The 243,793-nt window shown below is 42.9% G+C and overlaps 1 protein-coding gene across 2 annotated transcripts; it reads left to right on the forward strand.

Annotated features, from left to right (window-relative positions):
- The first annotated feature begins 92,113 nt into the window (after positions 1 to 92,113).
- On the forward strand, positions 92,114 to 240,454 carry PDE2A (phosphodiesterase 2A). 2 transcript variants are annotated; one of them, XM_053456609.1, is made up of 30 exons: positions 92,114 to 92,289; positions 162,869 to 162,958; positions 169,311 to 169,399; positions 194,991 to 195,100; positions 197,369 to 197,424; positions 202,530 to 202,589; positions 204,926 to 205,163; positions 206,430 to 206,482; positions 212,178 to 212,252; positions 215,198 to 215,239; positions 217,105 to 217,173; positions 218,414 to 218,541; positions 220,232 to 220,343; positions 224,100 to 224,139; positions 230,111 to 230,174; positions 230,676 to 230,754; positions 231,131 to 231,308; positions 232,351 to 232,463; positions 232,938 to 233,015; positions 233,825 to 233,947; positions 234,911 to 234,981; positions 235,117 to 235,239; positions 235,755 to 235,842; positions 236,243 to 236,290; positions 236,559 to 236,633; positions 237,063 to 237,162; positions 238,582 to 238,694; positions 238,863 to 238,901; positions 239,144 to 239,250; positions 239,777 to 240,454. In XM_053456609.1, the coding sequence occupies exons 1-30, from the start codon at positions 92,176 to 92,178 to the stop codon at positions 239,985 to 239,987; spliced, it is 2,886 nt and encodes a 961-aa protein (XP_053312584.1). In that variant the 5' UTR covers positions 92,114 to 92,175; the 3' UTR covers positions 239,988 to 240,454. The 2 variants fall into 2 exon arrangements, with proteins under 2 accessions (XP_053312584.1, XP_053312585.1); XM_053456610.1 differs by lacking the exon at positions 92,114 to 92,289 and adding an exon at positions 117,174 to 117,222.
- The last annotated feature ends 3,339 nt before the right edge of the window (positions 240,455 to 243,793 follow it).

The raw sequence follows: 243,793 nt of genomic DNA on the forward strand, positions 1-243,793 counted from the left end.
ATGTATTTGCAAAAGAACCAGCAGTAATTGCCGTAGGGGAAGGACCTTTGAATCAAAGTTGTCTTGACTCTCGTGAAGCGGAGATACTAGGAGATATTGAGCGTCGAGACGCAGGTAGCTGATCGGTGGAGCGAAGTTACCAGGAAACGATGCTAATCTGCTTCAATAGCATAAAAAAAAAGACATTGTGAACCCCCCAGCCTCGCGGAGCTGCTGTGGGCTGACGCTTTGCTTTTCCCCCCCTTTATCTGGATGATATCGGTGATTACGAGGACGCCTGGCCCTTTAATGATAAAACCTTAAAGCATTAGAAGGACACCGAGACACGACCACAAACCCCCTTTCTACTTCTTTTCTCGCGGCAGTCGCATGAATAATTGACGTATTCACAATCTGCAGATAAATCACCCAGACGCGGGCCGGACTGATAAGCGCTTTTCATGGTTAAACTCGGTCATTGGAGGAAAAGTAGTTACGTTCTAGAGCAGAACCAGATACGGAACGCAAGGATCGGAACGCGCGTCTCTCTCATGCACGTGGCAGGAAAGTAGATTCACAACTGACAGATTCCTCTATATGTTCAAAGTTTATCTGTACTCAAGTACGCTTTGGGGTTTATTCACTAAAGGGAGAGAATTTGTGGTTTTAACCCTCACTTGGCTATTCAACGTGACGGGCAAACACTGGCCAGTTTCTCCAACAAGAAGGGCTGAGCTGGCCCCGTGTCATGTAAAGTTCAATGGGTTTAACATGAAACTGATTTAACAATACATGATACAGGGCCAGCCAAGCTCTTCCTGCAGCAGAAGCTTATTGGGGTTGGACCTTCTTAATGTATAGCCAATGAGCTGAGATCACAACACTCCTTTTAGTGAATAAACCCCTTTAGAAGAAGCCAATTCTTTCGGGGAGGGAGAAATCCCCAACGTGTGATTGTTTTGCCATTAAAAGGGTTTATTCACTAACCTGTAAGTTTGCAGAAGAACGTTTCAACTCCCCAATATCACAATGCATTATAAATGTCAAACCCCGGTGGGCTTCTCCTGCCCTGTATAATGCATAGTTAATGAGAGGAGGTTTCTTAGAAGTCATCTGATCCATTTAACTATATATTACACAAATTTAACCCTGTGATTCCAAATGTTCCGCTCACCTAGAAACATAGAATCTTCCAGCAGATCGGCCCCTTTCGGCCCCATCTAGTTTTGCTCCTTTAAAGACTTGGACCTTAATCAGTTGTTGGTCTTGTCCTAGATTCAGGATCCATATGTCTATCCCATACATGTTTAAATCCCCTCACTTTATTACCCCCTACCACTTCTGCTGGGAGGCTGATCCATTTACCTACCACCCTCACCCTATTACCTGCCACCCCATGGATTACTAACATTTTGAAAGTAAAACTTAGTGATATATTAGAAAAATTGCAATGTGAAAAATGTTATTTTACAAACACCTACAAAATGCTCAACTAATGAAGCCTGTAATAAGCGAAGAATGCCAGGGATGTATCCAGTAGGCTAACTCCGCCTCGTGTTCTACAAAAATATCACCCCATATAGTTTCACACCAAACCCTGATTGGCTGTTAATGCTTTCGGAAGCTGAACTAAGCACAGGCTGCTATATTTATTTGTAACAACAAGCATTTTCTTCCAGCGCTCAAGCAGTTAAATGCCCCCCCCCTTCCTTACTGTTATATATATATATATATGTATATATTAGCTTCTGTTTCCATCTTTATACCATGCAGGCTTTATTTTAATTCACTCTCACTATTGCGGCATTGGATATATATTTTACAAGCCTCTAGCTGGCTGAGCATAATGGGAGTTGGAGTTCACAGCAGCTGTGTTTGTCCGATCAGACTAGTTCAGATACTGATAACAACGCAGCGCGATCAGGAAACTGTACATTATAATCGTTCCAAGTGTTTACGTCAAGTAACCTGTGCGTCGTGTCTTTATTCCCATACTTCATTTAACCCTTTCCGGAAAAAAATCTCCAATCACGTACAATTTTGCATTTTTTTCTCCAGAATTCTTAAGGGAATGCTTAATTATCATGTGACTCAAAATCAGGCACTAATAGGCTGTAGCCGCAGAACCTGCAAAAGCGTCTTTTAAGAATATAATGTAATATAACTGTTTACAGTTGTTACATTTTTTTTCTTGCTGGGGGAAGTCATTGGGGTTCATTAACATTAAACTCGCCATAATCCATTCATCCCAGTGGCCATAAACTTTTCGATAAGCTAGACTGGGGGAACCTGTATGCCAAAGGGTTAAAAACATTTATTAAATAAATTAAGTACAATAAATTGTATTAGCTGAAAGGAATTATAGAGCTTCTCGCAGAGTTGGATGGATTTAAGTGGAATCATAAATTCCAGAGATCCATTGTTCGTCGTACTGTTAGGAAGCTTTATTTTAGTGATAGGGTAGTGGATAAATGGAACAACCTCCCATCAGACATGGTAGAGGCTGATACAGGGGCATATGGCACGAACAATGGGCAGAATGGGTCTGATCTGTAATTAAATTCTATGTTTCTACGTCGTGACACATCACTATACATATTTCCTAGAAAGTCACAAGTGCCAAATGATTTAAAGGAACAGTCGTGTAATTTTTTTGGACGACTCCCATTAAAAAATGGCCAAAGCCTATGGGTGCAGACCTAGTAATACCTACGGGGGGGCACGAACACGGCAAAGAATGTTACCCACATGCCAGTATGAGCCGGAGTGTTGGAGCCGGTGGATAGATGGCACCATTTACAGGGGCGTAAATAGAAACCCCAGGCCCCGCCCCCAGCTTCACCAAGCAACATGTCCCACCCTTGCTCTAAACAGCTAAATCCGTTATTATTTCTCCCAGGAACGCTTTATTGTCACGTGACTGAAAAGCATAATCCCTGTTTGTGTGTCGCTTCTCTTCCGAGGACAGAAATACACACGTGTGCTAAGACCCTTTAATTGCGTGTTGTGTTCAGTTGCCCCCAGATAATTTTTCCCTGGAGCTGTAATTCAACGCCGGGGTCATTTGATGACGCAGGGGAGGAATAAGGGGCCGCTGGGCAGTTTTTAGAGAAGTAAATAAACGACAGAGCACATCTGGTATTATGTAGATGATGAGATGTACATGTTAGAGGGTAACATCAGGTGGGCAATGATTGTCATTCCCGTTCGCAGCACATCATGCATGCGCCCAGCATCCTGTGACAACGCGGAGGGGACTGTGGGCGCACGCGATCATGCAGCCCACCTCAGGGCCATATCTGTAGCCCACGGCTTTTTGTTTTTACGTATACACATACTTGAGACTCCGCTGGCGCAGGGTATATGTAAAGCGCCGTACACACTACTGCTGCTTTGTGAATGACGGATTTACTTTATTATAAAGAGGTGAAATCAGACTCATTCAGCCCGTTGCTACTGCTGTAAGGACTCAGGTCTTAATTATTCGTCAGTCTTGTCTTGGGTTCAGGAGCCGTATACATGTTTAAATTCCCTCATTGTCTTAGCCTTGACCACTTCTGCTGGGAGGCTGTTCCATTTACCAACTACCGTACGTCCTTATGTTATATCTAAGCCTCTGACCCTCTAGTTTTAGATTATGACCCATTGTTCTAACGTTTCTCCGGATAATTTTTATCCTGCAGACCACTCACCATTTTCGTCATCCTCCTCTGAGCTTTCAACTAATATGGTTTGGTGGAATAGTTGAATTTGATGGATTATGCCATTTTTCAACCCAATGAACTGTACCAACTGTGTATTAAATGTCTCTCCAATATGTCCATATCCTTCTGGAGATGGGGGTCTCCAGAACTGTCCCCAACACTCTCGGTGAGGTCCCTCTTCCTGCTATCAATGCCTCTCGCTATACAACCCAGCGCCCTGCCTGCTTTTTTTCTGGAAAACCCTCGTTTTAGTAACTAATTAAGAATAAGTTTTCTTTTCTTCGTGTTCTCTAACAGCCAACATCCTAAAGTCCAGGTTTCTTCTGTAACCGGGATCCTTCCGAACCTCCGTACCGATTTGTCTATTGTTACGGCGTCTAGAATCTTGGCACCTTTTTGGGTAAATGTCATACATATTTACTATTTCTAGAAAGTATTTTGTGATAAGGCAGCCAACTTTCTCTAGTTGGATCTCCAGTTCTGGAATGTAATCATGAAGATATAGCAGAAATCCATGGATCTTGGAGGAATATCTTATCCCCCCCCCCGCCCCCGGCGCTGATCGCATGCTAAGTGTCTTGTAAAAGCCGTGCTGTGCTTCTGATGACAATCCATTTGTGGAATCAGATTTCTAGATTGGCTTCATGCAATATCTTTCACATCATCCATATTTATGAGTTACCGGTAAGTAGATCATTACTGGATAATTACAGGGGGATTTACTAAGCCGACATTAAAGTAAAACAGCAGATTTCAGAATTCAGACAACTTGTTGTTATTCTGGATAATTGCTGCAGAGAAACACTTTTTGTAATTACCAACACCTCAATCATTTTACTGCCATGTACCAAGCTCAACCTTCATGTTAAAAGAGAAAAAGAGCAAAACCCTTAGCGCTGTATACAGTAATATAACCCCAGCACTGTATACACTAATATAACCCCCAGCGCTGTATACGGTAGTATAACCCCCAGCGCTGTATACAGTAATATAACCCCCAGCGCTGTATACAGTAATATAACCCCCAGCGCTGTATACAGTAATATAACCCCAGCACTGTATACAGTAATATAACCCCCAGCGCTGTATACAGTAATATAACTCCCAGCGCTGTATACAGTAATATAACCCCAGCACTGTATACAGTAATATAACCCCCCAGCGCTGTATACCGTTATATAACCCCCCAGCGCTGTATACAGTAATATAACCCCCAGCGCTGTATACAGTAATATAACCCCCAGCGCTGTATACAGTAATATAACACCCAGTGCTGTATACAGTAATATAACCCCAGCACTGTATACAGTAATATAACCCCCAGCGCTGTATATGGTAGTATAACCCCCCAGCGCTGTATACAGTAATATAATCCCCAGCGCTGTATACAGTAATATACCCCCCAGCGCTGTATACAGTAATATAACCCCCCAGCGCTGTATACAGTAATATAATCCCCAGCGCTGTATACAGTAATATACCCCCCAGCGCTGTATACAGTAATATAACCCCCCAGTGCTGTATACAGTAATAACCCCCAGCGCTATATACAGTAATATAACCCCAGCACTGTATACAGTAATATAACCCCCCAGCGCTGTATACCGTTATATAACCCCCCAGCGCTGTATACAGTAATATAACCCCAGCACTGTATACAGTAATATAACCCCCAGCGATGTATACAGTAATATAACCCCCAGCGCTGTATAAAGTAATATAACCCCCCAGCGCTATATACAGTAATATAACCCCCCAGTGCTGTATACAGTAATATAACCCCCAGCGCTATATACAGTAATATAACCCCCCAGCGATGTATACAGTAATATACCCCCCCAGCGCTGTATACAGTAATATACCCCCCAACGATGTATACAGTAATATACCCCCAGCGATGTATACAGTAATACAGGGCTCGACAAATCCCAGGCGCCAGGTCGCCATGGCGACTGATAATTTTCTCCTGGCGCCTAGGTGTTTGTGAGCCAAACCTATAATTGAGTTTTGGATCCAGATCCCCCGCGGCATTGCAGGGGACTTGGATCCTCCTTTCCGGCAGCAGCGGGCGTCTCTGCGATGCAGACAACCCCGCTGCTGCCAGCGGCTCCGCCCACCCTCCTCACTGAACGGGGCTGTCACCGCCCACGAAGGTCACTGAGTCACGCTGGCCAGCTGACTCAATTCTATTTCAGATCAACGGGGACGGCTTCTTAAAACGCCTCCCCTGACGATTCAAAATAGAAGTGAGTCAGCCGGCGCCGCTCAATTACTTGTGCGGGCGGCACCAGCGCTGCTCAATGACTTTTGTGGGCGGTGCCAGCCCCGTTTAGTGAGGAGGATGGGTGGAGCCGCCGGCAGCAGCAGCGGGAATGAATCCAACAGAGTGCACATCGGGGTCAGGTAAGTGGAAGTAACTGGGGGCATGCTTGGCAGTGGGAGGCTGGGACAAAGATGCCTATGGGAGACTGGGGGCAAAGGCAAACTCTGTCCCCAGTTTCCCATAGGCATCTTTGTCACTAAACATGGGACTATGGGAAGCTATTTAGTGACAAAGATGCCTATGGAAACTGGGGACAGAGTTAATCAATTGGGATTAATTAATGGTATTATTAATTAATTAAATTAATTAATTAATTAAAAATATGCACTGGTGCTTTTTAGTGTGGGCAAAGTGTGAGTGCTGGGGCAAAGTGAGGGCTAGGGTAAAGTGTGAGACCATGAGTGCTGGGGCAAAGCGTGAGTGCTGGGGCAAAGTGTGAGTGTAGGGCAAAAAAAAGTCTTGGCTCCTAACTTTTTTAGCTGGCTCCTAGATTTAAAAAAAATTGTCAAGCCCTGCAGTAATATACCCCCAGCGATGTATACAGTAATATAATTCTGACCTTAAGAGCTTACAATCTATTACGACGATTATTTTTTTAATTGTCTTACACGCCAGATAATACATAGAGGTAGATATCTTTTGTTTTTCCCCAAAGCATACTTTGTTATTATTAGCATATAGCATTCACTAAAGGAATCAGTGTTATATATATAATTCATGCAGCATATGGCTTAAGCTCTGTGTTTTGAGGAATTAGCATAAAGAGCTGGCAGCACTACCAGGTTTTTTTTCGTGCTTTTGACCAAATTTTCATTCTGATTCCAGAATTTTACTTGGAAAGTCAGTTGTTTGTTTTTTTACCTGTGCAGAGAAGGCCGTCAGTATAACAATAGAGATGTTTAGTACATGGATTTATAATATCCGGATACTTTATTACCATATCACCCCAAATTAATGCACAAAAAACAATAATATAGCAGGGTGAGGATTATCTCCCAGTAAATTCACAGGGAGGAATTTTAGGGGCAATAAGAGAGAGATCTGTTTTGGGGGTTGTTTGGTTTTTAGCCTGGAGCCCCCAATAAGTAGAGCCTATCCATGGCTGCGACTTTATTGGTTGCCCGACTGTTGCGATAGACGTCCTATAGAGGGCGCTGGTATATGTATGAAAAGCATGGTCGACCCGTACTAGTAGAGAAGCTGCAGATCTCTGTGGTGCCAAGAAGAAGAGGTCCCCCATAACCAGTCTGGGTTTTACCATCTGTAAGATCCTTAAATAATTAATAATATACGGATCCAATACTTTAGGGTCCGCTATAAATGAGTTTACATTTAATGAAACGCTCATAAACATCGAATGCCTGTGAAGACGCAAAGACCTCTCAGCTTACCCGTTATGATTATTCTGCCCCCTGCTGGCGATCAGTCTGTGTCACGTTACGTGATCGGTATGGAACCCGGCGGGTTCTAGAGCGGGTTCTATAGGACGCAGGAGGGTGACTTATTATTAGAAGGGGCAGTTGAGCCGTTGGGGGTATTGCTCATTTATATGTTCGATCCTCGATACGCTTTGGGTTTTGCGTCCTTTTTAAGTTTTTAATGGCTTTTCGGAGACAGATTGTTTCATTTTTTTAAGAAATAATTCTGGGATTTTCTTTCTGACGTTCGACGTTCGCTCCACGTTAAGTACTTTCCCCGGGAATTTGGAAAATGAGGCCAAAGGGTCTGCAGAACCCAATACAGTATTTGAAATGGGGTCTGAAGCCTAAGCTACAAAGAAGGATTAAGTAGATTCCTAAATCCGCCCCGATAGACACCTCTCCGTTCCAAACTTTGTATGTTTCAGCTTCTCCTTTTTACTTTCTTACGCCGCCTACCTCTAAACCATCAAAAACTCCGAAATCCTTTCCCTCTGATGCTGTTATCTGTAAAGTACCATTAAGTCTGTCACTAAGTACCCATTTTATATCAATATAGCTTATAAAAATCCAATTATATTCATGTTTTTTGGGGGGTTTTTTTTATTCACAATGTTTCTTGCAAGAAATAGATTCGGCAAAATGACAGAAAATGCTAAAATTTGGAGAAATGTTAGATTCCTAAAGTCACAAAGATATTAAATACCATCAGCAGCGAGGCTGCTGTCCAAGGTTCTGAATTCATAAAGGTAATAGGGATTTATTCACTAAAGAGAGCGTTTGCAGAAGAGTTTTATTTCAGCTCCTTGACTTCACTATACATTATGAAGGTCCAACCCCAATGAGCTTGCCTGGCCTTGTATAATGTATAGTTAAATCAGTTAATGTGTCATTAATTATGTATAGTCTCATCTCCCATTGAACTATACATTACACGGGGCCAGCTCTGCCCTTCCATTGTATGCCCTTTATAATAAAATGAGAGAGTTGAAACCATAACTCTTCTGTAAACTCTCCTGGCAACTCTCTCTTTAAAACAGATGAACCCCAAAGTCTTCTAGTCTTAGACTTGAACACAACCTAGAATATTCTTAAAAAAACAAAGATTGCAAGATAACCAAATAAATTACACATTAAATCAAGTTCAACCTCGCTGCTCATCCAGAAGAAAACAAAAAACCCTTACATTGAAGAGGTTTCCAAATGGGCCTCAAAAAGGGTCAAAAATCTTAATTGACTCCAAAATTGCCTCTGATTTCTCACTGAATCAACAAACTAATCCTTTCCCTATAACCCGTTATATCCTGTATATTCCTCATATTATATATTATATACTCTCCGGCCGTATAACTAATCCCGTCCTTATAACCCGTTATATCCTGTATATTCCTCATATTATATATTATATACTCTCCGGCCGTATAACTAATCCCGTCCTTATAACCCGTTATATCCCTGTATATTCCTCATATTATATATTATATACTCTCCCCCGTATAACTAATCCTTTCCCTATAACCCGTTATATCCTGTATATTCCTCATATTATATATTATATACTCTCCGGCCGTATAACTAATCCCGTCCTTATAACCCGTTATATCCTGTATATTCCTCATATTATATATTATACACTCTCCGGCCGTATAACTAATCCCGTCCTTATAACCCGTTATATCCCTGTATATTCCTCATATTATATATTATATACTCTCCGGCCGTATAACTAATCCCGTCCTTATAACCCGTTATATCCTGTATATTCCTCATATTATATATTATATACTCTCCGGCCGTATAACTAATCCCGTCCTTATAACCCGTTATATCCCTGTATATTCCTCATATTATATATTATATACTCTCCGGCCTGTATAACTAATCCCGTCCTTATAACCCGTTATATCCCTGTATATTCCTCATATTATATATTATATACTCTCCGGCCGTATAACTAATCCCGTCCTTATAACCCGTTATATCCTGTATATTCCTCATATTATATATTATATACTCTCCAGCCGTATAACTAATCCCGTCCATATAACCCGTTATATCCTGTATATTCCTCATATTATATATTATATACTCTCCGGCCGTATAACTAATCCCGTCCTTATAACCCGTTATATCCTGTATATTCCCCATATTATATATTATATACTCTCCCCCGTATAACTAATCCCGTCCTTATAACCCGTTATATCCCTGTATATTCCTCATATTATATATTATATACTCTCCGGCCGTATAACTAATCCCGTCCTTATAACCCGTTATATCCCTGTATATTCCTCATATTATATATTATATACTCTCCGGCCTGTATAACTAATCCCGTCCTTATAACCCGTTATATCCCTGTATATTCCTCATATTATATATTATATACTCTCCGGCCGTATAACTAATCCCGTCCTTATAACCCGTTATATCCTGTATATTCCTCATATTATATATTATATACTCTCCCCCCCGTATAACTAATCCCGTCCTTATAACCCGTTATATCCCTGTATATTCCTCATATTATATATTATATACTCTCCGGCCGTATAACTAATCCCGTCCTTATAACCCGTTATATCCCTGTATATTCCTCATATTATATATTATATACTCTCCGGCCGTATAACTAATCCCGTCCTTATAACCCGTTATATCCTGTATATTCCTCATATTATATATTATATACTCTCCCCTGTATAACTATTCCCGTCCTTATAACCCGTTATATCCTGTATATTCCTCATATTATATATTATATACTCTCTGGCTGTATAACTAATCCCGTCCTTATTACCCGTTATATCCCTGTATATTCCTCATATTATATATTATATACTCTCCCCCGTATAACTAATCCCGTCCTTATAACCCGTTATATCCCTGTATATTCCCCATATTATATATTATATACTCTCCGGCAGTATAACTAATCCCGTCCTTATAACCCGTTATATCCTGTATATTCCTCATATTATATATTATATACTCTCCGGCAGTATAACTAATCCCGTCCTTATAACCCGTTATATCCCTGTATATTCCTCATATTATATATTTTATACTCTCCTGCCGTATAACTAATCCCGTCCTTATAACCGTTATATCCTGTATATTCCTCATATTATATATTATATACTCTCCCCCCGTATAACTAATCCCGTCCTTATAACCCGTTATATCCTGTATATTCCTCATATTATATATTATATACTCTCCGGCAGTATAACTAATCCCGTCCTTATAACCCGTTATATCCTGTATATTCCTCATATTATATATTATATACTCTCCGGCCGTATAACTAATCCCGTCCTTATAACCCGTTATATCCTGTATATTCCTCATATTATATATTATATACTCTCCCCCGTATAACTAATCCCGTCCTTATAACCCGTTATATCCCTGTATATTCCTCATATTACCGTATTTGCTCGATTATAAGACAAGGTTTTTTTCAGAGCAAATGCTCTGAAAAATACCCCTCGTCTTCTAATCGGGGTCGTCTTCTAATCAGACCTCAAATAGAGGTCTGATTAGGAGACTAAGATCCAGATCCCCCGCACCGCTGCAGGGGACCTGGATCCTCCTGTCTCACCCGACCCCCCCCATCATCCACACACTTACCGGTGCTTTCTGCTGTGTTGCCGGGGCAGCGGGTTGACGTCTACGCGATCCGCGTAGACAACGTCCGCTGCAGCTGGAAGGAGGTGTGGCTAGCAGCGGGGGTTGTCTGCGTCCGTCGCATAGACCTTCCCCGACTGTCAGAGATCAGGGAACTCTGATCTCTGACAGCCGGGGAAAGTATACGCGACGGACGCATACAAACCCCCGCTGCTAGCCACACCTCCTTCCGGCTGCAGCAGAAGGGGACGTCAACCCGCTGCCCCGGCTGGAAGCACCGGTAAGAGAGGGGAGAGGGGGGGGGAGGGGGGTGAGAGAGGGGGGGAGAGGGGGGTGAGAGAGGGGGGGAGAGAGAGAGAGAGAGAGAGAGTGTGTATGTGTGTGTGTGTGTGTTAGTTAGTTAAATGGGGGTATAGGGTGTGTGTGTGTTAAATGGGGGGCATAGGGCATTTCTGGAGTGGCGTTAAGGGGGCATTTAATAGAGCACTCTGCCTCCTGAAATGCCTTATACCTCCCTATATGCCACTCTGCCCCATAATATGCATTTTAACCCCCTAAATGCCAGAATGGGATATAGGGGTATAAGGCATTTCTGGAGGCAGAGTGGCACATAGGGGGTCAAAAGGCATACCATGGGGCACAGTGGCATATAGAGGGTTAAAAGGCATATCATGGGCCACAGTGCCATATTGGAGTGGCAAGCCTGGGGGCAGATGTGCGTAACTGGGGGACAGGTTGGAAAATACAAGAAATAAAAACAAAAAAAATCTTTTTCTCAATCATAGCTTTTATTAAAAAAAAAATAGTTTACATGAATTAACATTTACTGGTAAAACTTTTTTCCTTTGGGGTCGTCTTATATTCAGGCTTTTTCTTTTTTTCCTAAGTTAATATTCAGATTTTGGGGGGTCGTCTTATAATCAGGGTCGTCTTATAATCGAGCAAATACGGTATATATAATATACTCTCCGGCCGTATAACTAATCCCGTCCTTATAACCCGTTATATCCTGTATATTCCTCATATTATATATTATAGACTCTCCGGCCGTATAACTAATCCCGTCCTTATAACCCGCTATATCCCTGTATATTCCTCATATTATATATTATACACTCTCCGGTCGTATAACTAATCCCGTCCTTATAACCCGTTATATCCCTGTATATTCCTCATATTATATATTATATACTCTCCCCCGTATAACTAATCCCGTCCTTATAACCCGTTATATCCTGTATATTCCTCATATTATATATTATATACTCTCCCCCGTATAACTAATCCCGTCCTTATAACCCGTTATATCCCTGTATATTCCTCATATTATATATTATATACTCTCCGGCCGTATAACTAATCCCGTCCTTATAACCCGCTATATCCCTGTATATTCCTCATATTATATATCATATACTCTCCAGCCAGTATTGAATTTAATAGCACATGCTCTGTAGGTAGTAAATTCCACATCTTTACTGCTCTTACTGTGAATAATTATTTTCCGCTGCTTTAAGTGAACATTCCTTTCTGTAAGTCTGAACGGATGCCGTCTTGTTCTTTGCACAGTCCTATTACTGAACGGGTGATCAGAGATCATCCGGTGTGGTCCCTGTATCTAATTATATTATGACATCATATCCCCTCTAACACGCCTTATTTCTAATGTAAACAAATTAAACTTTCTTATAACTAAGGTGATCCATAACGTCCTTTTTAAGAACAGGAGGCCACATATCATCTTGTGTTCCTCAAGCAACAAGGCATCCAGCATGAACACGGATGATATGGAGGATACTGAATTTCCCTCAATGTCCGACGGAAGATTCCGAAGACGGATCATTTTAAGTATATTCACCAATGTATCGAGAAAATATCGGAGTATGAAATTACCCGACCAGGTCACCCAGAAGACAAATAACTCTATGGAAGCATTTAGTATTTTTATAAACTGTTCCTTTAAGTTCTCGGTGTAAAAAACATGTTTTTTGGACCTTGTAAAGACTGTTTTAACAGGCAGTGATTAGTTGAAAACTAAACAGAAGATGATACATTCGGTAAATGAGTGATAAGGAGATTAATGCTCATAGACAGACAGATGCACGCTTTGGTAGACCAATTAATTGGAGATGATTTGACATTTTGATGCCGACACAAGGTAATAAACATCCAACATGAAGCTTCGCAGATGCCGGGCCATCCATATGCATTAAAATGTGTATTTTCTCCTAATAATCTGCTCTGTAACCCTTCAGCGCACCTCGGTTCCAGGAGACATTCACAGAAGAGATAGAGCGATATGAGCTTTAGTGCCAATATGTTCAAGGTTCGAGCTCGCTGGTCAATAAATGATTTGGGAATTTTATAGGAAGACATAAAGTGGAAGCTGAACTCAGGAATTAAAATTTGTAATTAAACGTTATTCATGAGGATTTATTTATTTTTTCAGAAATGTTAAACCAAGACCAGAAAATGCAAAGTAGGGAAATGAACAACTTGAAAGTTCATCACTTATGCGGAAGGATCTAAAATATACTAAAAAAAATCCAATAATATTAACGAAAGACTTTACTGAGAGGGTGGTAGATAAGTGGAGAAGCTTCCCAGTAGAAGTGGTAGAGGCTTATACAGAGATAATGAATGTCTTGAGTAGGGCTGAAACAACTAATCGATAAAATCGATAATAATCGATAATGAAATTCGTTGTCAACGAATTTCATCATCGATTAATCGGATCGATTTTTATCGATTATAAAAAGAGGTTTTTTTCAGAGCAAATGCTCTGAAAAACTCCTCTCCTTATATAATCCGACCTCAAACAGAGATCGGATTATAACACTAGAATCCAGATCCCCGCAACGCTGCAGGAGACCTGGATTCCCCTCACTGTCGGCCGGTCTCTCACTTCCGTCTCTCTCCCCCTCCCATCTGCCTCCTCCCCCCTCCCATACACTGCTCTGCCTCTCTACCCGGCACCGTTACTGACAGGCACTTTCCCTGCAGCTTCATAGAAGCCTCAGTGTAAGTGAAGGGCAGTAACGGAGTCTGTCTGTGCGATGCAGACCCCCACCGGCTAACAGAGAATCATCCTCTCTGATAGCCGGTGAGGGTCTGCATCGCACAGACAGACTCCGTTACTGCACTTCACTTACACTGTGGCTTCTATGAAGCTGCAATGAAAGTGCCTTCAGTAACGGAGCCGGGTAGAGAGGCAGAGCGGTGTATGGGAGGGGGGAGGAGTCAGAGGGGTGTATGGGAGCCACCCTCCAATACACCACTCTGGCTCCTCCCCCTCTCATACGCCACTCTGCCTCTCTACCCGGCTCCCTGGTGTCTTGTCAGAAACGGAGGTTCACAGGAGGCACAGTGGAGTATGGGAGGGGGGGAGGAGGCAAAGTGATGTATGGGAGGGGGAGGAGCCAACGCGATGTATGGGAGGAGCCAGAGTGGAGTATGGGAGGGGAGGAGCCAGAGTGGTGTATGGGAGGAGGCAGAGTGGAGTATGGGAGGGGGAGGAGCCAAAGTGATGTATGGGAGGGGGAGGAGGCAAAGTGATGTATGGGAGGGGAGGAGCCAAAGTGATGTATGGGTGGGGGAGGAGGCAGAGTGGTGTATGGGAGGGGGAGGAGGCAGAGTGGAGTATGAGAGGGGGGAGGAGCCAGAGTGGTGTTTGGGAGGGGGAGGAGCCAGAGTGGTGTATGGGAGGGGAGGAGCCAGAGTGGTGTATGGGAGGGGGAGGAGCCAGAGTGGTGTATGGGTGAGTTATAGTGGTGTATGGGGGGTATTATGAATTTTTAGGGCATATAGGGGGTATAAGGCATATGGATATTAGGCATATCAGGGGGGGCATAAACATATCTGGGGGTAAAAGGTATATCAGGGGGCTCAGTGGCATATAGGGGGTATAAGACATCGATATTAGGTATATCAGGGGGGCACAAAACAAATCTGGGGGTAAAAGGTATATCAGGGGGCTCAGTTGCATATCACTGGCATATAAGGAGTATAAGGCATATCAGGGGGCACAGTGGCATATCAGGGGGCACAGTGGAATCTGGCATATAAGAGGTATAAGGCATATATAGGGGCAGAGTGGCAAGCTGGGGGTCAGATGTGCATAACTGCGGGCAGTTTGGTAAATAAAAAAATTTAAACAAGGCTTTTTTTCTCAGTTTTTATTAAATATGAAAAATAGTTAACATATGAATATTTACTAATAACTTTGTATTAAAACCTAGTTTGAGAAGCACTGTGTTTGGGTTCTTGTAGCTTTTATTATTATGTCAGTAAAATAAGAAGGTGAATAGAGAGAGGCCATTGCAATAAAGAGATCGAAGTGTAAATTGTACGTTTTTTATTGCAATTTTTCTTCAATTTAAAATAATGTATTTTTTTATCCGATTAATCGATTAATCGACAAAATAATCGGCCAACTAATCGATTATTAAAATAATCGTTAGTTGCAGCCCTAGTCTTGAGTCATATGGTTAGGTCATTTAAGTTTGTCTTAGTCTGTCGGTTCTAGTTTTGTCAGCCCCTTTGAATGTATGGACTTGGTGCTATATAAATAAAAGAGACATAATAATAATAATAATAATAATAATGTATTTATTATTATTATTTATTACTATTATTATTGTTATTATTATACTTTAGTGCCATGCTTTAGGGCAGGGGTTCTCAAACTGCGGCCCTCCAGCTGCTGCAGGACTACATCTCCCATACTCCTCAGCCAGCCCCTTAGCTGAAGGAGCATTATGGGAGATGTAGTCCTGCAGCAGCTGGAGGGCCGCAGTTTGAGAACCCCTGCTTTAGGGTATGTTTACTGATTGTTAACGTGACTTGACGCTTGTTTTCCTTTAATAAAAAAAAAGATCATGCCACAAAAATGGAAAATTACCCGGGCTGACTCGCTCAAGGCGGTGATACATCTTCCAGGAGATTTTTTAATTAGAAAATGAACTGATAGAATGGACAAGTTTAATGAGATCCATGTCAGCTACTAATGAAAAGTATTAGGAAAGTTACACTTCATTATTTAGGAGCTTGTAACAGACAAAGCTGTGTTGTCCTTTTATCGAGTGTTTTCATCAATTTGGTAAATAAAAAAAAAAATATGATTGATGCATAGTGACTTAACGTCCACTCGTCTGGTAAAGTCGCATAAGATTAAAGTTGACACTTCATACGACAGTAGGGTGCAATGCCCAATAGAGTGTGTTATATGACATCATCCATGACATACATTTAAGTCACATGCCCTTGAGTATCCTGAGATAAAGATATTGATATATTAGTAAATATGACATCTAAATACTAGCTAATATGCCCATTATTAAAATGACACAGATATATCTTCTCTCTTCTTCCCTTCCCTCTCCCCCTCTGCACTATACAACATCTCCCCACCCCCGACACAACACTATATGATAACCCCTCACCACAAGCCTGCAAACAACACTATCCTACGGCCTTGCCGTCACACAATACTATCCAGCAGCCCTTCACCACACTAACCACACACCACAGTGTTTGGAACAGCAGAGACTCCCACTGATTTCACAGCTTATTGGGCCAGTCAAGAGAAGCCATCTGATCCCCCCCAACCAGCCCATGATCCCCACCGCCCCCAAAAATCAGAACTCTCCCACGAGGACACTTGGGAGGTATGGAATCCTCCTAACAATGGAAATGTTTAGAGAGGGACACTTTTGGTTTAGGGAGCGTGGTTGCAGGAATGGCTAAACGTGGGGATTTTCGTGTGATTTTGTGGCTTTTTTTAATGAAAATATTTGGGGGGGTTTGTAACGGAGTACGGCATTCATAGAGCTGACTTCTAGGGGTGTAGAAAAGTGTGATACCCTCATCCTCAGCAAACATTAAGAACTCCTTAAAAAAAGAAGGACATCAGAGGCAGTGGCCCTCTTAAAGATGTTTTTGAGTATAATGAGGGGTACATTCCTAATCTACCTGCCTTTTTAAAGACATATTATAGGCTGTGGCCCATTACGCCAGGTGCCTGCGGTAAAAATGCCATTTCTATAAGAGTGTTATTAGCACATAAATTCTTGGAGTTAAGGCTAACTAATGAGCTGAAAATGCCAGGGGCTAAACTATCTTGATTCCTTCCGTATACCATAAAAATAGCACCAAGTGTGCCCGTCTAATGGGTTTCCCTACACAGACTCCAACTGCTGAGCAATGCATTCGGGGAAGGACAGATATATTTACCCACAAGCCAGCATACCATCATAAAGGGTGACTCTCCAGCATGTCATACAAAACAAGCCAATTATTTAATTCTTTCTGTTTTAAAGTTAAAACAGAACAAAAATGGCACAGAACATTTTAAGAAGCTTTTTACAGGTTCTATGGCAACAACTTATCAGTGACTGCTTTTGTGTCACGTGACTATTAACAGTTCCCTGGTATGTCACAAGGCATGTCACTTTTTTGTTAATATTGGCTACATGGATGCCTCAAGATGAAGACTTTGTGGCTCTTCAAGCACCGCCAAGTGAGGGGGAAGGATGACCCCACCATTCTTGCGGGCTTTTTGTCCAGCGTTGGGCAAAGAAGAAGGCTCCTGTATCAGCCCTGGACACGCTGTCGTTCTTCTTGATGTTCACACCATCTCGCTCTTCAATAAACAAATGCTGCATTTAGTTACAGAGGTCTTACATTCCACAGAAAGTAGATGGAACGGCAGCTTTAATTTTTAAAATACTGTAAACGCTATTTTTAGCTTAACCTTGATGTGTTTGCCTTTCAGTATCCTCAATGCAAACCCTTATTAAAACCATATCATTAATTAATCAACAACAAAAAAACCCCACTATAATATAATGGCTTTGCGTGTTTTCTGCAAATCCTCAGCTGGAGGCCAAGTTCACTTCGTCACACATGACTTTTCTTATCCAATTTCCAGAAACAAAGACTAATTGCATTTTATTACCCCGCATTGATTTCAAGTCATCGTCACACTGTACATATAGATTTAAATGGCCTTGTGAATGAGCCTCTTCTGTCGTCCTGGTCCAACCAACGTTGTCTTGCCAACTAAATGTATGGATTATAATGCACGCCAGCGTAGTTCAATACAACCTGCAACATTAATGAGCGTATTAATAATTTATTGAAAAACCTCTTCGCACAAAAAAAAAAATTAGCTCCTTCGACAGACAAAACCTTAATTACCAGGATACATTAGATTCCGAGACAGAAGACAATGCCTGCGCGTCTTCATCGAACCTTGGAGTTCCTTTGTAGTGTAGAACGTTCAAAGGCTCTTGACGTGACCTTAGGAAGCGCATGAGACAAAACGGTTACAATATATAAACAATGTTTACTACTTAATCCTCGAGGAGTGACCGCAGAGACGAGACATCCCTTCTTCATCCATCCTCAATTTTCTAATCGACTTTGTCCAGAGGTGAAAAGCCTTAGGAGCCCTCGCCTCCTTCATGTTATCTTCAGACGGCTCCCTCCCGGTTGAGTATGAAAGCTTTTTTATCTGTGCAGTAGTTAACGGGGCCCCCCCACCACGGTCCGCTAAAAGAAACAGTTTTCAAACTCTTCCTCAAAAGCCCAAAGACGTTGAAAGACTACATTGCTAGATTTTGCTCTTTGAAGGGGACCTCGTCGATAAAGCAATGTCAGCTCATATGAGGACTCATCTTACATGAAATAAAGCCCTTCCTAGTCAGACATCAAGTAGCACGGAACTGAAAATCTTTTTTTTTGTTTTTAATAAGTTATCATTCATGAGCAGTGAACCAAAAATGTTACGATCTTTCCACAAGATACAGTATCTGCCATCATTAGGTTTTTGGAGGATTGTAGATCTTCTGGGTGGGTTCCACCTCAATGACACCTCAGTCTGTTAGCTTATGTTCCCATGAAGCCAAGTCTCAGTTTCATGAGAGTAAACATATTTCTAAAACTTTCTATTTTAGCATAAAAGTGGATATTGTAAAGTTACATGGGTTTTTAAGACCTTGGAGGTAACCTCCATGGAACTTGGCCCACCAAAAGGTATCATAAACTCAAGACTCTTAGGAGACACGACCACCACCTGAGGACTTTCCTCATTAGTTATTCTTGCTAGAAAGCTGGAACTGCCTCCATCAATGTGGCCGCTGACACAGCAGAAGCTCATCCGGACTGCTCTTTCTTTATTGAACTTAGTAAATTGGAATATTTCACCTAAATCAAATGAATATTGAGCTGGTTGGGTAAATCAGTCCTAAGGTTGATATTGACAAACATTTTGATATGGGCAAATATTTCCCGGTTATCAACCACTTACCACAAGGGTTTTAAGGGTTTTTGGATGTGTTTGATGTAAATATACATTTACCAGCAGACTTCTCTGGCTTCTAATCGTGTCTTTTGTGTATTTAGTAAATCAGTTCTTTGAAAGATGAGCTTGGTATTTTTGGTAATGTACTTATTACAGCAAGCAACCACACGGCAAGAGAAATGAATTAGTTCTATTAATGGGCTGAAGAAGCCTTTATTACGTGTATCGTCCAGACTTATCTTCATTAAAAGTAATCAAAGCTTCCTGGGATTTGCTGATTTGATTTTTGTAATTTCCAACATCTCAGTGTGAAGAAAAGCAGCTAAAATACCATCTTCTAGATTGAGCCGATCAGCACCTGCGGAATCTGCAGAATGGCAATCAATCACACCCATAGAATTATACAGCTTAATACGTTAAAGAGGAAATATTATCTGTACTCTCTGCTATGTCACTCAAATAAACCTTACCAGATCGGTCATGATATTATTCCCTCTGAACGTTTAAACACATCGAAACTTTAAAAACCTCACAGAAACTTTTAACTCTTTGAGTGCAAAGCATGTGGACATGTTTTTTTTTTTCTCTCTGGGAAGTTGGGTTAGGGTAGGGGCATGCAAAGAAGGGGTTAAGTTCCATAACTATGCCAATGAACAAAAATGTAATTATTAAAAACACATGTCCACATGTATGCCAACCTCTGGTGCACCTGGAGGGCTCCAACTCCCAACACCCTAATCATCAACCTGACAGAAGCTCAATCCCATTGTTTTTTTTAAATGTATGTATTTGTGTATGTATATATATATATATTTACATATACCAGTATTTCTGTGTGTGTGTATGTATGTATATACAATATATATATAGTATATATATATATATATATATATATATATATATATCTCAGTGAGTGCAAGTCAGGGAGCTGGGGCACACAGCGTTAATTAAAAGGGGATTAATGAGTTTCAGAAATGTTTAACATACAACGTACTGCCAATGTCAATAGTTTGCAATATCACGCTAATTGGAAATGTCCCTAATTTCATTAAAACTACAAAAAAATGGAAGTTTGTCTCTAAATGGGTTAAAGGTATCAAAAACTTCATGGAGCCCCACTAACAAATGTTAAAGTTCTACCTCTTTCAAAAAAAATAAATGAAAAACCTACATGTGCACGGGGGTCTCACGAGACCCTCTGGAAATCTCATGTGAGCCAGCGCTGGTCATCTTATGCTATTCTGGGTGGAGTTTGGGCAGGAAATGGGTATAGAGGAGCAGGAAATAGCTCTGATTGGCTAAAGCCAAGTTCATTCATTAATGCTCTGATTTAAGCAGGGCCGCTATTATTGTAAATGCTAACCGCTGGAATTATAATGATATAAAAGGGTGTAAAATGAATGAACTTAACCAGTCAGCAGGATGACAGTCATTAGAACTGAGTTATCATTTGTCTTTATTTTAAAGAAAAAAATGGTAATTCATGACCCAGACAGCTGGTTTACAGAAAACACATTTTCAAGTAATGTGAATAATTAACCAATCATTTCTATTTTTATTATTATTTATTGGTATTTATTATTTATCGATTTATATAATGCTGTCCTTTCTACAATGTAATGTGAATAATTAACCAATCAGTTACATATTTTTTTATTAGTAGTATTTATTATTTATTGATTTAAATTGTGCTGTCACTTTCTACAATGTAATGTGAATAATTAACCAATCATTTATATATATATATATATATATATCATTTATTGGTATTTTTTATTTATTGATTTATATAATTCTGTCATTTTAGACAATGTATTTTGAATAATTACTAATCATTTATATATTTTTATTATAATTATTTATTGGTATTTATTATTTATTGAGTTATATAACAGCACTTTACAATGGGTGAACGGGACATAAAAAGTAGAGCACCATATAACAATTTGGACTTACAGAGACGAAAGGTCTCAAGCAGGTTTATGATCGAGAAGGAACAAAAGGCGAGGAAAGTGAAAAATAAATGAAAACGTTATTTGTAGTGAAGGACAGAGAAAGAATAAATTCTATAACAAAAACTTCTTTGTGGTTTTTAAAAAGAATTACTTTTTTTTACAGTCATCTTGATTTAATTTTTTTAATCATTATATGCTATTATTTGAATAGAGCAAATGATGGATGACTTTCAAGCATTAGTTAAAAAAAATAAAAACATTTTTAAATGATTTTGTTCTGAGATTATGAGATCGTTTAACTCATTATTAATGCCTTTTTTCCCAATGTCCCTGGAAAACCTAGTTATATCTACCTTGGTTTCCAAACAGCGTGCGTAGAGTAACAAAGCTATAAGCATATGTTAAAACGGATCTCTCCACATCATGACTTTTAGTAAATATTCTTTTAGAACTAACAGCGTGGTTTTTTTCTTCTTCAGTAAGTATAATTGTTTAAAAGGGACTAGTTTACTTTAAGCAAGAGGATAGATGAGGAAATGATGACATATTAACCTTCCCTATCTCTTATGGGTTTCTCACCTCCTAACATTTACAAAAGCTGCCTAAACATATCAATAACAATCAACAGCTTAACAGAGGAGCGATAGCTTAATGGGGAGGAATAATCATGCAGAGCCTGAGAACTGGACGTTAAGATGGCTGGTCTAGGACTTCTAAAACATATATTGCCCTTTTTAATCTATAGACACTATTACATTGGTTTATTTAGTGTATAGAACTATGTAGTACAACTAGATCCTCAGAGGACCTCGTCTTTCCTTACATGTAGGATTCACAGCTTAACCCTCCTCAAGCTATGTGGCAGGTGGTGGGAACAGGGGTGCAGAGATGGTGCAGAGATGGTCCTGAAGGCAACATTGCTTAAGAAATGGCTTTGTTTTTGTTCAATTTTTATATTTCAACTGTTTTTGTGTCTGGTTACTACATTTTGTAAGTTGCAGGCGTGGGCATGTGAGTTATCACTCTGCTTGCATGCCCTCGCCTGCAACTCACAAAATGTGAACTTTATTGTATTTATTAATTATTAATTTATTGATATTTTGATGCCAGGGCATGCAACGTCAGCCATGTTTGGTTGGTCAAGTTAACCCTTCACTAACCTAACCTCTCAACTTTGAAGGGGTTAAATCTGACGTGTTTATGTGTGTTTTTTTGTCAAATCAGATAGACCCCTGCACACTATTGTGGCTAATTATTTATATATATATATTTAACTTTTTCCCAAATATGTTTGTTTTTTGCTGTAATGAAATGTAATAAAAAGCCTCAAAATCCAGCAGCAGGAAGGCATTTTTTAAAATGACATCCTAAAAGCAATTAAAAGCAGTTTCTCAATTCTTTGCTAATGCAAAAAAAAAAAAAAAAAAAGTTAGTCGTTTTTGCAGAATAACTAAATTATGCATTAGGAATGTATTTTAGAAAAGAAATGTGATTTTAGGAGATCTAATAATAAAGGAACACTTTTTAGATAATTTAATGTGATTCCAGAAATGTAACCGTTTGATGACATCTATCCACCGCGTGATGCATGTGCATATATATATTTATATATATATACCGGTATATATATATCTATATATATATATATATAATTGCAGGAAAAAGTATGTGAACCCTTTGGAATTACCTCGATTTCTGCATATATTGGTCATTAAATTTGATTTAATCTTCTGCTAAATCGACAAACATAGTCTACATCCACTAATAACACACAAACAATGATACGTTTTCATGTCTTTATTAAACACAATGTGTAAACATTCACAGTGCGGGGTGGAATAAGTATGTGGACTCATGACTTCTCCAAAAGCTAATTGGAGTCAGGAGTCAGCGAACCCGGAGTCCAATCAATGGGGCGAAATTGGAGATGTTGGTCAGAACTTGGTCAGAGTTTGCTATTCACAAGAAGCGTTGCCTAATGTGAACCATGCCTCGAACAAATGAGCTCCACGGAGACCTAAGATTAAGGTTTGTTTGCACAAAAGTTACCAAAGCCTTGATGTTCTTTGGTCCACAGTAAGGCAAATTGCCTATAACTGGAGACAGGTCATCATGATTGCTGCTCTCCCTGGGAGTGAGAAGATGACTGCAAGAGCAGAATCCTCGATGAGGTTAAGAAGAATCCTAGAGTGTCCGTTAAATAATTATATGGAACACGCTATGTTGATGAGTCCACCATCCATAAAACATACAATGGTGTTCGTGGCCGGACGCCACGGAAGAAGCCGCTGCTGTCTCTACTGAAGATGAACAATCGGCTTGCTGAACTCTCAAAGCAAAACAAAGGTTTCAGCTCACGCAAAGGGTTAAAGAGACGGCGATGAAGAGGAAGCTTGCTGCTTGAAGAGAACGCGCAGGAGAGGTATAGACTGGATCCTGTAAATCACACCAAGTAATTGTCATCTTCATTTTGGCTCGGATACGGTAACGATGCCCGTGTCGCGGGGAAGAGATTACCCAGTAGCTTATAGGCTTTAAAGTTCTGAACCAGAATCATGGAGATCATAAAAACATTCCTCCCCAGATAGCTGGTATTCTCTTTAGATGAAGCGAACCATTTCCTAGTGAAAAATCAAATACACAAATATATATATATTTTTTTAACTATTTCATAACAAACGATGAGCAAAAGAACGTGGTGCTAGACAAAGGTAAAAGGGAAATTCCATATATTTTTATTACTAGTATCAGATTAAAAAAATTGTTTAAAAAATAATGAGCTGTTTTCTTGTAGCTTTTGCCCCATAATATAATGTTTTCAGGCAGCAGCATATCAGCCATTTGTTCTCGTTCTGTTATCTGAGCCCCGATCTACTAGACAACCCCCCCTCCCCCCCGGCTCCTTATCATACAGCCTGTAGGGAACAATAGAATGGCTCAGTCTTATTCAACCAGCCAGACCCTCTAACTAATGAAAGTCTATGGGGGAACAGACTTCATTAACATTGTCATAAAGCATCAGCTTACGGCGGTGTTTGAGCCGGGAAAATCACCCAAAAAAATCACATGACTGACAACAATGGCGGCTCTAGGTCTACAGATAAAGGGAATTTTTGGGACAAAGTCAGATAAAACCAGATTTTTTATTTACTGTATACAGCGCTTTATTTTTTCCATGGGACTTCCATTTTAAATAGTGATTATTAGAAATAATTTTTAGCAAAAAATTTTTTTTTATATATATAAAACTATATAAATTGTGGTGGATTAAAACAAAAAAAGATACATTTTAGTTATAATTTGAAGTGGAATTTCACCATTCCCATGTACTCTAGCAGGGCCCTTTAGCCCAACTGGGGCACTAAGCATCTGCCTATATGATAGCGCCGCCTCTGGGTCTAAGTGGCTATGTCTTAGTAGATGTCATATGTGTCATACATGAGATCTGCACTTGTGTCTCATTTTTCCATGGTGGCGTCTCCTTAAATCAGATCTGTCACTTTCCCGGATAAGAGCGTATAGTGCTATAGATCATAAACCCATGGAATGGAGTCTGAAATATATATATATGTATTACAAACATTCCGTATATTCCGCTGGGAGCAGCGATCTTTACTTCCCGTTCTCAGGATCTCCCGTTAAGTTATCTCTCCTCTATTGCTAGGTTGCTGATTGTTGCTGATTGGTCCCAGCAGCCTTTGCAGTGGCGGGAGAGAACTTCCGGGCAGGAATTTGTTACATTTCCAATAGATCTCCATAAAGATCAAGTTCATGTGGCTTTAACCCCTTCACTACACAGCCTGTACATGTACGGGCTCACAATGCATTGTCATCAATAGGTTTAAGGACAATCCGTTGTCCTTAAGGGGTTAATAACAGGTAAAACCTGTGGGAGACGGTTGCCGTTTGTCTAAAAGCGATCTTTCCGTGCGTTTTATTTTCTGCGTATGGCCGCATCCGCCTTGGTAACGCGGGGAGTTACTATGCAGCAGTGTGCCTGTTTATTATAGCGAGATATTTTTATCTAGTTGTTTACAATTCCATTAACATTTGTTTTAATGTTAACAGCTGCCGCCGCGCCGCGTTTTATATTTTTTTCCCCCCATTTTCAGGTAAATGCGATGCGGGATATAAAATATTGATTTAGTTGAAGTGGTCTGCCAGGGAGAAGAGAAAATAAAAAAAAAGGCAAACATCACACATGGTGGCAGCTGTTACATGAAATGCCGTTCTGGCTATCAACGCCGAATGGCAGAATCAAGGTGTGACTAATTTAACCCTTTCAGGGCCAGTAGGGCGAGCGCCACGCGGCAGCGGGTAATTCCTTGCCTGACCGCGTCCATTTAAAATGTATTTCCATTCTGATTCTGTGCAATATCATGGCGGGGTGCTTCATAATGCGTTACTAACGTGTCTGGGACCGTAGGGGTTAAACAGTCGGGCTTTCTATTTATTCCCCCCCACTGAGTTCACATAAAAATCATTTGGACTTATATATTCTTGGAATGAAAAGGGTACTTAACGATTTAATGGCCTTAATGACATCTAATTAAGGAAGACACTTATGGTCCTTGTAGATCAGTTAGTGCTTCTGATTTCTCTAATTAATTAGGAAGAAGCAACAGTAATCCAATTTATATTTAAAAAAAAAAAAGAAATAATAAGATTTATATTCCATGATTCACAAATATTTTCTTTTTTTTTTTTTTTACAAATTATTCTACAAAATGTGATTAAATAAAGATAAAATTCCTCCAAAATCAGAAACCTACCTTATATGAGTAATAGCGCCTACGGAATAATTTATGTTGTATTCTTACAGTTTTAATAGTATTTTTTTTTCCAATAAAGTAAAAAAAAAAAAAAAAAATCTTTGCTTTTGACAGTTTTGCACTTATTTATGTGATGACAAATGTTACAGCTAGTCAAGGTGTCTTATCCCAGTCTGCTATGGAAACCTACTAAGGTCTCGTCTTGATAATAGTCATTTCTGGCTTTCTTTTAAAAGAAGGCATGTGAAACATTTTAAACATATAAAAGGATAAAAGTTTATTTCAGAAGAGGAGAAGTCTTAGAAAAAGTGACGATAATCTAAATTTAGAGGGACGGAGGCTTAGATAGAATGTAAAGATTTTTTACTTTACTGAGAGGCTGGTAGAGGAGTGGATCAGCCTCCCAGTAGAAGTGGTAGAGGCTAATACAGTGAAGGAATTTAAACACGCGTGGGATAGGGATACGGCTCCTGAATCTAAGACACGAACAACCACGGATTAAGGTTTGGGTCTCTACAGCAGGAGAAACGGGCGACTAGACGGGGGCCGAATGGGTCTTATGCCATCAGTTTCTTTGTTTCTGTTAGGAGCTATGTATTTTGAGACTTCTGTGACCTGTAATGCTTTCTCTAATTGCCCGCTGTCAGCATCAGGGGACATCGGCATTAAGTTTGGGGGGGAAAAAATAGATTTTTAGTGAATGGCCACGTGAAGGGTTTGGGAAACAAGAGCACAATGGAGTTTATGCCAATCTGTGACAGAGCCGCTGGGAGGTGGCAGAGAATTCAATGGCGTCTTTGTGTCGCGAACACTTAGAGAGCGAGAGTCGGATTGTTCGGCTATAATGGGACCTGGTACAATTACCCACCGCAAATCGCTGAGGATGTGTCTGCCTCTTCTTATAATACAAAAGCCCATGTATGTCAGCGCGCCGCTGCCTGCCCACAGGTGACCCACAAGATAGGAGCTTCCGATAAAATGTGTTACCCGTTCTATTCTTAATTTGGATACAATCTAATACACAGTATCCAGATCGTTTCTGCTCAATGGGGTGTATTCGCTAAGCTAGGAGTTTGAATGCTTCCTTTCATCATTGTGAAGGACCAACTCCAGTGAGCTTCCCCTATAGGAATGGCTGAGCTGGCCCTGTATAATGTATAGTTAATGCAGGAAGAGTTATTTGCTGATCGTGGTTGGCACTCATAGGGTTAATAAGTAGATATTAAACGGCAGATACGAACCCTTCAACCCATTGGCCCGTCGCTGGTCTCCTCTTAGTTTCAGGAGCCACAGGCCTATCCCACGCATGTTTAAATTCCTTACCTCTACCGCTTCTGCTGGGATGCTGTTCTATTTCTCTGCCTTCTATTCTTTATTGCAGTCGGTGACGGCATCGCATGGGTTTGTTTGCTTTATAGAAGGATTTGGGAAAAGTAACGGATCTGCTTTAACTCAAGAGTTTATTTGATCCAGTAGGTTTTTCTCCTAAGCTGGGGTCCTTGAGTACCATGGCTATTAACCCTTTCAATCCCGCGTCTGCGGAGATTGCATGGAAACGGCATCTTCCTCAATAGCACGTGATATTGTTTTTTGGATGGTTCTGAGTAGAAAGTGTTTATGTCAGAAGATAAAGTGTTGGATGAGATCACGCTTTGTTTTTCTCACCTAAATAAGACAAATTCACTATCGTTACCCCCTCTGTGATGGATGGATAGGGGTTGCTAGGAGACGGCCATTTAATACACCGTTCCGTGCTTTTGTTCCGATCTCCGGCTAAAAATAAAAATCTGGCGTTTCTGTCTCCCTCCGCGGGTTGGAGGCGCTTATTGATTGGCATCCAGATAATGCAGAAAGCGGAATCGGGAGCGTTTTCTCCGCGGGCGAAGGTGTGGAGATCTCACGCGGGGCATTTACTCGCTCCAAGTACTCGGGAATACAAGAGCTTTGTCTGGAAGAGGCGTCGCGGATCGAAATGGGAATGAAAGGGGAGAAAAAAAACTAAACAGATATAACAGACAGATAGAATTAATCTGTGTATTGAGACTTATTTATTAGAATTTTATTTCAATTGGATGAAATCGAGGGACGATGTTACTGCATGAAAACTGTTCTAAAACAGCTAAAGTCTTTGCCCCGTAATATAATGTTTTCAGGCAGCAGCGTATCAGCCGTTTGTATGATTCTCGCTCTGTTATCTGATCCCCAATCTACTAAACAACCCCCCGACTCCTTATCATACTGCCTGTGGGGAACAATAGAATGGCTCAGTCTTAATCACCCAGTTGGACACTCTGGCTAATGAAACTCTATGGAGGAACGGACTTAAGTAGCATTGCCATAAAGCATCAGCTCAGTGTGGGGTTTATATTATTATTATTTATTGTTTTATATAGCGCCATCAAATTCCATAGTGCTATATATTACTGTATACAGCGCTGGGGGTTATATTACTGTATACAGCGCTGGGGGGTTATATTACTGTATACAGCGCTGGGGGTTATATTACTGTATACAGCGCTGGGGGTTATATTACTGTATACAGCACTGGAGGGTTATATTACTGTATACAGCGCTGGGGGTTATATTACTATATACAGCACTGGGGGGTTATATTACTGCATACAGCGCTGGGGGGTTATATTACTGTATACCAGGGCTCGACAAATCCCAGACGCCAGGTCGCCATGGCGACAGAGAATTTTGTCCTGGCGCCTAGGTTTTGTCAGCCTCTTACATCCAGAAAAAATTGTGGATGTAAGAGGCTGAGCTACCACACGGGGGCGCTGCTGCTGCTGTCTGCCCAGGAGTCTGAACAGACAGCACAGCCACTCAGAGCCCGCCCCCGAGCCTGAGGTCACTCCCACGGAGTGATCCTGTAGGCTGAAAACACGGTTGCTGGAAAACCAGCAATCGTGTTTTCAGCTGCCACAGGCAGCTTCAGGGAAGGGGGTTGTGTGTTGATTGGGTCCCCACACAAGTTTGGGGACCTGACCCAACACCCCCCTGCTGCCTGATTGCTCCATGAGAGCGACAGTGCAGCGTTAACCCCTTCAAGACCCCTTAACGATCGCGGCATTTAGGGGTTAATTCCCGTTTTGTACGGGGCTCTGCTGCTGGTGGTCTGCCTGGAAGCCCAGGCAGACCAGCAACAGCAAAAACGAGCCCCCCCACAAGCCCTTTGATGATTCCTGTAGGCATGGAAGCCTACAGCAGTCATCAGAGACTCCCCTGCCTGCAGTGGCTGGTCTATAGACCAGCAATTGAGTCCCGGCTGCCAGAGGCAGCTTCAGGGACAGGGGGAGAGGGTTCTTTGGTCTCCCCATGAGTGTGGGGACCTGACACAACACCCCCCTGCTGCCTGATCGCTCCATGAGAGCAACAGTGCAGCGTTAACCCCTTCAATGCCACAATTGTGTATGACACATTCGTGGCATTGCAGGGGTTAACATTTGTCCCCACAAGCTTGTGGGGACTAAATATCAGTCAATGCTGTGCTCCAATGGAACATCAGCATCGAAAGAGTTAAAAAAAAAAAATTAATAAAAAAAAACCAGCACTGACCTGAAAGTCCAGGGTGCTTCCAGGTCAAACGCTGTGAGTTTAGTAAGTGGGCTGATGATGATCAGATCATTCCTGACCAAGTGTTAGTTTAAAAAATCCTGGCTCCTAACTTTTTTACCTGGCGCCGAGATTCACAACAAATTTGTCAAGCCCTGCTGTATACAGCTCTGGGGGGTTATATTACCGTATACAGCGCTGGGGGTTATATTACTGTATACAGCGCTGGGGGGTTATATTACCGTATACAGCGCTGGGGGTTATATTACTGTATACAGCGCTGGGGGTTATATTACTGTATACAGCGCTGGGGGTTATATTACCGTATACAGCGCTGGGGGGTTATATTACTGTATACAGCGCTGGGGGTTATATTACTGTATACAGCGCTGGGGGTTATATTACTGTATACAGCGCTGGGGGTTATATTACTGTATACAGCGCTGGGGGGTTATATTACTGTATACAGTGCTGGGAGGTTATTACTGTATACAGCTCTGGGGGTTATTACTGTATACAGCGCTTGGGGTTATTTTCAAGGTTAAAGTTATTTTTTACATAGGACTTTGAATGTAACCGTGTAATACAGACACACCAGGGCTAATCCTGTTCTCGCACGGCATGCCACAAGTCACTCTGAGAGTAGCCACCAGCAGGAGCACAGGCCGTTTCCAAGCAACTTGTACTTCAATCTGCCCTCGTGTCCCTTACACCGTGCTATTCCTCGTTTAATATGCAACATATGGCGAGCCGGCGGCTTACCGATCAGAGACGGAACTACTACATATTCTGCCATTTATGGATCAGTACACCGTTTAATGCATTATTTTTATATACTGATTTATAAAGCGCCGTCATATTCCGCCACGCTGTACAATAGAGCAATAAGTAGATCAAAAGAATACTTCTCTTTGCGACAGTGATAATGTTATTAGGTACTTTATTTTTTAATCCATTAGCAGATGTGGTTATAGTAAATAGGGTTTCCACCATGTTATCCATTATCACAATCCTGTAGAGATGACAAATTCACAAAACCTACAAAAAAAACCTAAATTAATAAATGCGAACGTTCCATTCATAGCTTAAGTTCCCATTAAGCAAAAATTCACAAAAATAACTATAATTTTACCCTTAATTCGGGAATTTAAATATCCAAATAGTTTATGGTCCCCATATGTTTCTCAATACATACCGGTATATATATATTTCAGAATTTTTTTTCTCATTTTTTACTCATTTTATCCAGAAAAAAACCTGGCAGTGGTGGTAAGGGTTTATATATTCAAATCAAATAAATCACTGAATCAAATCTGATATATATATCTTAAAAAATGTCAAATACGTTAAAAAATATATATTTATACCATGTCTGTGGTATACGGAATACAGGGATCAGCCTATGTCGGCTGAAAAAGTCAAGAATCTGTGTTTTGGCTCCTTTGAACTAAACGTCTCTTTGGTACTTTGTATAATCAAACACGCCAGCCCATTTTCTTGTAAAAAATAAAATAAGGATTTTATTGTATATACCGTATTTGCTTAATTATAAGACAGCCCCCCAAAATGTTAATTAAAAATTAATATAGGAAAAAACGTTTTACTAGTTAGTATTACGGTAATTCATATGTAAACAATTTTTTCATATTTAGTAAAACCTATGATTGAGAAAAATGGATTTCTTGTTTTTATTTCCTTTTGGGAGCCAACGTGCCCCCCAGCTATGCACATCTGCCACCAAGCTTGCCACTCTGCCCCCCAGATATGCCTTATACCCCCCTATATGCCACTCTGCTTCACTGATATGCCTTATACCCCCACCTATATGCCACTGCCCCCCGATATGCTGCTTTGCCCCCCTCAGACTTACCAATGCATCTCCAGACTGTGCCATGTGCGTAGACAACCTCTGCTGCCGGCACTTCCGACGGGGCTTCTATGTCTGAGCACCAGAAGGTCATGTCACACCGGCGTTCTGTCATAGAAGCCCTGGCAGAAGTGCCGGCAGCAGAGGAGGTTGTCTACACCGGCTGCCAGAGAGGAGGATCCAGGTGACCTGTAGCGCTGCAGGGGATCTGAATCTTAGTCTTATAGTCAGACCCCTATTTGCTCTGAAAAAAACCTCATCTTATATTTGAACAAATATGGTATGCAAGTTCATCTCCCACTGAAGTATATGGGAGGTTAGCTGAAATGAAAAACAGGTGCTGATTTACCAACAAGTGCTCTGGAGTCCATGTGAGATGGACTAAAATGTGCATTTAAAAATAGGTAGTTGTTAGTCCTATTTATTTATTAATTATTGGATTTTATATTATGCCCTCTCTATTATCTCGGCTAGTACGTTCAAAAAAGTTTTTAGTCTTTTCCAAACCCACGAGTCAATCTGACAAGTTGGATTTGGAATAAGGATTACAATTCTGTTGGATTTTTTAGGGTTTTAAGGATTTCGTATGGTGCCATTGCACAGACACCACAACCTATTAAGAGGATGGTTAATGCGGCTGGGTAGGTAGAGCGGGGATAAAGTATTCATTGAAAAAATATTATAAAGGGCTGGTTTTTAGTAAAACCATATTTTTGCCCATGGCCTCAATTAGCCGAAGTAGATTAATGTATCAACGCAGACCATACGCCAAACCAACTCCGATACAATGTGACATAGAACACCCACAGAATTCCATCACAGCTTCGGTTCCGCTCGCGTTTGATGCTCTCTATCTCCTAACGCAGCCTGGTTGCCGGTTTTATTTAAATTCACTTTACTCAATGAGTCTCGTTTCCTCCCTGAAGGCAGACAGATTTATCGCTTGTTTATACTGATAGACGGAAAGATTACAGAGCGACTTTGTGATTACTGGAGAAACGCGTGAGAAAATGCAACTCCAAATGCCTTTACATTGAGAGGGATGGAAACGAAAGCAGAGGGGGCATTTTATCATGGACCAATTCCCCATTTAAATGCCTGAAATATTTGTTGATAGAAACAGGAACAGATTTTAAGGAACAGGGGTAAAAATGTTCTAAATGTGAAAAGAGGTGGTACATTTTAATTATGAAGAAACGCTAGAACTTGAAATCGCCTCACCCCTCACCAGGACTATCTCTCCTAGCCCTGATGTGGTCCAAAAAAACTGAGCAGCGACCATAGAAACCATAAAAAATGGTAACCGGTTAAAGATGGAGGCTTCGTGTGGCTTCTCCAAGGTGAGAAGGCGGTGAAGCCTCTTATTTATACTCTTGAAACGATGTATCTGCGCTGGACTCATCACCCGTGTAGAGTGTTGGTGGAGTACTGAGCACAGTATGCGTTGTATGAGTGGCTGTAATACAGCTTGGTGGATATCTGTCATCATTACCAAAGGTTGTACAGAGGGCAGATGATCAGCCCTGAAACTTTCATTTATTAACCTCTGGTTTCTCAACTCTAGGTGTTGGCCACAGGGTCCTCTTTCATGCCTGTGGTATCTTTGGGTTGGATATGTGCATCTTCCCTCCATGTTCTTGGTTCCCGTCTGTTGGTTTCATGGACACAACGTGTTGTGTTCTGCTCTTGAGGACCTCTTCACTTAATCCTGAATCTACCCCTATTGTGAGCCTTATTAGTGATCTCTCTTATCCCGTGTCTCTGGAATTTGACCTTGGCGTGTTCTCTAAGTCTTTGACTTAGGTTTTTTGGTTGCTTGGAGAGAAGCTGCTATGTCCTGGTGGTCACAGCAACCGGTGCCTCAACTAAAGAGAGATATGACTGCAATAGTCAGAAACCCTTCTCTTTTAGACTCTCCCTCGTCATCTCTGACCCCACTGACCTAGCATAAATAAGTTACTCCCTAGAAACCTTCTTCCGGGGCCTATGGGGCCATAGTTTGTAATAGAGGAAGCTTTGTTATTATTTTTATTTTAATTCAATTGAAGGGCCTTCCAAAAACCATGAGATACATAAAGGATCTATTTTATTGAAAAGACAAGACATCATATAAAATAACCATCAGACAAAAAAAGCTCAAGAAAAAGTAAAAACTAATATCGCGTGTAATTATCTCTATGGATCAAAATATATCAAAACAATAAGAAAGCCAATTGCCCAAAATATACAAAATCCTATCAGCGTGTTTGCCGAGAGGGATTTGGTGAGCTCACTAGGTCTTATTTAATAAAGCATTTCCCTATTCGTTTCACACACCAGGGCTTACGAAGTTACAAAGCAGAACTAATTTTTTTTCATACCAATATTCCCACGTATCCGATTTATTTCTTGGAGAGGATCCTGGGAGACGACATAGAAGTTTCTCCATCCTCGGCTGAAACAATAATTGATTTTTAAACAAACTCCATAAAAGTTCCAGCTCCCAGCTACAAGTATCTTAAAATCAACCAAGCAACGTGTTATCGAATGAGAATCTTTAGATCCTAACGAGGGGTCGATTCATATGCAACAAAGCGACTTCCGGGATCATCATTAGTTTGATTTGAGCGAAATAATTTATGAAATAAAAAATTCTTCAATATAATTTTTTCGCAATTAGTATTAAAAACACTTTTACTTACAATTTTTGCACCAAGTACCGACAAAAAGACTGAGCCCGATGTCCCCCAAAGTTTCCTTATAACACTTCTCTGAAGGAACCGTAGTTTGCTCTTGAATCCTGTAGGGAGGGGGAAAAGCTCTTTGGTGTCTCTGCGTGTTGATACATTTTTTATTTCTATTTTATGTTTATTTTTAGCCGAGACAGCATGTCCTTGTGAAACAGGAACGTATTATTTGGGACACCTTGATATCTTCCCTTCCTCTCCTGTTCTCTCTCTCTCCCTTTTTTCTTTCTCTTTTCTCTCTCTCTCTCTGTATCTCTTTCTGTCTCGGAATCTGCTCAGGTTCTGCTGTACTTTCTATCAAACAACAAAAAAAAAAGTCAGAAAATATAGAAATATAATGAATCGGCTCAGGTTTTTCAGGATCCTGACAGTTTTGTGAGCCAGTCTTAATAATATCGGGAACAATTTAATTGCCACACTTCTTCTTCGAAGATCTGACAGTATTTTATTTGATTTACATCGCGAGGAAGGCGAATCTGGAATAAATACTTGTGCTGTTTTGAGATCGGTGCACATTGAATGCTCTGCATAGCTTTTAGTTGCTGGGGGTCTTATACTGGAATTATAGTGATGGCTCCTACACATTTGTTTTGGGTGCTCAATCACTGCACCCCCACAAAAACCCTGCACTCCCACCCTAACCTACGTTTGCGAGTCCATGGTGGACCTTAGGGAGGCTTCTTCCATACCTACCAACATTCTAACGTCTTCACCCATATGGTTTCACACACTAAAGGTCTAGCAGTCCCAATAAAAAGGACACTTACATGGAAAGGTTGGTAGTTATGGCCTCTTCTGTCATCTTCTAGGTTCCACCCGAGAGGTATTATCGCTCCCTTCTAAAAGCTGCACCCAAGAGATGGATTTTGTTAGATTGTTCCCTGGTCCAAGTGGCTTCTATCCAGGAATATGATCAGTATTTGCCATTATCGGCTGATACATTCAGACACTTTGTGGGACATCACAGGATTTTGGGACTAATGTCCTTCTATAGGCGCATTCTCACATATGGAACAGGTTACCCAAAATTCAAGAAGAATAAGGAATTAAGCTGCATTCATCCTATATTTACCTTCTTTCTGGGTGTTAAAGCTGGGCACTTGTACCGGCAGACATAAGTCCAAACCATGGGTCAGGTTTACCCCAGACTTAGCGTCTCTGTTGCCACCTTCGTTGGCCGTGTATTTGATTCAAGAGGGCAACATTTGCAATGTTCTAAATGCGGAGAAATCGCCATGGAAACAATGGATGCTCCCGCTGGCTGTTCCATTTTCGGGGCTTTTCACCGGAATTCCTCCTCATAAATACATGCCGTTTAATTTTAAGAACTAGGAACACTTTCCGTTTTTATGCAGCTGAATTTGTCATATAAATGATATTATAAACAAGCGGTGATTAAAATCGTTCCTGAAAAAGAAAAAAAAGGAACAAAAGCATGAAACGCCACCTCCTAAACGGTATTCTATGGAATTAATTTCCGTGCAGAGTAACGAGGAGATGTATGCCTGTTTGATCTAATCATTACTTCAAAACATTCCAACGTATGTCTCTTTTTTATTACTAATATTATATAAATATATGCTCCGATCAGCATTCTCTTCAATAGCGGCCATAAGAGAAAAATACTACAATATTTTAATTTGCATGGATAAGTTTTTATGCCAAATTTATTTCATCTTCTCCTTATCTCTAGATAGCTACAATTGTAAAATCGTGAACAAAATTCTATTTTTATTTTCCTGCAGTCCCAAGAAGTATTTTTGACAAAAAAACCCCAAAAAAGGTTAAAATATATTCTGTGATTTGTGAGCTCCTGTCTTTTCATACTTTTCCATGTTTCTGAATTTTATGTAAAATGACACATTTTTGCCTAAAATTGTTAAACCTGCCAGCACACTTTTTTTTGTTATTTTTTTTTTACTTCTACATCAAACAAATTCTGGAATTTTTGGTCCTTTGTGATAGAAGATGAGCCGTGATTTTTAGCTGGAAAGGGGCTTGGAAATTGCTGTTTCTGGATATTGCGCCCAGGAGGACCTGTCTGACATTTCAGTTTGATGTCGGAGCGTCGCTGCTCAAGGGCTGCCTTTCTTGCCTGCTTTTTGTATAAAAATAGGAATATTCTCTGGAACATTGCAGCAAGGAGGACTGGAAACTGCTCCCTTTAGGTGTAGTGTAGAAAATGTGTTCGTGTAGTAATAGTTTGCGAAATTAAAGATAATTAGGGTGTCACAGGGTGTTTTCATGGCCTCCCCCTGGGTGATCAACAGGATAAGGACCAAGGTGGAAAAAGGTCACCCATTGCTAGGTTTTCCCTAAAAAGAACCAGATTATCCTTAAAACAATCCAACTTGTTGACCCTGGCTTGATCCTTCTGGAATTCCTAAATGTCATGGCCTAGCTTTATAGACAGATCTAGTAATGTCCATGAGCTTCACTGCGGCCAAGCCACGTTTACTAACCCCTAATAATTTTTTTAGTAGAATAAACAATGTTTTTTTTTACATTTAAGTATTTTTATATACCCATCTGTCAATTGAGCCCAGAACACACACACGCACGCTTACTGGTCAGATGGCCTGGGTCTAGTTCCCGGTTAATTTAGTTTATTAATCCATACCTACCTAGCCATAGAAAGGGACGGGAGACCTTATATCCACCTCTTGGTCCATCTCTTTGTCCATGTTGGTCGAGAACTAGAATGGCAGTGGACTCACGGGTTTAAGTTGTTTCCTAGACCTCTAAAATCACATGTTGTAGGTAATGTGTTAGGACACACAGGAATGATTACCGTTAATACTGAAACCAGAGGAGGAGAACAAGAGGCCATAATCTAGACGAAGAGAGTCGGAGATGAATTGTAATGAAGTTTTACTTTACTGAGAGGATGGTAGATATGTGTTTGATGCCATAAAAAGTGACATTTTTTTCCAGTGGAACAGCACGTTTAAGTGTTTAATGTTCCTTTTATAATATTTATTTTATTAACTGGCGATATCGCCGTGTAATGCATTTTCTGAGGCAAAATTTTAATGAGATTTTCATTTTCCCATTTAAAAAAAAAAAAAATCATGTATATAAATTATTAAATCTCCACAAATTATTATTTTTGGATTTTTTGAGTATTAACTACTTTTCTTCCCGACGGGGCTTGCAACGCAACAAAATGTCTTTTTATGCTATGCATCTTTTCGTTGCATTACAAGCCCCGTCGGGAAGAAAAGTAGTTTAATTCTCAAAAAATCCAAAAATAATAATTTGTGGGGATTTAATAATTTATATACATCACAACCATAACAAAACCATTTTCTGAACATCCGAGAATTTATAAATTGGCATCCTTAAAAAAAAGATGTAATTATGTAAAAGATGTTAAAAAAAATTAAGTTTTCTATGCCCAAGGAAAAACTTTAAATAAGTGATGTTTTTTATGAATACATTATGTCCGACTTAATTTATATATTTACACATATTCCTAAATGACTGACATGTCGTAATTACATCCCAAGGTGAAAATTTTTGAATTAAGTTAATACAACTAGCAAAGTTTTAAATAAATGGAAAAAATAACATTATTTGGATGTTTGTATATAAAAAAGATCAATATATGGTAATTATAGGATTAATAGGGGATCAGCATTGTAATCGCGGGAAGCCTCTTTCAGACCCTTTAAATCACTTTAAGCAATTCTAGAATATTCTAGAATGAACAATAGGTAAAAAAAATATATATATATATTTTTTTAAAAAAATATGTGTACCTAAATACACCAACAATGTTGAAATTTGAATATTTTTTTAATATTTATTTATTATTTGAAATATTTATTATTTGGAAAAAACATTTTTTAAATTATTTATTTGAATAAGTTTTGGGTTTACCAATTGGTTGGTATCTTTAATGGTGTACGCATTTTCTGGAACATTCCTGTTAAAAACCGTTATATACATATTTTTTATGGGCCCTAAATATACAAAAAAAATCTGATATTTTAGTAATTTGAGATCCTGGATGATTTTACTATTTTACAGATATTTTTAAATATTTTTTTATATATATGTATATTGTGAATATGTGCGAACGTGTAAATTTCTTCTGCGGCTGGGTGCATAGGGAATAATCCCCTGTGGGAAGAAATGAAATTACTTGTGAACGTTCCACACTATGCCTCGCATTCTGTTCACGCAGAGACCATGTCTCAAAAACATGTCTTTTTTTTTTCTTCTTTTCATTCAAACGGAAGCTTATTGCTACTGCTGAAGTTCTAACCTTTGGCTGATAATGTTTATTGCCCCTATAAAACAATATAACAGTATAATCGTGTAATTTCTAAAGATAAAACAAATATCCTGTCTATTGGCACTCACTAAATACATTTATTTATTCATCAGTCATCTTGTGGACATCCGTGTAAAAGCTTGACAGGAGCAAATCCATAAACTGAGATCTCGCTTAACAATTATTCTCCGTTTCTTGCCTCTTCTGTCCACACAAAGCCAAAAAATTGGCGGTTCATGCCTTAAAATTGGGTTTTAATTTATATCTGGGCAGCCTTGATACGGTATAATGAAATAAATCCAATAGTCCTTAGCGGGTGATTGGAGTCGGACGGCTAACAGGCATGAAACTCCCAGTATGTCACCAGTTACTCCTCATAATGATCTGGAAGTAGTTGCTGGTGTTCTGGTCTGAGAGACGCGTGCTCGGCATTTATTAATGACACCATGCACAGTGTTTTAATAAATGAGATTAGTTTTTGGAAGCGTTAACGGCGATTCACCAGCTTTAGCACCGTCAACATTTATTTTTATCCGAAAAAACAGTCTGTTCTGCCCTATTGTGTTTAATGAAGTGCGCGCTGCTTCATCTCGTTTGAGTTCTTGCTGTTATCTCAGCCCCGATCTACTAAACAAAACACCCCGACTCCTTATCATACTGTGGGGAACAATGGAATGGCTCAGTCTTAATCACTCAGTTGGGCACTCTGACTATTGAAAGAAGGACAGACTTCATTAGCATTGCCATAAAGCATCAAGGTTGTCCAAGGTTACAATCTAGTCGGCGGCTGAGGGGAGAGTGAAACAGTTGAAGGAAATTTCAGTTCACTTATTAACCCCTTCCATACCGGTGACGTACCTGGTACTTCCTGGTTGGGTGTCACCCACAGACCGGGACGTACCAGATGCGTCATTGATGATACGCAATCCAGCGGCGCTATGGACGATGGGATCGCGAGGGACGGCTGCTACTGACCGCTGGATGTCCCCAGCGATCCGTAGCAGCCACTCCCCCTCAATTCCGTGCACGTGATCGCTTTGCAGCGAATCACAAGCACGGAATTAAAATATTTAAATAAAACCGCAGTCTTCAAGGGAAGACTCAGTACGAGAACGCCGGTCCAGAAGGGGTTAATCCGACCCATAGATGCAGTCTAGAACCAAAACCCAAATCAGGAATTTTTTTTTTTGTTTTTGAGCCTTTTTAACCCTACAAGCCTGTGTTTTAAGATCCCTCCTCTACAGGGTTTTGTCACAATATATATAAAAGTAAGAGAAATTTTATATATAAATCACTCCAAGTGCATAAAAGCAATTAGCCAAATAAAAGAAAGCGCAGTCTGAGGTTTCCATCCCGGAGCTCGGGGATCAGGAGATCGGTTGATTATTGTAACCAAATTAACTCAAGAGCCGGCCATTCGGATCCATCAGTCACTACTTAACCTCTCTCTCTGCAAAAGCCATCACAAAAAAATCTACATAATAAGTTTAATGGCTCTTTACTTAAATATAGAAGATAAAAAGGATCAAAGGTCGATGAAGTTGCTTAAACTAATTTATTTCTGCACTAATTTCCATGCAAAGAAACATGCATGTGCTATGACTTACATCAAAAAGAAAAGGTTTGTTATATTTTTTTCTAAAGTATAAAAAATATGGGTTTTTTTCACATAACAATATTATTTAGTATTATTCCGGGAATCCAGATTTCAAAAAAATAATATTTTGAATATTACAATTGTAAAATATTTTGGGAGATATATTCCATCATAAAACAAATAGAATATGATGAATTTAGAAGCTTGTGTCGCTGAAGAACATTGTAAAGCCACATAGAGATACCAGGTCCCCAATCTGGCCAGGAATGGATCATGTCTGCCTTCTCCTGACTCACCCTCCCTTGATCTAGGGAGAAAATGCATCCTCGCCTGGCATGTATATCAAGTTGCTTGATAACCTGCGCATGAGAGTAGCCATGAAAGGCTGAGTTGTGTTGATTTTATGTAATGGGTTTTTAATGGAAACAATATAGCGCGGCTTAAAATCTAACACCACGTCGGCTTCTACTTCCAGGATCCATGCCAACTGTTTCTGGATAGAAATACGTAAATTCCCAGAAACAGCACAAATTCCCTTGAGACGTTCAATTTCTCTCTTTTCTTTTTTTTGTTCTGTAAATAAATGTATTTGTTCTGGGTTGATTACTATATATCAGTGGGGGGGGTACGGCTGGAGAAGGCACGAGCCACGGCTGCCCTCCTCAGTCTATTGCCGCTCATTGATTTCAAGTCTAAGGTTTATATCGTTTCGGTCTCAATGATATACCAGCGTGTCATTTCATCTACAAATTCATAACAACAACGATGATTTGTTGGGGTATCTTTGCGAGTCATCCTATCAAGATGTCGGTCATAGCCTTGTCTTCATTTCATGGTAGCCTTAAAGGTCCACTGTAATCTTATTTTAATGTTAAATGCAGATCTCCATATGCATGGGCTACAATCAGAGCCGGCCTTAGGTGTTCTGGCGCCCTGTGCGGACTACTCCTCTGGCACCCCCCATCCCAAATCTTTCTCACTATCTATCCCCTCTCCCCCTTTATCACTATCTACCACCTCTGCCCCTTCTCACTGCCTTCCCCCCTCTTCCCCTTCTCACTATCTACCACCTCTGCCCCTTCTCACTGCCTTTCCCACCTCTGCCCCTTCTCACTATCTACCACCTCTGCCCCTTCTCACTGCCTTTCCCACCTCTGCCCCTTCTCACTATCTACTACCTCTGCCCCTTTTCACTGCCTTCCCCTCCCCCCCTCTCCCTACTTCTCATTATCCTTACTTACCTTGTTGAGTTCTGCGGTGGGACCGGGAGGTGTCAGTCTTCCCGTTCTGCCGTGGTGCACGAAACGCCGACACCACGATGGAGTCACGGAGATTTAGAGGCGCCGAGCAGTTGCTCAAAACTTCACGAGCGACCGCTCGACGCCTGCCCGGGACTTAAATTAAAACATTGTTGTTGTTTTTTGTTTTAACTTAACTTAACTTCCTCCATGTTAAATAAAGTTAAAAAAAAAACTTTATTTAATATGGAGGATGTTAAATAAAGTAAAAAAACAAAAAAAACAAAACAATGTTTTAATTTAAGTCGCAGGCAGGCGCCCCTGTTGCCATGGCGCCCTGTGCGGCCGAGCAGGTCGCACACCCCTAAGGCCGGCCCTGGCTCCAGTGCATTTTACTGCATGCAAATTGGTGCAGGCATTCTTAAGTTATCGGAGTTAGAAATTGAGACATTTATCTCATATAACTCCTCCCATTGGTGTCTCTGCTTAAAACAGGAAGCATTCTTGTGTACACTTCCTGTCCATGATCTGTAGCAATCCTGTTTTACTCAACAGAAACTCAACTCCCATTGAAGTCAATGTAATCAGCAGCAGCCAATCCCGTGTCTGCGATCTGTACACTAATGTATTGCTAGCATTTTCCCCTTATGTGTTGTTCTACCACTGACTTATTATATTCAACATTAGTCTAACAGAGAAGGAAAACATATTGGTCCAAAAATCTTATGCGACCCTTTCTCTACTGGATAACCGCACGAAGTCCTGATCTTGCTGCATCTCTCTCTCTCTCTCTCTCTCTCTCTATATATATATATATATATATATAGATATATATATAATAGAGCGTTATTTTTTCTCTCCTATGAGGAAGCAGCTTAACAAGGAATTTTTCTAAGCTCTGTCATAAAGCAATTAGCAAAGCGTGGTTTATCTTGATTACTTATAATGGGTTTAGCTAAGCTTTTACATAAAGTAAGTTATTTAATATAACAAATGCCAGCCTTCAATGTGCCATACATACTGTGACTGCCTGTGGATGCTTTCTTGGGTTCCAAATGCCCTAATGGATTTTAGAACAATTTAGGAAAATTGTAAAATTCAGCTTGAAATGATCTATTTATGATGGCCAACAAAATGTATAGATCAAAACTGTCTTGTTCGCATGGATCCATTTTCCGAAGCAGCATCCATAGAACCAGCCTTCAATTCAGGATTATGTTTTTTCCCCTGACTTCCCATTATTAGTAAAATAATATAAAATCACACACAATAACAAACTGGTACAAACAGTAAAAGAGGACGGCTTGCATGGGAATGAGTTGGTTGAGTCTGGATGATCTGTAGAGGTTGTTGGTTGTTCAGATGGCTCGATTAGGATGATGGTTAGGAGGAAAGGTTGGACGCTTCATGAAAATGGTGGATTTTCGGGGAGCAGACAGAAATTGAGAGTGGTTAGTGGTGGGGAGGGTATGAGGAAAGGAGAAAACGGCATGTTGGCTAAGGTAGGGTGATGGCAGAAGCGAGGGAGAGATGTGGACTGTGGAGGAGATTCCAGGGGAAAGGGAGTTGAAATATGTTTAAGGAGTAGGGGAAAAGAAATGAAGAGTAAGAAAACGTGTAGGGGTTCATAGTAAGGATTAGGGCGATGGGGACAAGAGATTAGGTGGCTCATTACACGGGGTGATGGTCCTGCAGTTAGATTTTTCAAGTGAAGCCTAGGAAGTTATACAGCTGCCTTACAAGTGGTCACATAAGGTCAAGGCATATAGGACGCAGACCTCATTACTACATATAGGATGCAGACGTCATTACTACATATAGGATGCAGACGTCATTACTACATATAGGACGCAGACCTCATTACGACATATAGGATGCAGACGTCATTACTACATATAGGACGCAGACGTCATTACTACATATAGGACGCAGACCTCATTACGACATATAGGACGCAGGCGTCATTACTACATATAGGACGCAGACGTCATTACTACATATAGGATGCAGACGTCATTACTACATATAGGATGCAGACGTCATTACTACATATAGGACGCAGACGTCATTACTACATATAGGACGCAGACGTCATTACTACATATAGGACGCAGACGTCATTACTACATATAGGACGCAGACGTCATTACTACATATAGAATGCAGGCGTCATTACTACATATAGGATGCAGACGTCATTACGACATATAGGATGCAGACGTCATTACTACATATAGGATGCAGACGTCATTACTACATATAGGACGCAGACGTCATTACTACATATAGGACGCAGACGTCATTACTACATATAGGATGCAGACGTCATTACTACATATAGGATGCAGACGTCATTACTACATATAGGATGCAGACGTCATTACTACATATAGGACGCAGACGTCATTACTACATATAGGATGCAGACGTCATTACTACATATAGGATGCAGACGTCATTACTACATATAGGACGCAGACGTCATTACTACATATAGGACGCAGACGTCATTACTACATATAGGACGCAGACGTCATTACTACATATAGGACGCAGACGTCATCACTACATATAGGACGCAGACGTCTTTACTACATATAGGATGCAGACGTCATTACTACATATAGGATGCAGACGTCATTACTACATATAGGATGCAGACGTCATTACTACATATAGGACGCAGACGTCATTACTACATATAGGACGCAGACCTCATTACTACATATAGGACGCAGACGTCATTACTACATATAGGTTGCAGACGTCATTACTACATATAGGATGCAGACGTTATTACTACATATAGGATGCAGACGTCATTACTACATATAGGATGCAGACGTCATTACTACATATAGGATGCAGACGTCATTACTACATATAGGATGCAGACGTCATTACTACATATAGGATGCAGACGTCATTACTACATATAGGATGCAGACGTCATTACTACATATAGGATGCAGACGTCATTACTACATATAGGACGCAGACGTCATTACTACATATAGGATGCAGACGTCATTACGACATATAGGATGCAGACGTCATTACTACATATAGGATGCAGACGTCATTACTACATATAGGATGCAGACGTCATTACTACATATAGGATGCAGACGTCATTACTACATATAGGATGCAGACGTCATTACTACATATAGGATGCAGATGGCACTCCTATTTATGTGAGCTGCTTCAAACTACCCCTAATTTGTTGATTTAATCAGCTTATATTAACACCATAATTAATGTATATTGATGATGGAGAACAGAAGTTATCTTATAACATTCCAATTAAACAGGTAATGGAATTATTTTTAATTATTTACAGCATGCCAGTCCATTCTGCAGAGCCAGGCCAATTAGATTTTAAAAAGATTTCGGAAAAATAAATGAACCTTTAAAACGGAACTTTGTTACTGGTAACGGATTAAAAATAGGTTTTCAAAAATGTTCTGCTGTATTCTTTTTTTTAAACAGTTCTAGGCTATTAGAACGAGTTCTCGCTCTGTTATCTGAGCCCCAATCTACTAGACAGACACCCCGACTCCTTATCATACTGCCTGTGGGAAAAAAATAGGATGGCTTGCTCTTAATCACCACTAAGGCACGCTGACCAATTAAAGTCTATGGAGGAACGGACTTCATTAGCATCGCCATAGAGCATCTGCTCAGTGTGGTGTTTGAGCTGGGAAAGTCAACCAAAATATCACATGACTGACAGCAACGGCGGCTCCAGATCTGCAGATAAAGAGAGGTTATTGGGACAAAATGAGATAAAACCAGGTTATCTTCAATGCCGACCAAGATTACTGTATACAGCGCTGGGGGTTATATTACTGTATACAGTGCTGGGGGGGTTATATTACTGTATACAGCGATGGGGGGTTATATTACTGTATACAGCGATGGGGGGTTATATTACTGTATACAGCGCTGGGGGTTATATTACTGTATACAGCACTGGGGGTTATATTACTGTATACAGCACTGGGGGGTTATATTACTGTATAAAGCGCTGGGGGGTTATATTACTGTATACAGCGCTGGGGGTTATATTACTGTATACAGAGCTGGGGGGTTATATTACTGTATACAGCGCTGGGGGGTTATATTACTGTATACAGCGCTGGGGGTTATATTACTGTATACAGCACTGGGGGTTATATTACTGTATACAGCGCTGGGGGGTTATATTACTGTATACAGCACTGGGGGGTTATATTACTGTATACAGCGCTGGGGGTTATATTACTGCATACAGCGCTTGGGGGGTTATATTACTGTATACAGCACTGGGGGGTTATATTACTGTATACAGTGCTGGAGGGTATATTACTGTATACAGCGCTGGGGGTTATATTACTGTATACAGCGCTGGGGGTTATATTACTGTATACAGTGCTGGGGGTTATATTACTGTATACAGCACTGGGGGGTTATATTACTGTATACAGCGCTGGGGGTTATATTACTGTATACAGCGCTGGGGGTTATATTACTGTATACAGCGCTGGGGGTTATATTACTGTATACAGTGCTGGGGGTTATATTACTGTATACAGCACTGGGGGGTTATATTACTGTATACAGCGCTGGGGGTTATATTACTGTATACAGCACTGGGGGGTTATATTACTGTATACAGCACTGGGGGGTTATATTACTGTATACAGCGCTGGGGGTTATATTACTGTATACAGCGCTGGGGGTTATATTACTGTATACAGCGCTGGGGGTTATATTACTGTATACAGCGCTGGGGGGTTATATTACTGTATACAGCGCTGGGGGGTTATATTACTGTATACAGCGCTGGGGGGTTATATTACTGTATACAGTGCTGGGGGGTTATATTACTGTATACAGTGCTGGGGGTTATATAACTGTATACAGTGCTGGGGGTTAAATTACTGTATACAGCGCTGGGGGTTATATCACTGTATACAGCGCTTGGGGGATATTACTGTATACAGCGCTGGGGGGTTATATTACTGTATACAGCGCTGGGGGTTATATTACTGTATACAGCGCTGGGGGTTATATTACTGTATACAGCGCTGGGGGGTTATTACTGTATACAGCGCTGATATCAACGTTATCCTTGTTGTCTGGGATATTAAGCATAATTCATTTTAGCCAGCCTTGTATTTTAGTGTAACGAACAACATTTTGAGAGAGAGAACGTGAAATTGACACAATGTTGCATTTTGTAGCATTGGGGAGTCTGCATGTTGCGTCCGGTGGTTCGGATGATCGGAGTTTTTGTTTGTGATATTAGGTGGGAGTCTGGCAGGAGCTGATAACGTGTGAACGAGCTCAGGGGAGTACAAACAGCGGCCGCCCAGAGTTTATTGATTGTTTGGCGAGCGTTTGGGAGGCGGAGTGCGTGATTAAACATGTGAGCAATTAGAATAATTCTATGCACTTTTGATAAATAATAAACTTAGCTGATGTAGAGCCATCAAGGTGTTCCTAACCGCTTCTGAGTTCTGCAATCTGGCAGTAAATTATAAATAAAGTAGAATTTTTGTTGGAGGTACAGAGATCACTGCATCGTTCCATTGGACCTGCACATGGAGCCCCTGAGACGGAGCTTATTGTGCCATCTGGGATGTGACTATGGTCAGAATACGTGTCGTCCGAATAGAAGGAAACAAATTGAGGGCAAATCCCACAACATTTCAAGTGTGTGAACTGGGAGATATTGCTGGATTTGCGGGCGAGATGATTCTAGCTTCAGAGTATCGCGAAGAGGCAGCCTGCGGGCTGCAATGGAAACAGCGTGGGCCTCTATCGATTTTATAGTTCCTTGGGCTGGTCAGACGAGACGATCTCCCCAACTTCTCTACCTGCAAAAGTGGGTCAGTGGGGCAGCTCAGTGGGACAGTCCTGCAGAGAATTTAATTATGGGGTATTACAAAAAAAGAGGGTAGTAAAAAATGGACATATAGGTTTGGAAGAAAAATAGGGCACTTAGTAGTTTTCCAGTAGTCCTGGTCATGATATTCAGCCAACTAAATGGATTATCAGGATTCTACCCTGCCAACCTGGGCTATGTGATATCTATACCTAACGTCATGCCACTAGTGGCCACCCTTCCCTCTCAGGAGCCTCCATTACTAATTATTTTGAACTGCTGAGCCACGGTACCTGCCCTTATATACCTGCTCTGCCCCCCCATCTGGGCCTTTGCATTGCAGTTTAAGCAGCCTAGTGCTGCAATACATGTTTGAAATAAAACTACCTTGTGTCTGCTGCCTGCAAACTGTCCAGCTAGACCAACTAGAGGAAGAGAGCAGACCAAACCACTCTTACAGCAGAGGGGTGTACAAAATTAAAGTATTTTTTTCTGCCTACCAGGTGATTTTTTTCTGATTTAAATTGCAAGTACCCCCCCCCGATGCCCATGCCATCATGGCTTTGGCTAGCCTCTGACTATTGCCCTTTTGGCCAGTGTGGCAGAACCAGTCACTGGGCACAAGCCAAGCTATAACACGGAAGCTTAAGTCCCATTGTATATCAGTGCTGTCACTCATAATTTTTTTTAGACAAGAATAAGGTTTGAAAAGGTTTAAATTGCTGTTCTATAAAGACCGTAAGGTCGAAACGTTGCCCTTGTTGCTGAATTAAACAAACCTCACTTAACTACTGAAGTGCTGAGCGCCTTTATTTGTGATATTTTGGGGTGCTGGTGGAGCCCAGTTCGAGCACCAGAAATATTGGAGTGCTGTTCTACTATTTCTAGATTGGTAGCTATTGGGACTGTCACAGCCGGTGTGAGACTCTTGGCAGCTAGGATGACATAATCTCCCCAATATATCTGCAGACATCAAAAATCTGTGGAAATATTACTGACAGGAAAGAGTTAAAATCTAAAGAGGAATATGTAATAAAAGGTACGATTTTATTAATAATTCCCAATTCTGTTGTAATATTAGTTTCCTAATATAAAAAGTATATTACTGCTCTCTGGAAATAAAATAAAGGCGGTTTCTTCCTGGGAGCCGCAATGAATTCAGCCTAACAATGCCTCCAATTTAGTCAGAAGCGTCTTCACCTGATAAATTGTTTTTCCTGTAATAAGAACGTCGAACGCGGCAGACTTTCGATTATACCAGAGATCTCCAGGCGCTGAAATACTCAGTCTGTCAGGGTGATCATGGCCCGTTCTGCGCGAAAAGGTCACATAATGGAACAAAACAACACGTTTAGCAAAGAATAAACAAAATGGAATCTCTTCCGATGTTCCAAACACAGTTGTTTTCTCTCCATCTCTTCCATTGTCATAATGCCTCTTCTTTCCAGTCCTCATTTTCTCAACTCTTCCTCCTTTTCAAATACATTTCTTGTGTAACTAATCTTCACCAGGGTAGGCCTAGTGTCTGGAAGCAGTATTTCTTCAGCGCCCCCCTCCCACCATAAATAACACTCAGACTAACATGAACACTTGCTCTAACACCATACACTAACATACAGTCTCACTCTAACATCATACATTAACACACACTCGCTCTAATACCAAACACATACACACCCTACTACCATGCACTTACACATACACACCCTACTACTATGCACTTACACACCCTACTACCATACACTTACACATACACACCCTACTACCATGCACTTACACATACACACCCTACTACCATGCACTTACACATACACACCCTACTACCATACACTTACACATACACACCCTACTACCATACACTTACACATACACTAACTCTAGGTTCACCCCTGACACCATATGTCACGCTCAACACCATACGCTCATACACAAGCTAACATCATACTCTCACACACATGTTAACCCTATTACGTCTTGATTGGGACACCTAAAATGCTGCGGGGTATTCTACTCCCCAGCTGCATCTGTGAGGTAGGCGACACGAAGGACCGGGTGTCTCAACTACAGAAACTTTAATATCGGCACGTTCTTAGAGCAGGGCAGAAGTCAATTCGTTGCCAAACCCTATCAAAGTCATCTGATGTATTTTAACCTGTTAATGACAAAGCCCATACATGTACGGGCTCAAAATGCATTGTTTTCAATGGGTTTTGGGACCGCCCATTGTCCTTAAGGGGTTAAAAAGTTTGTGTGACTTTATTAAATATGCATAGAAATTATTTTATTATAAGAAGGGTATGAAAAGCTCTAAACACCAGAGATAGTTAATGGAAACCAAATATACATTTTTACCCTACAGTGAGTGTCTGGGGTTGGTGTTTGAGATTTTGGGGTTTTTAATTCTGGTTTATAATTACAAATAATAACTCTAATCCAAGCATTTACTGACTTTGCAGTGTTCTTTCGCCATGTGTTTGAGACCATCTGGCTTTGAAGTTGCTATTTGCAAAAGTAAAGAAGAAAACAAATTCCATTTTTTCTGTTTTTAAAAATTGTACAAATTGCGAAAATCCTTGAATTTTACATAAAGGATAAACCTTGGTAGACGAGAAGAGATAACACATCAGGACGAGGCGTGGAGTTCAATTATGGGGTCGGAGTGCAGAAGCCCCAGACGTTCTGTTTAATCCAGCGTATTAATGACTTTATTTATATATTCCTTTTATAAAACCAGTAATAGCAAAAAGCCCCCCACATCTACCCTAAAGGGTGGGCCGGCGAAGGGTTCGGTGCCGTGCAATCCTAAGTAAAGATTCCATCTGAATTCAGGATTTAGGGCCAGCCAATTTACCAGCCGCAGGAATCTTTTATTTATATAGTGCCAACAATTTACGTAAACCGGAGAAGGATGTGATTTATCTTCTGTGTATTTGTTGGATGCCTGCTGTATAAAATAAAACACAGTAAAACCTTATCTGGATGTCAAGGCGTATAATTTGGAGGTGACGACTCTACCTGTCACAATACACACACTTATAGTAACACACACGCTCGTGCGAATGCCTTACAGTAACAGACACACACGCATGCCACCGTCATACACTCACTCACTCTAACACCGTGCAAACTCTACTTACTCACACTCCCTCTAACACTACACTTACTGTATACATTTATACATACATACACCCGTGCACGCACACACTCTCCCATCATCCATACAGCTCTAACACCCTCTTACCTCACATGGAGCTCTGTCTTCGCTCCTGTGCTGCTGCCGCCCTCCTACACAGAACTGTGTCTAATTCACCTTTGCTGGATGTTTAACACATTGAGCAACTAAAAGGTTAAAGAATGAATGGGATGTAATATTATTCGTTATTATTTATTGATTTATATATCTCCGTCATATTCTGCAGCGCTGTACAATGCATTCCTCCTTAATGGTTGGAATCTATTGGTCCGTCTATCTATATGCGCTGCGTTTGTCTGTTTCCCTATATAATAAAGCATTTAGGAATGGGAGGGGGGCTCCAAGAGGACCTAAAATGTGTCCTTCTTTACTATTCTAAGCTGCAGGCTTATTTATTTGACTTTGAAATGGTTAATTTCACCAGGGTCACTATAATGCCAGCGCGTTTCGCCTTCAGGAAAAGAAAGCTAACGCTGCAATTAAAATGGGAGAAATTAATCTATTGCTCAGCTGTGTAATCAAAGAGGATCAAAGATGGCAGATAAGTCACATCGGCCCCATTCTCCCCATCGAGACTACCCGTCTCTCCTGTTGTAAAGACTCAAACCCTAATCGGCTGTTGGTCTCGTCTTAGATGCCTATCCCAGATGTTTAAATTCCCTTGTATTAGCCCATACCACTTCTGCGGGGAGGCTGCTCCACTTATCCACTGCCCTTTCATTCTTTAAACACTTACTTTGTCTGCCAGTCATTTAAATTAAATGGGGTATAATGCACAACAGGTAACGGTCTCCGCCTGGTGTGTGCAGCTTATCTTTACAGAGCAGAAGACATGTCGATGACCCCTCCGGCCTGGCAGTAGAGGCGGACGAGCGGCATAAATGTTGTCTTGCAGATCTACAACTGTTCTCTCCGGGGAACATGCGGCTTCATTTATTTCTGCTGATTAAATTGCTCTCCAATTTTCGGCTGGCGGAGAAGCGTATTATGTACACTAAACACCGCGCGCCTCCCCGGCTCCCTGCGTCTCACACCCCGGCGGCTCGGGGATTGCTGTTAAATTAGCCCAAACAATGTGATGTTTGCATAACCTCGCACCTAGTCTCAATGTACATGTGTTTAATCAGCCAATCAGCGCACACAATCCCCAAGCTCCCAAACGGAACGCTGCGCATCATTTCTCGCTGAAATGTAACATTTTTGTAACGCTTTTATTTTATTACTTATTTTTTTAATTTCTGAATTATTACAGAAAAGGGGTTTCTTTCTTATGCGCAGCACAAAGGCGGGTTTACTTTTTTGCCCCTTATTTTGGCACGGAAAAGTCAAATTAAGCCATGCGTCCTTCATTTGTTGTACTCTAGCCAGAAAACATACCCCTGCATTATTTTTCCTCCCCGTTATGTTATCTCTCCCCTATTAAGTTGCAGAGTTATGACAGTGACAGTTACCCTCTTAATTTCCCGCCCCGTGATCTGCACGATTATCCGTCTCCTTTAAGTTGTTCTCCCCCTTTGGTGGAAGACGATTGGCTGGAGAGCTGGGGTAGGAGTTTAATGAGTTTTGAAGGGTTGTCTCCATCAGCCATTAAACACCCCAAATGTGTATAGTCCCTTCATTTTAAACAAATATGCTTTAAAGTAAAAAAAAATAAAAATCCAAATAAAAACTTGCAATTCTGGCATCTTTTTAAATCTAGCAAGTTAATAATTTTTTTTTTAAATGTAATGCCTTTTTTTCATTTATGTATATATATATATATGTGTGTGTGTGTGTGTGTATATATATATATATAGAGAGAGAGAGAGAGAGAGAGATAAAATGTAAGGTTTTAAATATATATGTAAAAGAAGTATTTGTCTCAAAGCAGGTTCAGTTTGTATCAAGGGGATCTGGACACATTAGCTTAATAGAACCTAATTACCCAATTATGTTGCTCTTAATCGGCTTTCTAGAGGTTTTACTTGATCTGATTTAACAAGCAATGATTTTTTTATTAAAAATGTGCATTGCGAGACGATACAAAGTTACACGCACTTGATTAAATGATTAGCCAGTGTTACTTGCCTGGGTGTCTTGGGAGTTAAATCATTGCCATAGTTTAGAAATAAGGAAATTTACTGAATCCGTCCCATTGAGTTGCTTTGATAGTTTTTTTTTATTTTATTTTTTATTTTAATGATGTCAGATGCTGTTTTGATGCCGGTTCTTCTTTAAGAGCACTGTCACGCAGTGGTAGGTGTAGTGTACCCCTTGTGTGAGTTTCCAGTGGGTTGTTAGGAATACAGAACGTGGCACTCGGTGGGAGAATCGTCTCTCCAATCAGGCAGTAATCCTTTCACGGCGTGACAACGGCTGCCTCATCATTTTCCGCGTCAATTGTAGTTTTTAGGACTTTGACTACAGTAATCGTCCGCGCACTCGGGGGATGATCGTTCCCCGGTAAATTGTGCTGCAATTCCTGACAATGAGCAGAAAATAACACGACTAAGACGGACCATTCTACCAAACTCTACAATTTCCATAGAAATGGGATTTTCAGCCAGAGGAGAGAATTGACTAGAAATACTTTGGGCTTCTTACGCTGATATTAAGTGCTCAAAAATGAACTCAATAAAACTATCCGTTGCTGGCTTTAAAGGAGGGCGGGAGAAATCTTTGCTGGGCTCTCGTCTTTTGTAGATCTGGTTCCATTTAAGTCAGGTTTTATAATCCGGGTGTCGCTGAAGACCACCCGTTTCCCCCCTAATTTTCTTTAACAGACTCTGGGGTATGTTGGCATAAGTCAAAGGGTCATGTGCCGCCCTCCAAACCTTTTTAATGGCCAAAGGGTGCCGCTCTACCAAAACGTTTCATGTAACTTTGTCAGCTGTTGGTTTGTGGGTAAAGTTTTATTATTATTATTATTTTATAAAGTCACTTCCCGCTGTTTCTATACACATTATCGGGGCTTTTATGGCTGTAGAACCCTGCGATCCCCTCATACCCAGAAAACATTCCGAGCGCCTAGAAAAGAGGGGGCATCGGGGGGGGATGAGGCATTATGGAATTTGGGGCCCAAAGTAGGACTGATTTTCCTAAAATGGGATGCTTGGGAGGTATGAGTATGGTGATGATGGAAGTGGCACTGAGGGGGCACTGAGATTAATGTTGGTAATTTATGTTGGTAAAGAGATATTATCACATATTATTCCTGCTAACGACCCGTCCCATCTACCCCAAACTCTTCCCAAAACCACCTTCCCATTGCTTCGGATCGTGCTGCTATTAGGGTGCCATCTAGTGGTGAAAATGTGTAATTGCCCTTGCAAATGAGTTTTGCTTTCCATCCCCATATGGAGTTCTTCTCAGATTAATGTCCTTTCGAAGCTCGCACGTCAGAACCGGACTCCAATAATTAAAGTGAAGCTCCTTCATGTAAAAAAACAGTAGACCAAGGGTGTTTTGTTTCCTTCATTATCCCCAAGACATTCTGTAATCCAAGCAGTTGATTATTAATGCAAAAGGAGCTTCAAAACTTACGAAAGGATCTATGTACACAGCTGAATTCTATGTATCAAAATATATTTTATAATATTATATTATTATTATTATTATATTATTGCTTGAAGACCCAACAGTTTTAACCCTTAAGAGCCAAGCTCTTAATCACCACCCGGGGATATTTAAAATCCTTCTTTCGTTTACGTCTACGAGACTAAATTTTGTCGTCTCCCATCAAACAGAGCGGAGTTGATCAATAGATCCATCGATACAGCTTCATCTGCCTGATGTACTGAAATTCCTTGCTCTCGGATAATTACTATTTTTTTTAAATAAAAAATTAGAAACGGACCATTAAACGCAACCCACCGAGTACGGAAATATCATTGATTTTCAATCGTGTCCTTCAAATTAAGTTTAGATTTTTGGTTTTTTTTACCAAAACAATATTTTTGTTGAGATCATAGATTTTCTAAGCGTTTCATGAATTCTAGAAATTGAAATTCTTTTAATTTTCATTCACCTTTTGTCAGAACAAAACAAGTTGTTTTTTTTCTGCTTTGTAGAATGTTGCACTATGTGTCTGGCTTACGAAGTAACTGTTAATTTTACCAATTAAAGGATTAAGTACCTCTGTAGCTTTTACTCCATCTTTTTGGATGGGGAAACATCTGCATTTTTTAAGGCATTGGTCTTCTGCAATAAATCAAATACTCAGATGTGGATCGGGTACAGCTTGAGTACGAGTTGCAATACACAGTAGTAAAGAGAAGCAGTGGAGGACCCTCTTCTGTTTAATGTCTTGGGGACACCTGCTCCCCCCCCAAATTTCCTGGTTTGTTTGTTTTTAAGGTCACCCAGGAGCAAAGTGAGTTCTGTTCATTTACACCCTTTGATTTAAGGCTATCAAGCCAAAGAGTGCTCAATGCTCACAGTAAGGGCTGTAAAGCTCCGGAATACACTTCCTGAGCTCCCAACAGATTTTCTGACCGCAGGTACCGTGGAGGCTTTTAGGAATAAACCAGGTTTAATTTTGAAGGAAAGGCTACTTATAGACATTTTAACTGAAAAGTTGCAACATAGTAACGGTATCTCTGTGAGGCATATTTGGGACATATGCTATAGACCAGTGCGAATGAAATAATAATATAGTCTTCCATGCAGTATATCCAAGCCCAGACTGCGTATAGCCCCAAACACTCGTCAGGTAGCCGCTGACCTTAAGGTGCCAGGGCTGGCCCTGTAAATATCAGAGGGTCGGAAAGCTTTCCTTTATCTCTTAGCCCGAGATAATTTGGTTTCTCACATTAGCACCCATCGAGGATATCTCGCTAAAATGAAAAACACGAGCCGATATTTTTAGCAGACCCCTCACCTTAATCTTGTCCCAAATTCCAGAAATATTTTGGTTAAGTGTGTTCCTCTGTGTATAACGCTCTGTCGGGGAGACCAGATGGGCCGAACGGGTCTTATCTGCCCCTAAATTCAGATTCTATATATATGTAGCGGTGGCCATGTCCACGGTGAAGTTCAGTGTCATTCCACGAAGCTTCGGCTGATGAACCCAATGTTATAGAAATATATTATGTTTAGTAGGAGTGTTTTACGTAAGAAAAATATGAATTTAGTCTCTTTTAGTATGTTAAGCAAATAACCCTTCGGCTGATGTCATTCTGCTCTTTTCTCTTAACCTCTAATCACGTGAAAAACAAACAGTTTCATTTCAAGGACCGCGACATTCCGTCGGAGAATGTTTTACGCCGCTGTCTGCTTTACCAATACCAGCCGGTGTCTGCCTTTAAATATGAAGATCTTCACTTGTTGTACTTGACTTTCATTATCATGGTTTTATGGTCTCACGGCGATCAGCCGAAGTAGGAATTTCTAGCCAAGGAAATGCATCATTTCAGCAGCCGCTTACCATGTTGGGTCCGTCATCATCATCATCATCATCATCAAAATCCGTGGCTCGATAAATAGCCCTGTTATGAATCAGTGGGACTTTAGCAACGTTTTTTTTTTGTTTTTTTTTAGAATGTATGTATTACATGAGTTATATTTGACTGTACAATAGGCAACATTTACACCCTAACTGGATCCATTTTGTACTCCATTTACATGCTTGCTGTGTAGCACCTTCTGGTTCATGTGCCCATGTCATTCATGCCTCTGCCCACCATAAGCGATTGGCAAGGTCATGTCACAATCCACCCGGATCATGTGTCACGTGCCCTGACTTCATGGATCATGCTAAGCAGTTGAAGCTGGTAGTCAAGATTTGTCAGGTTGCCAGCAAAGCGCTTTAGCCGCACTCCAGGTACCTTCCTTCCAGCAACGGGACAAAAATTGTCTTTTTTCATTAAAATGTATATTTTCAATTCCAATTAACCTTTCTCTTTCCGTGATGCCTTTTATTTTGATATTTCGGTGTAGTAATATTTTGGATTGCTGCCTATCGTTATAATTAGCGAAAGTAACCAAGCGGCATGTAGTATCTTCTTTGCTCCTCCACCACTTGACGGCCTTGAGTAAAAAGTAGTAGAAAGCATAATACAGACATCTGGCTCGGGGTGATGATAATGGCGCCTCCGGACACAATGACACAAACACCAAGCAGTTTCAAGAAGCCGTTTCAAGAAGTAGCGCTGTGTTCTAGGCTACCATTTCCAGTTCTAGGCTACATTCAAGCTAGGCAGGACAATGCTTAGAAATCAGGACTGTCCCAATTAAAACAGGGCTCTTGGGAAGTATGCTGTAAGTAGCATTGATTGCTCCTGGATGCCAGCTGACATAATAGATCTGAAGCTCGGAGTATTGTTATTATTATTATTCATTGATTTAACGGTATATAGCGCCATCATATTCCGCAGCTCAGTACGATGGATAAAGAGGACATAACGAAGAATGCATCACATAACAATTTAACAGAAAAAAGCGATAATGGAGTTTAGATTAAACGGTAAGGCGGTGTTCTAAGGCTTGCCTGTTGACGACTGCAAATGAAATCAACATTTTAGTGAAAAGCGTCAGAGATACACAGAAGAACAATTGTCGCGTTCGACATCAAAACTGAATTTTGTTTTGCAGTTTGTTTTTTTGTTTTTTGTTAGCCGGTCACACAGCGTCAACCGAAATCATGGTCACCGACCTTAAATTCCCCATAAACTTTTCACATTCGTCTGGACTCCTCTTAATGGGATCTGAAGACGCTGGTGAGTTTAAAGCAGATCTCCCACCAAATTTTTTATTACTAGTATCAGATTAAAAATATTTTTTCTTTTTTTAAACAGTTGCAGTTTTCACATAATATGTTTTCAGGCAGCTGCATATTAACCATTTGCATGATTCTCGCTCTGTTTTCTGAGACTAATCTACTAGACAAACACCCCGACTCCTTAACATATTGCTTGTGGGAAACAATAGAATGGCTCAGTCTTAATCCCCCATTCGGACTCTCTGAATTATGAAAGTCTATGGAGTTAGGGACTTCATTAGCATCGCCATAAAGCATCAGCTCAGTGTGGTGTTTGAGCCGGGAAAGTCACCAAAAATATCACATGACTGACAGCAACGGCGGCTCCAGGTCTGCAGATAAAGGGAGATTATTGGGACAAAATGAGATAAAATCAGGGTTTTTTTTTGTCAGCCGACCAATATTACTGTATACAGCATTGGGGGTTATATTACTGTATACAGCGCCGGGGGTGGGGGTATATTACTGTATACAGCGCTGGGGGGTTATATTACTGTATACAGCGCTGGGGGTTATATCACTGTATACAGCGCTGGGGGTTATATTACTGTATACAGTGCTGGGGGGTTATATTACTGTATACAGCGCTGGGGGTTATATTACTGTATACAGCGCTGGGGTTATATTACTGTATACAGCATTGGGGGTTATATTACTGTATACAGCGCCGGGGGTGGGGGTATATTACTGTATACAGCATTGGGGGTTATACTGGGGGTTTTTCCATTGGACTTCACCTTTAGTAATGTGACATCATCAGACCAACAGAACATCATAGGGATGATGCTTTGTTCATAATATCGTCCAATGTGGACATCACTGGGACTGTGTTGTTGACCGCAGAGAATATTTTCCAGCGTTATTCTACTGTCACAAAGAATCAAATACGATGGGTTGTTTTTGTCAAATACGATGTTTTTTTAGGAATATTTCCTGATGTTCTTTTTCTGACCACTGTCAGGAACGGGAAGAGAAAGAGTTAACTGTCATTACAGTTAAATGCGATAAGGTCAGGCCGATGACAACCAATCAGGGGCGCACAATGCGATATTGAGTGGAAACGCGCTGGTTTCTATAGAAACACAATGCTATTGAAACGAGTCGGCGGCGGCGGCGGTACCTGTGGCACGGAGATTGCTGAGAGCACAAAGCTAATTATAACCCCACGGAGCGGAATGGGGGGAGACGACAGCCCCTCGGATCAGACGGCCTTTTTATTTCAAACAAATTTGCGAGATCACTTCGTCTGATCTCCTCTTACGGAATTCCAAGCTCCATGAATATGGAAATTGGATTTTTAAGGTTTGTTTATCGGCGTCTCCTGCATCGGTTAAAAAATAAAAGTTTTAAACCCGAACCCAAAGTTTATTAGATTTCAGAAATGTAACTTTTCCATCAGCCCTTCGATTACCGGGGATGAACCATCCTGAGAGACGTCGGTGAGATGAAAAATTAGTTTTTACTCAGCATTTTAGTAAAAAAAAAACAATTTTAAATAGATTTTTTTTTTTGCTACATCTGTCTCCAACCGTTAATTCCTTCTTTTTCATTTAGTGAACCCACACACATGATACTTTTTTTGGGGGGGGGGGGGCGTAGATTTTAAAAAAAAAAATGATATTCATATATGGAAGACTATACTGTTAATGAAAAAATTCAAAAAAAAATGGGATAAAAATAAAACACATTTATTCACGGTTTTACAGGTATTAAAATTATCCACAGCTAATAAATACTAAAAAATGTATTTAACTTTCCCTGTTAAAAAAATAATTTTAATTTATAATTTATTTTGGGACGCCCCACTCCCACCACTTCCTCTCTAAAAATGGCGTGTGTCCCGCTGATAGCTCAGGACCGCCCACCGACATCATTGAGACCTTCCAAACGCATCCAGCAAGAGGGGGCTTTGGGTCCCGGGAGCCAGAGAGCTTCCCAGGTATGGACACCGGGGCCCTGGAGCAATCTCTCCGCCATGAATGTATAAGGAATAGTAAATCAGGCATATGGTATGTTTTATGTTTAATCAGGGTGAAAACGTGTCCCCCCCCCGTGTCCCTGGACGGTCAGCGTGAGACCCCCGTCACCCCGCACTGTATCACTGATCCGGTGACGGCGAGGAGTCGGTTAACGTCTCATTATCCGGTAGCAGGAGCGGCGGAATAAGCTGTAACCGAGCAGCTGGGACATTAGGAGCGCTGGCAGCCGTACAGAAATATTAGTCTGATGCTAAATGAAACTTCAGCTTTAATAACGTCATTTGCAGATGTGATATTAAAGCAAACTCCGTGCTTAGTCCCCGACCACCTGTCTCAAATCGTACGTCGGCGGAGAAGAGGCGTTACATACACACACGGAGAGCGCTACATACACACACGGAGAGCGCTACATACACACACGGAGAGCGCTACATACACACACGGAGAGCGCTACATACACACACGGAGAGCGCTACATACACACACGGGGACTGGCGCAAAGGTCTCCCGGCTGCCATTTGATTGGCCCAAATCGAACATTAGGTTCATTATAAGGGGCAAATCTGGTGCAATAGCCAAGTCAGACGGCTGTTAGTGATCTGCATACTTCCCAAGTGCCCCTGTTTAGGAGTGACAGTCCTTCTTTTCTTGGAGCTCGGAATGTTTGCCGGGTATGAGGGTATCGCAGGGTTCTAAAAGCCCCTAAAAGTCCTAAAAGCCCCTATAATGTGTATAGAAACATATATATACCGTATTGGCTCGAATATAGGCCACACTTTTTCCCCCCACTTTAAGTCTTTAAAGTGGGGGTACGGCCTATATTCGGGGTCTAGCGCCCGACGCCCGGGACATGCAGTCCCGGGCGCCGGGCAGGCAGCGGGGTTAGGATACAGATCCCCCGCAGCGGTGCAGGGGACCTGCATCCTTCTCCCCGATACACTCAGACAGCCTCCCCTGCCAGCACTTCCCACGGGGGGAGTACCGGCACGGGAGGTTGTCTAAGTGCATCGTGCGGACCGTCCCCCACCCCCCCCGACTTACCAGAGCAGACTCCCGGGTGTCTTGCTGGGCCGGCGGGGGACATCTACGCAATACGCGTATACAACTTCCGGTGCCGGCACATCCAGTGCCGGCACCGGAAGTTGTATTGCGTAGATGTCCCCCGCCGGCCCAGCAAGACACCCGGGAGTCTGCTCTGGTAAGTCGGGGGGGCAGAGGAGGACAGTGGCAGCATATCTCGGGGGGGGGGGGACAGAGTGGCAGCATGTTTTTTTTGGTGCTTTTTTAAAGAAAAAAACTTTTTCTTTAAAAAAGCACCAAACGTTTAGGGTGCGGCCTATATACGGGGGCGGCCTATATCCGAGCCAATACGGTATATATATATTAGAAACATATATATATATATATATGTATATCAGTGCATTGAGCTACAATAGATACAATGTTATCATTATTTTTAGGGCTCTTCGCTCTTTCTGTCTATGCATAAATCTGTCATTGTCTGTATAACATTCTACAGCGCTACAGAACCTGTTGGTGCTATATAAATCAAATATCTGTTTGAGGACGCGCAAGTTATCGACACAGCCGGATCATAAGACCAAGAACACAAAATCCCCAAGCATTTGGATATCTCTACGGCCTCACCCATCTGTCACGGAATAAATTCTGCAGGAATACGCTATCTGATAGATCGGAAAGAATAGAAAATGTTAATCCGCTTCTTCTAGAACCTTCGGGTATTTAATACACAAAAAAAATTCTCCTACGCAAGACCTTCACTTAGTCAACTTCAAAACAAGCGCCGTTCATTGTCACTCCGTGGCATTTCCATGAGGTGCTAGAGAGCGATGTGCGCGTCGTGTTTGTAAATGACCTTGGGCTAAAATGGAACTAAAATAACATTTAGAGGAGTTCTTGAAAAAAATATGAATTTTATTATATTATTTTTTTTCAGTAAAAAAAAAAAAAAAAAAAGACAGCGATGCTTAAGAGAGTTGGCACGTGTAGAAGAAATGAACCGGAGCCAACAAGATTGAGAAATATGTGTAAAGAAGGACTCGGTGGTCTGAGAACTTCTCAGGGTAGGCTACTGGCAGCTCTCCATCTTTCGGGGACAGGGGCATTTTGTAGGGGCAGTGCGCACCCCAGACAGCCTTTTGGTGAGGGGGTACTAGGTGGGGAGCAGTGTAAAGCGGGCAGGGACCCGTGGAATGAGTGGGCACGGTCACCCGCAAAGCTTCAACCAGAGACTCCGGGTCAAACCCAGAGAGCTCCCGGTTATGTTTACCTACAGAGATCTTTCCATTAGTTGCTATCGAGTTACAGGGGTGTATTTACAATAGGCCAATTGCCCCAGGTGGCAAGGGGCCCCCACTTTCTGCTTGTTTGCATGGAGACACAGAAAGACTCTATTAGGGGCAGAGTCAGCTTCCCGCTTCCTATCATGTGACCGGATCGGCCCGTAAGAAGATCCGTTTTTAGTCACATGTCGCAGTCAGTAGGCGGAAGCTTCATGGCTCTGTGTGACGACCCCCCCACCCCTGCAGCTACAGGAGGAGAGATACTCTGCAGGCAGGGGCTGGGATCTGTGTTTATGGCAGTCGGTGTGCAGGTGCGCTGCGGAATATGATGTCGCTATATAAAATAATAAATATTAATATGTATTTTAATATTAGATTATATAATTATTATTATAATTAATTATATAATTATTATTAATTATTATAATTAATATTATAATGTATGTTTATATTATTAAATGTATGTTTATATTATTTTTGAGGAGGCTCTTTGGAGCAGTGCTGCCCCAGGGCTACACCTGACTGTCCCTGTTGAGATAATACCACTTTTCACAATTTGCACCAAAAGTATTATTTATTTATTTTTTTTACATTTTTTTAAAGCCACTTGCTGAGAGGTAATAGGAGTCGGGGTATCAGAAGTTGGGCCCTCTTCACATTGACTACAGCCCTGATTTCCCATTAGAACAGGTGTATGTACAGCACCATGTTTTTAGGGTTGCCGCAGGAGATGAGGGGAGGGGTTTAAACCATAGCTCCGCCCATTCATTGGCACCTGCTTCACAATGTGCCCCGCCCATTTAAGGAAAAAATCTTATGCAGTTTTTTATTATTACGGGGAGGAAAGTTATCTTTGTCCCTAAGAAAATTTTTAATTGTGTATATTTTTTAGCTTTCAAATTATCTTTAACAAAAAAAAAAGAAAAAAAATTAAAAAATTTCCCTTCCAGGGCACTTTTTTTTTTATCATCTTGTAATCAAAATTTTAACAAGTTTAAAAATGAACTGTAAGATTTAATGGGAAATTTCATGCAGAATTCATACCGATTTTTATTGGGAAATAATTTTTCGGTTCCAAGACAACTAAACTAATCCCAGAGCAGGCCTCGCAAATCTCTTTCTAGAACAAAGACATAAAAATCCATCAAAACGATGGCAGAGCTCGTCCGGTTTCACAAAGCAGGGGGATTGGTAACAAAGGATCGGGGGGGAAATAATATGATTTCTAAGAGACGGTCCTGCCAGAAACAAGCAAACAAAAAATATGATTTGTGCTCAACAGAGACGCCCAGAAGTAACTCTGTCTGACAGCTGATCCTAGACCGACTTTTACTTTGTATAAAAAAGGATACTAAAATAACTTTCCTCCCACGATGCCCTCTTTCCTCCCACGATGCCCTCTTTCCTCCCATGATGCCCTCTTTCCTCCCATGATGCCCTCTTTCCTCCTTTGATGCCATCTTTCCTCCTATGATCCACCCCTCTTTCCTAGAGCTCGGAATGTTTGCTGGGTATGAGGGTATCGCAGGGTTCTACGGCCCCTAAAAGTCACAATGATTTGTACCCAAGCGCGTTAGGTGACACCGGATAGAGGATTCTCATCTTCTCAATAGACACCTTGCGTGTGTTCTCTTTTCGGAAGGCGCTACTTAACCCCGTACATTTCCACGTTGGTGTTTCGGAGGAGGGATGGAGACGTCTCCCGCGCACCTGGCGCTTTGTAACAGAATGTAAAAGGAAAATGCGATGGAGGGGGCCGCGCCTGCAATTAACGGTTAGAGAAAAGCATGTAATGAAATGTGACAGTGGAGACGGTGCCGACGCTAAATGCTTCCTTCACGGCGGAAATGATCAATGAAAGCACAAGGCGAACAATCGCCGCCGACAGGCGTTTCTGACGGGACTAAGTAGGTGATTTATTTGGGGCTCCCGAAATCTCCTCTCAGCCTGGATTACAGAGGCGCGACTTGGAAATAATGTCACATTGTCCTTCTCAGAAGATGGAAACCAAAACGTATGGTTTCGGATCACATGAGAAGAGATTTGCTAAAGAGAATCTTGTTTTAACTCAGAAGAAAGTTTTACTTTAGTGAGATGGTATTTGATAAGTGGAACAGCCTCCCAGCAGAGGTGGTAGAGGGTAATATAGTGAGGGGATTTAAACATGCATGGGATAGACATACGGCTCCTGAATCTAAAACGAGACCAACGACTAGACGGGCAGAACGAGTCTGGTCTGGTGTCAGGTTCTATGTTCTATGTAATTGTTTCGGGAATAAATGTATCAAATGTATTAAAGAGTCATAGCCCCTTTTCAGCTGTTTACAAAGTTAGCCATTTCTTGGGACACCCATGGGTGTATGACCTCACGCGATGATGCGCCAAGTCACGTGAGGTCATACCGCGCATACATCATATGGCTGTCGCTGTAATGTCACACAGTAATCCGTTCCATCTCTTTGTCTGCATGTGCGGTGTCTGGTTAAAAAGTTGTACATGCAGAGCTTTTGACCGTTCCGATAGTTAAGACACTCAGGACTCTGCCAGCATATTCAAGACGGTTCGCAGCTATGGCGTAAGTAAGGAGTGCTCACAGGGATGCAGACTCCTTGTGATGTGAGCTCAATGAGTAAAACCATCCGTTGTCTGCGTGTGTGAGTGGACGGCGCTTTGCGCATGCGCTTCTAGTGCCTTCCATTGAGCGGCTCAGCTGCTGGCGTGCGCAGAACTTTCACGGTTTGCCCCCAAGGGTCAGGGTTTTTAGCCCAAACTCAGGGTAAACGGGTCGTTTCTCAGGGTCACCTCTTTACTTAAGGAGTCTAATGGAATTCCATCAGGCCGTGAGCGAGAGAAGCGCTTTACTATGATTATAACGAGCCTAGGGGCACCAGACGTTCCTCCTCATTACTAATTTATTTCGCCCCATTCAGAGGACAAAGACAGCACTTCTGTCAGCGTTTTCTGCCTCTCTCTCTCTCTAACTGAGCGGCAGAGAAAGTGCTACGAGTCTGAAAAACGACAGCTCGCGAAAAGTGACTCGTACCTTCACACGGCATTAAATGGAATATAGAATGTGCCGGCAGATCGGCCCCATTCGGCCCCTGTCTAGTCGCCCGTTTCTGTTGCAGTAAAGACTCAAACCTTAATCATTCGTTGGTCTCGTCTTAGACTCAGGAGCCGTATGTCTATCCCACGCACGTTTAATACCCTCGCTACATTAGCCTCTACCACCTCTGCTGGGAGGCTGTTCACTTAAGTGTAAAAATGCCTTCGGAATGACATTCATTTTTAACCCTTAAGAAAACGATTCAGCAAAGGAAAAAGTAGGGTCTGCACGATCGTTATCAGATTGTGTGGGCCAGTGCGGCCTCCATTTTCAGGTTCCGCGGATGTCGGTGGGTGGTCTGCTAGTGGTAGTCGGTGGTCTGTGGTTGAAGGGGAAGTGGGCGGGGACTGGGAAGTTTCCAGGCGGAGCCTGTAGAGCTCCCCGGTATGTTAATTAGCATTAAAAACATAACGTGGAGCCTCTCGTATCCAGCCGTCGGCCGCCACCAGCCTTAAAGCCATGGCTACCTCGTCATCCCCAGTCCGGGCCTGGACGAGGGGCAATTGCATCTCCCTTTAAAATATTTGGGATGTTTGTTTTATCAGATTTCATACATTTTTTTTATATGAGTGATATAATCTTTACAGCCTTCAGACAGCTTCTGCAATGAGCATACGTGTCGCCATAGAAACAAATGGAAGGGCCCTATCAGCACGAATAATAACCAATAATGATAATCTTTATAACTAAATAAACGAAACAGGTCATATGCATCTAAATTCTAAAAATATGAACATGAGTAATCTGCTTTAGCAGCTGAGCAGCGGGCTGCGCATGGCTTACCTGTCCCAAACCTTAAAGGGACAGTCCCTCTATAGAAGAACGCGTATTAAAATGCTCTGTGATTAACCCGGACACCCTGTGAGTACTTTCATATACGATCTTCCAAATGAAAACGATAAAGAAAACATTTACCTGTCCTAGAAGCTGCCACCCTGCTGCTCCAGCTGCCCTCCTGCTCCACAGCCTGACATTTCATGCCACTGATCGGGCTGCTCGAATCACAGGCTCATCATCTATGTAAATGTATCCAGTTTGCGTAGTAGAGGGGTCACTCTGTTGCCCCCCTTCACCCGCGTGTCTAGCGGACCGCGGCCAATCAGTTAAGCCTCAGGGGTCGGAAGTCGTAGAATTTTCTCAAGAGAAATTATAAAAAAAAGAAAATGAGACCCTTGAGGCCTTTCTGTTGGGTTCCCAGCGGACCCGACTCCAGACTCTAAAATCAGCCACAAAAGACAATGATCTTATGACATCAAGCTGGATACGGGAAACCATAATGAATTGATATATTAATATATAATAATAAATTATAGATTTCACCGGAGTCCTGCACCTGTTATTAAACACGTTTTTACCCATATTGGTCAACCAGAGGGTCAGAGGCTTAGATGGAATGTAAGGAAGTTTTGCTTTACTGAGAGAGTGTTAGATAAGTGGAACAGCCTCCCATTAGAAGTGGTAGAGGGTAATACAGTTAGGGGATTTAACCCCTTAATGACAAAGCCTGTACATGTACGGGCTCAAAAATGCATTGTTTTCAATGGGTTTAGGGACCGTCCATTGTCCTTAAGGGGTTAAACATGCATGGGATAGGCGTACGGCTCCTGCATCTAAGACGAGACCAGGGACTGGACGGGCCAAGCGAGTCTTATCTGCTGTTTTAGAATATTAATTGGTTTTATGACCCAATTAATTGCTACAAAGTTTAGGAATATTTAAATAAAAACAATAAATTTAAATCTAAATAATATTATTTAATTCAATTTTAATATTAGATTTTTATTAGATTTTTGGGAATCTGCAGCAGTTACGTTTGTTTAACGAGCGCTAGCCTCTGACCCAAACTAAAGAAATCCTCGGTCCGAATCCCCAAGTAAACACGGAATCCAGACGTAATTATTGTGTTTGGCGAGCGCGCTGCCTGCCAGGACGCAGATAATGTTCTTTCCGCCCGTAAACAGCAGATACAGACAGACAAGGTGGGAAATCGGCCAGGTGGAAGCTATTACCAATTTGCTGCTTTATTCTTTTCTACACGCCGATCCTGAAAATAAAAACGTGTATTTTCCTGACACTATTAGAAAACCCCGTCCTGCCGAGTACACATTATTACCCCTAATCTCAGGAGTGCTATTACGAGGCGCAGAAAGGTGAGATAAATGGAGGGGGGAAAAAAGGTGTTGGTTTAATTCGGTAATTTTTATTATTCAATGCAACAAAAGAGGTTTTTGAAGCAAATTTTTAAATATTTTTTTTTTAAATATGTTTATTTTAGATTTCTTTTAATTAAATTATTTAAATTGATGATGTCAAAGGATTGTAAAAATGTTATTTAATGTTGAACGTATATTAAAGTACTTTGTTACTACTTTAATATTCATTAATTAACCTGAAGGGGTTAAAAATACATTTTTTGAATGTTTCAATTTAAAAAAAATGGACCAATGAACTTCTGAACTCCCATCACCCTCAGCTAGCTGAGCAAATGTGGTTTTTTTTTTCTAGCTATACTTTGTTTCCATGGACTAATTGTTGAGTTTAACTCCTTCTTAAGTGTACCTACCCTGCAATATATTATGTACTACACCTACACCTAGTCACATGTACATAACACTATATATATATATAATGATAAATGTGCTATAGGGCTTCTAAGGAAAATATTTAGTTTTAATTGCTTTTAACTCTTTGTTTGACAAATATGGGGAAATAATGGGGGGAAAGTATGAGTTTTGTACATGTTTTTCCCCATTATACAAAGTTTGGACACACACACAGTCTCACTCCTTTCCCTTGTGCTGATAACCCTAGGCTCACTCCTGACGCTCTCAACAACATATACTGACACAGACACTCACGCTAACACCATACGCTAACACTCACACGCATGCTTACACCAGATAACCCGCACATTGTAACACCATATGCTGACTAACACACACATGTAAAAAAACCAGATACTCCCACATGCTAACGCCATACACTCACAAACACACTAACACACACACTAACACCATACACTAACACGCACTAACACCATACACTAACACACACACACTAACACACACTAACACCATACACTAACACACACTAGCACCATACACTAACACCATACACTAACACACACTAGCACCATACACTAACACGCACTAGCACCATACACTAACACACACTAACACCATACACTAACACACACTAACACCATACACTAACACACACTAGCACCATACACTAACACGCACTAGCACCATACACTAACACACACTAACACCATACACTAACACACACTAACACCATACACTAACACCATACACTAACACACACAAACACCATACACTAACACACACTAACACCATACACTAACACACACATTCTCGGTTCATGCCGCATCACTGCCGTCACCCTATCACCTTGGTTAGCAGGAGTGCCTGGGTCTTAACGTGCCCCACCTTGAGGGAAAAAGCATCCAGCCTCCTAGCGCTCAAAGGGTTAAACTAAAACATTTGCAAACCGGTTTGGTTAACGAACAAAAAGCGCAAGCAAAAATCCACTTGCGGCAAAAACTTTGCAGGCATCAACTCCCCGTTACAGACAGGAAAATCATCCGGTGCTTTCAATATCTGACAGAATCCCACTTATTTGTCCTTAAAAGGAATTTGAAATGATCTTTTTTTTTCTTTTGCTGCCAGAACTGAGAATTCTCACCTTTCACTGCATCGCTTTATTTTTTCTTTTCTTTTTTTGATGACAAATGGAAGGCATTTTCTTCCAGTTTTGAAGAAATAAAATGCATTTTTCTACCCTCCTGTGTCCTGGCGTGACTTAAAGGGATGGTATTTAACCTCTATATATAAAAGTACAAATCACATCCAATTACGCCACTAATTCGCAGAGAAACCGAGAAATACTTAACTCGGAGGAGAGAAGAGAGAGGGAGGACGGGAGAGAAACATTAAAATATATAAAGGGATTTAATAAAGTACAGGGTGGAATTTATTTCAGAGGAGGGGAAAAGTTACAACAAGAGACCGGAATCTAGCGTGAAGTAGTTTTTTACTGAGAGAATGATAGATAAATGGAGCAGCCTCCCAGCAGAAGTGGTAGAGGCTAATACACATACCTGGGAACTTTCAAAATCAGCTGACCCTGAGATTCTGGAAAGATTAACCCTTTAATAGACCATTGTGAAGATTCTATGTGGTGAATTGAAATGATTTATACTTAAAATGCCCTAACACAAGGTCCTCATGGAAACATTGAAATGCATTGACTGCATTCAAGCAGGCATGTCAACCATAACAGTACTGGAACCAAAAGCACCAATTGGGAGTCTTAGATATAATCCTGGCCAGGGCCGGCCCGACAATGGAGCCGAGTGGGGCAACTGCCGTTTTTTTTATTATTATTATTATTTTTAAAGCGAAAGAGAGAGAGAGGTGCGCCGAGTGGTTTTCGCTTACCAAGTTGCCCGCTCGGCGCCCCTCTCTCTCCTCTGCGAGCCCTCTAGCTCGGTCTCGCTGCCGGCTTGTAATGCTGAGCGCCGAAAGATGATGTCATTTCCGGTGCTCAGCATTACAAGCCGGCACCGAGATCGAGCAGGGAGACTCGCCGCAGGACTGCTGAAAGTAAGTACAAGGGGGGGGAGTAAGGGTAAAGAGTAAGGAGATTGGGGCAAAAACCCTGAGAGTTCCTGACTATACTAATACAGCGCTGCGAAATCTGATGGCGCTATATAGAAAACAATACATAATAATAATAATACAGTGCAGGAATGTAAACATGCCTTCTCTTTTGGGCAGGACGGGGTTAATTCTATCTTTTGGGTTGATTCCCAGAATAGAAATTCTTCTTTTTTTTGGTTAAAATTCTTAAAATGGCAAAAATGCCGAAATAAAATTGAAAATATTTGGACACACCATGTTCCCAGGAATCAATAAAAAAAAATGTAATATTTTACATCCGCCATTCATCTGCAGCGATTAGAAACCCTGATAAAATGTTTTAAATAGTTTTAGTTTCCTTGGTAACCCGAGCAGCGAAGTCTCGATGCTTTCCACGTTCCCCCCCATTCTAAAGTTGTTTTTAGTTTTTCTGGTTAAAATTTCAAATACTGTAGCGACGTGTCTAAAATTGCCCAATTTTGTCTGATTCTAGGTAGGACTGCCACTATCTCTGTACTTTTATTATAATTTATATTATAATTATTTTTTTTTGTCAGCTAAAAGACCCGCGTCCATCACGGTACTTACCCGGTACTTTAACCCCTTAATGACAAAGCCTGTACAAGACCGGCTCAAAATGCATTGTTTTCAATGGGGACCGCCCATTGTCCTTAAGGGGTTAATCTGCGTTATTTGCTGCTTCTTGCTGCCACCGTTTAAGAAGCGGGGTGAACCTGTTTGCAGACTAGCTTGCCCCTTTAAAGGTGCTGTCCCACCAAGAATGAATCAGTTAATTCTAATAATAATACAATTAATTGATAATTAATTAATAATATATAAAATGTAATTTTTTTGGTTATTTCCTCATGATTTGGGCGTGATGTCATTTAGCTGCGAAGTGTTTCATTCAGAGTAGATGATAAAGTGACTTTAAATGAAGCATTGCACTGATTAACAAGCAGGAGTTGCAGGCGGTTTTGATGAACGAGTCTTAATCCCAACTAAAAGCTGTGAACGTGACGGCTCCGCTTTACGGTCCTTCCTCGCTTCCCATCCACATGACGGCATTGAGTAGATTTGCGTTAATCTGGTTAATGTCTGTTTCCGGTCCGCGCCCCCGGGGGGGGGATTCGCTGATCTGCTGGTGTTATCGATCATCCCATCGGTCTCATGCGACGGCTCGGAGTGTTTGGGCGATGCCCCTCGCTCTCTTCCACTAGGTGTCCCCATAACACATTACTATATCGCTCTGATACGCCCCAGCCATTTATTGATACAAACGCAATTCTGTTAAAATATAAAAATCCACTTTTTAAAAATAAAAACAAAAAAAAAACAACCTACATTAGAGACATCTCCGGGGTCCTTTTTCTGTATGTACAGATTGATTTGCAGAATAGCATATAGTGGTTTTAAGGATTGTTGTACCATTTGGGTGTCCAAGTCAAACACATTAATATCCAATAATATACAGTCAGCGATATATTATTCATATCTATTATTATATCTTACTATATTATTATTATTACTATATCCTCCCAAAACCTGTTTGTTCTATCAGGCCCTTTTATTCTGTGGAGGTCTACGTTAGAAGAGGAGGCCATAATCTGAAACTAGAGGGTCAGAGGTTTAGATGGAATGTAAGGAAGATTTGTAGATAAGTGGAAGCGCCTCCCGGCAGAAGTGGTAGAGGGTAATACAGTGAGGGTATTAAACATGTGCGGGATAGACACACGGCTCCTAAATCTTCCGTATCAGGTTGAAAAGTGTATGAGTTTTCTGTTTTTTTCCTCTAATGTATCATTTCATTAAAAAAAAACAGCATATTTCCAAATAGTAACAATTGGGAAGATATCTCATTCTCTCAGGTATGTTGTAAATTTGTTATCTCTAATGTGTTTAGCCAGAAGAATTCCAGAACCTCAAAGGATCTGACCTATCTGAAGCTTTTTATGAGCCACGGGTCCTAGAATAAAAGTACGGTACTTTCAATAGAATTTACATCCTGCCTGGATCCTTTCCTTGCTTTCACTACAATGTAGACGGTTCTGGTGAATATATTGCTCTACTGGATAATGCCCTTTTGACTGATCCCCAGTCTGGCATTAAAATCAAAACTCACAAATAGTACATTATAGTACATATTATTATTTATTATTATTTATTATTATTATTTATTATTATTATTGTACATATTGGGTACTGGATCACTTACTAAGATTCGATACAAATATTTTTTTTTTAGTGCCCTTCAAGAATAATCCATATTAATCATACAAAAAAAACTAGCGCTAAATCTTTAAGAGCGGATTACAGGCTACTGGATTTGCCTGGCCCTGTAACTTCATTACAAGATCAATTATTAAAGGATCCACGGATTAGTAGATTATATACCAAAGGAAACGGGCATTTTCTGGATCACAGTTTTAAGAAGATACAGTTTACTTGATCACTTACTAAAGACTCCAAAGGTTACCGGATCAAATACTAAATGAAGTACAGATTAGTGGATCAATTACAAAAAGGATCAATTACTGGATCGCTTAGAGGAGCTGCCAGTTACTGGATCATTTACTAAAAGCAGCACATACTACTGGATTACTTACTATAATAAATACAGATCACTGGATCACTTATAGTACATACTGGGTACTGGATCCCTCACTAAAAGCAGCACATATTACTGGATTACTTACTATAGGAAATACAGATTACTGGATCACTTATTATAGTACATACTGGGTACTGGATCCCTCACTAAAAGCAGCACAGTAGACAAAAATACTTTCTGTGTTTGTGCCAGTGTGTGATAACGTCATGGTACGCATCCGAATCCTGCCGAGAAATATCGTCTTATTTTTACCCAGAGGGGACGATATAAGAACTGCACCCAACATGGCAATGCCAGGTCACGTATGCTGCGCATGCTAGATTACCGGTATACCGGCCGGTCTCCTCCTCATACCCGCTACACCCTGTAATCTGCCGTCCGCAAACGCACTGACCGGGGAGGTAGTTATAAAAGTGTTAATAAAGCCCCGTCACCCCAGAACGACCAATAAAAAATGATAAAAAGGTTTGGACTACGTAGCTGCTCCACACTTTACCCTCAGCTTCCCGGAGTAATTTAAGTTACTTTTCTTTTTGCCCCGGTAAGTAGACCACAGCTGTCACTTAATAAGACTTTGTTGTTCTTCTACCAATGGCTGGGGCTGCCCCATCTCTCTTACACTAAAGCCTGAACAGCTAACAGCTTAGCTCTGCATGGATCTAAGTCCCGCCCACTCGGAGCTGACAGGAAGAGGAAGTGGTTGCAGGCAGGCAGGGGCTTTTCTGGGGTTAGAGTGGAATCTCATCTCTAATAATATATGTTTGGATAGAGATGCCACCTTCCTGTCACGACCAGGGTACAGGTTCTGGATCCGCGCTGCAGAATCAGCGCCCTCTGGAGGAGAGAGGACGTACTGCCACCAGGCACAGGAGACAGGTAGTATATCACCAAGAATAATGATAAGGTGGAACTCAGGAACAAAAAATAAATAATAAATAACGGTATCCGAGGGGTCAGGCAAAAGAGTAGTCGGGGTCACAAGCAAAGGTCAGGGCAGGCAGCGATACAACGGAGGTCAGGAATAAGCAGGAGTCAAAACCAGAAAGCTGAATCAGGAATAACGCTAGTGGAAGGCAAAAAGGCACTAACACAGGCAATGGTGTAGTGCCAAATGAGGGTTTAAATATCCCTCCAACCATATGGATCCTCCTACCCTCCTAATTAGGGGGAGGAGAAAAAAGAATAAATGTCGCTTTAAGAGCGACATGAATATTCATGAGATGAGCCGTTCGCGCATGCGCGAACGGCTCTCACGACGTGGAGGCGCGCGCCCCGGAATTATCCCGCGAACTCGCCGGGGACGCGCGTCTCGCAGGCGAACGGACCCGGCGGCTGCTCACCGCGACGGCACGAGCAGGGAGCCGGCTGCGCAGGCTGCGTCTCGGCGTCCCTGCCGGCAGCCCGACGGAGGAGGAGGTAACAGTACCCCCCCCTCTACGAGAGCCATCCTGGCGATCAGGAGCAGGTTTCTGTGGAAATCTGGAATGAAAAGCACGAATCTTGGCAGGAGCATGAACATCAGAGGCTGGGATCCAAGAACTCTCCTCAGGACCGTATCCCTTCCACCTAATAAAATACTGTAATTGCCCCCGTTTCTTTCTGGAATCTAAGATAGTCTGAACTTCATATTCTTCTTCATCTTGTATCATTACTGGTGCAGGAACACGGACCGAGGAAGAGAATTGATTAGTCACCACAGGTTTAAGTAACGAGACATGAAATGCGTTATTGATGCGCATAGTTTTAGGTAAAACCAGGGAATAAGTAACTTCGTTAATTCTTGCTTTAACCTTGTAAGGCCCAATGTATTTGGGTCCCAAAGTTCTGGCGGCTTGCTGAAGATGCAGATATTTAGTTGAGAGCCACACAGAGTCACCGGGATTAAGTATAGGTCCTCTGGACCGATATTTGTCAGCTGTCTTCTTTTGCAGTTCTTTAGTATGTTTTAAATGTTCGGCCAGTCTTGCCCAATGGTCTCGCAGAACTTGAAATTGGGCTTCTGCCGCAGGAACCCCTGTGGAACTGGCCTCCTGAGGCCATAACTGGGGTTCGTATCCATGAACTGCTTTGAAAGGAGACATCTTTAAAGATTCATGAAATGAACTATTGTAAGACCATTCAGCAAGATGTAATAGTGTAGACCAATCTGACTGGTCTTCTGAGACATACATCCTAAGATACTGTTTCAGTACCTGGTTAGCTCTCTCAGCCTGTCCATTGGATTGCGGGTGATGAGAAGATGAAAAATGCAGTTCTATTCCCATGAGCTTGCACATGGCCCTCCAAAACCTGGAAATGAATTGTGATCCTCTATCAGAAATTATTCTTTGAGGTACACCGTGTAAACGAACGATTTCTTTCATGAAGGTCTCGGCTAAGGTACTGGCAGACGGCAGTTTGGAGAGAGGGATAAAATGAGCTTGCTTGCTGAACAGATCAACTACAACCAGAATTGTCGTGTGGCCTTTGGAGGGAGGTAGGTCTGTAACAAAATCCATGGCTATGTGTTGCCATGGTTGTTCCGGAACGGGTAGTGGACATAACAATCCTGCCGGTCTGATGCGAGGTATTTTATTATGACCACATACGTTACACGCTTGTACAAAGTCTACAATGTCCCGAGTCATGGAAGGCCACCAAAAATGTCTCTGGAGCAGAAATTTCACATTCCGAACTCCCCGATGGCCCGCTACTGGAGAAGCATGACCCCAGGATAGGACGGCTTTACGAAACCGCGGCTGAACAAATAATCTCCCAGGAGGTGGCATCAGTCCCTTAGGACGAGGTGTCTGTGATTTGGAGATGTGCCACATGAGGGTGTTGTGAATGGTGGCAATGATTTTGGTCGGAGGTATGATGGGTTCAACAGGGGTGTCAAAATTAGGTGTTTCGTGTTTCCTGGATAAAGCATCTGCTTTGCGATTCTTTGAACCCGGGCGAAATGAAATCGAAAAATTGAAGCGGGTAAAAAACAGCGCCCATCGAGCCTGACGGGGATTAAGTCTTTTGGCTTTTTCAATATAGACCAAATTCTTGTGATCGGTCAGGATTGTAACGGGAATGGTAGTTCCTTCAAGAAGATGACGCCATTCTTCTAAGGCTAATTTGATAGCTAACAGTTCCCGATTTCCGTTGTCATAATTTCGTTCAGCTGGGGTAAAGGTCTTAGAGAAATATGAACATGGATGGAGACGATTAGATTCCTGATTACGCTGGGACAGGATGGCCCCGGCTCCACTTTCCGATGCGTCAACTTCCAGGACAAAAGGTAAGTCTGGATTAGGACGTTGTAGAATAGGAGCTGTCGTGAAGGCCAACTTTAGTTTCGCAAAAGCCTCCTTTGCCACAGGGGTCCAGGATTTGGGATTCGCCCCTTTTCGGGTGAGAGCAATGATGGGGGCAATGGTTTGAGAGAAGTTCCGGATGAAGCGACGATAATAATTAGCAAATCCCACAAATCGTTGCACGCCCTTGACGTCAGAAGGTTCTTCCCAGTCTTTAATAGCTGCTAGCTTGTCTGGATCCATCTCTAACTGTCCAGGAGACAGGATATAACCCAAGAACTTGACTTTGTCGCATTCGAACTCGCATTTCTCGGCCTTGGCGTATAGTGAATGTTCTCTTAAACGCTGCAGTACTTGAGAAACATGTCGCCGATGCTCAGTCAGATTTTGGGAATAAATCAAGATGTCATCTAGGTACACCATAACATGAGATAGCAACATGTCTCGAAAGATGTCATTCACAAAATTCTGAAAAACTGCCGGGGCGTTACACAGTCCGAAAGGCATAACTAGATATTCATAATGCCCGTATCGAGTATTGAAGGCGGTCATCCATTCATCACCCTCCTGAATACGAATCAGATTATATGCCCCACGGAGGTCAAGTTTGGTGAAGATGGTGGCGTCCTTTAACTGGTCATATAATTCGGTTATGAGAGGAAGAGGGTATTTATTCTTTACTGTTATCTTATTTAACCCCCGGTAATCGATGCAGGGGCGTAAAGAGCCGTCCTTCTTGGCAACGAAAAAGAACCCTGCACCGGCTGGAGACGCTGAGGGTCTGATGAATCCTTTTTCCAAACTCTCTTCAATGTATTGAGCCAAAGCTTGATTTTCGGGTTGAGATAATGGGTACGTGTGCCCCTTAGGTGGACTGGTACCGGGTAACAGCTTTATGGTGCAGTCATACGCACGGTGAGGAGGTAAGGTGTTCGCCTTTTGTTTAGAAAAGACATCCAGAAAGTCCCAGTACTGAGATGGTATTAGATGACGGGGGTCTTCAGCTGGAGTGTCCAGTATCCAATTTAACTTAGTGGGAGGGTTACAGCATTTCTTTAAACACTCCTTACTCCAGGCCAAGATCTGTCCTTCTCTCCAATCGATGCTGGGGTTGTGAGATTGGAGCCATGACATTCCCAGGATAATGGGTATATGAGGACTGGACAGGACATCGAATTGTATCTCCTCGAAATGTAGTACGCCGACTACTGCACCGATAACATCCGTCTGAGAGGACACCATTCCTGTTCCTAGGGGAGTCCCGTCTAATGCAGAAATAGCTGTTTTCGGAGTCTTTGGCTTTAGGGGTATGTTATTATCCATAGCCCAGGTCTTGTCTATAAAATTTTCTGCTGCTCCTGAATCAATGAAAGCTTGGGTGGCCACTTGGTGGCCTTGCCACTGCAGCTTGATGGGAACAAACAGTCTTTGGGGTTGAAGAGGTGTGGCTACAGTAGCACTTAGTGAAGCACCTCCGACCTTCACTAAGTTCTGGCGTTTCCCGACTTCTTGGGGCATGCAAAAATCAAATGTCCCTTCTGCCCACAGTATAAGCATAGGCCCAAGGATCTACGACGCTGTTTCTCATCGGCTGAAAGATGGAGTACCGGGCCTATTTCCATAGGTTCCGCGGCCGCAGGAACTGGTTCAGGAGAAGGGTGAACAATAGGACGAACTGGAGGCCGAAATTGACGTGGCCTTCTGTCTCGCTCTCTCTCTCGTTCAAATCTTCTCTCTAGACCTCTGGCTTCTAATCGTAGGCATAAAGTAATTAAGTTCTCCAGATCACGAGGTAAATCTCGATAGGTGAGAGCGTCTTTCAAGGACTCATTCAGCCCCCTACGGAAGGCAGCAGTTAACGCGCTGACATTCCAGTCAGTTTCATAAGCGAGTGTGCGGAATTCTACAGCATACTGCGCCACTGTTCTTCTTCCTTGCTGTATCTCCATTAAGTTGGATTCGGCTGATTCACGTCTCCCAGGAGCATCAAATACAGCCCTGAACGAAGAAATAAAGACGTCGGCGTCGTCCAAAATGGAAGAGTCCTGTTCCAGTAACGGCGAGGCCCACGCTAACGCTTCTCCTTTTAATAAATTGATAATAAAAGTCACTCTGTTGTTGTGGGAAGCGAAGGTGTGAGGATGTGCACGAAAGTGTAGGGTGCATTGATTCAGAAACCCTCTACACTCATGTGGGTTTCCAGAGAATTTTTCAGGCAAGGGCATCTTTGGTGCTTTAACAGAAGGACTCATTCCAGGCGCAGGAGGTGGGACATCCGACGATGCACTTTGGGAGACTGAAGGTGCAAGATTCGTGGCCAATGATCGGAGCATGTCAGTCACGTCGTCCAACTTTCTGTCCAAGGATTGGAGCTGCGACGCATGAGCGGCTAAGACTTGATCTTGTCTCTCTTGATGGTTGGACATCCTTGCCAATTCTGCGGGATCCATATTAGTGGCCTGTGTTAACTGTCACGACCAGGGTACAGGTTCTGGATCCGCGCTGCAGAATCAGCGCCCTCTGGAGGAGAGAGGACGTACTGCCACCAGGCACAGGAGACAGGTAGTATATCACCAAGAATAATGATAAGGTGGAACTCAGGAACAAAAAATAAATAATAAATAACAACGGTATCCGAGGGGTCAGGCAAAAGAGTAGTCGGGGTCACAAGCAAAGGTCAGGGCAGGCAGCGATACAACGGAGGTCAGGAATAAGCAGGAGTCAAAACCAGAAAGCTGAATCAGGAATAACGCTAGTGGAAGGCAAAAAGGCACTAACACAGGCAATGGTGTAGTGCCAAATGAGGGTTTAAATATCCCTCCAACCATATGGATCCTCCTACCCTCCTAATTAGGGGGAGGAGAAAAAAGAATAAATGTCGCTTTAAGAGCGACATGAATATTCATGAGATGAGCCGTTCGCGCATGCGCGAACGGCTCTCACGACGTGGAGGCGCGCGCCCCGGAATTATCCCGCGAACTCGCCGGGGACGCGCGTCTCGCAGGCGAACGGACCCGGCGGCTGCTCACCGCGACGGCACGAGCAGGGAGCCGGCTGCGCAGGCTACGTCTCGGCGTCCCTGCCGGCAGCCCGACGGAGGAGGAGGTAACACTTCCTGACCCCAGCAAATGGAAACGTAACTGCCCGTATCATCCTGTTATCCATAATATCACAAATACCTCAAATACCCGACCGCCTGCCCCGTACACGGCATTACCCCAGCCTCCCTGCCTCGATATCACCAGGCCAACTAAACCAGCTTCAGAACATGTACCACCTCTCCACCCAGTGTCCCATCCATGTCCTGAGCCACCCCCCCATCGCTCCTCCATACAAATGACGTCCTCATCCTTTGTGTCTCCTTCAATATCACCTCCGGGCCGTCACCCCCCCCCATGACTTTGACCTAAAGAGGAAATAAAATACAAACATAGAGATTGAGGGTAAAAATTGGCTATTTTGGACATGGGACGATACACAATTTTTTTTATTAAGGAGAAATAAAATTATGAATGCTATGTGCCCCTTACCTCAATAAGAGCCCTGCAAGATGGATATTATTCAAAGTAAGGTTTTGCTGAGCCGTGGACACTTTGTTCAGTTCAACCTCTTCAGAACGCTGGCAATTTGGGAGGGGATTTATACAGAGAGCGTTTCGTGCGAAACAAAATTACATTCTAATTGTGTTGTTTTGTATTATTGAGCAATGCAATATTTTTCTAGATTTTTCTCTGGTGTGTTCCCGACCGGTGGGCCACGTGGGGACGTAGCTTGACTTGGAGGTGACAGCAGAAAGGCTTCTGGGGGTCGAACAGATCGGGAAAAATACAAAAGTATATGATTAACGAGAGTATTCCCAAAATGTAAGCTTCTGTGCCAATAATATGCCGCTAATCTCCAGGGCCAATGAGGAATATATGTAGCCTGACTCTTAAAATCTTGGGGATATTTAGATTTAGATCAAGAGATGAGAAATGGATAGAGCCGTGATAGCCCTAAAAAGGAGTCTTTAGTGGAAGCTGATACCTTTTTATTGGGCCAAGAATGATTAAGATGTAAAGGTGGCATGTTTTGGGGACCTCTGGAAAAAAAACATCTGAAGAAGAGACCTCTGAGGTCCCCAAATCGTATTAAACCTTACATCTTTTTCTATATTGCTTTAATGAAAGGTATATATGTATACTTTCATGTAGCGGTCCAGGAATCATCATATTTAGATTGTTTTTAATATCCTTTGGAATTGTGTCTATAAATTTGCATGTTACTAAGTATCAGATTAAAATTGAAAGTATTTAAGTTTCCATATCGCATGATTTGACATCTTATATATTAGACAATGTGCCTCTTATACATAAATAGTTGATCTATACATTTTGTTAGAGAATGATCTGTAAATAGATGAACGCACGTGCTTGATTCTGTAAGCAGTCTGATATTATATATGATATTATATATAGTATATTAGTTGCATTACGGATGACATCTCGCCCTTGTGTGGCTAGAATCGCGAGGGTCGCCTATCTGCGTGTACGTTTTCCGTTTGTTTTTCATAATGTATTGTTTCTGACCGTTCTCTGCCTTTGCGCTTGCTTTGTCTGTTATCTGGAGTATGTTATTTAAAGTGTCTGGAATGAAGCGGGTGCTTCTAATAAGCAAATGCCCATTCCAGCCGGGGCTTTACACACAAACACATTCCAGATAATGGAAGAACTCGGAATAGTTCCTCACAAGTTTAGGACACTGGATCCTTAGTCTGGGGTGACCTCTGCGTTAGCACTAAGCCATTGTGCATAGGATTCCATTTAGAAGACAGTCCATTCCTTTGTTCCCCGTACCGCTGCTGACACATTGTCTGTTGTCACCACGGTTCATATCTGTCCTCGGCGCACATAGCTGGTTCTGTTCATTATTTAGAAGTCGGAAAAGGTCCCTGCTTTTCAGTTCACCAAGAGAAGCGTGTCTTCTTACGTGGTTGTCTCTTAGAATCTACTTGTGATATGGAGATGGACAGGTCCATACTGTGCAGACCTTACTGTATGGTCCCATAAGCCATGGACGATAGGTTGAGTTATATCTTTACCTAAAGGATTTTTTTGTTGAGTGAGAGAATACCTTCTAGAAACGCATCTACTGAGTCCACCTTCTCTATGGCTTTCATACACCATGCAGAATCTTGTGTGGCACTGGTATTTCCGATGGAGGAATGAAGGTAGACCTGACCTTCACCACCTCTATCCTCAGTATTAGCTTTATGGTTTTCCTCATGGTTATGACAAGGAACCTTATCCCAAACTTACATACCTTCGTACCTGGTACGTAGGATGGAGGAATGCAGGTAGAAGTGGCCTTCATCCCATTTTTGTATAATCTTGGTCACCACCTTTTGGGTCTTCATCGTGGTTAGACAGGGAACTTTATCCCAAACCTTCATACATTCCTGTCTGATTCGCAAGGTAAGAAACTGAGCAACGAACATAAGAACCATACAGCCCATTTTTCATCATTAAGTAGACATCTCAATATTTCATCATCCTTGATCCATGGCTGGTTTTCCTTCATAGGAGATTCCATATGATCAGCTGATTATCTGAATTCTTCAAGCTGTACATGCGCCGTGGTCCTCTGCTGTAACGGGATTTACTCCATACCTCCCGCAGCTCGCTCTCCCGCTTTCACACCAATCTCAACATTTTACAACCGTTGAAACGCCGTCTGCTTGTTTGTTAATAAGAGCAGCCAATCGGTTTCCAAGCAACCGGCAAAATAGTTTTTCTACTTCTAAAGCAATTTTTAGGGGAAATAGAATCCCAGATTTCTGATTCTTCCGTCGAGATCCTGGCAACCAAATATGTTCTACTTTTTTATTCCTCCTACTAAAAATGGGCCCTTTTGTATGCTGCAACGCACCATTGCAGCTTATTATATCCCAATGAACACAGAAAAACAGACGCGCAATTTGATCTATACATTTGTTAGGCATTTGGGAATCACAAAAGGAAGGATCGGATGTTTACTTCTTCAAAGTGCATTCATGTGATGTTGACATGGTGCATGGAGATGGAGCCCAGTCCCACGAGGACGCGTAAACTGGTTTCAATTGAAATAGATGCTTTTATGGAACCTTCCGTATGTGAATAGAAGGCTCTCGGCTTCTTTGATGTCCGGCCAATGGCAGTGCAAGGATTAACGCGTTGATTGCGATGGCTTCAAATAGCTACATCCGCATTTTCTTAGTATAGAAAAGAACCTTAAAACATAAAAAAACCTTAAAAAATACTAGCTAAAAGCCTGTAACAAGTATAGGGAACATCTCACATCTGAGATAAAATCGTGAATGAATGAATGAATGACTGAAAACAATAGGGTGATCATAAAATAATAAAAAACCCCCAAAGGTACTAAAAAATAATATAAAAAAAAATGCCAAAGTACAATCTCCACTGCGCCTGATGGCTGCGGATTGTAAAACGGTTGCTGGCTGCGCAGGAGTGTATATATATATATATACTCCTGTGCGCCAGTGGCCCCTAGTGTTTAGTGAATGCATTGCATCCTCCCTTGACTTAAATGTGCCCCATCCAAAACTATGGATCCCATTAAAGCTCAGGGTGATAGGGGTGAGGGGAGATGTAGTTGGGAGTATACCGTCTTATTTAATTCCCCCCGTGGCCTACTGCACACGCGTTGGAGAAGAGGGGGGTAAATTATCAGCCCCCCATTTCATTTTTTTAGATAAACTTAGTGGGGGCAAACAGTAGATTCTGCGTGTTTCAGGTGAGGACAAACGACAGCTATGGAAGGTAATCTGAAATGTGATAGCTTCCCTGTAAAAGCATATCGTATCAGATTTTGATGGCAGGTAAGATCCAATTTTTTTTTTTACCCGCACGCTGTGAAATTTTAGACAATAAATATTCCTCTCGGGGATCAGAGTTCTAATCAATTATCTTCAGCTCTGTATTAGCTGATTAGAGCAATGACATTTGTCTGCCTCTGGAGATGGATGGATGGATATGTTAATAGCTTAACAAGGAAGAATTTATAAAATCAAAGTAAGTAACAGGGAATTGGCTTACACGTGAAAATGAAACACGTGTCCCATGTTATTATGTTTGTTAGCTGTTTATAGTATTATCACTGTTGCATATGTTTTGTGTTTTTTGGATATGATTGTATTATTATTATTATTATTATTATTATTGTATGTGTTATAATACATATAATAGCTGAGGGGTCACTTTAAACGTACATACTTATATGAACAATGTAACATACTTACTGCAGCTTCTACCTAAGCTAAGTCTGTATTTATCCCCTTTGTTAAATAATGCTCATTAAGGTACATAGAAAGTATTTTAATATGCATTCTTTATTTAGTGGGGCCCGCTATTCGATTACTGCATTTGGTTTTGTGTAATAAATGTTTCCCAAATTATATTTTTTAGAACATTTTATAAAATAGCGGCACCCTTTTGTGGCTTTGCATGCGCATTAGAACGCTGGGCTCGGTGTTAGATTGTACGTTTTCATAGAAGACCATGCTACCCCCCCCCCATATCGCTGTGTGCAGCGGAGAGTTTTTAATAATATCTCATTTCCAAGTCTCGGCCGTTTGGAGTTAAACTGACAGCCAGCAGAAAGATAATTGATGTCTGTGAATTTTGTGTTCCAGTTTCCGGCAGCTAATCAGATAGAGGGTGGGTTTTGCTCTGACCTGGAGCCTGTCGGTAATAAGCCAGAGAGACTTAATTAGAATGAGTCATCTCCCGGATTGCACTGGGACCCTGTGACATGTTAAATATCCTGTGTATCACCTCTTGTGTATGCTCACTTACTGTAACGATCCTATAGGAACGCATAGAATTCCATAGGGTACCATTCCTCCTCTGGCGCCTTTTGGAAAGAACTAATGCTCCCCATCCGTGTGACGATCCTGGAGGTCAAAATCAATACTTGACATCAATTCTCTAATTAACAGTGGAAGGAAAACAGAACATAGTAATATTTTTCCTGTGGAGGCTTCCCCCGCGATACAGGAGATATGTATGAGTTTCTTAAACGAATTGAAAACATTGTGGGGGCTTATGTATAAGAGCTATGTAGTACATAGTCATAGGGGCTTTATGAAGAACGTCACTACTATCACAGCGCCACTACTATCACAGCGCCGCTACTATCAGAGAGCGTCGCTACTATCAGAGCGTCGCTACTATCGCACCATCGCTACTATCAGAGCGTTGCTACTATCACAGCATCACTATTATCACAGCATCACTATTAGCACAGCATCGCTACTATCACAGCGCCACTACTATCAGAGCTTCGCTACTATCAGAGCGTCGCTACTATCAGAGCGTCGCTACTATCAGAGCATCGCTACTATCAGAGTGTCGCTACTATCACAGCATCACTATTATCACAGCATCACTATTATCACAGCATCGCTACTATCACAGCACCACTACTATCAGAGCTTCGCTACTATCACAGCATTACTTTTATCACAGCATCGCTACTATCACACCATCCCTACTATCACAGCGTTATTGGCATGGAGAATTTCTTGCAAGGGTTAAAAATTACAAGCTAAATGCCCCTCTATGGTGATGTATTGGAAACTATTTGGCATGGAACTTACTATATAAAACAAAGCATGGATTGGTCGTATTATATAGATTTAAAGTACGATCTCACTAAAGAAGAACTCTGTGAGTATTTTATTATACATTCTTAAAAACCAAAAACAGATATAAAATGCTTAACTTAGGACCCCAATGCTCCATTATTTGGTGCCACTTCAGGCAGCCAATCAGTGGCAGGAAGGCATTCTCATTGAAATCAATAGGAGGGCTTTCCTGCATGTTCACTGGGGAGTCTTATTCACCCCCCTCCAAGCCAAACCAGTGCCGGGTCTGTTAAAGACACATCTCGTATGTATTGTATTAAAGTCCGTATAATGGCCGGAGCGACCCTTTCTCTAATATGATTATTCTTACTAATTATTCGATAAACAGATAGCAAGCTTCTGAGCCCAGAGTCATATCATTTACTGATTTAAATCTGTCCTCTGCTAAATGTTCATCTTCGTAACGGTGCATTAAAAGCCCTTTCTCTTTTAATAAATCAATCATCGGTGTATAATAATAATAAAAAGCCAGCATTTTGTTAGTGAATTGCGCTGTTGGGTTCTGGATGGCAAATGATACGAAGGGGGGGATTCTTACCGCTAATGAATATCCCGTCTACTCAATCACTCGCGTCAGAAAGACGAGGAAATGGATCTCTACGGGGAGCCAAGGTGGCTGCATGAGAAGGGGAAGAGAATAGGACACGGACAGAGTGTTTGCAGGGATGAAGGTGACGGTAGGAGAGCAAACACGAGTTATAATTAGAAGGATGGAGACAGAATGAGTTGGAAGAATGGGATTAAACAGATATTATGAATAATGCGCTATCACTATGATGTTTTGTTGTTCTGATGATGTCACATTATTGAAGGGCAAGTCCCATGGAGAAAAAAAAAGTTATTTTCCTTGGGTATAAACCCCAGTGGTGTATTCAGTAATGTAGGTCGGCGTTGAGGAATAATTAATGTAATCTCATTTACGTTCCTTTATCTGCAGACCTGGAGCCGCCGTTGCTGTCAGTCATGTGATATTTTGGGTGACTTTCCCGGCTCAAACACCACACTGAGCTGATGCTTTATGGCGATGATAATGAAGTCCGTTCCTCCATAGACTTTCATTAGCCAGAGTGGCTGGGTAATTAAGACTAAGCCATTCTATTGTTCCCCACAGGCAGTATGATAAGGAGTCGGGGTGTTTAGTAGATTGGGCTCAGATAACAGAGCGAGAATCATACAAACGGCTGATATCCATTATGTTGTTGTTGTTATTACATTCCTCTTCTTTCCACTTTTCAAAAGCTAGGCACCCAATCCCTACTTCTACGTCTATACGGCACAGCTCAGACCAGTCGTTACCCTCTCCTGGTCACCATTTCCACCCCTAGACCACGACCACAAATGGTTTTCTACACTGATTTAGTTATAGGAGGCGAATGTTCCCCTTTAAACTGCCGTCCGTATTAATCTTCGTGGGTTGACGATTCAAAGTCTTTGCGGTTCTGCTATCACAGTATATAGATTGTGCTTCTATATAATCACTCATCGGTAGCCATTGTATAGGTGACAGATTCACTTTAAGTACATTTCTAAGCCGGAAACGCGCGTCTGGAGTCAACGGAACAAACAGAAGACACAGATACATTATAATTCTGGCAGAACGTAATGCTGATGGAATAATTGTTAGAAAGCTAGTCAATACTAAGCGTTTCAGTAAAATATTTGTTTTGCTTTATAAATAGATCCTGACGGCAAATGCAAACAACCCCGATCTAGTTCTCAAGAACCGAAGTGTTAAACTCGTATTGATTATTGATATCGATTTAAAATGCCTTAAAACCAACTATAATCGTGCCAAAGACCAGACGCTTCATTGTATCAGCCTGGACCAAGAGAACATTCATAACCCTTATACTCAGTAATGAAGCAGGTTTGGGTTCCCATTGAAATAAATTGGGAGCACTTTCTGCCCATAAAGGGGGGGGGTACTTTTTCCAGAGCCAAGTCAGATCTGGAGGTCTGAAGTGTCTACAAGTGTTCCAGAGAAGGGTTATGAGAAGGACGCATCACGTACTTCAACGTAAACCCTGAGATTAAATATGTAGGCAGTTTTCATCTTGGCTCCGTTGTCCGCCTCTGGTATATCGTGTCGGGAAGCAGGATTCACGGAGAGGTCAGACAAAGCACCTGTGCGGTTGTAACTCACACAAGCGACATTACAACAATAGCAATAAACCCAACAGAGGTGACAACAAGCTCCTCTCCTTCTGTTCTTCTAATGATAAAATACATTGCGGTATAAAGTTGACATTGTGTCTGATCCCGCGTTGATCTTTGGACTGGCAAGACTACACAGGAACACTGGCGAGAACATGTCCCTAGAGGACCAACGACGTACCCGGGATGTCATCAGTAAAAGGGTCCCATGTTGTGATTGCAGAGTAAGCGTGCGTGTGAACCCTGCTGATGATGATTACTTGCATGGATACAGTTAAATGGCAGAGGGCGCTTTATTGATTGATTTCCTGGGTTCCAAGACCGAGGTTTAAACAAAAAAATACTTTTTTATTTATGACTCTAAATGGTTTTTATTATTTTTAATGTTATTTGTAAATGTATATGGTGTATTTGAGGTCAGAGGCTTGGAACATAAATGGGGAGACGCAGCGTAGGAATTCCACCCGACTGCTAATACTACACGGGAACGCTGGCAAGAACATGCTATTATCCTTCATCAGGCTCTTCTTAAGGTCCATAGACCACATTTAACATATCTTTAGCATTTCAATCCTGTGCCATTGACAGGGTTAAATAAATTGATGCGATCTATTGACAGTCTTATAGCGTAAGATTCTGCTAATTAAAATTCATGCTGTGGATGGAATAACGAAACGGCAAAGATTCTACTGGAATTTATGTAATCATTTCTTAAAGCCATCCGCACTTCTCTGATCAGGTCAGAACATTAGTAGCATGGCCCGCGATTATGTAAATATGTGCTATTCGATGCATGGATCATGTATGTTAACCCCTTCGTGACGAATGGCGTACTAGGTACGTCATCAAAAGATGTCCCTAGAAAAAAAAATTTGAATTGTTATTTGTAACGTGTATGGTGTAATTAGTGTGGTGAGGGTTAGTTAGTGGGGAATTAGCTAGGGTCAGGTTCAAATAATAAAATAAAATAAAAAATGTAGAAAACTACTAAAAAAAAAAAAAGATAATTGTGAAGGAATGTAGGTGTCAACTTCGTCCCATGCCGCGTCCTCCTTCCGAAGAGGGGTCCGACGTGGCAGAACTGCTCACTCCCCGGGGTTGGCGGTGCCGCGATCTTCTTCCCGGCACCGTGGTCTTCAGGACGGCCGGAACACAAATGCAGGGCCGTCCCAACAGAGAGGGAGAACGCGTTCCGTCTCTCGCACGCCCTCTAGTGGCGAGCGCGCATACAAACCCTCTTCTTAAAGGCACAGTCGGCGGCATTCTCAGGTGTATGGAATTAGGTTCATCCTGACATCAGAGGGAGAACCCCTCCCTCCTTACCATAAATCCGTGTCCTTTGGTTTACTCAGTGCTCAGATATACTCTGCTCTCTGCCTATATACACGGCAGTGCTTCCTTATCATTGTTTCCTTGGATATTGACCCTTCGCTTGCCTTATCGTGTATGAACCTTTGCTGCCTGAACCGACCTCTGCTTATCCTGACTCCGTCTACGTCTCATCCCTATCGGCACCTCGCGTTTGCTTCACCCACGTCTCCAGTCTTGCATACTGGGCTCCGACTAACTAAACCTGACAGTAGGATGGTTTTAAAATTAGAGCAAGTTAATGAATATATTTTTGCTTTTTATTCACATTTATACTAGCTGTAGATTATTTATAATACCGGTAAAAAAAGAATAAATTTAGTTTTATTTAAAAAAAAAAAATGTAAACCTTACCTGTCCTGAAAGAATAAATAACTTGTTTAGATTCATTAAATTAGAAGGGGAAATTAAGGGTTAAAGAAAAAAACCACGAAAAAACGCTCTAAACCTTAAAAAAATCCCTGGTCCTTAAGGGGTTAATAAAAAAAAATTAAAACATGTTTTGTTTCGTGATATGAAGACTCCATCTGCAATAAATGTGATCGAGACTTCCTCACCCGGCAATGTTGCCATTTTTATCCGAGAGTCACATATTCTTTTTGAACCTCAGAAGTCTCTTCTTCTAATCGAAGGATTTTGGAACCTCAGAGGTGTCTCCTTCAAATCTTAAGACTCCATCTAGATTTCTGTTGTCCAAAATTAAAACATTTTAATGGTATTACCCATAAAACGCATGTTTGACCACTTTTTATCCTCTACAACCTTACTTATAGGTATCGCCTTGGCTCACAGAGCCCAACCATTAACGGTCAAAGGAGATAGCTATGAATCTAGGTCATCAAATGAAAAGTTTTGTGTCCTGGGGGGCTGGCAGAGGACACGGAGACAGTATGGAGATCGAATGCCCAAACCTTCCCCGAAAATAGGTCTGTAGTAATGTAGAATGTTGCCTTATTGATGTATTTGTCGGGAACGCTTATCTGTCATGTGACACAAGCAGACACCAATAGGCGATTGCCATAGAACATAAAAACAATCTTCTTCAAAGTTTCAGTTTTGATTTGATGGAACGTTCCGAAGAAAAGAAGACGGTTAACAGATCTGCTTAATGTATAATTAATTAGAATGAATTGCTAAGTCGTTAACGTTCCGGATAAATGTAACATTATTAAACGAGAGTCCGGGCGCAAGTGATTTAAGGTCAGGGGTTTGGAATATTAATGGGGAGAAGCGGCGTAGGAATTCTATAACGTTTGGGATTTGAAGAATGTCTCCCCCCGGGGGGGGAATGGAGGAAAGACGTTCGTTAAAGTGGCCGGATCAGCCGGGCCAGCGGGTTCTGCTGTGGATTCGCTGGTGGCTTTCACTGAGTGGGATCTCAATGAGCTGATCTGTGTTTGCCTCTGCCGGGTAAGGTCAGAATGTATGGCGAACGTGTGAATGAAGTCACAGGACATTCCATGCAGGGCTGCTGGATCGCTGTTATTCGGGATACGGTCGCCAGCATGCGCTCCTTTTAACTTTAAAGGGGCAGCAGCCTTAATTATCCCGTAGGAGATACTTTTTTTTAAAGCGCTGGTGCCAGAGGGTCGAAAAAATGCATCGTTTACCTGCCTGGCGCACAGAGGGTTAAAACATCCGATATTTCACCATATTACAGATTTTAAGGATTTTGCTGTAATTTCTTTGGTTGTTCTCCATTTAGAAGCCCAACCACGTGGAGAGATCCCCCCTTAGCGGACACCCACCCTTCGCTACAAAGCCCCAGTGTATGGAAGCGACATTATTTGACCTGATTGTCTTTAGACAGAATGCGCAGGATTAACACAAACACTTCACTGGCAACAGCGCCACCTCAGGCTGCGAAGTGCACTGCATGCAGGTTGTGCCAAGCTATGCTGTGATTGGCTGCTCTTGATTTTAACATTAAAGGGCAGCTGTCAGATCCCAGACCCCTGCGCCCCATCCTTATTTCTTCTTTTTTCTTCTTCGCTAAAACAACTCCCGAGGTATTTGATGTTGTGCTTTTTGTGAGAACTCCCACCTAATAGTTTGGGGTGACGGCAGAATTCCCATCGCGTTCCCCAGGGGATTGTGGGAAATTTGCATCAAATGCTCTGGCTATGCCTGCGATGTATGTCAACGCTGGAAAATCTAATTCTGAACAAGGGCGAGTAAGGATGATAATAAGGCGAGTGATTGATGGTTTCCAGCGCTGGATCCGGTTTCGGTTTCATCTCAGACGTGACAGTTCCCCTTTAAGGCGACTGCTCATTTATACGACATATAATGGCACCGTGGTGATCTATGTAAGGTCGCTCTCAGGATGTATAACAAGGAATAGAGTCTTTCTCTTTAAGCAGCTGATGTCTCTTGCTGTAACTCTCCGGCTGCTTTGCTACATTGTGTCTTCTCCATTAATTTATGAGAACCCCAACCAGGTCCGTTCCTCTGAGGTCATTGTCCACAACGCGTTGGGTTCCTTCCTTGAGTTTGGTTGAGAATCCTGTGTATCCGTCTTCTTTGATTGGGGATACCCAAGTAAATCATATTTAGTGTCACATTAACCCTTCATTTTCTTAAACTTGGTTAAAGGGGAGATTAGGAGACCCCATAACTGGTCCAGGCAACATGGATCTCTACATCCATTGATGATCTAAAGAATCCATGATTCTTCTCCTGCCTTTAGCCGTCTAATGGATGTCTGAGAATCCTCATTGGTACATGTCGGTCACTTCAGGCCTGGAGTAGCCATCCGGCACACCAGGCAAATGCCCACCGGGCCCCTGGCCGACATCGCTCCATACACACACACGTGATTGGCCGGTTCCGGCCTTAAAGTGCCACGGCTGCCTCATCGGCCCATGTCCGGCCCTGGTTGACTCATATGGGCCAGGTGTGACTTCCTCCTTGTATTTAGCAATTCAAAAGAAACAGCAATTTCTGTGAAAGCAAATGGGAGAAACATTCCATTGGTTGCTATGGCGATTGCTCCACTTTTACCACTCTGCGCCAGGATTGCTTTTTATATATAATCCCGATGGTTCTGCGATGGAATAATTATAATTTTATTTAAATGTACATTCTTTTTGACTGGGATATATAAACACACTTCACATGGCTGCTGACGGGGGATCATTCGTGAGATTTATTGTTTTAGATCTCGGCTGACGTACCGGATCATTACATCGCAGGGAGTGTCGGCACAAGAGAAATACACGGGTTCGTCCAAGAAATATGATTTTATGAGTCGAACAGGGTTTGGCGTTGGTCCAGCCGTCAGGATTACTAATTTGTTGAATCCTGTTATGGCTGAGTCACGGGTCCTGAAAACTTATCAGCAACTTCATCAGGAGCTCCTTCGGCTGCCTTTACTGGGCGGCATAGGGTTAAAAATGAGAAGAAAACCCAAACCGAATGAAAATTTGTGATTATTTTTTGATCATATTTCATATATATTTTAACGTCAGATTACTGGTATATTTACTCAATAAAATCAACTCTTTTACTACAACTCACAGTATGCTCGGCCAACATGCCAAAAGAAATAAGGTTTAGCTCATTAACCCTCGCACAGCTGAGCAAGGGCATGCTTTAAGCCTTACACGATTGAAGAGGGAAAGGCTTTCCGAGCTTAGAGTTGTGAGAGTTGTAGCTTCACAACGGTTGAAATGGCTACTCTGACAATATTATTAACCTCCCTTATGAAAGCTATGTCTGATTGCGATATAAGTGGTATGAAATGAATCAGGTTTGCTTTACTGAGAGGGTGGTAGATAAGTGGAACAGCCTTCCAGTAGAAGTGGTAGAGGGTAATACAGCAAGGGAATTTAAACACGCATGGGATAGACATACGGTTCCTGAAGACCAACGACTGATTAAGGTTTGAGTCTTTACAGCAGGAAACGCTGTAAATGTATTTATTTACACCTTTTTTACCATTTTTTTGGTTTGTCCTTCTCTCTTTTTTTCCACTAAAGCATCACGCAAATTATAACCAATGCAGCGGGAATTTTGGTAATTAAATCAATATAATTTAATATGATATAATATATAATGAATTAACATTCTACTAATTAAAATCTAATATCATTAATTCCAATTCTATATTTGGATTTAAGCGGCAGATGGATGATCGAGCCATAGATTAATAATCAGGGATACGTTGTATGTCGGTTAGTAGAGAAAAGCCTCGCAGCGATGGACGGAGCGGCAGGAGAAAGACAGGCGCAAAATAATGCATGGCCAAGCGGTGCCTTTCATTGGGAGGCTTAGCCTAGGAAGGAGAGGTAGCCTGATGAAGGTGCGGAGAAGCCCACCTACTGCTTCTTGTCACTGCCTCTCTATGCTGATCATTAGTATAGGCACTAGGACCCTGTGACACCCCCCCCCCCAAAGCTCCGCATTCATTCCCCACCGGACTGCTGCATCCTGCACATTTCGCTGGATCGTCTCCTCTTTCGTCCCTCTCTTTCCCGACAGCGACGACGATGTGGATCTTTCGCTCCGCTTGCCCCATCGGTCTTGGGAGCAGGTGTGAAAAAATGACAAACCCTTTCTGGATCAGCCTTGGGGAGAGCGAAAGAGAGAGAGGGAGAGCGAGAGAGAGAGGGAGGGTAGCGGGGAGGGGCAGTGTTTCAAATAGGACATGCCTTTCTTTTTTTTTTCCCCCCCTGTCCCTACCCCTGAAAGCCCTAAGAGGACTACAGATTAATGTGTGTTTATACATGTAGTCAAACCTGAAAGTGCACAGGGTGTGCGTGTGTATGTGTGTGTGCGCATGAAAGCCAGGGTGCGAGGGATAAGTGCGGGAGCATTGCAGACGGCAGGGAGACCGAGCGGATTCGCAGGGTGGAAGCAACATTGGAAGCATGGTCTTGATTTTCCATCATATACTTATCGCAGTTATCCATTTTTTTAGACGGGGGCAGCAAGTATTTCTGAAGACCGAAGATTCGCCGGCACTATGTCCAGAAGCGCTACAGGTAAGGAGACCTAAAATGTCACTTTTCTCCTCGCTTGGTTACGTCGGCGAGCGATCGTTTTTGGGAGCTTGGCGCGGTGCCGACGGTGGCCGTCGGTTTTCCCGAGCTGGGAGAGTTTTTTACGGGTCCTGCCGGGAGCTGGGAAGAAGTCCAGGTGATCCGGAGCGATGTGGGTTCTGGAGTGACAGGTGTCCTTCAGCTCTGGAGAAGTGGACCTTGGGCTTCCGCACTCGGTTACTCGGCTGAATGTCGGTGCTTATGACTTGTTGATGGAAGTCCAGGGGTTAAATAGATTGTGGCAATGTCCTACACTTATCGGGGTGGTCCCTGTAATATGTATAGTGCTGCTGAGTATTTTAATGCCTTTGCATCTCAAGAAGTTCCATCTTTTTTGGCTGATCGTACTGCTCCAAATTACTCTCCGCTTCTGTTGCCCCTGTTAATGATGAATAGGGGGCTTCTACCAACTGGGGGTCCTTCGATTTATGTTAATGCCCAACTGGTTAACGGCAGAGTGGTCCTTGAGCCGACAGAAATGAATATCTACTACTATATGACAGGTGGACCTGTGACGCCAAACTATCTAGAATAACTCGCATGATTGGGGGTCCTGTAATATAGAAATGGCCACGGCGGTGGTCCGAGTGGTACCCCCAATACAGGCTACGGGACCCTCGAGAGCAGCAGGAGTCACATGTTATGGTGGGTCCTGCGGTCTCGAGACCCAAGCGGCAGGTGCATTGTTGGCCGTCCCGTCGTGTTTACGTTGTTTCCCCAAACATTGCTGTCTGCTGCCCCCCTGCCTTCATCATCAGGCCATAAAGTTCACATTAACCCCCTTTGTGCCAGAGGGTTCTCACGACTAAAGCGGACCTGATATCCTCAAACACTTGATCTCAGAAGCGTATTCTTGAGGTTATTAATCACAATGGTTTAAAGTTAACTCTTTGTGAGCTGGTTTGTAAGATATGTCTGGTTTTGGCAGCGTTATGCGTGGGTGAAGTTTGTCGCTGGTGGGTGTCTGGAGTTGTACCCGCTCTACAACATTTTATGGGTGTTAACCCCAGCATGACCGAAATCTCCAAGCCTCGGCTGGTTTTGCATAACTTGGGTAGCGGCCTTTTTATTTTAGGGTCCCCCCTCACCCCCCATTTCTCCGCAGGATGGTCAGTAAGAAGGGGGGCATGCGCTGCTTCCTGAAATTGCCGTTCCAGTTTTGTCCTCTGGAGAATGTCATTTGGAAATACTGTATGAGCTGTTTATAGCCGGCAGCTGAGTGTGAGTGGCTGCTTTCTGTGACGGAACGCGGGCATTCACTCAGCGTTTTGGGCGTCCGTTGCCCTACAGTCTCTATAATAACCCTCAGCTGCTAATTATAAAACTGGAGCCGCCCGATCAGCCTCGGAACGGCTTAAAGTTTTCTGCAGAGGCAGCTGTCAGCGCCGTGCGTGGACCAGCATTAACCCTTACAGAGCCGAGCAGGGAAATGCATTAACCCTTACAGAGCCGAGCAGGGAAATGCATTAACCCTTACAGAGCCGAGCAGGGAAATGCTTCAACTGTTACAGGGCTGACCAGGCAAATGTTTTAACCTTTAAAAGGTTGACCGATGTAATGTCTTAACCCTTAAAGGGCTGAGCAGGGAAATGATTTAACCCTTACAGGGCTGAACAGGGAAATGTTTTAACCTTTAAAAGGTTGACCGATGAAATGCCTTAACCCTTCAAGGGCTGAGCAGGGAAATGCTTAACCTCTTACTGGGCTGAGCAGCAAAACGCTTTAACCCATACCTGCATGAGCGGGGAATGTGTCAACACTCACCAACCTGACCAGAGAAATGCTTTAACCCTTACAAGGATGAGAAACAAAACACTTTAACCTTTTCAACCCTTCCGGGTTGAACAGGCATGTAGTTTAACTCTTTCAAGGCTAAGTGGAACCCTCACAGGGCTACATAGTGGCATGTTTAAGCTGAGCAAGGACATATATTAAGCTTTATTTGGCAGATTCTGCACGCCTTTTAACCCTCACAGGACTAGGCATGGATGCAATTTAACCCCTTCTGATGTGGGCAGCCCGTGTCACTGGGTAACCACTAAAGTGCCTAAAATTCGCTGCTCGGCAGATACTGTTAACCCTCTCAGCGCTGATTGAATTCAGGCACACATCTCCAGACCTAAGCACACACTCACAGGGATGGCCAGGCAACAAGCTGATACTTAATATTACTGTGTAAGTATTTGCTATAGGAATATCAGCTCATTTGGTTGTCAAGCTGTTGTTGGTATTAATAACAAAGCTCCAACGTGTGCCAAAGCATTGTACAACATTCAGACACTACATACGATTAATCTGGTGTCATTCGATAGGAAAATGCTGTTTAACGCTATATTGTATTAGAGTCAGGCCATCTTTATTCTCCCATTAAGGCATTAGAAAATGTATTTCTTATTAGTCACAATGAGAACGGCCTTCATTTTCAGGCATGGGGCTTGCGATGGGTTGGAGCAGCTGGAGAGGAAGGGGTTAAGGAATGTTGAGACAAAATCTTCGTGAAGCCCTGAAAATAATAGAATTTTCAAAAATCCTAAACTATTAGAGGTTTGAGTCGCAGAACGCCACTCGTATATCACATGAAGACGGTCCTAGTGCTGACGGTGTTAACCCTTTGAATATTGGGGCAATGTAACACTCTGCACCCCCCCCCATTGTGCCAGGAGTTAAACCATTGAGCTTTTGATGCCTGTGCCAGCTGTCACCTTAATATTAACCCTTTCTGCTCAGGCAGCACCTGCAAATGAGGATAGTTTCCATTTAAGTGCCGTTAAAGACTCCCAGCCGGACAGGAAAGTTCTTTCATCGTGCGCGATGTCACCGACACTTAAGGCAAGGACACACTTTTCCGCTACGTTGTTACACGACGTGCGCCTGCATTAAAACTAATCACTAGGCAACATGTTTGTACCTGAGAAATGCACGTAGCGTATTTCTCCCTATTTATACAGGACCGTTCTTGGCCAAAGTGTCACATGCCGCGCAGGAACGTTAAAACGCTTGTTTCCATGGTGAATGCTGCATTTAGCACTTTGACCCAGAATTCCATTTTTTTTTTTTTTTTTTTTTACGAATGTGGCCCAAAGTGTCAAAAAGCTTAGTCAGAGTTCAGCTTCGGCTTGCCAGGTGACCGCTGGCACGGGAGGGAAGCCGGGTTTTGTTTGTCAGTCTGCCACATGGCTCCGTCGCCCATTGAAAGGCACTAACAGCTGCCAAATGCCGAGCATCCTCTGCATTCCCCGAGAGTCACAAATCCCGCAGGGTCTGGCTACGGAGGACGGGTGCTGTCCGCGGGGGACTCCGGCGGGTAGAAGGAGGTCACAGCTTGTTTACTCGAGATACCAGGAGAAACCCCAAGAGGGGGCATATAGGCATACCTGGGATCTCTCAGGGTTTGCCCCGGAGTCTCAAGGCTTTTGCGCCAGTCTCGAGGGTAAAGATCATCTACCCTGCTGTGATCATAAATGACTCCCAAATATCCCTCATTGAATGCAGGTGACTCAATTTTGTGTATCTTTAAATGATGACAAGTCGAGGTTTCCATGACGACCGGTATTAAAGAGTAATTTGGGTAGCACATTTGGAGAATCCTCGTGCTGGGCTTTTAAAGGGTTAATATCTGAAAAAATCTCAAGTTCATCTCATTTACAAAGTCCCCAGATATGCAAATAGAAGGGATTAGCCAAAAGCACGGGGAAAACAGGGGCTCTGCAGATACACCCCCCCCCTCAACCACCGAATAGATTGTAAGCTCACACGATCAGGGCCCCCTTCTCCTCCAGTAATAGGTATTACTCTTATTGTCAATTTAAAATTGTCTTAGTTAAATATTTTCACTGTCCTCTATTGCAACAGCGCTACGGAATCTGCTAGCGCTATATAATTAACTATAATGTAATACATGCTCACTCGCCAAAAAAAGTAATGGTAAAGCCCCACCCTGTCATGCCCCTAACCACACCCTACTATGCCCCTAACCACACCCCTTATGCAAAACGGTCCCTCTTTCGCCATTTGTCTATAGCGCCGTAGCAGATGTACTTTGAATTCTAGAACTTTGTACATCCCTGGAATAAAAATAACTATCTTTACTGCAATATACTTTCCCCCATGCCTCCCCAGCACCCAATGGGTTAAGATCTAATTGGATAAAAAGGGTATGTGTATATTCACGACGTTGGCTGAACAAATCCAGGTCCTCAAGAGCCGTGTTTATTATTCTTCCGCTATTCCTCGGACACGGCTGCCAATATTCTGAGCAAAACAATTCCCTTCCATCAGCCAGAACCTGATCTCGAAATATTCGCCGAGCGACCAAAATCATTTCGACCCGTTAAGTGTTAAAAAAATAAATAAATAAAAGTATTGGGGTACGGCCGCAATTTGGCAGCTACCGGGTACACATCAACAATAACAGGGGTCATTTTTATATTATTAAATAATATATAATAATCACCTATATATTGTATACAGCCATTAATAATTGGATGGGTTCCCTGCATACCTGCAAAGTTTTTGTCCCAGAAGGTGAAGGAGGTGAAGCAGCAGATTCTTGGGGTCTGGAGCCGACCCCTTCCTACCCCCACCCTGCTGTTATCGTATATAAGACTCTCAATAGGTGCTTCTGCTCCCTGTATGTTATGGCTGATATACCTGCTTGAATGCAGGTGTCTCAATTAAGTGTGTCTTTAAATAATGACGAGTCAAGTTTTTTTCCACGAGGACTGACATTAAAGGGTTAATACTTCAAGAGTTTCAGGGTCAGCTCATTTATACAGTTCCCGGGTATGATGGTATATATCTGCTACACTGTATATTTCACATATAAGAGGGGTGAATTATAAAGGTGCTGCGGGAGTTAACTGTTACACGAGCTCATCATTTATAGCCGTCAGATACACTGAAGCTGTCAGATACACTTTAATGCGTATGAGAGCTGAGATGGGTTCCTCACTGCGAATGCAGAATCCCCCCCCATATGCTTTTGCCCCTTTTGCCCTCCCCTCCAGCGATCTCCCCTGCAGGGGATATTAAAGGGATTGCATGTTAAATTTAAAGGGACCTCTCAGCCGTCAGATGAGTTGGAGTGATGTCTGGAGTGTCCCTTTAAGCCTCATGCCTGCCATGTACTTGCAATGCCTAAAGACATCACCCCCAAAGCAGTTTAACTCTTTGAAGGAGAAACATTTTTGCACAAAGTTACGCAATAATTGCATTATTATATACACAATTATTACACATACTAAACATTCGACATATATGTGGTGTCATGTGACCGCGTCTGTATAGTAAACCGATGCCCCCCCCCGCTTTAAATTAAAAATGCCATTTCTGCTGGAGAGCGGACAGTATCCCGGTCAGATATATACGTCCGAGGCCCACGTTGTGCGTTGATTAAAGACCGCGGGAAGCTGGTCCGGTTATCACCGATTGTGCATACAGTACATCACTGTATTAGCTCCTGCCACTTCTGCCGGGAGGCAGTTCCGTTTATCTACCAATTTTCTAGAGTGGGTCCCGATGCTTTCAGCTCTATGGGATATTCACATGAGAAAAAGGCTTTATCGTTATTCTTCCTGCATGGGGTAGACGATGCGTCGTACAAGCGACAGGCGCGATGACGGGGTTAGGAAATTTAACAGAAATACAGAAGGTCCCATCTGGAAGCAGATGTCTGATGGATTTGGCAGCCGATGGGTTAAAGGGCTGCGCGAAATGGAAGGAAGTTTCTTGACCCCTGAAGGATGAGGTCCAGAGCGGGTCGAACTTGTGACTTGTTCTCCAAATGGCATTTTAATGTAACCGTATTGTATTATCAGGAAGACTGCTGTTCCTCTAATAATCAGCTGATCTACAATCCCACAGAGACTGACTCCATATTAGCGAGAGACGTGCCGACAGGCATCATTCTTTTCCGGATGATTAATCACAGAGAATATGTTATCCAGAAAAGAACATCTTTTTTTTTTTGTGTGTGTTTACGAAGTGGTAGAAAAACACACTGCGATACGATCTCCAGATATCCGAAATGCCTGCTGGAGCACAATGGGTTAATATTGCGGCAATCAACCACATCCCCCGGCCTTACCCAACATCCAAGACAAAACATCGACTGGGTTTGGATGCTTTCCAGAATAATAAAAACTATTTTTTTTAAAAAAGAACCTTGAAAACATTGGATGCTTTTTCTGCTGCTATGGCAACAGAGCCTCTCAGCCAGTCAATTTTTTTTATTGTGTAACTACAGTCGATATCGATCGGCACCCCGGAATAAAAACAAGCTGTGAACAGGACATTATTTTAAAAAAATAATTAAAGAAGAGGTCATTTGCAGGTTTGAGGAGTGCCATTTACTGATTAAGACATTTAATTTGTTGGCCGCGTTGGTTGCCGGCCGCTCGGTGACTTGGCCGGTTGGTTGCCGGTCCCTCTGATTAATGGCCAGTCCATTTGATAAACGGTGAGCTTCGCTGATCAGTGGTAAATCGAATTGATTATTCCAACCAATTAGCCGTAAGTGCGGGGAATGCTGGTCTGTGTAGCTCAATTGATAAATGCTTCCCACGAGGGATCAGTTTAGCCACATCTGGGACCCTTTTAATAATTAATATTATTGGGCAACCAGATTTTCCACAGTGGTGTCCTCCCTGTAAATAGAAACCGTTTCCTGCCACTGATTGGCTGCTTCAAGCAGCTCGCAGAGACGGGAAGCTGCAGCCCTGAAGCTGCAGCTTCTCTTTAGTTATTTTCGTTAGTTATTATGCATTGTTGTGTATAGAACGCCATTTATTGCTGCTTTGGGACCATGGACGAAACCTTAATGCACATTAAGGATCTAGTGCGTATCGCACAAAAGGCTGGCAGGCCAGAGTGGTGTCTTACGTGGTCGAAAACAGATCTTGGTACCTATAGCTGCCAATCTTCCTGATCTTTGCCCTCCAAGGACTGAATTTGGGTATCGCTCCTGTAATTTGTACATTTTTGCATATGCCTTAATGTTTAATGGTTTTCCGCTGCAACGGTTCTTGGAACACAACGGGAAGTAAAGGGTAAATGATTTGGCTTATAGATACGTGGGACCCAAATAATAAATGTTATGTCACCTGATGTGCCGAGTTATTGTGTGTATATCTCTTTAAGATGTATTCGGTTATAAGGAGCAGGAAGGGAAATGGATTCTGCAGACATTAAATCAGAGCAGAATTTTGATCCATACTTTGATCCATATACAGTATAACTCCTAGACTAAGCACGTGGCTCCTGGAGACGAGACCAAGGACCAGCTGGGACCAAACGGATCTGATCTGCCAGCAAACAAGAACAAGCAGATCTATCGACTCGATTTAAAGGGACAGCATCGGTATATCGTGGGGTTGCTAGCCAGTCTCTCCCTCTCGTAGTCCTGATGACGTATTGGCCTCGGCAATGCTTTAAAAAAAAGAATGTGGCACATCTGGTGGGAATGCCAAAAAATGGCACCGATACTCCGTATTTCCAAAGAACCTACAGGAAGAGATCTGACCGGTGACCGGATGGGAGCGCTCCTACCTCACCCACACGCACACACTCACACACGCTCACACACACACACGCGCTCACACGCTTTCACACGCACACACTCACACACGCTCACACACACACACGCGCGCTCACACGCTTTCACACGCACACACTCACACACGCTCACACGCTTTCCTTCTCACCTTCCATACTTTCCTCTTCTTTCTCTTCTTCGCCTTATAATGTCCCCAGTTGGACGCACGTTGTCGGATGACACACTGACACAAGAAATTGTGTTGTAACTTTATTGTGAAACCTTGTTGCTTATCTGATTTTTTACAAAGAATCACAACAGGAAATCCTGCAAAATAAAAGAATTAATGATAAAGAAAAACCTAATGTGGACGTTACCGCCCCTTAAACGTCATTGCTTCTAACCCCACTGATATTCCCGAGATCTGTTTCCTTTAATAATGAGATCTCCCAGAAGGCCAGAGCCTTAGAGCTAACGTAAGGAAGATTTAGTTTACTGAGAGGGTGGCAGATAAGTGGAAGGGCCTGTCGGCAGAAGTGGTAGGGGGTAATACAGTGAGGGAATAGGCATGGGATAGACATACGGCTCCTGAATCTAAGACGAGACCAACGACTGATTAACGTTTGAGTCGTTACGGCAGGAGAAACGCGCCGGCACAAACCCCGCATGGCTGATTGTTTAATGGAATTTTGTGTGCCAGATGCATAGATAAAGGTTTTAATTAGTTACCAATTAGAGATGTTTTGATAAGCGGCCGGCTCGGCCCCGCGGGGAGCCCCGCTGACAGGTTTTACAGGCTGAGGTCAGGAAGGACTGGAAGAAAATCAGCGAATTTAACAAGGCTCCAACGCACTCTACGTTAAGGACTTCCACGCTGCCACTTACTGCCGAAGTCATCAGCGAGTCGGTCCCTTTAAACCCGTAGCAAACATTCTAGAAGCGGATTGATTTGTGGCTCGTCGTACCTCGTCGTCGCCATAGTATTAATTGCGCTTATCCTGAGACGCCTTAAATATTAACCCTTTATTAGCCAGTCGCAAAGGTTCAATCACAGGATGGTGGCAGACAGATGGTTCTAATAATAACGATCCTTGACTTATCAGGAGGTAAGGAATGAAGTCACCTGTATTCAAGCAGAGATTCCAGCTGCGATTTAGCAGTCAGAATCAGTCATTAAATATAGGAAGGAGTCGGCCTCTTACTGTGTGACCCTGAGAATCTGCCCATTTACCCTGATATTGGGGTAAAAACCTTGCTGTTGAGACTCTCAGTTGGTGATTTTGCTCCCAGTATGTTAAGGCTCATACCCCTGCTTGAATGCAGGTGACTCAATGAAATGTATCTTTAAATAACGACAGGTCAAGGTTTCCATGAGGACTGGTATTTGGGTAGCACGTTTGGTGAGACGCTACATCAAACCTTCACAATGGGCTATTAAAGGGTTAATATTTCTGGAGTCCTCATTTACACAGGTATGCTGGTCCAGAATGGGTTAAACTCTCTTTGTAAAGCGGAGAGTTGGGAAATGCGTGCCTTTGACGTTTTCTTCCGTCTCCGTAGACGAGGGTCTCACAAAGACCCCTCGGCCCTCTCGCCGGGCTCTGCCTATAGTGCGAGGCTCAGATAAGAGAAAAGCTTCCGTCCGCTCCTTATTCCCTCTACGGGAAGACAGCGAGTCGCGGGAGGCTGGATGCACCCACCGTGCGCTTACTTATTAGCATTTGCTGAATCCTCAAAATATTTATATGTGTGTTATCAGCAGAATTACAAATAACGGCTAAAATAACCCGAAAACACAGCGGGCGTCCTTCACCTGAATCAATGTTTCCACCAGTCACACGAATGGCCGTCTTCGTTGAGCCGCACCGTAATATGATGTCAGATCCATTACGTGATGAATGACTTCACATTCTGATATAATGATATCCAAGCATCACAACCGGTGCTTTTTCCCCTGCTTGAATACAGGTGACTTCTTAACTTCACCTGCCGGTAAGTCATGGTTGTCATAAGGACGACTAAAAGAACCATTTGGTTGCCACCATAAGTGAATGGCTACCATAGAATGTATGGGTTAATACTAGAATAACCTCGGCACTCTCATTAGGTTCTTGCAGGCAAGACTGTTGCTAACAGCTCTGGCACTGACGGGGTTAAAAGTGCGCGAACGGGCTTTTTCCATCGAGGTCATTAGGATTCTATCTCGGAATGCTGGCAACTGGGGACAACTTGCTTTTGCTCAGCCTCTCCAGCAGTCAGAGGGTTAACCCTAGGTCCCTGCGCTGTGGCATTAAGGAGTTAAAAGTGAGACGTCTTCTGATCCAGATCTGATTCATGGTTCCTGCGACACGTAGGAGGCAGGTGTGACTTTCAGCGGATCTCCAGGCACATGATGCAAATATATATATATTTTAAACGTGTTTCATTCTTTTTCTGCGTGTTTTGTAAAGGCGGTGGAAGATTTAACCATTTCCTAGCCGAGTCCCAAAGCTTCGGACTCATCAGCCCAACCCAAAAGTGTTGCAGCTGTTTTTTCACTGCAGTCTCTGGTATCAAAACTAAAAACATAGAATCGGCCCCATTCGGCCCCCGTCTAGTTGTTGTAAAGACTCAAACTGGTCTCGTCTTAGATTCAGGAGCCATATGCCTATCCCATGCCTGTTCCCTCACTGTATTACCCTCTACCACTTCTGCTGGGAAGCTGTTGCACGTATCTACTACCCTCTCAGAAATGAGACAGACGTATCACAGAGCCTGGTGAAAGATTGAAAGCGTCACTTGCTTGGTTCTTTGGGGTTTTTTGGTATTCTCGGCACAGAGTTTGTTTTATTAATGATTGAAGATGATTAGATGATGATGTATATTAATATGGCTGCTTGAATATATAATATTTATATTGAATATAAATGAATTGATCATTAACAATAATTGGATGTACTACATGTGTTTGATTATTAATTGTGATTATTATCTATATACTTTAATAAAAAAAAATATTATTATTATTATTTATAATCTTTATTCTCTATTTATTAGTATTTTCCTTTTTGTATGTTTTGAATGTAATGATGTTGAACAAATGGATTAGACTCGTCTAGGGGGGAAAAATGTCACCCGGCAGCTTCTTTAAATGTATCCGAAACACAGACATACCCCGCGGCCTCATCGCCCAGTCCGGGATCGGCCCCCCGTTGCGTCATCTTCTGCGTTGTGTTAGAAACAGGTTTAACCAGGTGCTCCCTCCGAAACGTGACCCCCCCCAACAACAGCGGGAGAACTTCCGCTCCTGAGACCCCCCCGTATAACCCTTTAAATATTAACCCTTTAATAGCCCGGCATAATGATTCTAGAAGCTTGCTAGCAGTGGCAAATGGGGCAAAAATTCTCCAGGTGACAGAATTCCCCGATAGAATCCTGAAGGTCTCAACGCAAAAGGAACTTGCTCGTCATTCATGCCCCTTTAACGCCATCGTTCTCCAAATATTAACCCTTTAATTGCCCGCCATGATGATTCTATCACAGTGACTTGCCAATGGTGGCAACCGCATAGCCACTAAAAAATGGCAGTGGAGATATTCTGAGCAGCCACCTCTATTCAAGCAGCTGTGAGAAAAACACCGATTGGTATTCTCAGATATGATGAAATCAGACTGCGCGACGCGAGCCATTTGCCCGTTCGCCCGGATTGGGGTAAAAATCCCGAGACTCGGGGCAAACCCTAACAGTTTCCTTCTATAGTTTCATTGGTCGTCTTCGTTGCAGATATAGGGGGGATATAACGCCTCTGCAGACATATCGCCTTTCAGAAGCCCACGCTTACAGGGGTCAGAGCAAGGGTTAAACGGGCATCAATGGAACCCATTTAGTCGAAGTGGAATTGATTAACTATAATCCCCTCCCTCGTGTTAAATCATTCATATGCTAAAGTGCTCTTAATATCTGGGGTCAAAGGTCAGTGGCCCACGCGATGATGATGACGAGGATGAGGACTCTTCTTTAAAAACCTCCATTATGTCCACAGATGTGAAAGTCGATATCCCGCAGAGTCCATGCTTCGTATTTTTTATATAATAAATATATTTATCCTGCGCATAGCCGCACTTCCTCCAGTCATTTATCTTTTCCTAAAATACTACTCTTTACAGAATACAGCCTCCCAGCAGAGGTGGTAGAGGGTAATACAGCAAGGTAGTTTAAACATGCATGGGATAGACATACAGCTCCTGAATCTAAGACGAGACCAATGACTGATTAAGGTCTGAGTCCTTACAGCAGAAGAAACGGGCGACTAGACGGGGGGCCGGACGGGTCGGACCCCAGAAACGTTGCCGGCTGTGCATTGAATTCGGGAGAAACGCTCGTATTAACAGCCGCCGCCGGAGCAGCTTAGAGCCAGAAATTGTCATTTCCATGGTGTTTGCCGAGCGCAGAGTAGAAGGGAAACGTTGGATTTCAGCTCGACGTATATTTAAGTGAAATAACAGCAATTGTTCTGCCGGCTCGGCGGGTGGAATCCAGACGCCGGCACAGAATATATTATGCGTTTCGCGTTTCAGCAGAGTAATAGAGGGACAGTATGGCAGCTCAATGCTTTTTTTTTTATCGTTGTTTTTATACATTGAAAACGTTGGAGGTTCAGAACTATAGTAGCTGAATTCTATAGCAGGGGCGGCAAGCAGCTAGCTATCCGGAACAATAACAACTCTCATGATGCTCAGCAAGCATCCTAAAAGAAATGGAGTGGGTCTGAAGCTAGAGGGAACCCTTTTTAGAATAAGAGTCCTCGATTCGGAAACTGGAAATAATACAGATATACCGTACTTATAGATCATCAGCATCCCTCACGGGGTGAGCCTCTACCACTTCTGCTGGGAGGCAGTTCCACTTACCTAAAGTAAGTAAACCTGGGTGAGACAATTATGTCAATTCTCAATAACGTGTATAATCTGTGTGTTATATAAATAATAATAATAATGAGTGATTATATATCATATATATTATAATATATATAATATTATTATTTATTCTCTGTATAGAGTGGTCCGGCAGTTCTCAGTGTCTGCCAGTAGGGTGCGCTGCTGAGTCTATGTGCCTAGAGCCTTGTCGAGCACGTGGTTCCATTTTTAAATGTCTTTAGAACATAAGGATTTCAATTACTGAAATATCGAACTTTTATTACAGAGGGGATCACAGAAAGTGCATTTCCAGTGGCTGTAAATCTGTTTATTATTGCACTGAGGTTTTAACATGATGTGGGGGAAAAAAAACCCTGCAAATTAATCAGCAAATAAATTTATATATATTTGTTATTTACCAGAAAATAACGTATGGTCTCCAGAGCACAGTTAGAGCCATAATGCCATTTTTGTTGGTTTTTTTTGTTAGTTTACTGGGAGGGTGGTAGGTAAGTGGAACAGCTTCACAGCTGAAGTGGTAGAGTTTAATACAATAAGAAAATTTGTGAGTTCCAGGTTGCTTCCCTCGGGTTACAGCGAGTATGGACTGCGACACCTTTTGTTCTCCATGGAAAGGTCCGGGTAAGCGTGGGAGGTCCAGCTATTGTTGGGTTAATGCTCCTAAGGTGAGGCACAGAGGATAAGAGTCCTTCGCCCCATGCCGCGCTTCATGTGTGCTGGTGGTTGGAGCGGAGAGCTTCCTCTTGATGTTTCTCCTGTGCTGTTGGGAGTCACTCTGGCATTGAGTCATCCGCTTATCGGTTCCGGTGGCGGAGCGGAGAGAGGTTTGTCCAACGGATACGAACCAAATTCTCTCCCGGTATTAAAGCAGATTTGCGCAGGTAGAGAATATTGTCGGCAGACACGAGCTCTCCAGACCACGATGAGCTGTAGCTGGAATGCTATCTGAGTTGGCAGGAGCGTGATAGATGGACGTTCTCCACCTGGGCAGATCGGTTGAGCTACCGACACTCCTAGCTGTTACGGTGATCTATCTGTTCTCCGACGGTGAGATCCCGACTCGCCTGGATTCACGGAGAAGCTGTCGGGGCACCTGGGTTCCAGGGAGAGCCGTCTTCCGGGTGACGGGTGACGAGCGACCACCCTGGGAGAGGGTCTGAGCGATTTTTGGGGCTCTTGGCACGTTGTCTGTGCGCCAGGCTAAATAACGAAAAGACCGAGCTGGCGGCTCTACGGCAAGCTGTCAGCCGCCGTGAGGATGATATCTGCCCGTCCCAGCAGAGGTGACATCAGTCTAGTAGCCGAAGCCACAGGTTGGCTGAATGCCCAAACTAAGGTGACACGTGACCTTTCCACCTGAGCAGAGGTAACATGGGGTCTGTACCACCGGGCTGCGTTCCTGGTACCGGTGCCATGCAATCATAGACGTTTGATGGCAGTTAAGGACCCTTTGACCCGTCTAGTCGGCCCGTTATTTCAAAGACTCAAACCTTAATCGTTCCTCAGTAAGCCCTTGGTCGCCTCTCTCTTCATCCCCTCCCCAAAGCCGTCCGTATTGAGCTCTAATAGTTTTATCCTGCAAACCATTCACCATTTAGTGAATTCACCTCCTCTGAACTCTCCCCAGAATACCCGGCCTGGAGATGGGGCTCTCCTGAACTGCCCCCACTACTCTACAAATGGCTGTGTATCTTTCCCTTCATTCCGTTGCTTTCCCGGTAAAGTAATATTTCCGTCCCTTGCCCCGGAGCCCATCATGGCCATCAACCGACTGGCATACCGGGCCATAGAGAACAACAAATAAATATTATTTACCAACACCTTGTAGAAGGGGTTAATACGCCTCCCGGCAGAAGTGGTAGAGGGTAACACAGTGAGGGGATTAAACATGCATGGGATAGGCATATAAGATGAGACCAACGACTGATGAAGGTTTGAGTCTTTACAGAAACGGGCGACTAGACGGGGGCCGGATGGGGCCGATCTGCCCCTGGTTCTGTGCTTCTATTGGTCACCTTGCCTCTTGTTTGGTGTCACGGATCTTCCTGCCAGGGATCTTCCCTTTGATTTGTTTACGCTGCGGACGCTTTGAGCCGCGTTTCTAAACCTCGCATTGTCCTCCGGCCGTCTTTTTTTTTCTCTCTTCCTTCCATTCTGCTCCGGGCTGTGCTGACAATGTCAGGTCACGCGTGTCACGTCCGCTGCGGAAACAGAACCAACGGGAAAACAATAAAAGAGCCACTTCAAAAAGAGCCCGGCGTCCACCCAAACGCAGGAGCCCAGCTGTAATAACGTGGCGGGGCTACGTCTACTAAACGCGCCGTCTGACGCATTGTGTCAGGGCTCGCTTTCAAATAATAATAATAAATCATTCGGCCCCCATCTGGTCGCTCAGACCTTAATCAGTCGTTGGTCTCGTCTTAGATTCAGGAGCCGTATGCCTATCCCATGCATGTCTAATCCCCTCACTGTATTACCCTCTACCACTTCTGCAGGGAGGCTGTTCCACTCATCTACCACCCTCTCAGTAAGCTGTATATAAAGTTTCCTGCACATGCGTAGCTTTGTCCGCATCCAGCGTCACCTGGCCTGACTCCTCGGCGTTGCTCGCTGCATACAGAACAGCGGATTTTTACAAATGGACTTTAATAAGACGTCTTCTAGTTTCGAGTGCCAATAAAGAAGCGAAAATGAGTCCCGCGCCACGTGGCGAAAACCTCTTCGGAAACTCAGAGCATTACTCAAAACCTTTTGCATATTAAATGTGACCCTGACTTTCTGAAATAGCCTCTGTTTAACCCCAAAATGAATAAAGTGAATTCAGACCCCCCCTGAAAAATGTGTAAAGGATACGGCTAGCAACCTGCAGACTAAATATTCTTCTTTTACTATTATACTATTATTATTTTTAGTATTATTATTATTTTGAGAGTATTTTATTATATATTTAGATTAATATTATATTATTATTTTTATTATTATTAATAATTGTATTATTATATTTAGATTATTTTATAATACATTTGAATTATTATTATTATTATTATTATTATTATTTGATATTTAGAGTATATTATAATATTGTTATTTTTTATTATTAGTAATAATTATTATTATTATTACATTTGGATTATTATTATTATTATATATTTATTATATTTTATTTATATGGCGCCAACAATGTCCGCAGCGCTTCTTACAGTCCATACATTCAAAGGGTCTGACAGAACTAGAACGGACCGACTAAGACGAACCGATACATTAGGGAGAGGGGGCTTGGCTCACAGGCTTACACTCTAAAAGCCTCGCGATCTTCCCGGCAGCTGGATTAGTAGCAGTTTTGTTGTGTAAGTCTGGATACAGCTGGGAAGACGTCTACGGAAAACAAAGTATTATTACCCCGGGCATACAGAAACAGAATTCTACAGTCTTAGTTTCATGAGCCGTATGTCTATCCCACTGTATTAGCCTCTACCACTTCTGCTGGGAGGCTGCTCCGTTTACCTACCACGCTTTCAGCAGATAGTTCCTATCTGCCATCAAATTCCATGTTTCTATATAGCGATGGGCAGTTGCGTGTGCGGGGCAGATGTCGCCGGAAAGGCTTTTATGCTCATAACAGCGCGTTCTGAGCTCATCAATCCCATTAAAGTGATAAAAATGGAACTCAGAGGCAGTAAAATCCCAGAGGAGGTGGTAAAGTGACTCCCGAGCCCCGCCGTTTACCCGGCTGCCTCCGCACGCGCTGCAGATTTACGAGGGTTAACCTCAAACACCCAGGTGGGCAGAACGAGGCCGCCTCAGATAAACGCGAAGATAAACGCGTGAAACGGTAAAAGCGGAATCGAGGATTCCAAACACGCGAGTAAATGTTCCGTGACATCGGCCGCCAGAAATCATCAAATTCAGGGATTTCAAGAAAAAAAAAAGGATATTTCCAGCGGGGTTTAGTGGAGTGGGTGACACTTAACCCCTTAACTCCCAGAGAGGGTGTAAAAACATACATTTTGATGGCAGACAATGGCTAATCCGTATGATACCTCAAAGCTGTCCTCAATTTGCCAGGGCAGTCCTGGCGTCAGCTTCTCTTATGTCCCCGCTGTTATCGCCACTATGGGGTAATCAATGTGTCGGCAGAACCGAGCATCATGGGAGTTGTAGTTTCACAGCGGGGGGAACCAGCTGGCTGTTTGTAAATTTAGTGAATTAGCCAGATTAAAACCTGGGGTTTAGTGAATATACCCCCTTACAGACAGCGAGCAGTAGAATTTGAAGGACGTGACTGAATCACACATTGTACTTAAACATGGCAGACCATTTACAGAGAGGGTGGTAGATTAGTGGAACAGCCTCCCAGCAGAAGTGGTAGAGGGTAATACTGCAAGGGGATGTAAACATGCATTGGATTGGCATACGGCTCCTGAATCTAAGACGAGACCAACGACTGATTAAGGTTTGAGTCTTTACAGCAGGAGGAACGGGCGACTAGACGGGGGCCGGATGGGGCCGATCTGCCCCCGGTTCTGTGTTTGATTAGGGATCGGATGGGATCTCATTATTTTTTCCGTGTAGGAAGTGCTTAGGTGGAGTAAGTAGAGAGTAAGCTGATAATCTGTGACAGGGACAGGAGTATACCTGCGGCTCAGCGGCCTCATCCTCGGTTATCCTGCGCTTTGTGCATCGGGGGGGGGGGGGTCTGGCAGATCACAGATTGCCGGCTCACATCTGGACGCTCGATGCCTTCAGCTTTAGGGACGGCGTCTCTACAATCCGTGTCCCGGAATCAGAGAAGACTCATTTATTCACCAACCCCAGATTCTGCAGTCTGCGGGGAGAGCCTGGCCCCCAGAGCTTACAATCTAAACAATTTAACGGGGGGGGGGGGCAGTATCACTGCTGCTTTGCCTCTTCTATTAGCCCTTCCAAAGAGGGTGTCTGTAACGCTAAAAGCCCTGTGCAGCTACACAGTCCAAAACCAGGGGGTCCCTTCCCCATCTCTACGCCTTGATGATGGTGAGGACATGAAATGGTTAACATGTATGTTGAAGCTAGCGTGTGCATAACATATAGACACGTGTTGTCAATTTTGTCCCATTGACTCTTTTACAGCCCTGTTAATAATAATTACAGAATGAATTGACAGGGTCCTTATCAGTGAGTCATGGGACCCCCATTCTCTCCAGGGGCCGCACCGGCCCCCACCGCTTCCCCTACACAGAGACAATATGGAATATGCTAAAACGCAATAAAACCTTTATTTCCCTCTCATCCGCGGCGCGAGTCACTTCAGCCAATCCCTGCCTCTCCATTAGACGGCTGCGCTGATCGGCCCCATCCGGCCCCGTCTAGTCGCCCGTGTCTCCTACTGTAAAGACTCAAACCTTAATCGGTCGTTGGTCTCGTCTTAGATTCAGGAGCCGTATGTCTATCCCACGCATGTTTGCATCCCCTCGCTGTATTACCCTCTACCACTTCTGCTGGGAGGCTGTGCCATTATCTACCACCCTCTCAGTAATGTAACATCCATCAAGTCTCTGAATGCAGATTGTTGTCGCTGTGAAACGTTGCATGGAAAAGGCGCCTGCGTATAATCAGAGACCGATGTCCCGAAATAGGGGAAAAAAACATTCTAACTTCCATTTTACAGCAATTCACCAAAAATAACTAAATAACCTAAAATCAGATGAAGGAAGGAGAGTAAAGAATGTTTCGTTTATGATCAGGAGCGCGCACGTTGTGTTCTGGATACATTGTTATCCGGATTTTACCGCAGACGATCATTAACGTGTTTTTCGACAAAAACTCCTTTGCTTTATCTGTTTTTCTGGCATTTTTTTCCTTTTAATAACGATGACATCATCATTACTGTTTATAGACAAAAAAACAATAAAATATCACCGGAGGAATCGGCAAATCACCGGCAATTCAGCCCAATATATTCTAGAAAATAGTCTCAGAAAATCACAGGGATAGAGAGTTCACGCGAGGCCTCAGCGGTCTGGTTATCGTTATAATTATTATTTCTGGCTTTAAATACTGAATGCATCAGTGGGAGGAGCCGCCGGGCCCTTAATACATACCCCAGAAACACAGCACACCCCAATCCTCCTGCAGCGGCCCTTAGTAGATGTGGCCCTTGGCATCTGCGTGATCTCCGAGGGGGGGCATCATGTGAAGTCTGGGATTTCTGTCACTTCCGAGGAATAGGATTCTGGAACGGAATGATCCGGATATCACGCTGCCATAATAGCTGGCAGTCCAAGGTGATGGATTTGGGGCCGAAAAGCGGGAACGAGTCGGGACTGTCCTGCGCAAAGCGGGACAGTTGGGAGGCAGGGATCTCCATCACTCTCCTCCGCCGGACCGTAACAGCCAGGAATCGGAGCCAGATCCCGCGGTGTCCCCGGGGGGAGCCATTAATTCATATTCACAGTTAATTGGTAACTTTATGAGGCAGCGGCGTTCCGTTGGCCACCCCTGCTGCTCGGCGGCCTCTGTGTGTGGTGTGCTCATTAACCCCTTCCGATCCAGCTGGTCAGGTGGCTGATCGTTTTGATTGACACGTTGCAGGTCGGAGGATTGTTCTCCTCTCTTGCCCCCAAAGTGTTAACAGTGTAGTTGTGTCTTTTGTGAAGATGAAAGGATTGTCCCAGGAAGCTGGAGAAGACCCCCTGTCACCCCCTGCCATGTTTATTGAGTGGTCAGGATGCGGCTTATCTGCCCCAGCCCTGGGATCTGCTCCGTGACCCCGCGTCACCTCTGTCACGTGTCACATCCCATCTTGGAAATGAACATGGGAAGAGGCCAGGAACGTGCAGGCTTTCCCGTGGAGATATCATCCAAGGTCAAAGACCATGAGATTGGTGCGGGGGGGGCTTGGTGTCGGCTGGTAGCGTCTCTACTCGGCCCGGGGTCCCATTCTCCAACAGCGCCGTGGGCCCCGTGGCTCCTCTCGGTTCAGGGAAGGCTACACCTTATTGTTTAGTTGGCTCCATATGGCGCGGATCTCTTATCACACTCCCTGGTTTCACCCGGAGTCTCAGAGTGATGCGCAGATTCTCCAGGCGCCTGGGGCACTTTCTTTAGTCTCCGAGCAGGGGGCGTGGTGTTTGGTCACGCCCAGTCTCCACCCAGGTTTGGCCTACTTCCTGCCTACTCTACGCTCAATACAGCCTACGATGCCCAAATAAGGCTGACTGGGGCTAGCTCCGCCCCTAGACGTGGGTAGCCGTGCCCCCTGAATGGAACCGCCCCCCGCAGCGGTCCAACGCCGGGAAGTTCCCAGGAATCCCGATTAACCTCCCAGGAATATTTTCTACAGCAGAAGGGGACCGGCAGCCTCGTTCGGGGGGCGTCCATAAATATACCCGCATCATTAACCCTTCGCAGGTATTTCAAATTCAAAAAAAATGGATGTAAAGTTTAAAGGAAAAAAACTGAAGAAAGAATCAATATTTTTAAAATTCATGCCTAAAACATGAAATAAACTGTGATGCAATAACCTGTGATGTCATAGACCTGCAATCTACAGCTATAGGGTGTCTGCGCATGCACGCTCACTCATTTATATTTTGTATTATTTCATTTTGTAAAGTACATTTTTTAAAATTTTAAAAATTGCTGATCTCCTTTGCATTCGCGAAATGATTTTTGTGTTAGACAAACAACTAAGCAGATTTTCATAGCAGGCTTCTGACGAGATTATATATACGGATTTACGTGTTTTTAGATTTACGTGACTGGAGTTGAGATATTAACCCCATAGAGATGCCGCCTGAGTATCGGGTGAATCAAACCCGTTAGTATACCAAGGACCTCTCCAGGTTTGACCCGGCATCTCCTGTTATGACCCCGAGTCTCCGGGGATCTGAGTTTATTTCTTCCTCTACTGGGTAGGAGGGCAGCCCTACATTTTTAAGCTTAGATGTCATCGATGTATCGGGTGAAATAAGCCCATCGCTATGCAAGGAACTCCTGGAGTCTCCGGGTATGAGTGTCAGTTTCTTCTTTTCCAGCTCTTGGCCACACCTACTCTCCACCTACTCCCCAACCACTTAAGGCTCTCATAGGCTAACACTGACCCTACACAGGCTGGCCCCACCCCTACACAGGCTAGCCCCACCCCTATGCATGGCTAGCCCTTACCCTACATGAGTAGGGTTCATTCATTAAACTAGTCATGCCAGGTCACACCATTCTCAGTCTGATTGAGAGCAGTGTTAGCGTGACCCGTGGGGGGAATATGGGAATAAAACCCCTGTAATAAATATACAGCCCCTTACAATAAAACTTCATGTTTATTACATACCATAAAAGCATATAGCGGCGAGGGCAGCAGTAAGAATAAACCCCGACGCAAACGCTTTGATGAGTAATAAAGTATATTGGCTTCTGCCGGGCAGCATGCGTGAAATTCTGCGCATGGCGTAAAATATTGCGAGTTGAAGCGAATACCAGGTGAAAGCGGAATGCTTAACGTTTGCATAGGAAATGGACTATGAAAAGCAGGATTATACCGCAGCCTTGGTGTATAATATCTCGTGAGCCATCCAGCAACACGTAGGAATAAGGGGTCACAGAAGCTCCGAGGCCTCAGAAGTCTCTTCCTCGGATGACGGTGGGGGTATTTAAGGCGCATGCATAACCTGTAACGTTGCCCCGATTTCCCTACTGGTTAAGGTTTAAGGTCGCAGTCCCCTGGTTTCTTTTTGTTCCTAAAAATGTCCCCTGAAAAATATGCTTATATATATATACAGTGTGTGTGTGTGTGTGTGTGTGTGTGTATATATATATATATATGTATATAATTTAACCCTTACCAGAGCGTTATTATTTTATTGAATATCTCCCTTAAATAAAGTAGCGATATAATTTAATTTAAAGGGACGCTCCATCCATCATATGTGCACTTTAATACATATAATAGCTGAGCGGTCCCTTTAAATGTTCCTGGGGTTCCTTTTGCAGATGCAGGATACCCCCACATCCCGTTGCCCCTTCTCCTGCCCCCCATCTATTCTGCATGCAGGAGATGTGTTTGGCTGATCTATACCTACCGTATATATATATATCCAGCCAATCAGCTCCAGCGCTGCACAGGGTAACATATTCCGAGTTAAAAAGGAAGGAAGCGTTGCGTTATTAACCCGTTAGTTACCTAATCATTAGGGCAGAGGGCTGGTTCCTGGTAAAGCATCCAAGAATCCCCGCTGCGTTGGCGCGCATGGTGCTGTATGTAATAAGTAGATTAAATCGCTCCGTCCTCTATATCCACGTCCCCAGACAGACCTGATTAGCTTACTGGTGGCCGTGGTATTTGATTCCCCGGTCTGTCTGCCCCGCTAAATAGAATTACCCTGACAGTCGTATCATTCAGGCGTCCTCGTCCTCACCGGGGCTGAAATATCTTTTTATCGTATTCCTGGACCTCGTCATTAATGTATACAGACCCCGGGCTTCAGGTTCCAGGAAAGAACGTGTCTCACATATATATATATATAATATGTCTTAGAGGATTAAACGCAGCCCAAGACCCGCTCGGCCCCATCTAGTCTGCCCCATTTCCCTTGGTCTCATCTTTGATTCAGGAGCCGTATTCCTATCCCATGCATGTTTAATACTCTCAATGTATTACCCTCTACTGGGAGGCTGTTCCACTTACCTACCACTCCTAGGGATATCTGCCTGCAGGGTCCACCTGTTGTATCACCTTCTCCAGCACAAGGAGTGCAGACCGTGTTGGGTTTGTATGCGTCATTAAAAAGTAGGAATACTTAAAGGTTGTCACGGACCTGGGTCAGAACTATATTTATTCACTAAATGGTGAGTTTGCAGTTGACAGGAAGCATTTTATTTTGCCAGCCTTACTATGGCACCTCCCCCGCGTGTATTTTTCCTGAAAAGGTCGGACACAAACTCATATAATTTGAAGCAATTTGATTCATAGCTACCAACAGTCCCACATTAAGCAGAACAGTCCTGACAACCTGTCTAATGCCCAAGCTGTTATCTCTCTCTGTGCAGACGTCCCATTTCTTGAGACTACTGGCTGTATTTCCATACATAGCACCCAAACTGTTCATGTAATGATGGTCTGTGTGACATCACAGGTGCCCCCCCAACAAACTGGGGTCCCTGCGTGTTAAATCCGGCCGCACATCTGTAACTCACAGCTTAGTAAATAACAGCGTTCTAGAAGTCTTCTGCGGACCCTCCAGCAGCGAGTCTGGAATAATTAGTTACATTTCATTTAGCTCCTCTCTTCCCTAAGGTAGTGTAATTACTGTAATCTAATTACCGCAATGCTTCTGATTCTGATGTCATCCAGACACTTAATTAACTCATAACAGTGCCACGGGCCGCCATATATCAGCGTTTATATCATTTCACTGCTTCAGCCAGGCGCTCGGCAACACGAGACGCTCCTTTCAGCGCTCGCACCTTAACGAGGGCAACGCTCGGCGACAAAGAGTTAATTATTCTATTCCGTGGGGTCCGGGTTACGTCCAAAAGCACCCCAGAGACAGCCCCCGAGGAACCGCCGCACATATGAGAGTACTTTAATATGTATTTATTACACCAGCGCAGAATGATTTAACGCGGTGGGCGGGGAAGTGGGCGGAGATTGGGCGTGGCCACACACCACAATCCATCGGTGTTCCACAGAGACCCGGAGAAGCGGGACCCGGAGTCTCCGGGCAAAAAGCGGATCAGGCTCCCTGCAGCGCCTCTGATCTCCCCAGCCGACCCCCTACCGCTATAGAGGACCGCGTCCAATCGTGGGTTAGCCATAGATAGGCCACTGTGCGCAAGAACTGACAATCTAAAGGAACGAGTGAATGGCTGCAAACTCGCAGGGGAAAATTATCTAACTTCAGCGAAGGCACCAAGTCCCGAAGCTGCATGCGCCGGCGGCGACTTCATGCGAATCGCTTGGCTTTCAGGATCCGCCTGATCTCTGCAACGAAGCAAACAAATCCGCGATCTCTCCTCCGCCAGCAAAACGCAGCACAGGGGCCGTCAGGCGGCCCCCCGGAGGACGAGCATCGCCAGCTGTGTCAGCGCATACAATGCGTGTTCTGCAGGGGAACACGGCAGGCCAGACAGACGGTCTCGGAGCTGGTGTCAGAGTCGCCTCTCGGCATCAGCCCCGCCGTTTATCAAACCCCGGACTGAAAATATTCCTTGGAAAGGAATCCTACAGATGATGCATATTATGTATCAGATCATAAATGGTTAAATTACGCCTGCGGATTAAACATGATCTCATTAAACTCTGTTTCTGGATCTATATACAGTGCAGAGGTCAAATGTGGCCAGCGAATGTTTAAGGTTTGAGTCTTTACAGCAGGAAAAACTAGACGGGGGCCGAATGGGGGCCGGTAAATTCCATGTTTGTTTCTTTGTAATGATTTTAAATTGGGCATTTTGGGTTCAGAAAACAAATATTTAGCTGCAAAAACTCCTTTAAATTTGGTTGGATGAAGCCCTTACAGTTTGGGTGTAAGGATATTCTTTGTTGCAGAATAATGTATTGTGGCTCTGTCTGGCATTCAAAGTGTTAAAAGAACACTATATATGCTATATCTATATATATATATATATGTGTGCATAAGATGTGTATACAAGATGTTAAATACCTTAACTCTCCCCAGAAATATTTTGTTAACAGGTAAGGATTTTGTCTCATATATATATATATATACATATATATAGCATTAAATTGTCATGTGACATCAAAGCAGGCACTGATAGGTTGTTGCCATAGAAACAAAAAAAAATCTTAAAAGTTTATGTGCTGTTTTTATGCAATTAGAGGAGAGAGCCACTGTTTAGTCGCTGAATGCGTTAGAGTTCAATGAATGTGTTGTCCAAGTGGAACGGCATCTTTAACCATCCCGAGCATCGCCTGCGCCCCAAATATTATCGCGTATCTGGTGAATTTGGGTTAGATGCCGCAAAGACCTAATCAGTCGCCGGTCTCGTCTTAGATTCAGGAGTCGTATGCCTATCCCGTGCGTGTTTCACCCCCCTTCGCTGTATTACCACCTCTGCTGGGAGGCTGTTCCACGCACACCTGTCATGTAGTTCATTTTTGCTTTTCAGAGTTTAGCGTTGATATAATGCTCCGTATCGGTGGTTGGTGGGGAGCGTTGTGAAGTCCCGATGTGCTCGGCGTTTGTTCTGGCGGTCCTCGGAGCAGAGGCGTCCTCGCTCTGGATTAATGTTGCGAGCGCCCCCCTTTGCTTCCTGCTTTTATCCAGAGGAAACGGGTAGATATTCTGCTTCACCTTTCACTTCCTTCTGTAAATCCGAGCTCTCGGCTCTGCGGCTCACTCGATCGCGGCTCTCTGCGGACTTTACCCATGGAAGCGTAGCCCCCTCGAAGCCGTCCTCCGACCCCCGCTCGGCAGCATCATGGCTCTGCAGGTAAGGGCTCTGCTTGTAAACGGTGCTATGGCTGTCCCCGAAACATCCCACGTAAGCAAGCGGCAGACAAACATATGGAAGTAAACTCTTAATGGCCAGTTTGGGTCAACCTGTAAACAGCATACTGAAATTTTCGGGGCAGTGGCTTTGTGGGATTTGCCCAGCTTTGCCCGCCGGTATTCCCTCTGTTATTGCATATATTATATATCTGGAAATAGGTGGGATTTTAGGAGCTGGAGGGGGCAGCCGGCTTTGTTTCCATCTTAAAGATAATGTATATATATTTTGGAAGGTGTTTGCAATTGAAGTTATTGATTTCTATAGGTATTATATGACATCATATATAGAAGAAATGACACGGATCAACATCATGTATCTTGGGTGCCTTGGAGATTAAAATTGGCAATTGGAGATGTACCCGTGGCATCCGGGCTGATTAAAAAAAGTTATAAAAAGTGAAATGTATGAATGTGTAAATATATATATAAACAGACTACTCATCAAAAGTTTGGGGTCACTTAGGAAAATCCTTGTTTTTGAAAGAAAAGCAAATTTTGGCCATTAAAATAAGATGAAACAAATCAGAAATCCAGCGCAGACGGGGTTAATGTTGTAAATGACTATTGTAGCTGGAAACGGCCGATTTTTAATGGAATCTCTTCATAGGCATACAGAGGCCCTTTATCACTCCCATCACTCCTGTGTTCCAATGGCCCTTTATCACTCCCATCACTCCTGTGTTCCAATGGCCCTTTATCACTCCCATCACTCCTGCGTTCCAACGGCCCTGGATCACTCCCATCACTCCTGTGTTCCAATGGCCCTTTATCACTCCCATCACTCCTGTGTTCCAATGGCCCTTTGTCACTCCCATCACTCCTGTGCTCCAACGGCCCTTTATCACTCCCATCACTCCTGTGTTCCAACGGCCCTGTATCACTCCCATCACTCCTGTGTTCCAATGGCCCTTTATCACTCCCATCACTCCTGTGCTCCAATGGCCCTTTATCACTCCCATCACTCCTGTGTTCCAATGGCCCTTCTTCACTCCCATCACTCCTGTGTTCCAATGGCCCTTCTTCACTCCCATCACTCCTGTGTTCTAATGGTACGTTGTGTTTGCTGATCCAAGTTTAAGTTTAAAAGGATAATTGATGGTTAGAAAGCCTTTTGTAATTATGTTACAGTCAGAAATGTCCTTGTTTTCCATGAAAACCGCTCAGTGACCCCAAACCTTTGAGCGTTGCCATTGGAGAGTCCGGTATGGATACACAGCTTGTTTTTTGAACCCGTGGACTAGAAGGTGACATCTGGATTTAAGCCAAACTATTGTCATCACCAGCCGGTGACGAACTTCACAACAACAATCCACTTACTAACCGCCCGGCTGGGATACACGCGTGTTTACTAAGAACTGTATCTCCCGTTAGGGTTTTTGGGGGTATAAACACCTGTAAAGCAGCCGCTCCGCAGCCCGCCAGCAGAGACGTCACTCCTTGCGGGGTCTTTCTGGACCCTGGCCAGGTTGCCCTCCAGAACAGGAAGTTTACAGATTCTTGCTATGGTGCTGACAAAGATAAATGCTCCGGAGTAACCTAAGGAATCTTCCGGTATATCTCCATCACGTACTGCTGAAATTCTTATTAAGGAGACCCGCACAAAAAAATGTCCCAAATGTCTCAATCTCTATGTCACTGAGATCAGATACTTTGTTTATCAGATACTTAGAATGACACTGGTGTGAAGAATATCAAATGATAATATAATATAATAATAGTATAATAATATAATATCAAATAATAATAATAGTATAATAATATAATATCAAATAATAATAATTATATAATATAATAATAGTATAATAATATAATATAATAATAGTATAATAATATAATAATAATTATATTTAATATAATAATTATATTTAATATAATAATAATTATATATAATATAATAATATTATAATAATATAATAAAAATTATTATTATATATAATATAATATTTAATTAGTATTATTATTAATTTCTCAGCCTCTTAGTATGAAAACGTAATGTTTCCATACAATGGAAAAGAGCAGCCTTGGTTTCTTTGAGGTCCCTTTAAGTACAACCTTCCTTCCTGCCCTGGTGCCCCTCTTTCCTCCCCTGATGCCCCTCTTTTCTAGGAGCTCGGAATGTTTGCTTGGTATGAGGGTATCGCAGGGTTTTACAGCCCCTAAAAGCCCCCATAATGAGTCGAGAAACAGCAGGGAATGGGTTAATAAATGACATAAACAAAACATTACATCACAGTATCATATATGTTCCCAGGATCCAGGCCAATACGCGGTATTCTTTTTATACTATATGGGGGTTTGCCGAGTTTAGGCACTCCAATACTCAAGCTACCCCATTAATATCAGTACTGCCCGACTCACGCATGTCCGACCCTGGAAGGGGTGTAATAATAATAATAATTACCCCTATATGTACGGACCCGGGAGAGACGCACAGACAGATCCCATGAGTTCTGGAGCCCCCAGCTCTTCAGATATTGAGAAGGGCATAGACTATTAATACTGTTTATTCCTCCCAGAGATTAACCCCTGCATTACCCAAAGGCAGCCGATGAAGCTTAATGGTCTCAGTGTTAGAAGGGTAAGCTGAGCTTTGCCGCCAGCTGCCGCAGTTTAACCCTTGCATTGCCAGGCTGTTGCTGTATTTTCTTTTTTCTTTGGTATTTTACCCTCGTTAGCAATTATATTTAGAGGACCTCGAGAAAATAGGATTAAACATCCTGATCTCTTTGGCTGCAGCGTGACCTTCAAATTTTTTTTGGTGTATTTTCTTTTGTTTTCTGCGGTTGCACAGTTGGGTTTTTAATTTTTTTTTATATAAACTCTTAAAAAATAAAAATAAATCAGCCATCTAAATGAAGCTTTTGCCAGAGCTAAAAAAAAAAAGAAAAAAAAAAAGAAGAAAATGTAATTAAAACGAAAAATAAAAATGCCTTTTTTGGCAGAAACGATCTTTTCCATCTGCAGGCTACAAAAAAAAATATCCTTGTAATTTGTCAATTTGCTGCATTATTTTTATGTAGTTACAGACCTAGTGTCAGAAAAGGCTAAACGATGCAGAAATACCGGTAATTAGCGTTAGCCCGCGTACCAATTCTGTTTTACTATATAAGGCGTATTTGCTATGAGGTCGCAATAACCTTTTTAAAGGAAAAAAAAATAATAAGATTTTTGTTTCTGTTGTTTAAAAATTGGTTTTATCTCGCCTTGCTGCTAGCGTTCAGAAAATGTCACAGACCGTCCGGGGCGGCCGGATAAGACATATCAATAATCGCGGCGGTAACACCATGTGCTGCCAGCCGGCATGGGCCGATGCCAAGAATGGCCCGTGTCTTATCACGGACAGTGTGTTTCGGCATCCGTGTTTGTCTCCTGCTAATGCCCAGCGCTGCGATAAGCTCCCTGCCAGCAGCGAATTAGAAAAAGCACATGTCTGCTAAGTGACAAGTTAGGTTAACCCTTTGAAGGGCTAGCATTACGGTATTGGTGGCTACCTAGTTGGCCAGGGTTGCTGCCATTCTGTATTAGGTGCTGGAGGTGCTGGAGATCCCAGAGCCTTTCTCCCAAAAACGGGGGAATGTTGATTGCGGTGACACCGGAGAGGGTTAATGGCGACCCATCTATTTGTGTTTATCGAGCAGGCGTATCGGCTCTCTGGCGTACGTTCATTCTAAATTCAGAACAGAAGATTGGAGATATTTCAGGGGGCCGTCAGAAAAAAACACCGTAAGTGGATGTTTGGCTCCAAACAAACATATCGTTGGGGCCGGTTATCCAAGTGTTGCATCTACGGATTTAGAACAGGCGGATCGCTCCAAGCGCGTGACTCAAGATGTCCGTTAAATATCGGGTTTAGAAAAAATGGGACATCCGTAAAAAAAGGGCTTTATTGGTCGTTACGATTCAGAAACCAAAGCATTTGTAGGGCGGGGAAAGAGCGAATGACAGGCGGTGGGCATCCTTGGCCGATGTTCAGAGCCCACCCGGTAAGTCTGACCGGCCCCTGGGCTCCAAGGGTTGGGATGCTCTCCACCCCGTACGATGCCTGCTGCTCCGATGAGGTGTATTGTGATCTCTGTCAACGGAGATATTTAATCGGTTCTGGACTTAGACGTCAGGCTATGATGTCATAACGTGTTCAATGATTACCAGCAAACGAGATCACCCAGTAGACCAATCTGCCCCTGATAATGTGGCATGAGGGGCTACACAATACAAAGGCATTGTTGCACCAGGTTTGACATGGTTTGGAAGCCATGACAAATAACACACCTGATGATGGACGGTGTCTATAGAACAGCAATCAACCTTCCGGGTCTCTCTTGTGTATCTGTGATTACAAACTGCGTAAGAAAATAGTAATCTGACTGTTTCAAAATGTCACCCGACTCTCACCGTGCGATTGCAGCCGGTACTTATCTTGTATTACAGGGTGTTATGGGGAATTATAGGCCTGAAACCGATGACTCGCTGGGAAATAGCTTCTTCGGTACATGACCGGAATCAGAAAAAAACATAATTAGAGACTTTTATTTTTGACAGAAGTCTATCTTTTCATCGATATCTAGTATGACACATAAAGTAATAATAACTTTACAAAAAACAAAAATACTAATATTTTATATGTTCTATGGTCAAATGTAATGGTGTTGTGTTTGAAATGCCTGCTTGCAGGCAGCCATCTTGTCTCTGTTAGACCCGCCCCTTTGCTCTCGTCTGTCAAACTGCCCACCCTAGGCGTTGTCTGGTTCTAATTTTGACCAACTAAATCTGTCTGTTGTTCTGAGGTCATGTGAAAGTGAAAGCTCCATGTGTTATTGGAGATGATGTCATTGACCAGCCCATAGAAGCAGAGGATTCTGGGATATCTAGCTTTGTCTATATTATAAACCCAGAAGAATTCGGGAAGAAGCCATTTTAAATTAATGATTGCACCGGAATTTATATTAGCCGTATTTCCTTTTTCCCTTAAATAATAAAATACAATATATTTTCTGCTGTCATGGGTGTGGGAGCTGCCATCTTGCTCCTGCCACACATGTTTTAAACTGCAGGATCTGTAGGGTGAGTCCAGGAAGTGGGTTTACAACTTCCTGTTTGCGCTGGCTTCACCAAGGGATCATGGGAAATGAATGAGAATTTGCATAAAAAGACCCGGCGATACGTTCCTTTGATACCAGAGCTGGAAAATCTAACCCGGAATGACTGAAAAATGCAAGAATAAAAAAATTATAATAACCGTTTCCGTGGTGATATATGTTGTCAGGCTGTGGGCTTTTGTGAGGCCATATGTGACTTATTTGTTGTTGTAAACAGCAATAACAGATATTAGACACACCAAGCATGGCGTGCTGGCGAGCTGGCACCGTCAGCTGGCACCCGGGGCAGAGGCACCGCTCGCCGATCCACGGAGCAGACGGCCCCCACGGTTATCCCCATCCCTTTCCACAGCTGGTAGATAATAAACACAAGTGTCGTGGAAATGGCAGATAATCACACAGGGGAGAAAAAAACACCTTTGTGTTCATGCTGGAGCTTTGGCTCTCATTAAAAAAAATATTTTAGAAACTCTTGAGGGATTAGCCAAAAAACAAGGAATAAATATAAAATATTCAGTGTCCAAATATATATAAAAATACATAAAATAAAAATTATATATAAAAAGCAAAAATTATTGTTAGGAATATTAAGAGGTGCCCCCGCTATACATGGTAGGAGAATGAGGAATGGCAGGCAGTCATGTGACAGGTCAGGTGACCTGAGTGATGCGTCGTATCACCATTTTAATCACTGGCATGGGAATTTTTTTCCATATGGAACCAGTACCAGTACCATATGGTCATATTCTAAACTTCCATCGGTTCCACTTAACCCCAAGTCAACATGTCCGCCATTTTACAAGTTGATGTATATTTATTAAAAACTTTTGTAATAAAAAACATATGTATGCACATTTCAGTATATTATTCTATGTTTAAAAGACATTTTTAGAGTTAGTATGTGAAAGGGTATTTTTACGTTAGACCGAAGCCAGAAGGGTGAAGAAGTTTCTCCTTCGTAGACTGTTGGTAATTCCCAGTGGGGACCCAGCTTTTGCCACCGAGTTCGCAGGGCCGCTGGGCCCTTTGTCTTTCCCAAAGCTGTGCCGTGTGATAACGGAGGACGTACGTTCCACGGCTTCAGAATGAACCTTATTTCCTGCAGGACATGACTAGATGGATTATTATTATTTTTTTTTTTTGTTATTGCAATAATGTCGCCTTTCCAAGCACAACTAATCCGCTCAGGCAAGGAAAGTGATTAGCGTACCTAACGGTGAAAGTGACTTGTGCTTCCTCTCGCAGGAAGGACACAGAGTACCGTTCAAAAGAGAGAAAGTCTTCAGGTTGAAACAAGAATAGTGGAGAGCGCTCCTGGCTTCCCAAAGGGTTTTTTTTTGGGGGGGGGGTTAAATGGCTGGGGACCTGCTCAATTTTTTTTTCTGGTGAGCGCACCTGCACACTTTCAACACTAGATGGCAGTGTAGCTGCTTAAAGGTTGACGGAAGACAGAGAAGCACGCTGGATTATTATGGCCACAGTTTTATTGTATATTTAACAAATTAACACATATATATAACCATATTATCTTATCAACAAGTTGGCTTCCTTAATTTATTCCCTACAATGATATGCTGACATAGGCGTAATATTGAACTTGCTGGGTGGCTACCGCCATAACCTCCCCTGCGTGGTAGCCACAATCCTACCCTCCATGGTCCCGATCCATGGAGAGTCCGGCACTGAGCTACTTCACTAGCGCCACACAAAATACTTCGTACCTCGGACAGCGAACTCCTGCCCTGATGTCGGACCTCAAGGACACCTGGTTTTATCTAATTTTGTCCCAATAAACTCCCTTTATCTGCAGACCTGGAGCCACCGTTGCTGTCAGTCATGTGATATTTTGGGTGACTTTCTCGGCTCAAATAGGGCACTGAGCTGATGCTTTATGGCAATGCTAATGAAGTCCGTTCCTCCATAGACTTTTATTAGTCAAAGAGTCCAGCTAGGTGATTAAGACTGAGCCATTCTATTGTTTCCCAGAGGCAGTATGGCAAGGAGTCGGGATGTTTGTCTAGTAGATTGGGGCTCAGATACCAGAGCGAGATGCTGCTGCCTGAAAACATTATATTACGTAAAAATGATGACTGCCGAACTGAGAGGAAGGAACAAAGTTACTTGTTCTGAGCAATGCCGATGTCTTTAAATTTGAGGGTTTTTGTTGTTTTTATGTTGTTAAGGATGTGTACGCTACGGCGCGTTCTGTCCGGATGAGTAGTGGCTCAGGCTTTTGTTTAACCTAATTACCCAGTGAAAATAAACCCGGTCGGGATTTATTATGTGAGGTCACAAAAACAAGCTACAAAGATAAGAAGTCGGAATCAATGTGTTCGCTGGTTAAGCAGACATTGTTCATTCGCCACCCGGCGGCTTTGATTAGGCTTAGATTTAGGAGGAGCGCTTGGTGTATAAGTCGTCCTTCTTTCCTGCCACGTCCTGGCGAGACACGTCCCGGCGCTGAAGTACCGGGAAACTGTTGCCGTTAAGTTAATTCATCAATTAGAAATCCGCATAGCCGGTGCTTTTGTTTGGCACGCAGTATAATTGCTTTACAGAGGCTGACGTTGGTGGCAGACTGTGGCAGAGCCAGAATTATCCAATCAATCTCTCCCTCTACTCCCTTACAAGGGCTGCCTAAATCAATCAGCAGCAGCCAGCGACTTAACAATAGAGAGATAACTTGATGGATAATACCTGTTTTTTATTAATAGAAATGCTTTACAGGTTTTTTTTGCGTTGTTTTAATTCTTGCTCTGTTATCTGAGCCCGATATACTAGACAAGAACCCGACGCCTTATCATACTGCCTGTGGGAAACAATAGAATGGCTCAGCCTTAATCACCCAGCTGTACTGTCTGTTCAGTTCAGCTTGTGACCCTGTGCCGCGCAGGACGTCGCTGCGATCGGACTGTATTACAGACACCAGTTGACAGGCCGATCTTTCAGCGCCTCGCCACGGGTTCCAACACTCTATAGGAACCCCCGTCTGACAGCCCCCGGCAACACCAAAGCAACCCCCCCCCTGTAACAACAAACACGTCACATTCTAACACCCTAACGGCCCGCCGTGTCCTAACTCATCACTGTGACCCTGATACCGAGTACTGTATATATATATATATATATCCGCGTCCCGTGTATGTTAATACGCATAGAATGTACATATAACTTAACCCTTTCCGGGGGCCATCTGTCTACAATATACCAAGCTTATTAAAACAGCTCGTAATACTGAGATTCCCAATTGACAATCCGTCCGTAAGGTGATAAAGAAAGAAATAACATTTATATATAAATATATACAGTGTGAATGTGTGTATATACCGGTATATATATATATATATATATATATATATACACACTACCCACAATGCACCATGGACTATGTTAGTGCTATGTAAGTGATTATTTTATTTAAATAGCGCCAACAATTTCCGCGGCACTGCTCACGGTGCGTACATTTAAGTGGAATGACTAACATGAGGTAACATGAGGTAAAGAGTGATGGGAGTAGTAGGTGTGCGTTGCTGTGGCGCTGCGCTGTAGTGTTGTTATTTGGCTCCGGCCCGGGGCGTCTCGATCGGACACGTTGCTGTTTATTTGGATTTTTGGAGCCGGCCGGGCCCGCGTTTGATCGTGTTCCACGTTGGTGTTATAGCCCTGGGTTGGGTGAGAAATAACAAGTGGAAACGTTGGTCTCGGCCAAAGGCCGACGCCAACAGCGATCAGGAGCAGGGGGCGCGCCACGGACGCAGCTGGCGCGCAGGCACGGGTACTCCGCGCTGTCTGCCCATAGAGCTTACGTTCATCCATCATAGTAAATAAACGTGATTGTTTTTGTAAATAGTTGTCGTCGGCGTGTCCGTTGTGTGATAAGTAGATCTGTCACTTTCCCAACCCCGTGTAATGCATACAGAATATCATTCCTATTATTCATTGATTTTTTTTAAAGCGCCATCATATTCCGCAGCGCTGTACAAAGGATGAACGGGACGTAACAAATTGCTGTGATTGGATAATGCTGCTTCTGCCATGGGCTGCCACGTACCTTCCAACGCGTCGAACCTCGACATGAAATATCTTTAAGTAAAATGACACTTTAAATACATTTTATGATTTACTTTTTACGTTGCGATGGCAACAGTTTCTTTTTAACGCAATGGGATTAAGTTTACACCCCCCCCCCTCCTCGGATTTGGAAATTAATCCCCAAAAGCTGCAGGGGTTTCGTTGGGTTAGCCCCCCCAGCTCATTAACCCCCGGGTCACTTCTCACACCCCGAGCCCGTTACCTGGGATTTCCTCGCCGGCAGGGATCGGAGCCAGATACTTTATCTCCCGTATTCCGGACAACGGGAAATCCTTAAAGAGATGGCGTATTTCCACAAAGTGGTATTTGTGCTTTTTAACAATAGTACATCAACAGGAAGCGGCCTTGACACAGGGCAGAGAAAAGACTCCTTTATCTGGGCTGTTAGCACGGGTAGAGGTGGCCGGGGTGTAGATAAGGGGGGGTTATTGTACACAGCCGAGCTGTTTATGCAGAAACATAGAACCTGCCGGCGGATCGGCCCTGTTTGGCCCTAGTCTGCCCCTTAACCAGTCCTTGGTACTTCTGCTTGGAGGCTGTTCCACTTATCTACCACCCTCTCATTAAAGTAAAATGTCCATACATACACTATATCCCAGATAGCAGGCCGTTGTGAGTTGCACTCAAGCCTGATTAAGGTTTGAGTCGTTACAGCAGGAACAAGTAGTTGTTAAGTGCATAGAATTTGTCTGGCGATCTATCGTATAAAATGCACCCGTGATTTAAAGCCCAATAAATAGTAACGAGCTTCTCTTTGTTACAAGTCATTATTATATACGATTCATATTATATACGAATCATATTATATACGATTCATAATATTCCGAGCGATGATCATAACCTCTTTATTCTGGAATTTTTAAACAGAGCAAATGAGTTGCAGGACACAGACCTAACAGTTATCCAGAGGGGATGTCGTGGTGGATAAAAATATGATAAATCTCTGTAAAAACACTAAATAAATGTTTTTTACATCAACAATATATATATATATATACAACCAATGCAGTGTGTCCCAAACCGGCAAAAATTTCTTAAACATAAAGAGAAAAATAAAAAAATAATAAAATATAATATATATAAATATCAAGCAATTTTTGGTTTCATTTTCCATTTTTTAATCTAAAAACCAAAGATGGAAAAAAATTAAAGAAAAAAAATGCTCATTTATATTTTCAGTTTGAAATGCTGTAATAGTCAGACCTCAAAATCTTAAATGCACAGCAAAATCAGGAAAATGCAGACTTATGAGACCTGCAGGGGCTGGGGGTATAAAACACGCGCATGCAGAACTGTACATCAGCCTGTAGAGTATTCACCTTGGGTCAGGTTGACGGCAGCACTCACAGCCACCCCGTCACTCACAGCCACCCCATCACTCACAGCCACCCCGTCACTCACAGTCACCCCGTCACTCACAGTCACCCCATCACTCACAGCCACCCCATCACTCACAGCCACCCCGTCACTCACAGCCACCCCATCGGCAGCCGATGTGCTCGCAGTGTTGGCATATGACATCATATCCCAATTACAATGTATCAAGATTCTGCTAATTCTGTTAGATTTTATTGTTAGAAATGTATTCTTGTTGTCACACCTCGCTATACTTTTTTTTTTTTGCTGTTTGTTCCCTTCTTAACCCTTTATGCGCAGGAGGCGTGTATTTTGCGGGTCCGTGGCACGTGTTACTAAACGCTGCACCGCCCCAAAACCAGGGGCACGCTACAAAGAAAGTCCCGCTTCTACGAGCCGCATGGCATGTAAATCATCTCAGGGGGGTTCGTATCAAACTCTGCAGGCTCCGGCACGGGAAGAAAGCGGCTTCTGATTTATTTGAAAGCTCCGAGGCTCTGTCAGCACTTCTAAGCATTTTCACCGAGAGGAAATCCTTTTACATTAATAGCGATCGTGTCACTTTGATAGCCTGCGCTCGGCGCAGGAGGCTCTGGGTGATACGGGATCTTCAACAATCAATCTGCCTTCATAAAGATAGTGAAATTCTTTTTTCATGTTTTATTATTATTATTTTGTTTTCTGTGTGACGCTTTAGTTACACCTACACAAATCTAACTATATGCATCATTAAAAACTTCTTAGCACTTCTGAATGGCCCAAACCTTTCTCAGAAATAATGATTTAATCCCAGAAAATTTCTTTTTCTTCTTCTTCTTTTGGTTGTTTTGCCGGGATTTAGCCTTCCGCGGGAAGAATAGAATGACAGCCAAGGTTTATTTGCTCGACAGAGCCCAATGAATGTCTTGGCTAAGTGGGACAGCACCTTAAATTGCCACCGCTTTAGGTGGGATTGTTTCTAGGGTGTCATCATGGTGGACTACCCGGCCAGCAGTCTCTCCCAGAAATGAAATACGTGTTCCGATCCCTGTCAGTAAGCAGGGATCGATGCAGGGAACTGACAGCCGGTACGCCTGCCGGGTAAAAAAAAAAAAAAAAAAAAAAAAAGGCCCCTGCATCACCCTGCCAGCATGCAGTTATCCTTTTGAGACGTATCCTTTTTCATCCTTTTGTTCAATATTGTTAATATCAATGCTAGAAATATTTATCAGAATGGCCAAAATCATAAAGACTAATATTTTCTTTATTTATTAAAACATTAATGGATATTATGCTGCCACGATCATTCATAATAAATAATGACGGTTGTTTTATTTTGTGTTTAGCCAGACCAAAATAATCCAGTTCACTTAACTTGTGGTTAACCCTATATTTTCCTAACCATAAGACCAATGACGTTATACTATTCCGTTCACCCCTTCTGTGCCGGCCCTTTATTTGGTCACCAGCATTTGTACATTATATTATATATATATATATTTTTAAATAATAATGAAAATGGTTAAAATGTTCACATCGTGAATTGATTTATTGTTTTAGATAATGACTGCAGCCTGGGAGCTTGATGGTTAAAGTGTTAGTGTCTTTTTATGGGTGTAGCACGGTCATCATAATTCATTCCTTCCTTTTCCTCCTCATGAAGCCAGATCCGTGGACTCTCCTTCCTGTCCACATAGAGGCCAGGATGCAGAAATCATTTTGGAAATAATGGCGATTTAACTATTTAATAATCTAAAGGCATTGAAACAAGACCAAGCCTCCCTTGCTTCTATATTATTATTATTATTATTATTATTATTATTATTATTATTATTATGTTATTTATAAAATAATAATATAATTTAAAAATGGAACTTTATATTATCTATAATTATTATTAGTTTCGATGGATAATTTTGTCTTTACCCTATGCTGTGATTTTGCCCCTTTCTGCCTGATTGGGCATCTACTCAAATTTCTAAAATTCTAATTGTTGCCGGCAATATCTTCATTATTTTCAAATATATGTATTATTATTCTTATTATCATTATTATTATTAATATTATTATTATTATTATCATTATTATTATTATTATTATTATTATATTTCACCAGAAGTGGGAGAGGGTAATACAGTGAGGGTATTAAACATGTATGGGATAGACATACAGCTCCTGAATCTAAGACGAGACCAACGACTGATTAAGGTTTGAGTCTTTACAGCAGAAATAACGGGCAGACCAGACGGGCCGAATGGGGCCGATCTGTGTCTATGTAATATAGGCATTCTTATTTGACTCTGATATCTGGGATATCTGTAATAACGTGTCAGCGGGTTCATTCCGTGCGGCGGTGAATCCGGCGTCTCCATTGGATCCTCTCTAATATGTGATATCTCTCTCATATCCCCCTGGAGAGGAATTCTCTCGTTTGGGTAATCGGGATGTGACCTTGGCGGGGGCTTCGCAGCCGGTTCTGTGTCAGGTGAGATTGCTGGAAGCTGCCTGACTTGTCCCAATATCTAAATAGCCCCCAGGAGAGCGATAACATAATCCGCAGTCCCTGTGGCAGGCGACACTCCTGTTACTGCTGCAGCCAATGGCCTCTGATCGTCAGCTTTTTAACTCTTTATCCTCCAGCGGAGCAAGGAAAGCAATGCAGAAACATATGATGTGACTGCTGCCACCTTTGTTTTACAGTCGTGGACGGAAGATTAAGAAGCTGTTGAAGATACGGGAGTAGAAGCCATGGTGAATTTATTTACTATGGCTGACCCAAGGCAGCACCGGCAGCTGCCTCCTCGGCGGCTGCCGTCCTCGCTAGGGAGCGCTTTGTAACGCATCCAATGGAGGCTGAGGCTCCATGGTGTAAATGGGCCGGTTGGGCACATGCAAGCTCTCCCTTGTCACCGGCTCATTGAGCGGTGGCATAGCGGAGGGGCAGATTGCCCAACAGGGTTTGTGGCAAGGGGACCACTGTCCTCCCGTACCTGCCAGAATTTAATTATTGAGCGGAGGGGTTTCTGAGGATGGGGATACGTAGGGAAGGCTGGATGAAAGCCGCCATTTTTGGTGATCTTCCTTTCTAGTGCATGTATAGCTCAAAAGCTCAAACCGGTTTGTCCCTCGTCCTCCAGCTTCTGGTCGGGCCATTACCGTATCGAGGACTAGGCGTACAAACATCGGGCTACACGGGTACATGGATACATTGATTGTGAGCGCCCTCCAGCCATTGTATGCGATACATAAACCGCGCATGCGACTAGCGCCATAGATCAGGAGGGGATATATGTTAGAGGATAACGGAGTGACGTGTAGCGTGTTCCAAAGCCAGGGTTACACGGACAAGTGAAAAGTGCACGAGAGGAAGGAGGCTGTGAGGGGTAGGGGGTATACGCACGTCATGACTATTCAAGACTTTTGTTGTCATGGGTGGTGCAGAAGTGATGAGAAGGAGCCATACTTTTTCAATATACTAGAAAGAGTTGTATTAGTCAGAGATAAATAATAATATTAATAATAGAAGAAGATTTGATAATAAAAATAATAATATAAAATAAAAATATTTAATAATAATTTAAAAAAAAAATATTTAATAATAATAGAAGAAGATTTAATAATAATATAGTAATAATAATACAAATATAAAATAAAAAATAAAAATATTTGATAATATTAATAAATAAATAAAAATATTTAATAATAATTATAAGAGTAATAGAAGAAGATTTAATAATAATATAGTAATAAAAATAATAAGTCAATTTGTTATGTTGCATACTACTTGTTATGTCCTATCCACCCATTGTACAGCGCTACGGAATTTGATGGCACAAAAATATTTAAATATTTAATAATATAGTAATAATAATAAAAATAACAATAAGAAATATGTTTAATAATCATCTGTTGTACCATTTCAGGCAATTCCTGTATTCTACTCATCAGAAAAGTACATATTTTCATAAGCAGCCATCCATTTAAATTCTATTATGGGCAGACTTGATGGGCTGAATGGATCTTATCTGCCGCCAAAATGTTTCCATTACGAGAGATTAGATTTGGCCCCTTGTTGTTGAACGACTGTCTGTCTGCTCAGGGACCCCGTTAGCCATTTAAGGATCACCGGCCCCAGACTGGGTGGTCAGAGGCGGCTGGATCTTGTTCGGTTCAGACCCGGAGTCTCGGTTTTCCATGTGCCGGGGGCCGGGGAGTGTGAGTCACTTCCGTCCTCTCTCGTGGCTCTGGGAGTAGGTGGAGTGAACCGGGACCTCGTACGTCAGACCCAAAAATACAGCGAGGAGCAATTAGCAACAGCAACGTCTATAGTCACGACCCATCAGACCCAGACACAATCCACAGTACCAGTCAGCTGGGAGGCTGATCCACGTATCTACCACCTTCTCAATAAAGTAAAAATTCCTTACATTCCATCTAATCCCCTGACCATCTAGTTTTAGATTATGTTGTTAAACACATATGTACCATTATTAGATGGTTTGATGCGATCATTGCTTGATTATTCCTCCCCATTAAGTTATCTCTCCCATGTTGTTAAGTTGCTGATTGTTGTTGATTGGTTGCAGCAGGTCTTTTAGTGTCTGTGGCTAACCCGACCTCAGGTTATGGTATTTAACAGGTTAAAATGGGGAGATGCACTTTAACCCTGTATTGGGTACGGGCTTTTATAACCTAGTAGCCCCTTAGCGATATATCTGGTGTTTGTTTGACGGGGGTGGGGGAGGATTGGACCTTTAATCAGCTTTGTGCTGGTTCTTCTGATAGCATCCAGGCTTCCTGGCGCAGAAGGCGTAGGGCAGACAAAATGATTTTCAGAGCTGATCTAATGAGATATGAAGCCAGACTCTCGGAGTCATCCATCTGCGCTGTTATTTCACTCGTACTCCCCTCCGAGGCGAAAAAACAATGATTTATTTAATGTAACTCATACACTCCGCTCGCAGTCACAGGAGAACGAGCCGCTCGGCAGCTTTTAATCCGAAGGGCTATGGATTCACCCCAAATATTTTCTCGATCTTCTTTATTATTCCTTGAACCTTGCATTTTTGGGGTTAAACATTTCTGCTTTCATTGAAAGGCAATGGTTGGGGATGCAAACGCCGTGACTGTCCCTTTAAGAAATACCATCTGAAATAAAAAATAAAAGTTATATATATATTATTATTATTTATTGTTTTATATAGCGCCATCATATTCCGTAGCGCTGTACAATGGGTGGACAGAACATAGCAAGTAGTATATAACGATTTGACTTACAGAAAGAACAGGTGAGGATATATATATATAATATATATATATATACACACGCTTTATATTAAAAATGCATATAAATATATACAATAATATCTGATCCCTTAAAGAAACAGACACACATATGTGGATCAGCGCTGCATGTTCTATTTATTTAACCTTTTTTATTTTATTTGTTTTTTTTCCGATTTTTATTAATTCTTTTTGCCTTTTCTTTGGATTAAAAGCAGGAGGGATCGGAAGAAGGGCTGAACTTGATGGACTCGGCTCTTTTTTTCAACCTGAATTACTACGTTACTATGATTCGGGGGGGGCGATTAAATAGGAATCTTATGCGCCTCTAAATTTAGTTTGAATTTGGAACGCTATGATAGGACGGCGGATCTTACACGCACGATAATGCTTTCTTGACCTACTTTTTCAAGGTCGGTGAGCTGGTACATTAATTGCTAAGTACGAACAAATTGAAGTTTGAGGCTTATCTGCGTCGAGCGCTGGGAGAGTGTGAGGACTGGAATCCATGAAAACTCTTTAGAAGTTCCAGACTTATTTTCCTGACTACTCCCTGATCCATCACTCTGGGTTTCTATCCATTCCGAAAACCCATATGAGGTCACCACAGTGTTTATTGACCCCGTGGAGGGTTTGCCATCAATATTTGAATGTGTCACTAAACTTTAAGATTGTTCCTGGATGGTTTGAAAAGTATCTTGTAGACTTGCAGCCATATTTTTTTTCTTTGGCCAATGGAGGCCGTCTTCTAGTTGACTATCTTGGTTCTCCTGAACTCCATGGAGGTTTGGGTTGGACATTTTCCCCAGTGGGAGCAAAGTCTTCCCTTTCCTCCACTTTCATGCTTTCCTAATTGACTGTAACCATCCGTGATCATTTCTTCTTTGGTCTCAGACCACCCATTTCTTACCATTGTCTTTTCGAGAGGGCCTCTTCTTCCTTCCCTATGTCTTTAAACTGCCCCACATTTGGCAAAATCCCAGATAGGCAACTACACCTTCTTGCCCCTGGCTGTGAGTGCTTCGATAATAGATGACCCCTCCTGATATCACATACATATTTTTAACCCTTTAGCACAAGTGGATCGATTTTGAAACCTGACCACGAGTCAGTAAGACAAACCGACATGTTCCTTCGAGACACGTATGTTTCAACAGTTTTAGGTATGAGAGGCTGACGGAAATGAAAGAGCCTACAGAAAGTTTAGAGGCCCGGAAGAATTTAAGACAAGGCAGTGAGAATGAATTCAAAGAGTAGAGCTCCCTTCCCCTCCGGGCTGCGGATGCTATCATCAAATAGCTGGAAGACGCCATTTGTCAGTTTAATGAGACAAGGAGAAGAATGATGTGAAAGCAGAGGAAAGGAGACACTGTTGGATTCGTCCTCAGTAATAGGCATATCTTTTTTGTTATCTCTATGACTTGGGTGCCTCCAGGGGATAACCTATAGGGTGACCAGACTTATATAGCCACATGCGCATGTGTCTTGGTGTTTATCGCGCATGTTCGTGTCTTTCTAACGTGCGCTGGTTACCAAAGAGATACTGTCACATCTATAGATTCTACTGCTATATATCGTTATACCATTGTACCGCGCTATGGAATATGGGGGCACTATATAAATCGATAGCTAATTCGGACTTCTTGGCACGTATCGAGAGCAAACAATCAGACCGCCTCGAAGTGCCAACGACCCTGAAACAAAGACATCCAAGTCCTCCAGATCTTTTGAATGTTTGTGTCAGCGCTGTCTAGATCCCGCCGGCAGACACTACCCTCCGCGGTGACTTAGTCCTCCCCGCTGTCCGCGGCCGGAGGTGTGATGCGAGTTGTGTCGATGCGGTTCACGGTTCTGCTATCCGTTGTCACCTCGCGTTAAACAAAGGTCTGAGCTCTGATCGGCTTCAGCTTGACAGGACAGACAGTGACAGTGACAGTCACATCTGGACGCGGCCGCCGAGATAGAGAGCGGCGGCCCCAAAATAGGTCAAAATCACTGGGGGGGGGCAGGCAGGTTAACCTCTTCCTCTCCAGAGAGTACTGCAAGGAACGTGGAAAATAGCTGTTTATGTGTACAGCGTATTGTTTAATATATTTTTTTTCCGTTTATTATGTGTGTTCCTGCCGCTGATCAATGGCGAGAATAGAGGGGGCAGGGAGCTGCAGCTCTGAAGCTGCAGCTTCCCCTATAAAGTAAGTCATTTTTAAAAGCTTATTCAGAATTCATGAAATGTTTATTCTTGGCATTAAATCCAGCCCAGTGTATTTTTTTTTAGCTGAGTTTGTTTTAGAATATATTTATTTTCTTTGGTGGAGAAGGAATAATAATAACGCCGCCAACACGTATCGGCTGCTGGCCTTAGTGTCAGGGCCACTTTTCATCCCGAGCTCAGCCCTGTACCTACGGAAACATCATGTTCCTCCCCTTAAACCCCTACAATGAGCTTCCAAAAAGTGGAGGGGGTGCGACACCTACAAATCTCTACTAAATGAAAGCCTATAAAGGACCTAGCACTGGGGGGAAGTCCTGCAACAAAATGATAGAACCACGGTGCCCTATACTGCCACCTAGTGGAAGCTGTTTTTCTTTTTGTCTTATCCGATATATATTTAATACCACCTATTTATGAAGCAGTCTATAATGGAAGGGGGGCTGGGAAGGTGAAGTTATACCCCCTCGGCTGCCCTGATTTTAATGTTTTGGGGCGTTTTCAGTGGGATAATATGAAGTCTACTTTGACGCCCCCTGTTCTACCAGGCGTTCTAGCCGAAGAAGTCTGTACACGTTAATCCGTGATTCTATAATGACACCGTACACGTATTCCTGGGGTAAGTGCAGCCAAAATAATGTTCCTCCAACGTAAAAGAACATCTTGTTTCGTTCACAAATATATACTTAAAGCTTTCATCACCCGGCTGACAGAAATGCATTTCAGAGGCAATTACTCTTTTTTTAAGTAGGCTGGAAAGTGATTTTCTGTAGCAGTTGTTTTTTTAAATGGAAAATCAATCGTTTTGTTACAATATTTAATGGGTTAAAGTAACACCTCTGCTCACAAGTGGATGAAAAATGTCTCCTGATCGAGATCTTCGTGTTCCGTGGGGGTGAATCAAGAGCACCCTGTGTTGGACTGAAAAAGTCTAGAAGTTGTGCCTAGGGATACTGGAACTAATTTTGTGATTCAGTTTAGATTCAGGACGTGATGATATATATATAATACAGCTGCATATCAGCCATTAGTATGAGTTCTCGCTCTGTTATCTAAGCCCCAATCTACTAGACAACCCCCCGCCTCCTTATCATACTGCCTATGGGAAACAATAGAATGGCTCAGTCTTAATCACCCAGGCAGACTCTCTGAATAATGAAAGTCTATGGAGGGATGGACTTCATTAGCATCGCCATAAAGCATCAGCTCAGTGTGGGGTTTGAGCCGGGAAAGTCACCCAAAATATCACATGACTGACAGCACCGGCGGCTCCAGGTCTGCAGATAAAGGGAGTTTATTGGGACAGAATGAGATAAAAAGAGGTTTTTGTAAAGGCCGGCCGACATTACTATATACATCGCTAGGGGTTATTTTACTGTATACAGCGCTGGGGGTTATTACTGTATACAGCAGTGGGATTATTACTGTATACAGAGCGGGGGGGTTATTACTGTATACAGCGCTGGGGGGTTATTACTGTATACAGATCTGGGGTTTATGTTCAAGAAGAAACATACCCCCCCCCCCATGGAACTTCCACTTTGAGGAGGGGCAGCCATTATAAATATTGATTCCTCTGTCCTCTCGCTGGAAATGATCCTTTCTTCCCTTTTTTTGTGCAAAGATCCTTTGAAGTCTGCAGGGAAACGCAAACAGAACCATCCCGGCGCGCATTAATACCGGACGGGGGCTGCGCTGCCTGCCTGTCTTCTCCAATGTCATCTCCTCGGGAATCGATAGCCACGAAGGAACGCTCTCCTTCTAATCAGATCCGCCGTCCGCGCGGTCTCATTGCACGTTCCAGTCCCTCGAGGTGTCTCCACATTACGGAATCCGGTGTCCTAATTATTACAGCTTAATGTGAATTTTCCACTCTGGTGGAGCTCTGGGACTGGATAATTGAGGGAACGTGCTCTTAAAACCACTCGCCGAGCAGCTCGGGAATCGGCGTTCGGTAAGAAGACCACCAGGTCCACCGCGAGGGACACTCAGGAAAGTACTTTTCTTTTCTAATGTACATTTTTTCCGAGGAAGAAGGTTTCCAATCTTTAAAATCCACTAAAACAACATCATTTTATGAAAAATAAACCTGGGAGAGCTTCAGATCCTTCAAGCTTCCCAAGTTACTTAATTACGTTGAAAGATCCACCAGTAAATCCTCTTTTGATCTCAGTCTATTGATTTTTAACGGTAAGAATACCCCGGGACGTGATTTATAGGAAGATCTTACGCGTATCGATTGAGTGAAGTGTTTCCAAATCTTCATCCTCTTATCCTTCAAGTTTTTCTTCTCCTAAAGCGGCCAGATCTGGTCCACGATTGTCTATCTCGGTGGTGGCCTTTTCTTTTATCGCCAGCAATTTCATAATATTTATAAATATATTAATAATAACAATTATAATAATTACATTTTTCTCTTTATCCTTGGAATTTGAGATTTATTTTATTTTATCGGGATTAGCCAAAAATGAACCAGTGCTTCGCAGCTTCACCTTCTTCTAGAACCCAATCATATTTCTTATATTTTTCAGTCATTTTTATCAATGATTTCGCTTTTGTAGTTCCGAGCTTTTGCGGTTTTGTGGCAGTGGAAGGAAAAGTGAGTGGTCACAACGCGGCCGCCGAGACAAATCGGCCCGTCGGAGGAGATAGGAGGTTAGATGGAGTCTCAGGGAGACGAGAGGCAGAGAAGAGCATTAAATCCTTCACCGTACCACAACAGCCCAGCCTGTCCAGCAGTCAGCGGGCAACGGATTATTTTCCGAGCACCTCAGTGGGACAGCTATCTGCCGCTTCAATACTTAACCCAACCTGAGACGCGTTTTAATACTTTTTTTCCCTTTGGTTGGTAGAATAATGGTGGAATGTGAAATCTAGTTTTTTATGTTATTTTTGTGGGTAAACTGATGGGGAAAAAAAAATATATATATAAATATATGTATATATCCCATTGTACCGCGCTGCGGAATATAATGGCGCTATAAAAACCAAAAAAATAATATATATATAACCAGCCCCTTATCGCCTCACTAGACATATGATGTTTGAGGAGGATGACGGATCAATAAATTTACAATTAATAATGATTTAATGACCGCAGTCGTCTGCAGGGATCGGGTATAAAAATGATACTGGGGATAAAAGGCGCTCTGGCTCTTTAAGGACAGTGGCCGCTAAATGACGAATGTGCGGCTGCCGGCTGGCATCGATACCCTACTGACTATATAAATATGACACATACTGGAATCAAACAGTAAAATGTTAAAAAAAAGATAAAAATAAATATTATTTGAAAGACACGGCTGTCAAAAACTGGCACTTATTACAAATTACAGAACAGAAGAGCCATTAGCCGAGTGAAGAAGTCCTCAGGCCATCTAAGTGATTCACTGATCGGATCTCGAGTCACCTTATTATTATTATTATTATTATTATTTAGATCAGTTTATATTCTTTCTGATCATCAGTACAATTTAAGTTTCAGAAATGTTGTTTTACGACGAGTTTTACTCACCCGGGAAGTCCGGCTTCACTCCCAAACTGATTGAAATTCAAGAAACCCCCTAAAAAAATAGAGGATTAAGGAGAGCCAGCCTATGCCTGATCCGCTAAGATTCTAGATTCTAGAACCCGGGAGGTATTTTGTGTAGCGGAGGAAAGGCTCCCATGTCTGTAATCAGGGGAGAAAATGAATTGGGGGCTCCGACAAATTGAGGTGGTGCCGGGGCATCCCTGTCCGTAATCAGAGGGGTCCGCGGTGGGATTGCACATTTCCTCTGAATGCAGCTCTATCCATTCGGCGGCTTCCTCTGCTGCCGTTCGCGGCTTTCATGTTTCACGCCGTAAATGATTTTCCTTCTTGCTTCAGATTGTGCTGCTAATTTCGGAGCTCACTCTGTATTTATTTCAGGTCGGAAGGAAGATGAAACCGCCGTTGAGTTGCTGGATTAAATTTAATTTAGCTCAAATGAGGAGGAATGTTACAAGAGGCCATAATCTAAAACTAGATAAGTGGAACAGCCTCCCAGCAGAAATGGTAGAGGTTATTACAGTGAGGGGATTAAACATGCACGGGATAGACATACGGCTCCTGAATCTAACACGAGACCAACGACTGATTAAGGTTTGGGAAATTATTGCCCGTTCATCCAGTAGAGCGTTTGTGAGGTCCGGCACTGATGTTGGACGAGACGCCCGGCTCACAATCTCCGTTTCTGTTCATCCCAAAGGTGTTGGATGGGGTTGAGGTCAGGGCTCTGTGCGGCCGGCCAAGTTCTTCCACCCCAATCTGACCATGTCTTTACGGAGCTTGCTCTGTGCTCCGGGGCCACAGTCATGCTGGAAAAGAAAAGGGTCTTCCCCCAAACGGTTCCCACAAAGCTGGAAGCCGAGCATTGTCCAAAATGTCTTGGCGCTGAAGCATTAACATTAACCCTTCACTGGAAGTTAGGGGCCCAAACCCTGATTGGCGTGTCCCAATACTTTTGTCCATATAGTGTACATGGCAATTGGGCAAATATTTTATAGACGTACAAATAAAACATTCTACGATTAATTAAGTATTCGGCACATTAAAGAGACCCTGCGCATGTTCTTCATTCTTTTCCAATAGCTAAAAGCCGCTTAAAAACCAGACTATTATCTGCTTGTACATAATAGACCGCGTATAAATTGCTGATTCTCCCCGTATTATTACATTTTTTCTCCTCGGGCAGATCGTTGTAACACGGCTCAGGGAGTCTTTTATTAGGAGTAACGGAGATAATAAGAAAGAACATGTTTTGGAGCAGAGAGGTTTATCTAACAGCCCAATGAATTACGTTAGACGTGGCTTTCGCCCTGGATACGAGGCGGGGTAAAGTCGTCGCATTTTAATGAAAAGATGCCCAGGTTTGGTTAAAAAGCATAATGAATAATGGTGGTTCTTGTTATTTGATTTTTTATGAAATAAAAGGCATTATTTGGAAGATAAACAGATTAAGAAGGTTTAATGCAATATAACCTACAGTTTTTTAATTTTTTTTTCTCAATAATAAGACAAATAAAAATAACTCGAGACGCAGTGAATTTTGGGAAAAAGTAAGCAAACGCAGAATAAATTCTACAAAACAATATAATATATAGGGTTTGTGGTTCAGCAGCGGATTCTGGGGTTATCGGGATCAATTAACTGACCGATCTGAACTTTAAATTGGATTTAAAGAAAATAAATTATGGTCAGCAATTCAATCCCCTGCATAAGTCGCAGAATATAATTACTGAAAAAAATAAAAATACAGTGAAATGGAAACATCAGCAGCCACCATGTGTTTTATATGATAGCTGTGTGGTCACTTTAAATTTTTGTGATGTCATCCTTGCAAATGCATGGGGGGGGTTCTGCAGAATCCCCCCCCCTATTTGCCCGCACCCCAGCTCTTTATCCTGCAAGAGATGCCTCTTCAGACCCTGTGCGCATGTTTGGAAAGAGCTCCTATTGATTTTAAGTGGAGCACATTCCTGCCGCCGTTCCTGGTGCCGTGTTCTAGACATTGATTCAGTGTAGGAAGGTGCTGGCAAATGGATCAAATCAATCCTGCGGCTTCTATACACATTATCGGGGCTCCTAGGGCTGTAGAGCCCTGCGATCCCCTCATACCCAGCAAACATTCTGACCTCCTAGAAAAGAGGGGCATCAGGGGAGGACGGAAGAACGCAGAGTTTGGGGTCTTAAAGAAGGACTGTCCCTCTTACAGGCCCACAATTTCATTTATAAAGCCATTTTCTGCTCTTTCTTTACACATTATTGGGGCTTATAGGGCTGTAGAACCCTGCGATCCCCTCATACCCAGCAAACATTCTGAGCGCCGAGAAGAAAAAGGGGCATCAGGGGAGGAATGAGGGGCATCAGGGGAGGAGAGAGGGGCATTAGGGATTCGGAACCTAAAGAAGGATTGTTCCCAAAATCCTGATAAAATAGACGAAGTCTCCACTGATGGGATTTGAAATAATATTTTTTTTTCTTCTTTACAATCATAAAATATAGACAATGAAAAAGAAGCAAACAGCCGGTAACCCCGCGACCGGCAGCACATTAAAGCCCCGAACGCCATTGTTTGATTTGTTAATTTGTACCCACATGGCTTCCTTCCCGGTTCGAGCTGCAGGTGAAACACCGATTATAATGGATTAGATGCCAGTTTTTGCATTTCTTCTGTGTTTTCCTATTACGCGGCCGGTACAGAAGCAGTGGTTTGGAATAAACGTGACGAGTATTCATGCCGGATGTAATTGTAATTTGGGATTGTGCCTCGGTGGATGATATCAAACGATCCAATATCAGCAGGGATTTACTCTTTCATTACAAGAAGATCGGTAAAAAAGCTGGGCTTCGCTCCAGTATATGAGGGGTTAAAGGGACATATCCTTTAGATTGTAAGGCCACACCTGCCAACAGTCCCACTTTGAGACATGGCCTGTGTCCTGTAGTCGCCAATTCACATGCTAGTGGCTAGGTTGCATTCATGCGCAGACACCCGTAGTCGCTTTCCCGAGAAACTGCCGCTCTTTGAGAAAAAGGGTTAACACAAAAAATAGCTTTTTGTTAGAATATTATGTTTGATGGGGGGATGGGCTCACTATAATGTAATAAAATGATTACCTCCCCAGGGAGATTTAATCTGCGCTCAGTCTGGCGTCCGTCGTGTGTCCATAACGCTTGCCATGGGAATATAGACGCGGCTGTTATTCTGTGTGTGATGAGAGGTCCGTGGCTCACGCCGCTGTGTTTACTGGTAAAGGCGACTGCTGTAAATAAGAAATAAGCCGCCGGTGACCTCATCGCCACCATTAAGTTGACTTCCATTGTGCTGAGGAGGCTCTTTACTGCATAGACATTTCACATACCCCCATTGGGACGCCATAATGGTGGGGTGCGATAGAGACAAGGCCAGGATCATGGTGAGTGGCAGATCCCCCTGCCTACCTTACCACCTTACTTACCCTACCGACCTGCGGCCATGAGGTTGCCACATGGGAGCTGTGACATCAATTTCATGGTTTACTGGATCTCCTCTTTCAGCCAATAATTCCCACCATTTGCAAAAGCAGAACACATGGGCAGCTCTGTGTGTTCATGCTGAAAAATCATGTCTGTGCTATGAAAAACAGGACAGTTGGGATGTATGCATGCTGGGCTTTCAGTAAGGTCTTAGCTGCATACTTGGCGACTCTCCAGGTTTTACCCGAAGGCTCTGGGTGAAGCACCGCTTCTTCGATTCACTGCGGGGGAAGCGGCGGTTGGTGGGGGCAGCATTGCATCACGCCCCAATCCCCGCCCACTTCCCCTCCAAAATGGCGTGTGTCCTGTGATGTCATCAGGACCGCCCACTGACATTAGCAGGACCTCTTAACCACACCTCCCAAAGGTGGTCCGGTAGCCAGAGAATGGGAATACCACTAGTTGGGGCTATGGAGATTCTGGGGCAAAGTTCTAATTAAAGCTATAGGATTGATGATCTACTGAGCATGTGCAGGAAGTGTACTGACGAACGCTTCCTGCTTTCAGTTGAGGCAGCTGGGGGCGGAGTTACATGAAACAGAAGAATGCCAATAACTTAATAATGCCTGCACCGATTTTCATGCAATAAAATGCACTGGCATCCGTGAAACATGGACTTCTTAGGCAATTCATAACTTTAGTTCTTTCACAGAGGCTTGAAATATGTTTTAGTTTTAGGCATCCAACGCATTAAGCTCCGGTACGTGATATTTTAATCAAGGGTTTAAAATCCACTATTTCATGTAAAAATGAACCATATTATTTTGGAATTGTCAGGATTTTGCATAAATCATCACTTTCACCATAAAGGAATACAGAGTGTCTAGAAATATATGCGAGAAATAGGTCAGGTTACGCACCAGAGCTGCCATCAGCAATGCGCACGAAACACATTAAACGCAGTTATTCACCGAATTGTGCAGTTTTATAGGAGTACCCTGCGGGGTGATCAGGTGTTTCCAGGGGGCCAATTCCCTAATTGAGTCTGCTGTCTCATGAAAATCTCTTAAATTAAAAGGTAAATATATATATTACAGCCCGTTTTTTTCACTTTAAATATAAATATAAATAAGCATATGCCCTAGAATCAGTGGGATTATACAAATCTTCTCAATTTATTTATTTTTTATGTAAAACATGTTGGATGTGATACAAACTATCTGCTTTGGAAGCTTATATCTCAGAATAATAAGAGTGGTAGTATGATTAATACTACTACTGTTCATAATAATAATAATAATAATAATAATAATAATAATAAGATAACAGAATAAAAAATACTGCTAATAATAATAATAATATAAAATCAATAATAATTAATAATACATATTATTATGATTGGTAAGAGATTGATACCCGTTGTACAGCGCTATGGAATTTGATGGCACTAAATAAAACAATAAATAATAATAATAATAATAATAGTAATAATAATAATATAAAGTCAATAATAATTAATACATATTATTATGATTGGTAATAATAATAATAATAATATAAAATCAGTAATTCATAAATATAATTATTAGTATTATGATATTTTTATAATAATAATAATACAACATCAATAATAATTAATAATACATATTATTATGATTGGTAAGATTGATACCCATTGTACAGCGCTACGGAATTTGATGGCACTAAATAAAACAAATAATAAATAATAATAATAGTAATAATAATAATATAAAGTCAATAATAATTAATACATATTATGATTGGTAATAATAATAATATAAAATCACTAATTCATATATATAATGATTAGTATTATGATTTTTTTTATAATAATAATAATAATTAGAGATCTGAATAAAAAGTAATTAAGTGTTAGGGATGGTTTCCACATTAGGTTTAATTTGAAATGGTGGGAAAATAACGTGAAAAATGTAAATAAGTTCAAGTTTTTATGAAAAGAAAAAAAAAGCAAAATCATAAAAACATGTTTGCTGGCAGAGCCAGCTTATTTTTTCGTCTTAGATTCAGGAGCCATACGCCTGTACTGTGTGTGTATTAACGCCTGTCCTCACTGTATTAACCTCTACCACTTCTGCTGGGAGGCTGTTTCACTCTCTACTACCTTCTCAGTAATTTTTTATAATCTGCTCCTGAATATCCAAAAGGAAATGTGATCGACCTGATTAGTTAAGTGATCCATGAATATAGCGTTTAGGGCGATTCACACAGTGGCCCCTGGAAACCGCTGAAGAGCTGTACTTGGGGGGCACAGAGACTAATACTGTCAGGGTGACACAGATACAAATAGAGTATTATTTGATGATAAAGCGGGGCTAGCGGGGCGAGTATCTGCCGCTTGGTGTGCTGTGGAGGGTGGCAGGTGTTGTAAATGCGGTGCTATTGAAATGGAATGCGAGTGTCATCAGGGCGCAGCTGGGGAAAATAACGCATGGATTCCACGTGATGGGAATTCAGGCAAATATCCGGGGCTCATAGTGTTATAAATGTCTCTGGCGTCTCCTTTTCATCCACCGACACATCCCGACCTATTAATATAAACAGCGGCGCGGGGTCTTTTGACATATCTGTCCCGATGGGTGGGATTGATCTATACATTGGCTAATATATATATATATATATCGTTTAAACCCAGCAAGCTTGCACACACAGCCGCAATGTAATTAATCACAGTGTTCTGTGGCTGCACGCAAGGCATTATGGGATCATGCATGGGGTTACATACAATGTACTTTAGTATGCCCACTTACCAGTGAGAGTTTATACCCAGAATCTGTTGCATCCCGGGAATAAATGCACACAAAAAACATGAATATTGCTGCTTTACCCATATTTCACATCAAATCAAGACATATTATTATAATAACAATTTTTTCAGGGGGGAAAATAGAGGAATTCTGAAATATCCATACCTGGGTTTGATCCGGAGTCTCCGGGGCAGATCACGGCTTCCCTGAGTCTCCAGGTCAGTTTCGTCTTTCTCTTGGCTGGGTAGAGATGTGGCCACGACCAAGACCAATGCCTACTCCCCGCCTAACTTCTCCTGCTCTCCACCCAGTTCCCTCTTACTAAATGCTGTCTGGGGCAGTTAGCCCCTCCTTCTCACAAAGCCACTCCCCCAGAAGAAGGGGGAGCTCCAGGTAGCCTACCCTGGAAAGTTCCCAGATGTGTCGATGTCTGATCCCTGTATTAAGAACCTATTAGAGTCTGAAAGAGAGGTCATTTTCTTAGTTTGACTGCTGCACATGTGTCATTTGTTGACCTCTGGCCATAAAGAGCCAGCGCTGCCCCAGCTCATCCCCAGTCTACCCTCCTCACCGCCCTCTCCCCACACTGCATTCTGAACGTGTATTCCTCCGTTTTTAAGATTATATTATTCTTTACTGAACTCCTTGTAGGGAAATCTGTTTGATATTTCCCAAGTCTGAGCCTTTGAAGTCTTTCCAGAAACATTGTGTTATCTCGATGTCCTCGACTGTCAGCGCCTCTGATTTGTGAAGCTGATCTTCATCTGTAACAAATAATCAGTTTGAACAAATATTCTAGGTTCTGTTGCCATAATAAGGAAAATGGATGTAGCCTTATTTGTCCAAGGGGAGATGGAATCTCTGGTCGACGTGGATAGTTTACCTTTTATTGGGCCGAGATGTCCATCACACAAGCGTTTGGGACCATGTGTGGTCCATGTTGATGATGATGCCAGGACACTATACAAAATCACTGCTGTTTCTATAGACATTATCGGGGCTTTTAGGGCTGTAGAACCCTGCGATACCCTCATACCCAGCAAACATTCCGAGCTCCTAGAAAAGAGGGGCATCAAGAAAGAGTAGTCTTTGGAAGACAAGAAGAGGTTGGCTATTGTGTCTCTCCCTCTCTCTATACACACATATATAGAGAATATTATATAAAATGCAAAATGAATAAGTAGCTGTTACTATGAGAATTCTAAGCATGATAGGTAACTCCATACACTTGTGATATATTAGATATTAGCCGATACAGAGACCGGTACAGAGCTGACATAACGAGCTCAGAATCGGATCTTCCTCTAAAATAATGTGACTGGTAGGGTTTGCGTCTGGTTTCCAATCTCCTGCTGTCTTCTCCAATAAGTCTTCACAGTGTCTACCACCCCGCGTCCCTCTGACCACGGTCCCGGTAATTCATTTTACAAAGACGGGAGATATTCTGAGTGACAAATGTCAGATAAGGGGGGCGTTTCGACCTCGTTCCTCCCGCCTCAACGCTCACAGCCCGATTCCTGACTTTTAGATCTGTAGCTGAAAGCGTATTATCTGACTGCCCAGAATATCGTTTAACGAGAGAATTCATTTAACCAATCGGTCATCGCGGTCCCCGATAATTAGAGGTGAACTGACACCCACGTACTTTTCAGTTTCATTAAATTAATTCATCTAGAGCCTGTGCGTTTTGATTTTTAATCAATATAATGGTTTCGGAGATATTTTTTTTAATAAGGGACCGTATTACTCTAGGACAGCTGAGGTCTTGTCCAGAGGTCTTCTCGGTTCTTCTCACCCCATTTTTACTAACTCCAGACAAGGAGTGAAAGACCTGCTGTGGTATAAATCCTTAGCGAGGGATAATTACAGGATCTCAGATGGCTCTTTTCAGTATAATTGTTTTAGAGATATTTTTTTTTTTATTATAAGGGACTTTATTACCTTAGGAGGGCTGAGTTCTTGTCAAGAGGTCTTCTCATCCTCACCCCACCGTTACTAACTCTACCAGACGAGGAGTGATAGACCTGCTGCGATTTAAATGCTTAGTGAGGGATTATCACACGATCTCAGACAGCTCTTTTCAATCAGTGGAATGATTTATTTTTTTAATATAAGGAACCATATTACCTTAGGAGGACGGACATCTTTTCTAGAGGTCTTCTCCTCACCCGATCCTTACCAACACCACGAGACCAGGAGTGATAGACCTGCTGCGATTGAAATGCTTAGCAATGGATAATTTCAGGATCCCGGCCGACTGGCTGGACGGCTTTATGATGACGAGGGATTCCAACCCGTGACAGATTCTGAATATTGAGAAATTTGGAAAGAGGTCCAGACGTTTGTTCTTTGGCAGAAAAAAGCCTTTTGGGAGGCCAATTAACGGCCAAATCTGAGCGATGTTTAGGTTTCTTTAATCCTGACACTTTTAACTATTACGGATCACTCTTGTAGCTTATTCATTACTAACAGTGATCGTTAACTCATTGTTTACTAGAGTGGAATTGAAACGTGTGAACTCAGTAAGCATCATGGGGAAATCTTACTTTAGAGTGCTCTTCTTAATTTGTCCGTCTCCCTACCTTCTCCATCAACTGTGTGCCCGTCTTCTTTCTTCGCTTCTCTGTGAACCAATTGGAAGAGAGGCTATTCCAGTGGCTCCGCCCTTATGCGGAAGTACGCCAAGGAGCCAGAATAATGCAGACAGATTCACAGAGAAAGAGAGGTGCACAAATGCGTCTCTTATTCCGCCATTCTTTCTTCATTACTCTGGCTTCTCAGAGTACTTCCGCGTAAGGGCGGAGCCACAGGGACAGCCTTACCCCATTCCTCCAATTCGGGGAAGAGGGTGTGCATGAGGCTCCACCCATTTGCAGAAGTGCTCCGGGAGGCCTGGTTCGTAGAGATCAGACAAAGACATAAGATAGAAGAAGAAGAAGAAGAGGCAAGAGAAGAGCTGCGCGAGAGGAGACAGGGACACGGAATTTATAGCGTCATTGAATGAGAGAGTTTAAGAGAGCATGAGAGAGTGAATGAGAGAGACAGTGTGAATGAGCGTGAGGAAAAGTGAGTGAGAGTGTGCATGTTTTTACATTGTGGCGTGTGTCTGTGGGGGGCTATATATAGGGCCCGTTACCAACACAGGTATCCTGATTTAAACATGTAAATTGTTTTGGGGGGGGTATAACTATGAGTTGCTGGAACCTTTTAATTTTTTCTGGATTTCCAAAGTTCTGGAGCCCTCATTACAAGAACTCTGGAACTCTTGATTACCGCGTATACATTTTCTGGACAAAAGAGTGCGTACGGCCGGTATGTGCTGTATGAGTTCCATTACAGAGGCCGACAAAAACAAATAAAAATATATTTCGGTTCCAAAGCTTTTCTTTTCCGTGACTATTGTCCAAGACCACATACCGGCGCGAGATGTTTGTGTTGGTTTGGGATAGAGACAGGTTCCGCTGCGTGAAAGTTGGCAGGGGAGCAATAAGGAGAGATAAGACATCCTCGCTGTCAGCACAAAGCCCGTTCTTATCACCAGGCAAGCAGCGCTCCCCGTGTCTGAACTCCTACTCAGATTAGGCTCAAAAACACAGGGAGCAGGACAGGATTTCCTCGATTTGTTTGGCCACCGCTTCCCAGCAAGCCGGAGAAAACTCGCGGCCCCGGGGGAGACTTCTGAACCACAGCATCCTAACCTGGGGTTTAATCATTTCATTTACTGAGAGGGGGTGGGGTGGGTGAGTGGAATAGCCACCCAGCAGAAGTGGTAGACAGTGAGAATTTATGGACAGGACAGGGCATATGGCTTCTGGATCTAAGACGAGACCAACCACTGATTAAGGTTTGAATCTTTCCGGGGGGGGGGGGTCTGTAGATGTGTTTGAAGTTTTATTTCTGGCCTCGGCTGGATCACGGATCGTAGCTCTCGCTCCTTCCATATCTTTTGTCTGCCAAACATGAAAACAAATAAACTGGGTCTGGCTTGAATCCTCCAGATACGCTTTGATTCAGTCGCCTGGCGCAGTTTAAGCCCTCACTTCTGCAGCAATAATCCAAAACAGACAATAGCTTCATTTCTGAGACGCAGCCTTGATCGCCTCTAAATAGAACATGTTTTTCTTCTAAAACGGAATCTGGAATAATTCCCAAAAATCTCTCTCTCTCTCTCTCGGCTTGTAGAGGAGGATGGCGTTTTTTTTTTGCCAAGCACTTTACAAGGTTCCGGATGCTGTTTTTAGTTCTGAGGGGGTGGTTGATAAGTGGAACAGCCTCCCAGCAGATTTGGTAGAGGCTAATACAGTAAGGGAGGTTAAACATGCATGGGATAGACATACGGCTCCTGAATCTAAGATGAGACCAACATCTGTGAGTCCTACAAGCGGGGGGGGGAGTAATAATTGGAGGTATTATTAGATATCCTAATACTGTGCTAATTGGACGATTATTACTAATTGCCTGGCAGTCGTTTCTATTCTTTTTTTTTTTTTTTACGATGGGCAGAATTTTTTTGTTTTTTAACATTCTGGTGCAAAGTTGAATAAACCTCTAGATTGTAAGCTCTTTGAGCAGAGCCCTCCTCCACTGTCAAATAGTTATGTTACATTTATATCACTTATTATGTCCTTTTTACCCATTGTACAGCGATGTGGAATATGATGGCGCTATATATATAAAACAATAATAACAATAATACAATATGAAATTATTAAATAATAAAAATATGAATATGGCATTCTGCAGAATTATTATCATTATGAAGGCGTAAATGGTTAAATAATTCCATCGCTCCCTTCCTCCGACTATTCTCTCCATTAATCAGTATCGTGAAGGCATTAAACCTGTCCCAGCGTCGTGTGATGTCACTCCCGGCTTTGCCTGCATTTCCTCATCAGATTTGTGATGTCATGGGGTATTCCACATTTTTATGTGCACGCCCCCCGTTTCAGAATTGTAGATTTTGGTTTTTCCTCCATATTTGCCCGCTGGTTGATTGCTTGCAGTCCGTTGGCGGCCATTGCGGTTTTGTCTCGTTAGACAGGGGGGCCGCGCAGAAGATTTATTTATTTTAAATATTTCACTAAATTAAAATGTCCTTTTTAAGTAACGCCAGACAGGATCAATACCGAAGCTGCAGCCAGGCGAGAGTAAATACACTTTGTGATTGAGTGAGACGGGTGCGTTGCCGGTGCGGGGTGCGGATACATCCGGGTGACCTCTTGTTTGTATTAAATGTCTCAGACATGACCGGGGGGGGCGGGGATAATCTGTTGTTTTGGACGGAGTGCGAGGAATTCTGAGAGAAGGGAAGAGAGGTCGCTGCGGAGCGTCTCCCGATCGGCTGCCGTCTGTTATCTATTAGCGCGCGCAGCTGTCTAACGGCGGGAACCATGCTGTCGCTGGAGGCCGGGGGAAGCTGATCCCCACGCGCCGCGAAGTCACAAAACACTTCCTTCAGTTTCGTGCGTCTTAATATATCAGCTGATCAGACCATGAGTGGACTCCGGATGATAAATCCCAGAAGACAGGTGGCCCTAGATTTGTGGCCCCTAAATATTTGTGCCTGTTTTATATTAACTTCTTGGGCAACTTCTTTATGGCTCCCCCAGCCCTGTATACAGTAATATACCCCCCAGTGCTGTATACAGTAATATAACCCCCAGCACTGTACACAGTAACCCCCAGTTCTGTATACAGTAATATAACCCCCAGCCCTGTATACAGTAATATAACCCCCAGCCCTGTATACAGTAATATAACCCCCAGCACTGTACACAGTAACCCCCAGTTCTGTATACAGTAATATAACCCCCCAGCGCTGTATACAGTAATATAACCCCCCAGCGCTGTATACAGTAATATAACCCCCCAGCACTGTATACAGTAATATAACCCCCCAGCGCTGTATACAGTAATATAACCCCCCAGCGCTGTATACAGTAATATAACCCCCAGCACTGTACACAGTAACCCCCAGTTCTGTATACAGTAATATAACCCCCCAGCGCTGTATACAGTAATATAACCCCCCAGCACTGTATACAGTAATATAACCCCCAGCACTGTACACAGTAACCCCCAGTTCTGTATACAGTAATATAACCCCCAGCGCTGTATGCAGTAATATAACCCCCCAGTGCTGTATACAGTAATATAACCCCCAGCACTGTATACAGTAATATAACCCCCCAGCGCTGTATACAGTAATATAACCCCCAGCGCTGTATACAGTAACCCCCAGTTCTGTATACAGTAATATAACCCCCAGCCCTGTATACAGTAATATAACCCCCAGCCCTGTATACAGTAATATAACCCCCAGCACTGTACACAGTAACCCCCAGTTCTGTATACAGTAATATAACCCCCCAGCGCTGTATACAGTAATATAACCCCCCAGCACTGTATACAGTAATATAACCCCCAGCACTGTACACAGTAACCCCCAGTTCTGTATACAGTAATATAACCCCCCAGCGCTGTATACAGTAATATAACCCCCCAGCACTGTATACAGTAATATAACCCCCCAGCGCTGTATACAGTAATATAACCCCCCAGCGCTGTATACAGTAATATAACCCCCCAGCCCTGTATACAGTAATATAACCCCCAGCACTGTACACAGTAACCCCCAGTTCTGTATACAGTAATATAACCCCCCAGCGCTGTATACAGTAATATAACCCCCCAGCACTGTATACAGTAATATAACCCCCAGCACTGTACACAGTAACCCCCAGTTCTGTATACAGTAATATAACCCCCAGCGCTGTATACAGTAATATAACCCCCCAGTGCTGTATACAGTAATATAACCCCCAGCACTGTATACAGTAATATAACCCCCCAGCGCTGTATACAGTAATATAACCCCCAGCGCTGTATACAGTAACCCCCAGTTCTGTATACAGTAATATAACCCCCCAGTGCTGTAAACAGTAATATAACCCCCAGCACTGTATACAGTAATATAACCCCCCAGCGCTGTATACAGTAATATAACCCCCAGTTCTGTATACAGTAATATAACCCCCCAGCACTGTATACAGTAATATAACCCCCAGCACTGTACACAGTAACCCCCAGTTCTGTATACAGTAATATAACCCCCCAGCGCTGTATACAGTAATATAACCCCCCAGCGCTGTATACAGTAATATAACCCCCCAGCGCTGTATACAGTAATATAACCCCCAGTTCTGTATACAGTAATAAAACCCCCCAGCACTGTATACAGTAATATAACCCCCAGCACTGTACACAGTAACCCCCAGTTCTGTATACAGTAATATAACCCCCAGCGCTGTATACAGTAATATAACCCCCCAGTGCTGTATACAGTAATATAACCCCCAGCACTGTATACAGTAATATAACCCCCCAGCGCTGTATACAGTAATATAACCCCCAGTTCTGTATACAGTAACATAACCCCCAGCGCTGTATACAGTAATATAACCCCCAGCGCTGTATACAGTAATATAACCCCCAGCGCTGTATACAGTAATATAACCCCCCAGTGCTGTATACAGTAATATAACCCCCAGCACTGTATACAGTAATATAACCCCCAGCACTGTATACAGTAATATAACCCCCAGCGCTGTATACAGTAATATAACCCCCAGCACTGTATACAGTAATATAACCCCCAGCACTGTATACAGTAATATAACCCCCAGTGCTGTATACAGTAATAACCCCCAGCGCTGTATACAGTAATATAACCCCCTGCGCTGTATACAGTAATATACCCCCCAGCGCTGTATACAGTAATATAACCCCCCAGCGCTGTATACAGTAATATAACCCCCCAGCACTGTATACAGTAATATAACCCCCAGCGCTGTATACAGTAATATAACCCCCAGCGCTGTATACAGTAATATAATCCCCCAGAGCTGTATACAGTAATAACCCCCAGCGCTGTATACAGTAATATAACCCCCAGCGCTGTATACAGTAATATAACCCCCAGCGCTGTATACAGTAATATAACCCCCAGCACTGTATACAGTAATTTAACCCCACAGGTGCTCCCCTATAGGGGTATCACGTACACCGTGTGCAGTAACTAGATGTATATCCTGCGCATGTATAAGTGTTGGGCCAGTAGCCAGCTTTGCAATTAGTCAATAGATACACTTAGTGGCTGTTCACCAGGTTCTCACGATGACTGACGATCCCTTTAGGGAACCACAAAATAGAAACTAGAGATCATGTCAAATATGTAAAGATGTACAACTTAATGGGGAGGAATAATCACTGTGTTCCGGAGAACAGGAGGTTAAGACACATAAGGTGGTTTTGTAACATATATGTATCATGGATATATTCTAGAACTATTCAGAGTGCCCCCTAAACGTCTTTGCCCACCTTGCAGGGTCCGCCAGCTGCGTGGCATTACATTTATAGACCGCAGCATCTATCTAGATCAGAGGTGCGTTAATGAAGACGGAACCTTAATGGAAGAGGCTGTTAAAGAACGCCTTGGGGGGGCCGCGGTCTCAGGCTTTGGCCGAGGTGTTAATGGAGCGTAAATAAACAGCTTCATAGCTTAGAATGACAAGCAGGGTCCGTATCCAGCGTGCGGTGCCGCTCCGCCGCTAATAGAAGTACGGAAAGAATCAGAGAGGAGATTAGCCAAGCGCATTCCGGAGCTCACATGTTGCATAGTTACAGGACGGCACTTCTGCCGATAAATACGACCATCTGTTCCGCCGTCTCTGCCAATGAATGCCAGGAACGGGCTGCTATTAACCCTTTCTGCCAAGCCTGGTAATGGAGCTAATATAAAATATTGCATTATACAAAAACAGATATGGGGTGGGGGGCAGATTCACCTAGAGAAAAAATCCTAGAGACGTATCTGCCCTTTTTATTTTTTCTCCTCGGTGCTCCCTGTCGCTTACAAACCGCACTCAAAGGTTTATTGAGATACTAGAGCTGCTTAGAAACCGAGTCCTGTCATTCTGACAAAGCCCCTCCCCTAAGTAGTACAACAAAGCCTTCTGATGTCCTACAATCACTCCCAGTGCCCGGTACTGAAGAGCTGAGTACTGTGCATTGTTGCAAATGGCAGGTAATCTAAACGATACAGAACCGGCATGGGGGCGAGTAATGGGTGCTTTTGGCCAGCGTCCGACTGCGCATTTCCCTGGTGTTTCAGTTGGCCAGTGGCCTGGCTCAGGGAGGAGAATGAAAAGGGAATGTCACCTAAATATCATGGCAATGGCGGCTTACATGTCAGCAGATAAAGCAGATAATATGTGTTTCATGTACTTTTATTTTATATCGGATGCTGGATACATGGTTACGAGTGAGACTCGGTTTTGAGTGGTGGAGCGAGGGTCTGAAAAGCCCCCTTCCCTCTCCCCTGAGTCGGACATTTCTCCTGGAAGCCAAGCTGTCGTGGTGATTGGCAGCGAGACGGCGGCAGCTGTCAGGACCTAGAGTGGGACAGGTGTAACCGGCGAGGGATAAGACAGTATTTTCCGCCCCGTTGACCGGCTGAAATTTGTCTGGCCAGGCTGGACGGAACACCGCAAATTAAAGTCATTTTTAGAAAAAAATAATTGTAAAAGATAAACAAATCTTTACGGATACGGGCTTGTGGCTTATAAGCTATAAAGTGGTGGGATACGCCCGTTCATTCAAAGGGTATTCTGGCATTATTTTCGAGGGTCTTTCTGTGCCGGACGTGATCTGTCCACTCTTGATGTCCATGCAATAGATAATAGGGAAAACCTTAACGCGCATGCTGCACCTCTTAACTCCGGCAGAACCTTTTTTACATTTCTATAATGAAAGGTGAGTCCAGAAGGTGTCAGGGAGCTCTCCCTTTTGGGACGCCCCCCCATATAATATATTATAAAACAAAGCCACCATTGGCCGTTCCAATCTCCCAAACGGGGCCCGATTGGACCAGTCCAGCCGCCTCCTGATGATGGGTGCGTATGGAGCGCCGATGGTCAGTGAGCCTCCGGGCATTTACACGGCGTGCCGGATGGGTGGTCTGTGCCTGCCTCATATGTTATAGCTCAGGAGATGGTGGTGTCCATGGGCTTCAGATCAAGCGCTGCTTGGTGGCCTGGACAAGGAATGCCTTGGGGGTCCTCGTAGTGATCCCTTATTTACTTCCCACTTCATACAACGTGCGCTAGCTTTCAGCTCCTTGGAGGTTCGGATTTCCAATGCTGGCAGAGAGAATTTCCGGTCGTGGCTCATCGAAGAGGCCCGGGCGGCCATCGTTTACATCTGGGGTTGTCTATTCTCTTGTGCAGTGTTTTGGGTATGGACTCCTCGTACAGGAGGGATCAGTCTCATGTAATAACCTAAGATTATGTAGAGGCTTCACAATGGGGGCCGTGGGGCCAGGTTAATGAGCATGTTCCGGATTCGGTCAGAGTAGTCTCTCCCTGCCGTAGTAACAGCAGTAACAATTTGGGGTTTATTCACTAAAGCGAGAGTTTGTGGGGGGGTTGTGTTCGAGCTCCTTCACTTCACTATACATTATGAAGGTCCATCCCCAAAGAGCTTCTGCTGCATCCTCCATGGAGGATCTGATGCCCCGGTGTTTGGGTTCCCCTTTGGATACCATTCCAGTTAGTGAATAGAACGGAGCTGGGATTTCAATCTGAGCCGTTCGCTCGACTGCCTCTGCTCCAAGGGTGTTCGCTAACCGGCTCCGTCACGTTCCTCTTCTGGCTCCGGGAAGCGATCGATAAGAATGTTTTCACAATAAATTGCCCATCATCTTGACAAATAGGAGACACCTCTGAGCGGAATCCGGGAGTTAATTCCGCAAACGGCGTCTCGGGGGCCGCGGAGACAGCCTGAAGAATAGATAAAAGTTTTCAGCCTGATAACAAACGGGGTATTTAGGGGCGGAAGACAGCGTTCGATACGCCGCGCGGACCAGGGCGGAATCCTGAAAATGACTTTCTTCCAAGGTCAGGAAAGATCTAGATTAAGGTTAAGCGGCCGATACGATGATTCCGTTCCAGAATCTTCAAATTAAACGATGGGGCGCAGCTTTATTTATTTCTTTATTTTTGTCGGAAGACGGCTGTGGGTTTTCCATGTTGTATCGGCTTTGAACATCCCCCGAAGATGGATTTTTATAGATATAATTGGCTCACGTACCATGGAATCGTTCAAATGCATTGGATTAATTATTTCCACTAAATGTTAAATTATGGGTATTAGTCATGGAAGCGAAGACAGGAAAAAGCCCAATTTACACGCATGTATTAAACTGGATTTAATGAAAAAGGGCTTAAATGGAGATCAATGGTAGATAAGTGGAACAGCCTCCCAGCAGAAGTGGTAGAGGGTAATACAGCGAGGGTATTAAACATGCATGGGATAGACATACGGCTCCTGAATCTAAGACGAGACCAACAACTGATTAAGATTTGTCTCGGGGGCCGATCTGCCGTCAGGTTCTATGTTTCTATGCAAACCTCGCTGTATTAGCCTCTACCACTTCTGATGGGAGGCAGCTCCATTTATCTACCACCCTCTCAGCAAAAGAAGTATACCATAGTGCGGGAATCAAACCGTTCCATCAACTTTATGAAATCCTCGTACGATCGCCCCCCCCATTCATTAATTTGTCCTTTCTGTCTATTCTTAGAAGAATCAATTCATTTAATTAGATTTGGGAGAACCAATTCATTTAAGGACTGGATTCCCGAGCGCCGGGTTCCTGGCGGTTATTATTTATGTCTCCGTTTGGAATGCTTCCCCTTTAACCCCTTAATGACAAAGCCCGTACGTGTACGGGCTCAAAATGCATTGTTTTCAATGGGTTTAGGGACCGCCCATTGTCCTTAAGGGGTTAAGGATGGAATAATTTGCCTGTCAAGGGGCTCGTTGGAAGCGAGTTTAATTAAAATGTTAGAACTCCAGAACCTCACCTCCCGCTGCCATCAATCGGTCCCCGTTACCACCAGATGACGCCGCGGGAGGTGTCAATTAGCGAGGAAGCCACGCCGAATATCACAAAAATATAATGTTTTGGGGGTTTTTTTCCGGAGAAACAAGGGTACGTTCTAGATTATCCTCCTTATTATCCGCCGTCTGTAATCCTTTTTGGACGTGTTTAAGACGTAGTAATTTCCTGCAGTTTTTTTTTTTTTTCTAATTAAACTAACAATAGCGCGTTCATTAAATCCGCCCGGTCTGAACGAGTGTGAAAAAAATAAGTATATTTAATGCAAAAAAAAAAAGAGAGAGAGATTAACCGTTTCCTTGATGATCTTTTTCGGAGTAATATGTGTAATTATTAGCGATTTATGGGTGATAAACCGGGAGGCGTACTGAACGGAACCGGGGTCAGCCCTAATATCTGCATGCCAGTACTGATATAACTCAGGGGAGGACTGGCGCTTTAAAGCCAGCGGCTGCCTGACGGCGGACGTCCGGCAGATGGCGGGATGAGTGGGTGGAGCTAGCAGCCAGCGGCTCATCGTGCTCGTTGTGCCCAATGGCTGGTCCAAGCCTGGTGTAAATCCTCGAGTCCCCAGTAGCTCCCTGTCCCTTCAGTAGGCTGCTTCTAGATTTATGGCGTCTTATCCTCAGTTGCCGCACCTTAGTATTCCAAGCCCAGTGCCCTGAGACCGGGGTAAAGCCCAGGGGGGCAAAAACATGGCTCTCATCCCCTGCAGGATTTACTGCCTTGTATCTGCTTTGCCCTCACTCCCAGCACTCCCAGCGCCCCCGCCGGTGGTATACGTGTTGAAGTCTTCTTCTGAGATGGAGTACGGGTTGAGTGTTTGTGTGTAGACATTAGATCCAACCTGCCGTTTTCTCCCCCCCGCCAGAAGATCCTCGCGAGGAGCCCGTGGCCTGGGTGTATTCTACAGTGCATGTGTCTCCAGTGGTTTTAAGCAGCTGGAGATACAGCTCTGTTGGAATAACAAACAGAGCCGAGATCGTCCGTCATCCCACCGAGGACCTCGTGGCATTAGCATCATCCGTGGAGATCAATATCAGGGACAGACTGACCCAGTTACTCAAGGAGTCACAAACAGCTTGTCATGCAGATTTCTGAAGTCATCTCTGTCTTAGAGGCAACTTTTAGCTTGTCTTTTAAAAGTCTAATTAAATGTTAAACGAATATTATCAGGATATAAGGATACCGTCCTAACGCGGCCCCTGCTGCCCACTTCTGCTCCCAAGCCTAGTAAGGTCCTTCTCGTAGATGTTCAGTAGTCACACAGTGGCTGTAGGTGATTAAAACCCAGGAACGCAACTAAGATTGCCAAGTTCCGGCCACATTCATGTCTACCTAAGATACTTTGTTTTTAGGGTAATGATCTACATACCGCGGGAATTGTTGAATCTTCCTTTGGAGGCTTACTCTAGATTTCAGCTCCACTTAACTTAAAACATCAATGCAAGGAATGGTTCATTGGACCGAACGTTGTCCGTGCACAAAGTATCTCACATTGAGTATAATCTACAGCTCTGATAATAGGATGGATATTGAGTTTAACCTGGTATTAAAGGGACATGAACCATTTGTGTTGGTCTGTGTTCTTCCACTATCCATGACGCACGACTCCCACGATCCTCTATCCTGATCATGGGTCAATATATGGAGTGCTGGAGGCTTCCTATGAGAGCACTGACCACTTAAAAATCTCCCGGAGATCACCATGTCCTTTATCTAGTAAAATAACGTCATGTGATCACTTTAAAATTAAGCCAACACATCCTTTGACGTACATGGTAAGCTGGCAGTAACAATGTTACTGGATTATTGCTGTTAAGAGTAATTATATATATATGTATATATATACCGTATATATATTGCTGTGAAGCCTTCAGTGGTGGCGGAAATGTATATCTTTTTATGGATTGATTGTGCTTCCCCACCCGAACACACAATGGGGGATTGTCTATAAATTCCATTATGGAAGGCACCGAGCCTCCGTGCCTCACATCCTATGCCTGGTGTAACAAGGTTACCCTCCAAGGTATTGTTTATTACCCCATCTCACAGGTGGGGGAAGAGGGTTGGTGGTGATCAGCCCCCCCTTCACGGGACCCCAGTTTTGTTGGTTTATAAAAAAAACTTTTTGATTGTTAAACACTCAGTTTTGCAAGTCGATGGCGAGGAAATGCGAGGTGTCATTCAGCTACTAATGTATGTACAAGCACGTGGGGGGAGCCTGGCTATTTAACCGACCACTCCACATTTTAGTGAATAGACCCCAAAGTCGTACCATTTCTCCTCTGTTGGATAAGTTCCCTGTTGATTAGCTTATGAGAGCAGGAATAAGGACATAGCTGGAGATTCATTGAAAAAGAATACATTATGTGCTTGGGTAGTCATTAGGAGTTCAGAGACGTGCGCAGTATTTATGTTGTGCGAAGTAGCGCAGAGCACCAGCCGAGCAGCCTGGTTTTATATTAACAGGAGACGTGCTGTTTAGATAAAACACGCTGGCGCCTCTCCCCTGGGTAACCGTGCAGGCAGCAATGCATTTAGATATACCGTCTGTCTGCTAAATAGGACAAGCAGAACCATGCGCAGAACGCCGTCACCTTACAGAAACACAAAGTAAACGAGAAGAGACGCTGAAAGTGCCGTAAATCGGCAAATAACCGCATATCAGGCTCACACGTGTCGATATCAGGCTCACACGTGTCGATATCAGGCTCACACGTGAAGATCTATATATAAATATATATATATATGACTAAGACAGCGAGGAAATGTCTGTGCCGGGCAAGAATTACTTTCCAGAATCCACTTTTTTTTAGATTGCCTCCCACTGAGCGTTGCTAATATGAGCAAAAATGAAACTTTTTCCGGTGCTAAAATTCTCTAGCCCCTTGAAGATGGCATTTATCCTTCTCCTACGTCACCCCCCACCAACGTCTTAAAAATAGTCGCTGTATGTGGGCTGCAGGTAAACGAAGTGACTGTTTTCTTTCTCTACACATGGGATCGGTGCTGCGGCTCCAGAACCCTCGGCTGTATGAAGCTCGTGGAACATTGATCATGAGTGAACCGTTCGTACACCAACAAGACAATCAATACTTCATTACCTAAAGGACTAAATTATCTGTGAAAGAGAATGCGCGCATGCTCCTGCGTGTCACACATTCACCTGTCTCCTCTGTGCCCTTAATCCTTATCAAGCAGAGTCTCCTTGTCTTCTCCTTATCTGTCCTCCTTCTTCATCGGCTTACATCTTCATCGCCTTTTCTGTGCTTCTCCATATCTGTTACTTTTTATTCTGCACCTCAATAGTCCGAGCCTCGGCCATCAGATATCTGTATTATTATTATTTCATGTATTTTGCTTGGTGCCACCGATGTCCACCTATCAGGTCACTTCTCCCGTCCCGTACACTAAGCATGTTGAGGATCCTCTCGATGTCCACTCTCTGAGCTCCTCATTTTAAGTAAGACGGCCTCAATTTTTGGGCACCATCCTACCGAGCTGCTCTGTTGTCTACATTTTTGTGGACATTGAGGATCGATATTGTGGTGAGAAGCTAAACCCACAACTCTTCCTTTAGTAAATAGATCCCTGTGTGTTCAAGGACAGAACCTGTATGTTCTCCAGTTCAGCTGGTTAAGAGAGGAACACAGCTGTCCATGGTCCTGAAATGGAATATCGTGTATTGGCAGCCTCGGAGGTCTGCGTCTCATTAAAAGTATAGAATTCTAAGAAATATTCAGCTAAAATAAGGACCCAGAGGGGACATAGAAAGTTGGGCAGCGGAACCTTGACCTCGCTCATCGCACCGGAGAGGCTGGGGATCTGATCTTGTAGCTGACAGTAAATCCGTAGGTGTGTGCGGAGGAGAATAGTCCTACTCCACGGACTGCGCTTGTCACATTAGTTTTAGTTTGATGGTGTTAAGTTTTAGTGTTTTTATTTAAAACTAAATTTGTTTTTTGACCAAGGATAAGTCACACGGCCGATATATCCGGAGACCTCCTCCCTTCCGCCATCTAGAAGATAGGTGGCCTTGAGTGCCATATTTCTGCCCACGCACTGGTTCCATGTGAGATGCCACCTGGAGTACGTCGTGCCCCCTATCAGCCTGCGCGTGGCCCTTGTTCTACCACGGAACCATATCTCCATTCATTGACATTTCAAATCACGCGCGATACATCGGTCATCCGGCCAGACAGGAGGAGACGTGAAAGGTCAGAAAACCAGAGAGGTACGGAACGTCATGGAACCAGAGACAAGTCCTCTATCACACGGAATGGATTTCCATTTCATCTTGGCCTTTCCCCAATGGCCATTTTTTTTTAAAGCCATTTAGGTGATGTTCCACTTAGACTAAATATCAATTGCACTCTACACTGTTAATAAAATGATGGCTCTTCTAAAGGTTGTTTGCTTCGTTCCTCTGAAGGTCTAATGGCATAAAAAAAACACAGAAAGGTGTTTCCAAGTTTCTATGGCAAAGCCGTAACGCCCGTCAAAGGATTTTATTGACTTTTCTATTGCGTCTGGGAGGATTTACTGAGTTTAAGAAAGAGATTTATTGGATGAGATCTCCAGAAATCCATTTGTTCTTTGTATAGTTGTTTTTTTAAGTAAAATGTCACCAAGGTCTCCTGAGTTAAGTTTTTGAAATAAAAAAAAAAAGAAATTGGGTAAAAAATTAGCAAAATACGGAGTAACCTAGGAACTGACCGTTTTTTACATTCATGAATCAGTGGCATTGGCTAGAAATCATACGTGGAATCTGGCGGGACGTCAGTAAGACATGGTTTACATCGAAGGGTTAATGACAGTCACATAAGGACAGGCATTATTTAGCCAACTGTGAAACAGATGGCAAAATTAGATGTTTGCAATATACATGAAGGTACCTGCGGCCACGGAATTTGCATGCATCCGTAACCTCGCCGAAATCAGTCTGAAATTATGAATCCAGAGTAGACGTGCCTTTCAAAACCGGGGCAGATGTTCTATAATCTTACATCTGGAACCAGGGATCCAGAACAAAAGTCATCTCGGGTCAGGAATCCGTAGCCTGAGATCTTGAGTGGGAATCCCACCGTCACATCCGACGTTCGGTAATCTTGTGCCTAAAACCTGTGATCTAGAACTGGGCTAGACGTTCTGTAATCCTATGTCCAGAACCTTAAATGCAAAGTCAATCCAGATGTTCTGTAACCTCATGTCTGGAACGGAAAACCCAGAACTAGACCAGGCAGTCAGCGATCCTGTGTCTAAAACGTAGAATTTATTGCCAATCTTGATGTTCTAAAATCTTGTTCTAGAACAGAAAACCCCAGACAATCTCCGATCCGGTTTCTAGAACCAGGAATTTATAGCCAATCCAAGTGTTTTGTTACCCTCTGTCTGGAATCAGGAACCTAACCAAATCAAACTATATTTAAAAAAAAAAGAACCCCAAATCAAGATGCTCTGTTTCGGAAGAACCTTTAAATACTCTCCTGGGTGACGTCTCCTCTCGTCTTACTGCATAACTTCATGTTTTTGGACTCTACTATTTTGGTTTATAGGCAAAACTGTAAAATGTAATAAAACACCCCAAGGATGAGTTCGTCTTGCTCCAGAAACTCATAGGAGGGAGTATTTCTGCCCCTAATATAATGACGTCCCACGAGTAGACAACAAACCCACACTTGCCTCGTCTTGCTCGGAATTCTTTCCTCCTGATTTAGATCTTTGGCACTCGTGGTTCTGAAGAAGTGTTTATGATGTTGGTATCCGACGCTGTATTTTAGCTAGTTTTTTTTTTTTAAATGAGGTGTGATTTAATTTTAATTTAGTGTTCTTTTATTTCTCCCAGGATGCTTTGCTGACCCTGGGCTCCGTCATAGACATTCCACGTCTACAGGAAGCCATCAAAGATGCCATAGCAGCCGTCCTGCCAAAAGTGGTAAGCGAACCACAGCGTTCACTCGCTAATCGCCATGTCTGTTTATTGTATACGTATCGAATTTCTCGTTTTGTCTAAGAATGCATTGACGCGAAATGCGTCGGGGAAACAGAGAATGCGTGTAGCTGAATTGATTTATAATAATTAGGACTCTGGGCTTTCAGAATATTTAATGAATCAACGATTCCAATAGCATGTACAGGTATTAGTAAATTCACTGCACTTTATATTATTTACTCCTAATACGAAGGAGAACTCAACCCTGCCATGATGATCAGTCAGCCAGTTGCGAGTTTGTTGGCAAGACTGCTGGCGCGGAAGATAAATCAGAGATGGATCAGATGCTCAAAAGGGCTTCTTGAAGCAGCCAATCCGCGGCAGGAGAGCAGTCACTGGGAGCTCTTTCTGCACATGCTCACAAGGGGTCTTGTTAACCTCTCCAAGCACTTCCACTAAGCCAGATCCGGAGTTGACTAGCAGTCGGTATACCGCGTGAGCGTGCACAGCAGGACATGGGGGACACGGAAACGCAGAATCCCCCAATGCATTGACAAGGGGGACCACACAAAGATTTAAAGAGCAAACTCATCTATCCTATACATTAAACTGCATAACATTGCTGGTGTGTCACTTTCAAGTTGTTTGCGAGTGCATTCGAGTGCAGCAAATTGAGAGTGAAAAAATCGTTACCATGCCCCATGTCTTCTAGATCCCTTATTAACCAAAAGAACTGACAGTCACCTTCCACAGCAGCGTTAAATGGGGCATCTTATCTTATCTACAAGCAAAGAGGTTAAAACTCTGCGATGAGATCCTTTACGGGATCTTCTTACTCTCAAAACGCATACCAGAAAATGAATTGCTTGCTATGTGCGAATGGGGGCAGCAAATGAGAATGGTGAAATATTCATGAGTACAACATATCTTTTGGGATTCTTTAATGAAAACAGATCCATGCAAATGCGGAGCCGTCCTTTGTAGAGTGCCCAGGGACAGTCAGCTGCACGCACGGCCAGAATTCGTAATTAGCCACGTGCCTCGGCCGCGGCCCACGGGCAACCGGGCGCTTCCAGGCAGTCTTAACCTTGACGTCGCCTGACTTTATTAGAGAAAAATAAACTAGTGTCCATCGGTATTTTCCACGATTGCCTGAATAATTCTGGTGGCTAAGAGGTTAATTTTTTTGGTCACCAAGTTCACAGGCTTGCATTTATCTTTGTTGCATTCATCTATGCGACGATAGAATTATCCTATAATAATGATAATAATGATAGTAACGATAGAATTCTACCTGACGATAGAATTATCAAATAATAAATGATATAATTTATATATATAAATTATATATATTTATTATTATTATTATATATTCTTATTGTTGTCTCGATTCAAACCGATGTGGACTTACCTCGCTGATAGAATCAAGAAGATTGAATTCAGTAGCTGTTCATCAAATCTAAAGGGCCGAGAGTGTCTAACAAATCAGCCGCCGCTCCCCAAAGGTACCTCCTTTTCTCAGCATCCCCAAAAATCCTTTTAGGTACCCTAGTGGAGGCTCTTCCTCTACCGTCTCATCCATGGAGAAATATGTTGGAATTGAACCAAGCTCCAGCTTCTAGAAGTTGGCTTCCTTAACATCTACATAAGGTGCACCTCTATGTCAACGGTTACTGAGCCACGAGACAACAAGGAAGAGCTGAGATCTAATTTTATCATTACAGTTTTTAGAACCTTTTAATGATGACCTCATGGACTTGCTGTCACACGCGCTTTAGTCCTAAAACAAACTAGGTGATGTTCCTCTGGAAACTCAACACGTGGCTAGGAGCTGACCTTGGGTTAAGGTGAACACTTAGGTCAACTCCTGAGCCAAGTTGCTTGGTGAGGAGCGAGTTCACCAAGTACTTATTGCCAAGTTGCATTCGAGACAGATTAAAGGTTCTTTATTAATTTCGGGGACTCAACTCATGAATTTACCCCAAAGGAGGAAATTAATCTGTGCTTTATCTGTGATGAGCCTAACGCCCTTTCTTAGAAGAGCTACTTGAGTTTTGCCAAGCGATGAGTAAGCGATCGATGCAAATAATTTGGAAAACTTGTGCTGTGCTTGATTTGCTTTTTACTCCAGCGGCGCCCGAAAGCCGGAGGAAAAGCACTTGAAGAAGTGAATTTGTTAATGATGTTCCCGTGACATTGCATTATCCAAGGGAGCTTTATTGAGCGTGAAATTGGGATCAACTCTGTGTCATGGAATGAAAGAAAAGAGGTACCATCTGCTATAGTTCAGAACAGAATCCCATTTGTGCATCAACATTCTGCCAGGAACACAGCGACATCATTTTACCGGCCCCAGTCCGGCACCCAACGCCACGTGTCAACCCACCATAATGCGGCATCTTCGTTACAGACCCAGGGGGGCTACAAAGTAACAAGCGCCACAAGTACCGGAGCGAGATAACAGAAATAAGGGCTTTCCAAAGGCCACCAGAAGCTGCTAACTTATCCCGTATCAGTAACAATAATAACAATAATAGAATAATAACAATAATAGAATAATAACAATAATAGAATAATAACAATAATAGAATAATAGCAATAATAGAATAATAACAATAATAGAATAATAGCAATAATAGAATAATAACAATAATAGAATAATAATAATAGAATAATAACAATAATAGAATAATAATAATAGAATATGTCGGCAGGCCAGTCCCATCCGGCCCGTTTTTTCTGCTCTTTTTTTTTTTTTTATCTGTATCGGTTATAGGGAATGATCATTCACATTCAATCTGATTTGGTCATGTGACTGAAGCCACTTAAGGGCAAATGTCTTTTTTTTTAGAACATCTGTCGCTTTTACCTAAATCCTAAACTAAATAAAGTCAATGTAATGGTGTGTAAGACTTACAGTAACCAAACTGTATGTATTAGAACCTTTCTTTATGGTTAAAGCATGCGGGGAGCCATCTCGGGCTGTGCACCATTATTCTTCCCCATTGAGTTATCTCTCCCCTGCTGTGATGTTGCTGATGGTTGTTGATTGGCTCAGGCAGCCTTTAAAATATTTCGCCACTTATCCCAGCCCTTACTTTTACAATTTCAACGATTATGCTGATTTTAAAACAAAAAACACATGCTGTACCTATTTATTTTGACTGTTTATTAGTCTTATTAAAGGTGGCAGTTCCACTTAAAGGAGGCTAGAAGTCAGACCCAGGCATCATGGTCGATGTATATTATTTAAAGAGACAGCTGTCCTGATCCAGTCTAAATATATTCTTAGTTTATGTTTTTTTTTTCTTTTTTTAAAGGTTATTTAACAATGCCTAACCTCCTGTCACGCTAAATCAGGTGCTTCATCTCATACCTTCCATAAGATCAGCTCCTGGAAGGAAAAAAATCAGCAGAATAATCTTATATTTTAAAGATCGGTGGGGTTGTCATAGGTACGTGAACGGTAGGGTCCCTCTATAGGTCGCAGAAGCTAAAAAAAAATAAAATAAAATCTTTTTTCTTTTATTGTTGGGGAAACGTCTCAAAGAACTCGGTCTAAGAATGGCTTTTTTTCTAAGTATGGTCCTTTGTTGTCTCTTCACAATATAAAGTTACTGCACCTTCTTAGATGAAGAGAGGGCGGTAAAGATCATCGTTTCGTTCTAAAGCTTTCAAGAAAAGTCAACAAAGAACATTAAAGAAAAACCATTTGGGTCGGAGTCTTTCTTCCCGCCGCCAACAAAACAAAGGACTTTCTTCTTCTTTTTTTTTTTATATTTCTTTAAGATCGATTCTATTTTATATAAAACCATCATGAAGGAAGCAAACTTTTATTTGAAAGGTTGATAATAAAGCCGAAATGCCGTACATCCCAAAAATGCAGAGACAAACACAATAATGTCTTGTAGGATTTATTTCTTGGGTCATTATGTTGGATTCTTCACTGTGGCTTAGGGTCTTCTCGTCAACGTTCAACGGCTAATCTCGGACCTTCGACTCTCTTCAACATGTGTCCGACGTGACGTATTGTACTGAGAACAGAAAAGGAACTTTTCAATTAACCACAACGTATCATCAGAAGACTTTGGGCCTCAACACCCAAGAGGCCAGACTTATGGTGCAACGGTCACCAGTATGACCCAATACAGGAACTAGGACCACCTGTCTCAAGGCTTTCTGAGAAGCTTGTGCTGGCAACACTTAAGTCGTGTCCCCCCTAAACAGGGACGGACTGGTGAAGATGCTGGCACTTTAAAGCCTGGTGGCCTAAGTGCAGCCGATATGCTGCCACAATCTGTGTTTTTAAGCCTTTTGTGCCAAATGGACGATCTACCTAATGCTATACTGCATTATACAGTAAATGTCATGTTATGTATCTAATTTTCCAAGACACCCTTAAAACAAATCTGTGGAGGCTGGATTATATTATTTTCTAAATACGTTTGATAAATATGGAGGTTCTTAAAGCTCTCAAGTTTCTGCATTCACTATGTCAGATTCCCATTTAATTCTATTGTTTCTATTATCGGTGTCTGAGCCAGAGGTGATGGCGTGACTTCAGGTTGTCTCTACCCCTTGAGCTACCAGGTCCGACTAAAGGGTTTGAGATGATCGAACATTGAATTTGTGGAAGGCAATTCTAAATAAAAAAATGTCCAGTACACAAACTTTTATTTTTAATGTGCAGCATGGGCACCGATGCATTTTACCGCATGAAAATAGGTGCAGGCATTCCTTAGTTATTTGAGTTAGAACATGAGACTTCAGGGTCATTGAACTCCTCCCTTGGCTGCCTCTATTGAAACCAGGAAGCATTCCTAGGTACACTTCCTGCACATGCTCAGTAGCGCTCCCTCTGAAGTCACTGAAGTGAGGGGCCATTGCATTTACGCTACCAGAGTTCAGATAGCAGACATTTGGATATGGGGCTGCGGCGTTCCTTTAAACACAGGTTAAGGCATTGATATCTTTTCTAATTCGCTCGGCACTAATGTACTTGGTTGTTTCTTTTAGGCTCTCATTAGCAGGTCAGATAATTAACAGAGTAATAGAATTAACCTTTTCATTTGTTTTTTTTTTTCTTCTGCTCTCCCCGCCAACATAATTTGTTTGGTCAGATCAGTGAGAAGCTACATCATGTACATGGAACAGACAGACATTGAAAGGGAAACAATTATCAGACATTAGCATTTCCATTATGAGGTCTATTTTCAGCCCTGATGATTTTTGCCTCATTTAATTCCTTTCTCTTATTTGTTCCCTTGGCGGGATTAATTGTATCTTCTCTTGTTTACCACGAACATTTCTCTGGCACGGAAGCTATTGATCTATTCTAGCCTTTGTACTGTGAGTGACATTGCTGGGCGGGGAAGAGATATTTAGGACTTATGAGAAATACTGCAATTCGCTTACAACTTGGAGAAACGACCATCCGGAACTCTAAAGATTCTTGTAGAACTTTTAAGTATCAGGAACTTGAGTTCTTAGAAATACTTGTTTGGAGAAATGACCTTGTGTGTTCCATCTCGCGAAGCGTTCTGATTACCATTTAATCGAGACGTGTAACAGAGAGGAGAACCCTTCCTTACAAAGAAGAACAAGAAGAACCTTTCAAAGATGGGAATCTTCTGGTCCTTAAGATAAAGTGGAAGTGACAGCGCCTGGCCATGGATCCTACAGGTATGGCATGTACCTATCTTTGTGTTTTGTAGCATATTGGACTCCTACTCACAGCACCAGAGCTCCCATGGATCCTGACACCTGTGCAGTTGGCCAGGAAAGAAGACAGAAGAACAAAATGCATCTGGCTCTTAAATACAGACGTCAGAAAATTATGGAGAACTTGGGTTCCTCTGTCTGCTCCGAAGAATCAATATCACCTAGTTAATGCCATTCTTCATACTATACGGTGGGCACCAAAAGAGGACCATCAGCTGCCCCTTTATCATTAAAGATCCAAGGAACCAAGGTCCTCCTAGCCAGAGACCCATCTCATTGCGATCTCATTGCGAGGACCGGTTTCATGACGATGTAGACCTTCTAGGTTAACAAAAGGAACATTATGATGACTCAGGGAATCAAAGTTCCAAAACAAATGGTATCATCAATGGTTTTGTCAGAAATTCTTCTCTGTAGGCACCATAAAATGCAGATATGACTATCCTAGACCATTTATTACGCGCGCTCTATCACTATACCACCAGTGATACATGTTTATGAGATGTTTGTAGGCTATTGAACCGGAGGGATCTGCATATAAACAGAGCTGGAATTGTTTGAGTCGTATAAATGATGACGGGCGCCATCCTTCACGTTTCCGTTCCCCTTCGCAAACCTCTTTGGTCTCTTGCAGGACAATGCCTTTATCTACCTGTTGCACGCAGAGGGCCGGCTGGTGTGCGGAGACCCGTCTCACGAGCTGCCTCAGGAAGGGAAACTCAGGTAAGAGACGTCTTTATTACTCGTAACGCCGTCTTCTCTGATCCGTTCATACAACCCCTTAAGGGTGAATTACGTTTTTGTGGACAAATGATATGAATCGCTGCTTGAGAGTGGATTCCTCCCGTGATTTATATTATAAACAAAATCAAATATTCAGAAATAAGAAGGTTATCAGATTATTACATTTATAAAACAGCCTGGAGTAAAAGAGGTTTTACTCGGAAGAGATCTGTCATCCAGGCCAACACAGACACCAATCCTGGAAAACACTTTCTGTCTGGATGTGAGTGGTGAGAGTTGTTGAGTTGAGAGGGTCTATAAAGGTTACTCGCTGCTGCTTTTCAGTTTATTCTACACCTAACCCTTTGTAACAAAGTAATATGGGTTGAAAAAAAGTTTAACCCCCTGCTGTTGCTCCAGAAGAAGGCAAAAAAAAACCCAATTGTGTCTCAAATAAGGGAAAAATACCTAATCTAATATTTTGGGGTTATTTTTTTTTTATTTTGAGTAGAGATGTTATAGAGGGATGTGTCTCGCAATTCTAATAGATTCATATACAAAAAAACAGATCTGTCATCTTCCAAAGTCCTACATTTTATAACGTAATAAGCCTGGTTGTCAAGACTGTCCTGGGAATATTGGGGGCTATTGGCAGATATGTGGAATTTTACAAATTCTGTAACTATGACATCACATTCCATGGCAGAGTTCACGAGTCAGACAGAATATCTGGAAGGTATTGTTCTAAGATGCTACAAAAGAAAAGTCTGGCTCGGTTCCAGATTATATTATTCAGCCTTTAAGACCATTTTATAGTAATAATAATAATAAAAAGAAACATCTCTGGGCTGAAACATTCGATCCGAAATAAAAATAATAAGTAAGTCTGCTAAATCCAGCGATGATGTACAGAAATAGAACACATTCACGCTCCCCGAAGCCACTAAAAGTGTAAATGGCGGAAATCGATTTATTTTTCATTAGATTCATGCCCTGTTGGCTTTTCGTGAAGCAGAACCCTGTAAGGACAACTTTTTTATTTGTTAAGTGAATTTTCTGTGATTTTTTTTTTGTGATGTTGTATGTATGAAACATCAAATGTTTTATGTGTTTTACTAAGACGTTCAATGATTATCTTTTCGGAAACATCCGTGGAGCACCGGTAACAGGTTTTATACGTGCCATTTTTAATATAACTGGTATGACATCATATCCTGTCGCTCTGTGAGGTAAAGGAATAAAGTGACATATAAGCCATGTATGGAGGCTTGGCATAGCCTCCATGGTCTAAATAGGCCAGTGGGGGGGGGCATCAGAGATCTCCATTGTGAGCGGCCCATTGAACAGGGGGGCACCCCGGGGGTCTGATCACCCAAGATGGCCATCTGCTCCCAATCCACTCAGGAGGAGTATGAAACCAAATGCCCCTCACTTCGCTAGCAGAAACATATGGCAGATCGGCCCCTTACGGCCCCCGTCTAGTCTGCCCGTCTCTCCTGCTGTAAAGACTCAAACCTTAATCAGTCGTTGGTCTCGTCTTAGATTCAGGAGTCGTATGCCTGTTCCTCGCTGTGTTAGCGAGGGATACAGCTCTACTCTTGTGAGCTTACAATCTAATCCGGTTTCTGTGACGTCGTCCAGTTGGGTTGTGGCACAAGACCAATATGTCTGCTGATTAACTGTATGATTACTATCGGCTTTGCCGTAGAATTATTTGGTCTTAAAACAGATAGTATGGGGCAGTTATTATTTCTGCTTCGCCTTAATTCCCTGTTTTTTGTACCTTTCATTGAAAAGACACCATTTTAAGGCTGAGTAGGTTGTATGCCGATAGGATCGGCCGCTCATGATCTCCCCGAAGATCCGTCCCACCGGACCGCACTCAAAGGCTTTTGATCCCTTCTAATGCGCCAGTAAATCATTTCCCAGCTGTTTGCCGACAAAATCCCGTCTTCCAAGTTTGATCGTTCAACTTTCTTTTCTCTCTCGATTGTATAAACGACTTCACCAGCCCCTTAGGTGTTTTATTTCACGGTACTATAAACCGTAGAAAAATGACTTAAATTCAAGAATTTTTTATCTAAATAGAATGTGTGATTATTGCATCATCTAAAGACCTTTGACATCACCAGGCCCCATTTAACGTGAAATATCACAGGAAAATGGCCAAGCGGGGCACAAATGTGTAATAATGAATAAAAATATGTTTTAATTTTAAGGATAATATTAAAAAGGGCATGGAATTACTTTTAAAGCCCCCCCCATATGTTTTCCTACACCCCATTCTCTCTACCCTACAAGCCGGACCCTCTTTACCTCATGTATCGGTTCTAGTATCATCGGACCCTTTAAATATACGGATTGTTGGCGCTATAAAATAATAGATAATTATTATAATAATAATATCACGGACCTATAATTTTTTTTTTACTTTTCTGTGTCTGGCACACGTAGGATTCATCGAAATAATTTCATTTGGGGCGACATGAAGGCTAATTATTCCTCCTGAATCAGTGAGCCCTGCAGCCCTACTAATTACCCCGAGCGTTAATTGATGTCATAAAAGTCGTCCGACTGCATCTTCACTGCGAGATAAAATAATCTGCCCCCCGGCGGGTTAATGCCGTCTTTAAAGGGACAGGAACCTATGGTCTCTATAGGTGCCACTTGGGAGGCTACCTGTAATATCAGTCTAGCCCCCCCCAGATATTTCATGCGTATTAGCTAAATATGATATATTTGACGGAATTAAATGGCGCCTGAGGCTTTTAATTGAGTTCACGGCCACAAAAAATGTTCCTTTTCTTTATCCACTCCCCAATACTCCATATTGCTGAAAATTCACTTTTTTTCTACCATATGCTATTTTTTCCCTCCTATCTCTACTTGATTTACTTAAAGAAAAAATGTAACACGAAAATCAGACAAACGCGCGTTCAGACTTCCAACCGTCGATACGATCATGGATTTAGGAGGGGCGGATAAACCCGGATCATATTTGGGGAGATTGACAAGAAAAAAAATTGCATTAGTTTATGACATCTGCGAGTTTCCATTAGCGAAAGCCTTTAAAGCCATTGCTTTTAGACAGTTGCCCTCGTACCGGCAAAGCATCATGGGAATTGTAGTCCCTTAAAAGCTACCCGTTTCATCCTGTTTACCGCTATGGAAGCCGTGTTGGGGGATGGGGTGGGATTTTCTGCGGTCACCTATTTATGTTTTTTATGAAGGGGAAACACATTTCATGCCGAGAGAAGATTAATTTTATTAAACTATGAAATTAGCGATATATATACCATGTGAGGCTGATCTGATAATTCAATTATATCGCACGTGTCGCCTGAATCTTGCCCCCTTCGCTCCTGCTCAGCTCAAGCGCCAGCCAAATCGTACTTTCCGCGCTCTCTTTAAAGCATTGTTTGATTAGAGCGCAAGCTTTAGTCTTAATGTGAAAGTATCGTGCCGATAGAGCGCATACACTAACATACGAATTAGTGGGACTTTAGCTTTAAATAGTGTTTGTGGCAGTTGTGCAGAATATTTTAAAAAATGGCCAATCGCATCCCTAGTTTGCACCCACCAAATTAATTATACATTATAAAAGGCCATCCTTGGAAAATGTGTCCGTCAACAAGGGCTGAGCTGGCCCCAAATAATGTATAGATCAAATTTTAATTTCAAAATAATCTCAGTGATTTCCTTATACATTATGCAGGGCAGCAGAAGGCCACTGACGTTTTGCCCTCGTAATGTATAGGAAGTCCCTGCGCATGGTCAGCTTGTATGTGAGGTTCTTAGGCGATGCCGAGAGAAAATCGTTACAGTTTTCCTTCGATCCATACATTTGCTTGTAACGCTGGTTTTCTACAGTGCGCAAAATGCTTTTAAACACAATTTAGATAATTGGGTCCTTTTTATATCTAAGGACACGTTATCTCAAAATTGCTTAAATTCTACTACTGGACAGAAAAAGAATGTCATGATCCGCACTATGATCTCTGCACGCGCATTCTAAATAATATATAATAATAATATTCATGGCTAAGCTGAATTGGATGTCGGTTCCTTAAGTGCCCCTCCAGCCCCCCGGATAGGTTCAGACCCATTCTGCCCCATCTAGTCTGCTCATTTTAAACCTGTACCACTTCTGCTAAGAGGCTGTTCCACTTATCTACCACCCTCCCAGTAAAGTAAAACTTCCTTAACTTACATCTAAACCTCTGACCCTCTTGTTTTTGTCCAAGCATTACCCCCCCTCCTCCGCCGCAGTACATAATATTCTAACCGGCCAGTGCTCTTAAATAAAATAACACACTTTATAGAGGAACGGCAACATATTTCTCCGTGAATAAATCCTGCCTGCTGGAAACCATAAGCTGGGTTGCGGATCAATACACAAAAAAACGAAGCAAGTCCGAGAGGATTGAAGAAAGCGGTAAGCGGAGAATCTAGCGCGATGCGCGATGAAGTAGCGAGAAGAATAAGATATTGTTACATTGTATCGGTGGATTAGTCGGGGACGTCGGGGAAGCCACCAGGACATCCACATCCGCCAGGTCTGCCTCTATCTCTACTTGATATATGGAAGCGCAGCAGAAAGAGAAGGTATCAATAGGAGGATTAGTTCTCTGCTCATCTCTTTTACTGATGGATATTTTCTCTCTAGTGGGAGTAAAAAAAAAAAAATCTCAGTATTAAAAAGTAAAAGCATACATATATATACTTTTATTTTTTTAATATAAAAATAATCTTATTATTTTTTTATATAAAAATATTTTTATATTAAAAAATAAAAGTATATATATATATAGATAGATGCTTTTATTTTTTAATATAAAAATATAAAAAATATCCTATTATTATTTTATAGAAAAAAAATTATATTAACAAATAAAAGTATATATATATATATATTTTAATATAAAAACATTTTTTCATATGAAAATATTCCTATAATCGTATAAAATATTCAATCTAGTTATATATTCTCACATCTCTCCGGAGGAAGATCCACTGAACAATTTGAGTTAGTTTCCCCGACACCAAGTAGATTGCAAGCTCACAAGGGCAGGTCCCAATGTTCCTTTAACGTTAACATAATTTAGTTTCTAAACCCATTCCCTGCTGTTTCTGTAGACATTATTGGGGTTTTTAGGGCTGTAGAACCCTGCGATCCCCTCATACCCAGCAAACATTCCGAGCTCCTAGAAAAGTGGGACATCAGGGGAGGAAAGAGGGACATCAGGGATTTGGGAAATGAAAGAGGGACTGTCTCTTTTTGGGCACTTGGCAGTTATGGTTTTTCTGTGCTGTTTGGGAGCGGAGATGAAGCTCCCCGGGGAGACTTTGTAACGGTTTCCCGTGGCACGCTCGCTTTAGCTGTAAAAACGATTCCGCTGCCATTTCAATTATTTTGTTGACTTGAAAATAAGTTATAAAAGCCAATAAATATTATTCTCTGCAGTTTTAAGAGACAGAAGATGAGATCATCAATTTTACAAAAAAAATAGGAAAAAGTAGCTTTATAATCTCGGCCAGGAAAATAAATGTGTACGTTTTTATGGTGAAGATGGATGGTGGTGAGTGTCTGGCGAGCACGGTGTGATATTAAACCGGATGCAATTATCTGAGGGTTTTTGCTGGTACATATTGTCACAGGAGCCTCCGTGACTCGGGGGGCAGCCGGGGGCTGTATTTCCCATTATAGACGGTGGACCCCTGCATTGCATAACATACTTCCAGCAGGCGACAGTAGACACTAATAGCAGCACAATACCTGGGTCATTTGCTTGGGTTTATGTTTCTCACCCTGTATATGATTAGGGGTACAGGGTGGTAACCATGCACAAAATCTCACTCTCTAAATACCAGTTTTCCCCTCACCCTACCTGACTGACCAATATTATTGGTTCTGAGGCAGACTTGTGTAAGTTGGTGTGGGTTTCTGTTATAACTAATGTGCATATGATCTGCATTGTGTGTTTTACATATGGTGTGATGCATGCTGGTTGTAACTCACCGCAACCTTTTGAAAGGCTCTTGGAGGCTGGTAGTGATTGTTTCCTCAATAGAGTTACTTCCTGTTTAACATCAGTTGGGCATTGGCCTGCTATTGGACAGGAGCCTTGCTCCATGGTGGTTTTGTCATATGCTGGTAAGCTCTTTTTGTGTGTGCTAGGCCTTGGGCCTTTTGGTTAGGTGGGCAGTGCATATGGGAGAAAAATTCACACACTGGCCAAATAGGCTGGGGCTTCCTTGAGGAGTGCTTTGCGTATAGTTTCACACGATTTGTACTGTTTTTTTTTTTTGAACAGAGCATGTGTGGTTTTTACTATTTTATATTTTTGTCGATGCAGTCGAAAGCGAGAGCACAGGACGGACACGATAATTGTAAGTTTTTTGATTCACTGAAAATTCATGACGGAGCCAGGTCCCTTAAAAAGATCTGTTTTTTTCTGGTGAGGAGGGTTAGGTTAGGTAGCTGTTCTGAGCGTCCCCCCCTCCTCTAAAGAACTATTTCAGTGGTCCCAACCCTTACAGGGAGAGGCTTGTGATACCAACACTTTTCCATTATTTCAGTGGCACAACACCGCGTTCCTTTGCTTGGATTTATGTTTAAAGTGAATAGTTTTTGCTTTGCTCCTGTCTGTCTGGCCAATATTATTGGTTCTGACGGCAGGATTGTGTAAGTTGGTGTGGTTTTCTGTTATAACTATTTTGCATATGTTCTGCATATTGTGTTTTACATATGGTGTGATGCATGCTGGTTGTAACTCACCACAACCTTTCGAAAGGCTCTTGGAGGCTGGTAGTGATTGTTTCCTCAATAAGGTTAGTTCCTGTTTTGTGTTTTTACAAGTGGAGTCTTGTTGTTTGAGAAAGGGTTGTTGTTGCTGCTGCTGCTGCTGCTGCTGCTGCTGCTGCTGCTGCTGCTGCTGCTGCTGCTGCTGCTGCTGCTGCTGCTGCTGCTGCTGCTGCTGCTGCTGCTGCTGCTGCGCTTTTGTATAATGCAGTGCTGCTAAGGTCCTAAAAAGCTGTATTTTCTACTGTCCTTGATGCTTTTTTTTCATATATACATATTCCAGTTGTGGGTAGCGTAGAGCATTAATTGAAGCGGATGGGTCAGACTTCCAGGGTGGTTTGTGGCTGTGTTTGGTTCCCTGTCTGTTTTTTTTATTAATAGTGATGCTTATGTTTTAGCGTTTGCAAAAGAGATGTCTATGGTCTTGATTTGCTGAGGCTGTTTATGTGACTTTGTGACCCATTGATGGCTGTTGGTTAACATTAATGACTTCAGGACTAGACTAGAACCCCCTTAAGCCAGATATTTGCATGTAGATTTTGCTACCATCTGCCACTGAGGTTACCTTTTAATTTTTGGACATGTATGTTTTTGACACATTAAGAGGTTAGCTTTGTGTTGAAACAACATCATGTGTTGCATACATAATTGTATGACTTCTTATTGTGTAACCACTTTTATGACATCATGGATGTCTCAGTCCCCTCTGAACATCTTAATAAATGGTAAGTTCCCAAGAGCAGGATCCTCTTCTCCTTCTGTACCAGTATGTTTTCAAACCAGTTAATAGTATTGCCTATTTTGTTACATTTTACTCTCTCTTATTATAACAGTGCTCTGGAATCGGCTGGTGCTGTATACATACAATGTCATAATCATATTAATGCATGGCATCATACTGCGAGGTAGTGTGTGTGACATCATACAGCGTGGTAGTGTGTGTAAGATATTCTGGAATAGTGTGTGAAGTTGTATGCTGCGTGATTGTGGACTGCAGTGTAAATAGTGCATTTCGCATTGGTATATCACAGGTCTCGATTTGGACGCCTTAAATGTGTTATAGTGTGATCTGAGTTGTGATGCTGTGTACTGTGTTGTGTGTAGTTGCATCACAGTGTGTTCTGATTTGTGATACTGTGTTGTGTGTAGTTGTGTTATAGTATGTTCTGAGTCCTGATGCAGTGTTATGAGTTGTATGTAGTGGTGTTATGGTTGTGTCTTAGCGTGGTGAGGTGTGGATTTACAGCTCATTCTCTGTCTCCTGCAGTTTTTCTGTGTGATTTGTTAGTTGCAGGGGAGGTTAAACCACTCTGTGACCTGCTGGAATAAATCACTTTAAGTAAACAGAGTGAGATTGATTCATCCCATCACTGCATGCCGGATGCACACTGTGTTTGCTGAGATGCTAACACACAGAAGCCCCTGACTGCCTTTCATAAAACTCTATTTGGCTGGTTTCAAGAACAAAGAAACTCATTCAAAATCACTATAAAGTGTTAAAATTTGAGGGACATATTTCAATGTCGCACCCTAGACAGGGCCAGAAATCTCATGCTGATGAGTCCCATTAAGGACGAAACAGCTGTCCATGAGTGGTGATCTGGCTACTGCACCTCTTACCCGAGTATTGTCAATGGCTGTACAGCGAGCATTTACTTTCAAGGGATCCATGAATGAAGTGGATATAGAGGCAAAAGGTGATCGTTGTTGACCTTATTTGCATGCACCTATCCAGAATCCCTTGTGGTTGTGGCAGCACCATGAGATTTCTGAGGAAGAAATAAGCTGTCTGGTGTCTGTAGACGAGTGTTTAATAATGCTCCTACTACCCCCAAGTGTGAGTTAAAAAGCATCAGAATGCAAATGAGTTATGCTGTACCACCAACAATGTCTGGCCTAGTATTTACCGATGGAAGTTATTCCATACCACTGTAAATGTCTGGCTCAATATATAGTGATAGGAGTCATGTTGTACCACCATCAGTGCCTGGTTCAGTATATAACGATGGGAGTTATGCTATATCACCTGCCACAGGAGCCTCTAGCCTCCGTACCTGGAGGCTGTATTTCCCCTGGATTGCATTATATACTTCCGGCAGGCGACAGTGGACACTAATTGCAGTGCAATATCTGGTTACTTTGCATGGATTTCTGTTTAAATCACTCTGTACCTGGTTAGGGATACAGGGTGGCAACAGTAACCAAATATCCACTCATTTTTTTTCTTGCAATCTCTTTTTACACATCTTATTTTACACAAAGAAGGCCCAGGACCCCAGCTTTTCTAACTAATCGTCAAAGCCAGTAAGCTGTGTGCAATGCGTCCCTAGGGGCCCTGCTGGCCTTTCAACATCCCAGCCAGGAAGATGCAGCCTGGCTAAAGAGTTACTCAGCCAGAGAGGACAGATGAAGAACTGAACTCAGCAATCCCTCAGAGGGCCTGGCTGGTAGCAATCAGCTCATCCCAGGCCCCAGATGGAACCATGCGAGAGAGCCAACGCTCTCTTGAGCCCAGTTTTCCTCTTTCTCTTGCTTGTCTGATCAATATTATTGGTTCTGAAGGCAGGATTGTGTAAATTGGTGTGGTTTTCTGTTATAACTAATTTGCATATAATCTGCATATTGCGTTTTACATATGATGGGATGCATGCTGGCCATAACTCACTGCCAGCCAATTGAAAGGCTCTTGGAGGCTGGTGGTGATTGTTTCCACAATAAAGTTTGTTCCCGTTTTACCTCAATATGAGTTTTGCCTTGTTATCGGGCTAAGCCTTGAAGCTGCCCTTCTCAGGGTGGTAAAGCACTGTAATGCTGTGCTTCTGTGTACTACAGTGCCACTGAGGTTCCTAAAGAGCTATGTTTCTGGTTGTCTTTGATGCTAGTTTTGCCTGACAGTTGAGGTTTTGTGTTTTTGGTGGCCATGGGGAGAAGGAAGGATTGTCCGAGGGGTTTGGCCAGTGGGGTACAGATCGTTTCTGTCACACCACTATATCTATTTATGTACTATGTATGGATTAGGAGACATTCTGCACCACTGTCTGTGTCTGGATCACTATATAATGATAGAGAACTTTCTGTACCACTGTCTGTCCCTGGATCACTACATAATGGTAAGAGTCATGCTGTACCACTCTCTATGTCTGAATCACTATATAATGATATGATTACTGTACCACTGTCTGTGTCTGGCTTTGCCTATAATGATAGGAGTCATGCTGTACCACCGTCAGTGGCAATGCACTTGTGAAAGTAAGTAAGAAATGAAGAGTCTATGATTGGAGGTTAGAGGACAGTATAGGAACAAGGCCATCCTCAGGCCTCCATCACAGTATCTACAACTCCCACTCAGCCCCCTTTCTGGCCCTCCCTGCCTACTTCTTGGTCTTCCCTACGGGTGAGTTGGCAGCCACCCTCTTGCCCACAAGTCACATCACTGATCACCACTGCCCCGAAAAGCAGGACATGGGAGCTTGAGCCATAGAAGCTGGACGTAAGAGACTAAATCCCCAGACAAACATCCAAGTGTCACAAAATCCCACTCAAAAGCACAATTAATTCATGAAATTCGAATTCATTTACCCCATTATCATATGTAACAATATAGGTTGTCCAAATAATCCAGTGTGAATTGCGTCTTTCAGCGAGATATGCGGGGGGGGACCATTTCCTAGAGTAGAAAAGGCACATTCTCCAGCTTAATAATCTCAAATAACAATTCTTTATCAGCCCCGTATAAAATGGAACATACGTGTTATATGATCGATATCCTCTGACGGCTGCTGATTTGTAAATTGATTCGCCTTCATTTGCCGGAAAGTGGTAATCAATCAGAAATGATTAATTATGTGCCCACAAGCAGTGATATTTAATATTTCACCCGATCTTGTCTAGAGGAGATGGATGTGCATGTGGTCCCTAAATCATTGTAGACACGAGGAACAGAATAAACAAAAACCTTACACTCAAAGGGGCAGTAGGACCTTGTTGGTGCCGCTTGGATCAGTGAAGCAAGCAATGCTTTGGAGTGGAGTTTCTAATAGAAATATTCTTATTCAATTCTAAAACCAAAAAAAATAATTATAAAACCAGCAGGGGTGATGTATAAAATAAGCTGGTGTTCCCCATATCTACAATACACTCTGGTTTTCTTGGGATGGTCCCGAATTTCATACGTGGCCCCACTGACTCACTTTTTCGAGACAGTGGGGATCAAGGGCCGGTTGGGCCGGGAGACACTCTAATCTCCTCTGTCTGGCACAGAGAGCTGTGAAAGCAATGCAGGTATGGGTTGTCGCAGGACATACCTTCACCTCAGATCCCAGTTTTGCTAGCACCTCACGTTGGGTATTCACGTAAGTCGGTGTGAGGTGACCTCCATCGCAGCTCCTGCATGGCCGCATTGTGATGCTCTGCAACTGAACGCCACGAGGTGGCTCTTCGGGTAAGGTGGGTACGGACTTTCCCATGAATGTGCATTAGCATGACGACGATGCTTGTGCTGGACCCATTCAGATCTAGTCATGCCACCTATGAAGCTGTGTCTACATCCTCCCACCACTAGGTGGACCGTGGAGGAGGAATGGGACGTTCAGTAAATGTGTTTACTAGTTTTTTTTAGTAAATTGCATACCTGGAAGCAGCTTTCTGGACCCTTGGGGCAGTGTTAAGCCCCCTCACTTTCTTACATCGCCCCCCAACCACCTCCAAATATCAAAAATCTTAATGTATGGAACCAGGAAAAGCGTCATGATTTTTATTAGTCTGTTTACCAAGCCCACACTTCTTTCAGAGCCACAAGCTTTTTGTTTATTAAAAGGGCATCATTAATCTTCCTGCGCACTAAGCGCGTATGATAGAGATTCAATAACCCTCATAAATCTTTCTACTATGACTTTTGTTGAACAATATGTCATTAAAAAAAAACAAGCAATGGGCTTGCTGTCGATATAAAGCATATCATTCATACAGAGCTTATCTAGCAGTAAACAAATCGTGGGTTAAATGCGTGTACAGTTACAGGCTAAGTGTGAAGGTCAAGCTTTTTATTCAGTGTCTAGGCTTTGTATACAACGCGTGGCATTTCAGCCAAAGTGTGAAATTATTATTATTATTATATCTTTTATTTATAAAGCGCCAACAATCTCTGCAGCGCTTCTTATAGTCCATACATTCAAAGGGTAACAAGGGTCCTGCTCACAAGATTACAATCTATTTCATGCTTTGGCAGGGCACTATATGAAATACTCACACAGGGTTGGGCAGAATATATATTATGAAAAGGAAAAGTTTGTTGGACGCAGAAAAGTTAAAATAAATCGAAAAACACCCCTTTACTGCAGAAATGAGGTATTTTTATTTTAGATTTATTCTCAATTGTCCGTTTGTGATAATTGCGGTGGAATCGTTGGAAACGTTCTATTGTAGTGATTCACAAATGGGGGCAACCAAATGGCTCAGCTCCAGGTTGTCTGACCCCCAATGAAGTTTTGATTTGATCCCCATACATGTCCGCCGGTCTCAGTATATGTTTCCTAGCTGAACACTGATAAGTAGCGTTGGATGCCAGCAACTCCTATAGATTTTAGCCGCAGCTCAGCTCCCATTTGCTTCAATGAGAATGCGGCAGAGCATGTGGGGGAAGTGTACTTAAGTACACTTCCTGTTTTCAGCAGCGGCAACCAGTGGGAGGAACAAAATAAAATAAAAGTCATCATTTTCCAACTGCAGTAACTTAAGAATGCCTGCACCGATTTGCATGCAGTGAAATGCATTGGAGTCCATATAAAATTTACTCCACTATACATTTTACATGGAAATATGGCTGAAGTTGTACTTAGTTGAACACAGAGGTCTTGTCTATATTGGGCAAGATGAGCATCTAAGCCAACAGCTCTAACGATGAAAAATACTCTTAATTATGACACAGGTTGCCTGATGCCACGATACAATTTGATCCGTAAGATGCTGGGGGCATTTACTCTCAATATACTTCAATATATTACCCGGCTGATAATATAAGTCCAGTGGAGCAAAATCTTTTAGCTATTATTATAGCATTGCTTATTTCATGATAGTTTCTCCTTAAAACTTTTCTTTCTGAAGGGAATAAATCTTTCATGATGTATCACTATCGTTAGCCTGATCCATATCTTGACGCTCTTCAAGGAAATCTTGACCCTTGTTCCCCTGAGTCTCAATCCTCAAATTGTTCCTGCTGAGGGGTAAGTTAGTTTAATGAAGTTGGACATGCCGGTCTTGTTCAGTGCGTTACACGATGCCTCTCCGTGCACAGGGGGTCCGTGTCTCTCTGATCCCAAAGTGGAAGCCGTGTTTTACGTGTCACAGCGAGGCACGGCTGTGTTCTCACAATGCCCGATGTGTCATGTCGAATCAGGGATCCTTAGAGCCTGGAACAGGAACAAGAAGGGGATGATTCGATGAAACATGGCATGTGAAGAAGCAGCTTTGTCAGCTGGGAGCCGCGCAATGGAAACCTGCATTTACAGAGATACATAGAGCACAGTTCGGAGACGTTGGTTCTTGGGCTGGAAGAGAGGGAGCTTTTCAATTCTCAGCAAAGCAAATCCCAGAATTTTTTTTTTTATGTTAATGACGTTTAATGGTATTGTTAATGGTAAGTGGGAAACACTTGGCCGAGGAGCACGTTGGATCTTGGTATGTCATCATTAGCTTCAAACAAGGCAACATAATAAAGATGAATTAATAATTTATATAAACACTTAATTCCCTTGGGAGTACTTAAAAACATGTCACAAAACAAAAAAAACACTTCTATGAAGGTCCATCTGGAGAAAGAATGGTGTTGTCTTCTATAGGACTTACAGATCTAAGTTCCTCTTGATGGTATCTTCAGGAGTCACAGGTTCCACCACGTTACCGTCATGAACGGTCTATTGTTTTTTCTTCTTTTCTTTTTAAATATCTTCCTAGGCATGGAAACAGGGCTCCCGGATACTTTAGAAGCCATGAATATCGCGTTTAGAAGATTAAAGTCACTGATCTGATATTGTAAGCCATTTTTGAGAGTGTTAGAAGACTTCTTATCGTTCCCACCGTTTCTTGCTCTCTTGATAAATCCCTCAGTCACGTATCAACCTCAAGACCGGATTTTACATCTTATGCAAAAAGCTAAAAGAGGGCATATAACGCAAGCACCAGACTACCGATTAAGGCAGCCTGCTTGTCACGATAGCATTATCTAAGGCATAATTCCCAGGCTTCCTCTCAACATATCTGACTAATACAGAATGATGCCCCTTTACCAGCCACCGTGCCGCATCACATCATGCAAACGGCGGAATGGAACTATTCACCACTAAAAGCACTTCGAAAGTAAGATGATTTTTTTTAAAGGTGTGTTTTCACTCTACACCGCTACAGTTGTAAATTGGAACGTTGAGTCTTAGTGGAAGTTAATACCTTTTATTGGACCAGCTAAGAAATATATGTAGACAAGCTTTCAGGACTTCAGAGGTCTCTTCTTCAGAAGGAGAGTTCATCAGAAGAAGAGACCTCTGAGGTCCTGAAAGCTTCCTCTATGTTGGTTCATCAAAAGGTATCGACTTCAGCTAAAGACTCTTCTCTATGGCTAATACAGAGGTATCCATTTTTCTTATTCGTGTTGGAATGTTGTGAGAATTGTTTGGTAGGCCTTCTGCAGCCCTGAAGGGGCACAACTTGGGTCAATTGAAGCTGTGCGTGAGTATCAATCCCACACATGCGCAGTGACATGCTCTGAGGACACATACTGTCACACCAATACACAAAGTTTGGAGTTGTCGTTTGGGCTACAGACATAACTTTGTTGGTAGGATGAGTTGAGTTGCATGCGGTGCGTCTTCTGATGAGTTGCTGTCAAGATCTGCTTGGCTTCAGTAAAAAGTCTGTGATGAGTTGGTCATTCATCACCATTAAACTATCTATATAATTATTAAAAAAACAAGCATGAACAATAGAAAACAGAATATTTTTTGGCACCACAATGATCTTTTCCCCCTAAACATTCAGTCTTCAGAATTATGTCGTTGCCTTGAATAAATTCTTTATGAGGTTGAAAATATAAGTTGTCGGCCCTTGTGGCTCTACATGTCAGTTGTTGTGTTGTGGTTAAATTTGGAGATGACCATTTACCCGATAGGATTCATGCATTTTGTCAGATGCTTAACTTTGCACTTATGAATGTTGAACATCATTTGCTTCTTATTTTCCATCTCTGCGATATTGGACATTGCTTTCAAACATTGAGATGCGGCTTTTAATTCATAATGCTCCTTTTTTTCTCACAGGAGCCGTTCGGCCTCGCTAATATTTTTTTTGTTGTGATGGAAGCAGAAATTTGGTTAGAATGACAGCTTGTTTACTTTCTTGGCACCTGCTGTTGACTTCATGGCCCAGCAGTACCACTGAATGCACCGTGGATGGAGTTGACACCTGACACACAAATATCTGGCACATATCTGTGTATCCAGCCCTAGGCATGAATCCTGCTGGCTCCTATTCGCTAAACAGTCTAACGTGTCATCAAGTCTGTCATCGAACACTACAGAATATTTCACCCGGGGGGAGGGCGATGGCGTTAACGTGAAGGTCACTAATGAAGATAAAATAAACACCTGAATAGACTTTTGAAGGGTTCCGTGTTCTATTCTTTTCCCAACCATCAATGCCACACTTTCCATTCTCTAATCCCTGGTTGGTGTTTCTGATCCCGTATTAAATATCGCTACCAAAAGACGTCTTGGTGGCTCAAAGCCCGAGGAGCAGAAGAAAATAAATGAAGGCTTGTCAATGGTTGTACTAATCTTCTGAGGAACGCCATCTGGTCGAGAAGCCGTATTCATCATCGTAATGATTTGCGGTGAATAATGTACAAATGTCATCGCCGTAGAGGGTGGATGAAGTCCTGTTGGGCAGAAGCACTGGAGTGTGTTATTATAGTGAACGTTTCTTTGAGATCCTCGGTGTCATTAACCTTTAAATGTCATGGATATGGCACTAAATTGCATTATATTCTGAAATGTGTTCCAGAACACTGGCAAGGGTCTTTAATGCTACTCTATTAATATACATGTCAAGTCATTCATTGATACAGGACTATGAATGGTTATATCTCTTTAACTAATGGTGTTTTTGCTTAAAGGGAAACATTAAATGGGTTTTCTTAGCAGGTTGATAAAAAAATCAGCCATGTTTTATTCACCTTTCCAGATGATTTCACATTATTTTTCATGATTTGATGTGGATAATTTACTATTGTTAGTAAGTGTTAGTTACTGTTTTATGTTCTGCAAAAGTAATTTTTATAATTTATTAAAAATAATTATTAGATTATAATTTATAGGAATTTATAAAAATAATGATATTATTATATTATAAAAAATATAATTTATATGGGTCTATTAAAACAATAGCTGTAATACTTTTGTAGGCGAGTTAGCAGCCAAGTCCAGATTGCATGGCAAACCCATATGAAATTGACCAAAATGTCCAATTCCCAAATTCATGAATGTCGACTTGGCAGGAAAATGCTGTTTATTCAACACGTGTTACCTCAAAAAAGCCTTGAGTTGAGCTGTAATAATAAAAAAAAAAACCATAGTCGCTTGCGTAATTATATGGAAAGTGGCTCTTGGAGGAGTCGAGTTGAATCGGAACTCCATTAAACTCAGAAGGTCTGTTGGTCTTGACAACAACTCAACCATCACGCCAACCTTTCTTGACTGGCCGCCATCTCGAAGGTAGATTCAACGTCCGACCCCACAGCTCTTTACTCAACCGTAGCTTGACTTTTTATGAGTGATCTGCTTCTCTCAAGGTCTGTTGATGCCACCTCCAGTAGACAGACATTTTACTTTAACCTTCACAGTTTGGACAACCCCCCATTTCACTTCTGTATCTCAGTGGCCAGCTCCGCTCTCCTGAGCTGACATTATGGCAGCTGCTCACCTAGCGTGTAAAGGGTTGTGATAAGGTTGTGCACATTGGGGGGTATCCAAGTTCCTCGTTCTTCTATGTTGTTGCCGGTTTTGGGTTTGTTTATCTAACAAACAGAAGTTTATCCTCCAGACTGCCCATGTCAAAGATATAGACCGCTCTACCACAGCAGTACGTGAATGGAACATTTGCTACAATGCTGTCTAATCGTATTCAGTGTTCAAGGAACGTGTAATATTTATTTGCAGGCTACCGAACATAAACATTAAAAGAAGAGACTAGTCCCCAAATTGTGTTTTAATTTATAAATGTACGTTACAGTCTATTTTGCATACACATTTTTCTGGAGTGCGAGTTTCAGGATGTATTCTTTAGTTATTGGCATTAGAAATGTGTATGGATTCCTGAAGAGAGAGAGGCGCAGAAACGCTTCTCTTTCTCCGCGAATATGTTGGCTATAATCTGAAGTCTGAATCTGAGGTCTGAATAAAAGAGAACCTCGATAATGTGTTTTTCGGATTCTTTTTTGTAAAAAAAAAAAGCATTTTATGTTTTATAGTCGGGCAAATACGGTATTTTTTTTGGTGGGGCGTACTTCATTTTCCGTTTCATTGTATAGCGGAATAATTTACTGGACGATAATAAGGAGATAATGAAGATGCGGCGTTTGTTAAGCTCTTAATAACCTGTAGCATTAGGCAACGGGATTAGACACTAATTTTCAAACGCATCCCTCTTATTTTTTTCCATTTTCTCTATGATGGCAGAATATCGGTTTCCTTGTTTACACCCCAAAAAAAGAGTTTTATTTTTGAGATCTACACCTCGAGTCTATATTCTACTTAGAATGAACCTCAAGTTACACAGAATGGTTTTAAGATGCGGACATGGATAATCATCGCTCTGCTCCGAATATAATCTTATCTCTTTATCTCTTTATCTCTTTTCTTAAATCGTTTTTCGACACCTTACACGTTAAAAGGCATTTACTGCTCCGTAATGATGGATGTGCGCTTTCCTGCGATCCATCGTGTTTTCCGAAGACCTTATAGTCCCCATCATATACTATAGTTTTTTTTTGGGGGGGGGGTCACATTTTATTACGCATATTATATTCTAAAGAAATAAAGCATTCTTCTAAAGTGAATGCAGATCTTTAAGTGAATATCTGCCTGGATCTCTTCGGATGAAATATTCAAGGTGCTGTGAAGTGAACTGCAGAAGACTGGGACGCTGAAAGCTCTTTGTGATGTTCTATACACCAAGTAGAAGCCCTTAATGGACTTTATTCACTAAAGTGAAGTGGCGGGAAGGTTGTGATGTCAACTTCACGAATTCACTCTGCATTGTAAAAGGCCATCCATGGCTAAAACGTCTCTGCAAAAAGGGGTCAGGAGAATGTATAGATCAAGAAATCTAATGGATTTAAATATGCTTTATACAGGGCAATCAAAGCTACTCATCAGGTTTGTCTGTTTGTAATGTGGTCTGTCCGTCAAGCAGATTTAAAAGTAAGAATGGTCGGTGTAAGCATGCCTCCCTCCTTGTCTAGGTATCACGCGCATGAACACTCTCTGTGGTCCAGTGTGTCGGAGGTGCCAACTGATGGTCATGGCTGTTTCAGACAATATTAGATCTTTTGGCGAGTGCATGCGGTGTAGAAGAGTCCAGCCCTTAAGTACAGAGACCTTGGTTGAGGTTCCTTTCCGTGATGTCCATCATGGTTTGGTGGGTACTTAGACAGGGTTATAAGGGGTAATTGGACATTGCATGAAGTCAAATGTTTGGGCTATGAAAGGTAAAAAGAAATGGCGGACCCGGTGCAGTTACTGTGACGGAATTCATAGAAACATAGAATTTGACAGCGGATAAGAACCGTTCAGCCCGTCTAGTCTGATGTAAGACTCAGATCTCAACGATTCCTTGTTTCTTATATTCAGTATAGCTGTATGCCCATCCAATGCATATTTAAATCCCCTTACTGTATAAGTCTCAACCATTTCTGATGGGAGACGGCTCCATTTATCTAATACCCTCACATTAAAATAAAACTTCTTTTATTACCAACCTTAATCTTAGTCTTGGAGAAAGAACATTATAAACCGGTCTGCCCGTTACCCAACCGCGTTCTCCTAACATATTATTCACATCTCCTCAATGTCATAGACTGTCCACCATAAGCGTTATCCATGTACTGAACGCTCTCCCAGCCGTCTCCAAAATCAGAGAATTCATGTCTGACGGCAGTAAGTAGCAGCGCTGAAGGATGTTCGCTAAAAGCAGTACACCGCTATCTTCCCCTTAATTGGTGTTTATCGCTCGAAAGGTCAGTCAACGCAGTGCTTGGCAATCACATGCGAAGCCGCGTATGTCCAGGCGCCAGGAGGAGATTGCGAGTCCTGGCAGCCGAGTAAATTTGCCTTGTGACAAAATAGACCCAAACGGCATTTTCATCAGCCGAGATTACTGCTGTTTCCACAACAGTCGCGGAAGACGTGCCAGCGATGAGCGATGTTACGTTTTAAGGGTAATGTATCATTCCGGAACGTTTATCGCTACACATATTCCGAGAGCCCATAGCCGGAGCACGCCTTCTAATACATGTATTTCCAACTAACCAAAAACTTCGATCCATGCAAACCACGTAGCGCATCGTCATCGGAGTGATTATTACATTGAGGCCCGCGTTTGGAAGGAATTCTAGAATTCTTTAACACTTATCTCCAGATATTTCTGCGGTTGCATCTCCTAGAGGTTCTGAGCGTTTATGGTCGCAGAAATGTTCTGATGAATAAACAATAATCAGGTGGACTGTAACCAGCGACGCGCCTTGGGTCGCGATTTATGCCCAAGCTTATTATTTTTGAGCCACCCTACAGCACCGCGGACAATTTAAGCAACCTAGAAACCTCGCACCAACGTTTTCTGCTACTAGTATAAGAGAATATTTTTTATATCAGCCATTAGTTCTCGCTCTGTTGTCTGACCCCCGATCTACTAAACCCCCCCAACTCCTTATCACACTGCCTGTGGGGAACAATAGAATGACTCAGTCTTAGTCACCCAGCCAGACTCTCTGACTAATAAATGTCTATGGAGGGACGGACTTCATTAGCATCGCCATAAAGCATCAGCTCAGTGTGGTGTTTGAGCCGGGAAAGTCACCCAAAATATCACATGACTGACAGCAACGGCGGCTCCAGGTCTGCAGATAAAGGGAGTTTATTGGAACAAAATGAAATAAAAAACAGGTTTTCTGTAGAGCTAAATGCTGAAAGAATTATATTAAAGTCTACATGAGAGGAAGACGAGACAGAAGTGGCATTCCTTGCGTTAAAATGCATAGGAATTATAGCAAAAAGGACTTCAGTGTACATTAAAAATACATATATTCATATTTAGGGGCTCCTCTCATGTATCCCCCCCTGAAGAGTTACCGCCTCATTACTCTGCATTGATTTACCTGCCAACTGAATTAACGCCAAGCGCTTTCACAGCTCGTTGGCCAAAGGGGGGTTAAAATAAGCTTCCAGAATGTTCTGCGAGTACCCCGTACGGAAACGCCGCTTCTTTTATTTACAGCGAGAAAGCGCGTTCGCTGAATGGAATTGATTTCCCGGGTATGAAATAACGCGCAGTGAAGAGTCTCATTTGTGTGATGGATGTTTTGGAACGTGAGAGAGCACACGGCGGCGTCTTCGCATCTGATTCTCATCAGCGGGGGGGGGAGAAAAATTCCTTTGGAAGGAAAGAAAATAATTTATTTTGAGTGCGACCGGGATACATTCGGTGGCTCTCTATTCTTTCCTGCGTTCTGAAAAAGGCGAAGGCTGCTTATCTGGAATTGGATGGAAATTTTTATATTCCCGGAGGCAAAAATCTAATTCGAGAGCTAAACTACTGCTTAGCGAAAAGAGTGAGACCAGACCCCGACACAGAGGTGTATTTTTTGATAGAAAAGGAAAAAAAGAAAAAAAAAAAGATTTATTGGGTAGTCATTATTTTGATTTTGTAAAAAAAAAATTAAATATTAAAATGAAATAAAAATTTTAAAAAATTCTGATCATGCTCGGTGTAGCTTTAAAAAAAAAAAAATGTGAATGTGATATATTTATTGATTGCGTAAAACCAGAATATTTGCAGAATATTGTATTGTCGAATATATTTTCGGAATCAAGAATTTTTTTCAGGATTATTGATTTCTTTTTTTCTTTGGGTTTTTACCTTAAAATCCTGGGCGCTCTAAAACCGTGACTTGTCCACTTAATGAGGTTGAGTTCTGCCTCATTCGGATGGTGGATAGTGATGGTGGAGATGGGGAATAAGTCCAGGGGAAGGCTGGCACAGGGGCCACACGGCTAATTGCCCCCCCCACACACACAGGCTGCTCTGATTTAAAGTTTTGGGAGGGCGGTTGGGGGGTATTTGGAGAGGAGGGTAGAGATATAGGGGGGGGTGCAGAGTTATTAAAGGCTCTGTAGGTCAGAAGTTTGGTTCTGGATCGTACGGGGGGCCGGCGGAGCGGTTGGCTCAGGGTAGCGTCAGATGAGGAGCGGTGACAGAGCTTCATTCAGGACCTGGGATCAGCCAGCAGAAGCTCAAAGGTCTCAGGAGGATCTGGACAGACCCTCTGGGAACCTTTTTACTGTCTTGGTTCCAGTTAGCAGAAAAGTGCCGCCATCTTGATAAAGACATGCTGCCTTCCAATATGAGGACCGCCCGCTGACGTCAGTGTGCAGTCCTGGCCGCGACCCCCAAGGGAAGGCTCCGGGTAGCCGGAGCCCAGAAGTTCCCAAGGATGGTTATGTGCCGGACACGTCAAGTGTCATTAACTGCATGTCGTTCTGTGACGTGCCCGGTACGTGAATTGTCGTTAAGGGGCAGAGAGAGAAAGTCTTACATTACAGAGAGATTAGTACATCAGTGAAACAGCCTCCCAGTAGCAGTGGTAGAGGGTAATACAGTAAGGGAATTTAAACATGCATGGAATAGGCATATGGCTCCTGAATTTTTTAAAAAAAGTAGATTTCAAGGGGGCTACATTTTTTTTCCCATTAATTAAAAATGATCTGCAGTCCGTTTGCAGAAATCGCGGACACTCTCCTTCGGGGACATCGTTTAATATTTGCTGGCACATCAAAACACGTCATTTTTAGCTGCAGAAACAAACCCTGGATACGTCTGAGAACAAAGCTGGTGGCCCGGGGTATTAATTATTAAAATATCCGTCTGCTGAATTTGCCTTTTGAGAATAAATTTAGCGCTGTCAGATTTTGACCTTGGTATGAAAACACAGGAGCTTCACTTTATAAGGGCAGAAACACAGAATTTTCGGGCAGATCAGCTCGATTCGGACCACCTAGTCTGCCCGTTTTCCCATGCCTTGGCCTCGTCTTAGATTCAGGAGCCATAGGCCTGTCCCATGCCTGTTTCCCCCAATGCATTGGTCTCTACCACTTCTACCTGGAGGCTGCTTCGCTTATAGGACCATCGTTAGCTAACAAGCAGGGGTGTAAATAGAAACCACAGGGCCCTTGTGTAAGAAATTGCTGCAGTGCCACCTTTTCCCCCAAACAGCCTGTCCTTACCATTGTTGTCACCAAACAGCTTGTCAGTGCCCCCAACTACCCTGCCTGTAGCTCCGCCTACTGTCTCTCTTCCTCTGTGCTGTGTGCAGACTGATCCAGCATGCAGGAAGTGGATGTGATGTCACTTCCTGCGTGCTGGATCAGTCAGACGCAGGGATACAGTATGAGAGATCTTCCAGTCGGGTGGACAAGTGGTCACAGGGGTCGCCCGGGGGCCCCTAGAGTGTCACGATTGCCCCTGCGGACAAGGCAGGGGCGGGAGAGGCAAAAGATTGCTTACATGGCAATTAAGTTTAATCTCAAATGTCTAGATTAATATGATTAGCAGCAGATAAAACCAGCAGACATTGTCAGATCTTTTTCTCAATTCCCCGTATAACTTCTTTCAGATCTTAAGTTCACGAGTGGGGCCCTCAGGAGCCCACCATTCTTGTACGGAACTTTGTATAAAAGTACCTTAAGGCAAGATTGCAAGCTCACGGGCCGGGTCCTCGAGCCCTATTGTATCTGTACGTGTATCACTGTTGCGTGTTTGTTAACCACCTAACATTTAAATTGTACAGCGCCATGGAGTATGTTACTGCTTAATAAATAAAGAATAATACAAATTGGGGATCTTCGTTATCTAAAAGTGGAAAAAATGTACCAGCGACCAGCGTTCCCGGCAACTCTCTGCGTTTGCTCGGAGGCTCCAGGACAAGCTGCTCCGGGTCCATGGGCCCGCCCAACGCCGTCCGCGGGACCGCCCACCATTGTCTGCGGGACCGCCCCGCCCCCCGCGGGACCGCCCACCGTCGTCCGCGAATGAGTAAACATTCAAAGCACGGCGTAAGATGACAGGCTGCTTAACGTACTGGTGTGATGGGCATGTTGTCTAAGTGGAACAGCACCTTTAACTGAGGCTGAAATATTCCACAGGTTGAGCCAAATGAAATTGATTACAGAGGAACACGAGCCGCTTAATCACCGCTAAAGTGCTGCGTCTTCATTCCTGAGATGGGAACTCGTTTATTTCAGATGTTTAATTACGAATCGTCATTGAAGACATTTAACCCCTTCGGTGCTGGAGGCTTACGGAGTTGGAAGCGCGTTTTGGTTGTTTTCAAGGCTTTTTCTATCAATTTTGTTATCAAAATAGCTTTTAGTAAACTTGGCTGCGGCGCGTGATCAGCCTGCAGCGGCTTTGTACACAGCTCCTGGCGGAGGAGCTGGCGCCATCTGTCATGACGGCTTTGGCCAATGGAGGCAAAGTAATATTTAGCATGTGTTTAGGAAGGTTATCGAACGCTTTATAGTAATTATTGTTATTATGAAGCTGGATCGTCGCTAAATCCTTTCTAATTTATATGTAAAGGAAGACATTCCTATAATACCAGCCACAACGTTACTGAAAGGGTGGTAGATAAGTGGAACAGCCTCCCAGAAAGGAACATGCATAGGATGGACATACGGCTCCTGAATGTAAGACGAGACCAACGACTGATTAAGGTTTGAGTCTTTACAGCAGGAGAAACCGGCGACTAGACGGGGGCCGAATGGGGCCGATCTGCCATCAAATTCTATGTTACTATACATTTCTGATTATTCAGAAAAAAAGGCAGGGATCGGGAAGCAAGATAGCAATCAGGACTTATACTGAGGTCAGGGCAGGCAGCAAATACAAACATCACACCTGGGACTGAGGTCAGGGCAGGCAACAAACAACACTATGAGGGCTCAGGCTGAGGTCAGGGCAGGCAGCTAATACCAGATCCACGGCTCAGATGGAGGTCTTAACCGGTGATAAGCAGCTCAATCAAATCAGCAAATCTGGTAAATCTAATTATCATTGGATAACCACATCACATTAGATTGCAAGCTTTGGTCTTCTTTTCAGACATATTTTACCAATAAAGGTTCTTCTTTACCAAATTCGCTCTTCTTCTTAATGTAAAGAAAATGCATTCTTCTTCTTCTAAATGCCTTACTCAGTTACATAATTACCTAATGTGATTAGGTCACAAAGTCGCATAAATAGTTTTAATCAAGCCCCACACCTGGCCACACCTCTAACCACACCCCCAGACACCTTTTATACCAATCGTTGTTAACAAAAACAAAGGAAACATTACATTTTTTATTAAAAAGAAATATATGTTATTTTTCATTTGTTGTGTTAATTCTGTGTTAGTTTTTAGAAAGCGAGGTGTATACAGAATAATACATCTCACTGGTGATGTCAGCGCGTGTCTCGGCCAATCAGACAATCACTCGTGTTTCAGAACCCTTACTGTAGAGCGATCTTGTTTGTTTTATGGATCTTGGTAAAAATTGGTAAAAAAAACCCCCTGGATACTGGAGTATTAATAATTAAAATATCCATCTGCTGAATTTGCCGTTTGACAAGCGATTGCTGGCAAGCGAGTTACTGTCTCCGCTCACATGGTGCCGTTTTACATGACTTTTACATATAAACACGGGGACTTTACCGCATGCGGTGGGTGTCAGCGCCAGGGATAGCAAGGCATTTCTTTATGTCCTTTAGTAAAATATTTTATTTAAAACCAGGCGTATTAAAACACATAAAACCACACAATTATTTAACCAATATTATATTATATTATTATAATATTATTCAGTGAAAATATTCGTGTGTTTACTGTGGATGGTCTGACGCATTTCGCAAACAATTTCATACATTCCGCAATTGGGAAACGGTGCAGGTAAGAAGTAAAAATGTTTTCGTGGTCCACGGTCGTAGATCTGACTGGGGTTTCGGACCCTTTTATTAGGAGAGGTTTTTAAAAACAGACCTCTTCGATTTTCCTAGCTAATCCCGTTGGTTTCTTATTTAAAATGTGATAAATTCCAGTTAATTTACTAAAACCGCCTGCAGCTTCCACGTTTTTGTTCAAATTTCATTGCAATATCTTAAGAAAGCTCAGATCTGTGGCAGATGGTGGCAAAGCTTCACCAGTCTATAGCCGCTTCCACAAAAAGGGGAGGGGCAACTTAATGTGGAGGCGTGCCCATGCAAATTATGTGAACAGGAAGCATTTTTTTAATGTTTATCATATGTTATAATTCTTATTTTTATCCGTGAGCCGCCATTACCCAGGTTTATTTAGTCTGTTGAGCTCTGAGATGTAGGATTTGGGAAACGGGCAGATCTGCTTGAAGCGAATATCTGTTTTTTTTGTTTTATTAGTACGTTTTTGCTTCTCTTGTGTTTTTTATTGATTAGCTGTTGGCTGTTTCATTCTCGCAGGGACGCCGTCCTCCTTCGGAAGCGGATAGAATGCAGCGGGCTGACCCCCTCGGAGCTGCTCGGTCAGCAGATGAGCAGCCTGGCCGCTCCGCTACCACCTGATAAACAAGGTCAGTGTCAGGCTGGGAGGGTAAAGGCCTCTGGCAGCGTCTACTGCTCGTTCAATACTGCATTTACTGAAACTCCTCAAAAGTTTAACACAAACCAAAAACCTTCTAGGAAGAGGAACAGACACAATAAAAGTATGCATTATTTATAAATAAACAGTGAAATCCCGATTCCAGCCATTCTGTTTTTTATTTTTTATTTTTTTATTAATTGAAAAACAATCTGGATAGTCAGTTAATGTGAAACTATAGCTAAAGTACAAGTTTCTCATATATCTAAAAAAAAGTATAGTTTACACAACTGGCGAGAACAGGAACATTAGATTTTCTGCCAGTTAGGGGGAAGTTATTTGCTGTTACGCGCATTACTTCCTGCTGCTCCTTCTGGTTTTCTTGATGAAACATAAAGAATAAAAACTTTAAACTGTATTTGTGTGAATAAGCGTTCCCAGCAAAATCTACGAACGAGACAATATTTTACATACTTAGAGAATGATTTTTTGGAACAGGTTTGGGCCAAGGGCTCGCCAAGATTAAATGGGCTCCTGGGCAACTCTTCACCAAGAAGTCGAGCTGTCGTTTCCATTAAGGGTTAATTCGGCTGATTCCAGTCACACTCTGAAGGCTAGCAGAAACCTGTTACTTTACATTTCGAAAATTACACATGAGGGCATGCAAGGTCAAAGTCAACTCACATGTCCTCAACTGTAACACACAAACTGTAACACAAACTGTAACACAAACTGTAACACACAAACTGTAACCCACAAACTGTAACCCACAGACTGTAACACACAAACTGTACCACACAAACTGTAACCCACAAACTGTAACACACAAACTGTAACCCACAAACTGTAACCCACAAACTGTAACACACAAACTGTAACCCACAAACTGTCACCCACAAACTGTCACCCACAAACTGTAACACAAACTGTAACACATAAACTGTAACACAAACTGTAACCCACAAACTGTAACACACAAACTGTAACACACAAACTGTAACCCACAAACTGTAACACACAAACTGTAACACACAAACTGTCACCCACAAACTGTAACACACAAACTGTAACCCACAAACTGTAACCCACAAACTGTAACACACAAACTGTAACACACAAACTGTAACCCACAAACTGTAACCCACAAACTGTAACACACAAACTGTAACACACAAACTGTCACCCACAAACTGTAACACACAAACTGTAACCCACAAACTGTCACCCACAAACTGTAACCCACAAACTGTCACCCACAAACTGTAACACACAAACTGTAACACACAAACTGTCACCCACAAACTGTCACCCACAAACTGTAACACACAAACTGTAACCCACAAACTGTCACCCACAAACTGTCACCCACAAACTGTAACCCACAAACTGTAACACACAAACTGTAACCCACAAACTGTAACACACAAACTGTAACACACAAACTGTAACCCACAAACTGTAACACACAAACTGTAACCCACAAACTGTAACACACAAACTGTAACCCACAAACTGTAACACACAAACTGTAACCCACAAACTGTAACGCACAAACTGTAACCCACAAACTGTAACCCACAAACTGTAACACACAAACTGTCACCCACAAACTGTAACCCACAAACTGTAACCCACAAACTGTAACACACAAACTGTGACACACAAACTGTAACACACAAACTGTAACCCACAAACTGTAACACACAAACTGTAACCCACAAACTGTAACACACAAACTGTAACCCACAAACTGTAACACACAAACTGTAACACACAAACTGTAACCCACAAACTGTAACACACAAACTGTAACACACAAACTGTAACACACAAACTCGGCTCCGACAGATCCCCTCTCTCCATCCGCTGCTAATGAGGCATGGGTCCCCAACCTGCACCTCAAGAATGCACCTTAGTGGGTATCTCTGCCCCCCCCATCCCCCACAGGCGAATTGGGCCCTTTCTTAGCCATAAAAACTATAAAAGGGAAATGAATCAGGTAATACTGGAGGAGTTTGGGTACATCTGAGGCCAAAAGACCCCATACGGTTCAGTTTGCCATGTGATTTCCTCTAGACTGTAAACTCGTTTGAGCCGGGCCTTCCTCACCTGTTATCTCTGTAGGTCAATTTGTTGTGTTATAGACTACTTGCTATGTTCTGTCTACCCATTGTACAGCGCTACGGAATTAGATGGCGCTATATAAAAGTAATGTCGTTATTTGGTTAATATACCCTCTGTTTCTTTGTCTTTGTTGCAGTGCTGATAATCCCGCTCAGCGATCAGGACAGCGGCAGGGTCCTGGCCGTCATCCTGGTGAGTCCTGCTCCCGCCGACAGACACATTTACCGCGTGATAAAAGTGAACGGATTACATAATCCAGGATCTGCCACAAACTGCCACCAGCCTCAGCTTCAAAAGGAGACTGTTTAAAGTGAATATTTTCTAAGTAATTGTGCTTTTTTCATGTTAAAAGCACCACTTTTAGTAATTGGTTACTAAATTATAATCCCTAATAGACCTTTTTGGTCATCTTGATACATAGCCCAAACCATACAATATTATTTATTATTATTATTATTATTGTCTTTATTATTCCTTAAGTTTTTAGTTCAGATTTACATCCAATATACAGTAAAAAGGACCTAAGAATTTTCCTTTAAGAATCAGAAAGAAAAGGAAAAACAAGGAAGAGCAGCCGCAGCGGCCCCTTTGAAATCATATCGTTGCTTTTCTTAATGAGCAATTTATGGAAGAGAAAAGAAATAGAACATTAACCGGCGGTGACGCGTGATTTATCGGGCTTTGTTATTGTGTTGTAATAATAGAGACTTCGCTGGCCGTTCTCCATAAAATGCGGTGCGCTAATTCATCTCGTATATTAACGTGAAATGTGACTTGGCAGAGCCTGCAAACGTTCTAATGACTGTTCTGGCCCCCGTTTGCAGTAATGGCCGCATTAAAAGTCGCTTCTGAAAGTATAATTAATCCTACATAATGAATTTCGGACCGTTGGCATGTCACGGAAGTCTCCCTCTTGGATTTAACGGTCGGAATGTGGTGCGGTTAGCGGGACAGGTTTGTTATTTGTTTTTTTTACCATGTGAGCGAAAGAAATGCATATTTCATGTGTCAATGACGCCACGTCTTAAAGGGACAGTTTAATGTCCCCGGCAGCGGCAGCAAAGGAGAACGTGCGTTAAAGTGCTTTATGAGACCTCTGATATGTGGGCTTTAAAAGAAATCGCCTACCTTACATAGAAGCTGCTGCTCCGGACCTGAGGCTCTCCGTCTTTATGGCCCAACGATTTAGGCCATCGATTGGCTGCTTGAAGTGGCCAATCAGAAACAGGAAAGCATTAAAATCAATGATGGAGCTTTCCGGGCATGCTGGAGGTGGCTGGAGGTATCAGAGCTGAACAAGAGACTCTGTGACCTGCTAATAGCTATTAATGTAAATGCGTAAAAAAGGCATTTAGAAGAAGAATATATTTGAAGGAGCTAGTTTAACGTATTAACCCATTCCCTGCTGTTTCTATACACATTATCGGGGCTTTTAGGGGCTGTAAGAACCCTGCGATACCCTCATACCCAGCAAACATTCCGAGCTCCTAGAAAAGAGGGGGCATCAGGGGAGGAAAGAGGGACACAGAGAGATTTGGGGCACAAAGAGGGACTGTCCCTTCTAAACAGGGACACTTAGGAGGTCTATAATGTCCTAAGTCTTGTGACTCCAGTTTCCAAGTCAGAATTCTGTATTGGTTTCTGTGTAACCGGGGCCATCAATAAAGAAAACATCAATTATCAGGAAAATAGCTTCAAATCAGTAGGAAAATCATATTTGTGTCTGGGGCAGCCGCCAGCCGAGTATTCAGTCCTTCCGTTTGGGTTAACGGCCGTTTTTCTGCATTGCAGTGAGACAAATCGCCACAAACTCCAGCAAAAAAAAAGTTTGGAACCCCCGCCAGAGCATTTACTAAAGAAAAACCTAATTCCATTGATTTCTTCTTTTACATGAATTACTGCGTGGACTGCTCTTTAATATATAAATAAATATATATATATATATATACTTTGAAAAGCAGTATGAATATTATTAAATTATTTAAATATTAACCCTTCAATAGCCCATCATGAAGGTTTTATGTAGGGACTTTATTTAGGGATTTTAAATATACACTTAGTTGGGTCACCTGTGTTCAAGCAGGGATATGAACCATAGCATGGCATGGCCATCCGATATCCAGAGAAATCCCTCCAGCTATCCGGATTTCGGACTTGGATTCCTGGATAAACGGAAAGCCCGGAAATATATGGCGGTCCCAGACCTGGAGTGAAAACAGCCCCACGCCAATCACACAAACGTTATTAAATGTATCTCTTGGATCTTTTTTCTCCGGGAAGTACATAAATGTAACAAAATGAGCTTTCCAAATAATTCTCGTCTCGTTATTTACCGCTTCTTGGCGGATGTTTCGGGACGCAGTCGCCCATCCTGAATATAAATTGCGGAATTATTATATTGGGGGGGGAACCCACAAAAAGGCCCCTTGTCGCTCGTGTCAGGAATTCCGGAATCTGAGGTTTTTTTTCGTATGTTCTCAGAAACGGCATAGAAACGATCTTCTTCCTTTTCGATTTCACGGGATTAAGAAGCAAAGGGAGACTCCGGCGCCCCCCGCGGCCCCCCAAACCATAGATACATATTACTCACATAAGACTTTAATATAAATGATTTCAATGAAAATGATTTCAATGGCCCGTAAAATAAATGATTTTAAATGTTACATTTTATCTAATCTTGTAAAAAAACAGATTTGACATCACACAAAATAGTACATTTCCATAACCGGATTCTCTTTGAATTCTGCATCGTTAAACGGTGTCAAAAATATTACAAAACCCACCTAATTCCCCCGAAACGTGTGTTTCTGTATAGAAAAAGAAGTGATTTGGAATTTTGTCCGGTTGCTCGGCTTGAGGCGTGTAATTTGCTTCCTCGGCGCGTTCATTAGGCTGCGCTCGGCGCGTTCATTAGGCTGCGCTCGGCGGGCTGCTCCAGGATTTCATCGGCCGCGGTAAGCTCTGGTCGATAAAACTATACAAAATGATTCGGTTTATTCATTAACGGCAACACTCCCCTGCAGCCGTGCGGGTTCTCGCTCTAGAACGGCTGCATGTTATGCTGTTAATGCACATTTACTGAGAGGGTGGTAGATAAGTGAAACAGCAGCCCAGCAGAGGTGGAAGAGGTTAGTACTGCGAGGGGGATTTAAACATGCATGGGATAGGCATACGGCTCCTGAATCTAAGACGAGACCAACGACTGATTAAGGTTTGAGTCTTTATGGCGTGACCAGATGGGGCCAAACGGGGGCCGATCTGCCGACAAATTCCACGTTTAAAGGTTCTGATCTACTTAGACAAAAAACGAGAAGATCTGTCATTTTTTTTTCTTCTAAAACTTCCAAGAAGCTTTTTTCAGTTTCTATGGCAACAACCTATCAGTGCTTTTGTTTGTTCCACGTGATTATTGTATCCTGGGAAAATTATACTTGACCCAAACAGAATCTATAAGAAAATTAGCAATAGCGATTAAAATAAATTGACATTTATTAGACTCGTGTATATATATATATACCTGATGCATGAGGTCATTTTTATCATATGGTGTAAACGCTTACCTAAAAAAGGCAAATCTTGGGGTAAGAAGGTCCAAACTTGTTAAGTTGTCAGGGTAGCTCTACGTCTATCCCATGCATGTTTAAATTCCCTCTGCCACTTCTGCTGGGAGGCTGTTTCACGCATCTACCACCCCCTCAGTAACTTCCTTCCGTTCCATCTAAGCCTCTGACCCTGTAGTGTTAGATTATGGCCTCTTGTTCTGGGTTATATATTTACGCGATGAAATAAATTCATTAGAAAGATAATCGGATTATTATTGTTTGCCGACGCGCAGGCACAAAGTTTATAGTATTATCCAAAAAAAAAGAATTCCAAAAAACGGACAGTTTAGGGAAATGTGAGCGTATCAGCCCACAGCCGCAGTTACATATTCCTGATTAGTTCCGCCGTTCAGTTGTTGTTTTTTTGGCGATTGATCTGAAATTGCTTTCCCTGCAAGCGCTTTCTCCATTTTATGCAAATATTATTTGAAAAACATACAATTCAACAAGATGATCCTAAAATAACCACGATTTGTTCTGAAAAACAAAAATATTCTTTTTTTGGGGGGGGGGGCTCAGGGTACGTAGCCTGCGGGGTCCAAAATAACTTTATTACAAAAGTGTTTAACGCTCTTGGCAAGTTCTAAAGGTCGTTGTTAAAACGAAACAAGATGCGGATCTAACTCCGTCTGTTCCCAACTAAACGATGCATTCCGATGAGCCGCTGCCGCCGCCGCTAGGATCGCGAAATCCTTTTAATGGCTCGATTTAAATCTGAATCCCTAAATCATTCGTCACGTGTATACAAGACCTAACCGGGAGACGTATAACGCGCTGTATCTCATACCGGTGATATAACCCTCCGGGTGCCGCCGCATCTCAGATAGTGGAATCCTCCCGTTGCAGCAGGGACAATGCTGCTGATTTAGTCGGCGACCGATAGGCAGCGTCTCCTGCAATAATAACAAACTATCCGATCCCTGCCCATGCGCAGGGATCGCTACCCGGAGCTGGCAGCTTAATGTAACTGGTGGATTCCATAATTACAGTAATTAATCATAATTAATCAACACTTGCCTGCATGCTGGCAACTGATCTACGGCTAGAGCGGCTTGCCAGCATGCGGGAATAAAGCACCCGGTTACACAAAGAGATTGGACGTCGTGACACAACAAGCGCCCCCATAAATGATATTTAAAGCATTCAGTGTATATATATATATATATAAATATTACTACAGGTGTGTATTGTCACCCACACAGCGTATATGGGATTCGATTACCAAGGAGTGTAATTATCCCATTTTTATTAATATTTTGATTATTATTATGATTATTATTATTATGATTATTATTATTTTGATTATTATTATTATTATGATTATTATTATGATTATTATTATTATGATTATTATTATTATTTTGATTATTATTATGATTATTATTTTGATTATGATTATTATTATTATTTTGATTATTATTATTATTATTATTATTTTGATTATTATTATTATTATTATTATTTCCTTCTCCCCTTGATCAAATTCTTGAATCATTTGTTGTGTTATTAATAAATCATGATAAAATGTCAATAATGTGATTGAGAGAGGAGGGTAAAATATTGTCATAAAGTATCACCGTGTCATAGAGTACAAACAGCTTTAACGAACCCAATTTTAACCCTTAGTCACATGACTTGTTTTTGGGGGGGGTTACATAAGACTGATATCGGCGTAATAATTCCTTTTCTTTTCAGATGCACTGCAGTCCGCTGAGCGACTCCGACGAACAAAACCTTCGCACTTTGGAGAAACACGTGAGTGCCCCGACTGCTCTAATAACAACGGGGATCATAACACACCCATTGTACAGCGCTGCGGAATAGGATGGCGCTATATGAAACAATAAATAATAATAATAACACGCAAAATAGCATCTATGTAACTCCCACATCAAGCCCTGTGCAGGTACCTTGCAGCCCCTTAAAGCGGGCAACCCCCAGGTGCAAGGAGGTTGTTCTTTAGCGTGATCATGAAATTTAACCCTTAACGTCATGTATTTACAATATCATCTATGGCATTAATCTACTATGGTGTTATAGAATAGAATAGAATTTATACGGAAATAAAGGGGTAATTCCTTGCCTTAAAGTTGGTGTCTATGAATAAGTTGTCCTGGAAAAAATAGAGGATTCTATAAGTAAAGTATATGTGGTTTATAAGGTTTTTAAAGGAAAAATGGTATCCTAACCTCCAGCAATCAAAGGGTTAATAATATCTGAGAATCCCTATTGGTGCTTTTCTCACTGCTGGGAAATCCCTGCTTGAATGCAGGTGACTTCATTCCAAATATCTCAACCCCCTGACAATGAATGGTTTTCATGAGCACCGCTATTAGAACCGTTCCTCGTCGCTATAACCGAGTCCCTACGATAGAATTGTATTGATCGGCCAATCAGGAAGAGGAAGCCCAATGCTTGATGGCAAAATATTGTAGAAAACCTATAGTTTTATTTAATAGCGCAGGGTCCGTAGGTTCATTCCCTTCCAGCCGAAGACCGAGGGGTGTAAAAAGAAAAATGATAAAAGAAGAACGGAGCGAAAATAATGGCGGGAATTCCGTCAGAAATTAGCATTTGGAAAGATGAAATGATAAAGTTCTTCCCGCGGCCGGCAGTTTAATCAAATGAGAGAAATCGGCACGGAGGCCGCGCGGAAACTCGTTAATATCCCGGGATCTGATGGAACAAAGGGTTTCTATCCGTTATATCTCCGCGTCGCAGAAAGCCGCGCATCATCCCCGCCGGCGAGGTTTATCTGCCACTCCGCTCGCTCCTTGCACAGATCGCTTTATTTGAACTCTATTTGTAATTAAAAACTCTCTCTTTTGTGCAAATCCCATCATTTCATCCGCGAGATATGAGTTTTATTCTATAGGCAACAGTAATTGGACTGTAATTCCCATCAGCCCTCCAATTCACATGAGTTCTCGCTCTGTTATCTGATCCCCGATCTACTAAACACCCTGCCTCCTCTTCACACTGCCTGTGGGGAACAATAGAATGACTTAGTCTTAATCAACCAGCCAAACTCTCTGACTAATGAAAGTCTATGGAGGGACGGACTTCATTAGCATTGCCATAAAGCATCAGCTCAGTGTGGTCTTTGAGCCGGGAAAGTCACCCAAAATATCACATGACTGACGGCAACGGCGGCTCCAGGTCTACAGATAAACCAGGTTATCTTCAATGCCGACCGAGATTACTGCATACAGCGCTGGGGGTTATATTACTGTATACAGCGCCGGGGAGTTATATTACTGTATACAGCGCTGGGGGGTATATTACTGTATACAGCGCTGGGGGGTTATATTACTGTATACAGTGCTGGGGGTTATATTACTGTATACAGCGCTGGGGGGTATATTACTGTATACAGCGCTGGGGGGTTATATTACTGTATACAGTGCTGGGGGTTATATTACTGTATACAGCACTGGGGGTTATATTACTGTATACAGCGCTGGGGGTTATATTACTGTATACAGCGCTGGGGGTTATATTACTGTATACAGTGCTGGGGGTTATATTACTGTATACAGTGCTGGGGGGTTATATTACTGTATACAGCGCCGGGGAGTTATATTACTGTATACAGTGCTGGGGGTTATATTACTGTATACAGCGCTGGGGGGTTATATTACTGTATACAGCGCTGGGGAGTTATATTACTGTATACAGTGCTGGGGTTATATTACTGTATACAGTGCTGGGGGGTTATATTACTGTATACAGCGCTGGGGGGTTATATTACTGTATACAGCGCTGGGGGGTTATATTACTGTATACAGCGCTGGGGGTTATATTACTGTATACAGCACTGGGGGTTATATTACTGTATACAGCGCTGGGGGGTTATATTACTGTATACAGTGCTGGGGGGTTATATTACTGTATACAGCGCGGGGGGGTTATTAATGTATACAATGTCATTGCTCTTCTGAAAAGGTGTGTAGAATGGGGCACAGTATCACACCGCTGTCTTTCTTTCTGGGGGTTAATTATTTATATAAGCGATGTCTCCAGATTTTAAGTCTGAATCTTGTAATATTTATCAGTAAGTTGTGACTCTCGATACCTTTTTCTTTTTCCAGATCCTGGTGGCTTGCAAGCGGGTTCTGGCTATTCAGAAACTCCAGCCGTGGACTCAGGTCGGGGTACCTACCGGCTTCTCGGAAAACTCCCGACATAAGCCAGACATTATTCAAAAGACGCAGCCGTGGCCCCAAGTCCACCTGTCCGCCGGCCCTCCGGAGCCCTCATTGACTAAAGCAGAAAACCTACAGAAAGAAGGTTACGATGAACTCGATCGCAAAATCCTCCAGCTCTGCGGTGCGTTTTATCTCTTTCTCTGAATTAGGACATTCATGGGGTTCTTGCAGGACAGCACGAACGCTCTAAAATATGCATAGGCAGAAACTGGGAGGGGCATGAGGCAGAGTGCAGGTGAAAGTGGGTGGGGCTATGCTGAATCCACGCCCCTTTTGCCTTTCATCTTTAATATGGCTTCAGGGGTTTCGTTACTAAAAGCAGAGAAAAGAAGGGCTGATAATAACATAAATGTGACAATATCAGAGGGAGAGAGACTCATAGAATATGCCGGCAAATCGGCCCCATTTGGCCCCATCTGGCCTGCCCTTTTTTGGTCTCATCTTAGATCCAGGAGCCATACGCCTACCCCATGCATGTTTAAATAACCTCACTGTATTACCTTCCACCACTTCTGCTGGGAGGCTGTTCCACTTATCTACCACCCCCTCAGTAAATAATCACAAAAATAGTCAAATTGAAAGAAAAGACCGATTTTTAAAGGCCTTGTGCACATCCAGCCCCTTGGTGCCCGTCGCTATATCTGCACTGTGAGGCTCTCGCTGTTATTAATACTGCGTGATGTATCCCTGTGACATTAAAAAGAGTAACCGCTCAGATGGATCAGGCTCATAATCACCCCGACACATTATTAAACTGTAAATTTTATTCGCATTACGGCTGTTAAATAAAGAAGGTGAAAATGAATCATAAAAACAGTAAGTAATGTGCGGCTCTGACATTACTGCAGCTGTGGAAATTTAATCCAACCTGATTCTCTTCATTTCACCTTCTTTTCCAAGTTGATCTATATTGTAATTATAACATAGTAACTGTGACATCATACTTATAATGTATACATTCTCAACCAGGACATTCATGTACGGTAAACATGCTATAAAAGCTTATATATAAACTGTTAGACAGTCCAATTAATAAGATGGAGCGTCAGGGTAGGCAGCACGCGGTCACAGTCTATAACATCCTACAGGGTCAGGGCAGGCGGCACAGAATCACAGTCTGTATAATAACCAGAAAGGGTCAAGGCAGGCGGCACAGGATCACAGTCTGTATAATAACCAGAAAGGGTCAGGGCAGGTGGCACAGGATCACAGTCTGTATAATGACCAGAGAGGGTCAGGGCAGGCGGTACAGGATCACAGTCTATGTAATAAGCAGAGAGGGTCAGGGCAGGCGGCACAGGATCACAGTCTGTATAATCAGAAGAAGGGCCGGGGCAGAAAGCAGATGTTTTTACTGTCTCATACGGTCTCTTTGCGTGTCTCACAGGGGAACTCTACGACCTGGATGCGGCGTCCCTCCAAGTGAAAGTTATTCATTATGTAAGTAGATCGGACCGTCGTGAGCTCTCACCCATTACACGATATTCAGGTCTCTGCCGTCCTTCGGACAATCCACCGGTCTCACCGGCAGTGTCTCAGGAGGAGCGTGTCCTGCCCGTGTCACCCATTTTTTACATTTCTCCTCCGTTTGTGATTTGGAGCCGGTGGTAGATCTGTTGTGTTTTTCTGAGGTTTTCGGGTATCCCCTCTGCCCGTTGCGGCCGGGTCCTTGTTGAGTTAGTATTCCCGATCAGCGATAACATCTCATGTGAGTGAAACCGTTATCACCATTGGTCCAGGTATGGCCTGCTATCACGTGTTGTGATCAAATTCATACGGATGCTGCTGCCAGGTTATGGTGAAAATCTGGCTGAGGGTGATGAGAGTGAGATACAATAAAGGTTGTATGACTGCGCACTGTGCTGTATAAATAGTGATATAATTACTCTATATTACATCCTCACTCACTTACACAGTTATGACACAAAGTCCCATAAAAACCATTGGCACCGCCCCATTAGAGTGTCAGCTCACGGGAGCAGGGCTGTCTTCTCCTTCTCTTCCGTCAGGTGCTATGTGTGCGTGTGGCAATGTTTTATTAAGATTCGTTATGAGTGATTTATGTCTTAGAACTCCCAGGAGAATGACTTCACCGCCGCTGTTCCTGATTATAGATCATATAAATTAGTGTTGGGATGACTTGTGTTCGTTCACTTAAATAATTTGACATGTATGTCGCCGCGCTCCCCGCGCTCCCCGCGCCGCTCCGTGTTTGCTGAACAGCGTGAAGCCGGTTGCTGCGCGCAAAATTGATTAGTGTAATTAGCAAAACTGTGTATGACGATCACGTGTGCAACACATCTGCGGGACGCGTGTGCGACCAGAAGCCTGTCAGTTTACTCCTCGCTACTCAGATTTCGAAAAAGCCTCTGAACCTAAAAAGTGAAAGGGTTAAAACTCCGGTATCATTTGTGACCTCATTTTTCAGCTTGCAAACAGGCGTCTTAATACATCATACCACCCAACTATCGATATGTGGGACTCAAACACCCGATTTCCCTCTTTCCTCCCCCGATGCCCCTCTTTTCTAGGAGGTCGGAATGTTTGCTGGGTATGAGGGGATCGCAGGGTTCTACGGCCCTAAAAGCCCCGATAATGTTTAAAAAAATCCTCTGGTCAGCCCACCATACGGTTTCATCACAGCTCCCACGTGACCTCCTCATGATGCAGTGAAGGTGTGTAGCCTGGTGAGAGACTCTCCTGAAATGCCCCGCATCACAGTACTTACTACTTTTATTATTATTACATAGACTTATTACGTCATTATTACATAGATTTATTACGTCATTATTACATAGACTTATTACGTCATTATTACATAGACTTATTACGTCATTATTACATAGACTTATTACGTCATTATTACATAGACTTATTACGTCATTATTACATAGATTTATTACGTCATTATTACATAGATTTATTACATGGATTGATTACATGGATTGATTACATAGATTTATCACATAGATGTATTCAGGTTTGTTTGCACCTCGTATGGTTAACTAGCTGTAAACATACTGTTAATAACGTTTGTTCTACGCCGGCGCGATTTTCTCCTAATAACATTCCGAGCAATTTGATTTGATTCATTTACCGCTGAAAAGGATCATTTTACAGAACAGAATCAAGAACGTAGCGGAACATTTCATTTGCTCCGTAGGAACCCTTAATTACAGCGCGCGTTTTTCGCGATCTCACTGGCAACAGCTGATCCGCTGCCTTTATTTCAATATATGTTTGTGAAGATTTAGGGTTTTTAAGAAACGAGTAGAACGGGGGGCATGTCGAGACTTGATTCGGTTTTGGGTGTTTATTGGAATAAAGGACTCGTTTCTCTCACTCTGCGATGCGCTCTTAGTCGGTAGCAGTTGGTAAGTAATATGACTGCGGCCAACATTTTGACTCCAATTATCCAGATTTTTTTTTTTATATTAAACTATTCGAGCGGATAAAATATTTATTAAGTCCATAAATCTACTATTCATTATAATTTTCTTAACCCCTTAAGGACAACCTTAAACCCATTAAAAACAATGCATTGTGAGCACATACATGTACAGGCTTTGTCATGAAGGGGTTAAAGGGACGCTCCAGCGCCCCAGGCAGCCCTTTAAATAAATAATGCATATTAAAATAGAAAATGCACTTTTTTGTAGTTTTAGCAGCTCCCTGCCTCTCCATGCTCAGACGATTCACAACACTGATTGGCTGATTGGAGCAGCCAATCAGAGGCAAGAAAGTTCTCCCATTGAAATCGACGTACCCTCTAAGTAAAGTCAGACGTCCTTGCATTAAATCTAAGCCGCTGACCTTTTAGTTTTGGATTATGACCTCTTGGGAGGAGAGAGGTTTGAGCTGGCAGGGGCATGGGTTTTTCCTGAGAGGGCGGTAGGTACGTGGAACAGCCTCCCTGCAGAAGTGGTAGTGAGGGAATTTAAACATGCATAGGATAGGCCAATATGGCTCCTGAATCTAAGACGAGACCAACGACTGATTAAGGTTTTGAGTCTTTACAGCAGGATAAACAGGCAGACTAGACGGGGGGCCGAATGGGGCCGATCTGCCGGCCGATTTCATGTGTCTTTGAAAGAAGGATCGCAGGGGATTAGGACTGTCCCACAACTGCACGGACTGGATTCCGGAGCTTTCCTTTCTTCCACATCATGTGACAGATGCCATCTAAAAAAAAAAAAAAAATCCTGCTCATCAGAATAAATCAGTTTCTTCCTCCCCAATATAAAAATATTTTTGAAGTATCAGTCGGGGAAATAACAGGATTATTTCTCCTGTGAAAGAAGCGAGCCTCGTAAAATAAGCCGGTTACCCGAAATGTAACAATGACTGGAGATTCTTCGCTATTCTTTAGTGAATGAAAATTGAAAATCTATTTCGTGAACGATAAAAATAACCGTCGGGGGATGGGATGGTAAGAGAGCGACGAGGAGGCAGCGGCTCTGCCCAAAATAATCTATTCTCCTCTCACAATGGGCAAAAATATGTTTAATCGCAGCTTCTGCCAGAACGCCGGAGATACATTTAAATTTAATCCTTTGGCGACCGGACCCAAACTCAAGACATTCCTCCGCGTCCGCACGGATTTAGATTGGGGTTATGATGGCGTCAGATGAAGAAGAGACTTCCAAGGTCCCAAACGTTTCGGTGACCTTGGTTCTTCTTCTGTTCTCGGGCCGATACATTTTTGGCATTTAATGGCAAGGATTTATTTTTAATAAACGTTATTTTGTATTTAACTACATTTTATGGATTAAAAAAAGCAGTATTTTCATTAAAGGGGCGCTCCAGCTTCTCAGGGAAACCCCCCCAAACAAAGTAAGTTACAAAAAAAATGTATTTACCTTCGGGAGAAGCTGCAGAGCTCCGGATTCCGACACCCTCTGTGGTCTGAGCATTCTAACCATTGATTGGCTGCATGAAGCAACCAATCAGGGCCAAGAAAGCACTCCCATTGAACTCAATGGGATTGCTTACCGTGCCGGCGCATGGGGGTCTCATTAGACCACTGCCTGCAGGCTTCGCTTATGTCCGTAATTGCAGGGAGATGTGTGTGGCTAAAAAAACAGCTGGGGTGGCAACAAAGGGGCAAATGCGTATTTCATTGTGTGGTTTTCATCTCAAAAAGTAGATTATTTATATTTACTTTTATGTATTAGAAAATAATTATAAAAATTAAGTTGCAAACACTAAAATTACGAAACCTCGGAGACAAAAAGCCGTGCGTTGCGCTTAATAATATCTAAATCCAGTGTTTGTTCCTCTTTTGTAAAGCCGTAAAGGGCCTCTTATCAGAGAATGTTCTGCGCGGCGCGGTTTAGCGCTCTGTTTGTGAGACCAGACGCACAGTCTGAGGCCTATCAATCAAATGAATCAGCGGCATTCCCCGCGGCGCGGCTCTTTCTACTTCTTTCATTGTATTCTTTGTTACATAATAGAAAATTAATATCTGGGGATTAAAAAGCAACTGTTTCCTGCCGAGGCAGGATGCATCCATTAGCGTAATTTGTAGCTATTCACCTGAAATTGCCATTGTTAGGCGACTAACCCTCTTTCCTTCCTGTGAAACGGCTTAGAGAGAGCTGCTGGCCTAAGTCTCTTTCCCTCTCGCTTTCTCCTTTTCATCTCCTTCTCTCTCTACCCTTCTCTCTCTCTCTTTCCACACTTCTTCTCCTTTCATCTCTCACCATCTTGCGCTCTCTTTTTCCCCCCTCTCTTCCATTCTCCCTCTTCTCCCTGTACCTTTCCTTATCTCTTCCTCCTTTTTTCCCCTCTTCATCTTTTTCACCCTCTGCCTATCTTGCTCTGTCTTTTTTTCCCTCTCTTCCATTCTCCCTCTTCTCCCTGCATCATTCCTTATCTCTTTTCCTCCTTTTTTCCTCTCTTCGTCTATCTTTCACCCTCTGCCTATTTCTCTCTTTCCCTCTGTCTTTCTATCGCCCTCTTTTTCTCTCCTCTGTATTTGCCCCTCTCCATTTCTCTCTTCCTCTCTTCCCCTCTTCATCTCCATCAGTCTCTAACCCTCTATCTCTTTCCCTCTCTCTTTCTCCCTCTCTTTCTCCCTCCCTCTTTCTCCCTCCCCTGTCTTCATCTCCTTCTATCTTTCACCCTCTGCCTATCTCTCTCTTTCCCTCTGTCTTTCTATCTCCCTCTTTTTTTCTCCTCTGTATTTTCTCTCTCTCCTTCTTCATTTCTCTTTCCCCTCTTCATCTCCATCCGTCTCTCTCTCTCTCGCTTCCCTTCTCTCTCCCTCCCCTTTTCTTCATCTCCTTCTCTATCTCGTTTGCCTATCTCTCGGTTTTTTCTCTCTCTCCCTATCTCCCCATCTCTTAGTCCGTCATTTAAAAAATATGATGTTCTCCATGCTATTTTTTATCTTTTAAATTAGCAGCTGTGTATATTTTAAGGAGATCAGTAAAGTAAACCATATTATTATCATTACCCAATCAGAACTTTCCCATCGTCACCTCCACATATCCATTATAATTCCACCCCAGTAAAATATTCCACTTACATTGTAGTTGCCTATAGATCTCCATTGTATGGGATATCTGAGTATTACGGTGTTTGGTTACAAAGAATGGAGGAACGGAATGTATGATGAGCGAAAGAGTGAAATTCGGAGTGAAACGGGTATTTGAATATAATTTTCAGGCATAACTTCAACCCCGATATTACAGACGTGACGTGTTATTTAATACACCCAAAGTGCAAAATATTATAGGAATATCAGAGAAAATAACACAATAAAATGCGCTAAATATTTTGTTTGGCAAAATGTTTTGGTTTCAATAGTCGCACCAAAAGAGAAAACCCGTAAAAAGGGATAATCCTGCGTGCAGATATTAAAAATGATATATAAGTATAATATATAAATAACAATATTAAGCACATTGGAAGTGGCCGTATGGCATCGGGGCGGGAGGTACGTCTGAAGGCTGGTGATCTTGTCGATAGGCATCATTACGATGCTATTTGAAGGATGGCTCCTGATCATGCGCGTGTGACACATTTTATTCCTAATAACCCACCTTTTTGTATGTAGCCATGCTCGTGCTGCGTCCTGGCTTTTATTAACCCTCGTTCGCTGTCTCTTACCTGTGAATTGTCTCCGTTACAGTTGGAAGAACAGACCCAGTCCCCGTGCTGCTGCCTTCTCCTGGTGTCGGAGGACAGTCACCAGCTCTTCTGCCAGGTGAGTGCCAGGCGATCGGCCACCGGCTTACGGAAAAAAAAGCCATAACACTGCTAGGAGGGGAAGTGGGCACGCGACTCTGGAGCTCAATGACGGAGACAACCTTCCTTCCCCGACGCATTTCTCTTACCTCTATACCTTCAGACAGTATCAGACAGTATCCTCGGTATCCAATACGCCCGTGTTTGATAAATACCACATTTCATTTCATTTAACCCCGTGTTCTAATAAATTGTCCCAGAACTAGAGTATATAATTCATGAGTATATAGTCCCGATATGTGGAGTATATAGTTCATGAGTATATAGTCCCGATACGTGGAGTATATAATTCATGAGTATATAGTCCCGATACATGGAGTATATAATTCATGAGTATATAGTCCCAATACGTGGAGTATATAATTCATGAGTATATAGTCCCGATATGTGGAGTATATAGTTCATGAGTATATAGTCCCAATACGTGGAGTATATAGTTCATCAGTATATAGTCCCAATATGTGGAGTATATAGTTCATGAGTATATAGTCCCAATACGTGGAGTATATAGTTCATGAGTATATAGTCCCGATACGTGGAGTATATATGGTAATTCATGAGTATATAGTCCCGATATGTGGAGTATATAGTTCATGAGTATATAGTCCCAATACGTGGAGTATATAGTTCATCAGTATATAGTCCCAATATGTGGAGTATATAGTTCATGAGTATATAGTCCCGATACGTGGAGTATATATGGTAATTCATGAGTATATAGTCCCGATACGTGGAGTATATAGTTCATGAGTATATAGTCCTGATACGTGGAGTATATACGGTAATTCATGAGTATATAGTCCCGATACGTGGAGTATATAATTCATGATTTTATAGTCCCAGTAGACGAGTATTTAATTTATGAGTATATAGTCCCATCACTTGGAGTATATAGTTCATGAGTATATAGTCCTGGTACATATAGTCCTGGTACGTGGAGTATATAGTTCATGAGTATATAGGGTTAATTGAATAATATACAACAATGACCTTTACAACCCAGCCATCAGTTATTCCAATACGTCTCCCGCTGCCTTGTTACCCATTAAACACGTAATAAATTAGTGATAAATTAATCTCTAACCCAGACTCATAACCCTTTGAGTGCTAGCTCGCCTTTCCAGAGGGCAGAGGGTTAAATAATTTTGCTCCTGAATCGTAAAAGCCCCTGGGTGGAATGAAAGGCTGAATGATATTGCCTGCCCCGGAATAATGGCTTTTCGTTCATAATTCACTATCATTTCATATCTCCGAAGAGAAGGTTAAATTACATTTTCTCCACAGACGGAATTTTGGCCGCCAATCGCGTGAGCTGAGAAAACGCAATAAGTAAAAACGTTTCTGTGCCGCGCGGGGTGCGCTGCGGGCATTAAAATACGAGACAGCCCGTCCCTTATAGAGAAATTCGACATTATTGGTTTGACGAGAGAAAGTCCGGTGCCACGTGGGAGAAGCCCAATAGAATAAAATAGGGTTTAGAGAAAGCGAAATTCCCCTATTAAAGAAGGGGTTAATTATCTTAAACTTAGAGGTCAAAGTCTGGAATGTTGGCAAAATTATAGTTTAAGATGGAACTTTTACCTACACCGATTTAACTTTGGTTTATATAATGTGGGCAACGGCCGCATCATTTATTGTCAGAACTCCGCCCACTTCTCCTTCTAAGGCTGTAGGAGCCAATGAACTTCCACCAAGGGGGAGGAGTGATTAGGAAAACCCAGTGACACGCATGGGGTGACTGCCCACACTAGCCATGAGTCCAAGACGCCTGCCATCAAGTCCAGTTCTTGTAGACGAAATGCGTTGGAGGCACGACCCGGGTCATATGTGATTTTCCTCCATCATTTTCTTTTACTGTCCATGACGGCCTCGCCAAAAAGAATGCTTGCACTTTTAACAAGAATTCTTTAGAAATAAGGTAAATAAAATACTCGTCTTTGGTAGAAGATGCAGCTCCACAGCTGCGGCTTCTTGCCTCCTGATAATTCCCACCACTGATTGGATACTTGAAGGAGCCAATCGGTGGCAGTTAATATCAGCGGGAGCTCTTTCCTTGCGTGGGCACAGAGGGGGCTGGTTAAACTTGCGTCATAGGACGTATGGCCAAAACTACGAGGTGAATGAAACTTCACAGAAGACACTGAACCGCGCAGGGCAGGTCACCCGGACCTCTTCTGGAGGATGACCTTGTCTGGAGGTAGCCTTGACTTAGGGGGGCAGGAGGAAAAGTATGTTGAGGCAGGAAGACATTTTGCTCCCTAGGTCCAAGGATGAAACGCTGAGCCCCTTATTGGAAAAAGAGGATGATGACCCCGACACCTGGGGTCGACTCAGCTCTTCACCAGGAAGAGAATCTCAATGAGGACCTTCTGGACGGTCTTTAGCTTTGAGCGTCGCCGAAGTTTATTGGTGCCGGCGTCGGTAAAGAGAGATTAGTTCCTCTAACTCCGCGGCGTAACTCTTCTTCCACTCGATTCTCTTGAAATACTCCGACTGCTGAGATAAAGGAGGAATAAAAAAATAAATAAATAAAGCCTGATAAATGAAACGGGAAAATGTAATAAATATTTATAAATATCTAGTCGCGCAGGTTGGCTTTTCTGAAGACTTGAAACGCTGGGCCGCTGGGCATCAAGGGAAACTCATTAAAATATTGTATTTAATGTTTGCCTAGCGTGTTAAACCAGATGGAATAGAATCTTTGATGCTTAGCGTCTCAGTGGAGAAGGTCAATAAAACATGACCACATGTATCCCAAACATACATCTGAATGCGAGGCGACGGAAGCCTGGAGCGGCCAAACTTAAAAAAAAAAAGCACAGTTCACATCTTTCTGGCGCACAATGGGTTATCGCGTTTTGTTCATCTCGTTTTGCTCATTTAGTCCTTTTCTGTTTCTTTTAGGTTGTTGGAGACAAAGTATTGGAAGAAGAGATCAGTTTTCCGGTGAGATGATATCCCTTTAAATTATATTAGAGCGCCTCGATGATATACCGACAGCTAGGGCCCCGGCGTGTGTCTGGAGCAATGATTTCTGCTCTGTCTGCAGGCCCTGACGTAGCATTTGTGTGTGTGTTAGTGTGTGTGTATTTGTGTGTTCAGACTTTGAATGTTAGGTTTACCTTTGGAGAAAGACCTTTAGTCTCAAAGTACGAGACGACCTTCAAAAGCCTTTTGAAAGATTTGTCAGCACAGCGTTTTGTGTTGTATGTTGATTCAAAGGTGGTGTTTATTAGTACTTTTTCCTTAGAATCCCTTCACCTAGTAGAATTTGGGACACTCCCTGCAGCCCCATGTGATTGGAATGGTGCGCATGTACCGAACCTGAACTGAACACAGAGATCTCCTCAAATAGCATCATGGAGGACTGAGCCCGTTGAGTTTCTCCTGTGAGAATAACCCGAACCCATTGAGTTTCTCCTGTGAGAAGAGCCTGAGCCTGTTGAGTTTCTCCTTTTAAAAGAGCCCAAGCCCATTGAGTATCTCCCTTGAGAAATGCCCAAACCCATTGAGATTTTCCTGTGAGAAAGGCCTGCGTCTATTGAGAAGGACCCAAGCTGATTGAGTTTCTCCTTTTAGAAGGACCCGAGCCCACTGAATTTCTCCTGTGAGAAGGGCCCGAGCCATAGAATTTCTCCTATGAGAAAGACCTCCGTCCATTGAGTTTCTCCTTTAGAAGGGCCTAAGCCCACTGAGTTTCTCTTGTGAGAACGACCCAAGCCCACTGAGTTTCTCCTGTGAGAAGAGCCTGAGCCCGTTGAGTTTCTCCTGTGAGAAGAGCTCAAGCCCACTGAGTTTCAATAATATTTAACGGACATTGTGGAGAGGGAAGGGAAGCATACATGTATATTGCTAGATACATCTGGGGAGGTAAGAATCCCAGAATGGAAACATATATATTCCTTATTGAAAATGCTATGTGCATCTGCGGTGCTCACCTTAGAGGGAACGTTGGTTTGGGGGCACATTTGGCCGCAATCCATAGTGAAGTAAAAAGGGGAAATATGTGGGAAATATGCTTTTTTTTTTAACTGATCGCGTGCTGTGTACGGCATCAGACCTGTGTGTGTGCAATCCAGCTTAGACACTCCCCGGTCCGAGCCGTTTACTCAAAGACAAATGAAGACAGCTCTGTCTGCACAGAGACTCGGCCAAGGAAGTGTCTGAACGCGGATCGATGCGTCCACTCTGGGCGACCTCTCGTTCAGACAGTGAGATTATAAATTTTCTGCATTTTAATTAAACTTGTGTGAGTATAGAACGGCTGTCAAACATCGCTTATCTTAAAAAAAAAAAAACACACAACAACAAAACTTAAAGCCGCCAAAGGACCTCTTCCCTTTCTGCCTGTGAACAGTAATGGAGACAACAGGACAATTGGCTGAGAGTATATCTGTGCACAAGTAGCTTGTCCCATGGTGTCGTGTTGTACCATTATACTCGGGGTATTAGGGACCCCGCAGATTTTGCCCCTGCACTTATATCTGGGGAGTAGACCAGTGGTGCCCGACGCGTATTCTGACCAAGGTTGACCAAGCCTAGGGCGCCATTTTTTTGATTGCTTGAACAGGGGGATCAATTGGGCAAATGGCTCCCTAGTGCACTGCTTGCTTAATCGGGAAGTAACCGGCCCATAGGCGCCATAGAGGTCGGTACATCCTACAGAGGACAGGTGGCATTAGATAGGCCCTGGGGGCAGTTGGAGAAGTTGCCCTGGGTCAGGACCTAAACCAATGCCCCCCATAAATATAAGTGGCAATATGAGTCTTTTCTATTGTCCTCATTCTGTATCCTCGTGTCATTCCTTGCAGTTGACATTTGGGCGTCTTGGCCAGGTTGTAGACAAGAAGAAATCCATCACTCTGCGGGACATCAGCTCTGTAAGTACCAGCAGGGCAATTAACAAATATTTTATTTATTAAATAATGCTGTTTGTATATTTTTGTGCATAAATGTATTATTTTTAATAGTCTTTAACATTCTTGGATGAATTATTCACGTAATATTTTGCCTCATTCATATTTTTTTCTGGGAATGCTTAATTGGAATATGACGCAAAAGCAGGCACTGATTGGCTGTTGCCATATAAGCTGTTAACTGTATACCCCATTAAATACGGGTAGGAAAAATAAATTAGTAACTTTAGAACCCCCCCCCCCCAAACTTTCCATCTTATTTTCCAAGCGTGGTCTGGAAATATGACTATTTACAGGGCTTGTAATATCACCAATGCCCCATTTATGCCTCCAGGCCAAGCTGGAAGGCTGCAGATAAGAGGCTGAGAGCATTTTCCTTCTTACCGGAGGCAGCGAGAGGTTTGCGATAAGGATATTTTTTTTAATGAACCCGGCCTTTAATAACCCAATTATTATTATTAGCCTTCCTGGTATCAGCTCCCTCGCCTTGCGCCGGTTACTATGGGTGTTTAGAGAGGTTCCTCCTTGCCGGTGGAATAAGTCATGTGGGTTTTTACATCATGTGTGTGATAAGTAGGCATTAACCGTTTAGGAGCTATAAGTACCTATAACAAAAGTACGTCCCAACACTGACTTCCTATCTGCAAGACTAATTATTATTATTATTATTATCTTTTTTATTTATATAGCACCAACAATTTACGCAGCGCTTGTTCAGATCCAGCAAGGATTAGAAAGGAGACAGAAAGGGATTAGGAGCCGTGGGTTTGGGGGTACAGGTTTCAGAATTGGGTTCAGAATATTATTCAGTTCTCAATGTTCTCCTTCCTTTATCTGCCAGAGGAGCAGTCAACAAGGGGAAGGATCATGTAACGGGGGGATTACGCAGATCATGAGAACATAAATGCTCCCATGGTATATGTACAGGGTCGGTTTCTACAACATATATAGTTTTTGTAAAAAATATTGCATAGATTAATTCAGTTTATTGAAATGTAAAATGTAGGATTTGGGAAAGTGACCCATTCCCTTAATAGCTTTCGTTGTGGGAAGGTGTCCACTTAGGGTGGATGGTATGGCCCATAGAACAAGCTACCAAATGTTCATTCTTAGCCAATGAATCTCCGGCATTCTTGCTGTTGGAGGAGAACGTTGAGATTTGTTGTGTGTCCTCACTCGATGTCTCCTGTTCTCGCCTTTCTAGGAGGAGCACAAGCAGCTGAACAACATGTTGGGTTTCGAGGTCCACTCCATGCTTTGTGTCCCCGTCATAAGCCGGGCGACCTCACAAGTCGTGGCTTTGGCCTGTGCGTTCAACAAACAAGACGGAAAGTGAGTGCCGGTGAATGAGGGTTTATTACCAGGCTTCTGGGGCAGCCTTTTAGATCCCTTGGATGGAGCCATATTTGGTTCAACCAACTCCATTCCATAGCCGTCCAATCCCAATTTAGAGAACAGTGAGGTCTGTCTGCAAATAATGTAATTTACACATCCGTTAAATTATCAGTCTAATCTGTATGCGACAGAATCATTAAAGTACAGAAGGCTTATAGTCACTGAACAAAGAACAGCGATGGGACAGGAGGCCATAGTCTGAAACAAGAGGCTCACAGACTGGTAGAATAGCCTCCCAGCAGAAGTGGTAGAGGCTAATACAGTGAGGGGATTTAAACATGCGTGAGATAGACATACGGCTCCTGAATCTAAGGCGAGACCAAGCCTTAGATGTAAGTGTCTGGCGTCCATTGCAATTACATCTTGAAAATCCAATTGCAGCATTTAGATTGGATGTGTGAGGACTTAGTTTATTATCTTATTTTAATTTATTAAAATCACAAACTGTGCCGTCTATTCAGGATCAGAAATCAACACCAAGAAGATCAGCCTTTCGGTTGAGGTTGATATCTGTCACATATGGACCTCAGAGGTCTTTTTTTTTTCCAAATGACAGCAATGCAGCAATTTCATTTTTCCGGGAGATTTTTCTTTGTATGATATTTGCATATTGGTATAAATATCTGCAGCGAGCTGCCGGAGGGAGCCGTTCGACGGGCCGTTCGTTCCACCGTGATCCCGAAAACCGGGACGGAGGTAGAGCTCAGTGGGATAGGAGGATAAAGGGGCAAAATCGGGACTGTCCTGCGCAAAGCGGGACAGTTGGGAGGCACGGGCCTGCTTTCCCAGCACTCCATTAATGTTACACTTGAGCTCATAAAACAATAATGAACCCGGGGCTTCGTTTTGTTTTTACTGCACCTTTTGTATGATTTTTAGAGGCTCCCGGTGTGTAAAATAATAAGATCTGAATTCTAACGGCGACTCCGGCCGGCCATAAACCACTCATTACTGCAGAAGCTGTCACCGCGTCGCTGCGGCTCGGCCCTGACAGCGGGTATATTCCGATGAACACGCTCTTTCTGTTTTGTAATAATCATTCTAATGCCTCATCTTCGAAGCAATAACCGTCTCCTGATGGGGTTTTTTTTTTTTTTGCCGAATTTTTTTTTTTTTGGGGACCAATCAGCACAATAATAGTTAAAAAAAAAATGACATCAAATACATACATTTTCTGAGCAGAAGGAGTTAACTAAATTACCATTAGTAATATTTTAAAGCTGAGGTGGAAGCTGCAGCCCTGTAGCTCCTGCAGCTGCCTTCGTCTTCTATAGTACGACTCTTGTCGCTCATTGGCTGCTCGAAACGCTCTAATACGCAAACCTGTGTTAAGCTCACCATAAAATAAGACAACGTAATAATAACAATTTAAATCAATTATAAATTAAAATATATAATAAAAAATAATATAATATAAAATAAATTAATATATGAATAATGTTTTTTAAAACAATCCGCTTTATCACTCTGTATTGAATTGATTGAAATAATTACAAAAAATATGGAAAATATGTAGAAAGATCCTTAGAAGCGGCCGTTCTCGCTGTAGTCGCTATCGCGGTGTAAAGTAACGTTTGGGTGTCGCTCCTCCCTGACCTCCGTCTCCGTTTTATATGTTTCTGCTCAGTTACACCGAAGTCGACGAACACAAAATCCAGCACTGCTTCTGCTACACGTCGACGGTCCTCACCAGCACGCTGGCCTTCCAGAAGGAGCAGAAGCTGAAGTGCGAGTGCCAGGTGAGGCCATTTCTATTCCTGACCTCAGTCAACGAACCTCGAAGTAGAGCGAGGTACCAGATTACCTACGTGTATCACCGCGTGTCTACGTGTTTCATCTAACTTGGCCTGCACCCTAACTGCAAAGCGTGTTTTTCCTATTAAAAGACCTTAACGTATTCAATATGTCCGCCTCGGAGGAGAGAGGGGGGATGGGATGGAAGCATTTAAATACATAAAGTACAGGAGGGACGTTCATTTCAATGGAGGATGTTAGAAGAAGTGGTCATCATCTAACAGTAGCGGGTCGGAGGCTTAGATGTAATGTAAGGATGTTTTACTTTACTGAGAGGGTGGTTGCTAAGTGGAACAGCCTCCCAGCAGTGGTGGTAGAGGGTAATACAGTGAGGGTATTAAACATGCGCGGGATAGACATACGGCCCCTGAATCTAAGACGAGACCAACGACTGATAAAGGTTTGAGTCTTTACAGCAGGAGAAACAGGCAGACTAGACGGGGGCCGGATGGGGGCCGATCTGCTGACAGGTTCTATGATTCTGTTGGATGTTACAAGACTTAACTAATTGCTGGACAGAACAATAAACCTTATTGGGTTCCGTTACGAGCGGTAATTGAACGCCAGAGATGAAGATTCCCAACCTGCGCCGCGTCTGGTCTGACTTCCCCGAATGAATGGATTTCATTTTTATGTCATTAACCTAGATTTTTATTCGCCGGCACAAGCTGCTCTGATGAACGTCGGGGGTTCTAATGTCGTTAAAGGGGCCGCCATACCATTTTTGACCCATACGTCTCCCCTTTGTATAATGTGTGTGGTCATTGCTAGTAGATGATGCCCAAAGTGTAGCGGCAGATCTCCGAAGAATAGAAGCCTCGTCCGTGTGCCGGGTTCGGAGGGCCGAGGAGCCGCTCGTTTCCCCGAGTCCTCTTCTAATGAAAATTAGTGTCGATGCCGAGAGATTAATTATTTCTAGTTTTCCAGAGGATGAAACAACCCTGCGGCTCTCGCTTGTCAGGAAGGGTAGCGGAAACGCTAATTGCATCGTCTGTCACTCAGACCGGAAGGGGGGGGGGAAGAGACACTTAACTAAAAGATCTTTAACGAGAGCTAATCGTCCGAGAGAGAGAGAGAGCGACACAACGGGGCAGAAAGAACGAGCCCTCGATGTCAAAAGCGTGACCGTCATGTCAGAGAGGAGACCTCAACTATCTATCCCACTCCCCTTCGGGATCCAGAAGAGCAGCGGGAAAGGTCCATATCGAGCAGTCAGCCAACTATTGAGTTCTTCCAACTGGACTTCTTACGCCTTCGATGTCCTTCCGTTGGGTAAAAGTTCTCGTCCATCTAGAACAGAGCAGTTTGTGGGTCGTTTAGCCGAGTTCTCTTTGGAACCATGAAGTTTGCATTGCCCAGAACAAAAGATGACGATGGATTTTTTTGGGGGGGGGCCTAGAGGAGCTGTGATGCTTTCAGGAGATCCCTCAAAAAAAAAAATCAAATGGAATTGGCCAAAACCAATTATTGCTTTACGTTGTTCCGTTGTAGGTTTTTGGAGATATTTAGTGTAAAAGTAAGAGATAATTTGAGATCTGTGGCAAAACTAGTAAGTCTAATGAGTTCTCTGACCTCAAGGGCACCTGATGGGAGAGCTTAGGGAGACCCCAAGTAGGCCCCTTATTACCCTCACTTATTACCCCACTTATTACCCCCACTTATAGGATTTGAATTTCCGTGAAGGCCCTGTCAGCGGAGGGGTGGGAGAAGGCGCTTAACGTCAACGTGAATGTAATTAATTGACACCTACGGAGATGGTGGGTGAAACGTTGACCCGCTAAATGTCACCGTACCTTAAATATCTGTGACAAGGAAAGCGGCTGAGGTGAGTGGATGTGTTTTGTGTGGGTGAGATAATCCCACGCGAGACGTTTCCACGGCCTGTAGGATCTTCTGGAGCAGGCCGGGGATCCGGAGTCGTGCGGCTCATTAGGAAAGTGTGTTCGCAATTAACTCCGCCGACCTCTCCTTTCAGACCTTCGTTAAGCTCGTAGGATAAAGGTGTATTTTGAGAGCTCGGGGTAAAAAAAAAATAAGTAATGATTCCAAAATGAATTTATAATTGGGGAATTAATGGAAAACTAATTAAAGCGGCGAAGCTGAGGATTACCGGCGTGCAGATAGCGGCGGATCGAGTGAACGGCTTCGGGATCTCGCAGCGCTCAGGCTGATGTGCCGAGGGTTAAAGAGACGGATCAGAGGCGCTCAGCTGTCTTCGTTTGGCATCTTTAAAGCTCGCAAACGTGCCAGCCGTTATCCGCCAGCATTGGATACACCAAACGCACCCAGCAAATCTGACGTGAAGTGGTGGTGTGTCAACGCTCCGTATCTGGTTCAGCCAGTCCCTCTTTCCTCCCCTGATGAACCTCTTTCCTCCCCTGATGAACCTCTTTCCTCCCCTGATGTCCCTCTTTCCTCCTCTGATGTCCCTCTTTCCTCCTCTGATGTCCCTCTTTCCTCCCCTGATGTCCCTTTTTCCTCCTCTGATGCCCCTCTTTTCTAGGAGCTTGGAATGTTTGCTGGGTATGAGGGGATCGCAGGGTTCTACAGCCATAAAAGCCATAAAAGCAGCAAATAGGTCACGGGGGGGGGTATGGATCCAGAAAGCAGGTAATTCTCCCTAAACCCGTCTCTGTTACATTTTATGTAAAAACATTTAATGAATTCTTACAATTAACATAACCAGTACTGCTCTGTATAACAGACACCGATCGAGCGGATCATGCGCATGCGCGTGCTTACCATCCAGCTCTGTATGCACTCTTCCTCACCTTAGTAAATAGGATTTTAACCTCTATGTAGCCAGACAGACTGACATTCCTCTACGTGTTCCATGACGCCAAGAAGTGGCGCCAGGAATCTGCCCCCCATATCGGAGAGGGGAAATGAGTAGATCATATAGCCGCGTCATAGTATGTCATCCATACTGTCCAGAACCAGAAAGAGTCACCCCAAAGGTCGACTGGAATTCACAAATCAATCACTTGATTTGACATCGGATTGCAACCCCCGAGCTGTTCCCTGTGGCCCTGTCTATGGGGAATACACTGTACAGCGCTACAGAATATGATGGCGCTATATAAATCTATACGTAGTGTGTATGGGAAGCAGAAAAGCTGCCTGTATCTCAGATGCCGCAGGTGGCAATAAACAATGTGTTGGAATGCGTGCGCCCTGAGCGCCACCTAGTGGAACGCAACGGGAAAGCCTTATTATTATTATTATTGTAGTGCTATCTGTGAATATCATTATTATTGGTATTATAAGTGGAAATGAGGAAAAATGTATAGACAGATTGCTGGAAACACAAGAGTTTTTGTAAAAGTAAGTATACAGGACATTATTTTTGAAATATAATAATAATAATAATAATTCATTTTAAACTAATGAATGATTGTGTTTTTTTTATGCTTCTGTTTTCTCCAGACATTTAATAATCTAAATTAGATTTAAAAAAACATTTTCATTAAGCCAAGTGACCCCAAACTTTTGAACGATGGTATATGATTCCGGAATTCATTAAGTTACGGTTTTATTACGGTATACGGTATATATATATATATGTTACAGGACTCTGCTGCAGTCGGGCCGATTGTGGCTGATCTCCCGACCGGTTCTATGTCTGTTTTTTTCCATTTAATGTGTCTTTTGGGTTATAAAGGTTCGTGTAATTAACCTCCCGGTCTTTATCTCTTCCGCAGGCTCTCCTGCAAGTGGCCAAGAATCTCTTCACACATTTGGGTAAGTTTTGTGTTTTTTGTGCGTTTTCTTTCTCCGGAGCTTGAACCTGCAAGAAGGGCTGATCTGGCCCTGTGCAATGTGTAGTTCAATCACTGAGATAACAGAAGTCTCCCAGAATAACGTCATCTTTCACTTTGTTTTGTGTAATTGTTTGTAGTGGCGAGTAGGAGGCAGGTGGGTTTGCATGCTGGTTGTACGAATCCTTTGACACAGGTTTTGGGGTAGTTCAGCCTTTTATCCAGGGTAGGTATACATTTCACGTGGTACTCTTTGGCACGTGTAAAGTGCTGCCCCCTGCAGTATGTGGGAGGTATAACTGAGTAACGGATTCCCGTCTGTGAGTTTATACATCCCGTACTCCAGGGGGCAGCACTTCAAATGTTCTGGTCAGCGTACCGTAATGAGACACTTTTATTGGTGGACGTGTGAATAGAGGCAGCGTGTGATTGGACGTGGGGCTGGGGACTGGACTAGCCATCTACCTTTCCCTTCCAACCCCTTCGCAATAAGTTGAAGGAGAATGCTGGCATATGACATCACATTGTGGATATCAGGATCTCTCTGGACTGGACAATGATCCCCATTGTCTGCAAAGGCAAAAACCAGGACTGTCTTGCTTTGCACAGGACACTAAGGAGGTATGGATCAGGAAAATGTGAACAGTATCTGTGTCATTAAAAGATGGCTGGTGCAGGTACCTAATTTGGGAGTTCTGCAGAGGTATTTTTGTCTTTAAGGAGCTATATCGGGCAAAGTGAAATTAAGGTTACCTTTTTCCCCGTACCAGAAATCAAGCGAGGAAATAAATTGCATGCGTTTTAATCCGTGTGTATTTTGCATTCTCTCTATACATACATAATGTATTGGAGCTTTATTTGTCAGAGGTTAAATGTAGGGGGTGTAATTTTAGCCCTCCATCATTAATACCGTATTATTTCAGAACATAGTTACATGCTGTTTTCATGTCCGTGTCCTAGTAACGAACGCAGAAGTCCTTCAAACAGAATCCAATTAATATCTCTACAGTGTATCTGTGGCCTCTATACAATCACGGTTATAAAGGAACAGTTACCTAAACCTACCTAAAAGTCTAATGACAGCCTGGACTCTCTCCTGCCGGTAGACACGGCTTGCTGCTGGCTGATCGAGTGTAATGGTGCTCGACGTGAGTGCCGGCACACCTGTACGATATAAATGCCTGATTGCTCGATCAGACATTCCCTTCCCATAGGTGTCAATGTCAACACCCAACCTAAGTTCTCTAGAGAAGATTAAAAAAAACTCCTGTCCTCAGGGTATGAAAATCTTATGTTCCTGAAAGGGTTAAACTGTTAAAAAAAATACATTATTCTTCTAGTAAAATGTTTTGATGGACTAAATTTAAGTGAAACCAAACTTTTGAAGGGCAGTGTATACATTATCTTTAGCGGCAATAAACCTTAAAGTAGAGAACCTGATAAGAGGGTAATTTATTACGGGTTTATTTGCTTCTAGTTAATGTTTCACTTTAAGAATGTCTTCGGAGTGCAGATCATAAGTGTTCTAGTCCATCCTGACAGCATCACCCTTACCCAGATGTGATTTATGAGCACAAACCGCTAAACATAATGGGAATATGTAGGAGGTAAATAATATAACTCTTTACATATATTAGAACTCATTTGCGAATATTCATAGCAAAGCGTTCTTTCCGGTTGCACGGAAAGGGTTAAACTATCCAGCTCTTCACGCGTAAAACGCCCGTGGGCTGCATTAGGTTCAATCTGCCTCGAATGTCTGGGGACTTCTTTGTGCCTTGTGAGCAAAAGCGTTGTGTGTAAAATTGTTGCCCCTAGCGAGGGCAAATACAAGGGGAACATCTTAAGGAAATGAAGGTACAGCAGAAGGAACCAGAAAGAGAGGCGCAGAGAGGCGCTTCTTTTATTCCGCGAATCTGTCTTCATTATTCTGGATTCTCTGGGTCCTAGCGCAAAGGGGCGGAGCCAGGGGGACAGCCTCTCCCCAATTCCTCCAATCAGAGAAGAGTGTGTGCCCGGAGGCGCTTCTCTTTTGCGGAAGTGCTCTGGGAGGCCTGGTTCAAGGAGAAGAGGATGAAGAAGATGACACGGGGAGAAGTGGATGAAGAAAGAAGACAGAAGGAGACGAGAGAAGAAGCAAAGCTGTGGTAGAGGGGGAAAGCAGTCGGCGGAGAAGGGAGACCTGGGGGGTAAACATAGGATTCGCCCCGGTGGCCAAACACTCCAGGTACTGAGATACAGTGATACATTGTATCTAATATTTCCCATCACAATGTTAGTGGTGACTGCGAGTCGATTACTTGTGATAAAAGTGTCTCTGATAATGAACTCATCCCATCAACGAACAACAAGCCACTTCTATTCACTTCACTATACATTACGAAGGTCCCACCCCAGTGAGCTTCTGCTATAGGAAGAGCTTGGTTGACCCCGTATTATGGATTGTTACAAAAGTGCTATGTCTCCTCACCCATTGAATTATCCATTATACAGGGCCAGCTCAGGCCTTCTTGTCGGGGAAACATGCCAGGTCATAATGAATAGTGAAGCGAGGGAACTCAAACCAAACTATCCAGACAACTCTCCCCTTAGTGACCAAACCCCAAAGTGACCAAAATCGACTGTCTGGACCGGTTCCTTCGTTGTTTATTTCAAGCAGTTTATTCTGTGGTTTTATAAGGAACGGACCTTAAATAAGGTCAACCGAGCCGCCTCCTGGAAGGATACTTATTACTTTCATACATTCTCGGTTATACACGAAAATAATTAAAATGAATAATCACAGATAGCGTCAACGGTAAAACTTCCCGATGAAAGCTGTGAGATTCCATCAAAACTATTCATTTAGAGGCATGAAAGGAGACGAATTCATCCGGACTCCAATTACCAGACCGTCACCTGGTAACCGAGAAGGTGCATCGATTCTGCCGAGGGAATCTTACAACGCGAAGAGCGGATGAAACCTGCTGGAACCACGCCGGGTGACATTTTAATAACCTTTTTGAATGATTAAGATTCAATTTGTGACAAATAAGGAACATATCTGTCATTGCCACGTATTTAGCGGAAGACAAGAGACACGTTCATCGTACGGGACCTCTCAGGAATAAACTGACCGGGGAGGAAGAGGGAGTGCGCGGTACACAAAGGAGCCGAAGCGGACCTCTTTCCTCTCCAGATGTTTGTCCTGTGAAGATTTATTTCATTCTGCCTGTCGTGGCATAAATGTTAAGGCGGTTGTCATGAGCGCACGTCCATTCTTCTCACTACTCGTTTCAAAGCCACCAGGAAACCACCAGAACGTGAAGGAAAGTTATGGACGGGGACGAATAATTTTGTCCCCATGAGAGGCGAGGATTTGGGACGGTGATGAGACCACTCTGAAGGTCAAATAACGACCTCCAGGGCTACCAGTAATACAGGTTCCAGCCATTCCCACTGGGACTAAAAACCATTTTAGACCTTTCCACCATTGCCCCAGGCTGGAGCAGGCATTTCAGACATGGTCCATGGTGGCCCATCGATCATCGGGACTGTTCTTCCGACGACCAATGGCTCTCCAAAACGCACTGGTAAAGATGGCGTCCTGTGTCAGTCCGAAGAGCCAGCCATGGATTTACAGCTGGATGAGATGACTTTACGGGTTAAGAATACGTGATATTGTTGCGAGTTTCTACCAAAATACTTGCCCCGTGCGTGGTTCTCCGTGTCGAGCACGTATGCGTTGGTGAAACATCTTGGAGATGACCTTCCCGTCGGCTGCTATTTGTTTTAGTAAAAGAGTTCCCGACGCCGGCAGGCAATTCCTCTTATTGGAAAACTTTAATTTGAGCTACTATTTGACTTCGAGACCTGCGGTGATTCACGTTTGGGTCCCGGGAGTAATATTCCTTTCAAGAATGGAAAAAAAAAACAAATTATAAAGCACTACGTCTGAATGCTCACAAGAGCTTTTCCCATACGCCGGTCCTAGAGGCTTAATCTTTAGTTTCGCCTCTTGAGGATCAAAGCTTTTGGGGCCGGCTGAGTTAAATCAAGCAATGGCCACGTTACTGCGGCCTGCCCTTCTTCGCATTAAACCTCAGGGCAAGCAAAAAATCTCTTGTTCGATACACTTGTTGGGTCAAATCTAGGACAAAGTATAGATCAAAAGTAAAAGAGACGTGCCGTCCAAAGGAACCCCGTGGTGCTCGGAGAACCGGTGGACCCTAAATATATACATCCGTTCATCAGGCGTGCATTTGGAATGGGAGCTGATATAAATACTATTGCCTAATGCATTCCGTCTCTGAAATGCAGACCCCATGACTAACGTGACGCGCGAGCCCGCCGGATACTTCTACGTCTGTGTCATCGTATAATTCCGGCTCCATACTAATAGATCTCTAGTCCTTTGCATCTTTATATTTTATTTAAATACCGGCATTAGCCAACGCTAAGTGCCTAAAAAGCATAGTTAAGCCCCAGACACCTGCCCCGAAGTATATCCGTCCCGTGTCCAAATGTTCCGAGCGCTCCGTGGGCCGGATCGTATGATCAGAGAGTAGATAAGAATGATTTGCCCGGCCATCTGGAAGACGGGGGAAAAACTATTTGTCAAAATGTCATTTTCAGACGGCTCTGCCGGCGCTTCACATCAATCTAGAGGACGCGCAAAACTGTCATATGACGTGCTGGAACTTTATATCGCGGCTTCAGCAATTTGTATCCAGAGTGTGTGTCTTCTATCCACTACCGTGCAAAAGTTTGGGGTCACTGAGCTGTTTTCATGGAAAATAAGGACGTTTCTGGCTGTAACATAATTACAAAAGGGTTTCATAACCTTCAATTATCCTTTTAACCCTAAACTTACATCAGCGAACACAACGTGCCATTGGAACACAGGAGTGATGGGAGTGATAAAGGGTCATTGGAACACAGGAGTGATGGGAATGATAAAGGGCCTTTGGAACACAGGAGTGATGGGAATGATAAAGGGCCTTTGGAACACAGGAGTGATGGGAGTGATAAAGGGCCATTGGAACACAGGAGTGATGGGAGTGATAAAGGGCCATTGGAACACAGGAGTGATGGGAGTGATAAAGGGCCTTTGGAACACAGGAGTGATGGGAGTGATAAAGGGCCATTGGAACACAGGAGTGATGGGAGTGATAAAGGGCCATTGGAACACAGGAGTGATGGGAGTGATAAAGGGCCTTTGGAACACAGGAGTGATGGGAGTGATAAAGGGCCATTGGAACACAGGAGTGATGGGAGTGATAAAGGGCCATTGGAACACAGGAGTGATGGGAGTGATAAAGGGCCATTGGAACACAGGAGTGATGGGAGTGATAAAGGGCCATTGGAACGCAGGAGTGATGGGAGTGATAAAGGGCCATTGGAACACAAGAGTGATGGGAGTGATAAAGGGCCTCTGTACGCCTACAAAGAGATTCCATTAAAAATCGTCCGTTTCCAGCTACAATAGCCATTTACAACATTAACCCCATCTGCGCTGGATTTCTGACCAATTTCATGATATTTTAATGGACAAAATGAGCTTTTTTTTTTCAAAACCAAGGACATTTCCAAGTGACCCCAAACTTTTGAATGATAGTGGATATATTACAGATTATAGCTAAATGGCGATTAGCAGATAAAAACCTCTTAAGTGCTTCTGCTTCCTGAAGCACGGGTAGCTGGAGGAACACAATAGTTGTGTTACGTCCCAATGAAGCTCATTCTCTATGGTTCAAGGACAGCACGACCTCTCCCAGATATAGGCAGTAGACGCTTGTAATAAGTTAAATCAGATAGACCCATCTCTGTGTTTATTCATTGAGAGCGTTCCTCCACCTTGGTTCCTGCGAGGTTAATCTTATCTCGGAGTCCCGGTGACTTTCACCTCGTTGGCTCGGAACGTGGATTCCGTTTGGAATTTTGGTGAGCTGACCTCTCATTGTCTTCTCTTTCAGATGATGTATCTGTCCTGCTCCAGGAGATCATAACGGAGGCCAGAAATCTCAGCAACGCAGAAATGTGAGTACCTGATAAAGTTCATGAAGCAGAATTTATATTAAAGGTGAGACGTTTATTGGGGTGTATTCACTAAAGCGGGCGTTTACAGGAAAGTTGCCGTTTAAGCGCATTGATTCATGAAGGACCAGCCCTGACGATGTTCTAGATTCACTATTTCTAGATGTCTAGATTCACTATTTAACGTGAAGGGCTTATCTTCTCCAGCAAGAGGGGCTGAGCAGACCCCTACAATTCAATGGGCAAGGAGGCTTTGAAGAAGTTTAACAATACATTTTACAGGGCCAGGCAGCAGAAGCTCACTGGGGTTGGACCTTCATAATGAGCCGGGCCCTCCTCACCTGTTGTCTCTGTTAGTCATCTTGTTATGTTGCATACTACTTGTTATGTCCTGTCTGCCTGTTGTACAGCGCTACGGAATTTGATGGCGCTATATAAAACAATAAATAATAATAATAATAATCCTCCACTCACACACCCGACAATGTCTGCTTCTCCCGACAGCTGCTCCGTGTTCCTGCTGGAAAGACACAGCCACGAGCTAGTAGCCAAAGTGTTTGACGGAGGAGTCGTGGATGACGACGTACGTTCTTCTAGCTTTTGGCTGCAGTTGCAATATTAAGAAAACAGATTTATTTCTAACAATTATCTGAAAAATGTCCTAATTTTGTGTATTAAAATCGTTAACATTCCATGTTTTTTTTTTATATATTATGTTCGGTGATAGGTCTGCTTTAAAAACCTGCAGCCGACAATATACTAAAAATATATTTTTATACAAAAAATATTACAAGGGAATATTATAAAAAAAATATATATGTGGTAAAAAATAAACTTCATAAAACTTAATTTACTTTTTTAGTAATAATTAAACCTATAGCGATGTCACAATTGTCCACCTTGTGCGTGAAGTTTGGGGGATGCGCTCCAATTCTCGGCGTGTTGATTTTTTTTTTTAGAGTTATGAGATAAGGATACCGGCGGACCAGGGAATCGCGGGCCACGTGGCCACAACGGGCCAGATCCTGAATATTAAGGATGCCTATTCCCATCCGCTGTTTTACCGAGGGGTGGATGACAGCACGGGATTCAGGACCCGCAATATCCTCTGCTTCCCCATCAAAAACGAGAGTAACGGTGAGCCCGGCCTCCTGCGCTTCACTTTTATTTGCTTATTATTTTTTTTTTATATTGGTATATTCTTTTAATTTATTTCATTAAGCCCCAATGAAGTGTTTTAGAGGGACCGTTTGATGTCCCTGGCAGCCTCGCCAAAGAAGAATGCGTATGAAAGTACTTTGTAAGGACTTTAAAAATTGTATTCCTTAAAATGTTTTTTTTTTTTATAATAATAATAAAATGCCTTATAGAGAAGCTGCAGCTCCAGGGCTGCAGCAGACAGTCTCCTTTGTAATTTGACGTTTTGCTCCACTGAAGAAGCTAAGTAGTGGCGGGAAAGGGTTCCAATTAAAACCAGGGGCGGGGAGCGTCCTGCATATTGTTAGACTAAGCTCAGCACCTTATTTGGTGCCATGATGTCATAGATTCCCACTGCCAATAGAAACTTCAGGTCACTGGCACAGGACTTTTATAAAGCTTGTAGCTTCTAAACCAGACCTCACCGAAAAGGCTTACAAAGCAAATGTTGACGTTCTTTAAAGGATGTCCTCGACTGATAACCGAGGGCCGGAATAACCGTGAATCGATGGGGTTGGCGCGACACGAGGGTCGTTATAGTGAATGAGCGGGGAACGCACGGTGTACGGCGGTGGCTTTTTCTGCTTTCCCGAAAGGTTTAGATCTCTACGCAGATAATAAAAACACACAATCTCAGCTCGGCATTGTGCGCGAGGGCCGCTGCGTCAGCGTTTTATCGGCGAGGCAGGCGTCCCGAGCGCTGATGGCAGAGATAGGAACTTTCTAGATTAAAAAATCACCCCAGTAATCTCCGCTAACTGAAATATTCACCGTCTCCAGGCTCCATCTCCTTATCTCCTGAAACACAGCGATACATTAGACATTCAGATCGGGGCTTCTGATTGGCTGCACCAGAATATATTCAGTTTGTGGAGTTTATTGAGTTTAAATGCAAGATATTTAAATATACGAAAGGGGTGAATAAAGTACAAAAAGGAAGCTTTTGGGGTTTTTTCTCCTAATATGTGTTTTTAATTCTCAGAGGTCATCGGCGTGGCTGAACTGGTCAATAAAATCAATGGCCCTGGATTCACCAAGTTCGACGAGGACCTGGCGACGGCCTTCTCCATCTACTGTGGGATCAGCATCGCCCACGTAAGACCCCCGGTTACCCCATAACATATATCTATAGATAAAGCCCACCCGGGTCGCCCATGTACCATACTAATTACCAGTAACCCTTTCTCGATTACTTCTGGATTCTTAAACAGTTAATTACAAAATGAGAATACACTGAGATCTCTCCCGCCATCAAGCGTGTCGTCGAGAGGATCTCCGATGCCAATGATGCGGTTTCCGGCTATTAGATAGAGACAAATAGATCAGAAACGACAATTAACAGTTATTATGGAGGAATTTGTGATAAAAAAATATGAATATTCTGGAATCTTGAAGCGGAGGAACATTTGAGGTTCTCTAGAAGGTCTTTCCACATGAGGCCCTCATCATCTCTAGTGATGCGTGACCATCAACTAACACAGAAGACAATATGTTTCGCCGGGTCTCAGGCATCCGTCTTAATGAAAAACATAGCGTTTATTTTTTGTAATTTTCCTGTTTTTTCCCCAGTCTTTGCTGTATAAGCAAGTCCGTGAAGCCCAATTCCGAAGTCACTTGGCCAACGAGATGATGATGTACCACATGAAGGTAACTTGTTGTAATTTTAACTGGTCTCCATCAATTTCTAAATCTGAAATGTATTCCAAAAGACAACGTAATGGGGGGAAAAAAACAGTTTTACCGTTAAATGGGGCTTTTTGGTGTCTAGTGGCCGGTAGCTTTAATGGCTTTCCATGAACGGATCCGCAGGGATGTCCACGGTGGGTTGCTGTGCGTGTCCACATTCTGATTTATATTCCTAGTTTATCTCCTCCGGATGGAGCCGAGACACGGGGGGGGGGGGGGGGTTAGGAAGCTGTGAATACTCCGCGTTCGGTCACCATTTCTGGGGGATTACGCGGACCTCCTGCTGTTTTATCTGCGCTCGTTGGAAGTATAACCGCTTAAATACCGAGTTACCGCCGAGCGCCGGCGATTTCATGTCTTTATCTGGTGTTGGCCCCCACGGCACCTGGGATAACCGCTCTGAATACAAAAGCCAGGAATAGAAGGGATTTTAACCCCGTGAAACACATTCCGGTACACGGGATTTAAAGACGCAGTCACCGACAATACAAGAAACCCTGTTTAGAATCATCCCATAAAATCCAACAACAATGTAGCTATATGGTTCGGCTCTTAAAAGGGGGTTTTATAGTAAATGCACCCGGATCCTGGCGTTTATAGATTAAAATAAGCAATCATTCATTATTCATCTAAATCTTAACTTTCCTGACGCTGGGGTTGCAGCGAGGTGAAGGACTGGCGTCCATAGGGTGAGATATTGTTCCTGGTTGGGACGATATTCATTAGGATTCTGGGGAACGCGTCCAATTCTGCCCCTCACCTTTTTATAGGTCTGCGAAGATGAAACCAAGAAGTTACAGAGTAACGGCATCGCACCGGTCTCCAGGATAGATGCCAACTTTGCCAGCTTCAGCTACATGCCCCGATCCCTGCCCGAAGATGACACGACCATGGTGAGTGCTGTCTGAGTCCGTTGGAACACAGGAGTGATGGGAGTGATAAAGGGCCATTGGAACACAGGAGTGATGGGAGTGATAAAGGGCCATTGGAACACAGGAGTGATGGGAGTGATAAAGGGCCATTGGAACGCGGGAGTGATGGGAGTGATAAAGGGCTATTGGAACACGGGAGTGATGGGATTGATAAAGGGTCATTGGAGCACAGGAGTGATGGGAGTGATAAAGGGCCATTGGAACACAGGATTGATGGGAGTGATAAAGGGCCATTGGAACACAGGAGTGATGGGAGTGATAAAGGGCCATTGGAACACAGGAGTGATGGGAGGGATAAAGGGCCATTGGAACACAGGAGTGATGGGAGTGATAAAGGGCCATTGGAACGCGGGAGTGATGGGAGTGATAAAGGGCCATTGGAACACGGGAGTGATGGGATTGATAAAGGGTCATTGGAGCACAGGAGTGATGGGAGTGATAAAGGGCCATTGGAACACAGGATTGATGGGAGTGATAAAGGGCCATTGGAACATGGGAGTGATAAAGGGCCATTGGAACACAGGAGTGATGGGAGGGATAAAGGGCCATTGGAACACAGGAGTGATGGGAGTGATAAAGGACCATTGGAACACAGGAGTGATGGGAGTGATAAAGGGCCATTGGAACACAGGAGTGATGGGAGGGATTAAGGGCCTCTAGCTACAATAGTCATTTACAACATTAACACATATGTGTATATATATATATATATACTGTATACGTTTAACTGACTGTAAGCTCGTTTGAGCCGGGCCCTCCTCACCTGTTGTCTCTGTTAGTCAATTTGTTATGTTACATACTACTTGTTATGTCCTGTCTACCCATTGTACAGCGCTACGGAATTTGATGGCGCTATATAAAACAATAAATAATAATAATAATAACTGACTGATAATAATAGTCCGTTCTGTTCTTTTCCTGCAGTGTGTTCTGAGTATGTTTGAAGACATGGGCTTCGTTACAAACTACAAGATTGATAGAACCACGTTAATCAGGTGACTTCCGGCCCGGCCGCCTGATCGCTTTGTGTGATCTTTATTACGTGTTTGGGAGAAGCTGCAGAGGGTAGATCGTTACGCCTCTGAATATCGTGTGAGTCGATGTGACGTTTGTTTTATCTCCCCCTGCAGGTTTTGCCTTATGGTTAAGAAGGGGTATCGAGACCCCCCATATCACAACTGGATGCACGCCTTCTCTGTATCGCACTTCTGCTACCTTCTCAACAAAAACCTGGAGCTCATCAATTACTTGGAGTAAGTCAAACACCCAGGGCACAACCAGGCTGATGACGTATAATGATACACTATACATGTGGCACACTATATTATTATTATTATTATTAATGATACACTATATACATTACACACATATATCATTTTGGAACAAGAATAGGAAGGTTAGGTAGAAGGGTTGAACTTGATGGACTTACCTCAGGTAAGGAGGTGGGCTTGATTGGCCACAAATGTGGCGTCAGCGGGCGGGATTGGGCAAACAATCAGCGGGAGCGGGATTAAAAAAGCCGTCCCGCGCAGGGCTCTAATCTCTCCTTCACATCCTTTAGTTTGAGGTTAGGTAGTGAAGAGCCGTGTGGCATGGGGGGAGCCGCGTGGCATGGGGGGAGCCGCGAGGCATGGGGGGAGCCGCGTGGCATGGGGGGAGCCGCGAGGCATGGGGGGAGCCGTGGACTTTCTTCGCTTTCTGTGCAGACATTCTGTATCGGGATTTGAATCTGTGGCCGAGTAAAAATTGCGTCTCTGTCTCCTCGCAGGGACATAGAAATCCTCGCCCTGTTTGTGTCCTGCTTGTGCCATGACTTGGACCACCGGGGTACAAATAACTCCTTCCAGGTGGCTTCGGTAAGTCGGGGCTCTCTTGCTCCTGAAACCTTAACCCTTACACTGCTGAGCGGAGTGAGCACAAGGGCAGATCCAGACCTGGGCTTTGGGAAGGGAGCTCATACTTAACACACACTCATACTAACACACACTTATACTAACACACATCCAGATACTTACATTAATACACACTAACACCCAGACTCACACCCAGACACTCACTAACACACACATTTCCGTGGAAATTAGGGAGATAAAAATGCCCGGATATCAGGACTTACCTCTTTATCTCCACTCCTGCAATTGCCCCCCTCCCCAAATCTGCCAATGAGTGAGCCCACCTGTCTGGGGCAAAAAGAGCAGAGCAATCGGAGGCAGCCGTGGCTGAAATAATGACCGCACTCTCTGTGTCTTCCTTTAGAAATCCGTGCTGGCGGCTTTATACAGCTCAGAGGGGTCCGTGATGGAGGTGAGGCTCGACTTTTCTATTTTTAACCCTTTCAATCAGATAAACATATTGTGGGTCTGTATATCCCCTGGAATACTGCATATCCAGTTACTGAGAGTGTGGTGGATAGGTGGAACCGCCTCCCAGCAGGGCGATAGAGGGTAATACAACAAGGGGATGTAAACATGCATGGGATAGACGTACGGCTCCTGAATCTAAGACGAGGCCAACGACTGATTAAGAGTGTTTACTGCTCGGGGGTAACGCCGTCTTATTTTGTACCCCACAGAGACATCACTTCGCTCAGGCAATCGCTATCCTTAACTCCCAGGGCTGCAACATTTTCGAACAGTTCTCGAGGAAGGTGAGCATTATGGGCCGGCGGGGGGCTATTTACTAAATGGCATTCCGTTTATTGATATAGCGCCATCAGATTCCGTAGCGCTGTTACAATAGGCCAAAGGTAACAATGACATTAAAACTGACAACATGTGATTGGACGATAATATTATTGCGTTATGAGCTTACGATCTATTATATACAGAATATGTTTATAGTATGGAGAGCCGTCGCGTGCGTTTAATCCACCGAAAGGTTTGTGAATCAGTCCTTTCACTGATACTTTTACTCTACACAGTTTTCAAGCAGAGAAGAGTAGTAGATGCAGAGATAGCATTCCAACACAGGTGGTAGTGAATCAGAAAATGACCCTGTGACTTATTTTCTGTGCTTTTCACGGTCACTCAGCTCTGAAACATCTCCTGACGGCCTGGGTGTTTTCTTTGTCCTCTAGGATTACCAAAGGATGCTGGATTTGATAAGAGATATTATTCTCGCCACGGATCTTGCACATCACCTGCGCATCTTTACAGACCTCCAGAAAATGGCAGAAGGTAAGCCCAGATTTGCCCCATGGGGTGTTGGGGTTAGTTGGATGGATCATTAACGTCAGTGGGACTTGGTAGGGATGTGTCCGCATCTGCCTTGTCTGATCTGCCATTATGAACACATCCAGTATTGGGAACCATGCGCGGATCAGCATGCCTATCCCCTGTTATGATGGATCCTCGGGGGCGGTGCTTTATTCTCTGGGTTAGAAGAGGGGTCCTGTCCCTCCCTGTCCCTCCCTCTTTGTGATGTAATATGGGCTAACCCCACCCATAAAACCTAACTCCACCTTTACTGACTATTGTTAAGCACTGAGAGGGGTAGAACAGCCTCCCAGCAGAAGTGGTAGAGGGTAATACAGTGAGGGAATTTATACATGCATGGGATAGACATACGGCTCCTAAATCAGACAAAACCGGCAGCACCAACTGGCCAAATGGGTCTGCATCGCATCCGAAGCAATCAGCAAAACACTGTTTCCACGGAAATAACACCACTGATTAACTTTACTGCTAATTATAAAAATGAATGTAAAGGGAATTAACAGAATAAAATTAAAGATCAATTTACTAACGCTTGTGCTCCAACTCATCCCATAATACCCCAGATTTTATTAATAAAGATATAAAAAATATCACCGGTAATAGAATATCTAAAAATAAATTAATAGCCAAATAATTGCAGCCAGAAATCTACCCCCTGATGCAATTAAATGGATTTCCTGATATTAGCCTATTGGAGTTTAGGTGGGTGACTGTCTCCCTCTAGTGGTATCATCCAGAACTGCGGTACCAACGAAGGACGTTATTTCAAGGGATAGTCATAGATGGGAACTGTCAGGGTTTGACCGTGAGTCTCAAGGTTTTTACCCCTGTCTCAGGGTAAAGGGGCAGATTCTCAGAGACACACATAGCCTGGAGCCGACTCCTTCCTATTCTCCCCTGTGTGATCATATATAAGACTTGATGGTTTGCTGCCAGTATGTTATGGTTGATATCCCTGCTTGAATGCAGGTGGCCCAATTAAGCGTATCTTGGGTAACACATTTGGCGAGTCATTACCTCGAATCCTCATGGACTTTCACGGGTTAATGTCTCAGGATCAGCTCGTTTAGAAAGTTCCCAGTTTTTCACATAAGGCATGGAGGGGATGGAGATGTTTGCATGACCTCTGAGCGAGCGTCCTCTGGCCTTCATGTTGCTAAAAGTTTTTTGTTTTTGTTTTATCCAGGCATCTGTTTGCTGTTACCGGTATTTTTCCATGCACGTTATATTACACATCACTACTAATCCCATTGTACAGCGCTGCGGAATATGGCGGCGCTATATAAAACAATAAATAATAATAAAATAAATAATAATGTCACATATTAGAAGGGAGAAGGTTTGATCCCCACTGAGCCGTTTGTTTTTCGATTTCCGCAGATGGATATAACCCCAAAAACAAAACTCATCACAGCCTCTTGCTGTGTCTTCTGATGACGTCCTGCGACCTCTCCGACCAAACCAAAGGCTGGAAGACGACGCGGAAGATAGCGGTGAGTTCCTGGGAGGCAAACCAAGAGCTGAAGTACCGTCTGTGATGAGCGGTAGAATGACTCGGTCTTAATCACTCAGGAGAACAGCCTGACTAAAGAAAGACGATGCCCCTACTGGAAAATGAAGGGATTACTCTAATATAATCTTATTATTCTCTTTAATCGCAGGAACTTATCTACAAAGAATTCTTCTCTCAGGGAGACCTGGTAAGGAAACCATTTGTTACGTGCCACAACACAATTAACCCTTCGGATCCTTTGCTTACAATAACTGGTGCTAAGTGCTTGTAATGTAACCAGGGCAGCGTGATATATATATATATATATATATATATATGTGTGTGTGTGTGTGTGACGGCTAAGTTATACTAGTTACTGGCATTTCCACTGCGCCGCTGCTACAAAGTTTGTAAGGGGTCGCTCTGATGGGTTGTCCGTCTGCCTCACAGGAGAAAGCCATGGGGAATCGGCCGAGCGAGATGATGGATCGGGAGAAGGCGTATATCCCTGAGCTGCAGATCAGTTTTATGGAGCATATCGCAATGCCTATCTACAAGTGAGTCCCACAAACTCCATAGAAAGTTTCAGCCTGGATAATTGCTTAAAATAGCCACCATGGAACTCTTTCCTAGACACTAAGTCCTCCCCTTGGGTTCAGGAATGTGATTCATATAAAGTCTATTATCTATGTGGAACATTTATTAACAACAAGTACTCCTAGATTCTTCTCCATACACAATAAGCTGCCATTCATTTTATAGTTTCTTTTCCCCCAAGTGCGTAATATTCCATTTATCTATGTTGAAATGCATCTGTCTGTTCTGCCTAAACATATTCACAAGGACAGGAAGATGACCTCCGTTTCTGATTTACTTTTACATCATATTGTTAGATATCCCCCAATTTGTCTTCTGTTAGTAAATCTTCCTTACGATCGGTAGAATTTTGTACGTTTAAAGAAAGGACCTCGGAAGGTTTGAAAGCCTCTGTGGCTCTACATCCAACTCAGTGAAAGCGGGTCCACTAAAAGGCGTCATAACTTTCCTCGGACGTTGAGATCTTCTCCTTTTTTCTCTCTCCAGGTTGCTGAAAGAACTGTTCCCTCGTTCGTCTGAACTCTACGAGAGGGTCGCGGCCAACCGGGAGAAATGGGCCCGGGTATCGCACAAATTCACAATCAGAGGGTTGCCCAGTAATAACTCTTTAGACTTTCTGGACGAAGAATACGACATCCAGGAAACCATGGAAGACGAGGTAAAGATGAACGGCTGCGTGGACAAGAAAGGGCACTGAGAACGAGCCGGTGCCTAAATCACTCTCAGAGAAGGACAAAGACCACCCGTTCCACTCCGTTCCTCGTCCTTTGCTTTTTTTGGCCTCGGCCCGAGGTGTGAGGATTGTGTTAAATCCCGAGGTGATATTTGCAGTCTGTGTGCAGTGCAGCGTGTGTCACACCAAACACCGGCAGGCGCGGTCCTCTTCTCGAAACCCTGTGTAACTCATCCTAGTCGGGGGTACAAGGTCTGGCCGGTCAGAATGCTCCACACTGGACAATCTCTTCTTGCCTCAAACGGTGCTTCGTGCACGGAACATTCAGCGGAGGAACATTCTAGGAGGTCTAGACGCTTGTAGCGGATCCTCTGGAACCAGGGATGGGATTCTGTGCGTTGCCTTTGTGGGACATCACCAAGGAGTGGGTCACTGCGCCCCCCAATATACCTGCCTACCTCCTCATCCCCAGCAGTCTGACACCGTATGGTTCTAGTATGATACCGGCGGTGACGGGAGAACCCACTTCACACAACTAATAGGGAGGTTCCTCGGTCTGATCATCTGACAGCACGAGTCGAGGGAACTTGGGCGGTGAGAGCAGTGATGCCTTCTCCTGCTGCCGGTACTACCGGAGCAGGACTCTGCTACAGGCAGGGTGCTCGTCGTCAGCCTCAATCTTTGCATCAGTGTCAAAAAGCCCCTAGGAGGACTTTTACTGATCACAGGAGCTGGAGTCCAACTTCTCATAATACCTACTGCCCCTGTGCCACCGTTCCTGGATTCTGCCCCAAACCCGACGTTCTATGAGCTATCAAGATACCGATGTTCCTTCTCAATCCATGCGTGTCGTCCTAGAGATCCATTTACGTGTTAATGACATGTAAAAAGTGAGACCTTGTATGTAAGTCAGCAGCCACCAATCCAGGAACCGTATGGGTCACAGCTGTTGTTGGGCTGCCATTCCCATCATGGGCAGCCAGCCTTGTGCCTTGATGACCTTGGGTATCGCAGTCCAGCACCAAGCACGGACCTTCCATCTGTCCACCCCTGGTTCATATACGTTCTATCGCCTTGAGGGTTCTAGGAACTACCTGGAATAGTTGCTTTAGAACCTGGACTCATCAACCACTAATAGTGCCCATTTTAACCCTCTCAACGCCAGCGGCATGATTAAACCCTTTGCGTTTTGGAAACCAGAGGGCGAAACTCGCCCCTATTTGAGCACAAATGGACAGTCCTGGACGTCGAGAAGCACTTCGATGTGATTTCTGTCCCCGTCGTGACTACTACATCCGAGGAGGAGCCCGTTGAGGCTACAACACTGAATCTTGTGAGATCTCAAATTGCTGCAAACAATGTATTTTTGCTTATTTTTGATATTGAAATGTAGAGTATAAGTAACGAGCTTATGATATATAAGAAGAATTATCTTGCGTGTTTATTTTGTACGTGGGATGGTGCTCCATTTGTTTAGATACCGGTGTCTGGGTTAGCAAACTCCAACTGCTTCGATTGCCATGAGCATCGGCGCACCCCGGTTCCACATTATTTAATGACCCCGATAGATGCCCCTCTCATTATTTATACAAAGTACCCTTTTGTACGTTGGTGCCAGCTTTTAGACTGGTTCGGCCCCTGTATGCAGCACAGGACATAAGGTATGGTATATTGTGTTCGGCCAATGGCAGGCGGGATCCAGTGTGTGCATACCTCCCATTGGCTGATGCTCAGCGTCACAAGATTGAGCACCAGAAGAGTCCTACGGGGCCACAAATGAAAAGCGCGGACTAACTTGTATATATCATTAGAGCAAAAACAAAAGTGAAAGCAGAATCTCTGCTTTATGACATCATCGTCATCATCAATCATAATGATTACAATCTACGCTGATAATTCTTTCATTGCCGCGCCACACTCCAGCGAGACCCGCAGGAGTTAATTTTATTGGACGGATCCAGCGGCCTCGGTGTTAATCGGTATCACGGATTATATTGTCCCTTCTCTTTTATCATTGACAGCGATCACTCCCATCAGATCCAGCACGACGTTCATTGCAGGGGGGTCCGCATCGAAGCCACATCGGTCTCTAGCAGGTGTCGGGAACGGGTTTGCAAGTGAAATAAAGTTGTGTTTGTAACACGTTACTAAAGGGCTAATATGGTGACTCATATAATGTAGCATTTCACTTGTGGGTCTTTCCCCCCGAAACTAAACCACACTTTGGGACAACGCTTTTTACCACCCTTATTATAACTCACATCACTCTCAGGCAGACCCAGCAGCCGTGTAACTTCAACGCCCCGTCACACGCAATCAGCCGCAGCATTACCCTCCAGAAGATATGGGGGGGGGGTTACCATCGCAACTCATGACACCCTCAGCCAGCCAAGGAATGCAAGTACCGCGGGTAGCATTCTGACCTCGGAAGACACGCCAGTGTATACTCGGTAAAAAAACCCATAGGGTTTTCTTGTGTCTGGCTGCATGAGCATGATAGGAGTTGCAATCTAAAGAATTCTGCATATAGTTTAAAGGGAAATTCTGGTCCCTCTAGTCCGGGCGAGGGCCAGATCCTCCTCAGCCACGGTTTCATGCTTTGATCCCATTATAGATGTTTCTGTCGCCTGAAACCTACAGAAATATACATATAGATAGATATATATATAATAATATATAATAATAATATATAATAATATATATATAATAAGGGTGGAGTCAATGAAGGTCCTGGGAATTATCATGTTTTGGGACAAGTTTAAATGTTTTTGGATTTTCGGCACACAAAAAACCACAGAGGGTCATCAACATGCATGTGTAGGCGTGTCGACTTCATCCTACATACATGACGCGAACGATCACCATCAGAGCACATAGGATTCATCTTAGGGGTCCCCAACCTTTCAGTGAGCATATTAAACATACACGGGACAGGCATACGGCTCCTAAATCCAAGTCTGAGAAAAGGGGCGACTAGACGGGGGCCGAATGGGGCCGACCTGCCGGCAGCTTCTATGTTTCTATGATAAAAAAAAGGACATGACCACTATCAAGGGGTAACAACGAGCAGCCATGTGGGGGCCGTGGGCAAGCAGGGCTCCCAGGCTTCCCGATCTTTGTGCCCTGCTACCTGTGTATGGAGCGTGGGGTGGGACGGGGCAGCTGTCCTTGTCTTCAGGTGAATACCGGACCCAGATTTCTGACGGTGACCCTGTAACAGGACTAGACATTAGATCATTGGGGTTTGGTAAACACACCAGGGGCCATCTTTTAGAAACACTTTGCATCCTCGCCCAAGCAGCCCCTCTCCTTCTGCCTCGTTCCCCGTAATAGATTGTAAGCTTCGCGGAGCAGGGCCCTCTTCTCCTTCCGTAGCAGTATATCTTCACACGCATTTTCCGTTTTTATATACGCTCAATTTTAATGTTTTTGTTAGTTTTTGCAACAGCACTATGGGACCCCTATTGTCTCGTCCAATTTACATGCGGGACCTTAGAGGAGCCGAAGTATGGATCCAGACATGGGGGAGATACTCGCTTCCCCCCCTGTGGCGACTTGGGGAATTGCACTTTATTTTAGCTCATCGTGTTGAAGAATTCAGGCCCCCGTAAAGATTCGGCCCTCTGATGCCTGCTGGTGTTTTTCTTTCCTCCTTAAATTCCGAATTCTGATTATACTCTGAAAAATGTTGCTAGCCTCTAAATAATGAATTTTCCATCAAACGTAAAACCCCAGACACTCTTAAAATGTTTTATACCTGTTTTTTTATGTATTCACTGTATTCACCATTTAAATAAAGATGAGTTGCCTTTATTCGCTCGGATTTATAA

This window comes from Spea bombifrons, chromosome 2, assembly GCF_027358695.1.
Source record: "Spea bombifrons isolate aSpeBom1 chromosome 2, aSpeBom1.2.pri, whole genome shotgun sequence".
Taxonomy (NCBI): Eukaryota; Metazoa; Chordata; class Amphibia; order Anura; family Pelobatidae; genus Spea; species Spea bombifrons.

Bases quoted from the DNA above. Each gene is read 5' to 3' on its own strand.
- PDE2A (XM_053456609.1), top strand. From the start codon at position 92,176: ATGGTCTTGATTTTCCATCATATACTTATCGCAGTTATCCATTTTTTT. The intron at 232,464-232,937 runs GTAAGACCCCCG...TTTTTTCCCCAG, and splicing joins GTGGGATCAGCATCGCCCAC to TCTTTGCTGTATAAGCAAGT. The intron at 234,982-235,116 runs GTGACTTCCGGC...CTCCCCCTGCAG, and splicing joins GATAGAACCACGTTAATCAG to GTTTTGCCTTATGGTTAAGA.